The sequence below is a fragment of the Triplophysa rosa genome, linkage group LG23, assembly GCF_024868665.1.
Source record: "Triplophysa rosa linkage group LG23, Trosa_1v2, whole genome shotgun sequence".
NCBI classification, from domain to species: Eukaryota; Metazoa; Chordata; class Actinopteri; order Cypriniformes; family Nemacheilidae; genus Triplophysa; species Triplophysa rosa.
The window spans coordinates 17,763,232-17,965,746 of NC_079912.1; the positions used below are offsets into that span (position 1 = coordinate 17,763,232).

The window sequence follows — 202,515 nt, forward strand, 5'->3', positions numbered from 1 at the left end:
AGAAACATCTGAGACAAAACTGATACTTAAACAACTAAGAACTTTATTAAGTTCTGTAGCCTACTGAGCTAGAAGAAAGAGCAGGTTTCTTTACAGTACATCAAATGGTTTTTCATTCAACCCTGACTGTTTAGTCGTGGTTCTAAAGCATGATCTGAATATCTGAGGGGGGTTTAACAACATTGTCCACAAACACATTTCTCGGTATGATAACTAATTATGTTGTCAAAGCGAGACGTCGGCCCTGTGCGCCGATTGATCCGTTCATCCGGCAACGTGGAGCTTTGCCGATCCGAAGACTGTTAACCGAGCTGTAATATGCATCGACACAAAAATGCTATTACTTAATTTGCTACTCTCTATCGATCACTTATTTCCCATCGCAAATGCCATTCTGTACCTCAAGCGTTCGATAACAACACAGAGAGATTCTCTGACACATTATCAATAAAAAAACAGCTGTGTTATAACTGGGACCCTTGTCAACAGAGGGTATTAAAGGGTATTATCTGGCAGGAAGCACCGGCAGCAGAGAAGAGAAAAGCAATGTCGGGTAATCACAAAGAAATAAGGACGCTGAGTGCTCTACCGGCCAGCTCGCAGAAAGAAAGTGTCAGCCAGGGAAACGGGGCCCTGCTGATTTTGCAAGGCCGAACAATGGGGCCAGTCTGCAAACTCTGCCAGAACATCACATAAGTCTTCAATCTCATCGTCTGCTTCTCACTGTTTCTTCCTCTATCCGTCTCAGATCAAGTCACATCGCGCTCATTCATCACTATGGTTAATTGCCCAGAAGTAATCATTGGCGTCAGGTTGACGGCACGCTCAGTTCAGATTAAAGGAATGAACTGTGCTTTTCTTGCGTAGGGAGGTGGATCCAAATCTAATGTTATTGCTTTGTGTCAACAGATGGTGGGACCCTTTTTAAGAGATTGGATTAAAATGCATTTACGTTTTTGGAGATCCTTTTATGATGCGGAGACCCCACTTTGAAACACTGACATGTTAGAGAGTTGAAACCTTGTCGGAAATCTGATAAACAGCCAAATCCATTAATAGAACACTTGTAATAAGATGTGGTGTTCATTTGTGCCACTTTAAGGTGCCCTGACCTGTGCACTTTGACCCTGTAAACATATCTCTTCATTAATGTGTACTCTATTTGTCAAGTGCCTGATTCTCATTTTATAAATGTGTCAATGGTTCCAAAGCACATATATACACCATTTAGTATTTAAAACTTGAATTAATTCTGTGACTGGATTATTTCTTGATAATTCATGAAATGAAATAGACTCTTTTTGCTGTAGTGTATTTCAATAATGCATTTGGCGAATGCATTCAGACTTTATATATCAATGGATGCATTTCATGGGAATTAAACCCATAACCTTGGCATCGCTAAAAACACGTTTTCAGCCTTAGACTTATTGAAATTCCACACATAGCAATGTATTTAAAAGACAAAATGTATAAAAAGACAGAAAAAATCCATTGATGACCAGTAACGTCTTATTCCATCAACTTTCTTCATTTCTCTGGAATATAGGTCTCTAAAGAGGGCATGGGGAAAACTCTGCATGCTGTGAAAAATGCTACCGCAAGACTTGTCGGGTGAGAGACACGGTCCTGTCATGGCTCACCCCTCCAAGGATGTATGATGGACCCCTCATCCTTCTGGGTAAATGAGAACGAGCTCTTTGCTGATTGGATTATAGTCTACAGTTAGGCAATGTGAGATTAAGGGAACATTAAGGAGAGGGAGTGCCTGGAATCAATTTAAGAGTCTCTGCATTCGGATCCATATGCACGTTGAGTCTAAATGTGCTTCCGTCTCCACTAACTCACACATATCAAACTGATAATTGACCCATATCATCTTTTCCCATAATTCACCTCAGGGATATCGTAAGTGTGAGTTTGGTATGCCCTGCATAAGTATTAGTGCTCTATTATGAAGGTTTCACATGAGTTGATTGGGATTGATCAGTGGTCCATACCACTACACAAGCCTATTAATGGCTGTCTCGGAGGGAGAATCTGGATGGCCGAGCCGCAATAGATGTAAATGCCATTGATTGACTGTAGGAGTTAGTCTAAGTGATTTGGCCCTGTAAATCCTACACGCCAAATATTGGGAACATCTTAGAGGAGCCTTTCACATCCGTCACCAGAAATTGCTTTTATTCTTTCATCTTGGAGGGTGTTTGTGTGCAAATTGAGACGAGAGCCTGAGATCTACTAAAAGGGCTTGAGAAAAGTGAAAGTGCAGTAAAATCAACCGGGGAAGGTTCATCTTTAACAAGCAAGCCTCTTTATGACCCCTCTGAGACCAGGCTCAAGATGCAATCTCGTTCTAGGCTCCCTCATCACTTAAAGAGGTCAATGACTACCCCAACAGCATCCTTATTCCAAAAGGCATTGGCTCATTGGGCTGACATCAGCTGGTGACTGGGTGCTCATACCAGAACTAATATAATCAGGAATTACAGCATGAGCCCTGACACCGTGTATCCGTGCATAAAAATGCAAATACAAACACGCTAAACCAGCCAGAACAACAAAATCTAAACAAGAAGATGCATGGAGATATTTTAATATGGTTATATAGTTATTGTTTAAACAATATTTCTCATATTCGTTTTTTATTCAAAAATGAAAACAGACAAAAACCTTTTTGTATTATATTTTACTACACACTAAAAGCTGTGAGCTGCTCTGAAATCACACAAAGTTCAGAGAGCTTTTTTGATCTGATCCACTCGGCTTTAGTTCTTAATTTAACTACAAGAGTGTAAAAGGCTACGGTATGGTAGTATGCCTGTGACTTCTGTTAGGACCAATAACAGGGGTGTATTTTCCCCTAAATTGCCCTATTTCCACAAATGGACTCTTATTGATTCTACGAATGCATCCCCTCAAAACAGATAATCTGTTACTGCCATTTGCCTCCTCTAGTCACCACTTAAGTATAATTACCCAGAAGTCAATACTGCTGCCAGGGTACTGCCATAGTTAACCTCTGATTCACCACAAGCAAACCTCGCAGAATGACAAATTTCTGGGGTTTTAATTAAACAATTTCCCTGTCAATTAATAAAGTGTTGTTGGTGCTTAATAAGCTCAAGGTATCTTAAAGATATACTTCTACTGTAGATATGAAGCCTCCGGGGAACTGCATTAACTACACATAGCTGCAGTATAGCTGTAGAGGAGGTAATTTTTATAAGTGAGTCATCAAATTCATGAGGCCATTTTTTGTGGACTCTGCTTTTCTGAATAGTTCATCTTCAAAATGAGAATTCTGTCATCATTTGGTTTTGTGTCTGTCCATACAATAGAAGTCAATGGAGACCAACGGTTGTTGGTGACCAAAATATCTTCTTTTGTGTTTTGCAGAACTAAGAAAATCACACAGGGTTAAAATGACACCAGGGTGAGTAAACGATGACAGAATTTTCGTTTTGAACCTATTTCTTTAAGTCCTCTGTGAGTCATTCTTGGCCTGACCCATATTTGGTGTGATACAGTATTCCCCCATTCCTCCCCCCTTTAACAACCATTAACACTGATCACTTTTGCACTAATGCATTTTTATACAGATTTTTCTGCTTGGCTTGCTATGAAAGGTACTGAAAGCATGATGAAGATTGATGAGTAATGAAGAGTGATACCCAGGTATCATGGGTAAAATCCACCAGAGTTATTAGTCCTTGTTGTAGTTAAATATATTTTGAATTAGTCTTCATTTTAATTTTTGTTTAATTTTTAGCAATTTTATCATGTACTTTTGAGTTTAATATATTAGTTTAGTTTTTTTAGGATTTGTTTTTATTTTCAGCTATTAAGTTTACCACCTCAACTTAATTGTGTTATGGTCTCTGTGTACTGTTGTTGCTGTTTTTGTGTTCTGGATGCTCCTGTCACCAAAACAAATTCCTTGTATGTGCAAACATACTTGGCAATAAAGCTCTTTCTGATTCTGATTCTGATTAATTCAGTTTTTTCCTAAGGCAACATTTCAAATTTTAATTTAGTTTAAGTTTTAAAAATAATATTTAGGCCAATATTTGATTAGATTTCAGTAGTTTTAGTCAACTATAATAACCTTGATAAGCCCCTGATTACCCCTGAATTTAACTCTCTAAAAAGCTATTGGGATTTTTTTATTTGAATTAAAACATTAATGTTTTTTATGCATGTTTTGAAACACATATGCAGCCCACAATGAAGGTGATTTCAGGTTTAACTGTTCTTCTTTGGGAACATTTTATCTACACAATATAGGCAAACCCAACCTGCACACACTTTTTTTTTTTGGCGTGGTATTTCGTGAACCCATTTTATTGTTATGCATTCACTGATTACCTGGAGCAAAACGGGTTCTCTTTATTTTTCAAGCTCTGCCTGATTTGCTGATTATGTTTTGTGATTACTTTTTTAGGAACATATAAAACTCGATTATGCTAACCACCGCAATACGTGCTCTGAATGCACCGCCACATTGTACCAGCATTTCAGAAAATCAATTCATAGTTATGAATTGGCCATGTCATAATCTCTCTAGGAGATAATCCATTTTCCAGCATTGGCGGTGGATTTATATAGCAGATGACAAGCGGCCTATGAAATATGTAACCCATCCAACTAAAAACCTACTACAACCATCATTATGATCAAACTGATCTTCTGCCAAAAAAACCTGAGAGACGGATATACATTAAACTTAAAATGCATTTATCATAGAAGTTTTTTTTTGTTTTAATCAACAGAGTTAATTAAAACTGTTTAGATTCTATCACAGAAATGAATTGCGTTGCTATAATGGATCAGCATAGGCTAAGTATCGCTTCATGACTAGATTAATTACAGTCTGCAAATAAACATCAGCTTTAAAGAACGCTTCTTCCATACTACCAAACGCACACACACACACAAAAGATTTATCTAAATTATTATTTTAGCCATGCCAATTGTGTGTATCTGCATAGCGCACACGCCTTAAGCAATGCTACACTATGAACTGGCTATGACCTTCTTGCCTTGTACCAACAGGGCTAATGAGTTTAATTGATGGTCTGTTGTATTTCTACAACAAAAATAATAATAGAAATCCGCCACTAGGCCTATTCATCTTGATTACTGAACAAAAAAATCTTGACTACGATTGATTCTCCGTCCCTGTCATTCACCACCGTTCAATATTTTTCTACATTTTGCAGCACATTAAACCTTTTTGACAGTGCGATAAAGGGAAATGTATATCTCGTTGTTTACCACAGAAAGTATATATTAATATAACACATGTTTAATTATATCTGTTTTAAAATGGTAATTAAAGGAAAAAAACAATTATTTATCTTATAAAAGGAGCGATGTTTTGCTAAGCTAAGCACAATGTTTTAGAAAAGCAACGTACATTTTAGGAGTTCACCACTGCTGTTGTTATTGTCGCCACCTATCGGGCATAAATATAAATACTGAAGAAACGCACTTATTCAGTCAGTCATTTACTTATCACTGCTATCTCTGACAGATAGGCACGCATATAACAAAAATACTTTTATATGCGTTTAAAACCGTTTCAGAAAAATAAAACGTCTAGTGTCATAATTATAAGATATCAACTATTCCAAAGTATCACAGCTTAGCTACATTAAACAAATAACTTCCTACATATCTGTGTTTATCGCAGCAGTTATGGCCTAATATAAACGTCATTTCAAAGTACGCAGTTTGGCCCTGAAACACAATTTAATGTCGTACTTCCGTGGAACCGCTGGTGAAAACTCACGCGCGCGCATATGGGTGGGAAAAAAACAACACGGGCGGCGTCGGGTCATTCAGACGTTATGATGGGTCTGCCTCACCGTACGCGATTTTTTCCACTGGAATGTACAGTCTTTGATGGAACTCGAGGGTAAAACCGATGCCCGGAGGGGATAAGGGGAGGTAACCAAATCTGACGAGCAAGCGACAGTATTGCAATGTCAACAGATGATCTAAAGTTGCAGCAGTCAACTCGTAAAAGTGGAGAGAGAGCCAGCGTGTCTTGTGTCGTCTCAAATCAGGACAGATTTTACGCGCACGCTGACACAGCACGGTAGGCTACAAAGTTTCTACTAGAAGTGTGTGATATACTTTCTTTTTCTGTTTCTTTCACGTACATGTATGCGTTTCCCTGCTTTTCTCACTTTCAAATCGACCATGACTGACGAATGTCTGAGACAGATCCATTGCAAATAATATTATGGAAGTTCGTAACTTTAACTGGACATGTTAAAGCCCTCATGTAAAGACGTGGGTAAATGTTTGCCACAAGTACGTTTTACTTTTACATGTGTAAAGGTTTTCCGACAGTGACCCCTATAAACAATTATACACAATTATAGACAATTATAAAAAGAAGTCAAGTCGCTTGATAAACCAATTTCTGCTGCGTTTCGTGTTTGATATATTGTCTGGCACCTCCCCAATTATATAACAAGTAGCCTACCCCTTGTTGCCAGCACACAGACAAAACTACCAAATTAAATAATCAGGAATTATTTTCAGATTACAAACTAATCTTTAACAACAGGTTTTGCTTGGATACATCACAATTAATTTGTTTTCAGTGATTTAAAACGCACCTCCATAACAGAGATCATCTGATGAGTCGTTTTATTAATCTATTGGCATGAAACACGTCTTGTCATGTTTATGGTGATTTAGCTATTATGCAGTTTGTTACACCCTTTGCACATGGCTTCCTTGTGCAATTTTGAAAAGTGCATCAATATTTTAATTCACAAAATTAATATGAGAAATACAAAAAAGTCATTTGCTATCATTCGCTGCAAATGACTTTTTTGTATTTGCACAAAACAATTGCAGTTCACTGCCAATGTCATGTGGTCATAAACTAAAAACAGGTCTATGGGTGTTACCTGTGAAGAATTCTTCTAAGGGGAGTTAACCTTTAAATCATGTTTTCACTAAACAGTCCAGACATGGATTTAATGTGTTGAGAAGAACAGTCTCGTTTTGTATTGTTCAAGCATTTACATGACAAACGCTTAGTTCTCAGGATGTAAGTGAGGATGAGAAGGACTTTGAAGCCCAAACTACAGCAACTTCGCCATCACTGCAGTTAACCGGCCAGCAGAAAAGCAGCAGAGGTGAGTTTATAATTCATACATTTACTTTCAGACATACAATACAGTATATTGATATTAAAAACCATGAATATCGATGTTGTGATATTACTACATATTTGATAAATAATAAATACGTTTTGACTTGAGACTCACAATGGTTACAAACTCTCTGCACTGCATTTTGAGTGCGATTCATTTGCCAAAAAAGCAAAAACACAAAATAATGTTTTTGACTGATTTGAGCATTATTTGATCATTTAATTCAGTAGATATTGTGATAATAATAGTGTTGCTGTGAAATCTTTTGTCCAAAATAATTGCGTAGTGAAAATCTGAGAGTGACAGCACTAATATACAGTGTTATTCAACAGTCTGAAAACGTATACATTTTACTTATTTACTTATTTATTTTACTTATATAATTTACAATTATGTAATTTTATGTTTTTCTTTTTTCTATTGTATTTCATAACTGGATTCAGACTTTGAACAGTACTGTATGCATACATTGTTATGCTATCAATTGCAATGCTTTATCTTGTTATCTTGTGATGGCTGATCAGATCTGCAGATCAAGCAGATCATACTACTCAGGTCCAACAAAGACACCAGCAAGACATCAGAGGATCAAAACGAATCTTCCAGATTCACCGCTGTCCTCTCTATCCGTCTTCCCATCAAAAGAAACAAAAAAGACACAGCAGAGGACACAGAAGAAACACTGCTGAATAACACTGACATGTGAGTGTGATAATCTTTACATTTATACACACAATAAACATTCAATAGCTTAGCTGTTATATTATGTATGTAAGGGATAATCCACGGCTAGCCATGCATTAAAGGATTTTAATGCACGACGTGGCGGCGAAGAGCATTAAAATTCTTTAATGCACGGCTAGCCGTGGATTACCCCGCTTATACCATGGTCATTTGCCAAGTTAAAGCTTTTATTGATGTTTACAGTGTCATTTCAGATCAAACAGGTGAAAATGACGGTTATTTTGTCAGTTAATTTTAAATGTAATCAAACTGACTGGAGCTACCCGTGCGTTAAAGGCTTTTAATGCACACCTTCCAGCCAATCAGAATCCAGTATTCAAACAGACCATGGTAGAAATAAGGGATAATCCACAGCTAGCCGTGCGTTAAAGGGTTTTAATGCATGACGTGGAGGCCAAGAACCACCCTACGTGAAGCGTGGTGCATTAAAATCCTTTAACGCACGGCTAGCTGTGGATTATCCCACTTATACCATGGTTATTTGCAAAGTTAAATGTAAACAAACTTACTGGAGCTACCTGTGCGTTAAAGGGTTTTAATGCACACCTTCCAGCCAATCAGAATCGAGTATTCAAAAAGACCATGGTATAAGTCTATGTATACAATATGAGTATGTGTTTGCACTTCCTGGCAATGCATGGACTGATGAATCATGTAGCCTAAATGCACTGATTCACATTGCCTAAAAGCATCTGCCAAATGCAAACGTATAATGCGTTCAGTTAACAATATGGATGATAAACATGAGACCTCACATTATACAATCCTAAATGTAAATGTAAATGTAAGTAAATGTTTTATGAAAATTAGATTTCACTCAATACACAAACAATGCACACAATAATATCACTTTTCCAGTGAAGTATGCCATAGCACTTTGTGTTGTTTGTCATTTGCAAAGTTCTAGTCAGTGCAGCAAACGCCCTTTCGACCTATGACTGGCAGTAATAGTCCTTATATAGCAATAAGTTCTGTTTTATTGGGCGTGATTGATAACAGTGTAAAACCGCTGTGTATCTCCACACGTCTGCTGTCGTCTGGTAGTAACACATGTTCACATAGGGCAGGAATGTTTACACTTTGAAAGTAAATAAATAGTCCAAAAATATCAGAACAAAAAAAGTACAGTATTACATTATGTATTATGTTTTTTTATAGCTAAGCGATTGAGAAATATAAAAGTATTGGACTACCTTACAATGCTACCGATGTGTGTGAGTGTGCGTCTGTTTGGTAATGGGTGTGAGGAAGTCTGTACTGGTTAGAAAACAGTTTGGACCCCTCCCTTCAAGCCAGGCAAAATGCTTAAAGTAAGTGAAAGGATGGAATGTTGTTTATCTTGTTTCACTGCATTGCATTGATGAATATATGAAAGGCGTTAATGTAGGAAAACTATTTGCAGGGAGGACTAAGCATAGCGTGTGAAACATTGAGCTTTGTTTTCTTTATTGTTTCTTTATTTATCTGCCTGAGGCAGGGCTCCACACTAACTTTTTTTACTAGGAGCACTGTAGCCCCTGACTGAAATTTTTAGGAGCGCACTGTTGGCGGCTCGCGTTCTACTCGTCTTTCCACATGAAATAACAACTAGAAGAAATTTGCAAATTTGCAGGTCGCACATGCACGAGTACTTGTAAAAAACGCTCTTGCTGTCTCGAAAAGACCATTTAGTCGCAGTCTGGAGCCCTGGCCGGAGGGAACTTGTCCTTGTGAATCTGTGTGATTTGGCATATCAAATGTAACATGAAGGAAATATTTAATCAACAACTCCACTGAAAGATTTTTTTAGTTTATTAAAAATTATTTCTTCAATTTAACAGTGACAACTCGCATGAAACGCTAAGGAGAACAGCTAATAAACACCATACAGAGGTAAGCATCCAAGATGTGAGATTTATTCTTTTAAGAAAAGACTATAATGATAAACTCTATATAGTCCTAAGGAATATTTGATATGCTAATTATTAAACTGATTTGTGTATATTTAATGCAAATTGTTCATTGCATGGCTCTCATTGAATGTCTTTCAGCTCTAATGGTTGATGTTGTGCTTGATGTATATCTTTTCAATGGAATGCAAAGCTCAACTGTGAAGCTGAACTGTTTGTTTAGAGTATAGAAAGGGAGTGGTGATTTGTTAAAATATCTCAAATATATGCGAAGCATTTTGTTCGGTTTTCCCAGGCTAGTCTGGAATTTAGGCTTTTGGTGTAACAGAAGAATTTAAAATTCCTCTGTGCTTGCATTGCTACTTGGATTTATGTGCAATTTTTAAACATACTGACACTAATACAAGTTTTGTTGGTTGTTCTGACAGCTAAGGGACAGATTTTCAACAACAGAGATTTTTTTTAAGGACGGGGATGGGCCAAAATCACCTTTTGATGAAAACAGCTTTTCCACTCCACAAAGTCAACATGGACTTACCACACCTTACCAGGGACAAGATACAGGAATACAACACAACGTACACCTTGATGAACGAACACAAATAGCCAACATCGACTCTATGAGACATTCTACTCTACAGTCTATTTGTGTGATACGACCAGAATTCAGCAAGGGGACAAATGCAAACAAGGAATCTGGAGCCACTGACCACAGAGAAAACGTTTTAACAACTCCACATGACAACAGTCAACTGACATTGCTTGGAAAAGACAGTAGTCTAAAAGCAAGCGCTGATCGCAAGCTCTTTACATGCCGTTCAGAGGTACTAAGCCAGGTGTTATCATTAGCCCCTTTTCCCACACCGCCTTCTGGAAGTAGCCCTGATCCAGAACAAAGTCATCTCAATCCTGCTTCAGCTATGTTAGCATCCGCCCTGGTCTCAGTTCTTGTACCACCTTGGAGTGGCCGTCTTAGAAGACCCAAACAAGGAGGCAGTGAGGTAGAACATGAATCACAAGATTGTGGACAGAATGCCAACCCATCTACCTCACTCCGCCAAGACCCCCGTCAACAACCGTTTCTTCCCTCCTATAGACCACTAGCTGAACATGTGATACAAGAGCCCAATGACAACGACACTACTGGAACCAGCTACAGTTCTCCTGAATGGCAAAAAGAGAATAATTCTCCAAACATCACAACTACAATTCAGTCTAAGAGAGCTATTATGAAAACGTTTTCTGTGGACACATATAGAGCCACAATGTACAACAATGCAGAACTACACCATGTTCCCATACCTCTGGACACTGGTCAGGTACCCAAGTCATCCCGGTCTGAGGAACATAAAGAACACAGAATATCAAAAACTGAAGATCAAAGTGAGTCTTTCAAATCATTGAGCTCCAAGCCAACAACAAGCAGCCTACTTCTGTCATTGAGGAGGGCAAATTTGAGAAGGCTCAATGAGGAGAGCACACAAATGCAGACTCCGATAACTCGGCCTGTCAGGTCCCTTACATTGCCAAGCAGAAGTATATTAAAGAATGCTCAGTCGTACACCTCTGTTTTTCGTAGTGAGGAAGCCGGAGATACAACAGAGCCATACTCATTTCCAGACACTCCTTCAAAAACAGAGGGAATATCAGATCATTTTAATTTCTTACCTAGAAGTAAAAGGGTAGTGACAAGGCCGTCCCTGTTTCTAAACAAAACAGATTCAGAAATTTCAAAGAATCCAGAGACTTTCATTGCAAGAGGTGAGGAGCACATTTCCCTCAACTCCACAAGCAAATCCAGCCCACCTGAAATTCCCAAACCTCAGCAGCATTCTTTTTCCTTGAGAAAATACACCAAAATAGAAGGTGGTGATCCAATGGAACTAGTTAATTCCAAAAATACAAACCAGCGAAACTCGAATATTAACAATAATCCAGACACTTTCTCCCAAATTTCTTCAAACAATAAAACAAATTTGAACATAGATGTTCCGCGAACAGGCTTTAATGGTGGAAACTTAAAATCACAAAATATACCAGAGAGCAAATCTATAGCTACAAGAACCTTCACAGACACTCTTAAATTCTCACCCAGGAAAGAGAACTTTTCCGTTGATGGAATCAAAACAACAAATGAAGGGCAGACATATAAGGACACTGAAAAGAAAGCTTCTCAGTCAAGTCAAAGCCCAATGGATCTTTCAAGTCCTCTGTCGCCAAGCAGACCTACGAAAGGTTTTCGTGTTCCAAGCATCTATTCTTACCTACGAGAGTCCAGCCCAGCAGTTTCAACCACTAATTCCCCTTCAACTCCTTTTTCCCACATACAGAGTGCTGAAAGTTCTTCCTCTCCTATTCAAGGTGGAGGTAAAATACTGCCGGGTGACAGAAATACTGTTCCCTCCAGATTTTCTTTTGACATCGGCCCATTTGATTCACAGCCGTTAAAAAAAGGCTCTTCCAGTTCTCTTACCGGCCCAGCTCAATCTCTGCCTCCTGATTTTGGAAGAAAATCAGCACCCCGTCTTAGCACTTCTCCATATTCCACTCTCATTTCCTCAAGACCTGCACTCAACAGCACTTTACAAAGTCTGTCCTCTCCACCAGCAGCCAAACCACAGCAACAATCTACATCAGATGATACTATAACCATACGTGTTTACCCTATAAAACTTCACCCAAGTCCTTCTTCCTCCATGTACAAGAACGTAACAAAGAGACCAAAGGAACAGCTAGGTTCTCTAGACAGAGAACAGAAGACAAGCGCAGCGAACACTTCTCAGGCTTATTTAGGTGCACCAGATAATCACAAACCTGCCCAGCCATGTCTCTCACAAACCGTACCACGTTTTTTCACAGAGCGCCAAAGTGCAAATATAACCCCACACCCAAGGCAGCAACACACATGTTCTCATGAGGAACGTAAAGGCTCGATGGCAGTTCATCTTAATAAGGATAATTCTCATTCTAAGCACAGGCTGAATCTGAAAGAGAATACGGTAACAGCAGAAAGTAAGCCTCTGCTTGAAGCTGAGAAGGAGACTACAGATTTGCAACGGCATGAGAGATTGCAGGAAATTCCTAATTCAAAGAAAGGCCTCTTTGCATTGCGGGCTAAGAAAGACAATGTTTTTATGGCAGACAAAGATGATGTTACTCCTCAGTATTTGAAAACCAAAAGAAATTCACCAGTATTGAAAACAAGCAGCAGGATTGACCAGATGTTAAGTCGCTTGAAACAGACATTTGGTGGCAAACGTTCAGACAACACTGTTGACACAAAAACTGGTAACGCCGCCACTCAGAAACCTTTATACACTGAGACTTTTGAAAGAAATAAGAGAGAAGAGAAAAGGTGTTCTAAGAGCCAATGGGAACCCTCTTTGATTAATGACAAAACAACTTTGAAATCATTGTCACCAGCAACATTGATGAAATCGGAGAATACGCTAAATGTGGATGTCCAAAGCAGGATAATGGGTGAAAAAAGTTTGAGTTTTGGGAACTCATCATTAACCAACGATAAAGCATCTTTACCTTCGTTGGAATCATTATCACCATTAAGATTTAGAAAAACTGAGAAAACGTTAAATGTGGACGGGCAAAGTAGGATTAGGAGTGAAAAAACACTTGGGAGCCAGTGGGAAGCTCCAAACTCACCTTTGACTACTGATAAAGTTTCTTTGAAGTCATTGTCGCCATTACCATGTAGGAAACGTGTGAATCAACTAAATGTGGATCGCCCAAAAAGGTGGAGTGATGAACTTGAAAAACGGTCGTACAGCAGCAGCAAGCACAGGCTAAATCTCCATAGTATGAACCGCTCTGCCACTTTACCACATTACCGAAACTCATCTTTCAGTCCCTCATCAACCTCTTATCTCTCTGATTACGATTCAGAAGACATTCAGAATGACAATGTGTTTTATAGTCCAGTGAGCAAAAAAAGCAATTCGCTTTGTGAGTCTGTCATTGTTCCACAACTGAGCTATGCTAAGAGTAATGTGCCTCAAAACCTCACAAGATCTCGCTTGTCCTCTTCCTGTGCAGATTTAAAGTACGGTCTGAATAATGGGAGATCTTTCTCTGTCAGCAGTGTTGTTTCAAGCCGCCCTTCAGGTCCAGGACGAATCTCAACAAGTAGCGTCAGTGACCTATCAAGTTTAGATGACTTCATGCCCAGAGGAAATTATTCAGGATTTGGCTCTCCGATCAATATCAGCTATTCCCCTACCTATGGTGCCAAACCTGTCACCTATAATCAGTCCCAGCTTGGAAATACAGATGATCATGTTCTGAATTTAGATAAACAAGAGGACTCTTCATGCTTCTGGGATGATGCAGACCCAACTCCGCCTCCCTCACCACCTTTTTCTCCATCGTCCCGTCGCATATCCCAAGCTCTCGCTGTCTCCTCCCCCATCCGGACAACTCCAGAAAGTCCTCCTCGTGGAATGCTACCATCAAGGAGCTACTCAACCAGCCTGACTGTTTTTGAGGAGTCTGGTTCTGATACCACAACTGATGACGAATACTATCTTGATAATGGCAATGATGACATGGAAACAGAACTTTAGTAAAAGTATTATGTGTTGTAATTGTTTCATTATTTGGTTGTACATTGGACATTTAGAATGTGTTTTTTCTGTGCACTGGATCATTAATGAGAAGTAGCCTAAAATAAAGCCAAAACAAGGTCAGGGAAAGTGAATCTAAATGATAAAAGCATCTATTAATTACATTTGCAAATCCAGCTCATACTGTAGTCCAAGAATCATATTTGTGCATCACAGAATGAGTGAGGACTGTATTAATTTCCTATGTTATACATAATTAAAACAATTTCGAGCTTTTTAAATATACAGGACATTAAACAATGTTTGATTATGAATGTATTTACAATCTGACACAATGCTGTTTTATGAGGTGTTTTCATGTTTTTGGTAATGAGTTTTTTAGATGGCTAATGATCACGTCATTTCTTTTGTAAAGAGTTGCTGGTGTAGGTCATAGACTGTTTCACTGTGTTCTCATTTGAAAGCACAGCGTGACAGTCACAACATAAATCTCTCAGACATTCTATACTTAGCAGCCTACAACCGAACCACAACATAACCAAACAATGTTTAACACTGTGTGCGTGTTTACTTAGTTATACAATTCAGAAAGCAAAAGTACGGGTCGTCAGAATTTGTCTACGGTGAATATAATCAGATTTTAATACTCATGCTGTGTCTATGGTGGTTTGTCACCATTTGAATAGCTAAGTAAACCTGAATGTGTTTGTCTTTGATAATGTTTGGATTAACAGCAAATACTTATTATATATATGTATATTATAATTATATATATATATATATATATAATTTACCAGAATTATTGAATGATTAAATTTTATACAAATTTTTGCTTATTAGAAACCTTGACATAATATTTACATTTATTTTCGAACATAAGCCTATTTGAATGCTCTGTTTCTTGAGGATTACGAGAATCTCTTTACTGTCTTATTATATATATAATAATAATATTTATAACAAAAATGTAATATATTGAATAATTGATGTTTTGTTGGAACAAAAAATTCATTGGCATATATGTTTGAAAATGTATTACTGACTAATAGAGTTGAAGTATGAATTGTAAATAAAAAACAACATCAGAAATGGCGCTTAAAAAGTAAGTTACCGCTCAAGTTCATTTCCTTAGCATACACATTAACTACGATGTCCTTAGTCAACACAGTAGGGTCTAAAGTGAAATGTCTTCTAATAACACAGAACTACATGATGTCAGGCTATTATTGTTTTGTATCATGTCACAACATGTCCTGTCGCATAATTAAATATGGGCTAATTACACAGAGGGGTGTTATGGGCGCTAAACTTTCGACAGCGCTACAGTTTGGCGCTCTTTTTTTTTTAGCAAGGCTAGGTTTGTGTAACTGGGAGGCTGTTGTAAGAACTTGGGTAAACAGAAAAACCGTGCAATAACACATACAGCAGGCTACCTCTTACGTTTAAAGACGTTTATGGCTGGTCCCATTGAAATCTGCTCACCCGTTTCTAGGATTGTGTTGAACCGGTGTTTTCTCGTTGCTCCGGTAACGGCTGTTGGCGTGCAGTGCAGTCACCCGCCCGATCGAGGAATTAGATCATTCCGATAACATTTGTCTTATGTAATTTGCTTCACCGAAGTTTACAATTTGCTGTATATTTAGTTTTTTTACGTTTTTGCATCATCTGTTTGACATCTTTGAGATATGCAGTTCAAATGCGTTTTTAACGTTTACTAGACGATGGACTTTATTTGGATATTAGTAAGACTGTCAAAATAAAAAGACGCTTCATATGCAAACAGGAGAGAAACACTTTTAATAATATCTGGGGTGACCTGCAAAATTAATATTAAAATTAAAATGAATTCAGTGTTAACAGAATTATTGAATGATTGAATTTTATTAAAAAAATTGCTTATTAGAAACCTTTACATAATATTTACATTTATTTTCGAACATAGGCCTATTTGAATGCTCTGTTTCTTGAGGATTAGGAGAATCTCTTTACAGTCTAATTTATGACTGAATCCCTGAAGGCAATAATACAGAATTGTGGTAATTAATACAATTTTGAGGTTATTGAAATGTTCAGAGTAAACAAAAGTCAGCTTTTTCTTGGCTTCTTGCAGCATATACAAGCAAGAGCAAGAAAATGATTGAAAACACATACTCTTGCATGTATACAACAGCCTACAGTAAAATGTAATAGACTCGTTTCTGAATGAGTGAAGCAATGGAAACAAAACTGTCAATCAATTTTCTCCCTCAGGCATCAAACATCCTCTTCAGCTGGGGATAGTGCTTTAGAGAGAAAAGAAATTCTTGTCCCAAAGCAAAAACCTTTGTACAGTAAAGAATCGAGAATCATCCAGCGAGCATGCAGGAGACATGTTGTTAGTGATCACAGTCACTGGTGTTACATTTCAGTCATTTTCTCCATCACGGTTACATATTAAATGGCTTTAGAATGATTAAACAGCTAGTACATACCTGTGTCTGCATGTCTAGGATACAGCTGTTTTCAAGCACCTCAAGAAACTTGTGAACTTCCATAATGAAGGAGACCCACGTCTGTTTCTAAGGTTTATTAACCCTGTGGAGGTAAGGTACAGTAGCTCATGTGCAGATGACCTAACTGAGATGTTTTCTGTTTACCAAAAAAAGTGTATGCATAAATGTTTTGTTTCAGGCTAAGATTTTAGACGCTGCTTCAGGGGCCCTCGTCCGTTTCAGACTAGGGGGAGTAAGTGATGGTGTTCATATTTCATGTTTTTCATATTTACAACATAAGGCTACAAAAAAGTTAAAAACAAATATTAAATATTAATGAAACTGTCCAGACTTCATATCCCCCAAATATCTACTACAAAATCTGCACCCGTGCACCAGTAGTGGACATGTGTGCCTCCAGCCCTAAAGATTACACACGTGCACAGCAAACGAAACTTGTGCCAGGACAGATCCACAATGGCCAACTGATGATCTGTGCTGATGATCACTCTGTGTGATCTCTACAGCGGGTAGAGAATAATGGCTGGAGAATTTTGTCTTGCAGGGTAAAATCTCCACTATGGACACTTTTCAGTGTATATCTATCCACTAAGCTCATGAATTTGATATATTGGACCTTTTAGCCATTTGTACCAGAATATACTATTAGCCTATTTAAACATATTTCCATAACTGAGCATCATACTGTATGTCTGAGTGTGACAACATTTTTCTCTTCAAAAGATTTCCGCGTTCAAAGACCCAATCACCCAATTGTCAATCAACCCAAGACACCAACTGCAAGAAGATGGACTTCCATTACTGCAGAATAAATCGGCAACAAGATGTTGCAAGAAAAAAGAAGATTAGAAAGATTGAATGGATGAGAAAAATGTATGTGTATGCACACACCAGTCAAAAGTTTAGGGTCACCTGATTCTTTTCCACATTTTAGCATAATTGTAAACTCATCAAAACTACGGAATAACACAAATGACAAAAATCCAAACTTTTGGATGATAATGTATGGGATGCAACAATATTATCGATATCATATTATGGCAATAGCAAAAATTGTCTAAATATAATCGTGGTCACATGTTTAAGAAACGATGGGTCTTCCGGGTCTATCATAGAGAATTTTAGAAAAAATAATAGATGTTACCTTTGTCAAGGTCCATCTGGTGCAATTATTTTATTTTATAAAAGGGATTTTGACCCATCTCATACTACAACTCATACCTCTAAGCAACAGTTATGATTAGAGGATAAAGAAAATAGGATGCTTATGGCACGTTTCCAAGTCATCATTTGTCATTTTAAATATTGCAATAAATATTGTCCCATGGACTTTATACCAAGGTTTTATCGTACAGTGAGATTTTGATATTGTTACATCCCTAATAATTTATACACAGAGTATATTGATTTTCTTCAATATATATATTCAGTTTTCTTTTCTCAAATGTGATAACAGTTTGCACGTTCTGTCTTACCGGTTCAAGGTATGCAGTAGGACTTGTGGATGCAGTAGTAGCGTTGTGGATGCAGAAATCTACACAGAGAATGATGAATTCACTGGAACAGATTGAACCAGATTCTGTTACAGAGCAGGAAGTAGATGATTTGCTTGCATGGACCAACGCTCTCAGTTTTGATGAGTAATTAAACTGTTTAACTTTTAACACATTTTACATAAACTATAATAAAGTCGAAAACATCACTGTAACGTTCTAACTAAAGTAAGGGTCTTTCAAATAAATCTATTTTTAGTTATATCAATGAATGGATGGATTTGGGTACTAGCAATTGTTGCATATAGAACAAACGTAAGACCATTTTTAATAGTGCTTTGGAAATTCTCTGTATAAATGTATGCTGTTTTGTGGCATTATAGCTCCATCTGCTGGGTGGGATGGGCATTGACTCCTCTCTCTGTTCCCCTGTAGATAAAGTGCGTTTTCTCTGTTCTTGATATCTGCGAGTTACTCAACCAGGATGAAGTGGTGACTATTTTTATTTATTTTTTCTGCACAAAGTCTGATGGTACTTGTTGATGTGAGACATTGCGTTTCAATAAAACTTTTACGAATGGTTATGAGTGTTTGGTTTCCTGTTTTTGACTACATTAAGTTAATCAGGTCTTGTGGAATTTAATTAATCGTTAACGGGAAAATGTAATACCAATGCATGTGTGAAGAACAGTCGGATACTCTGAGGACAAGTTCTGAAATATCGCGAGACTCATGTACAGCACATAGCCAATCAGGTGTCTCCGTCTTGACTGGGCGTGCCTGCTCGCAGTTCGCAATCATGGCGGACTACAAAGAGGCTCCTTTGGCTACACGGCCAAAAACATTAGATCCAGCCGAATATTTTAATCTTTCACACGATTACAGACGGGCTGAGGAGGATAGAGCAGCTCTGAGGGCTCGACTGAAGAGGCAATATATGGTGCAACTAAACAATCCTCATCGGAAAGAGCTTATCGTAAGAGAGATGTGCTACGGATCACAGTTTAATAATAAAACAATAACTGTAGTGCGTGTTGTATTAGCTTGTCAGTTTACAATGTGGGTATGGACATTAATATAGTTGAAATGTATGTTTAAGAAGGTGACGTTGTTAAATACCGAGCCAGTGCTCGAGTGACCTTCAGTGCTGGCAGCTTTGGGTCTCATGTACCGCTAGTAGGTGCAAACCGCGATATTTTAGGCTTTGCTAAATGTGCACACTATTATATTGCTGCAGTTACAACATTACTTGAGTTACTAAGAAATAAATGATCTACACTTACCATGTGATTATAATTCTTTGATCGGATCTAAAGACCAAGTTCCACGTGTTTATATTTGTAGGAGGATCCTGCTCTTACACGCTGGACATATGCACGTACCAACAACATATACCCCAACTTCAGACCGACTCCTAAGACTTCTTTGCTGGGTGGCTTGTTTGGAGTCGTACCCCTCTTTGTTTTGTACTTTGTGTTTAAGACAGACAGGGTGAGATACATTTTAAACTTCCGATTCATGTCACCGTGTGTTAATTCTCATTTCTTGCACAGATTTATTTTTCATCCAGAATTCTCATATCGCAAGAAGTTATTTCAAATGTGATTTTCCTTCTTTTTCCAGGACAAAAGAGAGGCCAAAATAAAGGCCGGAACCTTTGAACGCCCCTATAAGCTGTCATCTTGAGAGCAAGTTGTTGTTTAACTGTTTATTGTAATCAAAGTACTTGTAATTATTAAATAATAATAAAATACTTTATTGTTGAAAATTCTCTGTCCATGTCTTTCCTGAAGAAAGAGAACCCAGTCTGTTATGTTTGGTAATTTATTTATTTATTTGGTTATTTTTCATTGTAACAAGATATATCTTTTTTTCTGTTATCTAAACATTTCTCATTTCTTTCTCTTTCTATTAAGAACCGATTCATTTTTCACAGATTTATATCTTGTGACACTGAAAGTGATTAACCTTTCATTTTTTATTTGCTGCTTGGTTTCCATTTTGGATCGAAGTGACTCTTTAAGCTCTCCCAACATTTGTAATAATTCTTATCCAAACGTTGACATGTTTCAAGTCCCCATTTAGTCACAGCCATACTGAAGGACGACTCAAACATGAATGCCTGTGAGAGAGAGGGTAGGTTAGGATACATTTATGCTTTAAATTCATGTGTCGTGATGCATTAAATATAATATAAACGTCACCATAGTGCCCGCTGCAACTCTCTCTGGTTTTAGAACAACTGTGCTGTTCTTCTCAAAACAGTCAGCATCAGGCCCATGAGGAGTCATTATGCTGTGCAGACTGCCGCCTCCAGGTTGGAAACCTTCTTCCTTTGCTTCGTAGTGACCCTTGATCAATCCCATGAACTCACTCATGCAGTTCCCTTTTAGCACAGACAGAGGTCGCTCTTTAACAACTCTTGACTTGGTTTCAAGAGAAGCCTGTTCAAGGACATGCACTTACTGTGGTAATAAGGGGGCCTAAAGGTATGGTCAGCCACACCCCAGCGAGGAGGAAAGATGACAAAATCTGCAATGGCAACACCTGGTCTCGTGGACTTTGCTGTCAGTACAGTGAAAATCGATGGATCCTGAAATGAAATCACAAAATGTTGATTCGCGGAACACGAAAGATATCAAAGTAAGCAAAACTGAAAAACACTCACTGCATGATCAAATGCTACACCGTTGATAACCATGAAGTTCTCCAGGTTGTATTTGTAGGGTGTGTAGTTTCCGTGCCATGCCACTACATTAAATGGCGAAAAATCCTGTTGGAACAAGTTTGAATGAAAATAAATAAATATGGGTATTCCACAATGCAGCACATTATAAATCGCTGTAGACATGAAGTATACAATCAATAGTAATAAGTCAAACTCAAAACACTAAGATGTCTATTCAATATCCTCAATACAGCTTTTAAACTTTATTTTTGTTTTCAGTACTTGTTAAAATCTCCAATTTTATAGAGACATCAGTTGATAATGTTGCACTTGCAGCAAAGAGATTTTGAATGCTTGCTGCAAAATCAATATAATTCATTACAGCAGAGACTGCCTGCTGTCCTGACCCTCATGATCCCCCAGTTGTTTCAACCCACCCACTCGCACAAACACACGCATCAGTCACAGCTCTTCACACAAACATTACTATTTTTACAGTTACGTTCACACTCACAAAGATGCAATTCATGTACCCTGGGGTTTCTGGGACCCCCAGGTTTGTAATCTCCTCACAAACATTACAGTCCTCAAGAATAACTCGACCAGACTCGATTAAGATGAAGAAATAACACGTGTACACACAAAACACAAACATATTTTCCTAGTCAAGCAAATAATAAGTTAATTGAGCAATTTAAGCACTCAGCGTGACGACAAAAACATCAGGATAAGGCTGTACCATCTCCTTCAAAATATAGACCATAGACCTCGTCAATTTAGGAGCATGCGGATGGTGTGAAGAGAGCAAGACACAGATGTCTTTTTCACCATTTTTCTTCCTTTTAACAAGTAACACCACCTTTATAAAGTGTGGCTTGTGATGCTCATATGTTTTATAGCTGTTGTCAGCTCATAAGTCTTATTTTCCTCTGACATCTATAAGAAGTCAATCCAATTATTCACCGGACAGGACACAAACATAGGGAAACAAGTTGAGTGCCAAATTAATACATAGATTTCTAAATGTAACATCTGGTCATTTTTAGGGTTTTTTGTACCTGTTGACAGGAGAAGAACTTCCCCTGGTACTTGTTGACGATGGTGTAACCGGTGGCCACAGTGCGATCCTCATACCAAGCCACAGGCGTTTGGAAGTCCCTGGGGTTAGCAAGTCCATTAGCCCCTGAAATATCACCAAATAAATGGTCATTTTTTAAAAAACAATTCAAGAAGACATTGTGTTGGTATCATATCCCAAAACGCACCAATAGGACCCAAATCTGGGAGTTCAAAATGGGCTCCAAAGACCTCCAGAATGTATCCCCTGGTCTCTCCAAACACATCCACACTGAAACGCATCCCTTGCTGGAAAACAAAAAGTGCAAGACTAAAGAGAAGAAAATCGCAGGGAAAATCATTGGTTTTCATTTTTATATTGTTTGTAAGAATGTTCCAAAAATGAATATGACTAATGCATAAATATCAAAGTAACTTGAGTGATACAGGAACATCAGCGAAACACCTGAATGACACAAATCTCAGTGGGCTCCACCATCATCTTTCCAAATTCCGTAGTAATCAGGATTTCACCTCGTTGAGGAACTGAAAAGCAGGTTTCACAGTAAAACAGTTTGATCAGATGCACAACAGAATCATCAAGAAGGTAAATGAATTCCGTATGAATGTAGATGAATATAAAAATCGTACCAATAAGAAAGTCACCATCTGCATTCTGGAAACACCTATGAAAAAAATCATTTGTTCTTACTATTTCAGTTACAAGTGACGCATACTAAACCGCAAATGGTAACCAAATCAGTGGTTTGCTCTCAAATCAAACTGACTTGTCGGTCATTGATGTGTTACAGGTGTAGATGTGGATGGCGAGGCCATTACGGGATTTCGTATCTCCAGCTCCGCACACCGTGTGCAGACCCTACAAATCAAACCACTAATCGTTATTTACACACACAGCAATCAATCACAATTCATACGGTAAGTACAAGTAAACGTACCGATATGAAATCCACTTTTTTTTCTGATGTTTTGGGGATGTTAAACGGCATCCACCGAAGCTGTTGAAAATGTGCAAATATGTTAATTGTTCATCTGAAACAATAGCCTTTAGTTTTGTGTGATGTAGACTCATATGTTACCTGGTTAGGGTCAGGCTCCACTTCATTCCAGTTCTCTGTAAGATCTCCACAGCTCACTGCCGTGAAGGGCTTGTGGCGCACAGAAGGTAAAATGCGATACAGCCAGCTATAAAAAAAAAACAGGTTTCCAGATGTAACAGATTTGAATTTGATTTGACATGAATCTATTACACATTTAGCCTACCTTCTTTTGTTGGTGGACCGTGGGCAAGTGAAGGCAGATCCAGAGAGTTGCTCAGCATAGAGGCCATATGGACACACTTGTGGATTGTTCTAAAAGACAATAAAAAAATCTAAATTCAGCATTTATAAATAATACAAATGTTAAATTGATACAATAGGTTTCGGTATACCTGTCCCTCAGGTAAAGATCCCGGACAGCGAGGGTCCTCAGAGGCAAACTCATTGCCAAAACCACTCATGTACTAAAACACAGACATAAAATATTGTATTTCAGTATTAACTTGTAAATGGTTAAGTGTCATTTCATCTTATAATGGTTTAAGCTATTTTTACACGTAAAGAAAGTCAAAGGATATCGCAAAACACAAAACTGTTATTTATGACCATCTCAGTATCACTGAGTGGGCAGCAATCCAACAAATGCGCTTAGTCATCGTGCGTCTGCATGTGTAGGCTACATAGGTTTACGCCCCCTCAACAAAGACCCCAAATTAAGATTGCATCATTTAGGAACATCGGATATCACCCGAATACATGACAAGAATAGCACTATCGAATAAAACTTTAAGAAATTGTTTGGAGCCATCTGTTGACAAAGCGTGCAAAAATCCTAAAGTTGTTGAGAAGTTGCATGGACTTCTATGCAGCGGAGCAGAGATCAAGCTCTTCTGGGCAGCTGCTGATTCCAGCGATCTGATTGGCTAATATGAAACGCCCCCCCAGTTTTTCCATCATAGAGATTCGCATACTTTTTAATGCAAGACGTAATAACTAAGCACAGTTCTCACAACTGAACGAACTTGTAATACGCTTCAATAAGTCGCTGTATGAAAAGTGAGTACATCACAAAAAACGTTCTTTTGCATTAGGATTTCCTTCGATTTAAGGCTAGAAAAAGCGCTTTACATATGGAACAACTTAACCATTAGAAATGTAACGTAACAATACTTAATTTTACCTCATATTATACCTAGTTTCATTTTAGGCAAGCATTCGTCTATGCGGTCCAAATGCGCACTTACCTTTAGACCAGCCATTGTGCGGTGTTTATTGATGTAGCCTAGTAATATTTAAACTTCAAAACGAGCTGCAACGAACTACAGATGAGGAATGTGCGCATTGGGTCCTTGGAGCCGCTCTTACAGATCAGCGCTCTCTTTCTGCAGAAGACCGAGGGAGGAACTTGGGTCGTATTTACGTTTTTCTCAATGTGGTTTTAATTATACGCGGCTCGTGACGCAAAGAGAGATTTGGGCAAAGTTTAGGAGGGGAGGAGAGGTATGATGTTTACTGGCGTGTACAAAGAATGACCCCTGGCATGAGAACAGCAAATGCCAATTTCGCCAAGTTCATAAAGTCCAAGAGGCCTCTCCTTTTTTCGGATTAATCGAATTCATTTGTACCACGGTTAATATGGGTTAGTATATGATTTTACTACAAATAAAATCAATTTGGTTAGGCCTGCTGTATAGCTACTGTCGTAATGATGCCAACTTAACAATACGTTTAAATCTATGCCCTGCAGTGCACCGAAGCCAAACCCGTTCAAATGCGGTTGCTGTTTTTCATCATTTAAACATAAGCGGTAGTCCAAGCCATTATGTTGGTTTGTGTCTGTAAGGTTCCACAGTATGAGACTGAACTTGGGCACCGGTCCAATTGCGCATTTATTTCTGAGAAAATGAATAGGCGTAATAAAAAACAGAAAACAATATCACGTCGAACCAATTTGCCTCTTTCATTCCGCAAACCATTTCTCTTTCTCTCGTCTTCTGGGGAGGTGATGTGTTGGTGGGATAAATGATGGCAATTCTCGTGGCGAGGCGCAAATAAAGTCAGCGCGGCAGAAGTAACTGTTCTCTAGTGAAGCGTGCAGCTGCGCGGAGACTCCCGCTGGCAGGCCGTTTAGGTGCTGTGCTCAAGACGAGAAAGACTAAAGCCGGAAAATATCTCGACCCAGTCTGCGGAAATTGATCTGCTCCTCAGGGGGAAAAATGACTGATTTTAATTTCGCCACGCCCCCCTCTCTCTTCCCTCTCCCCTTCTTAAAGTAAGCCGCGCTCTTCCACAGGCAATGGCGAGACAAAATACCTCATGATAGGTGCACAGATGAGCCAAGGCATTTTCTATAATACAGCCTTGATGTTCTTCCCCCCTGGACGAAACTACATGTTGATGGGCTTGAAATCAGTCTCCTACCTATTCGGTGCTTTACAATCACAGGATGCTGTAAATCCTGAAACTTTAGCAAAGGTGATACAAGCCAGGCAGAGACTTTAAAAGAGACCAGTCTCTCAGCGTTGAAATCTACCAACGTTACATGATAAATATGCTTAACAAGGCTCTTTATTCACACCAAATGTTGTGTCTTGATCTCTCTCACCTCCTACCGCATTTGCACCAATAGCAGTTCCACTCACTGCTGAATAGATTTGCTGCGACACCCACCGTCCCCTTTTAAAATGAAGAGCAACTGGCCTTGTTAAGGGAGTCTCTCCATCGGCTGTAATGTTATGCAAATGGTTTAATATGAAGATAAAGACTGTAGCGGCATGCCACGCTTTACCAGTTCAAGCCCTGGTGCATCCTCAGAGTCTTCACTAATGAGTAAGGGATTATTCTGGAGTCATTACACAGTGCCCTGCCTGACATCCGTCCCCTCCTCCTCCGGTTATGCCCATTAATGCACTGTACACAGACTTTAGAGATACCTTTTACCTCCAGCTCCTGCCTTTTTTACACATCAGAATGTCACTGAATAGCAAATTACATTCTCTTCCCACAGAGAAAATTGCTTTCGAATTGCTCAGTTATAAAGATTTTTTTTAGGAAGGAGGGACGAAAAACATGCGAAAGCATAATTACTTGTGTTTAAAATCTCATTGGCAGTTGTTCAGGGAATTTATTTAAGGAATTATGTGGAAATGCATCTGTGTGTGTGTGTGTGTGCGTGCGTGCGTGCGTGCGTAGATGCGTAGAAGAATTTGCACTAAAACGCACTTTTATACCAATGCATTAAGTGTAATATAACTGACACAAGAAAGCTAGGGAGCTCACCGGCTTAATGGTTCAGATGTTGTGAGATAGCATAGCACGTGTCAGCTGACCTAATATCAAAAGCCAGCAGGGATTCAGGTAATATCCGATTGATTCTCTAAGCCCCACACACGCAGTAAACTTATTATTCAAAGCTTTGCTAGTGTGGTGTCAAATGGGAAGGAAGGCCATTTGGTTTGTGAGAGAGCAAAGGAGAGAGTCCACTGTCACTCTTTGACCCTGTTAAATTCCTGCAGGGGTGAGAGTCGGCCATGACCCGAAAGACAAGAGTGAATTTACTGCTACTACTTCCTAACCACGGGGACTCCGAGCACCTAGAAATGGAGAGGTAAGAAATCCAATATAGATTGCATGGCTTCACTTGGCACCCCACCGTGCCGTTCAGAACTGCAACCCGGGATCAAAACGTTTTTGTGTCTCCCATCCAAATTGGTCTGGAGAGCTTGGGGAGCTGGCAGCTTCCCCTAATGATGCCCTCCGATGCATTCACATAAAACCCTCAGCCCTCTCCGAGTACGGTCTACAAAATTTATTTTCCACACATACAGTCGGTAGAGCACAAACAAACTAAAATATCCCCTTTTATCCCTGTCAGCAACCCTTGATTGGAAGTCTCCAATCTGTAGCTACGGGGAAGCAAAACAAACATAACTATGGGAGCTAGCATCCTGAAGGAGAAAAAGAAAGAGGAGAATAGAATAACTGGCCTCGTGCGGAGGCAGAAACTGGACCGAACCGAAGGAGAGCTGTCACAGCGGCCATTACAGTCGCAGCTGAACTCCAGAGAAACCATCTCAGCGCTACGCAGGAAGCTAATTTAATTTGAGATGAAGTCTCTGATGAACTGCTGGGGATTATCCCTTATGAGTATCCACAGACCTCATTAACAATAAGACAAGGCATTACGTTTGTGCTTTATCAACATCTCCTGGGCCACACAGAATTAATGGAGATCATTTAAATTTGGGGTTAACAGCAGTTTGGTTTTAAGTGTCTGATGCTTAAAAAGTCCACTAGATGTCACCAGAACCAATACAACGTGATTGGGGTTGATACTGAAAACAAAACAATTGAACCATGTCATAAAAGTAGACGTACGACTATAATCTACTTTAGTGTATATTTATTCATAATCTTAAAACCAGAAAAATAGTTAGGCTACACATAGGCTATCTGATTATTTGACAACATGTTTATAAACACATACGCCTGCCCGACCAAGATTCAAGTTCTCTTGTTTTTATATACGTTTCAAATGTGTAACATATTTTTCTTCCTTCCTTCTCCCTCCTTCTGTGATATTCTTGGGCTCAGCGAAAGACACGGAAATTATTTCCTTCCAAAGAAAATCTCTTGATTGCTTCTTTTATGCGAATGTCTAAATGTCATTTATTTCCTTGTATCGTTTTTCAAAATTTACATAAAACTCAGACAAGGTCAGATAGCAGCTAAGTCCCTAATTTTCTCTAATCAACTTTCATTTGCATGGCGATATTCGCGCGCGTTATTGACGCTAACTGAATAAATGGACTTCTTCAAACTCAAGGGGAGAGGTTTTGATAAGCTCATGGGAGAAGAAGAATAATTTGCATGTATTACTTTGATTAACTTAATAAAGGATTGTCATTCTTGAATTTAGACATTCATATTCCTTCCAAGAAGCAATCAATAAAGGGCAAGAGCGCCTCTTTAGATCATCAGCGCGCACGAACCCTCTTCCCAAGCAAAACACCGAAATCAAATAAATAAATGCTAAGTCCAGCAGCGGCTCCGTGCACCTCTTCAGGCCTAAACGATAATAAGCGAGCAGACGCAAAATTGTTCCAACTCATATGTGTGACCTTTCACCAGAATGCATTATTAAAAAATCCATTCCACGCTTCACGTTCCACAAATCGATAAGAATGCCGAGGAGACCTCACTATCTCCCCTAATCTACAAAAAATGACATACTGTCTTGAAATGATGCGCAAAAATAGAAAAACTTTAATAAAACTTCCAAATGAGGCCAGACAGCAGCAGTCGAATGATTTCTACGGGGAAAAAATCGTCCTTATTCGGTTTAGTGAGTCACATTCAAAAAAAGATAAAGAAAATTGTTCGTCTGCACAACAGTGATTTAGCATTTTTGTTTCATTTTACACTTTAAATTGCCAGAATTCCAACTACTGGCGAATATCGAATAAAGGAAGCACGCAAAATAAATGTGTTAGCTAAATGCATCTTAAAAAAAGTCTGCAAAATTCTTGTGAATGTTTAGACAGATTTTAAAGCGCAAAACATTTATTCAAGACCCCATCAAGAAATGGTTTCTTGCCTTTTTAAATGCACACTTTCATTTATCTACACTTCTCAGTTTGCTAGCATTCATAATATGAGCCTTAAAAACGCCTAAAAAACAATCATTTAATTGGGAGCACATCCAGAACCAAGCAGGATTAAATCATTGGATTAAATCAAATCAATTTCTTGACCATGTCTTTGGTTCATGCTTTTTATCTGCTTTTAGGTCACTTGAGACAATAGGCCCTTTAGAGACGGAGAAAGCAAGCAGACAAACTACACTTGAGTCAGCTGCATAATGGACCTTTTACTGGTGCAGACTCAATTCGGCCCCAGTTTCAATACTGGAATAATTTACCAGTGTTATCACTCCATCCTCTCATGTCTATATTGTCAGACCTCACCATGTCCACTCCATGGTCAACACATCATTCTCTTGATTCATTTTGCCCTCACAAAATTCACAAATTCCACAAGATCTGGTTGTGCCAATAGACCTGGGAATAACAGTAACACTGAATAACTGATGTTAATAAATGTGGTTTTAAACCTGGATTGCCACTGCACGCCTGACACGCAAATGTGCTAGTGTTTGACAATAGCCACAGCTCCTAATTCTTGAAGTGAGAGCATTCAACCAGCACACAAGCATCTTTCTGGAACACAACCAAACAAACAATAATGATTTGGCACCCAAGCAATAAAACAATTGTAATCCTAGTCATTTGTGTCTTTAGGGACAGGATAATCTTTGGTTAAAATGTTTGAGTTGTCTTTTCTCTTCCTCCTTCTCTCTCCCTCTTTTTAAATAAATTCAAATTATCGAGTCAGATGAACGAAATTAGAGTCCTTTTGTTTTTATTAGTGCGTATTACCGTTGAAAATTACAGATGATCGTTGCGTTCGGGTTTGCTATTGTTGTTCCGATCATCGACTGTCATTCCAAACTTAAGCTAACAAAGTCATTAAATTGACTCTCTCGCGCTCTCATTATGCGTGGTGTTAATAACCACTAATTAACTTTGCTTACGCGCGCGTCTGAGAGCACGTCTTTTTGTTCGCCCTTTCAAGCAGAGCAGCATCCAATTAAGTCACAGCAACAGGAACGAAGACACGCCACCTCTGGAGCACCACTGTCATGAATGTGGCTTCTATATTCAACACTGAGCCCGACAACCATATAAGGCTACCTCTTAACCTACTAATTCATTATCTGAATTTGCAGCTAATTTGAATTTGCAGCATGGTTTTTAATGTGGTCTGAGGTCATACGATGTGAATCGATTGAAACGGAAATGGATGAATAGATGGATAGATTGAAATCACTAAAATGAGAATTAAGAAAACCGTCTCCATAAATAATTTAACATCCTGTAGGCTGCAGTTCTCGTTTAGTTGAACTTTACGCACGTCTTTTGGACGGCTGTTGTTAACACCAGGAGATGGCGCTGCTTGAAAACACGGGAGGGATGAAGGCTACACAAGAGATTAAGACACGCACCGAGACGCAGTTTTTGACTGGTGTAACGATGTAAGGTGTCACCCACTGTTACTTACAGTTTCAGAAAAGCTTCTCGTTATCGGAACAGGGGGTGGTTTGCATGCGCCTAGCCAAACCCAACGGATTACGGGCCATGTAAACCCTGCAAAACAGAAGACGATTGTAGAAATTATCAAGTTAGGCTGTTGTGAAAATATGACACACTGTGGTATCGGGTAATAGAGGAGCGTGAAACTGACTGGCACCCACTAACAGCTTGCCTGCCCGCACGTAGAGCGCTAAATAGACTCAGGACTGAATATGGGAAAATTGCGCATTTTTTTTCAAATGCGTGCGTGTAATTAGTGCATTTAAACAAAGCGCGGATGTCCTGCTGGCTGTAATAGTCCCTGACATTTCTTTTCTTGGGTTAATAACAGTGCGCGTTTAAATGAATCAAATTGTGCCCCCAAATTACATAGCGACTTTAAATACCCGTCTGCATTACGCGGCTGTTTGGAGCGAGGAAAAACGTCTTATATTGTTATTATTGTGTTCTGTTGATCTGCTCGTGGTTGGTGCTGAAGTTTCAGGAAAGAAATAATTTGTCGTAATTGGCAAGAAGGCGAAAGCCCTGTTCAAATTATTTTCCACGTTTATTTATTGTTGTTTATGAAGAGTGTTGCAGCTAAACCCAGTTTTACCTCACATTGCGCAGTCCGAAAATGTATACGCTATATAAACTTTTACAAATAGTTTCATATACACACACAGTTCCACATACATGTTCAGGACCCTGGTCTTAGTACCACTACAAAGTGTAATTTACAAAGAGAGAATAAATTGCTGCTTAGTTGCAAGTTTGAGATTGAATTGTGAAAATGATTCTTTTAACATTGATGGGTCTGAGCTGTGGGGGTCATGCCATCCGCTGCAGGTTAAATAGACTTTCATTTAAAATTACATTCTCAATCTTTCTCTCCAGTTTTCTGGAGTCCAGTTGCCTGCAGTATGGCTCTCAGCGGCCTATTACCACCACCCTCACTTTTGAAGTCAATCATCTATGGCTATCTGATCGCCTCACTCTGAGAGGACAGGCAATTAGACTAGGTGTGTGTGGATATGTGTGTACGCACTAGATGACTAGATGACCATGATTCAAATAAATGGCTTGTGTCTTCCTTTATAAAATGTGAAAGTGGTATGGCATGAAGAGTATGAAAGAGTAAAATGCATTTTTAAGACGATTCTCAGATAAACTTATAGAGGAATATGTATAGCCTTATATATCTTTGGGTATTTTACACTGACTAACTTTATACTGGAGAATTTTCAGAAAAAAATAGCAGGAAAAAAATGAGAACAGCATTAACAGCAACATCAATGACAACTATAATAACACCCTAAATATATATTAAAATAACATTTATTATTAATATTAATCATTTCGTTATCGTTCATAAAAATCAACAAGGTCAGAAAAGTCGTTTACTAGTATTCATAAAATTGTTCTCCTAAATGGTTTTTATACTTCAAGGAAGATCAGTAGATTTCTTTTCAGAGGTTGTATTTTTCAAAAATATATTTAGTCTGTTTTATCTCGTTTTAATCTAAATGCGGAGGTGTTCATCCAGTAGCCTAAGTAATCCATTACAAGATTCGCTCAGTTCATACCGTTTAACTTTAATAGAAAAATATATAAAGATCCCCCTTGTTCCCTTGGGAGCCAATCAGATTTGCGTTACACGTCAATGCAACAGAATGGAGTGCGGAGCTACTGCGGATCGGTGCATATGGCATTAGCGGCAAGGCTGAGATAGGCAAGAGAGACATTTCAGATATAGTGCGAGAGAGCACCAGTCACCTACTCGAGCAAAACCTTTGGCGATACAAATATGAGTAGTCAGTACGACGACGATAGCCGCGACCGAAGTGAATGTAAAAGCAAGTCGCCCACCGTGCTTTCCTCTTACTGCATAGACAGTATACTGGGCAGAAGAAGCCCGTGCAAAGTCAGACAACTCGGAGCGCAAAGTTTGGCAGCACCCGTCAGAGCGGACCACAACCAGTCAACTGAAGGTACGTTTTTACAGACGCTTCAGCGTTATTTATTTTTCATTTGTCGCGTTTTTAGCAAACATGGCGTACAGTTAAATGATTTAATGCGCATTTTACAGTATAGTTGGAAATGCGTCCGGAAATAGTGTCTTGCTCACACACAACACTCCCTTGGAGGGCAGTTGGGGTGTGAAGATAAAGTCATGAAAGTTTTGAGCTCTCGCGGTGTAATGTAAGGAAAAATAAAATAAAAATAGATATTCAGGCTTTGAAATGCTGAATATCGTGTATTATTTAAGTGCATGGACAGGAATATATAGTTTTGAAGGCGTGCATTTAATGTTTTGCTAATGCATAGAGCTTAGTTGGATTCAAAATATTTTTTATAACTGTAATATTGAGTTCCTTCGTTTTTGTTTCTAGTTACCTCTAAAGAGAACTCTTTCGATTCGGACATGCACCTGCCACCCAAACTGCGCCGGCTCCACGGCCCTGGAGGGAAGTACCTAGACGCCGGGAGGGGGTTTCACGAGCACCTTGAGAAGGGTGAAAGGGAAAGATTGCTGGACCAAGCCTGTGAAAGCCTCAAAATCAGCCAGGCACCACAAGTCAGCATCAGCCGCAATAAGTCATATAGGGAAAATGCGTCCTTCAGCCAGGCAGATGAAGGCCAGAGCCCCGAGCACACAGCCCAGGAGCTGGTTGAACTCAGCACTCTGAAGTTTGAAGAGGATGTTGTCAAAGAGGAGGCGTGCGGAGACGCCAGTCTGTCTCCTAAGGATGAAGAGAGTATGCACAACGATGGGGATGTAAAAGATGGAGAGGACAGTGTGTGTCTGTCTGCCGGCAGCGACTCGGAAGAAGGGATGCTTAAACGAAAGCAGAGAAGATACAGGACTACCTTCACCAGCTATCAGCTGGAGGAGCTGGAGAGGGCCTTCCAGAAAACACACTACCCTGATGTGTTCACCAGGTATATTGTACAGGGTTATGTAACAAAATGTAATGGAAAAATGTCAAAATGTCTATGGTAAAAACAAACGGACAGTGCATATCTTAGAACAGCATTCTTCAAAATATCATTAGCACAAATGTATATTATTTAAATATAAATGTCCTAAATAAGACCATTCTATACCTTGGATATCTAAAATTGAAGATTTACCCCATATATAATATTAATTAATAATCTATTTACATTTAGAAATGTTAATGAATTTTGTTAACAAACGTAACGTAAAATTACTAACAAAATTACTACATTACTAGTAGAAATATTTAAACACCTTAAATTACAAATTGTCAATTAAGTAGGCCTATTTTTAATATTATGTGAATTATGTAGGCTATAATAAAATATTTGTAAATAAAAAACATACATACAAAATATATTTAAAATGTATTTAAAAATAAGACTGAAATTCAGCACAATTTAATACATCCAAACTGATTCCAAACCTGCGTATAGAAAATTGTTGATTTATATGTATAAATTAAAGGTACATTTATTCATACATTTACGTATTTTCTGATGAGGTTTCGATGCATTTCAGCAACACAATTGCACAGATTCGGTGCAATAGATATCTCAAGATTCAATACTCATTTAAATGCATAAGCACTCGTTTTATGTCCCGCTCTGTTTTTAGTTTTTAGACTGATGCTCAGCATTATTCTAGATAGATAATACAGCTGACTTTGTAAGCTAATTATATAAGCATTTTTTTTTTACCGTCAAAGGAAATATAATTGCCTTTATTATGGCCAGAATGTATAAAGAAATAATTAGCCTATATCATTAAATATATATATTTTTGTAAAGCCGTTTCGGGTAGATTAATTCTGATTGTCAGTATGAAAAAGCTTATATCCGCCCATGAAAGAGTGGAATAGAGACACTATTTTTAAATCGTTATAAAATGTTATAACTAGAAATAGCCAGGCTTAAAATCATAAAAAATTAGGGCGTATTTATGTTATGCATATAGAATTTTATTTAGTTTAAAAATAATAAAAGAACACTGCTACACAATTACTTATGCACTTGTTGATAAACATCGAAAAAAACATTGTTATGGTATATTGAGCTCGTGTTATAATTGATCATTTCTGTGCCTTGAAAATGTCTGAAAGACAAACAATCAATATGGCATACAACTATTAAATATAAGAAGAAGAACTTATCTGACAAACATCGGTCTGCCTAATAACAGACCATAATAACACACAAATGTATACGAGGACCGTTTTTCTTTAACCAAAAATGTCGTTGTTGATCATGAAATATCGATGTTTTTATTGATGTGGCTCATTCCAGAGACAGACAATTGTCCTAAATTTAGCCAGGTATATTTTCAGTAAATGCTCAATTGTCATATAATAGTCTGGATGCCATTATTTCCATCATTATGTCGTTACAGTGCACTAAAGCCTCGCCCAAAGAAGCGACCCATTATGAAAAATGTACAAGTTATCCGTTCGATTCTCATCAGCACCAAATTGCTTTCACAGGTTCTTTACGATTTAGGCAAAATTGTTTTCTTACTGTATGTGGAAAAAACCTCTTGCTCACATTTTGGTAATCTATTATTTTCTGTTTCAGAGAGGAGCTGGCGATGAGACTGGATCTGACAGAAGCTCGCGTACAAGTAAGTGCTCTACTCTGTGACCTTTCTCGTTATCAAAAAAATATTTACAATTTATTAATACGGTTTTTTTTATTTCAAAGTGATTTAAATAACAGTAAATTGGCATAAAAATGGTTTATATGGTCGGCTACGGCAACCTGTCAATATTTTGAAGGTAAAGATTAACCAAATGATGTGGGCATACGAATTCTCCAAATTTGCTACTTACTGTAGCCTATAGACGTTAAGACAATATACCTAATGGTCTACGTTTAATTTCATTTTAAAGTGACTATCGTAAAGTTGGTTAAATGACCCTGCGCGTCACGGCAAGGTCTTTCCTGTTATCGAAAGTTATTATACACAATAGAGCGAACATTTTAGCGGCAATTACACAGACGCCCCTGATTCATAAAAGCGCACTTAGCGAGAGAGCAAACACTGCTATTCCAGGGAGAAAATGGTGTTTGAATTCTCATCGCCGGCGAGGGGGAGAGGGAGGGGTGGGAGGATAATGCTATTTGATTTCCCATTTTGTGATTGCAATAGACCGGCATTGATCCGATGCTTTGCACTTGGAACGAGTGAGAGACTATTAAGGGTGTTTGCCACCCCTCCTTTCTCTATTCAAAGCGTGGCTCGCATGTTCAAGCCCAACTCTTATAACCAAAGAGACAGTGCAAACACGAGGAAGCTAGGGTTATTGCCTGTGTAAAACAACAGATGTCAATTTGGAGATGTGGGAGAACAAATCACTTAACAGGCACGATCAGGAGGTGATAAAGCTAATAAATTCCCCAGGGGCCGTGTAATGCAAAACAGCTTTGAGGGGCCAAGGTCCCTGTTGGTTCTTCTGTTGACACTTTACTTCATTATTAGCCCTGGTGTGCAGGTCGTGTTCCTATGGCAAACCCTGGCGGAGTTTAGCTGGATAGAAGGGGGATCGTGGGAAAGTTAAATACCCTTTTGAGGCAACTTACATTTAGAGGAATTTAATTTAAAGTGCATTAATTGTTATTGGATGCTGTTCAGCTGTTAGTTCGACATCTTTTGTTAACACTGCTGTTCATTACAACGCTCCACCCTGTTTTTTGGTTCCTCCGAACTAGGTTTTAATTAGCAAAGTTAGGGTAACAGACCGTAAGTTTGGGGCCATGTAATTACCCTTGACTTCCAGCCTATTTGTCACTTCATTAAAGCGAAGCAAATATTGCACATGAACAGAAGCGACAAGCTCATGCTTAAACGACCATGCAGATTGTCGGGTGGAATATTAACGGGGCGTTTCAGAAATGCATGGAGACGGTTTTCAACTTCTCAAGGCCAACACTTCACAGAAGCAATGCTTATAAGCATTCCCCTGAATTTCTCGAAAATTCCTTCCTTTTAATGAGGCTTTTGTCCCAATTAGGTTTGGTTTCAAAACCGAAGGGCAAAGTGGAGGAAACGCGAAAAAGCGGGCGTCCAGGCTCACCCAACGGGCCTTCCTTTTCCCGGGTCACTGGCGGCTCACCCCCTGAGTCACTACCTGGAAGGAGGGCCTTTCCCACCTCACCCTCACCCTGCTCTGGAATCAGCATGGACCGCAGCAGCTGCAGCCGCTGCTGCATTCCCGGGTCTGGCCCCACCCCCCAACAGCTCCGCCCTTCCTCCTGCCACACCCCTCGGACTAGGAACCTTCCTAGGCACAGCAATGTTCAGGCATCCAGCCTTTATCGGTCCCCATTTTGGGAGGTAAAAACAACTTGCTATTACAATACAGGTCAAATATTTTATATATTACATTTAAAATATAAATATATTTTTACCCTTGGCCTGTGTGGTGGTGAACTAAGAGTGCACAGCATCACAGAAACTCTCTCTTCACTCTTCAGACTCTTCTCAAGTATGGGTCCTCTCACCAGTGCTTCCACAGCCGCAGCCCTATTGCGCCAAACTGCAGCGCCAGTGGAGAGTCCGGTGCAGCCACCGGCAACCCTTTCAGAACCTTCTTCCTCCTCATCCTCCACGGCTGCTGACCGCAGGGCATCCAGCATCGCAGCTCTGCGTCTCAAAGCAAAGGAACATTCGGCCCAGTTGACCCAGCTTAACATTCTGCCATCCAGCACTGCAGGGAAGGAAGTCTGCTGATCCTTCTCCTTAAAAACAAGATGTTTAAGAAACCATCTCGACTAAAAGCACGACCAAATTCATATAGCACTAGCACATTGGAGACCCTTCCGACACTGGAGTCGCCTCATTTTCACAGCACCTCCCAATGGACATCATCACCAAAAATCACACTAACATGCAAAACCTTTTTTAAAGCTCGTAATACTCATGAGTTTCTGAGTGTAATGTAGGAATTTTAGAGGGCAAGTTAGGGAGACTGCGTGGTCCAGTTTCTTGGGTCAGGAGGAAGCGGGATAAATTTACACAGAGAAGCATCATTGGAGCTACACTGCAATACACACAGAACTCATGATCTCCTCCTAGTTTTCTCTCAGTGCTGAAGACAGATGAGTCAATATGCCAAAGGGAACTGCCACAACCTGCGACCCGAAACTGACTTTTACTAATCCTGAAACACATGCATTCACTCATTGTTGGCCTCAATATTAGCAAATCGAATTCCTGATGATTCAGCTTTACTTTTTGTTTTGAATTTCTTATGTTTAATATGATATTATAGGTGAAAATAATGAAAAAAGAAATCGTTTGTTTTAAAGTATGAACAATGTGAAAATTTTAAACTTGTTTACTGATCGGTTATGGTTATCTTGTATATACAGCTATGTTTAAAAAAGAATGAAAGGGGGGAGAAATGACAACTAAATAATAGTTTATTTCGAAACATGTGTAGTACTGTAGGAATGGTTTCGAGTAGACTCATCCTCTGTGGGTTTGATTTTGAAAACTTTAGATTTTTAGATGATTATTTATGTCTACCCGGTAGAGAGCTTGAAATCCAGGCCGGGAAGTTTTGCTATTCGGTGAGTTTCCCTGTCGCGCGCAGAGACCAGTTAAGACAGAATAAAAGAAACTGGTGAAACTTAAACCTCCTGTATTATTTATACAACAGATAATGCGAATTGAAAAAGGGGGAAATGCATTTTTGAAGGTAAAGCCAACTGACAAATTATTCAGCAATTCATTTCGAGAAATGACTCTTCTTGAAAACTTTAACTAAAAAATGTAAATTGGTATTCTTTAAAATGGTAACTACATGTTCTACACAAAGCTGTTTTAAAATTGAATTAACTCAATATTTAGATTTTCAACAACAGACATTTATTTTGGTGAAATGACATGTCCAAAAAAGATTCGGCGATCACGCATTGTGAGCGTTCATTTATAATAATTGATCAAATCAACATTTTTTCCAAACCAAAGCACATCTATTAACTATGGCATTTTTATTATGTAGCAAATTATGTCTTAAATGGCCAAATATTCAATGGGGAGTCCGGAGTTCCTAATAAGGAACTATTTAAAGTGGTCACTTAAAACGTGAATCAATTAACATGGCTATTTAGTGAGTGTGATGGAATCACACAATGAAGTATAGGCTAAACAGTTTTGTTGTGGTAGGAATATTTTTTGCATGAGCTGAAATAAATGTAGGCCTAAAATGATTTTTAAAAATTCATATTAAACATAAGGAAAACATTGTGTCGTATTTAATCAGTTATTGGGGCAAAATCCGCCTCTCGCAAAACTCGACAAAAAAATCGTCGGTTTGCAATTACTCGGCAATTTCATCTGTCTGTTAACAAAACAGGCCCTACAACTTGTAGAGGCGCTTGGACGCAACATCTGTAAATGCCCAACAACTCCCCGAAGTCCCTTTCTCATTAATGAAGTAACAACCAGTTTATCAAAAAGTCTTTCTTTCGGATTCCTTCTTTAATTCTCCAAATCCCTCTCCGTTGGATCTCACGCGAGAAGCGATGCCATTACCGCAATCAATGCGCCCCATTCAAACCAAGTCATTTTCTCCCATTTGACCCGTGCATGGTGTCGAACCAAATCGCGTGAAATTACCTCCAGGATTAATTTTCTCTTTTGTCGCGCGCCGCGTTGAAAAGATTTCCTTGATTTACACGCGCTAATCCGTTTCATTATGACGCCACAAACAAGCGGGATCAGTGAAGATGGAAAAAGAGCGAAATGAAGCCGGGTAGGGAGGTGAGGGGGATCGTTGCTCCGAACAAATTCTTCGCGCGTTAAGGACCCCCTTGCAACAGGTCCATATTAAACATGTTGGCATCCCATGCGCAAAATATGTTCAAAGGAGCGTTAAGCAAAAGAAAACCAATTTTCTCTCCAGTGCCATTCCATGTGAGGTGCACGGGCTTTCTTCTCTACTTGTAGAGCGACCACTGGAGCGTACAGCCCACTTCTTGGGATTTTTATGAGATTTTCCCGAATACCTTAATCTTATTGTGAACATTATTAATGAATCGCAAACCAATTTGCTCGTAATATCTGGGGAATGCTCGGCACAATTGTAGAGGCGTTGACCTGAAGTGCCCTCTCTTTTCTTACAATTCGTGAATGAAAAACGGGCTTTGTGAAGACGTAATTTGCCTCTTTATTTGTTGAGAGTGTATACATAATTCGCTGCCCATGCAAACTCGAGAGCGCCGAAACACCCGTTTGAACTCATTACGCACGGATAAAAAACGCACGCACGACAAACCAAACTATACGTGGTTAAAAATTCACACGCATTTCCCGTGATTTTAGTTCTTCGGTTTGTACTGCGAATAATCGCGTCTCTCATCCCGACACAGCTCGATAGACCGGGGGTATAGGCGAAAGCACTAAAGGCGCTTTGATGAGCCTCTCGTCTCCCATTGGAGGCGCGGAGTAAGAGAAATCGCGGTGAAAAGGGCTGAATGGCGGGCCACTGGAACCCCGTCCCCTTTTGGTGTGCCTTAATTCCTCCGTCTCTTTTACCCTCATCCAATTAGTCCAGTGTATTAAGCGGTTTATCATCTCATAGCCTGCTATTCACGGAAACAAGAGGAGCACTTTGCAATAGGGCCGGCTTTCCTTTTGACACCCACGGGTACTTACATATTCCGCGATGCCATGAATAATAGAGAAAGAATAGGGCACTAATTCCCTCATCAAAGGGAACCTTGTCCACCGCTTTGCTCAACACCACCATTCTGGTCAAAAAGACAGGCAATAAAGCTTAGCATAACAAAAACGAATCATTCTTATTAGCTTAGTGGGGTAAATGAATGCAAAGCCTCGTCGGTATTGAGTGGCCCGGTTTGAAAACAGCCTCGGCGGGCACGACAACGCGCGTTCACGGTTAAAGGAATGTCTTATTTTGAAAGCCTCCGATCATGCAATGACTTAATCGCGACGGTGTAACATTAAGGGTCTACCTGCATCAGTTAAGTATCATACCAAACTGGAAGTAGATGTTAAGGACAAATTATATACAGGTCTATATATTTTAGTACGTTGTCAGCAAAGGCCTACGAAGCACAAAATGCTGTCTGTCATGCTGCGGACAGAAAGTAGCTCTTAAGTGTTGCGGCACTCTCCAAGGTCGGTGCCATTAGTCGCAGGCGTTTAAGGCGATTTTTTCAAGCAGGGCATTTATGGAAATTGACATCTGATGAAATGGTTTAAGACATCGCCTGACTGTCATTATAAACACATGGAATGAGCGAGTGGAGCACCGCATTCTTAAAACAGACTCGATTTAAGTGGACTAATCTCCACGCTTTCACACACGCTTGCCTTTCCATTCTCCAGGTCTTGAAAATGGAGCCTTCCATTTGGAGAAGTTAACTCGCCCTCTTCAAATGTGTAAATGTCATTTCTCCCTTCAGCCTGGTGAAATAATCAAAGAGTAAAAAATGGAAAATGAAGGTCTTATGAAATACTTTTATTGAGGTTTCATATCAAAAACAATTAAGACAATGGACGTCTAATGCGAAACACACGAGCAAAAACATTGCGAGGTTACTGAGGAACCGTCAGCTTTCAGGCACTGACACATAAAAGCAATATTGAATTGATAACAAACTGAGAAGAGTTCAAACAATAGTTCAATCCTTCAAAACTCAGCAAATCACCGACTACCTCTGTATCACTGGCTAATTGCTGTTCCATTAAAAATGAAGGGGGTAGTAGGAGTCATTACTGAACTAAGACCCCTTCAAATCGCTACGAGCCCCCCATGAACTTGCCCGTCATTACTCCTGATTGTTATCCCTAAAAACCCTGTGTGGTGGTACCGAGAAGTGGGGGGCTAGGCTGTGTTGAGAGTGTCTTTAGCCCCTTATCACGGCCATTTTACCACAGATTCATCATCGATTAGACCTGGACAAAGGCTAAATAGGATGGAACACAAGAACACAGATTACTGCAAGAGACAGGTGCTCAAGACTTGGTCATTACATGCAGATTGACTGTTGGTTCGTCACCTCTGACCTCACATCGATCCATCATACCCAAAAACGGTGCCACAGATCACAATTATAAAGAAAACGCTAGAAAACAGCATAGATTACAAAATCACAAAGTGTATTTACAACGAGGGCCAAACCAGGAAGGGAAGAGCAGGCCAGATGTGACATAAATATGATAACACGCTTTGGTCATCAGTTGAGCATTGTAAAAGCCTGGAAGAGTTTGGCGAGGTTGACCTCCGAGTATCCGCTGGTGGCAAGGGTGCTCTCGGTTACAGCCTTCAGCATTTTGTACACTTTCCTTTCTCTTTCCCAGCCATTCTTGAACATCCCTGAGGAGAAAAAAGGAGAATGCGTTAAAAATGACCAAACTGAGCCATACAAAAACGTCGTGGAAATAGTGACAGAAACTTGTGTACTGTAGCTCACCGCCACAGCGCATTTGGTTACAAATAGATTTTTATCCACGATTTATTCATCGCGAACACAAACGAACTGGCAGAAAGCAGGCCTGAAGTAGATCCATAACGAGACAAATCTGATCCAAAAAAAAGATCAGTAATGACATCGAACGATGCTCACGGACATGTGCTTGGAGAGGTCTATCAAGTATCATTTCAAATGAAAGTCTTTGAGAATCGATAAGGAACCGGCAATCCAGACAGTTTGAGGGTAGAGCAGTGGTGAGAGGGGCTAGGTGTCTTCAGAAGCTAAATAGACTCTTCTGCCAGGGGGCCACGGGGTCATGCAATCGGGTCGATATCCAAGGTCATTTATCCCATCAGGAGGGCCTTCAGTACCATAGAGACGATAGGAGTCACTAGCAAGCTAGCAGAACTGAATGAGAATTACAGACTGAATCAAAGCCTTTAACCAAAGACTTTTGTTAAAAGCAAGTCTGCAAATGGCTCCTGCGTCTGCAAAAGAAAGGAGATTTATTTCCTTTCGAGAGCATGTAAATGGCCAGGTTAGACATAGCTGACGCACGTTTACAAAATGTATAAAACAAACACATTCCTGCGCTGTTTATTAAAACAAAACGTTTTCATGTTTTAATATCAGGTAGATCACAACCTCTCATCCGAAAGACTAAGACGGCAGAAAAACTGAAGCAGGGAAGACGACCGAATCTGCTCCCCAGTGTTGTTTAGCACACACTTGGTGGTCTAGGATTCAATCACAGCCCGTCTCCATTAGCAGGTGTAGTAGAAACAGAGTCGGAGTCTCGCCCCATGGGGAAGAAAGGTCAAACACAGAAAATGGCCAAATCCAACGTCAAAAAAAGGGGGACAGTATTCCAAACACCATCCGCGGCATCGTCTACCATTATCGCATGCATTTTACCTCCAAAAAGAGAAAGAAAACAGAATACAGGCACATGGAATAGGGAGAGAGAGGAGTATTTACCTGAGGAGCGGGGATTGGGGGGGTTGAAGAAAGATGATGATGCATGATCAAGGGAAAGCAATCATGTCATCATTTTTGAAAGGTGGGAGAAAATACTTTTTTCCTCTTTCCCCTCTTTCTCTTTTTCATTCTTCTCCCTCAATCACTGTGTGCGGAATGTATAAAAGAAACCTAAGAGCCACAGAGGTTGACAGAGACCTTGCGTTCCCTCCTGGCCCGGCAGGGGTCGCGTTTAAAATAAATAGCATTTTTAAGAGCGAGGAAAGATACCGAAGGGAAGACGTGAGAAAAGAGGGGAAAAAAGGAGCAGACAGCCAAAAGAACGAGGGGAATGCGGACGGGAGGAGAAAATAGACGGAGGACGGCTAAGCCAGTCCAGAGAGAGAGAGAGACAGTGTATCAGCTTCCATGTGCTCTAACAAGGTGTAAATACAATAACAAGCATGTAATTAAGTGAGCATGATGAAGTTAATGGGGATCATACATTCCATTTGGGCTGCTTATGAATATTCTATTAGATGTTATCAGGCAGCTGGAATAGCTTTTAATTTAATCATCATTCCGAGCAGAGAAAAGTTCTTTGTGCGAGTGTAATTGCACAGAATGAATAATTGATTTGACAATCGCACCCGTGGATTTCCAGCAGCTCAAGGCAGGCAGAGCGTGGGGGAGGTGGGACGGGGAGGGCACGCGCGTCGTGCCCTGAAGAGGTTGCAGAGGAGCTCGCCTGCAAATTGAGCACTATCAGCACACAGATAAAGGACAATTTCTATTTTATCAATGCAGCGAAATTACATTACTGCCTGAACATAATCACACTGCCCACACTTAAAGAGAAGACGCGGCGGAGGGAGAGTGAATTAGAAAGAGCAAAAGATACACGGCGAGACGTGGAGAAGGAAAGGCAGAGAGAGAAATACGAAATACAAGGAGCAAAGGGGTTCGCTTAAAAGACGTTATGAATTGCTCTTCACGAAAAGAATGAAATCAGAGTTCAACGCGATTTGAAAGTCATTGATATGGGATATCTAATTTTTCCAAACTCGAGAAAAAACTGTTTTATTATGGAAGGACTCCCGCCGGGTATGAAATTGCCTCCACATTTAACTCAGTAGCTGCAATCAGGCGGAGGACTGTGGTTTACATGTAGATCAGACTTGGAGAGTCTGCATCTAAATGTCTCTCGGTTCTCGCACACACAGACGCGCTCGCACGCGGATATGCACAAAGAAAAAGCGCCCCACGCATACTGTGTGCAGACACGATGCGTGTGTGTGATATAATCCGCTTTCAGAGCTAGCGTGAACGCTGAACCGTGAACCAAGGCAGTTGGACAGCAGGATGGGAGTCAAGCGGCCACTTGGCACCAGAGACTTTATATTCATACTGCCAAAAAAAGAGACTTCAGTGGGTCAGGACAGGTATACCGCCGAGTAGAATTCCCCCCCAAAATGAAAGATTTTGAATGTTTTACTTTCCACAGTAAAGCGAACTCAGTGTGAACGCATCACTTATAGAGTATTTTAATTGTTTAGCACTGTACATTACACAGGAACACACACAGAAAAGAGTCTAAAAGGCAAATTTGTGTAAAAAAAAACAAATAGGGGTTGAATGTTCTACAAAGCCGTATATGACAAATTGTAATAATTATTTAAGCTCAACAGGTATAAAATAACACTTCAGAGCGAAAAGCACCAATTCAGAGCATCTGAATACTGCAAATTAACCTTTAATCAACAGCTTTTTTTTACATAATTTATGTAATAATAAAAATGTATAAATTAAATAAACTATTTATTGCGGTATTTAAACAAAGCCAAATGAAGGCTTGGAAACATGCCATAAGTGTTTATTAAACAATTATTGAACATTACACAATGATGTGCAATTTAACCATGTCATATCCTGTCCTCTTTTATTTTATAATCATAACTGGTGCTTAGAAGTATGATGTATAGTATGAGATGGGTCAAATGATCTAAAACTCCCTATTATAAATTAATTAATAATATTTATATTTATAAATTAATAATAGCTCTAGCTGTACCCTGACAAAGGTAACATCTATTATTTTTTCAAACATTTCTTTGTTAGGCCTGGAGACCTATCATTTCATGTGACCACGATAATATTGAGACAATTCTGTTATTGCGATACCACGAAATTGATATTATTATTACATCCCTAATAGATATAGAAGTGGAAAAATATGTATCCATTTTTTATTTAAATATATACATATATACACACATACATGTATATAAGTAAAATATAAATATATTTATAGAGATATTTTAGTAAATTTGATTAATCATAAAAAAGTGTGATTAATCACATGAATATTTTTTCTACAGCCCAATTTAATAAAAAATGATGGAGATTAAAATCACATTAAGGGGTCATTGAAGGGTGAGTACAGTGGAGGTGAGGGTACCACAGGTGTCAGGTGATGAAAAATGGGCATTCTCTGGCAACTCATTTTCATTCCTTTACCTTGCTCTGTGTGTGTGTGGAGGGGGGAGGATGTTAGGAGGCCAATTTCCATCAGTCTTTCCTTTCTGAAGGAATCAAGTAATCTAGTGAGGAAAAGAGTGCAAATGGATAAACCACTGAACAGTAATTTCACCATCAAGGGACAGAGAGATGAATTCACCGGGGCCCTCCCAGAAGAATCCAACCACAGCACCACCCCTGGCCGAGACAGCACACTGCAACCTCCTCAAAACGCCATCAAACCAACAAGTCATTTTAACGTCTCTTCAGGCTTAACTTCCCAGATGGGCCAAAAGGTTTATTCATCCCCTTTTATTGTTCAGACGGCCTCCAGTGACTAGGGTTGCAGACAGCTGGAGGCTTCTAACCTCCAGCCCCAGTGTCCAGCAGAAACATCTCTCTATCGCTCAATCTGCCAGCAACATACGTCTCCAGTTATCTAAAGCTCCACAATAACAGCAGAGCACACAGAATAGAGGGAAGATTGGTTTTCTATTGTGCTGCTGGTCTGGCATAATGCCCACTTTAAAAGCAATTCCTCCGTCATCAGAGAGAGACAGAAAATCTGGCAGATACGACACTAAATGTCTCACGGTGGTTGGTAAATTACAAGAAGCCGTGTGTGTGTGTGTGTGTGTGAGAGATGAGGGCAGCTAAAAGTTTTTCGAACTGTACTTTATTCATCCATCGCTATCAACAGCACCACAGCACAACCCTCTACCTTTGATTGCCGTGGTCAGGTAATCGGTGCAAGTTCACAATAAAAGTACACTTTGGTGGTACAGTATAGCAGGTTAACAAACACACCCTTACAAGCCCTTACACTGATTATCTTTATGTTCTTTTTCTGTAAACATTTGATCATTTACCAAAATGCCTCGATTGTGACTCTTCGTCTAGATCAGGGGTCGGGAACCATTTTTAACCAAAGAGCCATTCTAGTTTTGGTTAATTCATTTTTGCAAAAGATCCGAGAAAGACTGCTCACACGGATATGAGGCGTTAAACACAGCGCATCCATACTGACGCGTCGCAGTTTGCTTCCATCTGCTCACCGGATACTTTGCTGCATGGTGTCTTTTTAAAACTTTTTACATGCGATTACATAGCGATGCAACGAGTTCTGTATCATACGCCACAGAGAGCCGTAACTTTCAATAAAAGCATGACGCTCGCTCTTCTAAACTCCTCGCGCTCTGGGTAGCTTGATTCTGGGATGCGGGCTCGAGAGGTTACCATAGAAACGTTGTTTGCCGTTGATTAGTGTCGTGACGCTTTGCACATAGCACTGCATGTGAGTAACGGCCAGGACAACCTGAAATATTCATACATATTATGATGTTTTTAACAATTAAATGATGGTGTAGGTTAAGACACCTGACGAGCCACATGATTTTTGGAAAGAGCCACAGGTTCCAGACCACTGGTCTAGATGATTACTGATTGGTTTTGGATAGATGTAGAAGACTTTTATGATTAAAAGTTGTTAAAAGCAGTTTACACACAGCTCCTCGGAATACTTATGAATATGACAGGTCAGTCGTGTGTTTTCAAAATAACAACCACTAAAACGCATAATAACACCGGCTCATCTGGGCACAGCAAGTCATCTTGTCTGATGTAGTTTAAAGCTTGTGTAAAATAAAATGTAATATAAATTTGCCCAATAAATAACATACATGAGATTACAATTACAGGTTTTATTTAAGTTAGGGTTGTATGTCACAAATAAACTAATAAATTATTTGAAATCAATATTTTGTGACTAATTATTTTCTTGCGTCACCAAATAAACCCCTTCAGGACATGCCAGGGTTTATTCTGCGATAACAACCTACTGGCTGTGCATTATTCTTTACATGATGAATGTAAATCAATGATTTCTGAATATAAACAAGCTAAAATCCACACAGGGGACTGCTATTTTGAAATCCAGGGGCAGAAACCATACATGTATAAAATATGGACGTAGTGTCCGTGACGTCACCCGTAGGTTTCTGAGGAGCTGTTTTGAAGCTTAAAGTGGGCGGAGCCGGCCGTGGCCATCTTAGCAGCGCGTCACTCCCGAATAATCGAAAATGGGCAAAGAGGCAGGACATTTAAATTCACCCTCCTCACAGTTGTCATGAAGGGTAAAATTAGCTATATACACCAAAATAATTTTTTGAACCAGGCTGTAAACATGTTTTTTTCTGCAGTAAAAGATGCCCATTTTAACATGGGGCTCAATGAGATTCTGCTCTTTTGGAGCCAGTCTCTAACGGCCAGTCGATGAATTGCAGTTCAAGTCACTTCCGTGTTGGCTTCACGAGAAGGAAGGTTGCCGCTTGGCAGAAACACAACATGTACCTCTTTCTGAGACACATTAAAGGAGTAGTTCACCTTTAAAATGAACATTCTGTCATCATTTACACGCCCACTTGTCATTTCAAACCTGTATGACTTTTTTTCTTCTGCAGAACACAAAAGATATTTTGAAAAATGTTAGTAACAGAACAGCACAGCCCCCCATTCACTTCTATTGTAACCAATGCAAGTGAATGGGGGGCTGTTAACAACATTCTTCAAAATATCTTCTTTTGTCTTCTGCAGAAGAAAGAAAGTCATACAGGTTTGAAATGACAAGAGAGCGTGTAAATTATGACAGAATTTCCATTTTATGGTGAATTAATCCTTTAAAACAAATTAAATGTTGCCATGTTATATATGATATACAGTATATGAAACTCACATGAATAAATATAAAAATGAATATCTGGCAAATTATATTAAAATGAACTCAATCTATTACAGTCACATAAATCAACTCTTTCAACAATGTCCATGTTTCATATAGTGTCTTTTTTGTAATTAGTGCTGTTTATTCGCCTTAAACAAGTTAAATCATTCACGACAAGTGCGTAGAAAAAATCAAACAGCAACAATTGCATGAATATGGCATAAACCGCTTTGCTTCATTTGCGAGTCTTATGAATTCAAGGCAAGTTAACACTACTGCGATAAAATGAACATTTATCAATCATGTAGCTTTCATCACATGCTGCAGCTGCACTATATCATGCACGTACACTGATGCAGTACCAGCAGACGTCCAGTGCGAGACGCACATTCAGAACCCCTAGAATGACTGAGTTACGTCCCAGGGTCTAAATAAGAAACTGGACCAGGTAAAGAAAGTACACGGCATCCAGCCCTATAATTTCACCCCTAGACCCCTATAAACCCTGCAGTCTATAATACAGTAATGTGTAGTATTATAGTGAGAGGGGAGATAACCGTCTCGAAGCTATACTTCAGAGCTGTGTGTGTGATGTCCTCCACTAATCCCCCAATGCACACATGCACGCCAACAGAAAAGCTTCATGTACATACACAAGGTTATGACGCAATAAAAGAACACAGACAGAAGCTTGGGATGTTGCATGCTAATCTCCTTTAAGCCTAGGCTACGCTATGCGTTTCACGTGCTTTTACGAGTGTTCTAGCCTTCATCGTCCGTACAAGCAATACAAATGTATTTTAACAAAAGCGTAATAAACTCCAGGCACATGCGAAGATAACGCACAAAGAAGAGTGGTTACAAAGCTGAACTGAACGCGCACGGCTTGTGCACGTGCCCCTGATGAAGAAATGTGTTATATGCGTTGTGCAAGAGACAACAGTGACAGTGAAAAAACTAGAAATTTCAGCTGTAATCTGGTTTAAAAAATAATAGTATAAACGAATGGTCTCGGAGAACAATTTGCGAAGGAAAAAACAAGGAGTAACGTCACCTCTTATTGCGCCTGGTGAAAATCAAGGCTAGAGGGTTAAAATCACTCCTCCAGGAATTAGAGCCCTGGCTGCAGTGATGGGCAGTGTGGTTGACAGAACGCCACAGATTGGCCACAATTACTCGCAGAAACAACCAACGGGAAAAAGTAAAGAAATAAAATTCCACGGAGAAGCCAAGTCTATAATCATGTTAGGCCCTCGTGCCCCCCCTTCACGCTCCCCTCGGTCTGCTCCACGTTCTGAGTGGTCATCTATTGATTACACATTATATTTATCTACGGCTCTCGCGCTCGGCACCTCATCGGCACATGTAAAAATAAATAAATAAATGTGCAAGTCTATTCCAAGAGGCCCTTTTTAATCAAGTGACATCAATCAAAAAGGATTGTGGGTAAGTAGCCACTGCTCAGCTAGCGGCGGCCGTGAGCGGTCTGGATCCTCCAGCGGCCCGCTGAAAACATATGCTCCATGTCCCATTATTTATGAAGGGCTATCCTTTAGCCTTCTCTCCAATTACTCGCCCTATCATTTTCCAAAATCTAAAAACTGTTTTCAATCAACATAGCCAGCGCTATTACCGAGAACCTACGGGATGAGAGGAGGCCCTCTCTCTCTCGCGCCCCTCTTCCTTCCAACTGATTGGACCGCTTTGCATTCGCATCGCGCCAGTCCGTGATTGAATCCGTCGCCTGAATTGCGGCTGTCGACTTGAGGATCTGAGGATTCTTAACCCAACCTTCGCGGCCGCCTACAGCCGAAGTGAGGTGTGTGTGTGTGTGGATGGAAATGCGTGCTGGTCAAGCAATGTTTGGTAGCAAATTTTCAGGCCAATTAGCAGCGCGTGTTGATGTTTATGTGCGGAGCCTTACGTTTATCCTCCTCTGGCAGGACCTTGTTGACGGCGTATTCCCAATCGAAGATGTATCTGTAGAAGCACAGCTGGTTGTACAGGGTTTTCTCAGAATACTGAAACGAAACAAGAGCACGGGTCAGTCCAGCGGAAATGATAATGTACAACATGATACGAGACAGGAATAAAAAACTGGTCCTCATGGAATATTTAAAGGCGAAGGCAACATGCTAAGTATTGTTCAATTTAAAGAAACCTTACAGGTTAAGAGTGAAGTAAAATAACTGCTTAAAGGGATAGTTCACCCAAAAATGAAAATTCTGTCATTTAATTACCCTCAAGTTGTCCTAACACTGTAGAAAATTCGCTGTTGTGTTGAACACAAAAAATAACATTTTGAAGAATGTAAGAAACTATTGACTACCATAGTAGTTTTCTTCCTTACTTGTGTAGTCAATCAAACAGTCTTTCAAATATCTTTGTGTTCACCAGAACAACAAAATTGACTAAATACAGCTCAAAATAATATCTTATACTGCCATTTTTCATAAACGTGGACCCAGTGCTACAAGTACAACAATGGCGACCATTAAAATTTAACGCTAAACAATTAACTTCCTATAGTGAATGAACATTTTCTCAGGTACTTCAGAAACAAAAATTATTATATAGATACCAAATGAATTTCTTTCAATTACCAAATATTTGATTGATACTTGCTATTGTTGTTAAAACGCACAGTTAATCTCTCATCATTTTAAATAGTTCAATTGCTTGTAAATGAAACATCTAATGGACACAGGTTTTAGTCATCAAAACACATTTTAAAAAGGCACTTTCAATTGCATATTACTGCATGCCATGGCTTTGAAAAAGACATTATGCATCAAGTTTCAGAGTTATTTAGTGGATCTTGGTATCATGACCGCTGCTGAAGACACCTCTGCATCTCAAAAATCTGGAAAAATCTGGAGGTTTAGACATAATCATACCACAAAAATCCTCAGGACATACTGATTAAAAAACATGTAAACTGGTAAGGAAGATCCAGAATTGTAGCGTTACTTTGCATGATGATTATTTCATTGCATATTTAACAGCTAAAAGAACGGAAAAGGGAAAAACCAATTAGTGAAAATCATACACGTGTAGTTCAGTAACACATGTCATTGTCCCGGGAATTGAAAGGCTGAAGCGTAATGAGATTGGCGAAGCTCAATCAGTGAGATTTGAAGAATCACCTGTGTTAATTACAGCTGTGGAAATGGGAAGTGTTTTCCATACATACACCACTGTCACAGACAGTCACAAACACACGCTCGGTCAAACCCCAGGTTTAGAGTCACAAAACCTGCGAAAGTGTCCGATTGGCCAAAAACAAAAAAGTGCACTCTTGACAAAAGCAGGAAACGGTGTTTGGTTTGTAAATTCGCCTGTAATTACCGTAAGCCATGTGTCTAAATGCCAGAAGCGTGCGGGTCGAGCGAGAAAATAAAAGAGAATGGGGAGGGAGAGAGAGAGACATTCAGCTCTGAAATTACCTCTTTCATAATAGTTTGTTTTGATAAGGCACCGTGTGTGGATCTGATGAACAACTGTTGCTGTCAATTTGATTAGCCATTATACTTTTATGTTAATTGCTGTTATTGGGTCACAGTCTCTTCATGTCACCATAGAATCAAAGCCATGCGGGTGCCGTGGGAGTTTAGCAAGGGCTCTTTCCTCAGCAGACCGGCTTTTAATTGCCCTCTACAGCTTCCGATGAGCCCAGCAGCTGTTGACCCATAATGCACTGGCTGGTCAACAGCCGTGCCTGTCGATTCAGCAATGCGACCATAATGGAGCTTTGATAATCAGGCTGTCACGTGCGAGCACACACGCTCTCGGCTGGATCTGCACGTGCATGCGAACCACTCTGGCCAAAAACACCTGCGAACGTGGAGACAACCGTAGGCTAAAGCCTAGTCCAAGCACAAGAAATAAGTGGACGTACGTGCGAGGCCGGGCCGAGCATCGCAGCTGTGCTGACAGGTGTCAAAAAGGGCGTGACTAAGACATCGTCAAACGTTATTCAATTTAAACCCCCCCACCCGGCAAACAGAGGCCCCTCCTCGATGCGGCTTTGCACGGCTCGATGCTTTGTTCCTGCACTGACACCATTTCAATTTTCTCCACAAATCTGCAGCATTTTCGGCCCGAATGACTGAGGAGCAAACCAGCTGTGAAATTGCCTCTCTCCTGAGACCCCCGCCTTATCCACCACCCCAACCGCCCATCCCTTTGCAGCCCCCTGATAAAGACATGGCAACCGGGGAACACTTCCCATTGCCGTATGACTGAACCCTTAGTACATAAATGCAGCTTGCCGGAAGACCTGGATGAAGTGATGGAGAATAACAAGAAAAAGGGGGAAAGACCCAAAGTGTCAACTATTACCAGGGTAAGGCCATGCACTATGACCAAAGGGGTCAAAAATAGGCAGACCCTCAAAGGAAATCATACGCACAAAGACATTTAAATCCATGATTTAAAGTAATCGTGTACTTCATCTGCAGATACAGCACTCTAGTGATTTAGCTCGTATTTAAAAGACGTATAATATCGCTTTTAAGCCCGGGTAGCAGGGAAAATGGCTAGTCTTTCAATTCCCGCAGATCTGTGCAGCTGCAAAAGGAGAGGCTTGAAAAAAAGAAAATCTCCAAACAGTTTTAATGAGGCTTAACAAAAAAAACGCTCCAATCTGAGTTAATTTTAACGGGCTGAGCTGAAAAGGAAGGCGATCGGCATCACAAGGTTTCATAACGAGTCAATATATGTAAATCTTTACAAGGCAAACACAGTGGGAAACAAAGACATTTAACTGAAGCGCCAGTTGATGTCTCCACTTTTTGTGCACATAATTTCTCCCCATTGAAAGGTATAATTGCCTGCTATTTGAAGATATTCATGCTCAATTTTTGAAATTAATTTCAATTGGGGGGAAATGTAGAAATGTCAGCTCCCGTGAAAGGGATTTGATTTCAATTATCCTTGCTCAAAGGACTGTGATTTCCAAATACACTTAAGCAAAATTATGACAAGAATTTTTGTTCCCAGAAATTCAGTGTTTAAAGAGCGATTAGACGATAAATGGACTGGCTTTGAATTGAAGTGAATGCGCCGGTTACCATCTGAAAGGCACTCAATTATCCCTGATTGCTCCTGTTATAATGTATCAAATAGAGATACCTGCTATTGCTGTAATTTGTGTGAAAATTAACATGCTGCAATTTCCACTAGAGGGAAAAAAAGGAAGCCCTAATGGGTGCCTGAACGTACATCAATAAAATGGAGAGAGCGGAGAGAGAGAGAGAGAGGGAGAGAGAGAGAGAGAGAGAGAGAGAGAGAGGAGACAGCGGGTGTGGGGGGGCCGTGGTTGGAGAGATCTATGAGACAGCAGCTGAACAAGAAAAAAAAAACAAGGCGAACCAGTGTTAAAGGAAAAGAGAGAGAGGGAAAAGATTTAATTTACTGAAAATATTACAAATTGCACCTGTGTACAACTCCTTCAAATTACCGGCCAATCAGCCGAGGGTGCCTATTACGCTTCCATTTAATCTGGATACAATGGTAGTCAATGTCTCTGTGTCCGTGGAGACACCGGAGGAGATGCTTTGCTGTCAGCCGAGCTGTAAAGCCCACAACGGCAGAGAGATGGTAGAGGGGTGAGGAAGTTAATGTTTTATTCAGCCGGCAGTTTAAACTGCCATCTCACCAGGCAGAACAGAGGACAGCTAAGTGGCGATGGTGACAAGAGAAATTGTCCTTTTGGGTTTCAACCTGTCGCCACAGAACTAGACGCAGATATAAAGCAGACGAAGGGAGGAGGAGAAAAAGAGAGTGATGGAGGAATGGGGGGATCTGTCGGTTCTGGTCTAAAACAATAAAGTGGGAAGACGGACACCAAGGTAGACACTGATTTGGGAAGGGACGTCACGTCACTCACTATATTTCTGCACGGGGCAGGAGTTTCTGATAGCAGGTGAACCTTCAAGTGATCACAGAAAGCTGGAGTGACTGCTTTTTTTTTCGCAGTAAACACTTCACTGTTGTGTAGCTTAAATCACATACAGTAATTAAAAAACAAATACGAATAATAACACACTTTCATCAAAATTTTACGCCTTTTAAAAAATATTTCTGAAGCCACTAAGATCAGGCATGCTATTAGATATTACCCAATAGCACCATCAAGGCTCACTGTACTATGCAAAGGTTTTTACAGGTCAATCCATTTGAAGTGATCACAGGAAGAGTGAGAAAAGCCCACAAACGCATCAGCAATCCATCCCGGCCAACGCCATGTCTTGTTGGAGGCTGGTTCCTCTTATCATGGCAGCTTGTTAAAGCAGGAACCATAACCCACATCACGTCCGATGGGTCAGACAGTTTCAGTAATATAATTGGTATAAATATGGGAAAGGGATAGAATAGGATGAGAAGGAAGACAGAAGCGGATGAGAAGTAAAGGGCCTGATCTGTGTCAGCGAGGACTTTCACAGGCTCCACAGCACCACCACCTGGACAAACACAAGCGTCTGTGTATAGTGGACCTGTCACTTGGAATATTTGGAAAATTTGACACTGCTTAATTTCTGTCGAATAGACATAAAATTTAAGATCTATTAAAGTATTTATAAACATTCTTGTGTTTTTTGCTCATTTAAATCACAGAGTTCATTTCTAAGAAAATTGGTATATTTCTATAACAACCACATTTTTGTATCTCTCGCTATTATAATAACATTATAAATAAGTCTAAATGATACTTATGTGAGTAAAAGCAAAAGTTCTAGTTTGGTTGATAGAAAAAAGGTCTTTTGGTGAATAACAGTGCTTTATAGATGTTCGCTATACAGTACCTCTGGTCTCAGTGTGGATCTGAGACAGACAGGGCAGATCGGGCCGGACCTCGAGAAGGCAATGGGCAGTCGGCGAGTTCGATTCCGACAAGCCTGATCCTCACAAAGCAGCCAACCCTGTGTACAGAGAGAAAGAGAAACTACTTAGTGCGCAGATCAATGACCAAATTTTCCTCCTCCAAAGCTGATCGTCAGTGATGCATGAGTCCCAATGAGGCTGTGGTCCCCAGGAGATGGGCAGCCGGTGTGTTGCCTGTGGTGGGGCCCGTGTGAGGCCTGGAGCAGATGCAGCTGCCCCCTGCCGATACTGCCTTTCCTGCCCCTGTTATTACAGCGGGGGCCAGGGGGTAATCTGGGTAATGCCCTGCTAATGACCGAGCACTAAATAAACCCCTAGTATCAGAGGAGCACCTGTCCCTGAGGCATTACCACCACCTACTCTACTATGGATGGAAAGAAATCACAGAAATTGACATATTACGAAAAAAAATGTTTTTATATATAGACTGTTTCACGTGCCTGTGTTTGTCGATAGGTCTGGCTAGTGGCTAATTATTAACTATTAATATTTTATATCATTTATATTCATATTTTATTGTATAATAATTGTATTAAACAAACAATTTGTTGAATTTTATTGTATTTTTTTTTTAAATAAACAATTTGTTTAATGGGCCGTGTACCTTGTTGCATTTAAGTTTAGTCAAGTAACGATTCTTCGACTGGTGACCCAAAATAATACTGGCTAGACATACTTTTATCTTGCCCGCTAATGTAATTTACTTATTTCTTTGGATTGTTATCAGAAATAATCAACAAGGACTCTATTTTTTGCTGATGTGTACTGGAACTTAAGTTTCGTCCACAAAAGCGAGCATGCGCAGTAACGTTTGTTTATGTTGTTGCTTTGAAACCGTCTATAAACACACATTGATGAATTTTGAACCTATGTGATTCACACGAGGAAGACAAAATTAACTATATATTACATGTCTGATTTCGTATAATTTATTATTTTAAAACAATTAAAGGAGTAGTTCACTTCAAAATAAGCCCCCACTGACTTTCCGTAGTAGGAATAAAAATTATATGGAAAGTCAATGGGGGGTTATTTTGAAGTGAACTACTCCTTTAACAACCTGGCTTCAATCTGGTATGAAACATCAACAATTAATTCCCAACGAATAGCATTCCCGCCACCAGATTATGTATACGCTAAATGCTGCGGTTATACAATATGCACTGTGAAAAATACAAAAGAATATAAAAATAAATGTGAAATTGAAAGGGCAATTATTGTATAAACAGAAAAACAAGAATAGAAAATGTTAGCAATCTTATATCTGCTATCCATTACGTCAAAAAGCAAAACGATCAAAACCAAAGAATAAAAGTATCAAACCGCAAGGGCGATAAAAGCCATCGAACGGAAATGCTATCTTCACATGCATAACTGGATAATTACCTTCCATTTCCTGACCTCCGAGCATCTCCGAAAGGCTTCTTTCAAGCTTATCAGTCTTGTTGAATCCAAAGATGAGTCTTATCATTCCACCTGTGCTGTCAAACACGTTTGGCCTACGTGGTTATTGTTCAGACCTCACGGCATTACCAGAATCAACAGCTTGTTTTAATATCCCAATTAATCTCATCTGGGTGGCGTTTTGTGCGGAGGGGCCGATGTTATTTGGGTAATTAGCAGTAAGCCCCAGGGCCAAGGGGAACCCAGAGTGTGTAATTGAATCCGAACATATGTGAGCTGTTTGGCTTTCATTTTGAAGACAGCGCAGTGTTATCACCCCTCTGTTTGCCTTAACGGACCTTTTGTGTTTCTGGAGGCCCAAGACTAAACCAACAGCTCTGTTCCCATGGGCTTTGGCTGGCGGAACACACACAGGCCAACTCACAAACACACAAGTATGCCACCGGTGTCAGACACAAAATTGAGACTATGTACAGTGGTCCGATTTAGGGAGTAAGAGATTATGGAAATATTTTAGTTCAATTTTTTGCTCGACGACCCCATGGTGCCTTTAGAGATGTGGTGACACTGGCATTGTATGTGTAAACATTGTCATATTGCCTCATTATACATACATATACAGTTACTTTGCAGTGCAAGAATTCAGAATAAGTTGGCTTTAACTTAAATGGTTTTCTATGCCAAAAATGCAACATGTGATACAATGGCATTTTATAAACTACAACCTAACATATTTGTCCTAAACCGCACGCCCAAACAAAATGCTTTAAACAAGGTGACAAACACACAACCCGATAGTGCTTATTTTATAAGCAATCTCCTTTTGCATCCTTATTGTAACTAACGAGAAAGGGAGAACGGAGAAAAAACTCAGAGTGCAAGCCAGAGAAAAAACATCTAATTGAAACACTAAGAGCTCACTCGGCGAGAGAGAGAGGCAGGATAAAGCTTCATAATTGCATAATTATACCAGTCGATACCTGACACTGCGAATACAGCCACTTCTGCAGCCGTCAAATGAGTTCCACATAATTTAACCAAACACTGGGCAAAGACTGGGGCCCACAGATCAGTGCAAGCTACCGGAAAAACGCTCCTGCTCTCCTCCTTTCTCTCTCTCGCTTTCTCCATTTCACGGTCGCATCTATACCTGCTGTTCTTTTTCCACAGCGGCCATGTCTTGATTTCTTGGTTCACCTGTGACTGCAATTAAAACAATTAATATTTCACATATCTGTGTCAGGATTGTGAGATGTGTGGTTGCTTAAAGGAACAGTTTCTTTGTCAATTTCTTTGTTCTGTCGAACCCAAAAGAAGAAATTTGGAAGAATGTAGGAAAGCAAACAGTTCTGGGACACTTTTGACTACCATTGCAATTCTTCCTACTATGGTAGTCAATGGTGGCAAAGAACGGTTTAGTTTCAAGCATTTTTCAACTATCTTTCATTGTGTTCATCGGAACAAAGATATTTATACAGATTTGGAACAACTAGCTTAAGTAATTTTTGTTTTTTTGGGGTGAACTGTCCCTTTAACACTTCTGAAAGAAATGGTGCAATAATGGTCACACTGTATTTAGAAGTGGGATGCAAATCTGGCCCCCATGCTGTTGTGGTTGGTTGCTAGGGCGTTGCTAACTGACAACTTACTGGCAAACTATTGATTAATAATCATATTCAGATACTTGTCAGATATATCGATTAAAATATGTTATTTCATTGGCATGCTTTGAAATACAGTGTCGCTTCAACAGTTCAACAGCGCCAGATTATAACACATCGATTGGCTAAAAGAAAGAAATACATTGAAGTGAACTAAAAAGTTCAAATTTTGAGCAATATGATCGTGGTTATTTTACTCATTATTACGCAGCTCAACAGCAAACTACAAGTCAAGCGCAAAAACTGGGTATTTTGGCATCTAAACATGGATTGGGTGCTTTTAACATCCAATTTTCTTTCTGCAAACGAATTCAAAAAAGACCTCAAATACAAGTTTTTCAAACCCCCTTAGTATGAGCAATAGCAATAATGACTACTAAAAAAGGAATTTTGCCATCCAAATATCCTTACAAATCCACCAATCCCACCTAACACACGCACAGCCCCTTCTCTGATGCCCTTAATCCAGAGCTGCCCCTTTTAGAAGAGAAAAAAGATGCGATTACAGGCAGCTCGGTGCAAAAAGCCCCAAGACAACAGCCTCTCACAGGCTTTGTGCCTCTGTAATCAACAGCTGTACATTCACACCGTGGCTGCAGACCTCGAGAGAGGCTGAATGGACGCAAATGCGTCCACTTTGTACATCTCTGCTTTAATCAAGCCTTTTCTATTCAGCAATCTGACCTTTTGTTCAAAACAGGATTATCACCTTTCTTATTTATTTATTTCGGTCTGTCTTATCTCCCCCCGCCGTCGCCACATCCCAAAGCCGGTTACCAAGGGCGAAGTGCATGACGAACGTAATTGCAATAATTTGTTAAACGCCATGGCAACCCACATTAGAATGGGGTAAATACGGGGGGTGCCACACTCTTATTCTGCCGAAGACGCCAGGAGTCGGAAAGGATGACAACCAAGAAGGGCTTGGGGGAAGGGAGAAAGGAGAGGAAAGCATATTTGCTTTGTCTCTAAAGGGTGGTTTTATTGGTAACGGTGGTGGGCTGTAGGTGAAGGTGGCTGTAATTTCTTTCATGATTAATGCCTCGCCGCCGCCGTTCCGTAGGAAACCCAACAAACAGCCCCGACTTCCAATCTGTAACCATGTAAGCCGCGAGTCCTCCCTCACGCGGACAGGCTTTCTTCCTTCTATCTGTGCGAACAAACAACTCTATTTGCGCTCTCCCCTCAGCTGAAAGGAATCCTTAATTACACAATATCAGCCTCTTCATTGCTCCCAGTGTGGGAGGGGAAGGCTGAGCTGTGTCCACTGAAGCTGGGCCTGGGCGAGGGGGGGTGGTGGTGGTGGGTCGCATTCACATCCAGCAGCTGTTTCACACATACTGACAAAAGAAGCTACAGGCACCATCCCAGCGAGGGAGGTTGCTACATTCAGTCCACTAATTGATTTCTGCACAGCACGGTGGGAGAACGTACCCCCGCAACTTTCCTCGTCTTACAAGTCAGATTTGCGCGTCTCGAGACCCTCAACGAGTTTCCTGTGATGTCGAGCGTTGCAGGAACACACCCGGCATTCCAGAACTTCCCAGCGGCTCCAGAAACTGGCACGCTCGTCCTGATTGGACCCGGCGCGCTCGGCGCAGCCGATGATTACGCCCGTCAATCAAAACCCTCAGCTGGGAAATTAGATACGCAGACATATCAGCGCTCGTAACGTAGGCCCAATATCTGCACTCTTGTCACATCGCCAGGGCCCGTATTTGTGCGTTACTGTAAAGAGAGCGAACTAAATGAAACCCATTTGGGACACAGAGGGAGGGGGCGGAGGTTGTTTGGAAGAGGCAAAAGGCCACATCTGAAATTCAATAGACGTGAAATAAACAAACAGCATGAGGAAGGTGAGCATAGATTAACTCGTGTTAGGTCCTCAGGGAGTGGGGACAGAGAATGTTCGGTTGAAACAACACGAAACGGAGGTAAATGTGGATTTAACACATCTGAAGATAGCCTTCAGAAGAAATTTTAAGATGTTTAAAGGCGCTTTCTCACCTCTAGTTCGGTTCATTTGGTCCGGACCAATGGCAAAGAATTATACATTTAGCATTTTTCAGCGGTGTTGGTTCCTTTTCACACCACACTGATTGCTTTGGTCCGAACCAGTTGAAACGAACCAAAATTAAGGTCACGTGACAACATCCACATCACTCGTTGGCGAGAACGTATTTCCTAAACTGCTTTTTTTAAACTAAAACTCACCGTCAACATCGCGTGTCAGATGTGGTAACGTTAGCCCGGTCAACTGTGCTAGCATCAGTCGCATCATAGTAAGCGGCGATGGCGATCTCAACCGCATCCACGTCTGGTTTTGTCCCAAGTATATTATCGAAGTCATCGTACCAGGGGAACTTGAACATCCCGCACTTGGATGTCCTGCTGGTGGAGTCTTTACTTTACTTCTTTACTTTAACCCGGCACAGTTCCACTGATCTATTAAACCCCCTTTCCCTGAGTTGTTTGCTAAACAATGAAAATATTGCGTGTTCTTGGGAGTTTCCGAAAGTCGGGATGTAATGTGGTCATCAGACCAAATTTCTATGAGGCTCCGAACCTCCTCGCAAATCCAAGTTTGTCCGCGAGCTGCCATGCTAGTGCAAACTGTCAACAAACACTTGCAGTACATTTTGCATTTGGGTCTGTTCGAGGTTGGATCACGTTCTCACCGCAAACAAACCGCTCCAGGGTTCGTTTAAAAGCATTATTTGGTCCGCTTTTAGTGCGCACTCGAGCGCGATTGCTGCATTCACACCTGCCAAAACAAAACGCACCAAGAAGAAAAATGAACTCTAGTGCGATTCAACTGACTAAATGAGTCAAGTGTGAAAGCACTCTAAGCAACTCGTTTAGCCACCAAAGCTGCACAGGGCGGAGAATGACTCAAGAAACACAACCAAAAACTCTTCAATTATCAAATATGTTTTATCCCTGAAATTCTACCCTATATAATAAGTATTTTATGCTTTTTTCCAGGTTTGCTGCAGTTTATAAAATCTTGGTTAAGCATTTTAACTTCATCTCAATTTTTGTGTTTCACTGCTTTATAGATTCTTATTTAACTTTTGATACAAGTTACTAAACAGATAAACAGATCTAAACTCTAGATATATTTACGCATCTTATTTGCCACACCTGTAGGGGGCGACCTGGTGCACTGCAAGTTATTTAAAGCGTCACGAAACCTCCCCTTTCAGCTACATTCTACCTCACTGTCGTTTTTGAAAAATGCAATTAAAATGGGCGTGAACGCTGTGAGAAGATGAGCCGTTAAAAACGGCAAAGGTTCCGGCATGGGAGACGGGCGCTCCAATCACAAGGCGCTGTCATCAATAATTAGGAGAAATGTCTTCTCATTGGTCAGGAAAACACAGTCTCATGAATAATAATGAGACACCGACCATCATCCTTTGACCTTGGCCGGATGAGGATTTTAAACCCAGAAGGCAAAAATAGCACAAAAAAGCTAGAAATTAACTAGTATTCTCTACTTTAATAATTTACACTTGACAACATTGTTTTCTATGATGTGCAACACAACCAACTTTGTTTACATCTAAATAAATGTTTTTTAGTGTTTCGTGGCTCTTTAATACTCACATTGTAGTATTTCCTGATATGACGGCGAATGTCCAGTTGTAGTTTGTTGCTTATCCGTAAGCCATGTTCCAACTGGCTGGCATCACACGGGACGTGACAGCAACTCTTCAAACTAGGCTGTAAGGAGCTTCCCTAGAAACAAACAAATTCACTTTCAACACAGCATTTCCACACGGCCCACACACACAAAAAGGGCAACAACATAATCTGGGCATTTATTCTGTTGATTCGCATTGCCCATATAAGCTTTTAAAGGCTATTAAAGCTGACCTATTAGAAATTCAAACATACTAAAAATATAATGTCAATAAGGGCCAACACTCTAGGGTATCTAGGTGGGGAGGATGCAAAAGCATAAAAAAGGAACTGCATTAAGCTTTCAATTGCATTTCTGGATGACAGTGAGCAACAAACTCCATACTGCGCTGTTGTTTTCCGGGCTTTGCCAGTTGCCAGCTTCTCTAGATCTAAAAAGCCTCAGACCTCCTATTGAGAAACAGTGGCAACAACTGTGGTTAAACAGTGGACAGAAACTACTGTAGCTTGATATCCTTTCAATCTAACCTCACATGTGCAGCAGCGCTGTTTATGGTGCCCATTATGCCTCCAATAATCTGAAGGGCCGAGTCCATGTAAGTGTGTGTGTATATGGCTAATGCATCGGCACATTCGCTCAAGCTCACCGTCTCATACAAACATCACTTTCTCTTTTATAGCAGGGCTGCTGTGAAGAGCTGTGTTCAGTTTCCCCCCGTAGTCGCGGTGAGCCATTAGGGTTTTATGATCTTTACATCTCTCACTGAACGGCACTTTGATGGGGAACTGTGCGTCTATGCAAATATAGTCTCTAAGCATCTCTACCGTCCCTTCCCATCGTGTCTGTTTGCATTCCTGTTGTCCTCCTCCCTCTCTACGCAGCCGACTGAGATAAAGACGATTTGCCGCATCTGTAAGTCAAGGCTGGTTTTTTAGCCTTCCTTTCATCAAACCCTCACACCCTGATCTCCGCTATAACTCTGCACACCTTATTATTAGATACCTTATCAGGTGAATACGGGAGGCCAACGAAATCACGGCAACAAAAATTCACACATGGTGTCATGAGGTTGTTAATGAGTTTGTGTAGATTTTAACATCTTAATATAGACGGTTTCATCGGATGCATGCACCTGGCCTGAAGTTAACTTCCGATCGGTGTTTGTTGATCGGTCTCGCTTGTGGCTACAAATTCAACTATAATTTAATTTATTTTTTATTGTATATTAATTGCATTAAATAAACTTTGTTAAATGGGTCATATAACTTTGTCGCATTTCAGTTTAGTTAAGTAACGATTCTTCTACTGGTGACCCAAAATAATACTGGCTAGACATACTTTTAACTTGCTAGCTAATGTAATTTACTTGTTATTTCTTTTGCTTGTTGTCAGAAATAATCTACAGGGACTCTATTCTTTGCATGTGTACCCAGAAGTTAAGTTTGGACCACAAAAGCATGCACGCCGCAGTAACTTTGTTTATGTTGCTTTGAAACCCGTCTAAAGATCAACTCAACGTCGGTACAGTAGCCCTAATTTCACTCAAGGTTTAACCATATACTGCGTTAAAATGGTCTACCAGAACATCATTTTACTCAATTCACATTTCTACTATCATATGTTGTATGATAATTCTGTAATCATTAAATCCCCCTTATTCACTCAAAACCTGTATGACTCTTTCTTCTGTAAAACAGAAGAATATATTTAGAGTAATGTCTTGGTGGTTTTGTGTCCGTACAATACCGGGAACTGTGTTATTGATATCTGGTCTGTTTCATACAAATTTGTTGTCTAAAGGTATTTAAGTGCTGAAAATCATTGATAAACTCGGTGTAAAGATGATGTTATTCAGTGTTATCCAGCCTTACGTGCCAGATGCTAATAGCAATAGCATCCAAGCTGTCCATGTATTTTTTAAACGTATAGTTTAAAGTGATTTTCCATTGTATTAGACAGAGGGGCAGCTGACAGTCTCACAATGCTGACGAACATCGTTTATTGTAATCCTGCAAACTTTATGTAAGCAGCAAGTACAAATATTCATCTTCTCCTCTGTCATGTTCACAGCTCTAGGTAGAGATGAATAGCTTCCGGTGGGGCAGTGGATGTCTTCTCGCACCCCGAGCGTAAACGCGGAAGTGACGGTGCATATAGTCCATTAGCTGTTTTTCACGGCTTTTCAGGTGAATTTTGTTTGTTTTGCCTCAAAGTACGCTCAATTTCTTAAAAGGTTTCTTAAATCAACGTGGCGTACATCATTGTATAACATTTTAAGCTGTGCAGATGGCTCGTTGAATCAGCGTTATACTGTACACAGCGAGCTAGCCAGTTGAACACATATTGTGATCAGAACGACTCGCAAACAAATGACTCATTTGAACCGATTCGTTTAAACTGTTGAAACTTTTCAGCCACTAGCGAATATAAAAAACCTGTGAATCATTCAAAGCTCAGTAAACCATAAGAGAACGCAGGATGTGAATGAGCATTGCAAATTTAGTAAGACCGGTTAATTTAGTTGGCTATTGGGGCTGAAAAGTTGAAAAGGATAAAAAGCTTTATTTGATTCAAAAACATTTCTGTTTGGTTGAATAAAAGTAATGTTTTATATAACTTAATAATTGTCATTTTCATCAAATTTTTATGTTTTAATATGTAAAGTGTTTGGTTAAGCCACTTAAAAGGCCTACACGTGCGTGTGTGTACAAGATAAGGATGGACCTCATTTTGAGTCAGGAAAAACCCTGTGAACTATCCCTTTAAGTGCAACCTCTTAAGACAGACTGTACTTGTGTCCCTCAAAGGTTTGTTTTCATTTGTATCAAATTAAATCTGGCCTGTACCCTGACTGAGGTCTATTAGGGCTAGTAACGCTTCCCTAAATTGTAGTACGTGTAAATGCCAACCAGTTTTTCCTAATTCCAAGCCTTCCCTGGCTGGGAGAGTGCAAAATCTCCAAACAGCTAGGAGGACAGAGATCAGAGCAGCGGAGGAAGGGGTCAATGTCATTTTTTATTAGACAAGAGAAAGCTGTGCATGAGCATGTGTGTGTGTGGACCCTTAATTAGAGGCAGATTACACACGCTCCTCAAGCCTCCGCTGACCCCGGCCTGGGTATGATGGACATCCTGTGTACTAAAGAGCTCCAGGAATACACCCTGGCGAAATCCCTCTCCCCCTGCTCATCTCTGCCAAGCCTTTATAAATAAAGTGTGTTGCTCTGAAATTAATAAGCCGGTAAAGCCTGAAACAGAGGAAATAATCACCCGTGCAACTCAAATTTATTGCTACCTGTCATTACACAATATTTAACAGGAAGTTGAGGTAGGACAGAACAGAACGGTGAGAAACAAATCATTTTGCAGCCTGATTAGATCAGACCTGTTAAGGGAGCGTTGATAACTCACCGTCCCTTCAAAGACGTTGTCATAGATGTTTTCTGTACCGCAGTCAGGGCAAGAGAAAGTAAACTTCTCACAATCACGGTAGCGCTCCTCGTCGGTGAGCTGGGCCGGCGCTCCCAGGAAGTTGTCTCCCTCGTCCTCTCTCTGCTGCTGCTGGTGGGCTCGAAAGTGACTTGGGTCGAGCCCTGGACAAACAGGTAATTAACCCACATGGGGGTCCAAGTCAAAACCACGCAAGTTACATTTCGATTTAAGTCCAATTCTTGTGTTTGTTATAAAGACTCGCAGATTGTGATTTACAAGCATATGTATTTATGGACGGTGGAAAAAAGATGATGGAAAAGAGGGTGGGGATCAAAAGCAAAGCTAAAAGAAGAGAGAGGGTCAGTAAGAAAGCAAAGAAGATGTCAGGGCCGCAGGAGGCAAGAGGAGGGAGACTAGCGAACGATAAGAATAAACTGGAAATATAATAAGGGGAAAGAGGAGGGGTAAAGAAAGCGCCGCTATCCGATTTTTCCCAGGCAGCTGAGATCATCAAATCATTAAGAGACAGCAGCTGAATCTCCATTTAATCCCCCCAGGTGACACTGAACACTACTAGAGCACGGAAAACAGCCTACGTCCCCCTGGGTAATTTGGCTAAGTGAATAAATGAGCACATAAGTAAGTGTTGACTATGAGACTTCGGGGATTAACCGCCGTCTCTAAGGATCAGAGGCCGATGACGCTCGAGGGCTGCTGCCACCTACAGGCAGACATGCATCATGTCAGGCTGGAGACCAGCTAAATCTGTGACCGGGGAATGAGATACATTGACTGAAATAGGAAAGAAACATAGAATGACAACTGATCTGATGTTGTGTTTACAGAGTGACTATTTAACATACTTGAGAAGCGGTGGACGAGAATGTTCTGCGGTGTAAATGTGCTCCGTTAATCGTGAGGTAAATAAGCAAGCCTTTACTTGGTACTGATAACATAGTGGGTAGATTGAATTAGCGCCTGAGTTTTGGACCAGACCGCAGGATGCCAAACAACAGCTAGGGGCCTGTTGTCATGGAGACAGAGTGCCAGGGTTCATGTACTTTTTAGAGCGACTGAATTTCCAACTGGGGGGGTAAATTGGTTCTCAGCAGCTATGCAAAGGTAAACAGCAAACTGTCTTGCTCTATTTTTGATACTTTGAATGATCTAAAACTCACAGATTTACATCTGAAAAAAAACGTTTGGTTCATGTATTAATTTCCAGAACATGAAATACTAATTTTAAGCACTAAAACACGGTTGCAAAATAATCCATATCCATACAAAATTACGCAAACCAGACAGGAAGTCTCACCTAGCCAGGTTGCAATAAGTACTGCGTCAATGCCCTCGATGGGCTCGCAGATTCGGCCCACCACAGGGTGCACCTGCTGGGACAGGTAGTACTGCGTGTCCAAGCTGAGACCTTCCTGTTTCTGCAGCTGTTCCAGAGCGTACGCCCTCTGACTGGCTGGCAGGTTAGAACCGTCCTAACAGAGAGGAACAGTGGATTGGATGTCTATCTGTAGTTAGACATCTGACATCAGAGGATCAAAATGGATTAGTTGTTTACCTGACAGATGACATAAGACACCGTGTCACCGGCTTTAACCTTCTTGCCACCCTGAGAGTTGATCCAGAGGGCAACGTGAACGTGAGGGAGACTCTTCTTGTCGGGGTAGTCCTGAGGGTCCTTTGTCAGTGCCTATAGGGAAATAACAGCGAGTTAAAAATGATCATGCTCATGAACACAAAGATTTGGAAGATTTTACATGTCAACGTTTTACCTTATTTATCTCAAACATATTGAGTGGGATACTGCCACTGGCGACCTTCTCTCCAACCTCAATCAGATGTTTCTGAATGTTCTCCACGATGGTGTCGCGACTCTGATCTGACAGAATCTGACCAATCACGTAACTAGACGAAAGTAAATCACAAGCCTATCAATTATACCACAAAGCTTTTGTATGAAGAAGAAACCTTTTACTTTTCTAACAGATTTGAGCGCACTGACTTGCCGCACTCCTTGGCCAGGTCACACCAGTCCCTGCGCACAATGTCAAGGCCTTTGAGTTCCTGTTTGGTGGTGTATTTGCCATCCCCCTGTGGCTCAACCATCAGTGCCGCATATTTCTTCTTCTTCAGCAGCAGAAGGGATTTAAATACCCCATCGATGTCAATCTCCAGGAGCTTATAGAGTTTATTCACCTCGCTTTTCACCTAAACACACACACAATCATTTCATAGGGCTCTTGTTACAGTCAAGATTGGTTCATCCCTGATCAAACGCAATGGCTGGTTTAATTCTCTCTCTGCCTGATTGTCAGTGACGTCTCTATTATTAGTGTCACACTCATACGCGCATTAGCGCATCACAAAGACTGCGTTTTCCTCCAAGACGTGCAGACCCCCCTTCCCGTTCCTCCGCACCCTTACCTTGTTTCCCAGTTTGAAGACCTCCTCCAGGTTGGTGCTGTTACTGTTGATCATGATGGAGTCAGTATCTCCGTATATGACCTCCAGATTCATCTGCGGTTGAAGAATGGTAAACCGTCAAGCCCACGCACGGCTAACAAATAAACACAGCAATTGCCGCTTAATTATTACTGTAACGTACGCTAATCACGACTCACCCTCTGCACCATTTCTTTGGTGTGCATCAAAATCTGCGGGGGACAAAAGACAGCGTGTCAGGGCAAAACACAATAAACACTAAACACAGAGTAACAGCCGGCGGAGAACAATATCAATTTCAAAACGGTAAAAAAGTGGAACGTCAAACAAACAGGCTCGCGGCGGAGAACATACATCTGTCAGCGAGAAATACTATGAAAGAAAACGCGGCGCACACACACACTTGGAAACGCAAACGCGAGTACTAGCACATGCAAAACACACAAAGAATTTAATTAGCAAATCTATTCAGTAATTCAACATTTATCAAAGGGGGAGAGAAAAAGCCACTGTGATTTGCTTCTAAATGGAGGATAATTGGCTAAGAGGTCTATTAGCTGCACTGAAATGGGGCTCCAAACCCACACACCAGCCGAGTCATTATAAGGCCTAATAGTCTTAATCACCACTGGACTGCATAACGAGAGAGAGAGAGAGAGAGAGAGAGAGAGAGCGAGAGAGAGAGAGCGAGAGAGAGAGAGAGAGAGAGAGAGAGAGAGAGAGAGAGAGGGAGTAGAAGAGAGAGAGAGAGAGACGAGGATGAGCCTGAGATGAGCGAGTGCGCCAGCGTGCCGAGAGGAGAGAGAGGAGGAGAGAGAGAAGAGAGAGAGAGAGAGAGAGACGAAGAGAGAGAGAGAGGACAGAAGAGAGAGAGAGAAGAGGGAGAGGAGAGAAGAGAGAAGAAGAGAGAGAGAGAGAGACGAGAGAGAGAGAGAGACAGAGAGAGAGAGACAGCGAGAGAGAGAGAGAGGAGGGAGAGAGAGAAGAGAGAGAGAGAACAGTGACAGAGGAGAGAGAGGAGAGGACGAGAGAGAGAGAGAGAGAGAGAGAGAGACAGAGAGAGAGAGAGAGAGGGTTGTCCAGCTGCAGAGGGAGACCAATGTAAACCACAGCTGTCAGAGAAAAATAAAGGAGAAACAAAAGAAAATGATGAAGGGCATGAAGAGGGATGTGAAAGCGTAGTGTAAGAGGGAACACGAAAAGAAAGGCTAAAATACAAAGAGTGAGCCAAAAAGACACACACATGCTCTACATTGGAGGTGGAGAATGAGACTACATATCTGAGGTGTCATACCAACAATGACTGTTTACTCAGGGTGTCCAGCCTTAAACATACACCCGCTGCCGCTGTGCAGGCATGCGGGGTGACCTCTGCGTGAGAGGGACTCGGACAGGTGAGGGGGTCGGCAGGAAAATAAGCAGTGCTAATCTGAGGCCTCAAAGAGACGGGACACACTACAGCCTGTCAACAGCAATCGAGCAAGACACCGAGATTCATGTGCCCGGCGCGCACACATCAGAGCCAAGCCCTGGCCCCCTGAGGGACAAGGACGAAGCTATTTCGGAGCACGAGATGCTCCACTCCTTGAAACCAGAGCAGGACTTAAGCATGCTTTATGAGGTGTAGCATGCCTCCCTAAGGGAAGCAGGGGGTCAGATCTTAGAAATAACAGAATAGCTGTCTGCATTAGCCAACATGGTCAAGGTCACCCCGAGACTCTGAGTAAGACACACTTAATTAGGCAGGATTAGAGATTTTGAATTGCATGGTGCGTGTGTGTGTCTGTTTTCTCATCATTAAAGATGGTTGATTAGTGTTCATGCAGATCAGTTGGCAGAGTGCTGTGCAAGCAACGCAAAGGTTGTGGGTTTGATTCCAAGGGAACACACATACTGACATAACAAAATGTATGGCTTGAATGCACTGTAGGCAAGTTTGAATAAAATATATGGTTGTAAATTAACTAGTGTTCCTTTAGCTCAGTTGGTAGAGCTTTGCATTAGAAGCACAAAGGTTCTGATTCCCAGAAAACACAGAGAACGACAAAATACATAAAAACATTGTCTTTGGATAAAAGCATCGGCTAAATGAAAAAAGCAAATGTATATAATTGTAATTCCTACATGACAATCAGGACATACAAATTCAAGGTCTACACTTTTAAGCTCCTAACATTTTCAAGTATTAATATTACTGCATAACGTATCAGCACACCTGTGCTCAACAATAAACCCAATCTTAAAGAAATAGTTCACCTTCAAAATGAAAATTCTGTCATCATTTACTCACCTTGTTGTCTTTTTAAACCTGTGTGATCTTTCTTCTGCAAAACACAAAGAAGATATTTTGAAAAATTCGGCAAGCAAAAACCATCGGTCCCCATTGACTTCAATTGTATGGACTTGAAACCAATGCAAGTCAATGGGGACCAACGGTTTTCGGTTACCGGCATTTCTTAAAATATCTTCTTTTGTGTTCTGTGTAAGTCATTCAGGTTTGAAACGGTGTAAATAATGACAGAGTTTTCATTTTGAAGGTGAACTATTCCTTTAAGTATCGTCCATGAAACAAACAATGGGGACAAGACATGGACCAAAATTGAATACTTAGAATTAGGGCTTTGTACAAATGACCAACGGAAAAAGTGATATTTAGTTTCTAGCCTGACTCCAACAGTACCTTTCGAGCACACATAAATCTGTACACCCATCTGTGTGTGACAGAGTTTGTGTCTGACCCTGAGCAGGTGCAAGTTTGTTACAGGGCGCCATAAAGTTACAGCCACTTAGCCACAATATAACTGTAGACTGCATTACAAAGTTAATATGTCCACACTGTTAATGCTGACACGTTCTTATATTAACCACTGAGAGAGAAAGACAACAGGAGGAGGAGAGGAAAAGAGGAAAAAAGCTTATGTTTGTATAGTTTTCAAGACTCTTTATGTCCGTTTGTTATGACGGGCTGAGGTCAGGGTTGTAAGACTAGTGAAAGACAAGTTATTTAAACCATGACTCAGAAATAAGAGGGAGGGGGAGCGTCTCATCTTAAAACACATGCCGACAAAAAACCTCTGCGGGAACAGAGGCTACTCAGCTACACCCCCCAAAAAATACTACACAGACCTTTGAACACCCATGAATATAAAGCTACTATAGTATGCACAGTGAGTACTTTATTTAAATAAAGAAATAAAGGTGCTGTGTGTCTATTGACAGAAATGCAATATTATATACATAACTGTGTCTTTAGATGTGTATAAAGACCTTACATAATGAGCGGTACGTATTTCTATCTACATACACCGCGGGTCCCCTTGCATGGAATTCGCCATGTTGTTTCTACAGTAGCCCTAAACGGACAAACTGCTCAACAAAGTGAGTTTAAATATGTTATCTCCTTCGGCAAAGAAGCGAAAATGTAAGGACATCTTTGTCCTGTGTGAGCCACTGTAGTGCTACGAAAGGGGGGGGGGTGAAGTGAGCCGTTGGTTGCAATTCGCAACATCACCACTAGATGCCGCTAAAACTACACATTGGTCCTTTAAAGTTACGATTACTGTAAAGACAAAATCAACTGTCTGCACCAGACAATGACAGCACTGACTTTCCTGCTGGATCAGAGTTTTGGCATTTCAGTATAACAGGCCAAGTGATGACGGTAAACTTATGAAGCCTAGCGAATTAGCGGCTGTGCCACAGCAGAATCATTCGAAAGAAAGATGGGAAAGGGGACTGGACCCTCTCTGTCAGAAGATGCATTCGGATAAGAACTTAAGAGAGGTCAACATGGAACCTGGAAAAACTGGCTCACAATAATTGGTAGAATAATTATAAAAAAAAGAATAAAAATTATGGGCCATGTTGCTTTAACATCTTTCCAAGGTGCTGCTGATTCAATGAAGGCCACATGGGCGGGGAAAACTACTGTAACATGAACCAATAATACTGTATCCTTCATTGCAAATAAAGCTTGTCAAATAAAGACCAAGTTTTGAATTTAGCAAAACGCCACAAAATGCCTTATCCAAGTTTCTTTATAACTCTAAATTGACTCCAATAAGCACTTGCTGTAAGAGGGTGAAATCCAGCAGCGCATCCAAAATCTAAAACTGTGTTTAAACTGCCACCCAACGACCAAATGCAGCTGGCTCAGATCACACTTTGACTGACATGACAGTAGCGCTTGGCACCGAGCCTCCGACTCCCCATAAGGCACTCCATCTTTTTGCCCTAATCAACAGGTCTGTCATTAACACATTCATTTATCCCATCCCAACCATTTCAAGCGGCTTGTGGAATGGTTATTGAAAAACACAGAAGTCCACGGCTGCTCTTGTAAACAGTTAATTCGTCCTGCCCCCTAATGCCATTTGCTCACACGGAGGGCATCTGGCCTCCTGTTGGCTTCGGTACACATCATAGCCGGCATTTTAAGCCCAGGAGCGGCATAGAAACCTTGTAAAAGAAAGTATCTGGTGACGATTGTTTTAAAAAGCGTCCTGGTGAAAAGCATTTTGAGGATGACAGCCCTCAGCCTGAAATAGCAAGAGCCACACAGCACCGTCAGGGTGAAATACGTCCACTGTCATCTCTATATCCCATCCCTAGAAGATCTAACACACACACACACACACACACGCACACACACGCACACACACGCACGCACACGCACACGCACACACACGCACACACACGCACACACACACTGGAAGATTTAAAACTCAAATTAATTGCCTTCATAACATGCAAAGACATTTTTTTGGGTAGATGTCCGCACACTCAAAGCAGAGGAAACTAAGTAATCTCTTTGACAACGTACAAACGATCCAGAGGAAGAACACAAATGCACACACACGACAACTGTACATTGACAGTCATTTATAAAGACACGTTTAAAAACACAAGTGCGTATACATTCTGCATGGGCCGTGCGGAAGCAAATGGGTCGGATTCCACATGGAGCAGTTCATCACACGCAGTCTGAGATCTAAGGGGTAAAATATCCTCTAAAGCCTCTCTCTGATTTAATATGACCGCCTGAAATCACTTTAGCGAGCAGCCTGGTATCTGGAACTGTAGGTAAAAATATCGTGCAAAAGAGCAATGCGTCCCCTACCCAAAGCCCAACATAACACCTCCGACAAACACTGAATCCGATTCCAGAGACTTTATCCTTTTAAGTCCGATGACCAATAAATCATTCATAAAAATTTTAATTATGTGCAAGTAATTTTAGGCAGGTCGAGGATCAAAAAATTAAAGTATAGAATGATCCACACATTCTTCTATTCCTTTTATTCAGAGAACATTAACTGCCAACGTTTTAATCAATAAACATCTTCGTCAGACTTCTGTTTTATGCAATTTTAAAACATTGACACTGAATGATGTTGAAATTGACAACACCCAAACACAGCAAATTAAGACTTTACATTACGCTACGCCATGGGTCTTCACCCAGGGGTCCGTGGAACTGCAAGGGGTCCGCTAATTACCGTTTACTCGCAGGCAACTTGTTGTTAAAAATGTAAAGCATTACAGAAGCAAGTACAGAAATATTACAACCAATGTTCTCTTTAAGCTGCAAACGTATAAACAAAAATAACGCGGACTCAATGCATGTTGCTCTCCTTAGTCTGATATGATGCTCTGCAGAAAAAACTTGTGAATTTTCGTGTAACAGCCGCGACAGTGCTGATCCACGAGAAAGACAACGGAGCTGAATTATAAAATAGTGGTTTGTTCTGCAACACACAGAGAAGCGGAAGAAAAAAAAGGAACAACACTTAATAAAACGGCCTCATTTTACAACAGAATGCATAAAATCTGCACTTAATTTCTTTCGCATCCAGAGACAACCTCTACCTCCACTAGAATAGTCTTTGTGCCATTAACCAGGGTCAGTCATCTCATTGAAGCCTTAATAAATCTGAGGTTCAAGTAAATTGTCCATCTCACAGTGAAATTAAAATGTATGATGCTGCAAATCCCTTAAAATAATCAAACAATCTATATTAATAATAAAAATAATACACAGAAAAGTATGTACAGTATGTGCAAAAATAACATGCATAATAGTGCTAATGTAATGTCTTAACATAATATTGCTGTGACAATAAGGGTTGTTTGTATTTAAATAGCTCGGATTACACATTTAGTATAATGGGGTCCCTGCTCCATGCATCTGTCATCTAAGGGGTCCTTGCCCCGAAAAACGTTGAAGACCCCTGCGTTACGCTGTTACGGCATCATCTTTGGAAAAACCTTGCGGCCTGAATCACCAAACAACAGTTAACATAACTTTTCACAATGACTCTTGGTTCTGGGCAGCAAAGTCTAGACAAAGCACAAGTGATAGGAACAGAACCATTGGTTTTGAGACAAACCTTTAATATTATGTTGAGGTATAACTGAATGTTTGAGAAACTTTAACTTAAAGAAATAAAAAAAAAAACATACTCAAGTGGACACCAACCTCTGCAACTTGGCAATCTGTTGAATTATTAAATGATAAAAATGCCCATCCTGATCATAAGACATGTTGGAGTCAACGAAATAAAGGCTAACATGAAGAACACACCATGCCTGTTATATTCATTTGATCTACTTGATCAATGTCAACATGGACAAGCTGCTAGTTGTTCTGTATTCTCAAAGGAGGCTGTGGTGTAAAACGACACGCCGTTTCACAGTGTACGAGACTAATGTGCATCATCGGAACATTGAGCGACACCTCAACACGTGGTGTGAGGTGATGCGATTCTTTCCACCTATTTATTAACAAGAGTGATATCAGTGACTGAGAGACAGATGACCTCATAGCATGTGGGATAAATTGAAATCTGCCACCTGATCAAAGCAATCCGTTGCTTTCTCTTCCTCAGTAATGATGGCTGTTGGAATTTAGGGGGGCAATAAGCGGGTATACGAATGGGTAAAACGGCAGCAAACGTGCGCTGTTAAATCACAAACAATGTTCAAAGATGCTGCTCCAAATTAGCTAAGAATATCACTTCACTTAACAAAGCTGGTCTAAATTAAAGGTGCAAAGCTCCTGAAGGAACTTGAGGGGAACGCGAGTTGACCGCATCTCGCGCTCGAATCCAAAAATATTCTCCGGTCTCTGTGACTATTTGTTAAGTCCAGTGATATCAGGAGTAAATCCCCCACCAAAGACCACAGGGTCAAACAGTGCGTGCAACAATGCCTACAGTGGAGGAGGGGGGCATTTATGTCTTATTCTGGGAAAGTTAAAATTGACCTTTGTGATTGTGACAACTGGAAGTGTCGTCTGAGAGAACAGCAAGGAAACAATGTTTACTCAGATGACACCTAATTCAACCTGCACCCGTTTCGTCCCGCCAACAGCCGCTCTACATCTGAAGAATCCGTAGCACAAGGACATGGGGTCCGTGACAACACAACAGGTTTTGTTTTACCTTTTTTAAACTGCCCTAACATAGGTAAAAAAAGGAGTCCGGGGCTGGCGGCAAGGCGGGGTGAGAGGTCAGCCAACTAACGTTCCACAACCATCAGCAGTCCGTAGCGACAGAACTTGTAAACATCACTCGATTAACCCTGGACCCAACCCTACCCCCACTAGCTCCACAGCTGAAGGTCCGTTTTTCACACTGGCCGCCGCACACAGAACTGAAAATAAAACGTAGGCACATCAATCAGGAGCGAGCCCTCAGCATGAAACCCTAAACGCCTATTCCATGGCATGCATCTCATACCAGGGGCGTGCAGGGTTCGCACCAGAACAAATGTTTCTCTGGAAAGGTCAAGGGCCACGGGACATCACTTCACGAGCTCTGGTAAAGGCTGAACGCAAGCGGCTTATGCTAACTGGTCTAGCGGGGGATTTCCCCAAGTTGTCATGTAGCAAAAGAAGCCAAATTGCAGGGGCTTAAACCAGTGTCATTAAATCCCACTTGCAAAAGGAATCGGTCTGCACCGTCAAGTTTTAAAAAAAGAAATCTTAGCTGTTCAAAGTGAGAAACTGTGCTGACCTCCCTTTGCCTTTACAAGTTCTTCTAGTTCATCCAAAAAATAAAACAGGATGCAATAAAACACTATTTTTAATGCCAAACAATGAAATACAATTTTTAAGAAAGACGACGAAAGGCCCAAAATAACTTTGGCAAACTCGAGTGTGGCAAGGTGCTCAGCTGGCCATGGTATCACCTACTATATTTTTAATAAAACAGCAAATAAAACTCACTTAAACTTCCAACCGTTCTAGACTTCAACCCACTTCACAACACCTGCCGGCTGAATTTACACCTCTGTGGCAGGTTAGCACTAAGCTAGCTTCTCAGAAAGCATTAGTTAACTCTATTAAAAGCAGAGTGCCTGTAATTCTCATCCCAAAACAATGAAGGTGCAGACAGCCGGTCATCCATCAGACGACGGAGCCAACCCACCGTCCGACTGACAGGATTTAGTGTTTGACGATCGTAAAACTCAATTGTCAAATTAGACAACGGTTACGATCAACATTCTGCATCTCTGGCACCACTGGAAGACATGAAAGGAAAATTGCCTTTGACTTCTCACCCTCTTAAATTTGAAAATGTTCTCTGACACATCCCTCGGACCCCGGAAGCTGATGCCAAACGGCCGTCATCTCCATAGCGGCTCTGGGAACCTGCATATTTGAACAAGCTGAGAATCATTGGGGGCTTGTCTTGATCCCTTTACCCTAGACCGATCATGAGGCTGAGGAAAGACGAGAAGCTCTGGAGGGCATCTACGTGGAGGCCAAATCAAGCATCTTTATGGCCATGGAAAAAAACTTAAGCCTATCGCTAACATGGTTCTCAACAGCACAAGCTAATAAACGCAGCCACTCAATCAAAATATAAAAATGGCACGAAGTGTACAAATTATGTCTCAAATGTCAGGGTCAATGTAAAGCAAAAAGCAAGTATTTGTTGCGTCTGCGTCCGAACACCCACCCCGCCCCCCCGCGTTTTTAATTTCTCTCTACAGCAACATTTCAGCAACAGTCCGACACCACGCAGGTTGACAGTGGAGAATATGTATCACAATAAGACTAATCAGAGTAATTAGGGCTCTTGAGTCAAGCTGCGTTCCCCAACATGAAAAAAAACGCATATTAATATTCACACATTTGAGTGAAGTGGATTAGAACTGCACAGCTGAAGCTTCACATGCGATCCACGTCACAAACCACAACTAATTCCAGTTGATTCAGCATTCCCTTTCATTTCTCCTATTGTTAAGCAGTTAGCTTTGGATATATCCGTTTATCAAACACTTTTTTGTAGTGAAACCTGCACGTTGAATGATGGGGATACCATAATTATTGGTTCCCCCCAATTTCGAACAATATCCCACACCGCCCAGTAGCGATACGAAAGGGGAGAGGAAAGAACGCAAATGTGTCGCAGTTTGTATTACTACACCCCACTGGCCTTTCAAAGTCTGGTCTCATTAAAGTCAAGTGCAGGTAGCTGGCAATCATGCCAAAGAGGTGGCATATAAGAACAAGAGATCAGTCAAATTGGTTAAAGCACAAAAGAGAACAGAAGCTCATAAGGAGGCGAGTGAAATCAGAGCCAAAGGCCTGAGGAGCTGGCTGACATGAACATGGGTGGAAGCAGTAGCGTAGCCACGAGGGACTTAGACCCCCTCATTTACATGTAAGGCGCCCTCAGATTTTTGATTGCTTAAAATAAAAAATAAGGAATTGTTGATTTCTTACTCTGGTTGATCGACCAATCAGTGCTCCCCGCCTTTTTCAAAGTTATTGGTTTAATTATGTAACGTGTTGTGCGTAGCATCTTTTGTTTAATTTATACGCTATGATGGCAAGTGCATAATATTCTGCTTTTTTATAAATTACAAAAAGATGAGCAAGAAAAAAATGAGGAGACTGCTAAAGATAACGATTTCACTGCATTTGACTTCTTGTAGTGTCAAAGGCTTTTCTGAACAGAAACTTTTCTCACCCTCGAACACTCCGCCTTGCATGTAAAAGGTAAACCAATGGTTTGACTGGTAGCCACCGCTGCGGTTCTTAATCCTGGTCCTCATGACCCCCGGCTCTGCATATTTTGTATATTGTTCAATTTGCCCGTAAGAGCCCTGCGAAGTGGACATAAAGGGCATTGAAGTGCACAAAGCGTGACATGCAAATATCATGATTGCGGTTAAATAACCCTTCAAACTTCCGTAGTAAGTTTTGTCCGAGTGTGAAGACGCTGCAGACTGTCATGTAGCGCAAATTCGTGTTCTGAAGTTAACTTCAGAAGTAAACTTCAGCCGATTTCCTGTGTGCAGGGAGTAGAGAGCCGTGAACACTGTGGAGGGACCATGTCAATCCGACCACAGTTCATTCATGAGGCGCTCTTCTAACGAGCTGGTGATTTAAATCAGCTGTGTTAAACAAGAGAGAGACACAAAATATGCAGAGCGGGGGTTTAAGACCAGGATTAAGAACGTTTGTTTGCTAAAACATTGAAATTTGCTGTATAATATAGGTGTATCATTTTAGTAATGGATAGAAACCTAATGAAATGGCTATATACATATATATAATGGCCCCCTCATCTACTGACAGGCCCCTTCAAAAATAAAATTCTGGCAACGCCACTGGGGTGGAGGACTGGGTTAGACTGCCCTCTAGTGGAAGCATTGGGAAACTGCATGATCACTACAAGCCAAAAAATGTAATGGCCATGATAAATGTCAACAGTTAGGGACAGAGTAGACTTTATTTTTCTAAAACCAATTTAAACTACATAAACTCCTAATTGAGGTGCAATACCTCTACTAAAAAAACCACTTCAAAACAAACTGCAAACAGGTGATTAAAAACTGAAAATAATCTGACCAGTAATAGGACCGAAAAATACACAAAAAAAGATTTACTAGCTTTTAAATTCAGTAACATTACAGGATTTTGTGTATGTGGTGTTGTTGTACTAATATTTTGGCATTGGTTTTTAAATGTACACATTATATAAAACAGGGTGTCACATACCTCTCGTCCTTTATGAGTGACCAGTGCAGCCAAAGGCTTGGCGTAAAAGCGACTGAAGGAAAATCCCAGGCATCCATACATGCTGTTAGCCGTCAGCTTGAGGGCCTTCTGTCTAATATCATACTATGGGAGGACAATTACCATCAGTGCTAGTACGCATACAACCACTTCAAGTAATAGGGCAAACTACAAGATTTATTGTTAACACTTTACAATAAGGTTGCATTTGTAAATAATTAGTGAAAGCAGTAGCTAAAATGAACTAACAACAAATACGTTTACAGCACTTATTAACGTGAGTTAATTTCATTACTTAAAATAAACAAACTAAGACGTTGTCTGTGCTTTTCTAGGATTTTTTTACATTTAAGAAATATCAGCATATCCACGTTTAAGATTGCAGTAAACAAAGCGTCCCCTGCTGTTCAAAACATGTATTGCAATTCATTTAACATCTCAACCGACTTGAATCATGACATATTATAATCGATTTTCAACTGATCAATGTGACACTGTAACTGTTAACATTAGTTAATGCACCATGACAGTAACCAAGACTGACATAGCATTATAATTGCTAAAAAACTATATTGCTCACTGTTAGTTCACGTATTTACTAATGTTAATAAATACAACCTTACTGTAAAGTGTTACCAGTTTATTTAAGATCTAAAATCACATCTGTTATAAATTCAGAAAGGTGCATAGGCCTTGCACACACCTGCATGTAAAGATCAGGATTGAGGTCCTGTTGCTTCATTAGCTGTTTGACCTGACGTCGACGCTCCACCAGTTTTCGAATTTCTTTGGGAAGAATGCCCATCTCCAGACTTTGATCTGGCAACTCGGGAATCTCATTATCATCATCCTCCTGTTACCAAGGGAACAGTTGACAGGATGCTGTAGCTCTCAAAAATGTTACAATTGAGTCACATCTCCGATACATACACAGACATGCCTGTCCCCGCATACCTGAGTTTTCTTGCGCGAGTTGGTAGCACCCCTCTCGACAGTTGTGAAACAGATGTTAAACTCCTGGATGATGGAAGGGTACAAACTGTTGAAGTCCAACAGCAAAATAAACTTGTCATAGAAACCTGGGGATGGAGGACAGAAGAAATGACTTAGAAAGCACAAACATACGGGATGCCAGTGGTGCATGCAAAGTGACTTAGCGCTCACCAACTTTTGGCTCCAACACCAAACCTCCAGCATACGCTGCCTTCTTCCTCACTTTGTTCGACTTGCTTTTTCCAGGATCAATATCATCATCTCTCTAAGAGCACAAATGGAAAAAATAATGAATAAATTAAGGCCAAATATACAGTAGCTTAACTATTGTAATAAATAGAAAGAAAGGACTTCCTACAGGATCTTGTTGTGGCTTCTTGTAGAACTGTTTGTCTGGAACAATGAAGTTCCTCTCATGGAAAGCGTGGAGCAGTAGGAACTCATTCCTCTCCGAACGTCCCCCCATCAAAGTGCGAGACTGTCCAGAACAATCCAAAAAGACATTTACTTTACATCCTCCTCACAAAGGAATCACCAAAAGGCGGTTAAGCAGTAGCTTACCATGATGTTACCAGCGATGTTTGTGATCTGCATTGCCAAAGGGAGCACATTCAGCTCACACATGATTTGCAGGATCAGCTTGGCATCCATCCAGGTGAGCTCCAAAAGGTAGAGAAGGTGAGGGGAGTCACTATTGATAAAAATGGCAAAATAGCTCAAATTAAAACCAGATAAAAAGCACAGAACTTTCCATGGCATGGACTCGGTAGTGACACTACACAGGTAATATCCAACCTAAAGAAGTTCCTGATGTTTTCTGGAGGCACCACCACCCTCTCTGTCTTCAGGATCTGGGCCACCAGCTCAGTCAAGTGATAACTCTTACACCGGATGAGCTCTTTGGCAGAGATCTCAATGTCACACACCAGGCGCCCACAAGTGGCACTCTTCTCCGCAAAGCCGCTGCGACCCTGACATTAAAAACGCGATCCACATGCACAGATGAAAAACAAGGCTTGCAGGATCAAAGCATCATTTGACATGACAAGAGGCAGCACAGAGGTCTTCTCACCCCCAGTTTTGGCATGTTGGCTCTTCTTAGCCTGCCGATCTTGGACCAGTGTGGCACTTTGCACACGGTAATCCTCTGCAGGAGCACTTCCAGGTCAAACCCAAAGATGTCATGACCCTAAAACATCGTAATCGGAAAAATGTGGTGAAACAGGGACAAAAAGCAACATTTCTTCAATGCAACAGGCTAGCTTATTGCACCTACCACCAAAACATCTGGATCAATCTTGTGCATCTTGGCCAAAAAGAAGCCCAATAGTGCACGCTCTGTGCCTGCTATCTCTACTATCCCATTCTGCATAAAACAAACATCAACAATAAGGTTGATTGGGCACAAATTTGTAAAAAAGAAACACTAAAACAAAGCAAACAACTGCTTTGTAAGTTAAATAGCAAACATTTACCTTTTTCCTGACAGCATCTTTAAAGTCATATGGGAAGACACAGTCGTTGGGTTTGCTCACCACTTTAATAAGAAATAATCAGATATGCAAGATATGGAAACTCATTCATGTTTAGTAATCAAGTTGTAATGTTTAAAGAGTACATTCCTCGAGATCATAAAAAATACATTTCATGAAGTGTTTAATTTTGCCGTGTTTGAATGTAAGCAATCTGCCAAGTTGTAAATCCGAAGGTGAACGAATAACAAAGTTATTAGCTTATAAAAAAGGTAATCGACTCTGAATCACGTGAACAAGTCATGACCTGTCCGAATCTTTAACCACAATGTATCTACGTCACTAGAAATAATCCCCGCCTAGGACTGACTGCGAAAACTTAACTCTCTCCTCCCCAAACACTGTACTAGCTCGTTCGTGACGTGTGCATCATGTCTAAGAGAAGCTGTGTTCTATGTAGTGAAACTAAGTCAGTCTTATTTTCACTACCAAAGGAAGAACTTCTGAGGAAAAAATGGTTACTATTTATTTTCCAAACGACACCAAAGGAGTATAAACCGAACGTTTTACTTTGCGCGCGTCATTTTACCGAAGATTGCTTCATCAATCTTGGCGCCTTTACTGCAGGATACATTAAACGTCTTTCCTTAAAAGATGTTGCCATACCAACTTTATTTGGACCTGTAAGCTCCACCGAATCACAACCTGTAAGTGTGACTCTTTATTTTTGTCTTTACTTAAAATTAAATTTGTGTGACGTTATCTCATGTCTGTGTTTAGCTAACGTTACCGTTATTTTTGGGGTTGTTACTGTTTGTTTACCTAACGTTAGCTATAAACTCGTTGCGCTAATGTAAGTGTTCAACCATATTAACTCACATAGTCTTTATTTCAAGAACTGCGTGGTGTACTATAGTTATAATAACATCTGAAGATACGAACACCGTACACTGTATGCCGTGATAACTAACTGTTACAAGAGAAGTGTCTAAAACAGTCCTTTTTCTTACTGGCATCTGTATAAGGATTAAAGAATGATTCGTCAGACTCGGGCTCGAACTGGTAAGGTAAAATCGACGCCATCTCTCTCTATACACTGTTAATATCCAACCACCTGCAAACCGTAATACAGTAGTAATGATAGTCGGTCCATTTGCGACACATGCTGAACGCGTTTGACCAATCACAGCAGACTAGACCATTTGACCAATCACAGCAGACTAGACCATTTGACCAATCACGGCAGACTAGACCATTTGACCAATCACAGCAGACTAGACCATTTGACCAATCACAGCAGACTAGACCATCTGACCAATCACAGCAGACTACACTATCTGACCAATCAGATCAGACTACGCTGGCGGAAAGGCGGAGATTACACAGATGAATCGCGGAACGAATCATTTGAGAGTCAGTCAAGAAGTAAGGTAATAAAAACTGCTTATTATTACGAAATAATAGTATTTTTACATCATGTATGTACATAAACTTGTTGTCGGACACTCCATAAACCAAAATAAGCCCTTAAAAATATTGAGGAATGTACTCTTTAATAATAAAATACCACAATCTATGTGGTCTTGAGAACTCACCACAGAAATGGGTCTGGTAAGGTGGTCGTGGTGGAGCTTTGTCCAGGGCAAAGCTATAATGAATAAGGGCAGCCAGGGAAACAATCTACCCCGGGTAAAACACAAAGTTAGGGTCTGATAATAAACACAACTGAAACTATAAAACATCATTTGTATTTTATAAGACACCTGCAGGCAGATGTTTAAAGTCAAGAGGTCTCTGTGGCAAACTTTAATCCTTGAGGCATTCCCTCCCATTCCTTTTCAATAGTACTACCTCATTCTGGTGAGTCTTTTGGTTCTGCACAGTCTTGAGGCTTATGGACATGACGACCAGGGGAGGAGGTGGCAGGTCTTTAACAATTGAGATCAGATCACACTTCTGCGCTATGGCCTCCACTTTACACCAGCTAATAGGCTGATTGCTCAACTCTAGAGGTGATGGAGAGAGCAAATGTATTAAACCATTACAGCATGTTGAGTTATTTGAATGTTATTGATGAGAAGATCACATGACGTATTACATACGAGGAGTCTTGACATCTAGCCAGCAAGGTCCACAGATCTTCCGGTTAAGCAGCAAGTGCTCCAAGCTGGAGGTGTTGGTGCCAAAAACATGGGAAAACGTTGAGCCTTTCAGCTCAGATGGCAATGAAGGAAGCTCAGCCTGCAGCAACATCCCACAATACATATTTGATTAAAAATAAACTGTCTTCTACAATTGTCTCATTATGACAGTGCCTTCATGTAAAGTATGTCTACTCACAGAGTATCTGACTTCAAGGTACTCGCTCTGTGAGGGAATATCTGGCATTTCAAAGGCATAGCTCTTGGTCACTGGCTGTTGAAACAGGGAGAGATTTGATCATGTTTGTGGTTTCAAACAGACAAAGCATTCCCTTCGAAAATACAGAGAGTACCAATAATTACCTTGGACTTAAATTTCATGATTTTAAACCTCTCAGAAAGACTGTTGAACTCCTGGTACACATCCATCAATCCTACTGGAACTTCTGTCACCTCACCGGTTGCCAGATTTACTTTCTAATTTCACCCCAAATAAACAAATACATAAATGCACAAACGTTGTTTTTTGCATTACAAATTTAAAAAACTGATCAATAATAAACTCAGTAAGGGTGGCCTCACATGTTCTCTGGGCAGAAGATACAATGTCCTCTCAATATTCTTGACAGCAACGCAACAGCTTACGTAAGCTTTTGCAGATTCGATCCACACCTTTCCAAACAGGTACACCACACCTACACAGAGGAAAAAATATACGTTACCAAAAACAATACACTAAAACTAAACTAAAAACTAAACGCCTGTTATGGCAGTTATGTTACAATTTTATCTTTTGTAGCCAGCATGAAAACTTACAGTGACATGTGCAGTTTACACCGGCCTTAATCAGCTCGAATGCAAATGAAGCTGAAAATTGGATGGAAAAGAATTGGATGGACAAAAAACTGACCAGGTTGGTTGTACTGGTCCTCAAAAGCATCCAGCCAGTAGAAACGGAAAACCTTATCTCCATCAGGTCCCTCCACCAGAGGTAAGTGACTGGCATCCACTTGCACTTCCACATGACTTTCGGTGGGGTCGGCCTCCTCCATCTTTTCCCAACCCATACCACCAACCATTCCAGATCTGACAGGGGATAAACAAGACAGTAATGGCATATTATAGTCTCAACTCTGTAACGTCTTTCATCAAATGAATTTCTAAATTCCAAAAAACAGTATAAATAAAGACTATATACACAAACTCAAAGACCTTTGTTGCGCTGACTTACATCAACATCTCATCCTTCGGCTCGGTTTTGGGTTCCACTTTAAGAGTAGGTGTGGCCTCAGGCTCCACATTTACATTCACCGGCTCCACTTCCCGGTTCTCTGCCTCCATGGGTTCATCAAAATCCATCTCATCGAACTCAACTGCCTCTTCTAATTATAAAAGTGAATAACTAATATTAACAACATTTTTGGTTTTACAACAAAACATTACTGTAATATAGAAGTTGGGTAGATAAAGCCTGCCTTTAGGCTCCTCTTTCTTGGGTTTCTTTATCTGTTGTGTGGCAGCTGGTTTACCGGAGGTGGTTTGAGCAGCAGGTCTGGGTGAAAACTCAGCTGGAGGAACCTGTGTCACTGAAGGCCTGGGCTTTGATTTCTGGACTTCAGGTGAATCCTATGAGATGGACAATAAAGGTTTATACAGTGACTATATGTGACAAACCCTAGCTAACCTTAGAGATATAACAAAGCTTAGCGAAGCGGTAACTAGCCATTAAGTGAAAAACTGTAGCTTAAGGAGAACTGACAGTACTTCAATATCTTTTACCGCGATGTCAGAATAAATCAGGAAAAACTACCTTTGGCACCTGTGGTTTAACTGAAAATGGATTCATAGGGGATCCCAAAGTTTTCTTTTTCTTCAAGGTGATTACTGGTGGAGGTGTGAGCACAAGTGGTTTCTGGGGGGAAAAACATTACAATGACCTTCAGCTTAACCTGCAATGACTGATATACTGGAGCTTGCCAATGGCAATGCTGCAGACTCACAACATCTACAGTATGTTTGTTAAAAAGCAGACAAGCAGACATAAACATTTACCTCAGAGTGCAGATCCTGTAGAATATCTCCCAGCAGATCATCTTTGGACAAATCCACATCTTTCTACCATTTGAACAAAACAAAGACACTTTTTACAGGGCAAATTATACACCTATAACAACTGCATCTTACATTTTACACATGCGAGATACACTATTGTTCTAAGAAGTGGATTATGTATGCCGGTACAATTACAAAGTGTGTATTGCATATAGTAAACTAACAGTGATAAAGTCACAGTGTTTCTTACCTCAGCCGGCTTCTTCACATTGCTGTTCATGAACATGTTTTTAATGCTGTTGGGTTTACTGACGGCCATTTTCTTTACATTCTTCTTTGAGTTTCCTGCCTTTCCACCTGCTTTACCTGTTTTGAGAGAAATAAACAGAACATTTGAAGAATAGTGCTCTACACTGCAGAACTCAGAGACACTGGTACTGACTACATCCTTACATGATTTCAGTGATCCATTCACACAATGTTTTCAACCAGCTTCCACTATCGAAACTGATATATTTAGAAACATCCACTTGTGATTGTAACACCTTGTGCTCACTTACCTTTTGTAGCCTTCTCCAGAGCGTCATCATCCAATTCTTCATCAAAGATCTCTCTACCATCCTCCACATAACCCGTCCCATCTGACAAAGGTCACAGACACATTCAGCTAAGAACATTCATTGACATCTCAGCACATACCTAATGCCTACTATAACATAAGAAAAATGATGTAACAGTCAATAAGTAGACTGACCGTCATCAATGATCCAATCATCATCCTGCCTCTCACGCACTAATTTGGAGTATTGTTCTTCATCCACCTCTTCATACACGCTGGTCAAATCCTCCACCTGATCACAACACAACATCAGAAGAGGTGTAATGGAAACAAAGCATAAGTGGTTTCGTGCATAATGAATACACCAACAACTGACTTACCTCATATTTAACCTTTTCTCCTTTCTTGGCTCGTTTAAGCTGCTCCAAAGCCGACTTGCGCCCCACTTTCTCTTTTTTCTCTCGCCTGGAGCGCGAGGAAGCGATGCCACATGTGTCTGATGCATCTAGTGCGAAGATGGAATGGGGTTCAGTCAAATTGAAATGAAAGAATACTTGGAGACCTCTTTAACACACCAGCTTCAACCATGTAACGGTACAATAAAAGGCGGAGGATGACACCCTAAATGAAAGCTCGACTTTATTTGAAAAAAGGCACAGGCAGTTACTATTATTATCATAACATACATTTAAAAGTATCCCAAGGACACCGTTACGGAGCTCTCCGTGACTGAATAGACATCCTGTATTTTAACTACAGGTGCACACAGGAAGTATCGAAATGATAAAGAAATGATAAAAAGACGCATAAAATAACACTGTGGTTAAAGCAACAGAGATAACTTAAATTTCTGTCAGTGTCATGTTGACACTTCATGTTCACGATACAACAAGCCAAAAACTGACCCAAATTTAGATATATTTGCTAAAATATATATCTGCATTAGCTAAAGATATAATTGCACAACTCATAATGCAAAATGAATATACTGTTGTGAGCGAAAACATTTAATACTATTTTGACATTACTATTTTAACGATAACTTAGTCAGCAGGCAACGTACAGCAACACACTGACTGAACTGAATCAGTATTCTGCATGCTAATAACAGTGAGACATGTAAACACGCTTACCGTAATCTCCACCGTCAGTGTCTTTACCGGAATTTGAAACGGGAGCCATTAACTTAAGTTATTAATGTAAGTACTTCGTGTGAGGTAATGTAAGGATTATCTTTCTCTCAGAAGCGCGGATGCAATACAACAGATTCCGCGCCAAAGCGTCTTCCCGGGGAAACTCGAGCGGCGGATATGACGTCTCGACGTCGCCCGTCCAATCTAATCTATTTCAACAAAAATCAGAAGTGTTTTTACACTGAAGTGAAATATGTCATTTGTATTGTTTACTGTCGTTTTAGAAAGTCACTGCTCAGAAGATCCACTGACTGTAAATAAATAATTAAAATAAAAATTGTTGTTTGTCAGATATGTGAAATAAATGAAACAATATAATCATGTACAATTAAACACATTCCAAACCTTATCTTTTCTGTCTGGGTCTGGACCTTACATTATTATTAAAATAAAAAAATACAATTCACAACTTTAAAACTAATGAAATGTTCAGCCGTTGGTGTAGAACTGTTACTGCTGTAAGATTCAACAGTTGTGTTGAATCTTTGAATTTTGTATCGTAAGTCGTCATTTTTTTCAACTATGTGCACTTAAAGAAACTTTTGGCAAAAGGCCTTTTTGGTGATTTTGAACTTAAAAGCTTCGACTCTGGTGGGACTCGAACCCACAACCTTTGAATGACCCCATTCAACCATCTAGAAGTCCAATGCGCTATCCATTGCGCCACAGAGCCGATGGGACGTCCTAAGAGTTTGTTGGTACTCCTTGCAACAGCGCTCCGGGACGTTATGCGCTTTAGTAGTTGTTTTTAGTATTTGGTAGTATTTGGATGACTGATATTTATCTATATCAGTATATATAAAATAGCTTCACAATAAACTCTTCAATATTATTGTTCGATTTTTATTTGATTATTTTACTTTATATTTAGAACCAGTGGGGGCTTTAACTTCGTCTGGGGTCTTTAATTTTGAAATAAACTACTTCCTCCGAGCAAAGCACATGTGAGAATACCACGCAACATGGCTACGTGCCGTATAGAAGACGTGCTTGCTAAGGCTGAGAAAGATGAGTCCGAAAAGCTTAAAAGTATTACAGTTCACAAAGATTTGGATCTGGAATTTGATCCAGGTCATTTACTTGCGTTTGATAAGAACCGGATAGATAGCCGGGAATTTAAAGGAAACAACCGGGAGGATCTTCTTCGGTCTTTGGCAAGAGATAACACGCAACTCCTCATCAACGAGTTATGGAAACTTCCAACAGAGAGAGTTAAAGACGTGATCGTGGCCAAACTCCCAGAGCCGACCACTGCTCTACCCAGAGAAAAGCCTCCTCCTAAACCAAAGCCTCCTACAAAATGGGAACAGTTTGCAAAGCTGAAAGGCATTCAGAAGAAGAAGAAGACCAACTTGGTGTGGGATGAAGTTCACAAGGAATGGAGAAGGCGATGGGGGTACAAACGTGCCAAAGATGACACCAAGGAATGGTTGATCGAGGTGCCAGCGAGTGCAGATCCCAAGGAAGACCAGTTTGCAAAGAAGAACAAGGCCAAGAAGGAGAGGGTGGCGAAAAATGAATTCAACAGACTCAAAAACATTGCCAGAGCTCAGAAGATCAAGGTGCCAGGCATGGGCCTCGCACCCACATCTCGTCAATCGAAATCAGAGCTTGCACAGGCTGCGAGTGTTGCAAAGATATCCACTGCCTCTGTTGGTAAATTTCAGGAGAACCTGGCCAAGGAGAAGACACCCAAAAATACTGGGAAAAGGAGAAAATTCCAACCCGTCATTGGTGACTTTAGTGGCGAGAGGCAAAAACAGCTGGATTTATTGAAACTAATGGGCAGCAAAAAGCCACGTCTTGACGTCACTAAAGCAGTCAATAAACAAATGAGGGAAGAGGACATGGAATCATCTGAAAAGAAAAAGAAAGGACCTGGAAAGAAAGGGCGCAAAGGAAACATGTCTGGTAAAGGAAAAGGTAACGTTAAAGGCAGGCCTGGTGGAAAAGGAAAGGTTCCTAAAGGTAAAGGCCGTAAACCACCCATGAAACAAGGAAGGCGCTAAAACGTAAAGCACTGTGGACTCAAAAACTCATTTAATAAAATACATACATGTAATGTAAGATACCAACCCATGTGACAGAAGTCCCTTAAGGTGCTTTGGTCCTGGACTTGGATTTTACAGTATTCTACAATATGTTCAAGCATATTTTCATGTCAAATACAATATGTTGCTCTTGTTATGTAAAATGTTCACACTTTACAAAATGTACAATTGTCATTGTTGTGCTGAAAGAGAATAATTGAGAAATGATCTCCCTCAGATGTGTAATTTAATTTCACTGTGTTTCATAAAGTGTGTTTACAATAAATTTAAAAGCAGCAGAATCATCTCTGGTATATTTGTTTTTATTATTTGTTACTTTTAATCGGGTACGTTTTAACATTCAGCTACTAAATGCGTTTCTTGAGTTGCACACCCACGAGTTTACCAAGATGTGACTCAATGCAGCCACCTAGAGGTATGTTGATGTATGGCATCTAAACGAATCCAAATGAACCTGTTGTCTGCTTAATCTAATTTAAAGATTTGCTAATATGCTTGGTGTCCTTATTACTACTTTCTTTCTTAAATTCTGCTGTGAAGATGTGAAATAATAAATTATGTCTCACCATAAACTACTTTGATAAGTGATCATTTAAAAGTAAAAGCCATCATTTTTTCCTGTGCATGGTATACTGTAATATATTCGATGGGAATACCCCCACCCATCCACCCAATGTAAAACAAGACACCATGGCCCGGTTTCACAGACACGGTTTAGCTTAAGCCAGGACTATGCCTTAGTTGAATTAAGATATTTATGTCGCTTTTATAAAAATGCCTTTGAAGAATACACTACTGGTCTGCATCTTGAGACAAAACTATGGCACTGATATATTTGAAGATATTTCTGGGCCAGTTATATTCAGTTAAGACAGGTCACGCATTCATTTTAGTCTAGGACTAGCCTTAAGCCTTGTCTGTGAAACCGGGCCCATATGTTCAAAATATCGATGCGTCTTGCAAAGTTGGTGGGTCTTTCTAAACAAATGAATATCCCGATCTTCACTCATTTGATGGATGGTGTTTGACTGCTGACACCAGTCCAGATCAGCTGGGAGGTTTGGGGAGGGTGCCCATCTGTTGACTGATGTCAGGCTTGTAAAGCATTATTAGCCAAACAATACCACGCCAATGGGCAGAATGTAGGGCACATTTATGCCAAAATCAATTAGTACTGCTGAACCGAGAACGCGTGTTGTGTATTTATATTACAATATTAACGTAAAACGAAGAGAAAGAAAGTTGTGTTTTATTAGATTAAAAACACAGCTAGTAACAATGGGCCATATTGGCTTTTATATCGTGTTTAAAATATTGTGCAATTATGGACAGTACTTTATATTTTATACAGTAATTCATACACATTTTATAACTATGCGTGACAATGCATGTGTAATTATTAATCAGTTTAGAATAGGCCATTCAGTCGTTAAATTAAATTTTGAATTGCAAACTGTAAATCTACCAGAAATATAATTCACAATCTGCCCACTAGATGGCAGTAAGACATAGCTGCATTCATTACAGAGAGATGAGGTCATTTGCATGTTTTCAAAGCATGACATTTGGGCGCCTGCAGATTGGGCAGCAGGGCAGCTTGCCACAGTAATAATAAAGAAATGTAAGTCCACAAACAGTGAAAAAACGCCTCTGTATTTTAGATTTATAGAACAAGAAGTCACTTGTAAATAAAGCTGTTATTGCTCTAGCTAAGAATATTTATTAACTAAATAAAAAATGTTTTTTTAGCACAATACAAGGATGGATCTAGTCTGTCCGTCTCTATTTCTTGTAAAGCTTTTGTTTATATCCCCAGAGGGATGAGCTCACTAAGAATGACAGCGGCCTTGGTTCAGCGCAGGCCTGGACTATACTGATCCTGGGGGAGGGTACCGGGTGAGTATGCCATTATACATAATGAGTCTGCAAATGACAGATCTTTACGCCCGCCTTCCCCCACTAACACACACATGGGCAGCTGCTCACCCTCTCAGCAACACTCCCCAAACAGGTGGCAAATCTCATAGCTCATTAGCTGACAATACACACGCATAGCACACCAGCGTTGATCAATTCTTGCTCTGACTCTTCAAGACCTGTGGGTTTTAATGGCTTTATGCATTATATACAGTGACCCATAAATGGATTTGTAAAACTGCAACACTGCAATGAATATAATAGATAATATTTGACAAAACCTATTTATTGTTGTGAAGTGTTTAACATGCATTATTTTTCATAAGACGATGTTTAGTTTATTTAACACGAAGATGTTTCATTTGTCTAAATACTTCTGGGGACCAAATTGCTCATGAAATGAGAAGTAGGTTATATCTGTTTGTATACAGACCTTCCATGACCATATCAACCCATAAATTCTCCGCCAGCACAATTTCACACTTTTCACTTTTTTAATGCCAGTGTGAATTCCTGGGTGGTGTTTCTGGGCTTTCGTGGGGCTGCTGTGCTCTTGTTTTGTGCAGTCAAGGTGTGAAAGATTATACTTAGCTGTGGTCCTTTCATTGGTGAGTCTTTTCCACACAGATCCTGAACCAGTGCCGAACTGTCACTTGTCTTGTTTTGTCGAAGCGTCGGAATCTGGGTCATCAGGAATAAACAGGCCTTTGTATTTGTTGTTTCCTCTGTGTCGTCCAGCAGAGGCGGGCTATATGTCCCCCGGGGGGAGTACAGAGAGGAGGATGCTTTCATGCTGCTCAGATGTGAGGTCCAGCCTCCGGCTGCCACACACAGCTCTCCTGACTCGCACCAAAGGATCGTGTCCAAGCCCGGGAGAAAAATCCAGGGCCGGGGGCCACCGATGGGGCTTTTGAGGCCCATTGAATCAATCACCTCCAAGGTTTTACAAAGCCTAGAAGAGAAGAACTGTAGCTAATGCTGTACAGTGACTTCAGCCATGTAATACTTCACACTATTACCATAGAATAGAACTTAAGTTCAGTGATAGTGCACTTGCTTTAAATATGTTTTAACTGTTTTAAGTACCATTTATTAACATTCAAAGTAATAGCAAGAAAACGGTATAAATGTCTTTTGGCATTTAAGTTTATATGTAAAAAAATAGTTACCTCTAATTTTGTCGCTAATATGTAGCTATGGCTATTGTTTTACAATATGATGGCTGTTTGACCTGCATCAACATAAGCAATGTTTTAATAGTATGTTTAATGTTCTGCTTTAACTGCTTTAAGAAATTCTTAGTAACGTGTTAATCCTTTTCTTTTTTTATTTTGTGTTCAAATTTTTATTCATTTACAAGATTCATTTAAACCGTGAAAGTTGTCGATTCTTTAACAATTTTCAATAACATTTGTTAGCCTTCTTTTTTAAATGTTTTGCAAATACGTCTGATATTTGAATTTCAGTTTCATTTTTTTGCATTTGCATTCAAAATATTTTTGATATAAGTTTATATTTTAGATCAATTACTCAGACATTTACCATAAAGGCCTTTAGTCCCATTATACCACCATGTGAATTAGATATAATGAAGTAAGTTTTTTTATTGAAATACCGACCTTAGATATTAGTTTTCCCGAGATGTTTGGAGAAATTATTTGCATTCTATTTGATGTTCTGGAAAATTAAAACTAACTATAAGTATAAGACTTATACTTCATTATGGTAAAAATGACTCTACATTTTGTATGTGCAGCATATTCGCATGTTTGTGTATAATGTGTTGCCTAGAATAAATTCTTTAATCTTGTGCATGTATGCATTTAAAAATAATATGAATAAAAAAACCTGCTGCTCAGTGGGACGGTCATGTCTGGTCAATTAGGGTTGAAAGATTTGGCAACATAGCCACATACACAGTAATGATATCCTCATAGATCCGTCCGGCTGCTTCTCTGGAACAGATGTCCAACAAAAACATTCAGTCTGAAATTAAAAGATTACCTTTTTGCTACAGTTTCCTTCGAATCGGCCCAAGTAACTGACTTTTCTCAGATTTGAGGTTAATAAGATACCTCGGCCATCTGCTAAGCTCATCTAACTGGTCCCAGTAAGCACAGCTTTCTCCAGACCTCATATATCTTTAACACTAATCCACTGATGTGGTGATTGCTGATGTCACATGAACGTTTATTGTGCTCGAGAGCGCCTCGGAGCCTTCAAAGGGCCCAAAAGTCTCAAATTTATGGAACAAAAGCTTGTGATAAGGTGAACTCGGACAGCGCTCATCTCACGGCACCTGTTGCTCACCTCAGAGACAGCTGGTGTTCTAATCCTCAGGTCGTAAGACTGAAAATTGGTACAGAACGTCTTTCATCTGTCACACCCACAAGAACACGGTGTCCTCAATTATCTACCCCTGTCACCAGGTGAACCTCAACAGCAAAATCTGCCCAACAAGACCACCTTTGGTCACACAAATCCAGTTTCATCACCAGAATCTGTGGACCCATTTTCTTCTCGAAACTAAAATACAATCACCCACCTAAACCAGCTTTATATTTATCTCATGTTTAACAGTACAGTATAGCTATGCACCCGGCCTGCACAGTGTCCAAAGTCACAGCAGTCAGCCGCTTGTCACCATTGGAAAGACTGACCCATATTAATAGGCATCACTGGCAGTGGAGCAGCACGACCGTGTTTCCCGCCTGAACTGTGGGTGCCTGCCAGATGACTGGGTCTGTTAATGCAGCAAGAGCCTACCATCTGCTGTCTAGTGCACACAATGGCAGGCAATGTGCATGCATACCCAAGGGAGGGGCTTCAGGGATGAGTCCGTACCACATGTTGCATCAGGACACGCACGCACACATGTGTGGTTCGCCTGCATCCTATTATTATTCTATTCACAGATGTATACAAGCCTATTCTGTGTATGCATACAAATGCAAACGAATGCATTTTTACAGTATGTTAACATTTGAGCACGCAAATGTATACACGTCGTTTCAAATGTAAAGGGACCACAATTCTAGTTATATTGTACAGATTAACCAAGCAGGTCAAATCACAACTTTCTACAAGATGAGAAGAAACACATTTTCCCCTCCTCAAATAGATTAAAAGGTGAGCAAATGAAAACTGCTGAAGTCTGTCTCAAATATTTCTCCTGAGAAAAAGACCCAGATGTCTCACAAATGTCTCCATTAGAGTTTTAGAAGAAATCTCAACAATGTCACAAACCGAGCTCCGAGTCAATATTACATATAATGAATAATAATAATTGATCATAAAATATGATTATATTAAATTATTATTATTTCAAGTCAAATTTGTTCAACTTTATAGTGCTTTTCACAATATTGCATTGTATCAAAGCAGCTTTACTGTAAATGCGAAGTACAGACAAAAAATAAAAAGGTGCATCAAATATATTAGATGTATACGGTTTTATTATTAAGCAATAATAATACAAGCATGTTGGTTGTACTGCAAAAACAATCAAACTATAGCGCTATTAAATAAGCCTGCCTATCAAATTTTGTCTAAAGATGTATATATTAGAAGAACGAACTGTAAAAAGCTGTGCAAGGTTGTTAAGAACATTAGTTTTATAGAGCTATTAAGCAAATATCCATGTCAAATAAAAACGGAATAATGTAAAAAAATATATAAAATGTAAATATAAGCTGCAATGTATTTTGCAATAATACCATCAAAGATCTGAATATGAACTCAAATATGTTTCATCAAATTGACCCAAATCCAGATTATTTTACCAATACAATCAATACATTTAAATGAGAATGTAGCTGAAGAATTTTTAGGAGAAACATCTGAGACTAAGTTGATTCTTAAATAAAACATAACCGAGAACTCCATCGAATCGTCTGAGCTTTGAAAGAGCAACCTCTGAGCAATAACATTTTCTTATGACCTGTTGTCATCCTCTTTCTAGTCTTTGATATAATATATAAACCCATCCCCAATAATGCACTAGCACAGCAACATCTTGAGCCAACCGGTGAATAGAAAGTCATCTTTGCTGCTTGCAGATCAATAATCACGTCTATGAAGGTCAAGGCCGAAATTCCAACCTCAAAATTAAACCTCTTTCTGAATTTACACATCACTGTCAGTCAATACAACAGGTGTTTGTTTTGACTTGAGCCAGAAATGGCTTCAGTAGCCATCAAGCAAACAGTGCACTGTACAAAAGCCCTAACCAGCCGACCAATTTACCCGCGATGGCCCTTTGACACCACTCAAGCCAGCATTGGCCATCTGAAAAACACAATAGCAAAGTGCTCTCCGAGTTTGAAAGAAACATATAAGAGCACATGTGTTATGGGCTTGTAATGGCCGTCAACAGCAGAAGGCACGTCACCGGGGCCTTGTGCCCCTCTATTCAGGGGAAATTGAGTGAATAGGCCTGCAAAACCAACAGACATTCAGAACAATAGAGCCAAAAGACATTATTTCATGGGCGAGTGGGCCTCTTTAGACAGAGCAGCTGACCTGTGGAGAGCCTGGTTGTTCGGGGAGGGCGTGGGTCTGTGGACCCCGAGGGCAGAGATTTGCGGCACCCCCCGGTCCAGTGACAGGGGACGGCAGTCGACTTACGAGACCGTCTTCATTACATTAGCAAACACCTGGCTTTCTACTCGAGTTGAGGACTTTGAGGTGTGACATAAAAGGTGACCATTGCTCGAAAAGTCCCGAGGAGGACGGAAGAGACATCGATCATTTCATACAACTCACAGCCTTTCAAGAAAAATACAGAAGCGTCGATTTTGAAAAGCGTTTATTTATTTTTAGGTATGTGAATGAGAATTGTTTATTGTAATATCAGAAGCTGGTTATAGTTGTCAAATACAATAAAATATATATTGCATGAAGAGTGAATACGTCATGTGAACGTGTTGCTTGCCTTCATGTGTGTCAATTTGATACATTCGCTTCCCTCAACGTACGGTTACGTTAAAAATGTGAAAATAAGAGAAACAAACAAGACCTTTACACACAAACAAAATGAGGACGGCCAAAACAGACAAACATATCTTAAAGCAGTTATCTACAATGTTACATACATTACTTTTTTTTATGCACAATGTGTAGTTTGCTACCTAGTAGTGTTTGTAAATTCAAATGGTCAGTATTTGTGTGTTTAAAAGCTGGGTTACAATCGCAGAAAGCCACTTAGTAACCTAACAATTTAATAAGACCAATGTGTTAGGTCGGACCCTAATACTGATAAAACCTTCAATGTTGGGGTCTATTCTTTCCCTGACTAAATGCGAATAACCTTGAACTATTTCACAAGGACTGTCCTCAAAGCAAACAAAACATTTCACTTCATATGAGAGCAAAGCAATTGTCCTACACTTCCTTTAGAAAAATTGTGTATGTGTCCATTCCTGCTGTAACTGTCATTAGCAGCGAGTAAAACCTTACTTCATTCTCCAGAGTACTAAAACTCTGTTTATTTACACCATATTACGCTTCAGATGTCATTGTGACATGTCAGTGTTATATGTGTAAATACATTCAACCACCACATACAGCAAATTGTAAACACTACAGAGGGCATAAAACAAAATAGATACAAGAGACGAACCAACAATTATACATTTAAAAGTGCAATTTCTCTACTTGAAACACATGGAGGCTGAATGCTGCTTGCTGCTACCTTTACGACCAACCAATCGGCTTAAAATCAAGAGGACGGATCCTTGAAAAAATGTTACGGTATAGGCCTGTTCGACCCAGATGCGAGAAATTAGCGGTTGTTAGACACCAAAACAAACGGAAGGTAGTCAAATCCTTCAGAAATATAATTAGACATTTTCTTTATATCTTTAAAATAAATAAATTAGTAAAGATTTAATAAATAGAACCTACAGCTCTAAACCAACGAATCTCTCCCACCAATCTGTTCTTGGAACGTGTTACTTGTGACGCATCTTGTGCCATGGGTACCAAACATGATTTCAGCTAAATTTCACGAGCAGCCACGATGCTGGATTGAGTCAGCGATGTTACGTCTCCAGATTTTCAAGATGCATTTCAACATCCTTCACTTTAAAACAGAAAACAGTTGCGAGGTACCTTCCAGTAGACATTAACTTATATTCATGCTATACAATACATTCAGTGAGTGTCCTAGTCAGAATAAAGGATAATCATCGGGGTTGACCCTGTTGCGTTTGGAGCGGATACGATTACGTTGCAAGTGCTATCCAGTTACCCTACGACACCGTCGCTGCTCCGCACCCTAACAAACAACCACAGTAGTGCAACACTGCTAGTGCTTCCTATGCCGAGTCTATACAAGTCTCTAAAAAACGTAAAAACATCCACAACCTTTTGTGTCCTTTCTTTGAAAAGGTTCCTTTAAAAGCAGCTCTTAAAATCAGCACTGTCCATAGATAAAAACGGATACAATTCATCTCTACGTTAAAAAACACCGTAAGCTAAATTCTGCAAATCTAGTGCTAAGTGTATTTTAGCAGGAGGACAACCAGCATGCGCTTTGCTATGACTCTATTAAACTTAAGCAGTACATTGTTATATCAGTAGGTGTCTAGCAAACATCATAGTGAACGTTTGGGTTTCCTACAAGTCAGATTGTCTAGGAGGTTAAATGTTGGAGCGATGGAGAAAAGGGGACGCTTAGAGGACGAGAGCTCTGGAAATGCAGCTGCTGGGCTTTAAGTAACGTCTAGCCTGCTCGGTCATGATCAGCTGATCCTCTGTTTTTCCAAAGACCACCGCCTCCCACTCGTTGTTGGCCTAATGGGTTGAAGAAACAGGTATCGATGTTTGTCTCTGAAAATACAGTAGGATATGAGATCTTGTATTGCTTTCTTATGGTGATGAATTACCGTCGTGGGGATTTGGTACGGTGGGCTCCTCTGGATCATGGTCTCTCCTTTGCCTTGTGGGCTGAGGGAGCGGACGACAGAAAGTGAAGTCTTCAGCGATCCTGGAGAGCAAGTGTTCTCGTCTCTCTCAGTCAACGGCATCATGAGCATGGAGCTGGCCAGCAGACCTTCACTGTTAGACTATGAGAAAGAAAAACTCTTACAAAAAGGAAGTAAATTCATGATTTGTTTCATTTGTCACAAGTTGTTTTTACCGTTCCATTGTTGTTAATCTGCTGTTGGGGAAACAGCTTTACGTTCAAACAATCCCAAGTGTCCAAAACCAAAGACTTTCTTACTTTACTAGCAGGAGCTCCCATCTGCTGTAAATTCAGCAAAAATACAAAAACACAATGAATAGAACAGCATTTAGACAAAAGCTGAGCATAACGTAGCTGTCTTGAATGTGGCTGGTACCTCATAGGTTCTGTACTGAAGCGGGTTCTGTTCTTGTGTGAAGATGTCAGACCCGGTTTCTTCCTTGAGAACCTCTCTGATGTCCTCTTCAAGAAGTGCGAGCGATTGCGGCTGAACACACAGAAGTAGTTAACTAAAAAACTGAACATTCAACGTAAAAAAAACATTGTCATGTCATTTGAAAAATGGGATTTAAATAATAATAGGTATTTGAAATGTATTCATATGCATGGTAGCGTTTGTTGTCATCTCTGCAATTTATGCTGATTTGAATCAATTAGAAACCATGCTTTATGACAGTAGTATGAAAATAATAAGAATCACCATTGAAAATAATACAAATGACCAAAAATATGAACAGCCGTATTAAAAAAGGAGAATATTAAGATACATTTTTGACAGGAGTTTTACGACTTACCACAATTTTCAATGGGCCGTGCATCTTCTCCTGAGCGGCCAGCGCGTTTTTGAAAGGTGTGGGTGTTCGTGGGGTGTGGACCATAACATTCCTGTGAATCTTTGGGGTCCGAAAACTGCAAAGACAAAAAAATACAATAAATGTACCGTTTGGTTTTAAGACAGATGGCTTAAGGCTGAGAACGAGTAAGAGCCTCACCCTGCATTTTCCTTCTGGTGTTTCGGGGTGGTCTCTCTCTGGTGGGGTGTGCTGAGCAGACACTTCTGTCCACACACCGGGGTAGACGTAAGGGCAGGATTGTCCAGGCTCAAGGCTTCACCACCAGATACATTGAAAAACTACAGTATATGGATAAACACAAGTTTGAGTTTCAACCTCGAAGAGATTAGAGTATTCTGTGGAAAACTGAGGAAAATCATGTCGTTACCTGAGAGGGGGAGAAGGGCAGACCCTTGACAGGGGTGTTTTTTGGCGACAGCCCACTGATTTCTACATAGAATCCGCACTTCCTCTCATCTGCAGGTGACTGATCCCCTCTTTCTCTTCTCTTCTTTCTCATGATGGATGGTGGCGGAGAGCTGAACCTGTTCGTGCATGGGTTCGAAAGAGTCGCACACTTGCTCTGGTTCACAACAGCACACTGACTGCTCATCTCTGGGACAGTAGGGGGGTTTATCGGGTAGCCCAGGTTCTCTGTGGTCCTTTCCAGGTTTGGACAAGCCCCGCTGGGGTTAATGGGCTTTGGGGAGGGGTCACCCTCAGAGAGATCAAAGCTGGTCACATCACTCCAGGCCAGAGGGTCCTGCAACACCAGACACAAGAGGAAAACAGCTCAAAATTGCTTGTCCAATTTCATTGTTTTCATGTAAAAAAAAAAGAAACGAATCAAGAAGGTTCTACAGACTAAAAAAGAGATTCACTCTGCCCACCGAGTCAATAAGCTCCATAGTCTCGGCAAACTCTGGTATGGTCTCAAGCGTGGACAGCACAGCACTGGCCTCAGCAGCCAGGAACTTGCTGGGAGAGACAGGCAGGGGCATAGCAGCGGCCCGACCCTCCTCTAAACCACACAGCTCCACCCCTCTGTCATCCAGACTCTCCATGGTATCCTCCGGCAGGCTGTCCGACCAGCTGGAGTAACTCTCTGGGTTCTGGATTGGACAAAATCATCGAAGTCAAAAAGGAGTTTAAAATACTTAAAAGGTTCAATATAGAAAGAACAGTGATGTGGAGGAAAGAGTAGACAGGAAAAGATCTGTAAATCTACTGAGCTTATCCCTTTTAGTATCTAAACTTTGTATTGGTATAGGTTAAAATCTTGGTCAACCATTTACGATATGTAAAGTTGAAAAATATCTTCCGTAAAACTGGGAAGGACCTACACTATTTAACATTAGATACACTTTATTAAAGTCATAGTTCACACAGAAATTGCATTTTGTTTACCTCTTGTCATTTGAAACCTGTTTGACTTTCTTCCGCAGAACACAAAAGTAGATATTTTGAAGAATGTTGGTAACCGAACTACGGCGGTACCCATTCACTTCTATTGTACGGACACAAAACCAATGCAAGCCAATTGGGTACCCCAATGGGTACCAACATTCTTAAAAATATCTTCGTCAGAAGAAAAGTATGTTCTGGAAGGAAGTCATTAAGGTTTGAAATGACAAGTCGGTGAGTTAACGATGACAGAATTTTCATTTTTGGGTGAACTATCGCTTTAATCACAGACTACATAGACTGTATTTAGAACAAACCAAATAAACTTCACAAATACCACAGGTCATTTTACTGTCCTCATAGCTTGTTGCGGCAGGTTAGGACAAATCTCAAAATAACATGAGAGGAATACTTATTGTCATGCTTGGTTAGGAGGAGGACATAGTGTAAAATGTAAACAGAAATAAAGGATAAAAAGGATTGCCAACTTTTGGGAATAAATAAGTTAATACTATGCTTAGGCATGCTTCTGTAGCTGGGTGGAGCATTGCGTTAATAGTGCAAAGGTTTGATTCCCATAAATATTGATCAAATGTATACTCTGAATGCTTTGGATAAAAGCATCTGCCAAATGCATAAGTGCAAATGTTTATTAATATAATAAAAATATGACAATGATACTAACAAACATGCAATAAACAACAAAAAAATAAAAGTATGAAAACATTCTAACAGAACGCTACAGTTCAACCCAGCCACTGTGAAGGTGAGGACTAGAGGCTCTAGTTTATGAAACCATAGGGAAGGTGTGAGAATGAGTGAAGGCAGGCGAGGTTTACTGAGCACAGCTGGATATGTGGGTATGGGGTAGGAAGGCAATGGGGTCTAAAGCGCACTACTCTACGGTCAAACACACACTGTTTCTTACACGAGGGCCCGACTGTCTTCTGACTTCACACTCAGCTGACATTAGCAACAGCTCTAGATCCTTAATTCTTTTCTCTTTGTCGGGGTCCTCTTGGCACGGCTGTGAGGAAGAGAAACCGGGAGGAAGAGGCGGAGAGACGAAGACACAACTGTTTACCGACAATTTATGTGAGGTCTTTATTCGGCCCTGAATTTCACCAAGCAAAAGCACTTCGATTCAGATATTTACATTGTTAACTTTACATTCTGTACATTTTTTGCTAAAAGTATTTTTTAATGATTTTTTTAATGCATTCGTTGGCATTGGTGAAATTCAGATTCTAACCAGTTTAAAACACCACACACATGCAGATTAAACAAATATACATACACACAAACAGTAATATTAGTTGATTCTTTAAATTAACAAGACGGACACACTTCCGGGAGCAGAAAGTTCAGACATACAGGAAACTAGAGCATGCTGGGAGGTATGTGCAATGGGACTTACCGACACAAAGCTAGAGATCTCGACAGTAAAGCTTTCCATACACTGGCTACTTTGTAAATCATATGGGTATCTGGGCAGCTGACAATAAAAAATACATTTGCACATTTTTGTACACATTATACACATTATGTACTTAAAGTGACAGTAAAAATGAAAAATCTGTCATCAACTTTCTTCCTTTTGCAGAACACCAAAGTAGATATTTTGAAGAATGTTGTTAACTGGCACCCAAAGTGGTTGCCGACAATGTTCGGTAACCAACATTCTTCAAAATATCTTCTTTTGTGTTCTATGAAAGAAAGAATGTCATACAGGTTTGAACTGACAAGAGGGTGAGTAAATGATGAAAGGATTTTTATTTTTGGGTGAACTATCCTTTTAAGACAAAAGAAAATCACCCATATGATTACAATGATCTGCGTGAATTATCACCTGTGACTGGCCACACATGAGCCCTTGATTCTGTTTGTGTGGATAATCCACAGCTGGTCTGGCTTTGGCCTTTTTCTTCTGGCCCGGGTCACTTCTGTTGCTCTTGTTGGCCTCCTGTAAGTAACCTTCATGTTCCACTTTTCTACGCATGGTGGAGTTCCAATGGTTCTTAATGGAGTTGTCTGTCCTATAGGAAACCAATAAGTCAAATGTCATTTTCTTGACTATACAGGCACACTTTTATACCATCATAAATAATATATACATATACTGTATATATATACTCTGATACAGACGTGATAAGGCGTAGGTTTAGCCACATTCAAATTTCTACCTTCCAGGCAGCAGTTTTGAGATCTCTGCCCAGCGGTTGCCCAAGCGTTTATGAGCTTCATAGATGATGTGATCTTCTTCTTGCGTCCAGGAGGATTTTTTCACCTCTGGGTTGAGGTGGTTGTGCCAGCGCTCTCGGCACTGTTTGCCTATGCGGCCCTGTAAGTGCTTAGCGATCACTGACCACCGTTTGGGCCCGTATTTATGAACCAACTCGATCACCTGTGAAGATGCCAGACAGATGATAAGAAACCAGCTACAATGTTCTTTCATCAGATGAAATCCTACAATGGTGGATCTAGTCTGAAACGATCCATTTGTCCTCTATAACTGCGTATCCCTTCTGGCATAATACCAGTTCTGCTCATTTTTGAGGAGATACAAGAACTTGACGAACTAAAAATACAAACACCTTGCTGTATATTAATACCCAAATAGGTAGGGAAGACGACCCTTTGTATTCAGAACACTCGGTTTTTCAGGAATCCTGTCATGCAACATCTGTTGTAACATATCCCACCACTCTTCAAGAACAAAACCATTTTAGTTCTCTGGGCTAAAGAAGAGGAAATGGCATCATCTTATAAAACCATCCCACCCGATCTGACATTTTCCCTATTTATCCATCCATCTATCTTTGTCTTGCTTGGAGGACACAGAACAGCCGGCTCAACTTACCCTCTGATCCTCTTCTTTTGTCCAGGGTCCTTTCACCAGCTCTGGGTTGAGCACTTTTTGCCAACGGTGCTGACATTGGCCATCTGTCCTTGTCTGTCAAAGTGCAACAAAATCCCAAATCAACACCTGCTGCTAGTACACACCTATAATAACATCCTTAAGCTAATAATGCAACACATTTACCACCAACCATAGCAGTTCTGTTGAAATTCTATCTGGTATTTTCATGGCAACAATGTTACTTTATCTGTAGTGAAGTTGTTAAGTGGCTTGTTTTGAACGCTTTTGTATTTCACCTTTTAACTTTAAACCTTACATAGATTCTTCCACAAAAACAATATTAAAATCTTTACAGTTTCACCAGGTTATAACTACTAATTCAAAAGCGCTCTACAAAGTCCTAGAAACGTTTCAATGTAGCATCAGATCAAGCAAGTTACTTACTGGAAAATTATTAGCGATTAATTTCCAGGCATCAGTTCCGTGTTGCTCAACAAGTTTCTTGAGCTTTTCGTCCTGTGTGAAAAGCAGAGGTCATGAGCTTTATCTTCTCAGACACTAGACTAGTCTAGAAAGTCCCACCCGTTCCAGTTTCACCTAGAAACCCTTTTACAGTATTACTCTGAAACCTGAAACAGCATAAACATATAAAACATATAAAAATCACTAAAGACAAGTGAAAAGGAACCTCATCTCTGGACCATTTGATTTTGCCCAGGGTCTTTTTAGGATTCTTGGGGTCTCTGCTGTCAGGGTCTGTAGAATGACGTTCATCATCCTCATCCTCACTGCAGCAGAACGCATGAATATAGAGAATATACAGTAAGGAAAGAGGAAATCATAGTTTTACGCAAAATGAAAATACACATTTTGCTTCATCGGACAAATATGTTGTATAAAAAGAGCAGTTTACAACTTCAAACAATAAAATCACTCAAAGCAAGCTACAAATGAACTCAAGCATAAGAAATTAACCTGAGGTATACCCAAAAATGAAAATTCTGTTATTACTCACCCTCATGTCATTTCAAACCTGTATGACACAAAAGAAGATATTTTGAAGAACATTGGTAACCAAACAACACTAGCCCCCATTGACTTTCATTGTATGGACACAAAACCACTGAGACATGTATAAAAATATCTTCTTTTGTGTTCCACAGAAAACAGAGTCACATACAGTTTTTTAATGATCTGAGGGTGAAATGATCCCTTTTGAATTATCCCTTTAAAGCACACCAATTAAATATAAACAACAAAATCTATGTTTATTTTTTGTAAACCTAGACAACGGCTGTGCAAAAGACTTCAGTTTATAGGAATGCCTTGTTGCCTGGTAACATTTCACCCAAGCAGTGAGACAGAGAGCATTTAATCAACACCGTACACGGGGTAAATGAATCTCCCTGGGATACCACGGCACAAACTTAATGGAAACCATTTATCCAAAACTTAAGGTAAAATGAGCACTAAAGAAGACCTGAAAACGTACTTGCTGTGGAGCTAAAAGAGCAAGTAAAATATTAAGGAAGTGTAATCATTAAGAAAATATGCCTAAGCAAGTCAGCATACAGTTTTTACCCAGAAAACCTAAGCTGCAAACTCCAAAGTGGTGAGGAAATGTGTTAATGTATTTTTAGGCCTAAATCCAACTTTGAGCGAGCTGGTACAAATATGGAAGTTCAAAATCCTTATAGCTGTGAAGCACAGAGTTATGTTTCACACTGGCTCTCAGTATTACCGGTCACCTAATGAAAGAAGTATTGTCCACAAACATGCAAATTGAATTTCAGTATGATCTCCACCCTCCAGGAAGGGGTGGGCGATGAACAACCCTGTTTTTATTTCAGAGGTGCTAGTTATGCTCAGTCCCTGGAGTCATGCAAACAAAATCTGTAGGAACTACAAGTCTACCTATACAGATTAAGAATTAATAGCTGGTGCAGTTACATTCAGTCTTTATCGTCTATCAATGCGACCCACCGAAATTTACAAACCTCCCAACCAAGAGCTATAGACAAAGGGGCAAGGGAGGAGCAACACATGCAAAGCTAACATGTTCATTCATTCATTCATTAATAACATCATGGTAATGTTTGTCCTTTGAGCCCCAGAAGCAGGCTGTACATTCCGTTCCTTTACAAGTCGTTATTTGGAAAATCGGACTCGTGTATTTCCATAAACCCAACTGGATGTGAATTCTAAGTGTTGTTGCTGGCATTACATACAGAGTTCTACACTTCTACTGTTTTTTACCCAATAATATGGACTGTAACTTATTTTGTAACTGTTTTTTTACATTGTTTCAGATGAATTATGTAGAAATACTGAACAAAGCAAGTTGTATTAACCAGAATTTAATTAACTGTATTAACCAGAATTTAATTAACTGTTTCAACAAAGTTGTATACATATACTTTGTGGTTATCATTGTAGTTATTGGTAGCCACAAAAGCAGCAGGGCACAAGGGCATTTTTATGACACGTTATCCCCCTCTAAACCAGCATCACACGTTATCCCCCTCTAAACCAGCATCACACGTTATCCCCCTCTAAACCAGCATCACACGTTATCCCCCTCTAAACCAGCATCACTTGTCAAGTGCACCGTCCTGTACTTCTTTATTTGTGATCAATCACACTTGTATATGAATCTAAGCATTTTAGCTCATTTCTGAACTGCAGTCAGTCCAGTTTTTTATTCTTTGGCCCTAAAATGTTTTTTTTTGATAATAGCAAATTAGCATGCTAGTTAACGTAACTTTTGCTGGACTGTGACCCGAGACAAGCTAACGGCTAGCATGCTAGTTTAACATTAGTCCATGTTGCCACTAACTTTCAGATTCATTTTGACAAAACGTAAAAATGAAGCCTATGCTGTTAATATGTAACATTTTTGGTCTTGATCATTTTTTGCTGAACGAGTTTTCTGGATCGTGATCAAACTTGCTGATCGTCATCAGCAGGTGCGACGACACGACGTGTCATGGATCTGGCTGTCTGATCAAATTGAATATAATACTTTATTAATATCTTACATGATTTTATTGCGAATTTGCAATTATTGTTGTTTTGAGCTATAACGTCCGTTGCCATTGCGATGTCTATTTTGAGATAAATACCGATCTTAGATAAACACTTAACGTAACGTTACTTATGTACAAAAGCATCAACATAGGATCTGTAACGTTACATCTATACACAATCCACAAAATAATATGAATTATTATTGCAATAAAGATATTAGTTTGTATTTCCTTTACAAGACGTCCCATGATCTCACCTGCGAGACTTCATGTTGGCCATGTCAACTGTGTTCACCGCTTTTCCAAGGACAATGAGTTTAAAACATCCAATGTTGCAGTTCTTGAAATCAAAACACAAAGCGATCTTAAGTCCACTGACATTTATCCACACATGCCACTGTCACACGTGTCTACTTCCAGTGAAGTGTAAGATCCGTAGATGCAATACAAGAGTCACATTCCCGATAGCCCTTATCCAATAAATATTAAAGAAACAAAAATGTCCTTCCAAAAATATATGTTATTAAATAATCAACGTTACAGATGTAAATATTCCAGAACAATCTCAAAACAGTAAGAAGAAAGATCATCCATGTACATGTATGTTAGTCTAGCCCGCCTTGAACACACACACCCCTCTGTACTGTCACTCTGGGTTTCCAGTGCGTGTTTTTTCCACTCATTCTGCTTTATTTTTTGTCCATCCCGCCGAATCTCGCGCCCAGCCTCCTTCCGCAACCGAGTTTGAATCTGCGCACGCGGCCCCGCCGCTGATTGGTCTGAAAAGAGGGGCGGAGCAGTGCATTTTGTTCTTGGACAGAAACAGGTCTGGGACGGCCGACGAGGATTATTTGCATGCATTATTTTGATTTACATATTACGTCTATTGCTGAGAATTTAATGTTAGAATTGCAGTTTTGAAGGCGTATTGTGGTGAATATATACGTTGCTGCCCAGTTTTTAATATTATAAATTACATTTCAGCAAAGTAAAATGCGGATCTGAGTGAACGAATGACTCACCGCTATAGTCTTAAATTAGTCCATGCTGCCCCCTTGTGGCTTTTTGTGATCATTTGGGAAATGTTGGAGGCATTGAAACGATACACCGTTCATGGACGTCAGAACAAATACCTACTCATGCATTTTTTAGTCGTTTGCTTTTTCCATAACTAGTTATAAAATAAAATAAGTACAATGTAACTTCTTATCAACAGTCATTTGTATTTCATTTTGACATAACAAATTAAAGTAAGTGTTTGATGTCGTACGTTTAATACCAAGTCTATACGTCTAGTAAGCCTATGTCCCACCCATCCCAGTTATGATTTTGTCTCCTTCTGTCGCACATTTCCTCAACAGGCAAATTAACAACTACATAACAGAACTAAATATATATATATATATATATATATATATATATGTATGATTTATCTTAGTGTTTAGAGATACAGTGCAGATTCATTTCATACGTAACAAAAATTTGATTCAAACATTTCCTTGCTCTTATCACGTATTTAAATGTCAATTTGTTAATAAATAGCTGGTGGTGGCATGATTTCAACATCTTTTGGAGTGAGCGGAGATGGAAGAACAATTCCAAACTTCTCCCCCAGAATCTCAGTGATCTCTTCATCTGAAAGTTCTTCGGTGGTTTTTGTAGTGTTCCGTTGGTCCTTTGAGGCCAGGCTGGTCACAGTCAACTTGCGGCCCATGATTGTGATTCTTCCCGTGGGCAATAAGAGTGAACAGAGAGACTTGCAGAAGAAAAGTGAGCTTGCAGAAGTCTGATGGTATTCACACATGGCTTTGAAATCATCTCTTTCACGGGGTTCCAGAGTAAATTTGTACACTTCCTTCCAACAATAGCCTTCTGCACTCACTGGTACCTCAGTCTCAGAGTTCATTTCCATGAAAACCATTTTTCCCTGAGTTCTAAGGCGATACACCCCATGGCTCTGTACTTGGGGACTATCTGTCTCAAGAGACAGAGGAAGCTGGAATCCTGAACCAAACCCTACGTCACAGAGCCATCTATGCCCATCCAGCTTCACCATTATAATAAAATGGTCAAAGGGAGGTCCGTAAGCACCGGTGAACCGATTCCTCACCTGTCCGGAGAGAATAGTCACGACAAAGCCCAACTGAGACAACAGCCAAGAAAAGAGTCCATTCATTTCAAAGCAGAATCCTCCACGGCGCATGGACACGATTTTTTCATAAAGATGTGGCAGTTCAAGCCTGACCCGTTCTCCGATATGAATAGTGAGGTTTTCAAAGGGAACTGTCGATAAATGATTGAGGTGAACGTACCGCAATGTGTCCAATGTCGGAGGACATGGACCCGAACAGCCGATACGTGCCAAATACTTTTGAACATCCATTGCTTTACTAAGACCTCCGTTAGTTTCAAAACAAAGCCACTAATTAAAAAACTGCAAAACACAAATAGGAGCAGTCGAAATAAAAAAGGCTGAAATGTCAACAACCTTTCAAGAACATGCAAGTTTTATCTCGCAAGCCCAAGATTGTGCTACATCTCAAATACAACAGTTGCCAACAGATTGTAGCACAATCTTGGGCTTGTTGGTAGTCAAGGACACTGGGCATAACCCCAATGCGAAACCTTCAACGCATCCTTAAAGGTATTTGAAATGTAGCACCTCAAATATAAGAGCAACGACCCATTGAACTGTACTGTGACATATGCCACCTTCATGGGTCCATGACTTTAAAATGCTACAGTAAAAATGTCTGCTTTTTGGCTTGGTGGTAGTCGAGGACACTGGGTATAACCCCAAGTAGAAACTTTCAATGCACCCTTAAAGGTATTTGAGATGTAACACCTCAAACTGGCCCATAAGTGCACTGACCCATTGAAGTGTATTGACACGTATGCCAACTTCATGGGTCCATAACTTTAAAATTATACAGTGAAACTGTTTTCTTTTCTGCATGGTGGTAGCCAAGGACACTGGGTATAACCTACCTTTAACATTTTTAAAGCACCATCAAAGACAACTAAGATAAAGCCCCTCAAAATGGGCCATAAGTACAATGTCTCATTGAACAGTATTGACACATATGCCAACTTGATGGATCCATAACTTAAAAATGCTAGAGTAGAAATGTCAACCTGTATTTTAATGTACAGTAATTAGCCAAGAGCACCATATGTAATCAATAACTAGTATATTGAATGGTACATTGGTTTGGTTTGGTTTATTTCGTATATAGCACTTTTCTGCTGCCACAAGCCCAAAGTGCTGTACATTACATCCGATAATCATACACACACCAAAAAAAATGGACAGAGCCAAACATAACAATAGAAAAAGAACACACCTTGAACTGTTGTTCGTTTTGTCTTTGTATAACTATAATAACTATAAACCAGAATCAGAACAAGCTTTATTTGCCAACTGTACACACGCACAAACACAAAAAATAGAAAAAAAATGCATAGCATATAAATACATAAGATGTAAGAGGAAAAGTTAATTACAGATCTGCAGTTAATACTGCACTGTAAAAATGAAAGGTTCTTTGAGGAACCATTTGGGGTTCTTCACATTGCCATGCTGGCGGAACCCTCAGGGGAAACTCAAGACACAGCTTCACGAAAGGCGGTTCTCTGAGGAACCCTCAAGGCTTCTTGGGGATCCCTCTTATTAAAATGGTCTGGAACCATCTTGGGTGCTTCAAGGCACCATTTCACAGTTCATATTTGCTATTCACAATATTTTAATATGCAGAAATACTAAAAGCAAATACAAAGCAAACAGTTTATTAATAAACAACAACAATTTACATTGAATAAATATTCACAAAATAGTCAATATTGTACAATTCTAAATTCATGAAATCAAATGTATAATTAATATTGTGTTGGTGATATTGTTATAAATGAAAACAACATCTTAACAAAACTAACCAAATAATTTGCCTTAACTTTAAATACAAATACAGAAATATTTCACTTTGTACAAATGTACAATTGTAAAAAAGTCCAGCAAAAAAGTAGTCTCTAAAGCAAGGCCTACACCAATGGTAAAGTTGTACTTTGCCAAAAAGCAAATTCTTGCGAGCAAGAAAAAAACAATGCTGTTCGCTCCAAATGGGTTTCCTGCTATTACCAGGTGGTGTGAGGATCAAAAGTCAAAATAATTTCTATAGTGCATTTCACAATTTTGTATTGCTAAAGTAGATATGTATTTATGGCAAAAAGAGAACAGGAGCTGCGCCTGTTGGCCTCAGGTGTCCCAGGCAGTGCAAGGATGAGCATCAGGTTGGGCTGGAGCTGGGTCTGTTGGCCTTGGGTGTCCCTGGGAATAAGACAGAGATACAAAAAAGAGGGATTAAGATAACGTCTCAAAACATTACATTTAATCATTTAGCACATCACAAATTGGTTTACAAATGTAACAATAAACAAAATATTACAATGCCTGTTAGTCACAGCTTTGGTCTATGGTTAAGGAGTACAATAGGCTATTTATAGCAACAACTGTAATAATCCACTCTATTCAGATTTTTTCATTGTCAGTGAGTGTTTTTACATGTGCAAATATAACAAATAACATAATAATAAAAATATCATATTAAATATAATACTTACTTTTTTGTCTACTCAACTGTAAAATACTGAAAATTCTGAGGAAAAAGGATAAAAACAAAACTGAATATGATAAAAATATTTAATTACAGACAATTTATGTAACATGGGTGGGGAAACCATTCAACACAAACAACAACAAGAAAAAAAGAGCTATACATTCACTAAAAGTGGCTAAAAGTCATTGTTTGTCATTTAATACTACCGTTACCCATTTAACGTTAGCCCCCAAGCTTCATCATTAACTTATATTCGTTAGCATCTCGGCTAAAACAAGCGCTGTCTACACTGTGTAAAATAAATAAACGGTTTAAATAGCCAAAAACGGCCATACAATTAGACGTGTCAGAGTACACATTTATATAAATAGTATATAGTTAACATATTTCAGTTATTTATATATTTTGACTTTACTTACCTCTTACCTCCCAACCAAGAGCTATAGACAAAGGGGCAAGGGAGGAGCAACACATGCAAAGCTAACATGTTCATTCATTCATTCATTCATTCATAACACAGGGTTTCTCAAGTTTTGAACTGAGTTCAGAGTGAGATTTTGGTGGCGGCGGGGGTTTGGGTGGGGACGGGGGTCTGATCTGAAAAATGTGACATAAATTTGTACAAATAAAAAAATATTTTTCATCATTTCTTAGTGCATGTTTGTGTGTGTGAGAGAGAGATAATGGTTAGTGTTGTTTATTGTAGGTGTTGGTAGCATGTTTTGAGGCCTTCAGCACAGGGGTTGCTGGCTCCCACTTGAAACACTGTGGTTCCAGGCCAGCCATTTTCACTGTCATGATGGATGACAGAGTTCCATCCAGTGCCAAGCTGTTCCTGGTTTTGGTTTTATTTAGTCCAGCCATGGAGAAAACCCTCTCATATACATATATGTATTTATCTTTAGTGTAAATAATAAAACAGCACAACAGTATAAAATCAAACAATTTAACAGCATAAAACGAACAATATGATAAATAATGAGTTAGAGATACAGTGCAGATTCATTTCATACGTAACAAAAATTTGATTCAAACATTTCCTTGCTCTTATCACGTATTTAAATGTCAATTTGTTAATAAATAGCTGGTGGTGGCATGATTTCAACATCTTTTGGAGTGAGCGGAGATGGAAGAACAATTCCAAACTTCTCCCCCAGAATCTCAGTGATCTCTTCATCTGAAAGTTCTTCGGTGGTTTTTGTAGTGTTCCGTTGGTCCTTTGAGGCCAGGCTGGTCACAGTCAACTTGCGGCCCATGATTGTGATTCTTCCCGTGGGCAATAAGAGTGAACAGAGAGACTTGCAGAAGAAAAGTGAGCTTGCAGAAGTCTGATGGTATTCACACATGGCTTTGAAATCATCTCTTTCACGGGGTTCCAGAGTAAATTTGTACACTTCCTTCCAACAAAAGCCTTCTGCACTCACTGGTACCTCAGTCTCAGAGTTCATTTCCATGAAAACCATTTTTCCCTGAGTTCTAAGGCGATACACCCCATGGCTCTGTACTTGGGGACTATCTGTCTCAAGAGACAGAGGAAGCTGGAATCCTGAACCAAACCCTACGTCACAGAGCCATCTATGCCCATCCAGCTTCACCATTATAATAAAATGGTCAAAGGGAGGTCCGTAAGCACCGGTGAACCGATTCCTCACCTGTCCGGAGAGAATAGTCACGACAAAGCCCAACTGAGACAACAGCCAAGAAAAGAGTCCATTCATTTCAAAGCAGAATCCTCCACGGCGCATGGACACGATTTTTTCATAAAGATGTGGCAGTTCAAGCCTGACCCGTTCTCCGATATGAATAGTGAGGTTTTCAAAGGGAACTGTCGATAAATGATTGAGGTGAACGTACCGCAATGTGTCCAATGTCGGAGGACATGGACCCGAACAGCCGATACGTGCCAAATACTTTTGAACATCCATTGTTTTACTAAGACCTCCGTTAGTTTCAAAACAAAGCCACTAATTAAAAAACTGCAAAACACAAATAGGAGCAGTCGAAATAAAAAAAGGCTGAAATGTCAACAACCTTTCAAGAACATGCAAGTTTTATCTCGCAGGCTGTATCGCTGCTTCACAAGTTTCAGGAAGTTCAAGGGTCGAAACTCTCTCATGACGTTACGCCTTCATAAAATTCATCTTAACCGGGTGCAATGTCTTCAATCGACAATAAACTATACTGAACACATATTAAAATGACAAATTAAATATGCAGTTTTAAAAACAGTCAAGAGAACGAGCGTGTTCGACATTATGAGGCGTTGCGCAGTCTTATTGGCTCATGACATCAAGTACCGCGAGAGCGCACTGCTCCGCATGCTTTAAGCTCGCTCTCGCGGAACTCTGATGTCATACGCTGAACAGTCTGCGCGATCAGCCTGCGTGAAGTCGAACACGCTTATCTGCTGTTTATTTCTGTAAAACCTAGCCTTAAGGTAACGCCCTTTTTGTTGGCGTTGACCAATCACATATAAGGAGCTCTATTTGCTTTCTAGGCAGTATCTAGCAACACTGCGTTGCTATGATAAACAGAGATGCAAGTCGACCTTCCCCGGGTAGATAACAAAAATATTGCGACGCCTTTGAATTTATATCGCTTTCTATTAAAATGAAGTAACTCATAGAACTGAAGTATAGTGTAGTAAAAACCTAAAGTGGTAAGTCGTGTTGCATGGTTAAATTATCTTGCTATTTAATTTACATTGAGTATACAGCCTTTACGAATTAGCAATGGTTCAACTAGTAACGTTTTTAACATTTTTTAGCAAAACTGTTTGGATTATAGTAACCATTGTAAACACAAATTTACCATTGTCTGACCATAGTTTAACCATGTAATTTGAGGTAAAACTATGGTAATACAAATAGTTAAGTATACAAATATGTAAACATTCCACTAAAAATAACCAAATATATATGTTTCACAAAATTAATTAATTTAATTATATAATTATACATCGCTTAACTAATTTTATCGTTCATTTTCCTTTTATTGTGTTCACATTTTGTTTGTCATTAGTTTAAAAGGAACCACAGTGATGCCTCCTCCTGAAACAATATACTGTGCCCAGCAGATCTACATACCCTCAGAGCTGCCCAATATTTTAAAGCAGTTCACTAAAGCTGCTATTAGAACGCAGCCACATGATGTTCTGCAATGGGCTGTTGCGTAAGTGTGGTACATCATTTATGTTAATTTAGTGCTTCTTTCTCTAATGAACATATCTGTTCATTATTTGTAGCATATGTCATTTATGCCTTATAATGCAAATAAAATACTATATAACAATAACAATATTAAAGTCTATTCTTTTCAGCTACTTCTCAGCACTGTCAAAAGGTGAGCCTCTACCAGTTAAGCAGAGGCTAGAAATACCAGTGGCAACACAGAAAACAGACACGGGACTTACACCAAATCTTCTGAAGAACCTTCATCAACAGGTGTGACCTAAAGTCAATTTCCCTCGTAAACACATTTTGAGTTAATGTACTTAAACATTTTGGACAACATAGGAAACATAGAAAAATCTATTTTTAATGCACCTGCTCTGACGTTAAAAGTTTTGATGTGATTTTTCCTTTTCTATAGTTTGCATCTAAAGAAATCATCACAAAAGAGGAGCTTGTTAGGACGTGGAAAGGCCTGTGCTTGCCTATTGAACAGCTTGACACAATCTCTGCCCTTGGTAACTTCAGTGAAACTGTAAATTGGATGCAGTTTTTTGCCTTAGCATGCAGTGCTTTGGGAGGGGTGAGTAACCTTCAATATATAATGATAAATTAAACTTCATATAATGATATTGTGTGGTGGGAACCTTAGTAAAAAGGCTGAGGTAATTCTACAGATAGACTCTAGAGGGCAGCATTGCATTTTAAACTGAATCGTTTTACCGTCCATGGACTAAAATAACTAAATACTGTGTAAATCACAATTTGTTAAGCCAAATAGTGTGGATAAAGTGTTGTATTTAAAAACCAGTACTGATGTTTCCACAGACCATCATAACCGCCTTGAAACATGCATGTGAGATTTTGACGGAGGCCCCCGAGGGGGCAGCAGCCCAGATTCCATTCAGCACATTTCAGAGTCTGTACACATACCTGGCCCATCTGGATGGAGAAATTCCAGAAGAACAGATTGACAGCTTCTTGCACAGCCTTCAGGAGCATGCGTAAGTGTATACATGCTTAGACATTTCATTCAAATGTTCCCAAAGAGAATCCAGGAATAAATGTGTGACACATTAAAAAGTACAGATAAGTGTGTACATACAAACATGCCTTATTTCAAATCTATGTTTGAATGGACATACAAATAATAAGTTCATCATAATGTTAATATGTGATAAATACAGTATATACAGTATATTACCTCAGGCACGATCAAGTTGACTTCTGCAAGAACAAAATCCGTGCTGAAAGCAGACAATTGAGTAACTAAATGAGCAATAAAAAGAGCCTTGATTGAATGAACTAAATTTTTTTTACTGTGTTTTATTTTTGTAACTACAAAGGTACGAAACGATAAAGTCCAAAATGAATTGTTTTGAGATTGTTGCTCTAGGCAACTTCATGTCTTGTTATTACAATTTTCACCTGTGAAATTACAAAACCTTCTGTTGTTGTCGCCATTGTTAGAACCTAAACACAGTCAAGACTACATGAAACACAGATTCAAAAAATGCATATTTTATCACTTAAAACATCACATAAAGCCATAGGGTTACGTAGATTTTAAATAGCAAAATACAGCTATTAATTAGAAGCATAATTATTGTTGTCTGCTCACAACAAGAAAAAGTGATCTTATGAATTTATGAAACACTAGTTAGCTTTACTTCTATAAGCATTTAAGTCCCATGAATACTTTTGTTATTATGTCATGGGTTGTCATTCAGGTTTTACAGAAGAACATCATTTTCTCAGCACTGTACTTCAGCCTGTGTTTTATATAAAATTTAAAGCATATTTAAAGTTATGTCTAGAGTTAATATCCTGTTTGTGTACTTGTTCATTTTGTATTTTTTGGAGGATCTACTGACAGAAATGCAATATAATATACATAACTATATAACATATAACATTTGCATGTTTCTAGCAAAGGCTAAAATAAATTCACCATGCTTTCCATTCACATTCCCAGAAGTGTTATATATGTATTATTAAAAAATGACCAAAAAAGCCTATAATACCATTTGTCAATTGAGCATTTGACCCTCTCTTGTTTTATGAAAAACAATTTGATGTCAGTAACTGCATTTGTGAAAGAGAAAAGCCCCAAATGACAACAGGAAAATATACTTTCTAGGTACATACCACTTAATTATTGATACCACACTGTGCCCTTTTCAGCTCTCAACAGGCACAACGAAAGCAGATGTAAACGATTGCTAGCATGCCCATGCACATGTCTGAATGAAAATCATTCAAAAACGCTCCATTTAAAATGCATTCACTCCAGCTGATTCATCTCACATTTATACTGCAATTGTCTTGATTTACTGTACAATGCTCATTTACCAGACAAAATCCATTATTGTGTTATTAGAAGCAGGATATTCAAGAAAGATATTTGGTCCTTGTGAACGTCTGGGCCACATGTCAGAAGGACAGTGTGTTAGAATGATAAATACCACAAACAAAATACCCGATGAGATCAGATCTCCTGTTTAAATGTTAAAACAGATTACACATTATAACTGGAGACTTGTTTTGCTTTCAGAGATCAACAAGGAGGAATGGTGCAACCTTCACATATTACAGGCCCGTGTGACACTGCCTGAGAGTCCAGGACGGATGGCCTTCATATGCCAACAACATTCTTGTTGATGCCTACCGCACTACAGTACATGCTCGAACGCTGTAAAATACTCTGTGTTGATCATGTGTTCTGCCTGCTTTATTCCGTATATCGATGTGATTTAAACCTTAATAAATCTTCCAAATCTCACACGTAGCTTGTCCGGAATGGTGTAGCAAAAGTGAAAGCGAATGAAGAGGTAAAGTCTGTTTATGAGTTTGATTCGTGTGATGAGCTTGCTTTCACTTTTGACTGTGACGTAAGTTTCCTGTTTGGGGTTTTCTAAACACGCCACTAACCTGTGGGGTTTTCTTGCGAGTCTTTCCAACACTGTTGTGGCCACATGTGTGTTACTTCAGTTATGCCACACTCACACACATGTTGGGTTTTCATGTTTTATGGGGACCCTTTTCATACTGTACGAACCCTGTAACTTTCTGTATTTTTACATAAAAAACAATAGTATATTTTATAAGGTGTTTTAAGGATCAAAAATGTTTCCACAAGGTCAAAATAGTACAATTATTATTTCCATTTAGGAGAGTTGGTGCTTTCTGGCACATTAATAGGCAAATTTTCCTCATTTAGTCCGATTAATCACCTTTTACAAGAATGTAAAGTGGTTATGGACTAATTTAGAATCTAAAGGAGGTACTTCACATTTATAGATGCATTATTGAGAGTTATTCACTATATTTTCTCTAGCTAGTTGTCTATGAAATGAACTAATTGACCCTTTAGTAATCAAGCTCCTTTGAGCTAAATTGCCATCAAGGATGCAGTTCACTATCCTATTTCTTTTCTTATGCAAGCACTACACAGTCTTCATTTTAAACTCCCTTTTAAATAAACAACAGATTGTGTCATTCACACACCACGTCGCAGCACAGGACTGACACCAATACCCAGGTGCTTTTAAATAACATACAGTAGCATCTAAGATTAACTTTTACTTTTACACGGAGTTCCCCTCACTTCTGATCAGATCTCTGGGGATTCATCAACTTAAGCATCCCAGAGTGCCGAGCTAATAATGATCTAAGCCAAAGTGTCTGAAGATCTACACTGTTTCTGCATTTTCACATTAAGACTTCAATTCAGTTTTCTTTCCGACCAACGTTTTCTAATGGGACCAATATGGAGTCTTTACAGGCAGTCCTGCCAGTTATATAACAAATGATTCATTTTTTGCAACCAAAAATGTTGACTTGGTTTTAAAAACAACAGCACTTCCTGGAAGCCAGAAGTTTAATGGTGGAACACAAGCAAACAAAATGGTGTTAAGTGTAAACTTCAGTAAAAAATCTGCGAGTGAAGGGGATGGAGCTGACGCTTCCAGCTGTTCAGGACTGAAGGACATACTAATTAGTCACAACAATTATGGCACTTATCTTCCAACCGTAAGGAAAATGAGAATGTAAGGACTGTGGAGACATCTTGAGCTTGTAATAGAGAATGTGTGACTCTGGGGCTCCCCATTGTCCACAACAATTTTTGAAGGCCCACCGCCTCACAATTTCTCCCCGATAAAATATTCTAGAGCTGGGCATAACTAAAAGATGTAAACAAAATAACAAAACACTGTAGATTTTAAGTTGTTAAAGCTTTTTAAATGCTTGTTTGTTTGCATGCATTTTAAGTCATCTCGAGGCCACCTACAGTGGGTCCCCGCCCTCTGGTTTAGTTTGAATTTCAGTGTGTATGGGTGTAACCCATAGAGACAAGGTCCACGCTCGCCAAGTGGTTGATGTCCTCAGGACAACATTTTTATAAATAAAACCTAAACCCACACCAAAGCCCAACCCTAACCATAACCTACCCCTAAAATCAGAGGGAAATGATAAGTGAAAAACAATGGTCTAGAAGCACCTAATCCTGGTTGTAAAATTAAACTTAAAATACTTAAAACATGATGTTGCCCTAAGGACATCAACCACTTGGCAAAAACAGGAGAGCCAAGGTGCTCAAGGTCCACACTTTCTAAAGAATAATGAAAATGTAACCAAGGTCTTTGTGTGGAAAGTATGATCAATATCTCTACACAGGAGTCATTCAGGGACATCCCCAACGCTGTAACAGTCACTATAAGAGGAAAACCCCGTTGACGATAAACAAAACTTGTTTCCCAGAAATAACGGCGTTTTGCTCTTGAATTGTGTTGCAAATGAAACACTGTTGGACAACAGGGTATTTCAAGCTCACAAAAGCAACGAAATATATCCAAAATGATATGGAGCGGATGGGGGTGAGTGAGAAAAGGTTGAGAGGCGGGGGGAGAGAGAGAGAGAGACCCTAATCGGATTATAGGGGCAGAATTATGCAGCGCACGCGTCTATTCCTCCTTTTATCTTTTGGGATTGTCCAGCGCTTCTCTCGCTGCTGTTTGCTGGGAACGTGAAAGTAACTTTTCCAGGAAAGAAGTTGCGACAGTCGGAAATGTTTCAAGAACTGCAAATAATTATTCTTGGGGATTTTTGAGAGTCTCCGGGAGTTGCTACAATGGCATCCGCAAACGGGGTTACGAAGGAAATCCTTGACATGAGTCTATCAAATTAATATACTCAGGAATTGGACGATGTGCACCTACAAGAAGTGAGGCAATGACGTCGCAGACACTTCCCAGGAGATCTGAACCACGGTTTTGCGATTAAACCTCAAAATTCCGTATTTTATGTGGCATACATGACTTCAATACATCTCAATGCAGCCCAAAGCGACCGGGGGGAGTTTAATCCGCACGATTTGAGCTTTTCATTCTCCAGGAGTTAAATGGTTCTGATAACAGACAGCAGGGATGGTGGAGGCTCATCTCCTAGAAAAGTTAAACCGGTCAAACAGACTGCAAGTATCGACAAACCCGCTCAGATCTTCCCGACTATCGTGGAGGAGCCACCTGATCGAGATGATAATGGGGATGATGTGTGTCTCGGCTCGTGCGGGGGGGACGGTTACGACGAGGAAGATTTCGAAGAGTTGGATGATTTCGCTGACCTGCCGGACACCAGGAGCATCGCTTCGGATGACTCCTTTTATCCACCGGACGGTGACTCAGTAAGATCACCTTCACCGGAGACTCCGCCACCGCTGTCGTTTTACCAGGCGTGTTTCAGCAACAACGCGTTTACAGTCAAAATTATGATTAGACAAGGCGTTACAGAGGAGGAGGTTCAGGAGACGGACAAAAACAAGAGAGTGAGTATAGTAGCATACGATCAATGCGTAATACAGAAAATCATGACACTGCGCATTCATTTTCCCTGCAGTCACAGAAATTACAATGGCTTTAATTGTTATAATGGCAACTGTGTTGGTTTTAATGGGAACTATAACGGTCTCTGGTAAAGTGTTGAGGCTCTGTTGGTGGGATGGGAAGCAATAGAACATCATTAAAGGGATAGTTCACCCCAAAATGAAAATTGTGTCATGAATGACTCACTCGTAGTAGTTTCAAGGCTGTATCAATTTATTTGTTCTGGTTGAACACAAAGAAAGATATTTGTAAGAATGTTTTTCTGGGGCATCATAGTAGAAACAATTAAATGGTAGAGCGTTTTGCTTTCCTAAATTCCTCAAAATAACTTCTTCTGTGTTGAACGGAACCAAAAAATATATATAAATTATTTTCCTTACTATGGTAGTCAACGATGCCCCAGAAAATCTCAGTTGCTAACATTCTTCCAAATATCTTTCTTTGCGTTCAACCGATCCAAGAAATGTATATAGGTTTGGAACAACTTGAGGGTGAGTAAATGATGACAGAATATTCATTTTTGAGCAAACTATCCCTTTAAATCCAAGTAGAAAAAGGTCCAGAATGTACTCTATTTTGGTAAACAAAATGAAGTGTCATGGTAAACACCTGATGGTTCACAATGGAAACCATTACAAACCATGTTTTAATAGGAAATAAGTCCAACTCAGACAATGTTATGAGATCTGTAGTATAATTCAGTGTCCATATCCATCACATGCATCAATTATTAAAGATAAATTGTGTCATTTCTGCACCTCAACTGCAAAAATAAGTTTTCGAAAAGCTCTCCCATCAGTTCTTGGATTACCAGCATTGTTGCCTCGGCCTGAAATAAGGCTTAAATTATAGATGAATGTTTTGACAGCACCGCATGACTTACTTTTAGTTGTCCTGGCTGGTCGGGATAGAATTATTTTACCTTCACAACAAGTAACATAATCGCACTTGATTAATACAAAACTAGACGCCAAATCTTAAGCATGCATTTTATAATGCTCCAGATACCCAATACAAGCACTCCATTGTTACCCAGCGTAAATGTGGCATGCAGTCACAACAAGTTTTAAGAGGTCTAATTCATACTGCCAAAACAAATACATTTAAGTAACGCCGACAGTTGGATTTGTGCTCAAACTTCAGCAAACCAGTTAGACGATCAAGTTCAGAAACACTAAGCATGATGTTTCAGGGCTGATTCGGGCAGATTGCTGTGACCTCTAAGGCATGTGTTCTGGGTTAATTACTGTACAGATGTTAGATGTAAAACAGATGTTGAAGTGCATGCATGCAATGCACAAACAGGGCTTATAGGGCTTGAGGGTTTAATAACGCGGGTGTCACAAAAACATCTCTTGCATAGGTGTTTTCTTTACAGCGCAAAACCGGTCCCAGAGTGACATCACCTCCCAAAGCTCAATAGCTCAAGAAAAAAAATCCGACTGAACGTATTAAAACTCAGAGACCCTAAAATCTATAACCTGCTAAAGTAAATAAAGATATGATATCATGGCCAATCTAATGATCGTAATAACTGATACCAGACATTTGAACAGCGACTGTGGCATCAGTGCTGTGGAATGTCTTTGAGGTGTCTCGACTTCTATTCGCACACGCCCGTCTCTTATCTTTACCTCCCATCACTCTTTTCTACTGGACAGTCCAGGGCAACAGGCACAGGATTTCCCCATAATCGTTTCAACATGTGCTCTGTTCATCTGAGACCATCTCTGCATGCTGTAATGCTGTAAATACGGTCATTAGCACATGAGTCAGTGTGCATTACGCCCCTTCCTGGGCCGGATGACATGGCAAAACTTATAGAAGCTTAGTTAGGCGTTACTAAAGTCGAATAAAGTCTTGTTATGAGTGATAATCCTACAGGAAACGCAACATCTGTATTCTCAAAAAAAGAGAAAGAGAGAGAGGCCATCTGCATTTGCCATTACATGTTCATGACCTCTAACATCCTGTTTATCACGCAACTAACGAACGTTAATGGAGTAATATTTATATGAATAACAATTTTTGAGGGAGAAAATGATGCAGTTAACAAGCTCTAATTCCCATAATTTGCAGGACTCGATATGACTGGCCTAGCTGGGAAGAACATTCAGGCAGAATTGAGAAGCCTCTGACAGATACAGTGCTTTTCATTCATACACCGCTGTGCAGGTATAGAGCTTTCCCGTTGATGAATGTGTCAAGATCAGTTTGCGCTCAGCGTTGATGTAATATCATGTCATTGATGGAACATCTGGATGGACGTTACCCATTGACCCGTTTTCTGGCGCTCTGATTATTCGCAGGCAGACTGATATGATAGTAGCAAATCTAGGCCAGTTTGCTCCCGGCATATTTTTTAGGTCAGCTTCGGGTTAGTCCAGACTGTCATCCTGTATATAAACCTTGTCTATTCCTCATCCTAAAAATAATTTGGGGGAATGACTAGTCTAAGATGCTAGACAGCTTTTATTATTGAAACCCGTTAGCGCTAAACGTAATGTTTTGCTTATTAGTGCTTAATATAGTACAGTAATACCCTGCACTTCATTCCACAAAAGCGATATGCAAGGTAAGCAGTCCAGGTCTTTTATTAGAAGTATCATGGAGGATGTTTGGCTCTTCAAGGCTGAACTAGAAAACAAATCCTGTTACTCTTCTTTCAGTTAATGGATCACAAGGCTAATCCTTTCTATTTAAAGAACCAAGCTGGCCACAGATTACTGCAACACGTGTCTTCATTTATATCAGAACCAGGATGGCATATCTGATACACAGGTGCCAAAAACGTTAAAATGTTTCTCTACTGAATACAATTTTACAATTTTAGTTTACAATGGAAGAGTCTTTATGACAACAACATGCATGGTGCACGAAAAGCGAAATGATAGTGCTGAGATGACCTAGTTTGACCCCTAAAAGGATTTAACCCAGTTTAGCCGCAGATTGATTCAGTCATATGAACATACATTTTAAACCTATTTCAGATTTGACCAAATAATAATAATCATCATGTGGAATCTTAAAGGTATAGCTTACCCAAATGTATTCTATCCGAATGATTATGATTTCCTTTCTTCAGCTGAACACAAACAAAATAATTTTAGATTTAAAAGCTGTCACGTTGAAGCTCAAAAAAGCACATCCATCCATAATTAAAGTTATCAGTATGACTCCAGACTTCTGAAGAGAATCTTTAGTTTAAGCGATTGTGTAATTATACTTGTAAAAAATACAAATTGAAGATAATAACTGACAGATAATATTGAATATCATTGGTTCTTGCGTGACTAGTTTTCATATGTTTCGCCATAAAACGCGGAAGAACTAATGAGAATCATCTGCCTCCAGCTGTGCGTCAAAGCGATGAGAGGCCGCTGACACGCCATTCCACACCGCTACGGTTCACGCTTAAATGCAGCAGACTGACTGTGAAAAAGCAAGAGACGGGTAACAGGCCTTAGCAGAGAAAAAAAACAATAGTGAAATCAGCTTGATCTGCTTTGTCATAAAGTGCATCACTTTAATTGCAATTCGGCAGCTTTTCAGGTTCAGATTAGGGCCACTGGCAATTCATTATTCACACGCTCAGATTAGCACTAAAATAAATTTAGATCAAACCAAAGGTGAATGTTTTGGACCAAGCGGTGTGTATTTATTATGCCAGCCAGATTAATAGGTTTCAGCAATTCATCATATATTGAACTCTGCAATTTGTTCCATTCATTTTTTACGAGTGCTCCGCCTCATTTTATGTCTCTGGTAGATTTTTCTTATCAGATCAACATGCATTTAAATGCACCGTTAACCTATTTGTCAGCACAATGACTTGCCAATGCGTCTGTGAAGCATATGAAACATAGTTGTGCAAACAATATGTCTGTGTTTAAATGACACAAAATATTACATGCACATTCTTTTAAAATCTGAGATTCAAACGGTGTTTACAGTATCAGTAACTTCATACAGTGATAGTTTATCTGAGTGACTCACTCGCTGGGACGAATAGTTAAACTGAAGTGCGTAGCTCTTCATCTTGCCGTTTCTTTAAAGGAAAGCCACAAAGGATTGCTCTAAAATTACAAATAAATTACAAAAAAGAAACATTACTTGTTCGCAATGATAAATGATAAAGTGAATTATACTTTTAAACAGCGAATACACGTAGTTCAAGGAAACAAGACTGCATTTCAAATAATTCAAAGACAAACCACATTCGCAAGCCTTGACCTTGGATCAATTTCTCAATATTTTAAAGCCCTATCTAGATTTTGACTTCGTATTCTTGTGAGATTTTTATTGCCTGCTTTTGGTGGGTGTTTACCGTTTAAATGTGTTTCAAAATGCTCATTGATTTACAGCCCAAGATATTTCCAGGTAAGCAGCTATCCTGGATTATTTGCTCTTTTCAGTAACAGAGCCTGTTTTTCTCACCTTCACACGAAATTCTTCTTGGCCTGAGTGGAACATTTTTGACAGTAACCTTGTGTGTATGTGTTGACTCTGCAGACTGGACTAATAGTGGCATGTTACCAAGGTTATGTGGATGTAGTGATCGCTCTTTCCCAGTGTCCTTACCTGGATGTCAACTGGCAGGACAACGAGGGCAATACAGCCCTCATCACCGCAGCTCAGGCAGGTAAGCGCCATTGCTTTCTTACCTTACAACCCAGAAGACAAACAGCCTCAGTCCAATCCAAAGCCAGAAAACATTATTAGACATCTGAAAAAAACTGCTAAGCAATAGTCACTTAGACCTGATGAGAAGTCATTTAAAGGAGTCATATGACACGGCTAAAACGAATATTATCATTTGTTTTAGATGTAATGCAATGTGTATACACTATTTAAGGTAAAAAAAATGCTGTATTTTCCACATACCGTGTCTGCATTTGCAGATCACACAAAGAAACAACATGCGCACACAAACACACGACAAACTCAACCCGCGTTAGTCCGTAACAAAGTCTTTTACAGTGAAAATATACTTACAGGCTGCGAATCTGAAGCGCCAGACTGTCCTTGCGAAGTTGTAATGGTTGGAACTGGGAATTGCCCCACTTTTTAACCAAAGCTTTCGTGCACAGCCGGCCTTGATCTCTCCCAGGTTCATGAAGCAATCTTCTGTGAAATGCGCTGCGCACACTTGAACATTCGGATTGTACTGTTCTGGTACAGTATTGTAAATAAAATGTAACCATTCGTTTTTAGTTGTCTCATCTTTTGGAAGGGCAAACAAAACACAGCGTCTCCACGACATGGGTGAGGCGGCGCCGATACAATGAGATTTACATACGCCCACCTCACTTGCATATAGATTTGGGCGGTCTTAGTCAAGTCTTACCACGAAATGACGTAGATTCGTGGGGGTGTGGTTACACGAGGCGTTTCAGGCAGGTCTGGGTGAGCATTCGCTTTTAGATAGAACGCATCCTTTGATCCCACACTTTCATTTTTGCAATTTTATGTGTCTTATACATGCATGGGCAACTAATAACACACCAAAGATTCAGAAAAACACGTATTCGCGCCATATGACCCCTTTAACTCAATAAATTCAGGATGGCAAAATCTGTAAGAAGATTTAGACAAAGTGCATCTTAAAATCGGACTCTCAGGACAACAATACCATTCTTATGAGCTAATATTACAAAAGCACTTTTATTAATACAAAGGCGCAGCAAGTTACATTGGAAACATACATACTTTAAAGTAAATAGAGAAGACCTGAAATGCATAAAAATGTCCAACGCATGTGTTTAAAACTAATATTGAACTGCCCTAGAAAGCTTGATGTTAAACAGTTGCATGTCCATCTTTGCCTCAACGATTCTAGGTCACATCACAATCTCAAACTACTTACTCAACTACTTTCCCGGGCTTGATATTGAGAAAAGGAACTGCCACGGCTTCAGCGCGCTGATGAAAGCTGCAATGCAGGGTCGAGTGGAATGTGTCAAAGCCCTGATGTTGGCAGGTAGTCAAGTCACTTGGTACCAGACATGTACATGTCTGAATGCTACAATATAAAGAACTCATTGAGCCATTCTTAGCCACAGACAATGAAGCTAGACTACATACAGAGATAATCACACCGTAGGTGCTTTTAAGAAGAGCTCGTACAAAAATGAAAACCCTGTCATGTTATTCTCAACCAGTACGTGGTTCTTTTTTTCTAGATCCAAACAAAAAAAATGACACAATGTGTTTAGTTATTACTGTACATATGTGAGCCTTTATAATGTGTAATGATGTAAATGTGGCATTTTTAAAGTCCCACTGCAGTCGATAATTTTATCATTTAAAACTCATCTTTAAGCATTAAAAGCACATATGTAAAAGTTATTTCCTGATAATACATTTTTCATGCCTTAAAATGACTTAATGTAACTCTGCACCCTTGTTTCATATAGTATACACGGATTCATGAATATGCAAATTAGGCCCCGCCTCCTCCAATCGGGTGAGCTCGCAACATTGATATAGGTACTTAGATGCCTCATTTGACGTGTGAGCAGCGCATGCTCGTGTTGCAGAAGCAGAACTGAAACAGCAGCGATCGTTTCAGTGCTGAGTTTATGTTGCATCCTTAGCCTATCTATGGCTCAAATCCGTTAAAGTGATTGGTTACTTGGTTGTCTTCGGCAAACTGCAGTTTTATGGAAAAAATACTCCGCAATGGTTAAAAATGATGAACTTGCAAATGGTTTTTCTTAAAGCATATTAAAAACACCACAAAGACATAAACAACAATAAAAACTTGATTTTCACCACAGGGGGACTTTAATGTAAATGCAGTTGTGAAGATTTTTAGTGAAGAAAAATCGCTTTTTTTGAGTAACGATTTTCAAAAGTATGCTTGTGCATTCTACAAAAAAGAAAGGTTTGGAAACAAATGAGTAAGAAATAGAACTTGAATTTGTGTTTGAACAATTACTTTAATGTTATTTTGTCTCGTAAATGTGGGTTAGGTTTGCCTATAAGAACAAACGGAATAAAATGTATAAAAATGCATTATAAATGCATAAAAACGTGCCTTGTCTTTTTCTTCACCAGGAGCGGATCTCGACGCCAGAGACAACGGAAGGAAGTTCACTGCATACGAGTGGGCCATCTTCACGAGCCGCTTTGAGACTGCCTTCGCCATAACCCGACTGATGCAGCAACCGTGTCCCGAGCAGTTCTCTGACGCATATCAACCCGAGTGGCCGCTTCTGCACGCTCTCGTGGCCAAAGCTCAGGCACCTAAAGGCTGCATTCAGAAGATATCAGAGACCCTCCGGAACTTCTTTGACATCAGTAAAGTCACTGAGGCTTCGGAGGACGGGGTGCTAGATCACATGGTGCGCATGACAACAGCCCTGGGAAGCCCGTTCATCGCGACTGCGTGCCGAACGGTGTGTCCCGGTAGCCCACCATGCGTGGGAAAACGGCATTACTCTGTTCAGGAGATGTTAAGAAAGCAACGAATCGAGCAACTTAAAGGTCTCGGCCCAGAGCGCCTTGAGAACTACAAAAGACTTTTCCAGAATTCACAGGTCATGCTGATACCTAAACCCAAAGATCGGCGTTCAAGTCTGCAGCCCCATTCCCGTACAGATGACTCTCTAGCCCACCGGAGAGGGAGTCTGCTGCCCCTACACCTGCTCAGGAGGAGCAGCGTGAGACCAGGTCTGGTGGTCCCGAAGGTTAGAATTACCAAGGCACCTACTCCCACCTACGTGCCGGAGAAAGTGCGCCGGAAGAGCAGCTGTAAAGACGGACAGTTCCTTCAGATCCCTAAGTGGAGATATAAAGAATTGAAAGAAGAGCGGAAGAAAGCTGAGGAAGCGGAGAGGAGACGACTGGAAGCTGCAACAAAGCGACAACTCTCTACAGGAAAAAGGAAATAACTGTGACTTTTAATGTGGGCTTATACTTGAAATGCTATTTTGATGTTGGATGCAAATATATTTTCTTATTTATTGTTTTTTTTTAAAGATTTTTTTAAAGATTATGCTTTAAAATGAGGTAAACTAAGTGGTTTAATGTGGACCGACGAACTTTAATCCCTCTATAAAGAACTACACATCAGCAAGGCAGCCAACCACAAAGCTCTCAGATAAACTACTTTTGTTTGTTTACATATTCAAAAAGGAGGTTCTTACAACTACAATCTGGGTTGTTGAAACAGCATCATGAATGTATTTAACAAATTCAACAAATGTACCGTACCACATGGAACCTCGCTTTTAAGCTCTTTTCCAGTTTGCACATGATCCAGGGGTGTTCATTTCAGGGTCCAGTTGGAGAACAGAACACCCAACAAGGTTGTATTGGTTAATTCATAAAATAACAAGAGAAGAGTCATCAATGAACAACACTTCCACAGCATTTATTAAACCTAGTTCATGCTTATTTCAGCATACAAAGAATCCAAAGTGGTAACAGCTAATGCACAGTGAACTCGCATGAAGAATTGTTTTGGCATTACTAACATTAAGAAAGATTAAAGGAACAGTTCACCCAAAAATGAAAATTCTGTCTTCAATTGCTCACCCTCAAGTGGTTCCAAACCTGTATAAATTTCATTGTTCTGGTGAACACAGAGAAAGATATTTAGAAGAATGCTTGTAACCAAACAGTTCTGGGGCACTTTTGACTATATTGGAATTCTTCCCACTATGGTAGTCAATGGTGGCCAAGAACTGTTCGGTTACAAGCATTCTTCCAAATAGCTTTCTCTGTGTTCATCAGAAATGTATACAAGTTTGAAACAACTCAAGGGTGAGTTGTGACAGCATTTTTATTTTTGGGTGAACTGTCCCTTTAAGAAATGCAGAAAAACTATATTGCTCATTGTCATTTCATGTTAGTTAATACATTTACTAATGCTAACAAATACAACCTCTTTGTGAAATGTTGACTGAAAAATGAAAGAGAAATACTAATTCAGCCTGATATAGATGTTTTAAATGATTATCATATAGGTTAAACACTAAACCTTTACGTTAAGAAGTCCTAACTTGGACTGCTGTAAAATTCTAAAGGTTTTTTCACACATACAGTGTGAAAATGGCAGTCGACTCTTTTAAGTGTCAATGCACCTTAATTCTCCAAAAACAGGGCGAATTATTTTCTAGTAAGAGATTCTACTCCATAAAAGTCTGGTTAGTTATGCATAGGTGATGACGGCAATGTAAAATCAAATGTTTTAAACATATCAGCAAATCTCAGGTAATAAAATAACTTTTGTCTGCAGGTAAACTAAAATACCTTTAATAAAAGAAATACACGATTATCATCGTATATTCTCAACAGCACCACTGTGCCTCTGTGGCCAGCACACAGAATACACGAAAGATGCACTGTGGGTAAATATACTGTAGATGTCAAGACCATTGCTGGCCAAATGTCAGGTTGCCCTGTTACCGTAAAAGAATATCAAACTCTGTTTACACTGCTTTTGATTTGTAACAAGTAACAAACCAAAAGTGATGAGCAACAATATTTTAAATATGTAACAAATTGTACCTTTGGAATAAATCCTGCTGTATAATACTGTGTGATTTGTTGATCACTGTAATTTCGCATGTGGTAACCGCAGATGTAAATGTGAAGGATGGGCCTTCTTAAGCTCTTAGTGATATTGAGGTCACTGGTTATGTTGTATCAGACAGGGACTTGCAGGTTTGTAATGTCAGCATTTCTCTCAGGACAACACAAAGCTGTTGTAAGGTCACTGACACGCCCTCTGCTGGAGAACTGGAGCACTGATCTGGGACGGAGTCGATAGCCTATCAAAAACAAATACACTGTACAGGGTTGAATGTCAGATAGACCCCTGGGTTAGGGCCACTCTGAACTAACGCGAGCCCTTATAAATCCTGCTTTGTGTAAAAACAACCTTGACCTAAAAAACAACATTTCAAAACTGTCATTCAAAGATTTGAGGTTCTCCTTTTCTATAAGTGAACAGCAGGTTTGGCCAGCTGGTTTGTTAACTGTATGTATGGCCGGAGACTGCAGAAAACTTGCCACTTTGGGTTGTGGGACTGACCTGTGCCTGTAGCAGCTGCTGGCTCTTATCAACAACTAAGTGGAAACAGGTTAACTGGAATCAAAGCTGCATTTGGCGTCTAGTATAGTCAACCACGAAGAAAACATGAAAATAATTTTGCATAATTAAAAATGATATTTTTTGATATATTAGTAGTAATGTAATATAATGAAATATTATTGAATATTAAAATTGACAAATACTATTAAAGTGATAGTTCGCTCCAAAATAATGTTTTTGTCATTAAATACTCACCCTCTTGTCATTTCAAACCTGTATGACTTTCTTCCGCAGAACACAAAAAAAGATATTTTGAAAATTGTTGTTAACTAGACCTCATTCACTTGCATTGGTTTTGTGTCCATACAGTAGAAGTGAATGGGGTCCAGTGCTGTTCGGTTACCAACTTTCTTCAAAATACCTTTTTTTGCGTTCTGAGGAAGAAAAGAAGTCATAAAGGTTTGAAATGACAAGAGGGTGAGTAAATAACGACAAAAAATATTTTTGGGTAAACTATCAGTGTAAGTTTAAAACTACAGCCACTGATTTCAAATAAAGATACAAAACTTCTTTAGTCAAGAGCAGTTCATGATTTTGTATTTGTTGTTAAATTAATAGTTCACCCCAAAATGAAAATGATGCCATCTTGTCATTTCAAACCTGTATGACTCTCTTTCTTCCGCAGAAGGATATTTTGAAGAATGTTGGAAACCAAACAACGGCAGGACCCATTCACTTGCATTGGTTTTGTGTCCACACAATATCAATAGGTAAAGCTGTTGTTCCATTACCAGCATTCCTTGTTAAAATGATGTTTTTCTTACATTTTTAGAACAACAAAAAAGCATACGTTTGTTTTATATTAACGTTTTATTCAGACAGCCAGACCTATTCCCTAATGCCTAATATACAACATTCACCAACTTCAAAAAAACGATTTATACAATTTACATATCTCAGGAACTATGTAAAACAAAATTACAATAAAATGCAGCTCCATGCTTCCCTCATGAAATAGACCCATAGATTAAACATGTTCTGAATTAGTGATCTGCAAATGAGCCTTTTAAATTTAGTGTTGCAATGATCTACAAGACAGAAAAGGGCAAAAAAGGAACGCTTAATATGGTACTGGTGATGAACAACATTTGCAGGCACAGATTTGTGGGGTGGGGGGATATGGAATGCTTCCCGGGGCAACCTGAGAGGGTGTTTGGGGTGGTGCGGACTTGGCCCTGTGTGGTGCCGGCGGTGGTCTGGGGCGGGGTGCAGGCTCACTTGCGGGGCTGATGGATGTGCTGGTTGATGTGATGGGCTGTAGGCAGCTTCTGCACTGCAGGAACAGGTTTTTGATGGGCCACCTGAGCAGCAGCGGGGGTGAAGTCTTTATCACCCTGAAAAGAACAACCAACAGCAATAAAGCGTATTATATGTGACACATGGTTGACGATTTGTGGGCTTCGAATCTCTGACGGTGACCATCGGTGACTATTAAATTAATAATTCTCCATTAAATGAAAATGATGTTTCCTTGCCGTCACTTCATTCCACACTTCAAAATATATTAGACCAGAATGATGATGATGTGTAAAAAATGTTTTTCATCATTTCTGAACAAATTTAAAAGTAAACCTACAGTGAAAGAAAACACTAATGCAAAATGGCTGATGTGCAGCCAGCTGGTGTCCAGTGAGGAAAAATATCAAGAAAGCAACAGCCTCGAATGTTCTTCAACGCCCCTTTAATCATGCGTCACATATGAAAGAACAGTGAAGCTTTTGAAGGAGATTATAGGGTAGGCAAGCCCATTTTTCTATTTTAATTCGGTTTACAAAGTAAGCATAAAGAGATAAATACTCAAACATTACAAAAAATACAGAGCACTTTAGAAGTAAAATATGCCATTCCAACACATTAAAAAACAACGTCTACATGCGCGCTGTGGGTCACTTTGAAAGCACTATGGCATGACGCAGCGTTCTACTGCATCAAACATGCACGGATTGATGCGTTATGTCACAGCCTCCATCAAAACAGCATATTCAAATCCTGAGACTCGACCAATCCCTTGGCGGCAGAGCGGATTAGGGTCAGTCCGGGCTGGGAAGGGGCACAGCGGGCTCTATGTGACAAGCTGTTAAACCCTGCATAAACCCACTACAAAGTCTCGGGCATATCAGACTGTTGATGTAATCTCCATAAGTAATGCAAGACAAATATAGCATTTATCTGTGCAAACTGTCCCTCGGTCATGGCTTCCCAAACAGCCGGCTCTGTTGATTTGGCACGTGAGCAGGTTTAAGATGAATTTGGCAATGGGTAGATTGCATTAGACAGCAGTGGCTGCCTCAGGACGGATGAAGTCTGTAGAAAGGTTAATAGGACATCTGCTACACTGGCACAGTGAGTCTATAACAACTCAAAGAGTTCGATGTGCAATGTTGCTTCAGAGTCGCACACACGTTTGGACATATTACGGAGGTCAAGTTCAAGAAAGTACAAACAGATCTGTGTTTTTTCACGCGAGCATCTAGTAAGAATAAAAGCATTCTTAACATAACCGACACATGGCCTTCGGCTATGACATCACGATCTTGTCATTGAACCCACCTTAGTGACAACTCCTGAGACCACCACAGGCATCTTTGGTGGGCTAGAAATAGAAAAGAAAACAAGAGTCACAAACGACGAACCAAACACTGTTAATGCATGTGTTAGTTAAGCATTAGCAAAACAGACGACAACATTGTGAAGTGTTGCTAAAGAAACCGTTTTCTTTTCAAGTCACACACAACGTGATTGAAAGTATTGATTGTTAATTTTCCAGAGGGAACCTGTGCGGGAGCACACAAACAGCCAATGAATGACACCACTTATAATTCTGAGGGAAAAACCTGTGGGTTTCAGCCAAAATGGACTCAACAGTGCTGCCTTGTGTGTGATGCAAAGACACCATTAAACGGAGTTTATTGAAGGTAAAGGCACAAGTATGAGAAAAGATATGTTTATGTTTGCTGCTCGGGATATTAAGGAGATAAGACATCTACACACATTTATAAACCCCACTAAAACTATTTAAAGGTCCAATGTGTCCTTTTTAAGGATCTATTGACAGAAATGCAATATATAATGTCTTCAGAGGTGTATAAAGACCTCACATCATGAAGCGTTATGCTTTTATTACCTTAGAATGAGCCATTTCGGTCTACATACACAACGTGTCCTCATACATGGAATTCGCCATGTTGTTTCTACAGTAGCCCTTTGATTCGTAAATACGTTATCTCCTTCGACAAAGAAGTGAAAACGTGACAACATCTTAGTTCTGTGTCAGCCACCGTAGTGCTTCGAAAGGGAGGGGGGAGCGGTGGAGTGAGCGGTGGGTTGCAATTTGCAACCTTACTGCTAGATGCCGCCAAATTCAACACACTGGACCTTTAAGAACTAGGCATATTTTTTTATGTATGTACCCAAAATATTCACCTGGGTATTTGCGCATCCACAAATGTTTAAATAAGACTAAATGTGTTTGGAATAAAACAATTTACAAGACATAAAAGAACATGCATCACAAAAATCTTGGCTTCGGTGCAGTCTGTCAGCTTTCCCATCACCGTTCACACGGCACAAATGCACATCTCATGATTTGATCTGACAGCAGCATGCATGAAATCAAAGTCTGAGGTCTGCGCTTGATTAGCTGAAGGTCAACAGGCAGCATCGTTGTGAGCACAGGACCTGATTGAAAGCTCAATCAGACGTCTGAAGTGGCCGTCAGCCGATGCCCTCTATTCCACATCGACGCTGAGAGGAACTGCCTTCCCCGTCCAGACACGAGGCTAATGGGTTGCATGGACGGAATGCTAATGTTGTGAATTAAATACAGCACTGATGAAAACATCAGGACATGCAGCACGTCATCTGGATTTACAGGCTCACCGCAGAAAGCAGGGCTCTAATAATTAGACTTCTAAATGCATCCTGACAAGGTTTTGATTAAAACAAGATCATCTGTGTTTAGCATGGAACGGGATCAACAAGATATGTGAAACAGATGAAATCGAGGGAACTAGTAAGGTGTCGACGGTGAAAGTCAAACTGAACAGTATATTTATTTTGTTAAGCTATCAGATATATCATTTCGATTTATTTACAACTATTACCATAACAATAAAGTTAACTCTCATTAAATGGCAAGCTTCACTAGTCTGCGTAAATAACTACAGTAGTCCTTACATCTCATTGCCAAATAACAAACCACAGACCTTGTTTTTGTATAAATAATACGCCCTCATAAATTATGCGTAAGACTATGTGTATTAAGAAGGCAAATCGGGATGATTCTCATTTCAAGTTGTCTTTTGATTCCTGGTCACTGTGCCTCAAGGCCTATCCAAGATGGCGGCGCTCGCACACGCTGCGGCTTCTCTCTCTCCCGACAGAACGGTGTTTTCGTGTTTTCTGTCTTGTAAGTCGTAGTGTTTTTGTACGTCTACCTGTCTTTAAGCGCGAATACAGTCGTGAGTTTCTGTACTTATCTGTATTTTTATATATATGTGTAGTGTTAACTGTATGCACCATGGGTCTGAGAGTAACGCAATTCCAATCCTCTATATGCATGTACCGTACATGTGGCAGAACTGACAATAAAGCAGACTTGAACTAAGTATTAAATAAGCACGCATGTGAAAACTAGAGAGTGGATGAAGGGGTGTGAGGTAAAACAGGGTGCTCCAGGCACCGAGCAAGGAACAAAATGGCCTATAAAAATCCCAAGGGACGTGGAATTTACCATCACCATCTGAGCACGGAGCAGAAACACGGCTCCCGGCCTGAGCAAGCGGTCAGCTTCAGAAATGATTCTCATTAATTTTCCAAAGCCAAGCGTTTCCCTGGAGCACCGGCCAGAGGAGAAGGTCAACAGTGATAATTGACCTTGACAAGACAAACAGTCCTCGTCCTCGTCTCCGTTGAAAATAGAATTATAATGTGTGACCAACAAAAAGCTCTGAAAATTGGGTCCAAGCAGGCGCGGGTGGGTGTTTTTCGGTAGCCCCTTATAAAATGACGCAGCATGGGAAGTTCACACCTCTTCTCACGATGGAGGAAACGGAGCTATAAATGGAGACGATTACATCGTTATCACAGCGTGAGACGCATACAAGTATGTTAAATGAGTGGTTTGTAATACAAGAGGTGACTTCTATATCTCTAAAATCCAGAAGTTGAAGGTTTCATCTTGCTACAAGAGGGAATGAAAACCCCAAAGCTCAGAGAGGAAGAGAGAGAGACTTGCAAGAGGGATAATCCCCCTTTGAGGAATAAAAGTGCTGCTCAACCAACACAACCTGTCCAACAGCCTTACATCTATCTTTCAAAAGAGAGAGCTATATAATCTCAGATTAAACAGACACACCTTTCAACTCCTTTTCAAGCATTTCATTTTATAAAGTCCGGTTTTCATTTGGAGTAAAGAAAGGAATTCTGCTTTTGAGGTCGTTATAAGAATGAACTAATAATAATAAAAGCAAATAGGATTTGTTTTTCTAAACCTCTGCTAAACGTGCTAAATAGAGAAGGTTGAGAATAGCCCTTATGAATTATAACTTTTATCTTACCTATTTCTCTTAGATGGAGGTCATTCAATCGAGTCTACAGAATGTTGCAATCATGTTCCAGAAAGAACCAACCCGAAAGCTAGAAATGTTGTGCACTGGTAAAGAAAACTCATTCGAAGCACAATATATTTGGATATATTATTGGACATATGGGCTTATTCATACCCAGCAATACCATTCTAAACCTGAGGGTGGCAGCAGTGTGCTTGCTTTCCAACGAAGAAAACAGGCCAGAGATATTGTTAGGACAGGTCTTGCTAATTTAGGTAAAATCTTTGGTGGAAAAACACATACAAGGTTAAAATCAGGGACAATAACTCGAGGGGAGATTCGATTTTTCATCTCGAACAAATACGTTTCACTTCAGCAAGCTGAAATCCTCTTGGTATTAAAGGACAGGGAAGGCCATGAAGATTGAGTTCAGGGCGTGAAAGAAAGAGCCGTCTTCTTGTGCAGTTTATACACTTTATTTATTAGAAATATGACTGAAAGAAGTGGTGCTCAACTGGTTTTGCTTCAGGACCCAGATTTTACATCAGTAGAACTCACCACATATTGTGCAAATGTTACAAAAACATCCTCAAAATATATGACAACTGACAGTTTTCGTACATGAAAGATACTGTACCTGAATTATGTTTTCATGCAACGAATAATATGTTTTTCATGATCTTCCTTTTTTAGACAGTTTTGATCATTGTTTTCAAGACAGTCTAAAAATACAACAATGTTTAAAAATAGCATTGTTTTTCCTCACTTTCTGCAACCTTATCTGAACAAACCCGTGAACCCACCAGTTGAGAACCACTACTAAAAATATGTTTAGCGAGAAGAAAGGCAAAGGACGGATGAACGAAAACAGAAAGAGATTGAGAGATGCAGCATGTCGGAGAGTCAGTCGTTATGCTACTTTGGAAGCGAAACGATTGTAGCAATTAACAAGGCGGCACAAGTAACTCACTGTTGTCCTGTCAACCATGTGAGATAACTATTGTTTATCAATGAGCTTAATCGGGGAGGCAAAACGACCGTAAGCTCTGTTCTGGACCTTCTGGATAAGCAAAACAGCAGTGAACATGAAACTCACCATCACCATCTAATACAAACAGACTGAGTTCTGACTTCAACTCTGTTTGCAACCAGGGCCATGAATACAGCCACGGAAAAAATTAAGAGAGGATTGCAAATGTTCATTTAATCAGCATTTCTAGATGTATTGTGTCCATTCCAGTCCAGTGTTTGTTGAGTTTCAACAAAATCAAACCTCAGGAGTGACAAAGTCATCCAACAGCAACGAGAAAAACTGACAGCATGACAAGACGCATGAAAACTGTGAAAAAAATCCAGGTTATCACATAATAACATTTTTTTCTTTTCCTAAACACATGTACAAATATTACTATTGTATTGCTTAAAAGTGAATATGAAATTGTTTTCTTTGCAGTATTTGAGGTCTGAAAAATACAGAGCATCTTTTCTGTTATTTTCCCCTGTTTCTCTGCAAATAGATGCAAATAGAAACAATATTTTTGTTTGAAATTTGGGAGAAATACTGTGAGTAGTTCACAGAGTAAAACAAAAATGACCATTTTACCTAAAAACATACCTATCAGACACAATGAAAATAAATATGAAATGTTTCCCTAGCTGTATATGCTATAAAAGTACCTGTACTTTATCAGCCAAGGACGGATCTATCGCAATGTTACTGTATTTTCAGAAAAATTGAGCCGCAGCTGCAAATGATGAAAACATATGACAGGTAAGACTTTTTGGTCAGCATTCTCTGCACTGATCTGAGGGATGATTTTAAACATTGTAAAATGTATACAACGGGTCTGAGGATGCTTTCGGCAGTTGAAAGCCTAGTAACCAAAATGATTCATAAGCAAACACGCAAACCTGTGGGTTCTAAAAAAAACACACAGGGGTGCAAAATACAAACACAACAGTGCAGTGATGAAAAGATTTCAAATGAACTGCTATCAGGATACAAAATACCATAATTTAAAATCATTAATACCATGTTGGTAAAATTAGTAACTGTTATTCATTATCATTAACTTTTTCGCTCATTATGTTGGCACAGTTGTGAGACTAACCCTTGAGGTTTTTCTCCATTATAAATTCACTTTCTATAATTTGCTTTGTACAATCCGGATGCTCTGAAGATATAAAGCACTAGAAAATGTGGGGGGAAAATAAAAGTGAAAAATGTAAGGCAAATCTGCAAGTTTAGGACATTAGGTTGGTTATATAGCGACATCTCCACGTGTGATTTGACGGAAAGGCAGAACATTTGAAAAGGAACTTCTGTGGTAATGAGATCACATGCAGCCAGACCGAAATTCTTCTGACGCACCAGTGTTGCAAATTTTAGCAGATTAAGAGGAAACAACACAACGAGAGCCCATTATCCCCATAGCATCAACACACTTCACTTAACAGCACAGATAGGGAAACTAGCATGGAAATAATTGTCGTCAAACTGTCAATTTTTATTTCCTTTCTTCACCAGTAAAAGTCAGCATTTCGTCCCAATTTTCACCGTTGTGTCAGTTAGGAGGCAGAGCGATGAGCTTTACCAGCGGCTGAACTACGGTTGTCGATGAAGTTACAGTGAAGTGGCTAAAAATTGACTGCAGTGTGTGAAAAGTCGCTAGTCAGGCTATAAGCGTCTACAAACACAGCTTCTGCTCCAGGGTTCAGCTAATGACCCAAATCTGCCGACACGCTCTGTGTGTTACGCACATACACTCTCATCTCAACCGCTGACACACCGAGATGCCCTAGTACTCCAAAATGAACTAATTATGCTAATAAAAACAACAAACATCCATCAAATGTCACAAAGTGAGCAATATTTGACACAAAATTAGCATAGGATTCGTTGACTCAAGGCATAGCCTCAAGAGCAAATTGTGACCTCAGGCCTAATAAAACTTTTGAAACGGAAATCGGTGTCAGATAAAAGAACAACCAGATACACTGTAAAAAATGATTTGTTGTTTTTTGTTGTTTCAACTTAAAAAAATAAGTTACCTTGTTGCCTTAAAATTTTAAGTTAGTTCAACTTAAAAATATTAGTTCACTTAATGAATTTGTTGCAAACTCGTTGTGTTGACTAATATTTTTAAGTTGAACTAACTTAAAATTTTAAGGCAACAAGGTAACTTATTTTTTTTAAGTTGAAACAACAAAAAACAACAAATCATTTTTTACAGTGTACTCGCGAGACGGAAAAGTTGTAACGCAACAGGACGGAGGGTTCAAACTGGTTGGATGGTTACATCTTTGTCAATATATCCTTTACATTTGAATCATTGCTATCCACGGCCAAGCTTTTTTTCCGGCACATTAAATGCTGGTCCAAGTTTATTAATAGCAGGCACACAGTGTTAACCAGTCACCACCGGCCTAATACATACTCACATTTGCTTACGTATTAATATCGGGATTTAGTGCTCTCAATGCATAATGTGCAGATACATGGAGGGCCACGAACAACAGCAGGGCCTTAAAGTCCGGGTAAAGAGAATTCTGAGAATTGTTTCGAAACACATTATAGATGTTAGAAATGTATTGCTTAAACACATTACAAAGACTCAGAAGTATGTAGTACTGAATTGTGGAGTTAAACAGTTTTTCACCGATTCTCTGTTCAGGATTTTTTGGGCGGGGCTAAAACGGGGGATCGATGATTGTCCGAGCATGCATGGCCCCTCCTCTATGTCTAGAGCGCCTAGCATCAGGTGTCTGCTCAATCACCAGCTCAGGGTTGTAAGCTTTTCGCACACGCTTTCAGGCTCTCTGCTATGGAGGACTAAACCTGCAAAAATTATAAATAAATAAATGTATAAATAAATAAATATATAAACGAATAAATGTAATAATATGAAAATAAATAAAGGAATGAATGGTTTGATAAAACAAAATAATTCGTTTTAGCTATTATTGATCTTAGCTTTAACTTTTCTTTTCATTTTTTAAATTGATTTATTATTTTTTGAGTCCATTTTTTAATTATTATTTTTAATTATTATTATTATTTATTTTTAGATCATTTTATTTATCATTTCCTTTTATTTTTACATTTATTTATTTATACGTTTATTTATTTTTATATTTATTTATTATTGCATGTATTTATTTCCACTTTTATTTATTTATTATTGAATTTATTCTTACTTTTCTGTGTCTTGTATGATAATTAGATGGGTTGGTCTTGCCTACTATTGGTTCAGCGTAGATTGAAGCGTTTGATCGATTACTCTTGACTTGTTTTGGACTAACGTCACGTCACTCACTGATCGTTTGCTTCATGTATAACGTTAAGTAACTATGGCAGGCGCACAATTAGCTAGAGAGTTACAGCATTTAACCATGCATCAAATGACTGTGTGTCATTTAGATTAGGTGCGCTTATTGATGTTTTATTACAGATTGACGGCGAGATAAATGACAAAGTTCTTCAAAATCTGTGCGAGTCAGGGGGTGCTAAGGTGGTGACCAAGTTCCGGTTACAGGTCCTCTGCCAAAGAGGTGCATGAACGACCTCAGCAGATTCGTCGATTCTGAAAGCACAAGACGACTTGATATTAAGATGTCTAATAAACACAGACTTTCTTGTTACATGATTTTGACATTCTTGTTAAGATTGCAAATTATTGGTATGATCGCCCGTAACGGCTGAAGCGAGGTGAAAAAATAAATAAAGCGATTTGACACGGGATTCGTACCCATACAATAAAGCGAGGCAGCGTGTCACTACGGTAACAATCACACTAAGCTATTTCGCAATGCTAGCTGCTGCGGATCTTTGCAATAATATCAAGATGTCACACAACAATATGCAGCTGGATGAATCAAGGGAATATGCCCGTCTTAACTTGTGACCTCTGTGTTATTTATCTCTTATGGAATGTAGTTTACGAGTACCGTTTAGTAACCACGTCTTTTTAGAAGGAATGGTTTCCATTTGATGGCCCCTGTAGTGAAAGAACGATGCTCATTACTACCGTGTTAACTTGTGACTTAAGTTCACTATGTCTCAATTCATTTACATTATGTTACATCATGTTACATTAAATCTTTACGCTTTTTCTAACCGAAAGGCTGCTTATAACTATCACTTTGACAAAGCGTTAGCTTGCGACTTCGGTTTACAAGCTCATCTGTGTAGTTAAACCTTATTACATTTTGTGCTTTATGATTTTCACCAGTTGAACTGTAACGCCACCATAGCACCCTCTGACTCGCACAGACTTTGAATGTGCTGCAAAGAGGCTAACAACCGAGGGAGAACTTTGTCATTTATCTCGCCGTCAATCTGTAATAAATCATCAATAAGTGCATCTAATCTGAATGACACATAGTCATTTGATGCATGGTTATCGACTTCATTGGCTAAATGCTGTAACTCTCTAGCTAATTGTGCGCCCGCCATAGTTACTTAACGTTATACACGAAGCAAACGATCAGTGAGTGACGTGACGTTAGTCCAAAACAAGTCAAGAGTAATCGATCAAACGCTTCAATCTACGCTGAACCAATAGTAGGCAAGACCAACCCATCTAATTATCATACAAGACACAGAAAAGTAAGAATAAATTCAAGAATAAATAAATAAAAGTGGAAATAAATACATGCGATAATAAATAAATATAAAAATAAATAAACGTATAAATAAATAAATGTAAAAATAAAAGGAAATGATAAATAAAATAATCTAAAAATAAAAAATAATAATAATTAAAAATAATTAAAAATGGACACAAAAAATAATAAATCAATTTAAAAAATGAAAAGAAAAGTTAAAGCTAAGATCAATAATAGCTAAAACGAATTATTTTGTTTTATCAAACCATTCATTCCTGTATTTATTTTCATATTATTACATTTATTCGTTTATATATTTATTTATTTATACATTTATTTATTTATAATTTTTGCAGGTTTAGTCCTCCATACTCTGCCCAACTAAACAAATCTCACGCCAAATAACAAGCAAATGGTAACGCAGACACGAACGGAAGGAGGATCACTGCGCGTTATCGCGACGTGCTTCAGTGAACGATGTTTAATTAAGAAAATTCTAGACGAGCACGAGCAGCAGCATCTGCCTTATTTACATTTACGCATTTGGCAGACGCTTTTATCCAAAGTACTGTACTGTTTTTTTATTTTTATTTAAGTAAGTGCAATCCCTGGGATCGAGCCCATGACCTCAGTCTAACCACTGAGCCACAGGAAAGCTTACCTTATCCGCTCAAGAGAGAACCACTACAAATAGACAAAGCTGTCTGTGTTCACACTTGACTTCTTTTTTGAAGCTGCTAGCGTCTGTTTTAAATTATAATCCTATGGAGTAAACGGTGTTTTCAAAAAATCCTGATCGCTTTTTAAAAACGCCAGTGTCTTTTTCTGCAGCTCAGAGTTTTTTGTTGGGTCAACTTAAAAATAAGTTACCTGGTTTAATTTGATGCAAACTCATATTTTTAAGTTGAATTAACTAAGGCGACCAGGGGCCCATTTCAATAAGGAGGTTCAACCAACTCTAGGTTAAACCTTGAACTCAGACTTGGTTTACTTAGAAATGAGAAACTTCGAGTTTTTGGTTTCAGAACAGCTGATTTGAGTTAGTTCAATGTACTCTGGGTAGGCTTACCCTGGGTTAAGCGCGTTCACCACGACTATAAAAAGACCATCAATGGAGCTCCGATATTACGATTCACCATGGCAACGGCAACATGGTGGCAGAAAGCAATTGAGAGCGAGGCACACTTTCCGCTCTGCATACAGTGGATTTACTGATGTGCTGAAAATGACTTAAGTTTAAATTAATAAATAGATAAATGTACCAATAAACAAATTAATTTATCATTAAATGAGTAAAACAACAGAAATAATACAAAAAATCGTATGTTCTCACTCGCCATGCATGCTCTAGTTACGAGAATAATACGTCATGGTGTATAGGACACCTGTAGGGCGTCAGACTCTCCTGCAAAGTTTAAATATACCAAATAAACGACTGATCGCCGGTTCGCACCCTGCTCTGAGCAGATTTCAGTTGGAATGGCTGCATGTCAAAATTACTTGTTTATTACCTTTATCGCTCCATTTCTGCATGTATGTTTGTATTTAGTAATTTCTTTATTCATGAACTTTATTTATACACTTTATTAAGTCATTTCTCATCGTCCATAGAAAATTATGCTCTGATGTAATACACGTACGGTGGCTGATGTTATTGATGTAAGGATGGATGAGATATATTTTGATACATCTAATTCACTGTAAAGACAAATGGTACAGTTGTAATAAAAATGCACAGGGAAATGACAAAATTCCACTCGGGTCCTACATTCCTCTCCTGAAATCAAAGAACATCCTAATGAATGAATGAAGCCTCTTCATGAATCCTCTATAAAAGCACATATAAGACACTGAGATGGTCTCCGTGTGATCAAAATGTGTGCCATGAATGACTGTATTAATGAATGAATGAATGAGTTACACCACTTGTGCTTTAAAAGGGGGAGGAGATCGAAAAAAAACTCTGGGTTTACCAAAGAAACCCTGCTCCTGACCAGGTTAGGTTCACAGAGTAAGTTACTACGGTTACTGACTCTGAGTAGAAGTTACCTCTCCTTTAGAAACGGGCTTGAGTTACCCCGCTTTCTCGGGTTTGACATACCTCACATTCTGAAACGGAAAACCCAGAGTTTCCCTCATTTCAGGGTTAATATACTCAGAGTTTTCACTAAACCTCCTTTCTGAAACGGGCCCCTGGTAACTAAGTTGGTTATATATTTGCTAAGTGACAGACATAAATGGTGACAATAATAACGATTCATGGCAAAAAAATTAAATCAGGAAATATGGAGATACAAGGTTTCAGAAGGACATGCATTCTATCAATACATATACGTATTCACATTCTACACGATTTATGTTCTTACAGCCTGTACTAATACATATTTACCATAAAGCCGCTTTGCAACTTCTGAACTCTTGTATCTCCATATTTTTTTGTTTTTTTGCCAATTATTATTATTAGTCACCCTTTATGTTTGTCTCTAGGTTTTGCACATATCTAACCAATACAAAGTATTAAAAAGTGCTCGTCAATTTTGACAACACAGTATTAAATCATTAAAAAAAAAAGAGTACAGTGTTTTCTCCATTTCTTGAAAAACAGTCAATTTGGACATTCAAGGTTTCAGAAGGACAGCGACGATATAATATATTTAAAACACATTTCCAATCACCTTAGCCTAGTCGCACACTATGTCCAGCATGACTAACATTACAATGTTAGAGTGACATGCTAAAATAAGCTGATAGTCAAACTAACCGTCCACAGAGTCAAAGGATCAATTGTGTCAACAACTGAAACAAGCTTTGTACAAACATCTGAACGCAGCAAAATGCAGATTTTCCTCTCGGCCTGCCAGCGTTGTGAGAAAAAGCCAAGCCTAATATTGTAGGTGGAGGGGCAGCACACATTGAAACCACATTTCACCATTTGCTTTGAAATGGCCACTCTGTGGACGGCTGCCATGTTTGTGAGGAAATGGCAGAAAGATTTCAAAAGCGTATTCAAGTGTGATACACCTCTGAGAGTTTCCTGCAGCAGGTTGAATGAGCTGATAGGAGCTCACTTGAAAAACCAATGTAACCGTGCAGGCGTTCAGTCATCAGGTACCGGGGTTTGAAGGGAACGTCGAACACAAGCATTAATGAAAGCAAGCAGACACACCTCTGAGCTGATGAAATCAGGTCAGCTATAACACGGGAAAGAAAGAGGAAAACGTTTGCACTGCAAAGATGCCAAGCATTACATGGTGAAGCGTATGCAACTATCAGTTAGACAGCTACCTACTAATTTCATAAAAGCATTTAACCTAAACAGACTTCACCACCACAATGAAGAAACAGGAAAAAAGGAACATGTGGCGATATCCGGCTGTTGCCACACTCACTGCTTTGCTGACACACCCAGGACTATATTAAGTTTAGCCTAAAATTATAGTCAAATGCTTTTTAGATGATAGAGAAAAACGGCATCCATTTAGTGGTCCTAAAATTGTGTGAAAATGATGAGAATGTGAACTAGAGGGGCACTAATACAGTATGAATTATGTATTCTAACTGAGATTGATGGCGGTGACTATGTATAACCTGGCGACTGGTGCAAAACACATTTCTGGGAAATCAGACGAAGAAGTATGATTATGACTAAGAATGACATCATCAGAATAAATGTTCTGGTTTAGTGTGGGCTGCTTAAAGGGATAGTTTATAGACTCTTTTTCTGTGAAACATAAAAGAAGATATTTTGAAAAACGTCTTAGTGGTTTGTGTCCACACAGTGGAAGTCAATGGGGGTTAATGTTGTGTGGTTACCAACGTTCTTCAAAATATCTTCTTTTGTGTTCTGCAGAAGAAAGAAAGTCATACAGGTTTGGCATGACATGGGGGTCTATAATGGTTTTTATACCACGGTTTTTGGGTGAACTAATACCTATAGGGTCTAAGCTAAAGTTCACAGAGTTGTTATCTATGCACACGTGGGAACCACACACCTGTGTCACATATCAATTTTTTTTAACCTTGGACTTTATGTTGATGTTACTCAGGTCGGGGTTTTTTCACAAAATTATTTGAAGAAACCTTGAAACGCCCAAGTTAACAAGCACAAAAGTGGACTTGAGGGGTATTGAAGCATTACTTGTCAAAATGATTTTAAAGACTTACTCTGTATTTTGATACACACAAAAGCATTGATCTAGAATCAAGCTATGTAAATTCCTCTTTTAAATATCCATCTATCCAAAATCAAGTATAATTTCTAGAAAACAGATGTGCATTGCTCAAAAATAGCAGTGCGTGCTTTGCTAGAAGAAACAATAGCCGCCTGACAAAGCAAAAATGTTTGGTTAAGATATTACAGTGAGAGACACATGCTGCTGAAATGTGATGGTAAGCATTCTTACCTCTCGGTCTCATATTCTTTACTGTCTTTATCATCCTTCTTTTCAGGCACTTCCGACTGGTGCTTCTGAACTATTCTCATGCCTCCTACTTTAACTGTTAGAATGACACAAACACAAGATCTGAGTTGATTTCTTTTAACCCTTTCATGCATGAATTAGACAAACTTTTTTACTGTTCTTAGAGCATGAAAAACAAAACTTGTTATATATATATATATATATATAACTTGAGTGGACATGATATGAAGAGTGGACATTGTATCTAGTGTATTGATGGACTAAAGTACCCCGCAGAAGTTGATGTACCAGCAAAATCCATTAATTTAGGGTTAATGCAATGATGGCATATGAGCATGTTTAAAAACACAATAAAAAATCTTTCAGTGGCCAGCCTTGTTATCTATTCCCTTGGCCTACTTTAAGGCCTTTACACACATATCGTTATCTGATTGCTTGTGTACTTTACACCCAACTAAAAGATATGCAGATAAAGCAAAACACGTATTTAAAGGAAGCTTAAACATTAACTGTATCTCGTCGCATAATCAGCTAAGATATATTCTTTACGAAAATATACAGTATGTATAATCTTGCACAAGAGTCGACTTGTGTCATGCAACTTGCAAGAACTGCACTTCCCATCACCTGACTCCTCCAAAAGATTTCACAGTAGAAAAACAACAACAGGAGCAGCAGACACATTACCAGCAGGCGGATGTCCAGCTTTGGTCTCGATCTTCTCTTTGGGTGGCGATGACATGACTGGGGTTGAGTGGTGTCAAACGCATCTCCCGAAGAGTCGTCTCCTTCCAAATAAAACCAATCCTTCTGTTTTCCTGCCTGAAAAACAACGCACGCTACTGACGACTCCGTCAACGTGGCTTTTTCCTGCCCATTGTTTGGCAACGGTGCGTGATGATGTCACCACTCCGCTACGACCAATAGGAGCGCTCGATGAGAAATTACGTCCCGCCTCTTTGCTATGGAAAGCGGCTGGGACAGTCGGGTAGAATCAGATAGGATAACGCGTTTGTGAAAGGGACGTAGGCTTGAGTCGCACGTTTCCGACAATAAACGACAACTGTACATTTTAAACATAGTTCTTTTCTAATCTAAGTGTATTTATCCAAGAGTAGTAACTGTTTGTAAAGTCATCGCACTCGGCGGCTAAATCGGCAAACGCATCCAGGCAGCTATTTCAGTGTACAGCTAATAAATTGTGAGAAGACAGATATTTCAAAAATCGCTGACTAAGGTTTTGTCAACAAAACAACATATTCCTGATCAACAATTACACCTGACATTGCATATTCTCTACAGAGCGTCTTTGTTAAAGGGCCAGCTCATCTTTCCTGTGGCTCAGTGGTTAGAGCATGGCACTAGCAATGACATCATGGGTTGGATCCCAGGGGATTGCACATAGTCAGAAACAATCGAAGTCGCTTTGGATAAAAATGCATTTATGACAAATGCATAAATGTAAATCCCTGTCTTTTACTAACCTTCAGTAGTTCCAAATCTGTATTTCTTTGTTCCGATGAACACAGAGAAAGATATTTGGAAGAATGCTTGTAACCAAACAGTTCTTGGCCACCATTGACTACCATAGTAGAAAAAAGTTACAATGGTCCTCAAAAGTGCCCCAGAACTCTTTGCAAAGAATATCTTCTTTTGGGTTCAACAGAACAAAGAATTTTATAAAGCAATTTTTCCTACTATGGTAGTCACAAACTGTTTGGTTCCAGGCATTCTTCCAAATATCCTTCTCTGTGTTCATCAGAACTAAAACCTTTTTACAGATTTGGGGGTGTAGATGAAGACAGAATTTTCACTTTCGGGTGAACTGTTCCTTTAAGCTGCGCTTTCTCTAATTTCTTATAGCACTGCGGCTTCTTTTTAATTTGTTACCATCAGTTATGAAGATTACTATTTGTATAGCCACAGTTTTACTACAAATACCACAATTAAACTACATAGTTACTGTAGCAAAACAATGGTTAATTTGCGGTTATAGTTTAAATATAGTATGTTTTTTTACTCAAACTAAAACAGGTTAATTTTCGTATAGGAAGGCGTAACAAGTAACTGAATATATAATTTTCATCAATCCACAACAAACATGGTCAGATGCCGTCACCCCAGAAAACTATGATCTTGATTCCTAATATGGAGCTTTAATCTCTCTCTCAAAACCTCAGGTTTTGTCTAATATTTTCAGCCTCTGATCTTCCCAAGTGCCAAATACAACTGATTTACAAAAGTATATTTGATCACACTGTGTGCTGGGCTTGTGGTGACAGCTGTTGAATTGGTGTTGATGAGTTTAAAGTAAGGTGAATCATGGCCACTAGAAGGGAGACTTATGCTCTGATAATCATTGATTGTGTCAGATTTTATTCGAATGCATTTTAAAATGCAATTAACTATACAGCTGCATGGAATGTAAGTACATTTTTAATGCACTTTTTTAAGCACAAATTATAATCTAAAATGTTATTTGAGAAAGAATTGTATCAGATTTGAGCAAAGGCACCCTTATTGTAGTATCAACATCAGAGTTGTTTTGTGGATGCTGAATCCCATAATGTATGAATTATAGGGTATCCAACATCATTAGCAACAAAAAGACCTATGGTGAATGTTGTGGTATAGTAACTGTTCCTACACATCAATGCATTTGAGCAGGAGCCTTAAGACCAAAGCATCTCGGCCTTTACAGACCTAGTGGCCCATAAACAGACCAAGAGTCCAATATAAAAAGCTACATTGTTCTGGTAATTGTATATTAACTTGAATTAATATAAAGAATTGTGGTTTGGAACATCATAAACTGTATCTGAAGCCGAAAGAGGTATGTTATAATGATAGACCACGCAGGTGAATGTGACTGTTTCTAGAGAATACAAAAGAAATGGGAATCATTTCAAACATTGCACTGTTCTAACAAAAAGAGGAGAATAAAATCAGTTTTAAAGGAAAATAATACGTACCTAATCATATATATATATAGCATCCACCAAACCGAAAACCCTGCCCAGTCAATGACTCCAAAATGAATCCTGTCGAAAATTCATTTTTCTTCATGAGTAATTTAGTCTGCAGTGGGATGATCTTGTTCAACTTTTGCTTAAACAGAAATTGATTTTATGCCACGCCTACATTTTGGGGCTTTCATTTATGAATACGGCAACAGGACGCAAGACAAAATGGGTTTTGTGTTCTTGCAATGGTGTAAATGAATCACATTGTTGAAGAGCAGACCTATTTTCATGCCACATTAGATTATAATCCTTTAGTGTGAGGTGACACAGACTGAAAATGAAACTTTAGGATATATTGAACACTTAATCATTGCGAGCGTTGAGGGGAAATAGAGCTATTCTGCACACCCTTTGAATTTCATTTTACAGCTTCACAGAGCCACGGGGACAAGACAGCAGGGGTCTGATACAGATTTTTGCACTGGAATATTTCAGCCGGCGAGTCAGAAACATTTAACCAAGACAACCGAGACGTCTACATCCAAGACTTGTTCCTAAACTACAGAGGTTAACTGCTCAACTTATTAAATGTGTAATGCGGGTGAGTCAAGACTATATGTAATACAATCCCGTTACTGACGACATTTTTTGGGTTAACAGTTGGCTTGTAAGGAGTACTCATAAAACTAAGTATTTGTAAAAATGAACTTTATTATGAACAGATTTATGTTTCAGTCATTTATGTTTGCTGGATACGGATATTTAAAAACTCTATTTGATAAAGGTACAGTAATAGATTGTCTTAATCAATCGACTGATATGTTAACATGCTGTCTCGAAAGAAAGTTTGCACATTTAACATTCCAGATCAGATTAATGATTTATTTTGACCACAGAAATGTATTTATGAATTCTGATGGCCTGGTAATCACGCTTTACAAAATCCTCGAACTCTCACAACATCTCTGGACGTTCCTGTTTGCTTCTGTAATGAGGCCACGTAAAGCTGAGGGTAAAAACTCACACAACGCACAAAAGTAATTGGCAATACAGCTTACAGCAGGCGACCAAGAGCTACAGCCCGTCGCAAAAGACTACATTTAAGGTGTCTGATTCTTAATCCCCATAATGCCTCAGCAGGCATGAGCCGCCACATGAGAGAGGAGCTCAAAGCGCTCTCATCACATGACACACTTCATGTTGACAATCTCTTGATAGGAGCGATAACAGGTACAGGCTCCCTGCCTTTGTGTGTGCGTGCCCATGTGTGAATGGTTAGGGAGCGAGACACGTCTTGTTGGACAACATGCAAAGCCTGCTGGGAATGTAACGCTTTGAAACTGTGCTCAGTTCTGAGCAATGGATTATAGGAGGGATTCAAGACCGGCACGTCTGGCTTGTGTTTTTCGGTTTCCAAGGGAACGTGCCATATCACGGTGATAGAACATTTGGACGGCTGTGGCTTTGACAATTCTGCACCTAGCTGGAGGGGATGAAGGTTTAGAGTGACAAGGAATTCTGGGTATCCAGAGAGAAGCTTGATGTGATCCACCTTCGGAAATATCCAAAAGTTTATACGCATGCAATGTATACCGTGCTGTCAATAGATATCTAAACACAAAAAACTGAAATGAAATGAATTTGCGCATTAAAACCATCTCTAAATCGCAAAGAGTAGTTTATTGTTCTGACATCAGAACATCATCCAAATCCAGCGTGATTATCTATGTAGCTTAACAACACAACTTGGACCAAGTCAACATTTCAAGTTTCATTTTCTTTTCTCTGTTTGACATAAAGGAAAACAGAATCGATTTGTACAAGTCTTTTTCTGCTTTGTTGCTTTCAGACACTGACATCTGCACATAAAAATGATATAGATCTATATTTATATGTATATTCATATTTATATATTTATCATTCTCTATTAACATTTCGGCGTAGCAGTTCATTACCTTTTGTCAAACGAAAGTCACCTGTCAGAAACAAAAGCTCTCAAACCAAACACTGACTGACATACAGCACACACTCAACTAACATCGAGAGACAGGTTTTGTACATCTTTGGAGGGAATTAAGCTTGCAAACATTTTGCCCTCCAGTGTTTTTTAGACGTATAGCTTAATTCCAGAAAAACACACTTGAGAACAAAAAAAGCAGGTACAAATCGAAGAAAGAACTAGTAACCTAAAAATGTCTCCAGTGCTGATCTAAGAGAGGTAAAATTTGGCACCATGTTAGTTATCATATCAATTATTTAGCACAGAGAACTCAAGTAGAGGTCTAAAACAAGACAAATATGGATGACAATTTGACTTCCACACCAAGTTTAGGAAAAAAAACCAAACATTGATTCTTTTAGGCAGTGAGAAAGCACTTCATTGAGGAGAAGTGTGGAATGATGCTCTGGTCTTGAACTGCTTTTGATCTGCGATAGTTTCCACAAACATTTTCACATTTTTAGAATGAACAACACTGGCTTACACATCCTCGCGCTTTAAACATCCGGGGAAAGGAGTTTTTTTTGTTGTTTTTCTTTGAACTGTAAAACGACATCCAAACCACAGGAAGATCCAGGTGGTCTGTGTAATTTCTACACAATGCACTTGTGTAATGCATTTCTTTAATGTACACCAAATACTTTACATCAACAAATTAAAAAAGATCAAATAAAAAATTAAGCAAAAATAGAGGAAAAACCATGGAGAAAACGAATATTTCTTACTAGTCAAGATCCTTTGCATGACATCAAATGAAAAGGACGTTTCGAAAGGGTGACAAGCTGTTTCCGTACCTCATACTAACTTGATTTTCTTGTGCTTACATACCCCTCCCTTCCTATACTATACTTGTGCACTTTCTTTAATAACCTACACTTTTCAAACCCACACGCTACTCCAAAGGTTAAGCTTTTGCTTCCTTTAAAATATGTGCTTTTTTCATCTCTCATGCATTCTTTCTCTGTCTCTCCTCAAGGATTTGTTTTATCTGCGTCTCCTCTCTCTCTCCATCAGCTCTCTCTCCATCTCTCTCTCTTCTTGCTCACATTCACCATGGAACCAGCTTAGACGAACAAAACTTGCTGAGAAATGTTTTGTGATATGCATGCACATGCAGTTTCCCGGCCTCTCCACATGCCGCGCCTCCCGTCCGCAGGACCCTCGGGTTCGTGAAGTCCTAAACCCAAGAGTCCGGAGAGGCGGGGTAGTGACTTGTTTCGTAGTTGAGTTCACTATAGGGGCGGGCAGCGGAATAGAAGTCCACGTAATTTCCGGTGGACTTGAGTCCCAGGTGCATATTCATATCAGTGGTGGGAGGGGCACGATGGACCGGATCTTCAAAAAATGGCTCCTCAAAGTTCCTAGTGGAGTTTTGGTAGATAGGATATGCCTCGTAGTCTTTGCGTGGGGGCTCCTGGGGTGCGGGTGGTGCCGGGACCTTGGACAGACAAAGATGAAGGAATTTCAACTTCATTTTGTAAGTAAAAGCAACTCACCACTGGGAAAAATTAAAATAGTGAGTTGGAATGACATAACATAAAATGTAAAGCCATTTTTTTAAATAGTTGAAGTAGTTCAATAGTAGGTTTGTATTTAATAACAGTTCTTTCCTGAATCGGAGAACATAGGAGGCAGCGGAAAAACAACAATTTTCAATGAACTATTCCTATAAATTCAGAGATTGTTTCGATTACAGAGTGATCTGAGGCAGAAAATGAGATGTTACTAATTGAAAAAAAGAGTTGAATGCTCTCCAGCTACAGAAAGCAAATATCCATGTGTGAGCCAGGCTTATCAGTGCCCCGCTTCCTCGCAGCTGCTCGTCCGGGAAAGCATTTCTGTCGACCGACTCAACATACGGTGTAATTCGGTGGTGTGCCAGGACATCTGGGCAACTTTCTCAATGTAAAATGCAAAAATGTATAGCTGGAGTGTATTGTAATACCATTATGAACCTCGTCAAATAGACGTTACAGATATAAATAAGCGTTTTGAAGAAATGATCGTTGTTACTCTTTGAGTCAAACAAACAACATCTGAACGGGGTTTGCAAGAACGATTCGGCTTTTAGCCGTTTCTTTGCCAACACAGTTCCAGATTGCTAGATAGACAGCTGTTTTGCACTAAAAACATGTTCTAATGAGTTACCCTCATAAAGCTTCATAAACCACGAAAATGTAACTATAAAAATTCGATTTGTATGAAAAAATGATGAAAAATGTCAAAGGAGATACATATAAGAGATGCAGTCCCTGTTTGACCCTGGTTAGCTGAGCTGGTTTAGACTGACTCACTGCTCACCTGGTTGTGTTTGATCTCTTCATTTGAAGTATCGTATGAGTTCCGGAACAATGTGGATATTCCACAGGAGGTTTGAACTGTGAGATGAAAGAGACGGTGAATGGATGTTTTTTAAAAGCATTAAATAACAATGAAAAATCTTTAACATGTACGTATTTTGTTGACAGTGAAACAAAAAGCAATTATATGCACCAATATGACACAATGTAATAATAAACTATAACAAAAACATATGTTTATTTGTTTAATAAAAACGAGATGTAATACACAAATTATTTGTCAACAATATGTCAAAACTTCCGTGAACATTTTTGCATAGTGGTGCCAATGAAACTTTTCAACTGATTTAGGAAAATAAACAAAACCTGGCAACTAACGCTGTTTTTGCTATTTAGGTTTAAAATAGAAGTAGTGCTAAATAATGCAAAAAAAGTCTAAAAGTTTTGACAGAAGACCAAAAACAACATGACTGTCAGTTCCTTCATGACCAAATAAATATATTGTGATATTGTGTTGCTTAACTTTGTACCACGCGCAATTTTTTTGTGACTCCATGACTAGCCTAATTCACATTTTGAATTCACACATTTGACAGACGCTTTTATCCCAAGTGCCTTAAAATGCATCCAAATACACCAACACGTTTTTTAGCAGATCACAAGCAAACTTTCATAAACATTTTTTACACACAAACCAAAACCACAATCTTTAGGGTTTCTGAGATTTTACTTCTGGTCCTCCTCTACCCCTTCCAAAGTTACACCTACCTGCCATTGTGTCTTTTCTGGAAGTGTGCTCTCCTTTGTTTCCATGGTAACCGGCGTTGGTTCCAGTGGAGTCGTAGTCGCTCTTCCTGTCCTTGAGGCTGATCATCTCTCTGGGTGAGGCAGGGGCGCTGGCTGCAAATCAAATCAAATCAAATCACACACACACACACACGCACACGCACACGCACACACACACACACACACACACACACACACACACACACCGTTCTTATTGAGCATCTGGAGACATACTGGCCTCATTTCACACTTTCCAGCTTTTTTGTGTGCCGGTCCTCAACTCAGTACATCTGATTTAGATTTGTTTGTGTGACAACCTAAGACAGCTATAGTCAATAAGTACATTTATAAACCTCTCCACCTCTTTCAACTGCTCCACCAGACAACATTTTTTCACCAACCATCAAATTGCATACATCATAGACTGTGAAAGATGCATTTATGCCTTCAAAATCAACCGGATGAAGGCATCTTATTAAACAGTTTAACAAAAACAATGTGGTAGAATGTGTTTCTTCCGCTTTTGCCTGTGTGAGGCTGGACACGCAGAGGTGTCGATCATTATTCATCATTAGTGCTGTTTAGCGTGTCAGCATGAAGGCTACTTCCAGCAGGTCATCAAACAGCCAGCGCCAATCTACTAACCTCTCCAGAGTTATGAGAAAAGCTTACAAGAACAATAACTCACGCAACATTACCATACATGTACTCGCCTTCGGAGGAGGATGCTTTGAAAAACAATGACGATAGAAAAGTCTATGAAGTCACACATGAATAAAGATAAAAGACTTTTATATTTTCAGTGTTTTTGGTCTAGTAACCAGTCATAACTACAAAAGCAAAAATGACTTTCTGGTTTTGTGGAGATCTGCTGGGTAGCCCCGCCCACAGTAAGATCTTATTAGTGTAAAATCCTGCTCCTTGAAACTATTTAAACATTAAATATCATCTTTACATGAAAGGAATAGTTCACCTTCAAAATGAAAATTCTGTCATCATTTACTTAGACTGTTAAACCTGTGTGATTTTTTTCTCTCCTGCAAAACACAAAAGAAGATATTTTGAAAAATGTTGGTAACCAAAAAAACGTTGGTCTCCATTGACTTCTATTGTATGGACACAAAACCAATGCAAGTCAATGGAAACCGATGCTTTTCTGTTACCAACATTTATCCAAATATTTTCCTTAGTGTTCTGCAGAAAAACGAAAGTCATACAGGTTTCCAAGTTCAAGTATCACCAATGAATAGCAAAATGTCTTTTCAGCTAATGCTTAGGCAATAGTAACAGTGAGTTTTTGCCTTAGAAAGCACCTCTACAGAACAACTACAATATAAATTCAGCATAAAAGCAGTATTCTTGAACTTTCTGAAGCATAACTCGATTTACATTCAGGCAGTTTGACCTGATTTCTTCCTCAGTCTTGCACTGATTGTTTTCCATGTCCTGTATTTTATCTCAGGCACTTCTCAAGAACAGCGCGAAGGTCACAGAGATCAGAACGAGTCCTCCCTCTGTGCCTAAAAATCCCCTTTCGGCCTCAATGCTCTAACCGGATCAGCACCACTCCTCCTCCGGCCTCCCTCCAGCCTGGTCCTATAAAGCTCGGATCCCTGGGTAGTGGGCAGCGGCGCTATCTCTAAAGCACACAGCTGCCCAAGGGCTCACAGGCATGCAAGACCCTTTCACCAGCACAGAAGGATTTAGACACACCCACATACACACACCTATCATACATCAGCCCTGACCATGAAACACAAAAGCAAACAGACCAGCTCATATACACACACTGGTAATCACACGCTCCAATTTTCACCAATAAAACACATAATGGCTTAGGGGCACTCCTCTCCCCACAATGGCCAAGAGAAACATTAGCATGCTCATTATTTCAAAACCATAATCAGATTATAACCGTAAGAACTTTATTCTCCTCTAAACTGCCTCTGATTTGATGTTTAATCTAATCGCCGTTCACATAACTAATCGTTGCTCTTTATTGAGCTCTATAATTGAGCAAATTATTCATAAACAACCCATAAACGTGGAGGACTTCAATGGCTCCATTGACACGTTTCCATAAATCTCACAAATGGAGATAAATAGAAAAACACAAGCGGTTTTAAAGAAAATCAGAACTGGTCTAATTGAACGTTTGTATCATTGGAAAATTAACCATGGTTTCGTTATAGTAAAAGCATATATACCACGTTTTTAGCAGATTGACTACTATTTTGTATGATCATAGTTTTACCACAAAAGCCACGGTTAAACTGTGATTATTGTGGTGCGAACATAGTCAATTTGGGGTTACTATGGTTTTACTACAATAAAACAAAAAACATTACTATAGTAAAACTATGGTTTACCCTTTTCAAGGGGGATTTCCTATGGAATCATATCCATGACCTTATAACTGTGACAGGATAAAAAGACACTTCATCTATGGTCTTATAAAATTCTGTCATCATTTACTCACTCTCTTCTGCAGAACACAAAAGAAGATATTTTGTAGAATGTTGGTAACAACAGCAGTACCCATTGCATTGGTTTTATTATGTTGGTTAAATTGTGCTTATATTTTCACTTAAACAACAAGAACTCAACTGTACTTTTAACATTCTCTCCATGTGTCTTGAAACTCTAAACCGAGGCTTGCTGTGTGCTAGGGTCTGGCACCCTATTAAAGTACATCTGAAGGCCTCGTCTCGTGGCACTGGAAGCATCTCTTCCTTGGCACACGATTAAATTACAAGCGAGCAAATATGAGCATAAATGTGTTATGTGAAGCATGCAAACACATTGCTTTGTATTTATGTTTATGCCATCATCTTTAATATGGACATAATGTGGTCAAGTGGTATTAGTAGCCCGCGGTTCAATATTGTTCTTGCCAGAGCTCTTCAACTTCAAGCGGGTACTGAATTTTAAATGTCAGGTCTATGTAACATTTTCTTTTATAATTTGCAGGAGCTTCATTAAGGTTTCTGAAGTAAAACAGAATACGATTTCTAATTAGCTTTCATTAAGGAATATATCAGCCAAAAAATGCAAAGAGTCATTATTTACTTCACAAAAAAAAAAATCCTACGCAACTAAATAACGACAGACTTTTTATTTTTAGGTGAAATGTTGCTTAGTCGAGTCCTCACAGAACATCACAGTAAACACCTGCATTGAAAAGTGGGTGTGGCCAAGATGATGAGATATTTTTGTTTTTGGCTTGATCTCAAGTGAAGGCTGTTTATGTCCAAAAATAACAGAGCTGATTTTTAACTGTATGATACTGCCAATTCGTCTGGGCTGTTTTAGCTCTGGGCTTAACATTGTTAAAAAAGTTCATCGAGAAGGATAGACAAGGGCTCTGGTGTCACATTCTAATACGATAAGATGAAGAGCACAGGGGATCTTCACCACACTTGTAAAACAATATTATGCCCCCTCCTTTCATCTGTCTAACCGTGTGCTTTGATCTCTTGCAAAAATCTCTGTTTTTCACAAACATACTGTCGTGTGTTTTAGAAAACCCTACAGATGACGGAACAGCGGGAAACCAATTGTAGGCAAGCGGCTGACAGAAAAACTGTCTGAGAAAAAACAACAAGCAGTCACTAAATCAATTTATTCACAAACAAAACGCTGAAGAAAGCATGTAACAGGGATGTAGCCACCGCTCTCTACTCAGTGTTTCTGAATCTTCAGTGCCACAACCACAGAAATGAAACTTTAACGTGAGTTTGCAATCTGAAGCAGGGTACTGTGAAATTATTCAAAGATGTCTTTTTTGTATTGTCTTCTCTGACTGTACACAGCAGACATCGTGACACGGCTTGTGCAATTTATGAGCAAATGACTCGTGTAAGCTGGATTTCAGAAAGACTTACACAAATCACTCACTCAACCGTGGGTGAATCAGTCACACAGATGATGCACTAACTTACAGTAACCACAAATCATCACTTGCAGTCATGTCCAACAAATTGAAAAAAAACCTAATTCCTTCACTTAGTTGAGATTCCAGCCATTTAAAGAATCATTATTCCGTCTACAACTGCCATCCTCACATACAGTAAATACTTTTCTGCATCAGCGAGATTGCTAAATCCACCAGAAAAGGCATTACAGCCACAGCCAGCTGGCCATGAATCCACCAAGCCCAAAAGCAGTGTGGATCGTTAACCCGAGTCCCATGATGCACTAAGGAATCCCTATCAGTTTAACAGCATTGTATGAGTTTAATCGTGGTTAAAGAGAAAACACTTCTGGGAGTGCTGCCTCGTGAAGGTTCTTTCTGTTGTTTTAAACTCTGGATTCAAAAACTGGTCAACTCAACCGTCAGGGAAACTTCAGCACCATGGACAGCACAGCATCAATCTCAATGATATTCAACCAGGTTGAGAAACGTATACTCACCAGATCGGTTGTTGGGGGACATCCGGACCGGGGATACAGACGGAGTACGTGAGGATGAGTACGGTCTCTGTCTGTCTCTCTCTATTGTTGAGGCAGAGCCAACAAAGTGATACTGTGAGTAACCATCCTAAAGATAAAAAGAGAAAGAAAGAGATATTATTTTGGTGTATAACAGGATTATAATTATATAACATATTGTATAATATGCTATATTACACTATCTGTCTGTCTATCTATCTAGAAATACAGTATATACAATTTCATTTTGTAATTTTATATATTGATGTCACTATCGCAAACCTTGTAATTGTAAAAAAAAACACCTGCTTTCCGTAACTTCCTGCTTTTGCGGGTAATGCTGTCAAAACAAAAGACTGTACTGATCACAGACAGAAAAGTTCAAATATAATCAAACCGAAAGGGACTTTTTTCAAATACTGCAAATTTAAAATAATGAAAGTTCTCATCTCGGCTGTAAAGCCTCACCAGATAATGTGAACATGATAGATTACTATGCAAAGGTCAACATGTTAATAATATTCCTCAGATAATATTCAGGGCCTTGTGAAATACCACAGCTGAACCTTGTTCAACAAGAAAGAGAATCGTTGAAATGCAGAGCACATACAAACTAAGCAAATCATGCAGAATAGTACAAAACCGACAACCCTATTTCTTATAAATGAGCAAAAGTTAATTTGCTACTATTATTTATACAGGCAAGTTAATTGCCTGTATAAATACATGGATTTATATTACTTTTCTATTTTTCACAATATGTTGATTTGACTTTTTGTCTGAAACGCAGCAAACCCTAACCTTTGATATACAGGACGGCTTCGGTGAACACAACGTGCTTTTTTCGAGATATATGTACGCTACATTAGCCCACTGTTATTCTGTCACTTTGGTTTAAGGCCTCCTAGCGTGGAGTCATTACAGAAATCAATGACCGAATAGAGGTCCAGAAATCAATGAACAACTGATCTAGAGTCGGCGGCTGTGGAGGAAAGCTGTTTGATGTGTGACTGTGGCAACCCGAAAGCTGATAGAGGAGATAAACTAAAGCCAATGGCCACTGGCCCTGTGACACATCACCCAAGCCACGAATCAATGGATCTACTGACTGTGCTAAGGGAGAAACCCAATGAGTGATGCACAACCTGCCAAAAAAGTCAAATTATGAAGATCTTTGTAGTCTTTGTATGACGGGTGTTCGGCTCATTACAATGATTGAGTTGTTTACAGTGGAAGTAAAAGGTAGCGCTATACTGCAGTATTAAGAGCGTGTATCAGATTTATACAGAATTCTTTCGCTGACTAAAAGGTCAAAACATTTATTTGGTTGCTTTCTTGCAGACACGTATGCCACGGCAGAGCTGTGCGTCAGCAGAAAAGTACAAAAGAGAGCAAAGATAAGCAAAAGGAAAGATCTCAGAAGGGGTCAATGAAAGACTTGGCCAATTCCAAGCTGAAATGCCATAGACATCTATAAGACTGATAAGGAGAATATCTCAATTCCATGTACAGAAGAAGTTCACCAACAGAGATGACTAACACAACCCCTGACATCCAACTTGCCCCTCCGTGACATTTCTTTTGTAGCCGAGGTGAGGAAGAGATCAAAGGCACGCTTTCCTCTGACTCTGTGTAGTTCAAAGCTGCCCCACTTTTCTCTGCCAGGAGAAACCACCGCTGCCCTATGACTATTGTACCTGTTGCAAATAATGACATCGGACAGGTATCTGAAAGCTCCAAGAGGTGTGAAGAAGAGCCAAAAAACAAGAAAAATGGCACTTGTCGCCTGTCAGCCTCTTCAGGTCTCTGTCAGTTCCTTGTGCTTTAAGCATTTCTTGAACACTTAAGTTCCCAAGAGAGACAAATAAAGACTTACCTTTTTGTTTGTAAGTACCAGGAGTTTAGCTTGACTGTGAGATAAAAGACAACTTGAAGGATGGATACTCCTTTAAAAGCCTGACGTTCTACAGATGCCTCTGTCATTTGAAAACAATACGTTCAGGGAAGAGTGCGTCTCAAAGTGATTAAAGACTCTAATTGCATGTGTTCATTATGTATCACAGCTTCATTCTTTCTTTATCAGGACTGACAGAACAACGCATTCGGTTGATGGACTTTCAGGGGTAGGCGACTGGGCGTGAAGCTTCACTACGAGACTGATCCTGACTGGCGCTGAAAAGACCAAACGGACCATGATGAGAAGATGAGTCAGTTATGGCAACCTGCCCACCTCGGATTCCTCAATGATGCTGCTTAACACTCGCGCGACCAGAGAAAACTCTGGTGTGCAAATTTGCGCTGAAGCAAGCCGATGGCAAGGACTCATTATTACACCCCCAGAGGCGGAAGGAGCCAGAAGCGAAGCTCTTACTGTGTCGGCTCCCGTGGGTCTTTGAGGCAATTGAGTAACCGGATACCTGGTAGAGAGTGGGGGGCGACTGTGGAATTGGATCTCAGGAGGCTGGAAGACTGAACGTAACAGCACAACACGAGTGAACCTTCGGGCTGAAGATCAATGGCGTATGGACTTCTGTGTTCTTTCAGGGTAGAGATACACTTCATCTTAGTCCAACCTTAGGTTGTACTGTCTACATCAAGCCAAAGCCTTTTGGGGGCAAACACATCCAGTAGAGTTAAAATCTCTTTGCGCATTTCCAAAAATCATCATTTGCGTCAACAATAAAATCTAAAGTGCATGTTAAACTCTAAAACACAAAACTGTGTCCACAGCATTCAAACTAAGACCGCAGATGTTTCCTGGGCACAGGGCCATTGCTCATCACCCAGGGAGGTGTCTACCAACCTAAACTCCTTGTCTCTATCCCCCGTCTTCGTTATTCTCTTTTGCCCGCCTGTCATACCACCCAAAACAAGACGAATCGCACCTCAGGTGGCCAGACTCATTCAATTGACACCTTTCATTTCGACAGGGAGAGAGAGAAACGGTGCGACTGCCATTATGCACTCATGAGATGAGATACGGTGGGTTCTGCAAATGTTAATAATAGCAATCTCTTTCTTGCTGCCCTTTGCTTATTACCATCCCTTGTGACATTTCCAGGGCTCAGCTGGGCTGGCTAAAGAAACAGGTTAGTTTGAGCGATGTTTGAAAATCTTTACAAACCCCCCCCACCTTAAGCCAGAGAAACATGTTATAAAATCTAGTGAGCTGTCTTGATGCCTACTGCCTATACAGTCAAATTAAAACTTAGGTTGCATATTAAGACTGTAATAGGTTCAATTAAATCGTCAAAACATGAGGTGTGGTATAAAAAGCACAAAACAAAATGATTGGTCAAAATGGCAAACTACAGCATATCACAAAACATCAGTTTTATTTTAACATACAAAAATGCATAACAATAAAAAGCATACAATGACTACAGACTTCAGTCGGTATTTTTAATTTAAAAAGCCAATCATTGCACATGTGTTGTGTGTCATTTTTTGCAAAGCCTTAAATTCTTTCCACAACTACACAACACAAAAACAAAACGTTTCATATATTTTTAAAAATGTTTGCATAAAGGCAGATGTCAATTTTCCAAAGTCCACAATCGCTGCTGGTCACTACTGTATGCAAACAAATACTGCACTCTGAAAACTGTTTTGCTAAAAACAACACAATCTCTACGTCTAGTGAAGAACAAGAGACTTTGTGTTACACTCTCAAAAAGGATGTGTTATTTATTAACAAATTGTTTGTGTTATGCTATTTAAAATATTATGTGTCATTTTGTGTTGATTTTGCTATACATAAATTAAAGGGAGAACACAAGCTGAGGTAAAAGTAACACAAAATGTGTTGTCCTGAATAACACAGACATGTGTTAACCAAGGGACTCAACCTTGTGTTGTCACTCTTATTTGTTTAACACAAAATCAACACAAAAGGACTCAAAATGTGTTAAAAACACTTCTTATACGACACAAAAAATGTGTTATTTAATTTAAAAAAGTGGATGACATATTGACATATTCATTTATGACATTTTTGAATAAATTACGGTTATTAAATGAATTATATTTGTATGTTGTACATGTGTATACGCATTTGTCACGTGAAAATGACATAATGCATTATGCAATTGATCTCTAGAAAAGGACACATTCAGGTATTGTAGATATACAATTTTGAGCTATAAAATGCTGGCTACAAAGTCAGCCCACTAGATTTTGCAACAGAATGCAACTGAGTTTGTCCCACAACAAGAATCAATGCGTATAATAAGCAACATTGTGAACTTAATGACTTCAGCCTTTCTGATGATGCATTTATAGCTCAGGCCGTCCTCCGTGACCTTGACCGTGTCACTTTATCTGTGTCAGCTAAAGTGTGTGAAGCGTTGTGTGATAACCTGCCTCCAGGCGGCATGCGAACACAGCAAATCTATTCAGTTCAGTTCTCCCCAAACCTGTGAGCGACACAGTTTTCTGTTCAATAACATTTATCGACGCTCATTCTGTCAACATAATGGAAATTGGCGTTCCATCTAATTATTCCCATTTATTATTATGTGCACACTACCTTCGTTTTTCCAACCCTCTAAATATTTAAAAAGACAGAGGGTAATTAATAGTATATATGCTTGAAATTGAAGCTTGCGGTTACATTAGTTTTGATGGAGGCAAGCTCAGCGGGGTAAACTTCCAAACATCCATAATCACATATCATTAGAGAAATGTTCAACTCTGCATCAGGAATCGTGACTCTAGACTGCGGTGAGCTCTTTCCGCCATAGTTCAGGGAGGGGACGCCTCCGCTCAGAAGCAGTGAAGGCATTACTGCAGACACACTCGTGGCCTTTCCCCATCTTTAAAGGTCAATGGAGCATCCGTCGCCCTCTCCACGAGCTGTAATTCTGTGCCACCCCCTCCACAGAGCGCAGTGGGTTGAGTTTCACATTATAGGGATGTGTCTTCCCGCCCAGCCTCATATCCGTCAAGCTGGAGATTGCTTACTGAAGGGGAAGAGCGCGTAGTCTGACCACATTAAAGGAACAGGTCAAGTCAAAATAAAAATAATGTCATTATGATGATGATGTCACCCTGTAGAAACCTATCCAACTTTCTTACATGTATCTCTTCCGAAGAAAAAAGAATTCTCATTAAGCTGAAGAAGAGCATACAAGTCATAACTACCATTCATTATAATTGCATGGCAAGTAGCAACCAATGCAATTCTTTAAATCCCACCTTTAAAATAGGAAAGTTAAAGGGATAGTTCACCCAAAAATGAAAATTCTGTCATCATTTACTCACCCTCTTGTCATTTCAAACCTGTATGAATTACTTTTCTCTGCAGAACACAAAAGAAGATCTTTTAAAGAATTGGTTATGAACAACTACGGTGACTTGCTTTGGTTTTGTGTCTATGGGCACTGTTTTCACGATCTAAGCGCATGGTTTAAAGCGCAGGTGCACTCAGGGCGTGTCAGAATCCACTTTTGCTAATTTAACGACGGGAAAATGGTCGGCGCGCCCGGGCGCATGGTCTAAACGGGTTGTCTCGATTCTTTTAATGAGTAATGGGTGTTTTTTGGGCGTAACGTGCAGTAAACCAATCAGGTCTCATTCCCTTTAAGAGGCGGTTGCGCTCGCGCCATGGCGGATTCGCTACTTACACGGCGGAATTTGCAAGAGCAAAGACTGGACGCTTCTCCAGAGAGGAAATGCGTGAGGTTAAAGAGCGCGAGCAGATCATCTACATGACAAGCCGGATTTTTATCTTAATGCCCACGATAATCATTTTTTACACTGTACTCCATTTATTTTGTATATTTGGCATGTTTGTGTGCTGCTGCGCTTCCCTCTGTGTAATAAGTAACGTGAAAGCGCGTTGTATGTGGACCCGCCCAGAGGCGCATTTTCTACTAATGCGCTCTTTTTTTAAACAAAAAATAAAATGCACCATTGACTTTAAACTTTAGACCAGGTTTGAGTTGGTCTATAGCGCAGTCTATTTTCAGTTCCTCAAAATAGCAACGCGCCAACACTGCGCCTGAAAACACCTCTTTTTTTAGACCAACACGCCCCATGGGCGCACAAATGAGCGCAAGTGCATCTGCTAATTAAACAACACGGCGCAGGACGGGAAAATGAGAACTGCGTCGGGCGGAAACTAGCAAAAACACGCTGGGTGTACAATAGGGCCCTAAAAGTCAATGGGTTCTGCCGTTGTTCGGTTACCGATACGGGGTTGAAATGACAAGAGGCGGGTGAGTAAATGAAGACAGAATTTTCCATTTTGGGTGAACTACTGTATACCTTTAAGTGGGTTTGGATTGAAACAACAAAAGGGTAAGAAGATTCATTTTGGTAAGAACTATTCCTTTAAGGTTTAGGAAGTTTTAGTATCCACAGCAAGGGCTATTTGTTGTCTTTTCGAGATCTGTTTGAATGCAGCCCAAGCTGTCTAGCCACTTCCACATAAATGGGTTAATGCCCTTTTTTAATTTTCAAGAGCTCATTGTCTATTTATTAGTCCCAAAGGTTAACTAAAAAGATTTGTAATTAAAAATAAGACTTTTCCGACCGTCTACGTTTTTTGACTTTTAATTGCTATGCCACAGAAATACCCGAGCATGCTCACAAGGACTTTTAACAGCGATTTATTTGCGATGCTGCTCAGAAAATACAAAACATTCCTCTGAATGAACCCAGCGCTAGTCAAGGCCAAAGTTTGGCTGAGTAATCTGTGAAAGAGACGTGATGGAGAGCTGAATAGAGATGCACAATAGTAAGGTTCAAGCAGCACAAGGTTCAACAAACACTTATTGAATAGAAATATCTATTCAGCCCGGCGGTTACTGCTCAATGGAGAATTCTTTGCTAGTCACCGCAGATTAATGTTCACAGTCGGCTGCGAGGTGTCGGCCTGAATAAACAGCACGTCGCACATATTCGCGTGTATGTGTGGGAGAAGGGTACAATAATGCCTCGCCACTTTTTTTCATTACAACTAGCTTCTCTCAAAGATCGAACACAAATAGTGGGACAGAAGTGCAGGATCAGTTAGCATGCTAATTGGACTCGTCGGGTTTGGACGTTTGAAACGGCACACAGCTGCCGGGAGTGGAAAGAAATCTCCTACCTTTTTATAAAGGCTCCGGAGATCTCGGTACTGCCACATGCTGCTGAGAACCTGAGAAGCTGCTTTCACTACTTTAGGTGAGTGTCTGTGAGAGAGAGGAATAACACAGAAAGAGAATCAGAAAGAGTGCTACATTTATTATAATAATTTAACAGTACTAAAGGTGCATTTCAATCACTCATCAGATTCAACATCTGGCTGTGACAGCTCATGACATTTGCCGACATTTTGAGAGCATCCTCTCTCCAAAATAAATCAATAAAAATAAATGAATACAGTAAAACAATAAATAAAGAAAAACATTTACTGTAAAATAAACAACAAAAATAAAATAAATTCAGCAAATACTCTGCAAAGTCAATGTTAAAAACTGAATTCTTACCTCGCCCTGACTTGCAACGGTAAGCCCATTACAATGGTTTATAATTTAGGGCTGAAGGTTATGATTTTGTGGGAAATGTTTTATGTCGCCTAACTTTAGCCCACATATTTAAGTCAAGATAAGTACATAACCTGACATTTTATATTTGAATCAGAAAAGACAATTGAGAGACAAAAACTTTCTAGTCATTATTAATATGTGTTAAATTACTGTATACTTTGTACATGGATACATATTTTAGTAAATTTAATTAATGCAACAACAGCAAACGTTTCAAAGTGCCAAAACTTAAACAAGTAAAAGGTGGTTGTGTTTACATTCACACGCTAAACAGGATTAGCATTTACAGCAGAATATAAAAACCCCGGTACTATTATTCCTTAGATTCTTGTTCCAACCAAAGCAATTGATGTCATAAATATGTTTCCTTTGCTTTCCGTGAAAACATTTCACACAGACGGCAGCTTTTGTTATGATTAACAATGTACCGCAAACAAAAGAAGCTATCGTTCGGTTCTCAACGATGACATAAATCGTTTGACTTGGTCTGATTTAATGGAACAGCTGGCTCTTTTGTCTTTTGCCGAGCGGAGTCAATCCATTTCTGCTCAAAGGACACAAAGGAACAATTTCCAATTGCCACTTGAAATGAAGTTGGAAAATCTTAGCCGTCTTTGAGCGAACATGACTTTAACAGCCACTGTTCTTTCATCATATTCTTTCACATATGACGAATTGGATTCTTTACCGTGTCTCTCCTCTCATCTTACAACACGGTTAAATCTTCAGTGGAGTCAGGCCCTGTCTCAACCCTCGGTGTCCTACTCCAAGTTCACATCAGGGGATGTAATGTCACAAACAGTATGCAACAATTCACGTATAAGAGTGGATCCCTTCTTATACAACTTTTACTTTATGCATTCTGCTTCCACGGGCACTGACTTGGCGACTAGTTGCTGACCGCACTACGGATATACGATGAACATATGAAGAGTTCCAAAATGAGATAACACCATTTTAAGATTTTTAAAAGATCTTGTTTTATCCAATTCAATTAATATCAATTCAATTAATACCAAACTGCAGTTGGTTTGTTTTGATTTGAGCTATAATAACGAAAAAATACAGCTTATTAACACAATAAAACATAATAAAACATGATTTTTGAAAAACGGAGTAAAACAATTGTAAAAATCTCATTTTGGAACCAAACTCTTCATATGTAGACCATGTAGCCTTGAAGCTAATGGAGTGCGTACTGAGGTTTGACTCATCTCGTTCATCTCTCTTAAGAAAGGTGCAGGCATAAAAGCGGAATCATTTAGCTGGAAAATATCCGTTGCCATGAGCAAAACACCCACCGGGCCATGCGAACACAAGGCAAGACAAAGTGTGATGAATGAGTCTAGTGGTTAGTACATACTCTGACACTTATGTGAGTGATGGGACTTAAAATCCGGTACCATGCCATTGTCTCAGAAGACTTTCCATCTCAACTTTGGAAATGTAACAATTCATGTCTTTTACGTTATGACACATCACTGTAAAAAAATGATTTTATGGGATAGTTCACCCAAAAATGTTTTTTTTTTTTTAAATCATTTACTCTTCCTGATGTCATTCCAAACCCGTATGACTTTTTTCTTTAGGAGAACACAAAAGAAGATATTTTGAAAAAAGTCGAACCACTTTACTGGTTATTATGGGAATTGTATTCGTTTTAATGCGTACAATAGTGATCTCTGTGTGTCTCTGCTGGTGGAATGTTGTATATATGTTTTCACAAAAAAAGTATTCAAATAAAATGGTGTTGTTTGTTATGTGCAGTATACTTAAAAAGAAGGGACCTTGTAGCTACAGCAAAATATCACAATAAAGATTTTCTTTTTTCGATTTCAGTTTAGCGAGCACTGACTAAGTGAGTCCTTGTTAAGCGCTTTCTAAACGTACTATGTATGATGCATCTAAACACCTCGAGGCAATGTGGCCTTGAAGCTCATGAAATGCTTATTGAGGTTTGACTCATCTCTTTCAAAAGTTGCTGGAATACATGCTTTGTGAACAGGCACTATAAACGGCTACCTTTTGGGTCCAAACAGGAAAGAAACCCGCACTCTCCATCATTCCTTGTCCTCCCTCTCATGGTCTCTTTAAAAAAAGTTGCATAAGACAAACTCACTTGTCTCCTTTACTCCGAGCAATACCGATGAGCTTCTCGATGCCACCCGTGTCTCGTAAGGCCTTGGTGTTCTCCATATTCTTGGTGATGACCTCGTGCAGGGCGCAGCATATAGCTGTAACCGTGTCGTCGCACATGGTTTTACCCGCTGTGCTGTTGGCAGTGCCCCCGGTAGCATTACTTCCGCCTGGCAGGCGATGGATGAGGTCTCGCATTGCGTACTTACCTGTGGAAAAAATGTGGGAGACAAAGACAAAAAAGAGAAAACAAAGGAGGACTTGGTGATTAACGCTGGAGTCATTTTGAAAGGGTCACATTTCTCACAGTCAGTACAGTTATTCTGCTGCAATTTATTCCTAATCTGGACTATAATAACGCAGGAACCGTGACAATTTCGGTCTGTCAGATGTGTATCGTAGGATTTCTATGGAGGGGTTGTTTTAGTGACAGCTGTGTGACTCGTGCTATTTGAGCAAAGAACTGAAAATACGAGAAAACTCTGACATTAAAAGAACAGCAGGAGGTGCATAATTAATTCTGACTTGGCAAAACTCATAAAACACTGAAAAAAAGGACCAGAGGAGTTTGTGTGTTAGGCTGAAAATAGAGACGTTTGTGCAATAACACAGTTTTCTAATATTAAGAGCTAAATATCACACAGGTCTCATGATAAGATACAGAAAACGTTCTCTTTTTTACATTTACGTATTTTTAGACAGGGGTTGAGACACAAGAGAGCGTCTAGAATCGCTTGTATTCCACACGGCAGAAAATGTAAACAGCTTCAGGCAACCCCACTAGCAAGATCAGCAATTTTTTTGTTATTTTGTATTTGTATTGATAGATGAATTTTAAGTCAAACCTGAAAAAAGTTTGGCCCCATGACAATGAAAAAGTTGAAAAGTGATTTTCGTGATCCAGTTTAAGAACAATAATGTTTACCACAGAGAATTTCCCCATGTCTCGCTGCCTCTCCAACATTTTGACCTTTGAAACTCACAAGAGTCGCTCTCGTTCTGGCACCCAATTATTCTATCACAGAAGCGCACGGCTAATGAAATTAATCTAAGACTGTTCAATTCTTTCTGCTAATTCCAAATGGTCTCCGAAGGAGAAACATCATTCACAGACATCATTTCCAACATGAAGCATACAGCAAAAGGGCTTCATTTTATCATCAATAAGCTTCTGGTTAATTGGTGTCGTCTTATCTCGTACCCGCAGGCAGAATGGTCTGTTTTTTGAGTGAGCCGACAATATGGAGGCAGTCCAATGAGATGAGATTTCTCTGAAAGGGGAACTGTGGAAAAAACATGATATTTACAGAATAAAGAACGGTTAAACCTATTGATCAGTAATAGCATCTGCGCTAATCTGCAATAGTCCAACAATGAGCTCCTTTGTTACGCCCAAACGACATTTAAACGGTTTTCTGCTGTCTCCATAACTGTCAGATTAAATCAATATCTTCTCAGTTTTACTTGTTTAATGAGAAAAGTCTAAAAGAATGCAACACTTATGCCAAAATCACAAAGACATGAGGATAAAATAGGAGTCAAAACAGTTTGACCGGCAGTAATACATATGAAAAATTCTGCACAAAACCTGTTTTTTTATTTTTTTATTACATTGATTTTGGAAGACAATATGAGAGCAAAATGTGTTAAAATAAAGCTGAGACTACTGCATTTTACTGGTATTATTTTGACATGTGAAAATGAGAAAAAGAAAAATGTGCAGAAAAAAGAATGCGTTTAATTTTATGAATGCTTGTGTTTGCGCAAGAGTCCAGATTTAATGCAGGCCTACAAAGAGACCATGTACATTTTTTGATTTAAAAATACATTTTTGAAATGGATAACTTGGACTAAATAATGAACAAAAAGCGGCCAAATAACAATTTTGCAAATCCTAGGAAAAGGATAACTACTTTGAAGATGCTATAATATTTCCATTTCCATTTATGCATTTGGCAGACGCTTTTATCCAAAGCGACTTGCATTGCATTATACTATACATTTTGATTCTGAATATGTATAATATAACACAGTTAATTTATTTTTGATGCTTTTAGTCACAACATAAATTACAATTGTGCTATTCCATGGTTTTGATTGGTATATAAATATAAAAAAGATAAATGAATGAATATTGTATATCATATAGTACAGTATAAACACATCGGGACCATGACTTCTTACAGAAACAGCGCCATGGACGAGAAAGGAGTGAAGTGTTGGTCACTTTAAGTCGAGTGTTAGATTTTAACATTAACATGAAGCACAAGACGACACGATTTTGAGTAATGACATGCTCAGGACCCTTCAGTACAAACCGTTGATTTATAGTCGCAATCTGGACGAGATGAACTACTCTGAAAATCTTAAAGTCAGCTTGAGCATCCAACATCAGAACAGACACTGGGAGTGAAGAGGGTTTTAAACAACACAATATCACACTCCTCATGATAAGTCAAGAGAGACTCTTTATGAACCTGGCGATACATGTCTAGAAGTAGCATCTGTATATGACTGGAGGCTAACCTTGACTCTCTGGAGTGCCTCATCTACAGGCTCTCGGGAGAACGAGGGCTTGCTGGTAATCAGAGGTAAGTGCAGGCCCTCCAGCCTATAAAAGCCCATTCTCCTACAAAACAGGCAATCAACCGCAGCGCCCCGGGCCGTCACGAGCACCAGAAATAAACACGTACAAAGAGAGAGAGAGAGAATCTACAACAGTGCTCCATTACAGCGCTTTTATGTTAAAGTCAGGTGTCAAAGTTGCTGTTTAGGACATTAGCCGGAAAGAATCATTTGTCCGTTTTCCTTCCAGAAAAACACACAGAGGTGGCTGACAAGGTATATAATGACTACAATGCCGTGTTTTTAAATTAAAGTGCATTCAAACGAAATGAAGAGCATTAATATTCTCCATCAATGGGAGTTCAAAGGGAGTTGGTAAAACTCCATGAAGCCGGCCTGAGGGTTCTCGGCTGGGTGTGAAATGTCACACAGTGGTGAAAGGCTTTCGGGCATCATCCTTTTGAGCTTTTATCCCGCAATAACATTTAAATGGATCCATAGAGAGTTTTTTCTACCAACCCAACAGAAGCTTCAAACCCCATTGGCAGAAAACGGCCAACTTGGATATGAAAGAGAAGGATAAACAGCAAAGCATTCAAAGCCTTGAAACAAAATTATTCTTAAAGGTTAGGGTCCAAATTAAATTGGAAATCAGCCACCGTGGCGATTATTTAAAGGGGGAACGTGCCTTTCAAGCGCTGTATCGCTCTCTATTACCGCCTTTGATGTGCATCGTATTGGATTAAAAGGAAAGATGTCTTCGGAAGACATGGGTTTAAGAAGAGCCACCTGGTGGACGGGAGGGGAGAGATGGAGGGACAGACTGAATGGCCGGATTTGGTTCTTACTGTTGCCTTAGAGAAGCAAGATGATAAAGTGATGATTTTCTTACATGTCATTATTATAAACCAGCTCTTAAAATGACAGTTCACCCAAAAATGAAAATTCTATTATGAATTACACTCAAGTTGTTCCAAACCTGTATAATTTCTTTGTTCTGCTAAACACAAACAAGTTTATTTGGAAGAATGTTAGTAACTGACATTTCTGAGGCATCATTGACTACCATAGCAGAAAACATTCAAATGGTAGTCAAAGGTGCCCCGGAACTTGTTTCTTTCCTAAAATCCTCAAAATATCTTCTTTTGCGTTCAACAGAACCAAATCATTTTCCTACTATAGTCACTGATGTCCCAGAAATGTCAGTTACAAACATTCTTCCAGACTCTTCTTTGTGTTCAACAGAACAAAGAAAAAATGCAGGTTTGGAACAACTTGAGGCTTAGTAATTTTCATCATTTTCATTTTCGTGGTGAACTATCCCATTAAGACACTTCAGGGAATGTTTTAATAATGATGGGGAAGGATAAAGAACGGAAAAGATGAAACAATGACCATACGGGTGAATGGGGGAGCATCTAAAAGATGGGAATATTGTCTGCAAATTGAGGAGAGGGGAAGTCAAAATGGTCACTAGCACACGTGCGCGCGCGCATACATTCTGCTTCTTCTCTTCTCATGTAAGTGGGTGTGAAATATAAGTCTTTAGGTCATCAAAACCTGGAGGAAACTTTCAATGAAGAAACCAAACTTTTCCAATCCCACTCCATTAAACTTTAACTTGGGACATTGAAAACAAGTAAACAACGTTTTTAAACTTACAGTACAACTTCAAACATTTTGAACAAATCCACTAAGCCTTACCTTCCCATTATAACGTGGCTTACCGTGGTCTGTTTACCCACACCAATACCTTCCTATTTTAACTCCAAAGTTTTTCAATGAAAAGTTTGCAGTTTTTCAGATTACAAATGACACCAGTCCAGTCCCTAACTCATCCGATACCATGACTAACTGCTGTCTGCTTGCATGCACGGCCGGCGTGGATGATGTTCTGGATGCTGAAGCGGTCTCAAACATCATCTTGAGGATTACAGACATTACTACTTCAGAATTCAGCCATCGGAACATACTGTACATAGCTGTAACGGTGTCTTGCAATCCACATTTGTACACCAGCAGAATTTGGCAGAGATTTGAAGCGACTCATGTTGTTCACATCAGTGAATTGTATATTGTGTACAAATTATATTTGATTTGTGTAATTTTGCGGGCACCTTTTGTAAAGAAACCTGAATACGCATTATTAGGCCAATTTTTTCTCCACTCCATCTCGCTTTTTTTACTCCCGTAAGACTCAGTAAGGAGGCATAAATTAACACAAGCCTACAGCACTTCACCCCCTGTCTCCTTTGTCTAGCGATGATGTCACCGGTCTCAAACCCAGAGCAAGGAAAAAAGGCAATAAAAGAAAAACACGAAAGAGAAAAGGTCACACCGGAGATAGAGATACATTTCTACTGTTTCTAGGGCTTTATGAATGCCAATGAGATTTAAAGATTACGCTCTGTGTACATAAGCCGAAATGAGTCATCTAAAATTCTCTTTTAACCACATGTTAAAAAAACGAGGCGCTCGACAACAAAAGAGATGCTGGACAATCTCTGAATATTTTGATCTTGTAATGTGCTTTGTATCTGCGCATGGAATCAAAGCTCCGGGATAAAGACACATCTTTGAAGTTGTTATGATGGATTATTTTAAACAGACAATCAATCTTCAATTGACTTGCATGCATCCAGTTTCTATCCAAGAGCATAATGTTGATGAGAACATTTTTTTAAGGATTTATTATCAACAAGAGTGGCTAAAAACAATGTCTATAAGTGATGTGGCTGTAGGCTAACATAACTTTTTCCACTCCACTGGCCCAGATAACATTACCCTAAAATGAAAGTTGTACCACGCAGAACAAGTTATTACATTTTGATGAAATCTTTGCCAAAGAAAAATCTCCAAAGCAACGTGAAACTTGAAATTCTAAAACAAAATATAATACAAACACACATTTGTGTTGAGTTTCACTTATAATCCCGAATCAATACATTTAATTGATCACAAATCTCATGAATATTAAACCCTGTATCTTTAGAATCGAACATTTTTGTTTTAGTCATAGTAGGCTCTATAACTTTGGAATAATTTGCACCGATAAACTGCACTTTTAAAAAAGCAAACATGGTCAAATTGGAATTTAAACGTAGACTAAACTCAACATCAGGGAATACAGGAAATAATCACTTGTGCCAAATCTGCACGATCTCATTTTAGACAATGTGCAAATCTGGGCGGACCGCAGGTGGCGGACTCAAACCAGTTGTTCGGGGGCCTGAGAGACACTCAAACCAGCGTGCTGAAGCTAGGAAGCCGTTGCCATGGAGACGGCGAGACTCACCAGGGAAACCGAGTTTATTAGCGTGTGAGATCAATATCGTGTTGATAATGTCACCGGGAGAATTTCAAACGGTGAGAATCTTATTGTGATGTGCGGAAGAAAACATGGTCTAATTAAGCACCTCATGTAGTGGGTCAGCGTGTGGCCACAACTGGGATGGTTTGCCACAGCGGACCACCCTCTGTCATTTAGACTGAGCCCACCCGTGCAGAATCTCATCCTGTCATGTTCCCTTTAATATGTGTAATTCAGAGGCAACAGATGCTCAACACCTGCATCTGTGTATGAAAATAAGGTCAGGCATCACACAGATTCTTACTCATGACTGCAGGAACAGGTGATATGTATAAATAAACAGGTGTTAATATTGTTACAGTGGAGAGGTGCAACTATACCACATCACAAGAGTACAGAGTGAATAAATAGAAACACTAAGAAAACAAGTACACTTTGGTGCAAGATTCTAGATTCCTATTCCTGTTTTTATTTTGGTTGTTTATTGGTATAATTATTTCATTATCATTACCGTTTTACTTGCACAGTCTAAGAGAGCTGACCAGGTCTACACATCACTGCAAGTATCCTGTGTATAACTGTCCATGTGACAAATAAAGAAATTAAAAACGTAGATACTTGACTGAACTAGATTTAACTCTTTGACTACATTCTACACTCATTTTTGTCTTAAAGGAATAGTTCAACCTAAACTGAAAATTCTATGATCATTTACACGCCCTCGTGAAATTCCAAACGTGCGTTTTTTTGTCTGCAGAACACAAAAGAAGATATTTTGAAGAATGATTGTAACAGAAAACCGTTGGTCCCCATTGACTTGCATTGGTTTAGTGTTCAAACAATAGAAGTGAATGGTGACCAACTTCTTCAAAATATCTTCTTTTGTGTTCTGAAGAAGAAAGCCATACAGGTTTGAAATGACAAGAGGGAGAATCAACGATGAAAGAATTTTCATTTTGGGGTAACTATCCCTTTAACTAACCGCATACAAAAGACATTATAAGTGTTTAAAACAAGAAGCTGGACAAAACAAACTAAAAATACCTCCAGAAGTGCTTTCCGCTAAGCCAAGGATGTCAGAAAGCCCCGATGCCTGCTAACCAATTTAAAACGCTGAGCGGCCGGGACTGTGTAATAATAAAATGACAGTTATCGTCGCTCCACCCGAGTGCTCTGTATGAACGGCCCTCTTGACCACAGTGCTTAAAACAGGAGGATTGAACTCCATTACACACCTCTATCTTTAACTTTCGGTTTCACAAACCCAACGTCTCCGAATCAAGTTGGACATAGTGACCGGAAACGTACCGATTAACTCTTTATTCCTGACGTCCAAGGCCATGTTTCTGAGCGCGGTGGCGACCGCACACACCACGCGGTCGTTGTCTATCCTCAGTAGCTCCACGAGGATGGGCAGACCCTTTTCTTTCCTCACTGCTGCACGGATGTATACAGACCACTAGGGGAGGCACACACAGAAAAAGAAACGAAACAGAGTTACCAAATATCATCATTTAATATAATGGTGTATTAAAGTATCTCTTAGTTTGATTGTATGTATTTTTTTAAATTGTGCTTTCGGGTTCTCTTTGCTGGGTACAATAGTGAAAAGGAACAGGAAATGATGGACAAGAATAGGACTGGAAAATAATGCGAGTCAGACTGACGCCAATGTGCTGGAACACGTGCTCGATGCCTCTCACAACGGCTCTACACATCTTTTTCACTAAATATAGACCCCACTGACAATGAAGTGAATCTTTCAAGTTCAAAGTGTCTCATTCTAGATCAACGGTGTAATGACATTCCCCAGGTTACGGTGAAAGACTAATACTAGCTCTGAGGTCTCTGTGTGTGACCCCAGCTACGGGATCAGCTTCTGTCAGTGACCAAACCTCACGTCAGACTCTCTGTTAGCCGGCCCTTCTGCTGTGACAGGAGAGACCCTTCACATTCCTCATTTATGATGACCTCTATATTAATGTGTGCGAGAGAGAAATACAGTAGAAATAGAATGAACAAGAGGCTTTGCTACAAAATGTAGCGAGAGACCTACTTAGACAACATTCTGTTAAACATAAAACGTTTGGACTGTAAAAATCTCTTTTTCAAACATAACACTGCAGGTTACTTTGTGTACTTTTTTACGAGGGCTGAAGCCAAGTGATGTCAAACTTACATTTCTGGCGAAATCGTACTTGAGCGCTCAATTTGTAAATCATTATTATTAGCTTAAAGTGACAGTTCACCCAAAAAAGAGTTACTCACCCTCTTGTCATTTCAAACATGTATGGCTTTCTTCCTTCTGTAAAACACAACAGAAGATATTTCTAAGAATGTTGGTAATCGAACAATGGTGGTACCCAATGACTTCTATTGTATGGACACAAAACCAATGCAAGTCAATGCACTGCAAAAAATGACTTCCTTACTTGGTCTTTTTTTCTTGTTTTCCAGAAAAAAATGTCTAAACATTCTTGAAGCATTTTCTTGATGAGCAAACTGACGTAAGAAAATAAATCTTGTTTTTAGTCAAAAAATATGAAATTTCAGTGAATTTGTGCTTAAAACAAGCAAAAAAATCTGCCAATGGGGTAAGAAAAATAATCTTGAATTGAGTGACTAAGAAAAAGGTAAACCTTAATTCAAGATTATTTTTCTTACCCCATTGGCATTTTTTGCTTGTTTTAAGCACAAATTCACTGAAATTTCATATTTTTTAACTAAAAACTAGACTTATTTTCTTAGGTCATTTTGCGCGTCAAGAAAATGCATCTTGATTCAAGAATTTGTAGACATTTTACTGGAAAACAAGAAAAAAAAACTAAGTAAGAAAGTCATTTTTTGCAGTGTGGGTCTGCCATTGTTTGATTACCAACATTCTTCGAAATATCTTCTTTCGGGTTCTGCTTAAAAAAGTAAGTCATACAGTTTTGAAATGACAAGAGGGTGAGATAATGATGACAGAATTTTTCATTTTTGGGTGAACTATCCCTTTAAATGATTGCATTATTATAATAGATTAGATATTATTATAATCTATATCAGCTGTTGCGAATCAAGGTAAGGAGACAGTTTTGAACACAGTTTTTAAGTACTTGGTCAAATAATATACGGTAGATTTTAGTTGAATTTTAACTTAATTTTAATTTTCGCGACTGCAGCGATCTTCTTGGCCAAGCGCTCTTCACACCCGAGCGTTCTTCTGATCCGTCTAAAGTTAAGGGCTTTGTTTCCATTTCCAAGAGCACACAGCGTGGGATTTGATAATCCCACTGTCCGAGATGGACTTTGACAACATAAACAGAGAGTTCACAAATATTAGCACATGGCTCAGTGTCAGCGCCTGTAGATGAACAAACAAAGAGCCAATTACAGGAACCAAATGAACCTTCTCTTTCCTTCTGGCTCTCAGATTCTCTTACGAACTCCGTCTAACAAACAAACATCTACACGCTGATGCGCCGTGGGTGCAGGGAGGGGTCATTAGGACCCCATTTTCATTTGACTTTTGAAGGGGGTCTAAGCCTGTCACGGGACTTCAAACCCAATCCCATCACATCTTTATCTATCAGAGAGTATCGATCTCGCAGAGCACGTCGGGCGGATTGGAGCTCTCCAGCAAAAAAACAAGCTTTTGTCACTGACAGACGGTGAAAAGGAGGTGAGAAGAACGAGAAAGAAAGTGAGGCCAAGAGGGAGATGGGTATTGGTTGAAAAATCTGAGGGAAACAAGTAGATTTTACACCATTTCTCTTTACCCTGTTCAATGAACATACAGACTGGACTTATACCCTGATATTATCTCAATTTCTTGCTTTTCACCTCAAAATAAAAATGATCATTTACTGTTCCAACTCTGTATACATTTCTTTGCTCCGATGAACACAGAGAAGGATATTTGGAAGAATGCTTCAGTTCTTGGCCACCACTGACTACCACAGTAAGAACAATTACAACGGTAGTCAAACGTTTCCCAGAACCGTTTGCTTTCCTACATTCTTCCAAATATCTTCTTTTGCGCTCAACACAACAAAGATATTTATAAAGCAATTTTTCCTACAATGATAGTAACACTCACCTTCCAGCTTCCTGCAGCCAGGTTCTGCAATGCCCCGGCGGCCCCTTCCAGCGTGTCAGGGTTTGAGCACTCAGACAGCAGGGTGAGGTAGGGCTTTACTATCGAAGGATGCCACAACATCTGAATCCCTTTGGGGGGCTCGGCAGTGTCTGGCAACGGGCCGACACCATCCCACTAGAAGGTTAGAGAACAAGACACACATAAAACCAGGTATAATCAATATCTACGCACATACAGCGTGGACAGATCCCTTGTCAAACATCCGCTTGAATAAACCCAGAACTGTGCAGGAACGGCGAGCTGAACGGGTCTCACAGGCTGACCTACTTTTAGTCCGAGCAACTGGTGAAATACCTCACTCCATCTTTCACTCGCTCTATTATTAATGAGTGTGTTTTCATCTCCTCCTCGATCGCCCGCTCTGAGGAGCAGCTCTGTTGTTCAATCAGCTGCTGGAGGGTGGAGATGCACCCACGAGACTGCTGCTCTTTCCATGCACTGAGCGCAGAAGAGAGACGCTTTAGTTTAACTGCATTTTTACAGTTTTAAACACATGCAAACAGATCACTCGCTTTTTCATAGCTCAAGAGATTTGAGGGAATTCTTATTTAAGTGTGTCAACTAAATAACAACAGAAACAAATAAGACAATCGTTAAAGGTGCAGTGTATGGAATTTAGCGGCATCTAGTGGTGAGGTTGCGAATTGCAACCAACGGCTCACTCCACCCCTTCTCTTTCGGAGCAGTACACAGGACTATGATGTCGCCACTTCAAAACGAGATAAAAGTGCCTGCGAAATGAATAAATGTACAGTAGCAGTCAAACATTTGGAAACGCTTTACTGAAATACAGTATGTCTAATGATCTTTAAATTCTTTTCATCTCTAGGTGTAGGCGTACATACTGTATCTGAAACTACTTCTGTAAACAAAAAACATAAGTTTGGCAACACATCCATTTCTTTCAGGTGGGAAAAAATATATGGACAACTTAAATAAAACAAGGAACAAGCAAGTGTTTCCAAACTTTTGACTCCTACTGTAAATGTAAGCTCACCACTGTGAAGGAGATTGCTTAAACAATGATATTTTTATGTACTCAACAACCGACTTTTGTTTAACTTCAAAGCAAGCATTGTAGTTCAACTAGTCCAGAATCATGGGTTCGAATCCCTTGTAATGTGTGGAATGACAAAAAACCTGTTTACCAGAAATGGATGAAAAAAATCCTTAGACTCGAATTGAAGGAGAGACCTGAGCATTATCTATAGACCGAAAGATTTGAGGCATATATACAACTACGCAGAATACACCGTAGCAACCATCTAAAAACCTTAGCAATTTGTATATTAATGCGAAAAATTGTAATCAAATAAAAGATCAGTATCAGTCGGCAGCTTTCAGGAACTAAAATGGCCCAAATTTGTACCAATGATTGTCTTCATGCTATTTCAAAACACAAACCTTTACAAAACAAGAGGTACCAGCTAAAAAACAGCAAGTGATCCTCTATCACAGTGGTTCTCAAACTGGGGGACGTGGCCCCCTGGGGGGCCCCAAGATGGATCCAGGGGGGCCACAGATTTTGTGGCATTTTATGAAATATAGAAATTTATCATAGATTTTATGCAATCAAACATCAGAAAAATGACACCACCAACCAAAAGAATTGAGGTTCCAGCATTGTATAACTGAATGTTTTTGGTTTATGTAAAATTCTAAGTTTAAGATTATACGTCTTTATATGGGGGGCCGCAAAGCGATGCACTTAACACAAAGGGGGCCTTACAACGAAAAAGTTTGAGAACCACTGCTCAAACTATCGGAGCATAAAACGCTTAGTTTCTTCTTTCTGCTCGTTCCTTGTCAGACCACTTTAAGTGCAATGAGTCTTCTATGGCCCATTTCTCAAAGTAAACTCAGAGAGGGGTATCAGTGCTGGAATAGCTCTGGTTTACACGCTCACCTCTCTCAGTCAATTAGCTACGCTAAACACCGCAGCCCTGCCTCGACACAGCCTCGGCTTGCTCTGGTTTCCCGGGCTACCTAGCTGCCACTTAGTGATAAATGATTTAACAGACTACATTAGCCTTCTGTTGCCCGGAGGCCCAGGTGTCCTCTTTCAAAGCGTCTCGGTTGAGGAAAAGGTCCGGCACATGATACGAGAGGGCACCTTAGGTAATGTGGAGGAACAGCCGCACATTCTGAGATAGACGACTGCTTTCTCCTTCTGTCTTTGGCCTTTCCGTCAAACCTGCCCTCTGATTGGACAGAATCAGAATAAACTCGTACGACCGAACATTGAAGCAGCTCATGCATGGGCTTTGAGGAAAAGTACAAGACGGTGAAAAACACATGGCCAGACTGTTTAATAAAAGACTACGCTGTCATCCTCTCAACACAGCAATAGCTTTGATGTATTATTTGAATGAAGCAGCTTTAAAATTTTGAACACTTCCTTGCTAGGCGTAGCAACAGGAGCGTGTCGTTACGGACGAATCTCTCGCAGCAAAGCAGGTTTAATTTGGTTAGCATCAAAGATGAAACGGATTATTCAGTTATCAGCGGCTACAGTATATCATCAGCTATTAGCTTTATGCTTCTTCTCGATCAGGACATCTCCAGAGGGAGCGGAGTTACGCAAGCGCTCTCCCACCTCCACGCTCTCGCTGCGTGAGATTAATGAGGAGTTTCCTCTGCTGTGGAGGAGCCGCCTGTGAAAAGGTTGTTTTTCCCCCTTCAGTCTGACGCCCACAAACGCGCCCATTTATCAGCCGCAGAACGTGTCACTGGGGAAATGCTCCCTGTCTGACGGTGCGCCTCTATGTAGGTGGTGAGAGTAGCACTAAAAGGATGGCAAATGTAAATATGTTATTTGGAGCAAAACAACACCGCTAAACAACTTGGGCGACAAAGTGGGTGTGCGAAAGGAAGTTTAATACGGTAATTACGTTGTTAATATTTTGATATGAAATGCTGAATGTATGCCATGTTTGTCTTTCAGAAGTGAGCAGCTTTTAATGAAATAAAGCTCTCATCTCAGCACCTGCTGAAGTCAACAGAAAACCACATTCGCAAATTCTTTACTTTCGTGATTTGTGATACACAAATTATGTAACTTACTTTGTTTTGCAGAAAGAAAACATTTTATGACTAATTTGATGTCATGACGCATTTTAAATGATGTAACGCTTTTAAAACGTTCCACTACCTATATAAGAAAGCGTTTTTATGCTAACGTTTTGGAGTGTTTAGTATGTTTATAACGTTGATGGCACGTTGCAATAACGTTACTGCAAGAAAGTTTTTTGATAACTTTGAAAGAACCTTTAGAGAACATTAGCCAATGTTCTGATAACGTTCCCTGTTAGTTGGGCTATACCGGTCAAAAGTTTTAGAACACCTGTGTGAAATGTTTCTTATTATCTTTATATAAAGGTTTTAGCTTTTAAAATTGTAGTTTTTAATGAAAAAAGTTTATATTTAAGCAATTATATTTTTGTCTATGAAACTAATTTCAGATCTGAAGTTGTATGCTTGAATGACGGTGTATGCTTGAATGTTTGAAATTAGTTTCGTAATTGTGCGATATAAAATATTATAATAATATCCAATATAATTGTAAATATAAATATAATTGTGCAAATATTTTTTCATTACAAACAAATTTTTTATTTAATAAAAATGTCTTTGAAGTGAATTACTTTGACTAAATAACTGTTAAAACTCACAGAATAAGAGCAAAGAATAAATGAGAATAACTTATTGTTTATTAATCATCTCAGGGTTAAACTCCAAGAGAACATATATGCAAAGTCTAGCCAACAGGTGACACTAATGATAAAAATAACATCTTTTTTTTGTCGCAATATAATTTTCATAGCTCCCTTAGTGTTATTTCACCGTTCTGATGAGCTTATTATTTCTCTGAAATGTGGGAAAAAATTAAGCAGTTAGAGTGTTTTAAAACTTTTGACAGGTAGCGTATTTCCAAGTGATTTTTAATGAGAAAATATGCAAAAAAGTAGAATGTGACTGCTTCCCAGAACTGACTTCAATGAGGTTTGCAGTGGATGGTGGAGGACTAAATCTCTGCTTAAACACTGCGAACATGCAGTTTTGAGGATGCTTTGTGAGCACAGATGTTGAAGGAAACACTAAATCTTGACAGTTTTGTCTGCATTATATTTGTATTAACAAAAACAGCCTAAAGCAATGTCTACTAAACAGCAAAGTGTGTTAAACAAGAAGATTATTACTCTGTGCTCCCAGAGCTTGTTCTTTACCGAAAAAAAAGCTAAATCAATGGTCGGGCTAACACCGCATCCACCACCACGGCTGTGGATGCCCCACCTGATCCTGGAACTTCTTCTTTTTCTTCTTCTTCCCCCAGCAGCCCGAGGTCTCTCCGTCCTTTCCTCCGGAGTCGCTGCACAGGAGACCATCCAGCTCTTCTGTCCCCATCTGCTGTCCCTGAGACGTTTCAGCTGCTAGCCGATACGAGAGGTTCCTCAAGATGCATACACAGTTTTCTATGGTCTGACAGAGAGAGAGAGAGAGAGAGAGTAAGATAATGGACAGGTATTAGTCTAGCATCACTGAGCTCTTGATAGAGTCCATCTGGCCAGAGGGACTAAACTTCATCCATCCAACCCGTGCTGGGTTTGAGACGGGAGGTCAAACATATTCATTTTCCTGTCTCTTACACACATTTTGCATAATTTTGTGCATTTCTTATACTTTTATTAAGGAAAATAACTGCTGTTTTGAAGTCATGTCCGAAGCCTGAGTGAACAACTTCGTTCCATACATTTGTTCAATTTTTTACCCCCAAAACACTGTGATTTTGACAGTACATCAACAAATGTGATAGACAGTATTGTATTATTTTAAATATATTCAATCATTTTTTTCAATAAAATAAACATGAGAAGCGGTTTTGTTCTCCATATTATATTCTAATACAATAAACATGGCAAATAAGGAAAATACATGATCATTTTACAAAACAACCCATAAAACCTTTTTCATTCACTTCTCTGTAAAGTGAAAAAAGAAATACCCTCTCTCTCTTTCTCTCGACAGGTATTGGTCTGGCTTTTGTTGAAACTAGAAACTTTGTATTAGCACCTATTGTATTATTTCTCCTGTATGACATATCGCTTATTGCTGTTTTTTTTTTGTTTGGATAAAAGTAAAATGTATATACAGTGGACTCAAATGACATTCACTATTTAGGGAATAGTGAAGGAGTGAACAAGGGAGTGGTTTCGGACGCAGCACATGTTTAAAGTATGACATTTCTATGCCAAAAAACATATTTTTCCTGCCATTGGTTGAACAAACAGATGGCCCGCCCTCAAATGTATGCCATTGGTTAAGCAAATGTTGCTGCAACGTTGCTCAAACATACAAAGCAATGGTTTGAGTCTCACAGTGTTAACACAACGTTAATCAACCTATGAACTTATAGTCGTCTCCTACTATTAAACTGGAGAAAGGATAGAAATGAAATAAATAACACACTTCAGCTGTAACAAGCATTCAAAAACAAAAGTAGCTATTATGTGCACAGTCTGTCAAACAAGACAAGGTTGTGTCCCGCAGTGTTTAAAAGGCTCTCTGTTTCTTCAGTCTCTCCTGCACATTATTCTTCAATCTCCATCTTAGAGTGCTGGATAAGAGTGGGCCGCACTGGCATTAAGTTTATGAAAGTCTTTAATTATATGTCTGACACGGTCTAGCATTTACAGTAAATGTGATTAAAGGATATAGCCGCAGATGGGGAAAAATGACCAGCCAAATCCATCGACTCACACTCCATTTAACAGGGTATTACAAGGAGAGGAAGCACAATGCTTGACAGCGGAAAACAGAAAATAAATGCTTGCAAAACGATGATGAAAAATGAGCGTTTTTCTCAATCTCTATGTTTTCCTCCATTATGGAGCAAGAAGGACCGTGTTCTGCACAAACAAAAATAATGACTGTAATCAGAGAAACGCACCAGCATTTCACTTCTACTGAAACATATCGACTCAAAAGGCCACGTTTCCCATGCCAGACGCGGCCGACCTTGATTTCTCCGCAGTGTTTGGAGGAAAAACAATGGCGAGTGTTTAAAAACGTTGCTGTAGAATGAATATTACGCCTGGAAACATCATCTCTCTCCCCGGCAGAAATTTGGAAGGTCTTGATTTTAAGTTTCGAAGTTAACAGGTGTCGTGTTGACGGGTTGATCAGGGAATCTGACCAACCACAGGTTAACTGCACATTAACGTAACATTTTTCACTGGCCATGGGCGGCAGGCTTTCAGCGATTAGAGCTCTGCTGGGCCAACACCTGCTGAAAACATCTGAGGGCAAATCACCAGCAATAAAAAATGGGAGTGATTAAGGAGATTGCCCTTTACAAGCCCTGTGTGTTGGGTGAAATGGCCGCTTTTGCTTTTTTGAGCTTTTGTAATGCATTTAAGTGCAGGGATGGGTGAAAATAAGGCTTTATGTGCCAAAAGGAGCTAAAACGGCTACATACAGGAAACTCAAGGTTGATGGTACATTTACACGGAATAATGGGGACAAATGGACGCACCGGTGCGGAAACTATATATATAGATGCACAACATACAAACAAAAAACATAAACCATACAAATATAAAACATAAAGAGCCCTATTTTCACGAACTAAGCGCATGGTTTAAAGCACAGGTGCACTCAGGGCGTGTCTGAATCCACTTTTGCTAATTTAACGACGGGAAAATAGTCGGCGCGCCCGGGCGCATGGTCTAAACGGGTTGTCTAGATTCTCTTAATGAGTAATGGGTGTTTTTTGGGCGTAACGTGCAGTAAACCAATCAGGTCTCATTCCCTTAAAGAGGCGGTTGCGCTCGCGCCATGGCGGATTCGCTACTTACACGGCGGAATTTGCAAGAGCAAAGACTGGACGCTTCTCCAGAGAGGAAATGCGTGAGGTTAAAGCGCGCGAGCAGATCATCTACATGACAAGCCGGATTTTTATCTTCATGCCCACGATAATCATTTTTTACATTGTACTCCATTTATTTTTTATATTTGGCATGTTTGTGTGCTGCTGCGCTTCCCTCTGTCTATTAAGTAAAGTGAAAGCTCGTTGTGGACACGCCCAGAGGCGCATTTTCTACTTACGCGCTCTTTAAATAAAACAATATATATTGCGCCATTAACTTTAGACTTTAGACTAGGTTTTAGTTGGTCTATGGCGCAGTCTGTTTTCAGTTCCTCAATAGCAACGCGCCAACACTGCGCCTGAAAACACCTCTTTTTTTAAAACAAAAAAACCCATGGGTGCACAAATGAGCGCAAATGCATTTGCTATTTAAACAGCGTGGCGCAGGACGGGCAAATGAGCACTGCATTGGGCGGAAACTAGCAAAAACAGTTGCGCTGCGCCGCGTTGCGCTGGGTGTACAATAGGGCCCAAAGGTGGGACCTTTAACATAAATTGCTTTGAATGCCTCATTACGAAATGAATTTATGGGTCAGGGGGCGTAATTCCATACATTTTTTCATTGCCCTTTATCGTATTGTTAGAACTGTTCGCACTAAATTAACACGATAAAATGACAGTCCTACATACGACTGATAAGTGACGGAATTCAAGACCCCCATCACAGTATATTTTATAGCGCGATGTGTTTAGAAACTGTAAGGAGCAGTTGTTGTGCCATTGGGAGAATCCAGAATTATTAGAATGACCAGAGGGGAAAAAATAACGTGTCATGCTTCAGCATTTCCCACTCCGCTCTTCAATTCTCATTAGGACAAACGCATCCTCCACCCCTCCAAGCTGCTATTAGCGGATGGGCCTGATGAAGGGCTGGCAGTTAAATCAAGATTAAAGAATGCCATTTGCAAGAGCGAGCTTTGGCAACCTTCAGAAAGCAGTCAAGCACAAAGCTGTTTATTTGTTATATGCACTGGTACACATTCACACTCATATATAAAGTTTTACAACCAGTTGCCTTTATAGTTTCGAGAGCGATGGGCGGAAATTGCGAGAGGGAGGGAGGGAGGGAGACAAATACCTTGCTATCAATCTCACTGCTTCCGAGTGAAGTCTGGATGACAAAAAGCAGCGTGTCAGTCAGGCCGTCACATTCTCTCATCCGCCTCCGAGCTTCCTCCCCTGCCGAACTTACATTCCTGAGGGAGAGAGAAAGAAAGGGAGGCACAGGTCAGTGATGGGTGTGAAGAATCAGAGAGATTTATTCTTTTGCTTGCCGTGGTGGTGCAGGGATTTACTACATTCGCAAACAAAATGCAAATGTGCGTATCTCACGAGTGTGTGTCATTCAAACAAATCGCTCTAAATCTTCCACCTTTGACATGCATTAATATCTGATTGTATTAGTCTTGTGCTACAGCATATTTGACTGTAGATGTGTCTTACACAGGGCTTAAAGAGAAAAGAGATATTGGCATTGTTCAATCAGACAATCCAAAAAGGATTTTGATTATTAAAAATTAATCATTTAGGCTCATATTGTGAACATTTTAAATGTGAAATATGACCAAATACATACAGTAAGAAAGAGACAACCCAACACCAAAAACAAATCTAAATATGTTTATTGTTTAATATGTGAAAGGTCATTTTGGATCAAATAGATTTTACTTTGTGTCGGACATCCTTTAGCTTGTTATGCCATACCTGTTTAAAACACGCTGTGAGGCATTCAATATCAATTTGAATAATTGCAATAAAACAAATGGCCTGAAGTTCTTCTGCCAGAATTTTCTTCAGCATTTTTTTCTTCTTGCTAGAAACTAACTGGTTGTTGAGTGAATGCTCACCATAGCTGATATAAAAATTAACAGTTCAAAGTTGTGAAAAGTGGTCTGAAGATGGCAACATATAGCTAAAGTTTAAAACAAAGAGAACTTTGTTTTAATAATTTATATTAAAGATAGATATTACTATGTAATAGTATCTTTGACCCGCTTCGCGTCGGGTCCTGATCACACTGTCGGGGCTTATTTGGCAATAACAGCCGGCTGCTTGTACATTATCCCCCTTATTACACGGCTACTTGCCACACGAGAAAAAAACTGGACATAAAATGTGAATTTGAAATATTTTATTCGCTCATTTTTACCGAATGCAGACCTTCCGCGAGGAAAAGCCGTTTAGTTTCGGTTTTAAAGTAAGAAACGACGTTCAAACGTCACAAACAGGCAAATTGGTTTAATCATTTGTAAATATAATGTCATGTATGTTATTAAAAGACATATTTATAATTCATTTTTGTGTAATATTAAACTGACCCTCTCAAAATGATTTGCAGCATCCATCCGGGTTACAGGGTGTTATTAGTTTTGAATGGTTGTTATTTGAAAATAACAACCCTTGGAATGTCGCGACTGGCCAATCAGAATCAAGCATTCAAATGAGCCGTGTAATAAGCATAAATAACTACGAATCTGCACATACACATGTGCAGTTGAGACAATATAACAGATACAGTATCTAAAGATGTGACCAGTTTGCCAGAAAGAAATTAATTTCTTGATCCGTGTGGATTAATTTATAAATATCAACAACATTCTGGACATGTGTGCATTATTGAAACTGGCCCTTAAACAACTGCACAGTTTCAGAGAGGCAGGAAGTAAAACACCATTCACATCCAATCCAACACGTAAAAACATATACCTGTATCACATCAATGCACTCATAATGGTAAATGTCATCTTAAAAACTCCCTTGTGTGTTGGACTGCAGAGTGTGTCTTCACACCGTAGAATACAGAAATCCCATCGGGAAAATAGACCCCTCATAAAAAAACAGGATGCATTTTCACATGGGATCTTAATTTTATCTTACTGACTGTATTCAGCAGAACCAGAATAAATCTCTATGCATCTTTAATCAGAATATGTATAGCTGGAAATTAGAAAAAAATACTTTTACAATATATCAAGGTATCTAAAAAGACTTTAGATACATAATATGGAGAACCTGCTATGTTTAGCTCCTTTATGACTGTTCTTTGTTAAATATTGAGCAGAGCTGACAATACCAGCTTTTAAATTTCCCCACATTCTGAGCAATGCATCAATATGTTGCGTAACTTCTCATCAAAAAGTGACGAGATAAAACACGAAAGGGCATTCACGAGAGATAAACAACAAACGAGGCTAAGAGGATGAAGGCAAAATAAAAGAATTCCGATAAGATGTATTATTAAAAACTTGAAAGTGGTAATACATAAATCATTAACATATATTTTAGAAAATATAGCAATCATATACTGTAATGGATAAACCAAGCTAATATCTTTTAAAGGTCTACAGTCTTTTTTCCATACTGTGAATTACTACTATGGCTAAGGTCTCTCTCTCCTCTCTCTCTCTCTCTTTGGCTGGGTGGCTCGGGGTATACGAGTTTATTGATATCCATTATTTCTTTTCATTTCTGTTTGTGTATTGTACACTAGGAGGTTATTAATGGACGTGTAAACACAAACATTGATCTTTTTTTACTGCTTCTGCTGGAATGATCAACTGCATACTGGGTAAAGAGTGCTAATGTGCGATTGCTATCTCATATATTTGGATATAAGGTATTGCATATATTTCTCCTTGATATAACCTTTCAAAATGACTTTTGTTGGTGTAACCTAGTTGGGTTAATCATGTCATTTACAGCATTTTTTTACGTAAACAATACCAATTAATGTAAATGTTACACATTTTATGGCACTTGACAAAAAAACAATGTAAAAAGGAATATATGAATAAAACATTTAGATTTTCATGATTTTAATGAAAAATTTAAATAATAAAATATTTGTTAATTCATACCATACATTCGTTATATATTAAACATATATTTATCCTTTGTCTTGTAAAAAAAACCTTTACCAATCCATCACTACCTAAAAAATAAAACAACTTTCAATTGCACCGCAGCATAACAAATAAACCTCCACTTGGTTAAATATGAGGTAGAACACTTCACATCGAGTCTCGGTTTTCCGGCATGAATCCATACTGCTCTTGCTTAATGGAGGGTTCATTGCAGCCCTTTGTGTGGGAAATTAAACATCCAAGCACCACAAGGGCCATATGGGAAAACAGTTAATCAAAGGTTATGCTAATGAACGGCAGACTGAGAAGAGCTCTGGGCCCCCAAGGCATGCCTTGCTTTTATGCAATAAAACAGTAATGCAGAAGACATAAATGATAAGGTATTACTATTCATAACCAGAAGACTAAAACTACCCAAACCAGATGCCAAAAACCACAGCTGTTGTGCTTGTGGTCACATTTCCAATTTATTTCTGGTTATTTTAAATTAACCTTTGTCAATGTAACAAACACTTATAAGTCAAGAAGTCCATATATTTTACATTGAACGGGGAACATGCCGGTACATGATTTTGGTAGCTTACATTAATTCAGTGATTCTGAAACTGGGGGACCCCAAGATGGATGTGGGGGGGACAATTAAACATCAGAAAAATAAGACCACCAAACAAAATAATTGATGTTCCAGCATTGTATAACTAAATGTTTTTGGTTTAATTTACATTTTAGGTGTTTATTTGGAGGGCCACAAGCGATGCACCCTACACAAAGGGTGGCTTACAACGAAAAAGTTTGAGAACCACTGAATTGCACCCACACTTGATTCTGTGACCAAAACAAACTTGCATAACTTCATGAATTATTGATGATCAGTGGAGCGATTTTGGATAGGTTTTCATCGAGTCAAGAGAAAGAGGGTTTGCAAAATGGATTTGAAACTTTATGGGAAAAATAAAATTTGCTGGAGGGACCGAAAACTAGACAGTGCACATTATTTATTAAAAGAGTACAACAATTCCATTTGAAAAATAAAATTTGGTCTTACCAAGTCGTCCTTTCTTTGGGGTACTTCGGTCATTTCGTGGTTTTATATGAGGCGGTTGAAATGTAGAGATTCAGATCAAATATGAAGGTTTTACAGGAATGGCATACAGAAATTCACCACATTACCTGACACTTATGACAGAAATATCCCACTTGTCTTCGACTGCATGCCATCGACTGTATGGCAGCCGTCTGCAATTTCTTACCTTTAATACGCATTTTCACCCCAGCCATTTGATTAGTGAATCACAATAACTTTACAATACCGACAGCCATTCTGGGTTATAAAACAGTTAAATGAGTCTCATTAGCAGCACACAGGGAACATTAGTGAGAATCGAGGAGACCCCGGGGTCTGCGATCCTTCGTAAACACAGACCATAGGCACCCACTCCCTTCACTGCCTGCGACCGACCACATAAGCACCAATTAAAATGCTTCAAATCCCGACAGCCTTCTCCCAGGTCCTCTCAGGCATTTTCAGGAATATAGGGAGCCCTGTAATTGAGACTGACCGCAGAGATGATTCACCTCTGATGGTAAGTGATGGATGTACGAAAGCACGTCCTGGCAGGGATGCAGACAATGCATCATGCAGGCCGAGAAGAGAAAAAGAGAAATGGTTTCATTACTTTTCAAGGTGTGTCATGCTGGACTGATATCACGCGGGTATGAGAGAGGGGGGCAATTAGAGGGTGACGATGGCTTGATATATCACAACATCATTTTGATGGACTATTTCTAAAACGACAAAATTATTTAATAAATCCACCGGTTGGTGCAGGGCAAGGAAATCTAATGCTGACAGAGAAGAAGTGCAAAGCGGCTGATATTAGCAATAAAGCATTGTGGTGTGAATATCAGGCCGGTGGTAAACAGCTATGTGCCTATATGAGCATGACATGAGTGGTTAAATAATGTGTGTGTGTATCTTGTGCAAATAAAGATAGACTTAAAGAATAAAGGGTGTTACTGTACTTCGAAATACTCTCAAGTTCTTGATTCTGATTGGTCAACAACATAATGTAAATAAGAATGCAAATATGTTTTCATAAAAATATTTTCTTATCTCAGAAAGTAAAGTCACTGTAAGAAATATAGGCTCGGTTTCATAGACACAGCTTAGCTTAAGCCAGGACTAAGCCTTAGTTGAATTTAGATATTTATGTCGCTTTTATAAAAATGCCTTAGAAGAAAACATTACTGGTCTGCATCTCGAAACAAAACAATGGCCAATCTATATTTTAAGACAATTCTGGGCAAGTTATATTCAGTTAAGACAGGGCACACATTCATTTTAGTCTGGGACTAGCCTTAAGACTTGTCTGTGAAACCGGGCCATAATGTCCTTGTTCAAAAATGTATTTTAAAATGTTAGCTTTGGGTCAAGGTCCTAATCCCCCTATCAGTGACAGAAGAGTTTATTTTGCAATATAGATGACTTAAATAATAATCCTTACTTAACAGAGGGCAGCATCGGTGCTTGATGGAATGGGAAAATACCAATACTGTTCCATACAAACAGCAATTTCACTAAAAATAATTGGATTGCAATTAACATTATAAACTTATGAGCATTATAAACTTTTTGTCACGTTTTTATGTGCTCAAAGACTATTTTTTATTACTGAGTCCTTTAGCTTCCCTTGTTTTAATTAATTTGTGCATTGTCACTCCACACTATAGTACAAAGTCCTTATTGAACAAAATAAGTATTGTTTTAAATTAAGCACACCTTAAGTTTTACTTAAAAACTAATGGTGGAGGGGTGACCCTTAAGATTTAAGAAATACATTTCAAATGTCAACTTCAGTAGTTACATTTACTGTATAAGCATTTAAACTGTATTTATATTATACTGTATATGGGTACTTGACAAAAAACATAAATGTGTCCTATTGTGTGACAGCAAAAACTTTGAAACAAACTCTTAATAATATATTATTTCGTATGATTAATATTTATAAAATAGCATAAGAGAGATTAATTTTCATTAAATCAACCAAAAAATATATACATTTGACCTAAAAATGGGTTAAAACAACCCAACATTTTGGTTGAAACAACCCAGCATAGGTCAAATTATAACCCAACCGTTGGATTTGTCCATTTTTGACCCAAAGCTGTGTTGAAATAACCCAACATTTATAGGTATGTATGGTATATAGAGTTTGGCCGATAGACGATGCCATACAGACGATACAGAAAAAGACCGCAAATTTACAAGGACAACAGGGGAAATGTAATTTTACAGGGAAAACCCGTTATTTTACAGTTTATTTCTGGCGCCAGTTTATTTTTACAGTTTATTTTAAAATACGGCCAAAAACTATAAAATTACAGAATAAGACAAAATGTACAAGAAAAACAGGGAAAACAATTAAATATATATCCTTATATCCAATAATTTTACAGGGGGAAAATGTATTTTACAGTATATTTCTGCTTTTCCAGTTTACAGAAAATTTCTGTTTTTTTACAGAATTTGTTTTACAGTGTAAAACAAATGTTTGAGCTGTCTAAACTGAAAATAACTTAATAATGTTTTGTCTCAAGATGCACACCAGTAATGTTTTCTCTAAGGCATTCTTATAAAAGCGACTTAAATATCCTAATGTAACTAAGGCATAGTCCTGGCTTAACCTTAGCATTGTCTGTGAAACCGGGCCAATGTTTTCATTTGGAATTTGGGAGAAATGTTGTCAGTAGATCACAGAACAAACAACAATAAACATTTCACTTGTAACATGTACCTATAAATAATAAATTGAGAAAAACCTCAATTAATTTTGGAGTGGTCTCTTAATTCTTTTCAGTGGCTATAAATACATATAGACTCGTGGGCACAAATATATGAATAAATTGCCAGTTTAGATTCACGTAATGGCAGCCAATAAAGGATAAAGATGTTGATGTTGAGGATAAAGATGTGCCAGGTCCTGTGCTAGCCAACTCTGGGTATGGGGCGGTAACCACGATTACAGAGGCCAAATGTCAAGGTGACCTAGAAGCACCTGAACATCTGGAGTAGCAGCAGCACAATTTCCCTCACCTTCAGTGCAACACGGACCACACCAGCTGCTCAAATCCTGAACAACTACCGGCTGTGAGAAAAAGAGCGCAACAAATTTGTGCTGGTGTGCCAACAATCATACAACCAGGTCCAAGTATTATCAAGTATTTTCTCAAGCAGTGCTCCCGGAAAAAGTTCTTGAAAAAAGCTGAATAGCGGAGGTTCATTTTAGAACCAATGTTTATTCTCTGACATCACGGAAACATGACTCAGAAACAATTTCTCAATCAAACGTGTAGAGGAAAGCTCTCATACAGATGAGAGAGAAATGTTGTGTGGAGGGCTTGTGGGAGTGGGCAGCGATTCAGGTTCGATTAAGAGCCTACTGACAGCTGGTAAGTTGGCGAATCTAAACAGTGTGCGAAGCTATTTAACTGCGTAAATGGCTGATTCCTTCATCTACTGAAGTCTGACAGAAAGAAAATCCAATGTTGTGATGCCTTCTCGCAATGTCATATGGGATTGTGCTTTGTGGCGGAGAAAATCTCTTTTTATTAGATAGATTTTTTTGCCCGTGGAGACCCGCAGGTTTTAAAAATTTGATTTCTGCTTGTGGAAGTGATTTACAGAAGCAGTGTGTCAAACTCCCATTGGGAGGAGGCTCAATTCCAAAAACACTGCTTGACTGATTTCCAATGGCTTGCTCGAGTGTTTCTGCCTCCAAGGGAGACAAAGAAACTCTCAGACAAACATCTTCCAATGTGAATTGAAATATTTAATATCAGACATTGGGAGAAATTGCCAACGTGATTGTGGCCTTCAGAGTGACACCCAGAGATAACAGTACATGTAAAATACCTTAGCGGAACATTGAATTTATACCAATACACACATTATTACACAACTCTCAGAAATTCTCTATTCTGCATTCTTGATAAATTCACAAACACAACCTTGAACTTTAAGGGATAATTGACTTGCCGGAATCATATGCAGATTAGTTATTTAGAAATATGGCTGTTCACTGATTAATCGCGATTAATCGCATCCAGAATAAAAGTTTGTGTTTACGTAAGTCTGTGCATATTAATATTGTCTATATATAAACATACACATACATATGTATCTATTTAAGAGAAATATAAAATATAAAAAGAAATAAACTTTTATATATAATAAATAATAAATATTAATACATACATGGAAATATTTCCTAAATATATACGTGTGTCTACCTGTATGTGTTTATAAATACAAAATTAACATGCACAGAGATACTGTATATTATTAAGTGAAAACAAACTTTTATTCTGGATGCGATTAATCGTGATTAATCGTTGTACAGCCCTATTTAGAAACAATACAAATGAAATGTGAAGACAACCGTTTATATTTTTGCCTATCAGCTTGCGCCTCTGTTTGCATACAGTACATCTAAGCGTGCTGACAAAAGATTTGATAAAAGATATATCCCTGCGAACTTGCTTAGCGAATGCAAACATACAATTAATGTCAGCAAGTTGAAAACTGAAAAAGTTTTCCAAGTACCGTTTAAAAAAAGGCTTCATTCCTTTAGGAAATCATGAAAGGGAATCTGGAAAAGCAAATAAAGGTGCAGGTTCTTCACACGGCGGCGAGTTTAATGCAGTTTAGTGCCGCGCTGTTGCTATGGATACAAGAATAAAGCCTTACTTGAGAGTGATATTCAGCTCAAGAGAATCAACATTTGCAGTTATTTTTCTCCACGCAACAAGAAGCCATGTATAAATCATAACACACCAGATTTGCACACCACGTAAACATCATTATGCTTTATTGCATAAATCATGAATCAGAGACTTTGTGTTGCCTTCCTTCACAGAGCAGAGACAAGAATGATACGGTAAATCTTTACTCACCGTGACAAAACCATACGGGTTTATAATGATTCAGATTTTACCTGCAGGCGAACTAGAGTTTCGAATGAACAAAACCGCAGTAGCGAGGGAAACTTGCTGTCAGGCTTGTTTTTCCATCATTTCAGATGGAACGGGAAGTAAGCATGTAAAAATGACAGAACTCTCAGTTTATCACAGTTTCATCAAGGAACGGTTTTCTCTGCGGTCCAGTGCAGCTCTGAATGAACCTTTTCTGTCTTTGCTATAGCTCCATTAGTAACATCAATAACCAGTTTATTGACACAAAAATGATCTTATATAACCTCATAATAGCATTGTCAATTTAATATGCTTTCTATTCTTACAATGATTATTACAAAAAAGTATTTTAAACCCAAAACGATGTGGACCAAACCGACTCACGAAGTATCACAACGAGTGGCTGTACTTTACATCATGCCACCAGCTGCCATAGAAACCAATGCAATGTGCACATTTTCTGAAAGATTCCTATTCATATAAAAGGAGTTCAATTAAAGTGTTTTTTTTATGCGCACACAGGTGCCATATGCTATGTATTTATAGCTTTTATAAACACAATGTGTGAAATGGCTTCTTGGGTATTAGTGAATGAAGTCTTAATGAAGAAGCTGAATGAAGATTATCACCTATGCATTCATAGAGAATAACATATGTAAAATCAGAACACACTGACAGACGGACGCAAAACATAAATCACTTAAAAAAGTGGGAAAATAAAAAGAAACGATAGCTGGGGAGAGGTATGAATAACTGGAGAGGAATCATTGGAGGCTCAATGAATCACTGAAGTGCAGTAAAGAATTAGACACAAATCGTACTCTGTTACTTACGAAAACTCCTTTTCTCCGATGACTGAAGCTTTTTTCCAATAACGGAGTGAAATTGCACGGCCATTGGTTTGTGAAAAGTAAAACTTTAAACCAATGGCAGCGAAGCTGCATGGACCTATGGCGATGGAGCCTGCCAATGGGGAGCCCGCCGCACAAATCTACGCTATAGACGCACCGCTAGAACAAGCCCAGGACGAGGCGATACCTCTAGTAGAGTGGGCTCTAACTCCCGTGGGGCATAGAAGGCCCAAGGAAGAATATGCTAGCGTGATAGCCTCAACTATCCATTTAGAAAGTCTCTGCTTCGTGACCGGGGACCCTCTGGTGCAGTCACCGAAGCAAACAAAAAGCTGTTCTGAGCACCTGAAGGGGGCGGAACGCTCGATGTAAACCTTCAGTGCTCTGACGGGGCAGAGCAGGTTTAGCTCCGGGTCCTGCTCGGAGGAGGGGAGCGCAGAAAGCATCTCTACCTGTCCGTAAACAGGGTAGAGAGCACCTTCGGTACGTAGCCATGTCTCGGTTTGAGGACCACCCTAGAGTCGTCAGGCCCAAATTCAAGACAGGCAGGGCTCACCAAAAGCGCCTGTAAATCGTCCATGCGTTTAACCGATGCCAGCGTTAGCAGCAGAGCAGCTTTTTAGCATCAGGGAACGAAGGTCCACAGACCGCAGAGGCTCAAAGGGAGAGCTCTTCAGAGGTCTCAACACCGTGGGAAGATCCCATACAGGGATAGTAGAAGGGCAAGGAGAGTCGTCTCGTGGACGGCGCTCTAGCCTGAGAGATAGTATTCATGACACTCTCTGGGAGGACCGTAGGCTCTCATCGAGAGGCCAGAGACCACAGCTCGGGCTGGGGGTGCCAGATCATGTAGCCTGCCTGAGAGAGGAGGTCTCGTCTCAGGGGAATAGGCCACGGGGATGCCACGAGCAGCCGAGACAGGTTCACAATCCAAGGCTGGTTAGTCCAGAGTGGGGCTACGAACAGCACTTTGTGTGCCTGCTCTCTGAACCTCCTGATCGGTTGTGATATGAGAGCGATCGGGGGGAAAGCATAGAGGAGCCGATTGGGCCAAGTGTGGGCCAAGGCGTCCATGTTCTTCGAAAGCAGGTTGGGCAATGAGAGTTGTCTTCTGAGGCAAAGAGGTCGACTTCTGCCTTGCCGAAGATCTCCCAGATGTTCTGAACCATCAGAGGGTGTCCATTCGTCTGATTGAACGTTGCTATGAGATAACATATCTGCTCCCTGGTTCAGTTTGCCAGGCACATGTGTTGCCCTCAGTGAGAGCAGATTGAACTGGACCCATTCCAAGAGGCGGAGTACCAGGGAGAAAGGCGCCTCGAAGAAAGGCCTCCCTGGTGATTTATGTAAGACACCACCGTCACAGAGTGGATTCCTCCAAGGAGCTAGGGCGGCGAGGCAGACTTGATCCACTCGGAAGCATAAGCATCATTCTGAAACGCCGTTTCATGAGGGCACGGTTCAGAAGTCTGAGATCGAGGATGGGGCGGAGACCGCCATTCTTCTTTGGCACGAGAAAATAGCGGCTGTAGAAGCCTGACTCGGCCTGGGCTGGGGGAACCGTCTCTATGGCTCCTTTCCCCAGTAAGTTCATCACCTCTGTGCACAGGACGTGAGCGTCTGCGCCCTGCACTCGGGTGGGAAGCACCCAACGAAAAGGCGGGGGCTTGCGAGAGAACTGGAGTGTATAGCCTTGTGCAATTATCCCCAGAACCCAATCCGATACCCCGGGGATGGCCTGCCAGGCCTCGGCCCGTGTGGCAAGGGGTTGAATGTTTTGAGGGTGCAAACCGCCTAGCGGGGGTATGATTCCAGTGGTAAGAGGAAGATTGCTCTTCTTCTGACAAAGTTTGTGTTTTATTATTTTTTACGCTAAAACAGCGGGTTGCAGAGCGGGCGCTAGAACGGGCCCAACATTTACAACATGACATAAAAACACAGTTTTGCCGGCACCCGGAACAGAACGGGGTGCTTGGGCGCTGAAGAAAATTGGAAAAGAATTTGAAAAAAGCTTCAGTCGTCGGAGAAAAGGAGTTTTCCCCATAGCATCCTGCTACGCAGTACGAGTGAAGTATCGATAGGGAACTGCGTTGCTCAACTTCAGTCATCCATATTTAGGTTAGAAAGCATTCCACCAGGAACGTTTATATGTACATAGGACCCTTTCATTTCAAAAATGATATTTCATGCAAATTTAAGAAAAGCACGAGCCTGCTGTGCACACACTAACCTCAGGCAGCCTGTGGCATTTCGAAGGACTTGGGAAGTGTGCATTTGTAGTTTGCGGTCCTCCTGGTGTGGAGAGACGTCCCAGGTGGAATGGGGTATAATCACTGTGTTGGTCAACACTGCCAGAGCGTCCTGGATTATAGGCATCTTCAGAGCATCACATGATGACAGGTTCCACAAAACACCTACACGGGAAAACAGATTATACAGCATTTAGCATGTAAATTAAGTTACAGCTGGGGAGAAGACATCCTCTGTGTGAGGGCATGTGTACTGCCAGAGAAAAATATAGAGATGAACCAGTTATAGATGAACAAAATGGAAAAATACTCATTGCGGGCGGCTGCAGGAAAGAAAGTCCCGTCAATCAGCTTATTAACATAACTTTAATGAAAACGACCCATGTTGAAAAGAACAGCATATTCTGGTTTGGTATGTTTTGATGCTGGTTTGTGCTGGTTTAAGCTGGTCCTTAGCTGGTCATGTGTTGGTCCATAGCTGGTTTAAACTGGTCAAACCAGCAACAAAACATACCTAACCCAGCATATGCTGTTTTTTTCAACAGGGTATAGTAACCATAGTTTACATGGTATTTGTAGTAAAACCATGCAAACCACAAATCTATCAAGGTTTGACTACAGTAACTATATTAACCTAATTTGTAGTAAAAGTATGGTAATCAATACACCAAAGAACTATGGTTACTATACTTTTACTATAATTAAACCATGTTTCATTTTGAATAGGCATGGCTATTAGTGCTCGTATTGTTTGTTACATGTGCATTAGATGGACCAACCAATAAAAGTGCTTGTTTAACCTTATTTAGTCTACTGAAAAGTGGAATATAATACAATTTTTGTCAGATTTTATTGATTTCAAATATGATATTTTAGTTCTTTCCCATTTAAGTAAATAGGAATACTTGTAAGAAAACAGCTGCCTTGGAGGACTGCTTAAATGTACATCAAGTGCACTGACTTGCCTTAAAGGAACTGTAAATCATTACTCTGTCTGAGAAGTTAAAAAATTCACACAACATTGTTGATTCTGTGGTTGAGTTGCCTGAGTTTGATGTCTCGCATTTGTTCAGAGACCCAAAGAAATGTAGAGCTGAACACCTGAGGGGGAAAAGTGAAATAAAAGAAGTAGATCCTGCAGTCCCGCATTACAATGACACCAAAGTTCTCCCTCTAAAACAAACCGCGTTAACGAATACTTGTGCACTATAAATTACTAGATGCAATTCACATATAACAAGAACTTTATTGAAATGCATGCTTCTTTAGATTATATTTGAGAGACGCTTTTGAAATAAAGTACAAAAGCAGACTCAATTCCTCGGCTAAAATGAATCACACCCTACATAACAATGGTAACTTTTCAGAATATTATAAACATGCCCAGACTACATTAAATTAGACGAATATCTTCGGCTCCAAGCAGCGGTTCTCTGTTATCCTTATCTGTTCAGCCATTAGAGATTTGTGAAAGTCATTCTTGCAGAAACATCATATTTGCCCGAGACAGTAATTTGATAAACAAACAGAAACCAAACAACAGAGAAGGCGGTAGAATCATTTGCATTTTAATTTTTGTTTAGCAACGGTTAATGACAAAGGAAGAGACAAATGAAACACCTTTCTGTCTCATATTCATATGTTTTCTAATATAAGTGGTTCAATGGCAGCTATTGTAGCGTGTTTGTCACAGGGCAGACCCTGCTGTTTGTAATGATGAACAGGTATTGGTGAATGTTCAGACGGTTTCCTTCGAATGATGAGAAGAGCCACTGCTAGTTTGGAGATTCACATTGGTGGCTGTTTTTGAAACCATGTGCGTGATTAGAATTTCAAAAATGCTAATTTCTGCGTCTCTTCCTTCAGACCCCAGAGACAAATTTTCTAAAATTCAAATAAGAATGAATAATAAAATGAACATAAATTAAACATCTCATGAAAGCTGATGTCACGCATGTAAGCATCAACATGGTCTAAAGCTTAATCTGTTTGTTGGAAAAAATAAACACATACAATCAATTAGCAGCAAACAAAGAAAATCACATACAAAACTCCAACAGGAAACCTTGAGATCTATTTAATAACCAAATCATACTTAAAGGGAAGGTACGTTCACCCAAAAATAAAAATTCTGTCGTCATTTACTCACTGCAAATCTGTATAAATTTCTTTGTTCGGATGAACACACCACACACACCATTGACTAAAACTACAATGGTAGTCAAAAGTGCCCCAGAGCTGTTTGCTTTCCTACACATTTCAAAATGTCTTCGTTTGTATTCAACCGAACAAAGAAATATACAAAGCAATTTTCCTACTATAGTAGTCAATGCTGGCCAAGGTTGCAATGGTTACAAGCATTCTTCCAAATATCTTTCTCTGTGTACATCAGAACAAAGACATTTATACAGATTTAAAGGTGAGTAAATGAAGACAGTATTTTCATTTTTAGTTCATTTTAGTTCATTTTTAGTTTTAGTTCAAAAACTATCCCGGCCCATGACGTCAGCTATAAAACTTTCAAAAACAAGAAACTCTTTAAGGTTGTGGAAGGTCACCTTAGTGCAGTCAATGTTAAAACATCCTGCAAATGAGAACTAACCAATTTAGCCATGCTAGCGTGGCGCTAATTATCCCAATCTGAAAATCATCAATATCCCACCCGAGAGAGCTCACTGTCAGGAGTGCTAATTTATTCTGACAGATGCTATATCAGAAAGGGTACTTCCAAGTTCAACGGTAAACCACAAAACCATTGTGATGCCTGAAAGCTGAGAAACGTGTGTTTTCAGACCAAACCATGAAACATCCGAACACAGCAATTACTTTTTGATTAGACAAACGCATACAAGCATGCGTTCAAGCATCATTTTAGCGTGCCTCCGTTTATCAGGTTCACTGGTTCTGCATATGAATCACTCTCTCTCTGTCGCTGAAACGCAATATCTAATTAGCCAAAATATGTAATAAACAAACAAGGAAGGAGTGGATTTGCGAATGACTTTGAATTCTTACTGTGAAATAAATGCATGTTAAAATAACAAACACTGAGGTAACATCATTCACATTCACGTTTGTACGGATGACAATGTGTTTCGCCTGTGCGTGTTATTTCAGACTCATTTAAGCTGCCATGACAATTAAAGGCGCTGTAAGAAATTTGTAGGAATAGCATTATCCCGTATGTCTCTATCACCTTACACATATCAATGAAATAGATGCTGTGAGAAATCGCGCTTGTCTTTGTGACTGCTCACGAGTGCTCTTCCTGTCAATCATTTTGTGTGATGTCACAGTATACCGGATAAGCTCACTCCATTAAACTACATTACTTCACTGCATTTCATTACATTCAAAAAGAATTATCATGGTAAACATATTTAATGAATCACATACATCAACTTGTGAATTTTGTCAGCTTGATTTTATGGGACAATATTCAGATATATACACATACAGTAAAATCCGGAAAAATAGGGCACAATATACTGTATTAATATGAAGGAATTTTCCGTATTCATTTTTACAGTTGTTTTACCTGTATTACATTTTGCACTGCATTAAATTGCATTTTAGCATTAAGGGAAATGTCCGTAAAATAAAGGAAAATGTACTGGTAATTTTCTGCCAGTACTTTATCCGTTTTTTTAAAGGATTTTTTTTCAGTGTTTACGAGATTAGGAGCATCAAAATAGTCATGGCCAAAGAAAATTAAAATAGGCAATGAGTGGTTAAGTGACAGATTATATGATTTTGCTATACAGTATTCAAATTTTCATTTATAATACTGAAATAACTGATTGTAAGTACATCATTTTTATTGAAAAATGACCCAAACATTCATGCCCTTACTCAGTCAATTTTAAAGATATCAATGGTATATTTTCGCAGATCTTCAGATTTTTATTTTATGTAGAATGATATAAAGATTTGTATTTAAAAAGAATGAATTAACTGTCGCATTCATTTTGTGAATGTCATGTAAGTAGTAGGCTTGAACAAATAAATGCATCGTGATTTTTGAGATTCTGAGAGAAAAGCTAGAAACAGAGCTCAAATAAAAAAACATCCCTCTTAGTATATGGGCAAAAATTTGTCTTAATCTGACGTCCTGCTATGTTGAATGAACGGCCTCATGGGGTGCTGCTTCCGCTGGTAATTTGTACATCATTCTGCTGGAAGACACTCTATATCACACAGCATTATGACAAACATTTTAATTAACTGAAGTCAATAGAGGACAAAGTCTAACAACAGTGATGATGGAAACTATCGAACCCATAGACATTTTTGCCATCCTGATGCAAAACTTAGAAAAAGCCAGGCTAAACTTTTCTTTTTTCATTCCCTTTACATTTTCCGATTCTTTCCTTCCATGCTATTATTCTCACTCTGTCGGCCTTATCTGGGAACTACGCACATCACTTTTATGAGTCAGTATGAAGAGGTAGCGGCTGAATAGTTGATGACGTTGACCTTGCCAGCATTTTGCTCTCACGCGCACACACACAGACGTCATCTGTAGGCCCTTAATTCCACAGTCGGGGAGCATCGTCTAGGGCTGATTACAGGTGAAAGCGGTTCAGTATGATTGTTCACATCCCATCTGAGCAGCACGTCTTCTCTGTGAGCATTGATGGGTAGCATAAGGAATTCAATGATGTTGGCTCTGATTTCGAGTCCATTTAAAGCTGAATTTTGTGATTTTTTGTTTAAAACACACCAAAATCAGATACTGCACAGGTACATAAACGTTCGAAACGGTCTCCTTACCTTACTCCAATTTGCAAAGCTAAGCTTAAAGACTAAGCTAACTTCCAGTCTGTGTTTGGTTATAATATAACATTTTATTTTCTATTTAATTTATATTAATATTAATTCGTACCGATATTTATTGCACATTGTATTAAATTACTTTAAAACTACTCAGCAGTTATTGACTCTTTAAGGAGGTCTACAGGAAGTTAAGTTCGGGCCACTTTACGTTTGTTCATGTTGTGGCCGTCTATAATAATCATTTATTTTAAGGTGAGCTGTCAGGTGCGATTTCGCAGGTAATGTCAGTTTGACATTGTTTGACTTCAACCCCTGTAAGGATAAACAAAGTAACCGGTAATTTTATGCAAACAGGGATGACGACAAAAGTTATGAACTGCGGCTTACAATTTCAGTAATGATTTTTATACTATTTGAAGAACTATATTCTTCTATATATATATTATATATTATATATAGTA

The 202,515-nt window shown here is 39.5% G+C and overlaps 14 protein-coding genes and 1 non-coding gene across 21 annotated transcripts in view; 7 read left to right on the forward strand and 8 right to left on the reverse strand.

Moving 5' to 3' along the window:
• Positions 1–5,826: 5,826 nt before the first annotated feature.
• On the forward strand, positions 5,827–14,673 carry zmp:0000000991 (mucin-2). The gene is made up of 5 exons (XM_057323187.1): positions 5,827–6,103; positions 7,063–7,160; positions 7,703–7,880; positions 9,743–9,794; positions 10,240–14,673. The coding sequence occupies exons 1-5, from the start codon at positions 5,988–5,990 to the stop codon at positions 14,386–14,388; spliced, it is 4,593 nt and encodes a 1,530-aa protein (XP_057179170.1). The 5' UTR covers positions 5,827–5,987; the 3' UTR covers positions 14,389–14,673.
• Positions 14,674–15,476: 803 nt separating this feature from the next.
• On the forward strand, positions 15,477–18,934 carry lg23h11orf65 (linkage group 23 C11orf65 homolog). Its single transcript, XM_057322039.1, is given in 7 exon segments — positions 15,477–15,490; positions 16,639–16,762; positions 16,878–16,970; positions 17,059–17,112; positions 17,210–17,453; positions 17,558–17,753; positions 18,365–18,934. Coding segments are annotated over 7 exon segments (885 nt in total). The 3' UTR covers positions 18,525–18,934.
• A 208-nt stretch (positions 18,935–19,142) lies between these two features.
• On the forward strand, positions 19,143–20,124 carry ndufb4 (NADH:ubiquinone oxidoreductase subunit B4). The gene is made up of 3 exons (XM_057322974.1): positions 19,143–19,349; positions 19,718–19,864; positions 19,997–20,124. The coding sequence occupies exons 1-3, from the start codon at positions 19,173–19,175 to the stop codon at positions 20,057–20,059; spliced, it is 387 nt and encodes a 128-aa protein (XP_057178957.1). The 5' UTR covers positions 19,143–19,172; the 3' UTR covers positions 20,060–20,124.
• A 69-nt stretch (positions 20,125–20,193) lies between these two features.
• hgd (homogentisate 1,2-dioxygenase) lies at positions 20,194–24,663 on the reverse strand. The gene is made up of 14 exons (XM_057322822.1): positions 24,403–24,663; positions 23,551–23,622; positions 23,382–23,470; positions 23,198–23,303; positions 23,057–23,116; positions 22,886–22,977; positions 22,749–22,783; positions 22,564–22,643; positions 22,307–22,406; positions 22,100–22,224; positions 21,042–21,146; positions 20,840–20,966; positions 20,578–20,759; positions 20,194–20,495 (listed from the first exon to the last, which is right to left on the reverse strand). The coding sequence occupies exons 1-14, from the start codon at positions 24,415–24,417 to the stop codon at positions 20,352–20,354; spliced, it is 1,332 nt and encodes a 443-aa protein (XP_057178805.1). The 5' UTR covers positions 24,418–24,663; the 3' UTR covers positions 20,194–20,351.
• Positions 24,664–31,866: 7,203 nt separating this feature from the next.
• On the forward strand, positions 31,867–38,523 carry arxa (aristaless related homeobox a). The gene is made up of 5 exons (XM_057322726.1): positions 31,867–32,279; positions 32,682–33,231; positions 34,861–34,906; positions 36,297–36,619; positions 36,760–38,523. Exons 1-5 carry the CDS (start codon positions 32,096–32,098, stop codon positions 37,013–37,015), a joined length of 1,359 nt encoding a protein of 452 aa, XP_057178709.1. The 5' UTR covers positions 31,867–32,095; the 3' UTR covers positions 37,016–38,523.
• A 2,217-nt stretch (positions 38,524–40,740) lies between these two features.
• Positions 40,741–86,952, reverse strand: pola1 (polymerase (DNA directed), alpha 1). The gene is made up of 37 exons (XM_057322961.1): positions 86,790–86,952; positions 86,037–86,161; positions 85,852–85,948; positions 85,658–85,738; positions 85,348–85,463; positions 85,098–85,160; positions 84,856–84,957; positions 84,521–84,671; positions 84,277–84,427; positions 83,956–84,131; positions 83,628–83,740; positions 83,409–83,522; positions 83,245–83,319; positions 83,007–83,145; positions 82,756–82,910; positions 82,500–82,584; positions 80,908–80,969; positions 80,709–80,798; positions 80,505–80,621; positions 80,228–80,403; positions 79,994–80,123; positions 79,791–79,910; positions 79,604–79,697; positions 79,394–79,518; positions 79,143–79,292; positions 78,422–78,544; positions 67,587–67,619; positions 67,390–67,482; positions 66,968–67,173; positions 66,738–66,870; positions 66,524–66,655; positions 66,266–66,440; positions 64,930–65,111; positions 61,483–61,614; positions 54,730–54,846; positions 49,848–49,944; positions 40,741–41,633 (listed from the first exon to the last, which is right to left on the reverse strand). Exons 1-37 carry the CDS (start codon positions 86,836–86,838, stop codon positions 41,494–41,496), a joined length of 4,419 nt encoding a protein of 1,472 aa, XP_057178944.1. The 5' UTR covers positions 86,839–86,952; the 3' UTR covers positions 40,741–41,493.
• Positions 86,953–87,432: 480 nt separating this feature from the next.
• On the reverse strand, positions 87,433–87,522 carry trnar-ucu (transfer RNA arginine (anticodon UCU)). Its single transcript is given in 2 exon segments — positions 87,433–87,468; positions 87,486–87,522. It is a non-coding gene; the product is annotated as a tRNA-Arg (tRNA).
• Positions 87,523–87,769: 247 nt separating this feature from the next.
• rrs1 (ribosome biogenesis regulator 1 homolog) lies at positions 87,770–89,472 on the forward strand. Its single transcript, XM_057322672.1, has one exon. It carries the CDS (start codon positions 87,812–87,814, stop codon positions 88,856–88,858), a length of 1,047 nt encoding a protein of 348 aa, XP_057178655.1. The 5' UTR covers positions 87,770–87,811; the 3' UTR covers positions 88,859–89,472.
• A 6,154-nt stretch (positions 89,473–95,626) lies between these two features.
• Positions 95,627–106,626, reverse strand: mybl1 (v-myb avian myeloblastosis viral oncogene homolog-like 1). 2 transcript variants are annotated; one of them, XM_057322658.1, is made up of 16 exons: positions 106,165–106,626; positions 103,570–103,669; positions 103,326–103,397; positions 102,882–102,974; positions 102,205–102,425; positions 101,871–102,057; positions 101,439–101,516; positions 100,950–101,048; positions 99,508–99,729; positions 99,006–99,380; positions 98,777–98,916; positions 98,579–98,693; positions 98,161–98,271; positions 97,959–98,066; positions 97,705–97,884; positions 95,627–97,612 (listed from the first exon to the last, which is right to left on the reverse strand). In XM_057322658.1, the coding sequence occupies exons 1-16, from the start codon at positions 106,185–106,187 to the stop codon at positions 97,493–97,495; spliced, it is 2,244 nt and encodes a 747-aa protein (XP_057178641.1). In that variant the 5' UTR covers positions 106,188–106,626; the 3' UTR covers positions 95,627–97,492. The 2 variants fall into 2 exon arrangements, with proteins under 2 accessions (XP_057178641.1, XP_057178642.1); XM_057322659.1 differs by lacking the exon at positions 100,950–101,048.
• A 732-nt stretch (positions 106,627–107,358) lies between these two features.
• LOC130547214 (arylamine N-acetyltransferase, pineal gland isozyme NAT-3-like) lies at positions 107,359–108,290 on the reverse strand. Its single transcript, XM_057322971.1, has one exon. The coding sequence runs from the start codon at positions 108,288–108,290 to the stop codon at positions 107,439–107,441; it is 852 nt and encodes a 283-aa protein (XP_057178954.1). The 3' UTR covers positions 107,359–107,438.
• An 849-nt stretch (positions 108,291–109,139) lies between these two features.
• LOC130547066 (arylamine N-acetyltransferase, pineal gland isozyme NAT-3-like) lies at positions 109,140–112,754 on the reverse strand. Of its 2 annotated transcripts, XM_057322716.1 has the most exons (3): positions 110,940–112,754; positions 110,525–110,559; positions 109,140–110,231 (listed from the first exon to the last, which is right to left on the reverse strand). In XM_057322716.1, the coding sequence occupies exon 1, from the start codon at positions 112,443–112,445 to the stop codon at positions 111,594–111,596; it is 852 nt and encodes a 283-aa protein (XP_057178699.1). In that variant the 5' UTR covers positions 112,446–112,754; the 3' UTR covers positions 109,140–110,231; positions 110,525–110,559; positions 110,940–111,593. The 2 variants fall into 2 exon arrangements, with proteins under 2 accessions (XP_057178699.1, XP_057178698.1); XM_057322715.1 differs by having other exon boundaries at positions 110,525–112,754.
• A 309-nt stretch (positions 112,755–113,063) lies between these two features.
• ropn1l (rhophilin associated tail protein 1-like) lies at positions 113,064–116,684 on the forward strand. Of its 2 annotated transcripts, none has more exons than XM_057323017.1 (6): positions 113,064–113,179; positions 113,542–113,691; positions 113,840–113,963; positions 114,112–114,273; positions 114,519–114,694; positions 116,245–116,684. In XM_057323017.1, the coding sequence occupies exons 2-6, from the start codon at positions 113,561–113,563 to the stop codon at positions 116,303–116,305; spliced, it is 654 nt and encodes a 217-aa protein (XP_057179000.1). In that variant the 5' UTR covers positions 113,064–113,179; positions 113,542–113,560; the 3' UTR covers positions 116,306–116,684. The 2 variants fall into 2 exon arrangements, with proteins under 2 accessions (XP_057179000.1, XP_057178999.1); XM_057323016.1 differs by having other exon boundaries at positions 113,064–113,177; positions 113,529–113,691.
• Positions 116,685–118,614: 1,930 nt separating this feature from the next.
• ankrd33ba (ankyrin repeat domain 33ba) lies at positions 118,615–128,183 on the forward strand. Of its 2 annotated transcripts, XM_057322823.1 has the most exons (4): positions 118,615–119,514; positions 124,085–124,214; positions 125,412–125,552; positions 126,632–128,183. In XM_057322823.1, the coding sequence occupies exons 1-4, from the start codon at positions 119,092–119,094 to the stop codon at positions 127,465–127,467; spliced, it is 1,530 nt and encodes a 509-aa protein (XP_057178806.1). In that variant the 5' UTR covers positions 118,615–119,091; the 3' UTR covers positions 127,468–128,183. The 2 variants fall into 2 exon arrangements, with proteins under 2 accessions (XP_057178806.1, XP_057178807.1); XM_057322824.1 differs by lacking the exon at positions 125,412–125,552.
• Positions 128,184–130,442: 2,259 nt separating this feature from the next.
• dap (death-associated protein) lies at positions 130,443–146,134 on the reverse strand. The gene is made up of 4 exons (XM_057322483.1): positions 145,939–146,134; positions 145,234–145,327; positions 132,225–132,267; positions 130,443–131,008 (listed from the first exon to the last, which is right to left on the reverse strand). The coding sequence occupies exons 1-4, from the start codon at positions 145,991–145,993 to the stop codon at positions 130,889–130,891; spliced, it is 312 nt and encodes a 103-aa protein (XP_057178466.1). The 5' UTR covers positions 145,994–146,134; the 3' UTR covers positions 130,443–130,888.
• A 2,803-nt stretch (positions 146,135–148,937) lies between these two features.
• Positions 148,938–202,515, reverse strand: part of ctnnd2a (catenin (cadherin-associated protein), delta 2a) — a 274,012-nt gene continuing 220,434 nt past the window's right edge. For all 3 annotated transcript variants that reach the window (XM_057322474.1, XM_057322473.1, XM_057322475.1), the window contains 11 exons: positions 197,260–197,443; positions 185,421–185,538; positions 181,711–181,896; positions 177,358–177,531; positions 174,585–174,735; positions 167,385–167,610; positions 164,824–164,908; positions 157,713–157,839; positions 153,282–153,413; positions 152,515–152,591; positions 148,938–151,651 (listed from right to left, as the gene is read on the reverse strand). In XM_057322474.1, coding sequence (XP_057178457.1) covers positions 151,391–151,651; positions 152,515–152,591; positions 153,282–153,413; positions 157,713–157,839; positions 164,824–164,908; positions 167,385–167,610; positions 174,585–174,735; positions 177,358–177,531; positions 181,711–181,896; positions 185,421–185,538; positions 197,260–197,443 — 1,721 coding nt within the window. In that variant the 3' untranslated portion in view covers positions 148,938–151,390. The remainder of the gene's footprint in view (positions 151,652–152,514; positions 152,592–153,281; positions 153,414–157,712; positions 157,840–164,823; positions 164,909–167,384; positions 167,611–174,584; positions 174,736–177,357; positions 177,532–181,710; positions 181,897–185,420; positions 185,539–197,259; positions 197,444–202,515) is intronic.

What these genes read in the sequence shown, in the direction of transcription:
- dap (XM_057322483.1), bottom strand. Translation starts at nt 145,993, where the DNA reads ATGTCATCGCCACCCAAAGAGAAGATCGAGACCAAAGCTGGACATCCG. An exon ending in AGCTGGACATCCGCCTGCTG is followed by an intron (nt 145,328 to 145,938) that starts GTAATGTGTCTG and finishes TCATTCTAACAG; the next exon opens with TTAAAGTAGGAGGCATGAGA. An exon ending in TCTCAGGAGTTGTCACTAAG is followed by an intron (nt 131,009 to 132,224) that starts GTGGGTTCAATG and finishes TGTTCTTTTCAG; the next exon opens with GGTGATAAAGACTTCACCCC.
- LOC130547066 (XM_057322716.1), bottom strand. Translation starts at nt 112,445, where the DNA reads ATGGATGTTCAAAAGTATTTGGCACGTATCGGCTGTTCGGGTCCATGT.
- zmp:0000000991 (XM_057323187.1), top strand. Translation starts at nt 5,988, where the DNA reads ATGTCAACAGATGATCTAAAGTTGCAGCAGTCAACTCGTAAAAGTGGA. An exon ending in GCGCACGCTGACACAGCACG is followed by an intron (nt 6,104 to 7,062) that starts GTAGGCTACAAA and finishes ACAAACGCTTAG; the next exon opens with TTCTCAGGATGTAAGTGAGG. An exon ending in CCAGCAGAAAAGCAGCAGAG is followed by an intron (nt 7,161 to 7,702) that starts GTGAGTTTATAA and finishes ATGGCTGATCAG; the next exon opens with ATCTGCAGATCAAGCAGATC.
- pola1 (XM_057322961.1), bottom strand. Translation starts at nt 86,838, where the DNA reads ATGGCTCCCGTTTCAAATTCCGGTAAAGACACTGACGGTGGAGATTAC. An exon ending in AAAAGACTCACCAGAATGAG is followed by an intron (nt 82,585 to 82,755) that starts GTAGTACTATTG and finishes TACCCGGGGTAG; the next exon opens with ATTGTTTCCCTGGCTGCCCT. An exon ending in GATCCACACTGAGACCAGAG is followed by an intron (nt 49,945 to 54,729) that starts GTACTGTATAGC and finishes GTTTCGTTTCAG; the next exon opens with TATTCTGAGAAAACCCTGTA.
- rrs1 (XM_057322672.1), top strand. Translation starts at nt 87,812, where the DNA reads ATGGCTACGTGCCGTATAGAAGACGTGCTTGCTAAGGCTGAGAAAGAT.
- hgd (XM_057322822.1), bottom strand. An exon ending in TGGAGCCTGACCCTAACCAG is followed by an intron (nt 23,117 to 23,197) that starts GTAACATATGAG and finishes CATTTTCAACAG; the next exon opens with CTTCGGTGGATGCCGTTTAA. An exon ending in GAGTTGCAGCGGGCACTATG is followed by an intron (nt 20,496 to 20,577) that starts GTGACGTTTATA and finishes TCTCTCTCACAG; the next exon opens with GCATTCATGTTTGAGTCGTC.
- LOC130547214 (XM_057322971.1), bottom strand. Translation starts at nt 108,290, where the DNA reads ATGGATGTTCAAAAGTATTTGGCACGTATCGGCTGTTCGGGTCCATGT.
- ankrd33ba (XM_057322823.1), top strand. Translation starts at nt 119,092, where the DNA reads ATGGTTCTGATAACAGACAGCAGGGATGGTGGAGGCTCATCTCCTAGA. An exon ending in CATCACCGCAGCTCAGGCAG is followed by an intron (nt 124,215 to 125,411) that starts GTAAGCGCCATT and finishes CAACGATTCTAG; the next exon opens with GTCACATCACAATCTCAAAC. An exon ending in CAAAGCCCTGATGTTGGCAG is followed by an intron (nt 125,553 to 126,631) that starts GTAGTCAAGTCA and finishes TTTCTTCACCAG; the next exon opens with GAGCGGATCTCGACGCCAGA.
- mybl1 (XM_057322658.1), bottom strand. Translation starts at nt 106,187, where the DNA reads ATGGCCAACATGAAGTCTCGCAG. An exon ending in GCCAACATGAAGTCTCGCAG is followed by an intron (nt 103,670 to 106,164) that starts GTGAGATCATGG and finishes GTTCTGCTGCAG; the next exon opens with TGAGGATGAGGATGATGAAC. An exon ending in ACGGCCCATTGAAAATTGTG is followed by an intron (nt 98,272 to 98,578) that starts GTAAGTCGTAAA and finishes CTGTGTGTTCAG; the next exon opens with CCGCAATCGCTCGCACTTCT.
- ropn1l (XM_057323017.1), top strand. Translation starts at nt 113,561, where the DNA reads ATGCCTCCTCCTGAAACAATATACTGTGCCCAGCAGATCTACATACCC. An exon ending in GTTCTGCAATGGGCTGTTGC is followed by an intron (nt 113,692 to 113,839) that starts GTAAGTGTGGTA and finishes TATTCTTTTCAG; the next exon opens with CTACTTCTCAGCACTGTCAA. An exon ending in CACAGCCTTCAGGAGCATGC is followed by an intron (nt 114,695 to 116,244) that starts GTAAGTGTATAC and finishes TTTTGCTTTCAG; the next exon opens with AGATCAACAAGGAGGAATGG.
- ndufb4 (XM_057322974.1), top strand. Translation starts at nt 19,173, where the DNA reads ATGGCGGACTACAAAGAGGCTCCTTTGGCTACACGGCCAAAAACATTA. An exon ending in CTCATCGGAAAGAGCTTATC is followed by an intron (nt 19,350 to 19,717) that starts GTAAGAGAGATG and finishes TTATATTTGTAG; the next exon opens with GAGGATCCTGCTCTTACACG. An exon ending in TTGTGTTTAAGACAGACAGG is followed by an intron (nt 19,865 to 19,996) that starts GTGAGATACATT and finishes TTCTTTTTCCAG; the next exon opens with GACAAAAGAGAGGCCAAAAT.
- arxa (XM_057322726.1), top strand. Translation starts at nt 32,096, where the DNA reads ATGAGTAGTCAGTACGACGACGATAGCCGCGACCGAAGTGAATGTAAA. An exon ending in CCACAACCAGTCAACTGAAG is followed by an intron (nt 32,280 to 32,681) that starts GTACGTTTTTAC and finishes TTTTGTTTCTAG; the next exon opens with TTACCTCTAAAGAGAACTCT. An exon ending in TACCCTGATGTGTTCACCAG is followed by an intron (nt 33,232 to 34,860) that starts GTATATTGTACA and finishes TTTCTGTTTCAG; the next exon opens with AGAGGAGCTGGCGATGAGAC.